Raw genomic sequence first — 244,500 nt, forward strand, 5'->3', positions numbered from 1 at the left:
GTTCGCACAAACATCTCACTCGGGGAAAGGAAAGATACAGTGCACCTTCGAGTCAAGGAGAATGCACCGTTAAAGAAGATGAGGCATCTTAAGATTGATCACCTTGGGCATCACCTGCCAGGTACTAAGAGCAGCTAACCTCTTGAGACGGGATTGTGTCTTGGAGAGACTGAGGTGGACACAGTAATGAAACATTGAAGAAGCTTTGAAGAGAGGCAAGGAAAAGGGCGAGGAAACTCGGAATTAATCGGGAGAGCGATACATGTATATAGCTATAGTAGGGTACTGAGGAAAAGAAAAACTCAAAACTTCCTCCAAACTGTTCACTTCATTGAATACGTTACAATGATTGTATAATTATCTTTTAAAAAGCTGTTTATTTGAAAACGGTTAATCTGACGAGGAGGATCCTGGATCTTAACTAGAGATTTAAAAATTCACACTTAATTATAAACCAATTTACGTAATTAAGTACGAAATAGGTCATGCAACCTTAAAGGAAAAGTAATGACTTAAAGGAAAAGACTAAATTGAAGAATGAAAACAAAGACGGATCGAAACAATAATATACGTATAATTAATTTTCCAATGAAACTTTGTTTGGTGTTGGATGGACTGCGTCCCGGCACTAAATGAACAATATTTCATTTTGGTAAGTTATTTTATAACTTCACCATTGAAAGAGCTGTTTCATAACGGAACCAGTATGCCTACGTCTTGTTTAACTACAACCAACCATGGAGGCTAATTCTACCTCCATGAACCAACTATCACTGTCAATCTGTATTATTCTTGAAACGGTAGGAGCACTCTCAAAATCATTACCGAGACACTTCCTCATCGCCCATTTGCATCCGTGTGTAACACTCAAAGTTTTAGTGAAATGTTCTTCTTCATCTTCAGAATATTTTACGCACTTCAACCCACAGATGACTGACAACTAAAGCCAAGTTTACATACAAGAATCCGTTGTCGTTAAGCTTGGTTCTTCATCCAATATAGATTGTGCACAGCAGCTGTATTACCATGTACGTATAGCAACAGGAAAATAGCACTGACTATTCATGACTTGTCGTTATTTTCTCTAAATTATGCACAATTTGCTGTGAGTCACAGGCAGCTCCCTGCTGTGCATCTTATCATCACACTGCATGTCCTATCTATATAGAATTATAGTTGAATAGTGTCTGTAATGCCTGGTAATTCCGCCCTGATTTTATGTCTTACTACTGTGTTTAACACCAGATGAAAACATACAGCCAATTTTCAGATGACTCACACTAAATTACGTTACCAGCTTTCTTTTATTGGATTGTTTTATTGTATTTTTATTCAAATCATTCTGGTCAATGAAAACAAGCGATCCTCAAATACGACTATAAACGAGCGGTGTAACCCGTAGGTCTGAATTTGTGATAGAGAAGATTGTGAAGAAATTGTCAGTTTTACATGTGGGAGGAACATTAACCAAAGAATCCTCAAAGCGACAAGCACTGTAACCAGTATGCCTGAAGTTGTGTCTAGAATAAAGGGCATTCTTTGGAAGGACAATCTCTCATTATCAGGTGGGGACTCCCCACGCTCCTCTGATCTTAGGCGGGAATCGAAAGTCAGAGATACCATTAAGCCAACCTAACATCACAAGATGGTAACATTCATACAAAGTTCCATATACAACGAAAGCTGTTCTGCATGATCGATCGTTTGTTTAATAAGTTTTGTTATAATGCATACACTGGTTCACAACTTGAGCAAGCTTCTATTTAGCTTTCGATAAATGTAAAAATTAATACTCCGATTTAATTAGTTATTGTATGGTCTTGTGCTTTCTTTGTTAAAACATAATATAATAAAGGTTCTTATAATTGATCTCTACTGATATATGGAGATCAACAGTTATTATGCATTGACGTCATCATACACGCTTTATTCAGTTATTGAAACAAGCGCCAGACTAGTTTCCTTGTAATTAAATCTAATTCATTTGATCTATGCTCTTGAAACGTTGCGTCTGAAACACTGGGTGTCCATTTCTTACACTATCCTGAATTATTTAAAATAACAAAAAAAAATTCAGGGAAGTTCATTTGTTGAATTCACAAGAAAACACATCTAAAACTGTTGATCAAACAATTACAAGATTCCCTCTCACTTATAATAATAATAATCTGGTAATACTCAACTCAAGTATAACCGGTAGATACCGATGGTATCCATGTGTTTTCACAGGAGTGGTAGTCATGCATTCCACTCAGGAGCGCACTATAACATGTCCATTGAATAATTTAGTTGCTAGGTTCGGCTTGCATGCCGTTGCTTAATTACCGTGCAGTAATTACCAAGTGTTTATTCTGCATTTTCTGTATGATGGATGGTTTTTATTTCTGTTTAATAGCTTGGTTTCCCCCTGAGATAAGATGGTTTCATTAGCTGTAATGAGTCAAAGGTATTGAATAACACTAGGGCTTGAAAGTTTAATGTGAGAGACACTTATGTAGTTAATGCTAATACTGATTATGAATGGCAAGCTCGAAACGTCCAAGAACACATGCCATTTAGAAGTATCCAGTTGGTGATACATACTTTTGCAGTCATGCAACAATGTCAATAATTATATAAAGTTCAATATCAATGTCAGTGTCAATTCTGCACTAGTGCACTCAACATGTCTCAAATTTCGGTATATTTGTTATTTTGGAGTTGTTTTATCGAGGGTAAGTAAAGGCTCTATTTTTTATAGGCCTACAGAACCAAATCCCTCAAAATACTTCACTCTAAAAATGGTAACTAAATACCTAAATATTTGAACTTAACAAGACTGGTATGTCTGGCCTCATGCTAAGAATGGGTAGTTTGGGGGTAGGCCTACAGTACAAAAAATCACTCTGAAAAATAACTCTATGGTAACTCACCACCTTAAATGTTTGAACTTGACAATCATGGTATGCCTGGTCTCGTGCTTAGAGTGGATGGTTTTGGGGTAGGCCTATACACAGTACCAAATCCCTCAAAATACTCTGGACTCTTTATTTTGGTAACTTAATGTTTGAACTTCATGGCAGGTATGTCTGGTCCATTGATAGCACTAGGTACACCCCCTTCAGTCCATGGTATAACAACATAAAGTTCTTAGGCCTACCGTTGTGTTGCCATGTATTATAGTAAATTATGCAAGGACTGGCTGTGAAATTATATCAGTTTGTATTCCAATGTACTTCAACAAAGACAGCTGTTTCTGGTACCAAACATCTTTAAAAATATTTCCATTTTGAGTGGAATGTCATCATACGTCAATAAAAGACATCACTTTGACTGACCATAAGTCAAGATGACGTTTTAAAAGACTAATACGTCGTTTTGATCATTTTTTGTATACAGTGGACTGAGTTATTGTGACTCTTTTGTTGATGAAGTTCAACCTCGTGTCGAATGCTGACTGGTAGGCTGTGTTCAGATAATGAACACCGAATTTAAATACAGCAAAAAGAAGGGGGAAAAAACAAGACTAACGAAAACTTTAATGTTGCATACTGAAAGATGCAGTCATCTTCAACAAATATTATTCCTTTATAAAAACATTTTAGTAGTTCTAAAATAGTATATTGTTATAAACAAACTAGGAGGAAAAGATGACGAATCGTAATTACTGTTTTTACACGAACCAGCTGAGACACATTGGCAACAAAAGTCTAGTCATCATTTACTAATGACAGGAAAAAAGCAGGAAAATACAGAGGCAAAAAAACACATCATTGTGAGACACGATCGTGCAATCTACGTAGGATGCAAGTCAAGCGAAATGTGGTGATAACAAATGAAGTCAAGGTTGATGGAAACAATGCTTTACTGAAGGAATTTCGAGTCCAAAACGAGATGGAAAATGATGGAAACGGTTAAATTGCAACCGATGAGTCATGATCGTTTTCTCCTTGTCTTTTTCCCCTAGTAATTTTGTGGCAGGAAAAACGATGAGGAATCGGTCTTCATAATGGCCAAGGTTATCCATAATATTAGAATCAGCTTGTTGTCCATTGGGTCTGTAGTAATGGCTCGTAGTGATGACAAATTGTTAGGAATTGGAGTAGTTCCCTTGACGACGACTTTGTTTAATATTGTCATTTGCCGACAAAGGGAATGACTAGAAAACCCAGACAATAAAAAAGGTTTTAGTCATATTTTGTTAAATGACGTTACTTGGGGGTAGACTCATTTTGAAGAAGAATAAACCAGACAGGCCTAGTTAAATTACGAAAAACCTTACATAAAACAACGCACGTCTTAATTGTCTCTATTTTTATTTGGTTATTTCTAAGCCTTGTTTTAGATACATATATATATATATTTAAACAATATTTTAAAAACACTTACAAGAGCTTTCCCTATACCCAAGAAAAAAACACCTTACAATCCTAATCCTAAAACAACGCACCGATATTCAAACTGACGCCCTAAGCCAAATGGTATATTTGCAACCTATCCTGTCACGAATATTACTATTTAATACTTATCATATTCTATATTTTGCTTCTAGTTATTCGTGTTTTTGAGTTTGATCCTCCCTTTGTATCACGCTGACATGTCTTTGTCTGACTCACGACCCTGGCAGCTAATTGGTCCTTTCAACTCAAATCAACCCATCGATAAATTACATCCAATCAAGCACAAAAACCACGCCACAATCCATTCCACTCTTAATAACTTGCAATATTTCCCACATGAAGATGTCTGCAAATGAGGATGGCATGCCACTGAGCAGTGACGAATACAGCGCATCAGGATGGGTTGTCCTCAACGTCGGCCAGTCAATGGTAAATCAACCGGAAGAGAGATTGGTTGGGAGAAACAGAGGAGAGGAGCGCATCCCACTATCGGGGGGGGGGGGGGGGGTAGAGGGGGAAGCTAGGGGAGAGATGGAAGGAGTCAGCAATGTTCATTCAAGCACTCAATCACATTATACCATCTGAATGAGCTACGGCAATGTACAATGCTAGAAGGGTAGCATGCTGTGCACTGTCTACACACTCAGTCTCTTTGCTCCTGATGACAATTTCTTGAGATCAGAGGAACCAGCATATACCGACTGATTGATCTGAGAGGAGAGAAGGGGGGAAATCCAGTTCAGGAATATGGGGTTGAGATTGTACGTTGGTGCTGAGTGAAATAACCCACAGTATTATTGTTTATACTTGGGAGACTTGAAGGATTCAGCATTGCCAAACTAGTAAAGTGTGTTTGCTCTGAAATGTGGGGTCGAATGTTTTGAATCCAACATTAGAAGTAAGAGTGTAGATCCTAAAACAGGACTCAAGAAAACAGATAGTTATAGGTTTTAGAGTTAGCCCAAACATGCTATATTACAACCAAGATGGCAAAGAGAACATATCAAACAGCCTGAAAACAGCCCCAAAACGCATTCAATTTACATCAGTGGCACACAACTGTATTTGTATCATTGGCGTGCTCAATTTGATTATTAATCGTTTGTATTGTACTCTGGTATCTTTATTTCAACCAATGAAAAGGTAGTTGAGTCGCCATAGATACCAAAATTAAAGTGAACTTGGGGAAACAAAGTCATTAAAACCTTTAACCATCTAAAAGGTACATGTGTCTGTTCATTGTCGTTTTAACTTCACCCGTTGTACAATACATACAGTTGTCTTACTCAAATTCTTAGGCGGCAAAGGAGAACCCCCAAACCCGTTTTTCATCAAAGTATAGCCAGGGAATTGATCTTGAAGGCACCGCATCTAGCGCTCTTGGGATGCCTCCAAGTGATGCTAAAAAACCCTTAGTGCTTTGTCCCAGACAAATTGCCGCCTAGTCACGATCCGCCATTGTTCCCAATATTTGTATCATAATCCATCACGTCCAAAGATCAAAGTACCGACAGTTGAAAGGGCCGTGTCGGTCGCAATACCCAACTCATAGTGAAATTGGTCCATCCTACCACACAATTGGTTTGTAAGCGCGGAGATTCTAAACCTATCCTAATGGAATGGACGAATTTAATAAAATGTTTCATCTTGGAGTCTGCTAATGGGAGAATCCTTTGTTTTGAGCTTGGGACGACATCGGGCATTTTACGTTTGATTATGAACTTGGTGCATTTTGAAGGGGAGTGGGGCATGGGGGATGATGGTGTCGAGTATTGCCAAAATGTATCTCGTTGCTTAAAATAATAAAAAATTAAATTATGTTGTTTCATGAGAGGTTCCTCTGAAATGAAATTTCCATTGCATTAGGGCGTATATTTGTGACAAAAATATTTTCAATTATGGCTTTTAAACATAAAACTGAACAAGGGAAAATTAACGTTAATATTAATTTACGACTTAGGCACTTAAGTCGCAGTTTATTGTGACTACTATGTCATGAATTCAAGTACAACAAAGGCCCAAATTTGAGAGGTAGCAGTAGCCTTTGGAGGAATATTTAAACACATACTCAGCTGAAGCGGATATGTGTGATATTCGTCTCACAATTTGAAGGCTGTGTAACAAGGATCGTGTCATAGGGTACACTTTTAAAACTAAAGAGTTGAATCCAACACTTGCATGTGTTCGGTGAGTGACTACACTTTGAAAGTGTTCAATCCAGCATTTTGTTGGTTAAATCTAGCATTTTAAATTGTTGATCCAACGCAAAAAGGGTTAATTCAACAATTTAAGTGTTATTTCAACATTTCTCAAAACAATTCCTTTGAATTGTTGGATCAGCTTTTTAAACGTTAAACTGGCACTTAAATTGTTGACAGACTACTTTAAAATGCTGGATTTAACATATAAAATGCTGGATCCAACACTTTCAAAGTGTAGTCACTCACCGAACACATGCAAGTGTTGGATTCAACTCTTTAGTTTTAAGAGTGTATAGGCCTACTCAATATATATGTCGAGATGGAAATTGACGTACAGTTTCATGAATCTAAAACAAATTCGTTAATTTTGACCTCAGCAGTGACGGTGATAGATAAGTCTTAGACATTTTGGGGCTATCAATTGGAAAATACTAAACAAATCTCAGGAAATATGAAGGTATGAATCAACTGTCCACTTGGGTATAGAGATGCATAGGCTGCAATGGAAGCAACTTGGCTTTCGATCATAATCAAAATAAAAGTTGTCATAGTTTCCTGTTTTACATTGTGACTAACAAGCAGCGGCTAAAACCCTATCCATGAAACTCTAATTTATAACCAACCATTTAGTGTTAACGAATTAGTTTATTAACCTACATGTAGTAACACAATGTGTCCGGAGGGCTCTCTAAACTCCCCCAAAATGACCTTAAGTAATGAAAATACTTTTCTTTCCAACTTCCCATTTTCCACTGTCAGGATATCGATTTCGGCATAAATTGGTCGATGGAAACTACATTTGACATCTGCCCTAAAGCAACCAATTCCGTTGTCATGTCATCTCGGTACCGTGTAATATATCCACCTTTCCTATACATTCCCAAATCCACTTTGCGTAGAAACCCTTCATCAATTCTCTGCCCCGATCCCAATTTTTTGCCAAATGTGCCCCAAAAATGTCTGATCACATAAAGCCAGGGCCCAAGTTGATTTATGAGTCAATGAAACTGTTTTACACATTTCTTGTCTTGGGAAACGAAGTTGACTTTAAAGGTGTGTTTCGCTCTTGGCTTCTACACATACTACACTTAATGAATCCGTATTGTCATACAGTGAATCTTCCTTCATGACAAAATTGTGCGAAAGTCACAACTCACATAACTAGGATGTGTTTTCTTAATGTTCTTTTTAAATTTTACGGACAAATTAACATGAAAACGTTGTTTTTAATGTACATGCTTATATCACACGAAAACCCCATGATCAGTTTTCGTTGAAGGATTAGACTGCCTGCTTTTAGGGGTGGATGCCGGGGCTCCTGAAACGAAAGCCTTCATGTGCGTGTAGATGCAACGTGTTTTGTTTTGTTGCCCAGCAGATTAAGTTGAATACATTAATGAACTGACGAAAAGACATTTAATCGGGTAAAATGTGTCACCCCATGACATTTGGATTTAAATAAAGAGGTTACAATTTGAGAAAAGTATGGCTTTAGTTCCTTATTATGAGATAAAAATTGATGTATTTAACTGATTGATTTGAGTGAATCTTCAGTATCAAGTTACATGCCGTACTCTACCTGCAGTTCTCTGGTAATAATGGCTACCAATGATTGACGTGTCAGTTGTAATATAAAAAGCGTCGGGTAACTTTAATATCCTACCCAACCGGATAACCAAATCTGTCGTTTTGTTTTTGTTTTTAATCTGATGTATTTTCCGCTTCACTGCTGACGTTACACCAATACCTTTTCTTTTCTTGAGAAAAACTAGGGTCGAAACGTCAAATCCTGAAGTTTTCTTTTTTAAATCCCACCTTAAAAGAGTACACTGAAAGCAAGCATAAAGTGATGTTGGAAAATTTAAAAAAAATTAAAAATTTGTAGGTGATTCGGAAAATGTTGCTGACGAGTCATCCCTGCCCCCGTGCCGTGCATTCGAAGAAATATTCGAGATCCAGAAATTAAAGCTAATGTTATCAGAGGCAAAAACATCTTGCGGCAAAAGAAATTCGTAAGATTCCAACTGATCATTAACCAGATTCGGTAGAAACATGAAACCATTTCTTACCAATCAAGACATGAATCAAAATGAGTAAGTTCCAATTTTATGATACCTGCCTTTAACTTACTGAAGACATCTCAACCGCATTAACAACATGCAATAAATCATGAGTCGAAGTCCAAATACCAGACTTTGGTTTCAATTGTCTCATGTATGCTTTATTTGCAAAACTATAATGATAAAATTGGTTGTGCGTAAAAAGAACTGTAATTAAAGGGATCGTATACGTTTGGATTTGAAACTGTTCGGTTGTGTTAATGTAGATATTGACATTAATGTAGATTATAAAAAACTAACTGTCCAAACTTAAAAGCGTTTTAGAGATATCGCCGAAATGTTTAGTTTATTCATTATAGAATTCTGCGGTTCCTCTCGTACTTAGCAGGATTGCCTTAGCGGCGACCTCTCATCCAGTAGGGTAAAACTAACCTGTCTCATGTTGATATTCGGTTTAAATAACGACGAACCGATTTCAGTTGTATAGAAATGATAATTACTATTCGACTTGGTAGTTTAGGTGCCCTATTTGTTAGAGCCATCAGACAAAATGTCACACCAACAAATATCAACTGTTATTAAACAAACGAAGTTAGGTCTAAGAACTTATGAACTGAATATCACACAAAGTGATCGGTCGAATATATTGACAACCTTCGATTGTTTCCTGCCTATTGAAATGTATACCGTAAGACTAAACTAAACAATTACTCTTTGGTTTCGCGGGAATTCAACATCTGCAACACTTTAACAAATTAATGAATTCGCAGCCTAGGTATAGAGGCCCTTCCGTAGAGTCTGATGGTAGGTCCTTCCGTAGAGTCTGATGGTATGCCCGTCAAGTCATCGACCCTAAGAGAGAAGCGAGATACGTCCACATTCACCATTGTAGATCATGAATGCTGATGCGATTCTATAATAAGACATCTCACTGGACTGGAATTGAATTCGTGCTGAGTGGAATGAGGATTGGACATCTCCTTTCGAAGTCAAACCCCTGGAATATAAAACACACATCGGTCTACACTGTGTGGCAATATTCAACATCAATCCAGGAAATGTTGAAATGTATCAACAGTCAGTGCTGTAGGATCCCCAGGGCGATTCAACCACAGCTATGCTAGGAGCACCGCCAAGCACTGACCAACGAGTATGAGTCATGACGGAACTACTACGCATTCAGATCAATACTAATTGCATAAGTTAAAGTCACTGCTGGTGATGCTGCGATGAAACCAAAACTCTGCTTGGTAATAGAAAAAAAGAAGAGAACTGCTAACTAGGATTGGTTGTAACCTGTGGTCGACTAGAGATGGTGATGAATGAAGTAAAAACACACACCAGGGGGTGTGGAACTGTTGCTTGGCCGGGCAGACCGGGCAGACCAAGGGTGTGTTGATGATGAGAGAAGAATGCCGTAGGGATAAGCTGGGATGGGTAGATTGAGAGTCTGGATGAGAAAAGGGAAAAGGTGCAAACGAAGTGATGACATTAGAGTAAATTTAGAAACTCTAGCCTGTCATTCTGAGAAGGATTTAGTTGTGTGTTCCTCAGGATATCTACGGATGAGGAGGATCCTATGTTGAAACTGAAAATCGATTTCGCGCAAGGTTCACTACAAATTGTTTTTATTTATGAAAACCAAAATCCACAGGGTTTTCTTGCTCTCACACGAGATTGGAGAAAGCTGTGTGATATAATTCCAGCTTACCGCAGGCAATTTTAGAAATTTATAAAAGTGATTGTGTCATTGATCTGGCAAAGCCCTACAGATAGAATTAAAATGAGTACCATTGGAATATTTGACAGCAGAAAGTGAAACTCAATACGCAATTCATTTTTCCACACTTAAACAGCTCCAAGTATTCCAGAGATGAGATGTTTGAAGTCTGGTTGTGTTGTTGTTGTTGTCATTGAAAAAAAATTAAATGTCCATTTAATGAAAGGTATTTGTTCATGTTAAAAATATAAAACTTTCTACAATCTTTTTGTATGTAGGAAAAAATGCAACACTATTAACTGACCAGAGACCACTTTCAAAAGAGCTGCTTTCTGGCACAAAACATAACTAAGCACAACAAACGTTTTGCTTGTTAGAACAAGGTAACCAGCAAACGTGCCGAGTCACAAGTACCATACGTAACTGGTTTCCAGCTAAAGTGTTCTTAGCAGAAATATGTACTTAGCAATATTTTCTGCTTAAGCAGCTCTATGAAATTGGGGCATATGGTTTAAATACAGAGCATTTTAAAATGACATTGAACTAAAATATGTTGCAATGAAGACACTGCATAATGACAACTATAGGCCTATATAGGGCGAAATAAGAAATTGCCTTGTGGGAAATAACATATTGCTTAAAACACACAGTAAACGGATTCACATGAATAGCAGAGCTATACACAGTGCAGTTGTTACACAACATTTGATATTATGTGTGCACAAAACATGTTCATACAGTCTAATTAGTTTGTTGTTAACGTAGAGAAATCTTCCCAAGAAATATGCACATTTTCACACCGCGCGTGCGCACTAACACTACGAGTGGGACAAAATAATAACGGGATTGATAATAACGGGAATCAATTTGGAGAGGGTTACACACCTATATTCCGACACCCCTATGTTCCGACACCCCTATGTTCCGACAACTCAGCCTATATTCCGACACCCCTATGTTCCGACACCCCTATATTCCGACACCCCTATATTCCGACACCCCTATGTTCCGACAACTGAACCTATATTCCGACACCCCTATGTTCCGACACCCCTATATTCCGACACCCCTATGTTCCGACACCCCTATATTCCGACACCCCTATGTTCCGACACCCCTATATTCCGACACCCCTATGTTCCGACACCCCTATATTCCGACACCCCTATGTTCCGACACCCCTATGTTCCGACAAGTTGTTCCCGCACATTATTACTCAGTTGATCAATAACAAAAACACAACTTGTATTACGCAAGGTTTCCCAGTAATTTTCGACCGGGATTAGGTTTTAACATTCATAAGATGAATTTGTACTGTTTTAAAAAGTGATGGAATCACGCATGCATTTCATTTTTTTTGTGGTTATACACATGAGTATTACTCCCCGAGGTAGCTGGCAATAAAATACTCGGTACTTTGCTATTGTTAGGTGCGTGTCCGTGTTGATAACATTTCATGAGCCTTCAATTAATCAAAATTCCAACCCCTCCTGCGTTTATTGCGCCGATGTGTAATTTCTTTCCTTTGCCCCCCCCACCACAATTTTTTTTAAATAATAATAATAATCATAATAATTTGTTAACAATTAATAACAATAAATAATTCAGTCTTACCACCCCCTCCATTACTCAGTCCTCTTCTAAAGAAACCGAATATTTGTAATAGCAGAATCTTGTTATACAAATTAAACTTTATGGGACTACATAAAGATAGGTTACCGGTAAGTTCATGAACTAAATTGCGAACATGTGTAGTTTCTTCAAGTCACACCGTTTTTCTTTTTAAAAAAATGGCTAACACAAAATATTGGTACAGGTTGTCGGAACATAGGGGTGTCGGAACATAGGGGTGTTTGGGTCGTTGGAATATAAGGGTGTCGGAACATAGGGGTGTCGGAATATAGAGGTGTCGGAACATAGGGGTGTCGGAATATAGGTTGAGTTGTCGGAACATAGGGGTGTCGGAACATAGGGGTGTCGGAACATAGGGGTGTCGGAATATAGAGCAGTCACCTTGGAGAGGCTAGTTAACCCTCCACATGCAATATTATGTAAATACACATCGCGCGTGCACACAAACACTAGGCCATACTGTTCGGCAAAATGATTACACATCGCGCCCATTTTGAATGTGGCTGATGGTGGCGTGACGCATTCACGTCTGTACCAAGTGCACAATGTTATGATGTTTCCCTATCAATAGTGTCTCTACCAAGGTGTGAATGTAATAAGCATATGTTATGTGAAAGGCTAATTGTTCCCTTAAATCAGACGGCAATAATGGTTGGTAACCCCTTTAAGAGTCTATGCACAAAATGAAAATGAAACTCATAAAAATCCTCAGCAACAGCCTACGATGTTATATCAACTAGACTGTTCTCTTGAGTGAACATCATGTGAACAACAAATATATAGACTCCGGTAAAAAAACAAAAACGATTTCCATCCATCTCTCGAAAGAATTGCAAACACTTAAGTTTCATGAGAATACCCTGACGTGTAGAATCTTGGTCTGTATTGATTGGAATAGTGATTTGGCCACAGAGCGGGACTCAGTGGTAAACTGATGGATTACCGGTCAATCAACTCAAAAGGCCTGAAAAGCTAAAAACAGTCCCGAGTAAAACGTCAGTTGGGAAAGCTGTGTATGGACAACCATGAAAGCAATATTGTTGCGATGGATAATATTTTCTCTGTCTGAGAGTGTCATATCGTCTCTGGAGTAGACGCACTCTCTGTCTTAATCTCAAATAATCTCCACTTTAGTTCTTAACCTCCTCTCAAGACGCTCCTACCCTTCCTCATTTTCTTCTCTTTCTTGCCATTTGGTTTGTTCTCCTTCCATTAACCGGCGGCTCAAGGGGAAAGCTATATTGTATTAGCACGGGACACGGAGTCCAACAGGCTCACGATGGTCGGGGGCAAAACACACAAAAGCCCCCATCAAGAACATACCCAGTTAAGGGGCCTGGGGTTCCATAAACCCATTCTACCTTGTATCAACACCTCGCAGCTACGAAATCCTAAACTTGCGATACACATTGCTAAAGGGAAGATGATCCTTAATTCATGCGAGAGGGAAGAGGCGGAGCAGAGAATGTTGACTTTATGGAAAGGTAGAAATAAGAATCTAGATTGAGGGGAAATGGGACAGAAATAGTGAAATTCAACATCATAAAAGTCAAAATATAGAACAGCAAGAGAAATGTCAAGATGAAAAGTGAAGAGGCACCCTGACCTAATTATTGACAGAATGCAAATCAAAACCAGAGGGATATAGACATGTATGAAACTGGCTCACATTGATGCTGAGGAGTGAAGCCTTGAGCTGTTAACAAAGGAAGAACATTGAAAATTAAAGAAGAGTCAGACGTATCAACGCGACAGTAAACGCACTAAACCATCCTTCAGGGAATCTCATTTCTCTTACAACTCCTTGGAAGTTTGAATTGCATTGAATTGAATAATCATTCAGGTACAGCACGTAGTGAAGAAGGACTGAGAACATAAAATAATTTCATTTTTAGATCACCACTTTCAAGACAAAATAACAAAACGGAGATTCGAAATAGCAACAACTCCACAAACTGCATAAATATATTCTGCAATATGCGTGTGAATATACTTCCTGCGACCAGACACCGGCCTTGTCTCAACAGCCCACGAATAGCCAATGAGCAACAGTCTTTACTTTGAAGCCACCAATCAGAGCCGTTTACACAGTTCTCATTGGACCCAGGTGTTACTGCTTGTGGGTGTCTAGGATAGCATCTATATTCATTCAAACCAAATTACTACCCAAACTTAATAAACGGAGGGAACCCCGCAACCAAACTGTGCAGTCTGTTGTTATATGCCGCAGGTAATATTGGTAAAATTGTCAACTCATTGATAATTGGCAAATCTTGTGACTTGATGACAAATGACACAAAACTGGAGAAAATCAATGGCAAGAATATACTCTTTACAAGTGTCACGATACACCTTTGAACGGAAGGTGACAAAATGGCTGGGGAGAAAACGTGAGTCACAACAGTTCACAATTTTATTCTATCATTCAATTTGCTTGATAAAGCTATGCAGTATAAAATCTGTTCAAACTTTAGGACATTTTGAAGCAAGTACCATGTACGTACATGCTAGTTTATATGTACGTACACGATAATTAAATGTACGTACGGGATAGTAGTTGACGTGTACTCAGCGATACTTCATAATGTCAGTCTATAGTGTGACGCAAGCGCATTATCGAGATGCACTGGTAAGCAGTAATGAACCTGATATTCACACACCAAATTGAATATCTATATCAAAACCATGGAGGTAGAAGTTATCTATTTCTACCTCCATGATAAAACGGAGCGGGGACGGCACGAGACTGTGCTGGCATAATGGTGCGACTAAAATTAGCTGACAGCGTCATGATGACCCTAGCACTATGTATAACACTCATAACTATGAAAAACCTAACCACGGAAGCATGATCAGCCGGTAGACGAAGACAATGGGAAAGCTCATCCTCACTTCACGTAACTATTCTGCTTGTGAATGTATAGGCACATGGAGTATACACATTCAATAATTTTCATAAAATTTCGGGACCGGTCGAGTTGGTTATCTACAGGTTGCTACATGAATTGAAGTAGGATATCCGATCAATGTCTTTTATTACGATGGGATTTCCGGTTAATGTCGTTTATTACGGTAACTGCACATTGTCTCTCTATGAGTTGTTAAGTTTCATCCTGAAGTAAGCATTTTATAATAATAACAAATGTCAACAATACTAAGAATTTATACTAGGCAGATGTCGTTTAAGAGAAAAAAGAAAGAAAATGCAAACAATAATTACTCAACACTCAATGTAACGCAGGCATTGTTCTCTATAACACATCATGACGTCATTACAAGTCTTAATATTCTCGGTTTATTAAAGGAACACGTTGCCTTGGATCGGTCGAGTTGGTCTTTGAAAAGCGTTTGTAACCGTTTTTTATAAAATGCATATGGGTAGAAAGATGTTGTAAAAGTAGAATACAATGATCCACACAAACATGCCTCAAAATTGCGTGATTTTCCTTTTACCTCGTCGACTAACACGTCGGCCATTTATGGGGGTCAAAATTTTGACTCCCATAAATGGCCGACCATGTTAGTTCGCACAGTAGAAGGAAAACCACGCAATTTCGAGGCAAACTTGTGTGGATCATTGTATTCTACTTTTATAACATCTTTCCAACCATATGCATTTTATAAAAAACGGTTACAAACGCTTTTGTTTTGACCAACTCGTCCGATCCAAGGCAACGTGTTCCTTTAAAGAATATGACACACAAATGAACACAAAGATTCTTGAGGTTTTCTCTGTTAGTTTTTGTCAAATGACTGAAGCCTCATATCTTCCAGTCTGAATTTGACAGACTCGTTTCAGTTTGTGCAATTGTTTTCAGATTTTGGTTGGCACACGTGGTGACTAAGTGTTACTCTATTAAAAAGGCGGGAAACGCCGTGGGCCAATAACGTAATCACTGTTCCCATAGATTGGATAACAGACTTTATATCAACCAATTTATAGTTTGGGAAACCTCTCTAAATCACACTAGTTCTGTGTGTCACTAAGGAATTAACAACAGTTCTCCAGAAGCGAAAAACCCAATGAAATTGACAACAATTTCAGCAGTAAGGCAAACAAAGCATATCTAGCGGTAGCCGTTGATTAATCGTCAATCCATGTGTCGACTCATGTATCTCCTAAGGTAGAAATCATTGTGTTGACTTTCTATGGTTAGGATAACAAAGAAAGAAGACCAAGAAAAAAATCTTAAATAATTTATTCTTTTCCTTAAATCTTGCAACAGATTGCTAGGCGCCATGGCCTGTAGCCGAGGACACAACGTAAACGGTCGATCTCACACTAATTAAATTGCAGCATAACCCACTACCAGTAGGCCTACTGTTACTGGTCGTGGTCTGCCCAACACCAAACCAACTGAGCAAACGGACTGGGGGTTGATTTGGACTATAAAGGGTATGGTAGGCCTACCCCAGACAGGGATACCACACAATCCCACATGGACTCATACACTGATATCCCATGGGGCGAAATGGTAGCAGGTGATATGCTCTTGGCATTGTGGGGTGTGGGTAATAACGATACCACTGCAGAGAGAGAGGGGGAAATGGAGGTTTTGGAGCTAATTTTAAAATGTTTTGTTTTGATTTGATGAATGGATGGACGGGGTGTCATCGTGACGTATTGAGGATTATTCACACCTTTGGGGTTTCCGGTGGAGACGGGGCTTCATTTAGCGGGAAAGTAGTTTATTTTAATAAATAGCGGGAAGCAATATGGGAAGCTTTCTTTGTTTGAACCACACGGGAGTACTACACTGAGTGGATCCGTAAACCTACGTCATTTACGGAACAATCACTTTGTGGGCGCCCTCAGCGGTGGTATTTATGTTCAATTCGATAGTGTTTAAAGGAACACGTTGCCTTCGATCGGTCGAGTTGGTCTTTGAAAAGCGTTTGAACCGTTTGTTATTACACGCATATGATTAGGAAGATACATTAAAAGTAGAATATAATGATCCACAAAAGTATCACTCGAAATTGCGTGGTTTTCCTTTTACCTCGTCGACAAACACGGTCGGCCATTTATGTGAGTCAAATTTTTGACTAATTTTTGACTAACCGTGTTAGTTCGATACGTAAAAGGAGAACCAAGCAATTTCGAGGCAAATTTGTGCGGATCTTTGTATTATACTTTTAAATCATCTTTCTAACCATATGCATTTTATAACAAACGGATACAAACGCTTTTCAAAGACCAACTCGACCGATCCAAGGCAACGTGTTCCTTTAACCTGTTGTATGGTGCAAGCTCGGAATGGTGTTCCGCGTTCCGGCTCTTGAAACATCCAGTGACCGTCTTCCGAAGGGGATGGAAGATTTTGAGAACACAAACAGAGCCCGCATTCATTTGTTGTTCTTTTCTTTGTGTCTACATCTAATACGTTTCACATAGACTTATACTAATATTTCCCTGTGAAGCAACCCAGTCTTTAGAATCCCATATAGAGTCCTTTAGTTTTCCTCTTTTGTTTTGCCCTTTTGTCTCCACAAGTTAAAAGATGAGCACAGGAATACTGAGGGAAACTGAACTCACTCATTAACTAGGAAAGACAGCGTGGAATATGGAAAGAATGAAGATGTAGATCTCAAATGTACAGAACTTTACTGTCGATATAGTCAACTTGTATAGTCCAAAGGAAACCCTCGTTATTTAATGAAAGTTATGACAACATTAATGACAACATGCTGGTAGTCACTCTTGAACCTAGTTTTACATTGACTGGTTATTACCAGTCAATAATTATATTGACCTGTTATGGTTGTTTATTATATAACCAGTCAGAACAGGTCTGTCAAACAAACAAACAAAAATAATGATATGTGAGAGTTGTTTTTCTTTCTGGTGTGTTTTTCCGTCTGCTACATAAGAAACCTGCTAACTATGGATAAATTATCGCATTGCACTCAGTTGCCAGAAAATACCTGATTAAAATTGCCTCACAAATCATCTGCCCTGGTGGCTTACCAATGAAATCCAGATGACACCCATTATATGACAACTTCAATCCCAACCATTCCAAACACTTCCACAATCCACATACAATCAATGGATAGGGAATTGGCGATCGCAATAATATTTACACAGAGTCATGAGAGATAAAACAAAGAATGAAATGCAAGTATAGATGACAAACGAAGGCTTCACTCAACAAACTCCGCCTGCTGAAAACCATCTGGCCCAGTTATAGGCGATCATATAATTGCAACTAAACAGAGGATGAGCAGACACATTTAGTGGAAGAATTGCCATAACACAAGGTGGTGACAGAGTCAGCATGATATTAGCAGGTTTGTATAGTCATGGAGGTAGGGGAGAACGTTATTGCAATTAGTCATATTAGAGTACTCAGAATAGGTTTGTATATGAGCAATTGAAATAACATCAATCAGCATAAAGCAAAGTCATTTATTTGAAGAGCAGTTCTTTATTCAACTGTTTATTCGGATAGGATAATTGTAGGGGAGGGGCTAGGCAGTGCCAGGCAATAGCTGAAGTTATCACTTAGGGAAGTCAACAAGATGGGCTTGCGTGTAAAGTTTTGTCTTTTATTTTTAAAAGATGGTGTGTTGGATGTTTCGAGAGGGTGGTCTTCGAGTTGGATGTCGCTATTACTACTTAACAAAGTCGCTGTTCCGATCTTTTGGGATGACGTCATCACAGGAAACAAATGCAATACAATGAGCATAAACCAACAGTCAGATAACATTTTTATGAATGTTCACAGATTAATTTTTGCACACAACTTAAACAGTAGGCCCTATAAAGACGGCATGACGGAAAAACTTCCCATGAAATATTTCTGTGTAAAATGCTATAGTTTTGAAAACCAATTAGTTTTTATACCGCGGTCCAAAACCCAATCTTGAAAACATTTGGAACAAACCAGATACCAATTGTTGCAGCGTGCTCCTAACAAAAATATTGGATTGCTGTTGCGTCCAATCAATTAGCAAAATACCACATTGGTCTGTTGTAGTTTAGGGCGATAAGAAAAGAGTCTCCTCCAATATTTAAAACAATTTAATCGAAATGTTATTTATAACTTTGTTCGTGACGTGAAAACGTGTCGCAGACCAGGATAGTTAAGGAGGGACGCAGTGGGGCTGTTTCTAAGATGAAAAGTTAACCATCCTTGTGAGAATTTATTTGATACTTTTGTTCAATACTAATCAAATCGCTTCGAAACGCACTGGACACTTATGGTAATTGTCAAACACCAGTAATCTCACTTGGTGTATCTCATAAAATAAAAAACCTGTACAAGTTTGAACTCACTGTTGGTCGTCGAAGTTGCGAGAGAATAGTGGAAGAAAATAACACCCTCTCTCAATTAATTCTTTCTCAAAGGGAGCCGTTGCTCGTAATCAAGAAAGGTTTTATGCTAACAATTATTTTGAGTAATTACCAAATCGTTTCTTTATTTGCATTATTCATTGTTTTCATCAAGTTGCTAATAAATATGCCATTTGTTAATGTATTTATTTACTTCATGCAGCATCGGCAGCACAATCGCCAAAAATGGATAGATACAAACGAAAGTAATTTAACTACAAGACTTCATGAAAGGACAACAATATATAACAAACACAAACACAAACACAACAATTTACGAAATTTGTGGCTCGCCCTAGGCTAGACCAATATACATGCAGCGAGTAAAAATGAGAAGTAAAGACTTAATAAAAACGATGTAGTCCTTTAATGATAAGCCATCATGCTAAGATTCATTCCTTGATGATTTGCACGTAAATCTACGGTTTTGTACAATTAGACTATTATTATTGCTGGATGAGTCATCGACTTGACTCCTTCATTAATGTCAGTTAGAATAAAATACGCTGTCTGACAATAATGATGTGTTTCCAACAGTACTAGTTGGTTGGAAGTAAAATGTGTGCGGTTGGTGGCGCTGGCGGGGATATCATTGACAATTTGGTAACAATAGGTCTAAAACAACGTCAAGCCAAATGTCATTGTTTTTTGTTGAAGTCAAGCCAGTATATTCTCATGTTTGATTAGTGTAAAAATTAGTTTGTTCTTCAGGTCCGTCATAATGTATGGCCCTTTTTAATTATGAAATCATAGGGATATTGTGAAGAATGAAGCATTTCCCAATTCGGTATTGAACTGGCTTGTACAATTGTTCAGAAAACGTCATTGGGTGATTCGAAAGGCGATGCTGTGTCTTTTGCTGATGTTTAAATTTCTATACTCTTCACCTTAAAATTATGCAGTCTTTACAATACAGCCACAACGTCAATGTTAGACGCCTGAGGGTATAATACTTCAGTAAATAACAGTCTTCATTCTCAACATTGAAAGGTAACGTCTTCTGCAAAATTAATGTACTGTGGAAGTACTACATGAGAATGATGATGAGACACAAACTACTCTCATCTTCTAAGGGTTGAAATTGATTACTTCAATGCAAGCATAAAGTATAAAGTAAACACCATTTTTTAACGAGATACTGCATGTAAGTATGTGTCAAGACAGTAATTTGCCATTAAGTGAATATTGGTGACATTCTTACCATCCATTATTCATTATGAGAGGATGTGGTATGTCCAAGTAGAGAGTTTAGACAAACATTCAAACAGAAAGTGACACGTGCTTGAGGAGGTTGATTGATATAAATGTACCTGATTATGAGTCTGTTCTTATGTCATTTGATTCATAGCTGGTAAACACAGGCAACAACGAGTCGAGGAATGAGTAAGTTGGTTTTTAATCAATAAACGGGCTGTCTAATTAATATCGTTCTCTATGGCAACAACAAAAAGAAAAACAAAAATGGCAAGTGACATTTTTTGTTATAACCGAAAGTTTTATATGGGTAATGCCACAAAGCCTAAAAAACACAAACTGTACTATAGTCTGCTCGACGCTATTCTTTTATACCAAACAAATTACTGATATGGTAATTTTATAGCAATAATAAGTCCTCGCCAAATAAAATAAAATTAAAATTATTAATAAGTTAATAAAATTAGTGAATTATTTCAAAAATAGTAGAACGACATTTTTATTCCCTTATTAGCGGTAATGATAATTTGATGTCACAGAGAAAAGTTGAAGTAATACCAATTTACGATTGAATTATTTATGACTACGACATTTATTGAATAGGATGCGGGAATAAAGCTGATTAGAAAAGCTAAGCTGGATTTATGAATAAATTAGTTGGAATTAGTTCTTGGCTTTGTACAAATCCTCCCGAGCCAAATAATTCTAGCTTATCTTTTATATCTATTGTTCATATTGTCTTCTTTTCATTGAATGAATTAAGATAATATTAATACTGGTAGGTAGGCCTACTCCATGGTTTGTACTTTCAGTTTCCAGATGGGCAAAGTTTGTCTTTAACGAGATTAAGTGCAATATTAAGGCGCGAAACTAATGAATATCTAGATGGACACCGGCCCAGACTAACAATGTTACGCACGTTAATGAAATTAAACCATCTAACATTTAGGCTAATCTCACATTGCAATGCGGCTTGTCAGATGGAGCAAAAAATACACACTAATCATTAACAACTTAATTTGTGAAAATACATGTAACTAACCAACTTATCAACCAGACTAAAAAGTACGCGCACACACCATTGAAGAAAATGTGATTGCAAAGTAAATAGAGACGAGTCCTCAGATCAGTGGAGACGGAAGGTGGGGGGGGGGGTGGTCAGCTTTACAGAAGAGAGATATTTAATAATAGACAATGTTGAACGTTCAGAGACCTCGAGTGAAACATAACACAATCCTGTAGAATCAATGTGACAATATAAACATTGTCCGTCAAGAAGGAAGAGTCCTGTAAACTAAACCATGCTCTGGATATCAATGTGATTCCATGACAGTTTACTCATTCTAGTTTGGACGCAACTTAAAGGGTAGATGTCCTTGTTATGTGCATGTATTGTTAATAAGCATTGTGTCTTAACTTTACGCTGTGAATCAGTCACGATGGCATGTCGACTGAATCTATGATATCCAGCGAAGAATTATTGTTGGGTGCTCAGTATTTACTCGTCCAATAATAATACTTGCCTAGAAAAAAAAGTTAACATGTTGAATGTAGTTTGAACAAATATTGTTATTGCTGACAAATAATAAAATGTGTCTTTTTGGCAAGGCGTCGATAAATTGGAACAGGGTAAACAAACCCAGTGCGGATGTGTCATTTCCACTGGACTGAACAGCAACACCAGCAATCGTAGGGACACCTCATTACAACCAGTTGTTTTTCTTGGAGAAAATTTCCCTTCAAGAAATGCGATTAAAAATGGTCTAAACGGGCAAATTTCACAGGCTCATGGAATTGAAAACACGAGGCGATTATTTGCGACAAGTGCTGCTGGAGCCATTACCATCCAACCCTACCAGCCACGGACGATGGAAACTCACCTACCATCGCCTCCACCCTCCTATAATAGAACCCTAAGGCAATATTTCTTCAACATAAACATGATAATTCTTCAGCCCTGCACCATTCCTGTCAAGATGATTACTTTGTCATGTAAATCAGGAGCCACGGGGAGTAATACCGGTCTGTATAAATTATAATGCTTCTTGTACATGATTTTGTAGATGTGGAAAGTACTCTAACCCGTTGTTTAATGTGGCGAAACAAGTCATACTCAGCTGAAATATTGACAAAGACTTATCGTGAGAGGACAGGATGGGTTTATGGATTCATCCTATAAGCAGACTGTATAGTGTGGATATAAAGAGTCTGCTTCAACGGGCTTTCATTTGTGTCTAGATTGACAATGTAATCAGTCTTAATTATGGATAATGCATATAAATTCATTTTGTTCCCTGCTGCCGTGAGAGCAAATGTTTTTATGGAATGTTTTGTGTCTCTTTGTTAATGTAAGGGAGCGATGGACTTGAATCTTCTGCAGTTCACCGTCGATCACAGAATATCATATATTTTGAAACGATGTATTTATGTTAGCACACTATGATTACTAATATCAGACAATGACTGTGCGGCTCTTTATTAAACCGCTACCTCAGTAAGCCTCATGCTTGTACCTAAATGTACCCGCACCTAAATGTACCCGCACCTAAATGTAGCCCCAATCGTAAGAGTGCGAGCCTGTAAGGGTCGAGCTTTATTTGAGTACAAGGTTGGGGCACAAAAAATAAAACTCTGTAGTTTCCCTCTCACACAATAACAACTAATGATTGCCGACTCTCCACATTTTTATCTATGTAATTTAAATATATATAGTAAGAAAATAATAAATTCAAAACTCCGTAAATTCGCAAAAAAAATATGCAAGCCAGCTGTCAAGCAGCCAATCACGGTTAGGCTTGGCGCGTCGAGCAAGTGGTAGCTTTGCGCTTTGAGCCATTGGTACTTTGCTATAGCTTGCTACAGTACAAATCAATGATACTCAGCTTAAAATGAAACACCAGTTTTTCTTTTGTTGATGAATCTACAAAGCACAAAGGTCTAGACTGCCCCTAGGGCTAGTAAAGCCTGCTGCCCAAAGCCAGCTTCGATGACACATCAATAATGTGCTTTATTTAGTTAGCAGAGTGGAACCAGACTCACGTGGCTTATTATTAAAATCGGTCTGTATAATATGAGATTGAACGTGTATTGCCAACATTCGGCTAGTGAATGCTTTGTTTTAATCGGTGCTACACTTTACATTATATTTTCAAAGTATAATATATTTATTTGTTCACTATTAATTGCCTTGTCTAATTTCTGTGTTTTTTTGTTGTTTTTTTTCCTTATAATTTTTATTTGTCTATTTTCTGTTTGGTTGTTTTGATTGTTTTTTCATATTTAATCATCCTTTTATTGATGTAAAAGTATTTATGTTGGAAAAGGAGATAGTTTAATTACTTTTTCGTTACTTGCGTTGTTATTTTATCAATTTGTCTACTACACTTATTTATTGACCTATTCTTTGTTTTCCATCCATATATTGATTTATTTGTTGCTTTATTTATTTTTTACATGTACCTTTCTAACTATTTATTAATTTATTCATTGATACTTTTTATTTATAATTTTTTAATTAACAATTCATTTGTTTATTTATTTATTTTGCTTGTCTAATTTCTGGCGTTTGTTTTTGGTTTTGTTATTTTAGTTTGTGATATGTGTGTACAGATAATTTATATTTATTTTAAACTATTATAATTTTTTCCAATGAGAGTATATTATATAGTGAGTTTGTCTACCGATGTGACTGGATTAACAGGCTTTCGAGCAACAGTTTTTAATAATTATACTTTTGTTTATCCTGGCCATCACATTAGGGTTGTTTTGTAATTTCCTGGTCCCTTACTGTTCGTCTTGCTTTGTATTTACTTTTGTTTTTATTTTATTTGTTTTACATACTGTCTGCTTGTATTTGTTATTGTTTAATGGCCAAATAAAGAAAGGAAGGACAGACCGAACCATATATTTTCTGATCATCAAAATGATCTTTTAATTTTAATTTTGCTTCACCTAAAATACAGATGCTATGAGTAGGCCTAGTTGAGATTATTAAAATATTACACAATTTTCCGCCATTTTCTGGCTTCAGAAGCGAAACATAACATTAAAAAACGACGACGACGACGACGACGACGACAGCAGCAGCTACAGCGAATGAAGACGGTGAAATTGAACCATGACTGATGCTCTTGGTTTAAGTCAGTTCAAACCTTCAATTTGGCATAAAGTCTTCCGCGTAAACAATATCCACTTATCATGATCTTCAAAGTAAAGATGAGACTACAATGAGTGGCCTACCATAATTAAGAGGCAATCATCTTCTGAAGATATCACATCCTCTTTATATGCTCCTTGTAATATAATGCTCCTGCTTCCTCTGTTGTCCTAACTAAAGCTATCAACGTCTTGGTGTTGACTCACATTGAAAACAGATACCTTAGAAGCAAACACAACGCCCAAAAGTACCAACATCACAAGCACGCCGTGTATAGATACCACGCCGTGTATAGATACCACGCCGTGTATAGATACCACGCCGGGTAGATACCACGCCGGGTAGATACCACGCCGGGTAAACCAGGCAAAGAAGCCGGCCGTACAAGAGTCTAATCCCCACCCTAGGCAGATTGTAGAAAGATCCACCTTGCTTCAAAATCAGGTTTTCAGGGTGAGGGGGTATGGTTACATCTCGGACAGCAAATGTGACTTGGGTCAGATACAATTTCTCCTAATTTATTAACACTGTGCCACTGGAAGTAGTATCTGTATGACTTTCGTAGTATCTGGTATGACTTTCTTTGTTGAGTCCACGGTTTTCTGTTTCTTTGTGGTTCTACTCTTCGCAATCAGTTTTACCTCCTCAGTTCACGGCCAGCAGCCAACAGTAAACACTGCCGTAGGACACAAATAGATCAAGATTCTAAATGCAATTCTTTCTCTGTTGAACTTATGCTGGTAGTTGGTTTGGAAAGAGCGTGCACACTAGGCCTATATAGTGCATACTAAGCCTATACAGTGAAGATTCACTGAATGGCTAAATCTACGGACAAACAAATTAAAATTTAAATGCAAATCTTTCACAATTTTCTTGGTTCCACAAAGTTTTGCTTTTTGAATACACTCCACTGCCATTTGTTTGCGGAACAACGACATTGGCCGGATTAAATTTGAAGGGGGGGGGGGGGGGGGGGGGTAAATCAATTCGAAGTGTTAACGTGTGATCAAATTCACGTAACGTAACTAAAAACAATTTTCCAAAATTAATTTTGTAAACACAATTTTTGACCAAGGTACATGTAACATTTGAATTAGTGTGAAATTGCTCTTGTCAAAACGAGCATCATGAACTACACAAATTCCATTCAAAATGTTGCTAAGACCCTGTGATTCTATCGCAAACATTCCACAAATTATATGAAACTGCCGCAGGACAGCATTTCACCATACTGTCTCAACTTTCACAAATCTATAAAATCAAGTTACAATATCTCTGAAAAGGCCACAGGCTAAGAAATTTCAACCACATACACAAATAAGGAAATTTCTTAAAACTAAAACACTCTCGTCCGTAGTTTAAACACAACATGATCTTGTTTCTGTGGCAACCAGACTTGATCCATTTGTGGAATGTACCTATAGGTTATTTAGTCATGAAGGTATCAATCTTGTCAAAACCTCTAGGGAATTACAATTTTGACATAGTTTTTCTTTTGTCGCGGGGGGGGGGGGGGGGGACTTCCCTGTTGGCCTTGTTTTTATTTGAATTGATCTGGCCAAGGTTTAGCACAGCTGTTAGAGCATGTAGTCTGCAAAGCTAACTTCCAGGCCATGAAATTGCGGCTGAAGCAACAAGATTCACTCCTCCCTCCCGATGCTGTCATGTTTGTCTCAGATCTTTCAAACCCTTTATAAATAACCTAGATAACTTACTCCTTGTAGCTGTGGCATCAGTTGTTTTAGAAGCCACTCCCTATAGCCTCGTTTCAGTCTGGATCAATAATAGCGAAATACTTGATCGGTATAGTAGCTGTTCGTTATAACCAAAATAACACAATGTCAACCAAACGAGGAGAGCAAACTTCATTTGGTTCGGATTACGGTATTCACGCTAAAGGGTTGACTCATATGGTTTTATATCCTTGCGATACTCAGGCGACAAAAACACATATAGAGGTGATTTTCAAATAGCTGTTTTCGGAATAGGACTATTTTGTAGATTTAGTTTTACACAATTTAATATTGAACTTGTCTTCGGAAAGTCTGCATAGTATTTCAGAAGAGCCAACTGTGTGCAATTTGAGGGCAGAATAAGGTTACTGTTTAAAGCGACTGGCACTATTTATTATATCAATTAAAATCTTGTGTATAGGAGATATCAAATTTAACTTCAAAACTAACTGACTATATATTTTGAGCACTCCTGAGGAGACTTACAAAGTTTACCAACGACCAAGAATTCATTTGCGAGCGCAGAACATCTACTTTTACTAGTATTTTGAGGGTTATGGATGTCTGACCCATAAGAACTAGAAGAAAAATACTTGAGAAGAAGGCAATATACAAACACTGAGACATGAGGGTAGCCAGGGATAATGTAGACGCACAACTACAGAATGGACTTTACGAAAGAGACAAGCGGGAACAAACCCTTAAGTGCTTAGAGGAGGCCCCATAACCATAACAACCATTACTACGGTGATCCCCTCAAATCAAAATATTGACCCTCCCATCTTCTGGGCTGTCTGCAGTGAGCATTATGAAAACTAAAGGGTTGTCATTTCGGTGTTTTGGGGCCTCAAATCAAAGTTATTAATGCCCATGGGTTAACAGTGGAGTAAGGTTACCGGACTAGTGAAGAAATGGCAGAGGTAGAGACCTGATACGGGAATGAGTCACGGCGAGTGAACTACTAAAAGAATGATGGAATTCCGAATCGATGCAGGTATTGCACTCCGATGTTGTGGGGAGACCTGGAAGTATAAATACAGAGGCCAATAGACTGGTCAGGTTGTGACAGGTACGTACCCCCCCACCCCCCGGTCGACAATAACAGGTGTGGTCATGATAGGCTACCCGTAATTACGTTAACACATCCACAGTTACATTATGAAGTTAAAAAGCCGATAATTAATTCCATTTACATAAAGTCCATCTCCGGTAAGATTCGAACCCAAGACCTCCCACCTGCTTGAGCAGATGTCTTAACCGCTACAGACCACTTGTTCTTTCAGTGATGAGAGAGTAGTTCGAATCTATACGGTGCATAATGTCAAACAATGACACCTTACACTCTAGGGTACAATACTCTGTCAGTCACAGGTTTCTAATGTTAATGAATAACCATGATTGAAGTTGCTTGGTCACCTAAAACACACATATTTAAAAAAAAATTGAGCTCGAATCGTTGTTGAACTCTTCAGCTGTACTGTTCTGAATAATGCAGTTTGGTGTTATCGTCTTGTGAAATGTGAAAACTCTCTGATTAATTTCATGAACTGTTCAAATATTCAGCGCAACTGACACTTCTCACTTATACTACATCGATGGAGCAAAACCATTTTGCCATATTGAAAATGCTGCCATTATACCTTCAACTAGACTTCTCTTAAAGTATATATTAATAAGACACTATCACCAATATTTAGCCAAAATTCCTGAGCAGCTACCCTTAATTCTATTCACCCAGTTTTAGGTTTCACTGACCATTTGATTTCTTATGAATAGAGATAACCAAACTAGAGCTACCGGTGTGAAGGGGAGGGAGGGTTAGACTGGGTTCTAACAATTTCAATGTTTTTGCTTCTTGGGAACACAAATCACACATTGATAGACGTAGACAGTCTCATAACAACAGGCATTGACCGACAATAAAGGGCAGTCTGTAACACGATAGTGGATATCTCTTATTAAGATTTTCTCTATTGATCCTCCATCCGGACTGTATGTATTATGGGTGGCTTAAGATCGGATCTTTTTAAGGTGAGGCATTCCCACTGAGAATAGTCTTCTATGCAGGAGAAACCGGACTGTATTGTATTATGGGTGGTTAAGATCGGATCTTTATTAAAGGTGAGGCAATTCCAATGGGAATAGTTTTGCAATTCAAATCTTTCAACTGAGACACACACAATATTCTAAAAGCTTTAAATGATTTTCTTTATGCCAATGGATAAATCACTGTGTGCTTGCGGAGTGTGTGCTGCAATAGCGTTTGGCAAAAAGATGATGTGCGTTTAAACAACAAAACTAAGAAATGAAACTATATTGAATGCTACCATAACACTTGATCGTGCATGAATACGGATGTCAGTGATACCATGTGGTAATCTTGTAGTGTTTAGTTGTGACCTAGTGACCCGACTTTCTTGAGTGAGAATGTTCTATTTATTTACAGTTCAATATAGAAAACCTGTCAATAACGAAGTCACTAGTTACGCCGGAACAGTGCATGCTCTCTAGCCATGTTAGTCCCTGAATTAAGAACCGAAGTTTGTAAATGATAAACCAATTATTTTGTAAGCTTATATTTGAATTAAAACACCACTATATTATTTATAATTATCTCAAAGACCCATATCATTGCTAGATCAACCGAACGCCAATATAATATTGTTACCAATCATCGCCAATTCATCTTGAACAAATTACTTTGACTGCAATATTGTTTCCAATATTTTTTACAAATGGAGTAGTCGTTATTGTGATCAGTGTGAATTTCAAGACGTTATGACGACACGATGACGACTTGATGACGACATGAGGTTAACACCTCAAGTTATCCGTATTAAAACGAGCCAGGGTCTAAAACAGCCTCATAAACTGAAACTGTTGAGTTTGTTAAAACATTTGCAATCTTTGCGAGACGTCTACGTGCTTCAAAAAATACTCCTACAGTCCGATTAGGCTATACAATACCGAATATGGGTCACTATAAAAGAACATGTTCGAATATGGAATGGAATACAAAACTAATTAAGTCCATTTCTTTTCCCATAGGTGAATGAATTTTTATTGACTGAAGTTTTCATTGCCAGTTTTTCTAGGTCTGAAATGATGTTGGTCAGGTTGTATTATTGAATAGGTTGAGGGGTATCCAATACTTCGGCCGGTTGAAAGCCCCCCACCCCACCCCCCCCCCCCCCCGATATTAGCGGGAACATGAACATATCATAATCCATTGAAAGGATTTCTTTGTTTCTTTGTAAGTGTATTCTATGAATCCACGCTGTTGAATCAATGTTTGCATGTAGTGTGCGGAGATGAGATTTTGCCCAGCATGATGGCATCCTACTTAAGAGATTGATGTTTGGTGGATATAGAGTTACATGGCAAGAAAATCTAGAAGTTGGTGTAGTTTAAACTTGAAGAACGGGCAGAGAAAGCTTGTATGTGTGTGTCATAAACTCTATGCAAAAATCATGATTTTGCTCGGTTTTGAAACTTCAATTAAAAAGAAATGTTGATGTTGTTGGAGAATAAGACTTAGGTTTGGGTAATAACATCAACTGGTCTTTGGTAATAAATGTTCTTCGCCCCAGGTGGTTGAAATTAAGTGCTTTTCTATGTTATGTGTTAAAATGTATTCTGTCATTTCATGTCGAGTTCGTTGTTCGTAAAGTATGGTGACTTTGTTTTAATTACTATAAACATAGTTATATATATCAAGCGAAATTAATAGTAACAATACATATTATTAAACAAATAAATGCACTTTTAAAAAAATCTAAATAGGCCAAACGTAGGAATATTTGTGTCACGTGTCGGTATCTTGAGAAACTCAAGGTCAATATTAGGATTCAACAGCTGCGTCTTCCATCAATCACAAGATGAGACGAAGAAAGATTCTTGTCTACGGTCTGTAAGTCATAACAACATTTTATTACCCCTTATAAGAATGAGCAGAAAGCCATACACGGATCAGTGGGGGTCGGCGAAGGGGTAACACTCTTGCAGTCATTTTGGTATTTCCAAATAAGGGCAAATCTTACGTTTCAACAGTAATTGAAATACTCGCTGGATGTAGCTATAATAAATGCCTTAAGCGTGTCATATGGCATTGATAGCTAATATTATAAGATTTTAGTTTGCAATATTCAACAGTTCATGAAATCCTGTGAAGTACCGCGTCCATTTTGTTGGTGCAGTGGGATATGCAATGCATTCCAGGTGCAATAGGGAGTCTTGTAAAATTCACTCCTCTATGATATGGGTATGTCCCAACCGTTTAATTTAAACTGACTGTGGATAACACGTGCTCGGTCTGCCACTTTGTGCGAGTCAGTTGGGAATTTCTTTCAATGATGATGATGAAGCAAATTGTGGTGTGTCACGCCTGAGTAGTCCAGAGCATCGAACTCAAGCTCTGCGGATGAGTCATCGAAGTGTGGGTTCGAATCCCGGTCGTTACACCCTCGCGTAACTAATGGGTACAAGGGAAACTGTTGGTGTGAATGATTAGCCATGCGGGCACCCCGGTTATTTAACCGGTGCCACATACTGCTAAGGAGTTGATGTGATCCAGGGATGCTCAATCCCGATGTGCAATATGACGTGTACTCTTGAGGAGCCTACTTAACAATAGCTACTATTGTTAAAGTGCATATATCTGGGAAATGTCACGCCCCTTGATTTGTTAGTTAATTTGTTAGGGCGAATGGGTGCATTTGGGTGGGGTAGGGTTTGGGATCCAAGTGGATAGAGATCCAGGATTTTGTAAACTCATCTTTTCAACGGTGTAGTTAGCACGGTGTAATTAAGAGTTCACAATCGTTTCCAAGATGCACCTGGCATACATTTTGATTAAGTTTTATCCCAAGTCAATTGGCTATAGACAAGATATCATTGCTCTATGGTTAGGTACTTTATTAAGTTGTGTCCACATGGGACGGACATTGTGCGGAAGTTCATAGTGAGTCATTGTTAACATTTCATTCATCAGTCCACACCATCGTTCACACTTGCAGTGAAATCAGACCTTCCAAGGCAGATGGAAACTTGCCTCAATGATGACCAATGTAAGACTACTGGAGCCGTGTTAATACATAATAAATGAGTACAGCTTGAGACGGTTAAATATTGACTTAGAGTCTTCCAAACACCAACACATTTTGAAATAACGTGATATTGGAAGCCATCTTCACACACTGACTGTAAAATCAATCAGAGTCTTGCTCACAACAGGTAATGTTTCACTTTCTGAATTACTCAATTGATGAACAATAATCGATAGTATTATCTTCAACATCTTATCATGAAGAGTTTGTCCAATCAAACCATCGCAGCCCTTTGTGACTCCTTGAATCAAACCGTGTCTGTCCAACGTAACCGGATTTCAATCAACATCTAAGCTAGACGATACTCGTTAAAAATAATGATGTAATTACCAGTCGCAGAGAGTGTGTAGTCTCCAAACACATCGCGTCTGCTCAACTAAATCCAAATGTTGCTAAGTTTTACTTTCGATGTATCATTATCTTGATGAAATCCGAAGTAGTATAGGAAGAGAACCTCCCTACTGACAAACCGTAAAAACAAACAGCATATATGTAGTTTTTATGGGGTTTTTCATAAAAATAGGGTGGCACCGATTTTAGTAATTGAGACGCTGTTAAATCTTCAAAGCGTTGCGACCTGGATCCCTCTTCCTGAATCTTAACATGTTGTCTCCCTATATACACATCTGTAGCCTTACAAGGTTATCAATGATATGACTCTGCTAATGATGGCATTAATTAGCAATAAACAACTCTGACTCACAAGTTGATGCTGACATACATACAGCTTAATTGTCAAAACATGTATTAACATAGACATTTATTTTTTGTTTGTATTTTTGTTAATATTACATGAATTGAATTGAGTGAACACTATTCCCTCCCCCGTTTTTTACTCCTACTTCCGATGCTGCCATTATTGAACCAGCTGACATGAGTTTGTCTTCTAGCAAAATGAACATCAATATCATTGAGACACGAAATTCAACAGAGAATGAATCACACAGACAACTCAATTCCCTACAATTTCATGATTGTGTGCGGAATTCCTCTACAGCAATTTATCTCGTGTTTCCTACACTGAGTACTTGGCCACTGTGTGTGGATTTTTACTCAGCACTCGACATGAAGAGGGAGGGGACACAATCGACTGGCGCCAGAAATCTTCAATTCGAGACTGAGATCTTTTATTCCACAACCCCAGCATAAATTGGCAGCTTGAGTGAGGGTGTGCCTAACGCCAATAAATGACACAAGGAACCCAAAAGTCACACACCGCCTACATCAAGTTAACGAAACCTCAATCTAGATTCAGCTGGAAATAAGACAACAAAAGTGGCGGTCCTTAATTTGTTGCATCGAGATAAAAGCCTCGAACGAGAAGAATATTGGTAGGTTTTTTTTCTCGGGTTCGGGAGCACTTTTAGTGTGGAAGATTTGGTTGATAATGAAATTATTATTTGCACATCTATTAAGGAGATGTTGGTTTATCCATGTGTGGACATTGAATAAAATTGACATAATGAAGATGATGATGACGATAAAGGGTGCATTTCCCCATATGGCAGTTATAGCCATGTTTAATAAATGACAAAATAAAAAGTACATTAGTTAGTGAACTGTGAATGTTTTGTATCTTAAGACGTAATGTTTGGCTTATGTTCTTTAGTTGTTTTTACATTGACTTAGTTTTTAGTGCACACTCTCTTGAGGTATATGCACAATACGATGATTTGCTGTATAACCTATTTACAGGAGGGTATGTCATCAGTTTCCACCTCTATTCGAGTTTCAATAAACCAGTTCGGAATTCGGATACATTTTATGGAGACCAAATCATACTCGGCAAATCCGATTCTGTGATTGTGATCTGTCTGTAATCTCTCCTGAATGACATATTCAATCAACGGGCAGTGTCAACATACTCCACTAAACAGGAATCGTAATGTGAATTACTTACTGTTTACAAAATGTGTTCCAACCAACCAACCAACCAACCAACCAACTAACCAACCAACCAACCAACCAACCAACCAACCAACCACCAACCAACCAACCAACCAACCAACCAACCAACAACCAACCACAGCAACAACCAACCAACAACCAACCAACCAACCAACCAACAACCAACCAACCAACCAACCAACCAACCACAACAAACAAAACCAGACATTTCTTCAAACTCCAACTACACGTATATAACACACAAACAAAATCCTCCAAAAACAACCTCACAACAAAACAAAACAAACAACTATTCACTAAAACTGCATCAACTAAAAAAAAACAAGTTTTAAAAATAGCTCATCTGGAATTCTTTCGTTTCTTTAAACAAAGATATAAAATACCCATCCAATCAGATTCCTGATTAACGCAATAAGACTAGAGGGCGCGTTTATAACTCAACCCTAATATCTTAAAATGTAGACATCATAAGAAAGGTCAGACATTGGCGAGAGTCCTAACCAAAGTGGTATCCTCTTCCTTCTTGTAATTACTCTTGCAACATCCATTCATCTTTCCATCCATCTTACATCCATCTTACATCCCTAAAGGAGCACCTGACATGTGTAAATCTTACTGCAGCTCCAGTAGACATCTTGTCTACCTTCTTGAATTGAGGTTAACTCTGGCCTGGTCCATTCATCCGTGATCTATCACGCCATAAGGACAGAACTTTGACCAATTATTTGGATTGGACTGTGAGATCTAGGTTACCAATACACGGTTGGACTTTATAGAGATGATCATTTGTCAGAACCAGTCCAAGTCAATGAATGTCCATTTTGTTTGGAATAGAGTACGTAAGTATTTGGTTTTAAAGGAACCTGAAGGCGAGATGCATTTGTTTTCGTTGTTAGTGATGACATCAGACATGAGACTTGTTTGTGTCAAGTCACAAAGTTACATAATACGGCATGGGTTAATTATAGGCATGGTATTTTGGATGTCTGTTAAAACAAAACTTCGGTAATCTTAGAAAATACATGGTGGACAAATGAGCGCATCCAACCACTGACCGGTTCCGATTTACCTCTTTTGTGAATGTGGAGAATCCTCTTAAGGAACTTCCGGGTATAGGGGCCTGACCATTTTCGGTGTCATGCTGACCAAAATCTGGTTTTAAAATGGGATTTTTGCTCGGCTTCTTCGTCAGTTGACCGGTTTCTGTGTAATTTGAACACAGAATTCGGCCACACTGACCAAGAAATGAGTCGGGCCCGTGAGTCTCGGAACCTAGTCAATTCTGATCGGGAGTTTTAAGAGTGTAATTGATGTTAACAAGGTCTACCTTTCTCACAAACAAATAGGGGAAGAATGTTGCCGGACATTTATTCGAGCTCAGATACGGCAAGCTTGCCCTTTAACCATAAACAAACCCATTTGCAAAAGGTATTTACGAAACTCACATTAATTCGTTCGCTGATTCTGTAGGATCTTTGGAGTCGAGAAGTAAATGTCATTGCTAAATGGCCTCTCAAATACCTTCCTTCCTGGTTGCCCCGAGCTTGTCTCTCTATCACCCTTCTATTTAAACCATGTCCAATATGTTGGCAGAGGATGTCTCCAAAAATGTTCCCATACCTTTACACACTCTAATCCTTTTGTACCCCCCATCCTAAAACCCTCAATAGAATTCCCTAGATTCCAATAACACAAAGAAGACACAATAGGGTGGAGGGGGGGGGGGTACACATGCCACGTATTGAGTATCAAATGTGTCTTTTTAGCTCCATTCTTTGAACCAGTTTGTTTCTTCTTCTTTGTTGTGCTCGTCATCTCATCTGCATTTTGTTTGCTTGTCATCTCAACCTCAAAAGCTATTCCCAAAAGACAATGGAACAACTCGAGCGTCAATCATGCTACAATATCCGACGACAGAGACTGTGTACTCTGAAAACGTCTAGAGTTATGTAATATGCATATTCAGTCATTATGATGGGACATTCCCATCAGCGCATGACAACATTTCTATTTTGCCATTTTATTTTTTAATTTGAATTTTAAATCTTTAGACATACACAACACTTTAGACATACATTTTGTACGTTTTTAATCGCAAAATGGGTGACAGGCGGGGCTATCTATTGTATCGAACATGTTTTAGAACGCACTTTGGGAGAGCAAGAGGAGCATTCAAGGGTTCTGAACGGGGGGGGGGGGGGAGTTACACCATAGAGATTGGTCACTAATGATGCCATTTCCTACATCTGCATGAGGTTTTCAAAAATCTTCCCGACAGTTATCTTTAACTCCGAGTAATTTTGACTGGAGATTTACAAACAGGTCTGTCAGAAGGCAGATCATTCTGCAATGCCACTGACATGACAGACATGACAGACATTCCAATATTAGTAAAACCCCTTCCTCTATTTAACCATTAACCATCCAAGGAGGGGAGGTGGCCTTGTTCTACATCTCTCGCTTCGTAGATTTCTTCTCGCATTTCTTGTAAGACAACTCCCCCGTCACCGTCCAACAATAATCATCTTGGTCTAAATCCTCCAATCTGTTTCTGCTACCTCCTATGACAGCCTGTAAATCATGACATTCTCCTTGACTGCCACCGGGGGGGGGGGGGGAGGGGGGGGGGGTAAAAGGGGGACAGAGAAATCGGAAAGGATATTGTCTCAGATCTGTCTCAGATCTGTTTTTGTATCGTATTGCTGGACGTAAATCGTTAGGTAAAATTTACAGCCCTATGGCTCAATGACCCAGAATTTTAGAAGCTTTCCTTCTGAACCCAGACCCATCGACATAATTTGTTTTATGTGAGATAAATTTCTGGCGTGAAGACATGAATCCAAGTCGAAGACACAGACAATCTGCGCATCTATAATAAGAGGGAACAACTGCTTTTGGGTGTACTCAAACAAAGATAGGTTTGTCAGATTTCAATATTGTGCGAGCAGCAGCCAAAAGTCATGGACCGTATAAAACAAAGATATATTACAAAATTTACATCTATTTACGAATCATGGCAAGACGCAAAGGCAGACCTACAAACCACATTGTAACAATGCTACTGTAGACGAGAAAATTTTCAAAAAATTACCCTTGTAGGGTGCCCGCATAGGTCACATAACAGGTCACGTTGGGTTTGCTAAATACTTGGGTACATGTATATAATACCATAAGAGGAATTTATGGAAGCGTTGGGAATAAAGCCATAATTATGAGATGTAAATAATGACTTTCTTTTTCTCTTTCTCTCAGCGCTCTTTATCGCACCCGTAGGAATTGATACATGCCTAAATGGGCACTAATGGGAGCAATAAAGGTATTTAGTCTTCAGCAATGGACATAAAACCATCCGTAAGTGGATTCTTTTAGAATTTATGTAAATGTTGGCAGTCATGATACACAATGCCTTTCAGCTCAGCAGACAAAACACATCCATCCGAATTAAAGTCACCGGAAGTGGTATTTTTTCAAATAAAGCTTTTGTCACTAATATATGTGTTTTGATGAGTGGAATGTGAATAAACAGTTAACTAAGGTTTTAAAAAATCAGTTCTTATGTTGTTTACAAATTTAAGAGAAGACCCCGACCCGAGAGGGCGCTGTTCGTGACGTCAATCGAGGCAGACTTTGCCTGTAATGCGTAGAGTAAACACAATTGCAAAGTACATGTACGGACCAAGTCGTGAGTTTGTAAGTTTCAAAAACAAAAAAAAATTGTTTTTTTTCCGGCAATGCCGACCAGGTGTATTGCTGCTGAATGCAGAAAAACACTTTTTGAAATGTACCAACTCATGACTTGGACGTACATGTACTTTGCACGTGTGTTTACTATACGCATTGCAGGCAAAGTCTGCCTCGATTGACGTCACAAAAGGGGTAGGCGGAGTCAGCCCCCCAAACAACTTTATATATTTTTTAAACATATAAATCGTGACAAACAATTACTAAAAAAATTGTTTTATTGTTCGTAAGCATATACTCTTATGTTTGAAAGAAAACAAATTATATTTCCAGGTGACTTTAAGTTAAAACAAGTCGCTTAACGGAAACAAGATAAGAAAGAGCTTGCCATATCCTGTTTTTAAAAAATCCATCAAATTAAAATTCACTATTATCCCCATTGACATGACGCCTGAAATTAGCACTCAAACGATTTAGAAACACAGACTGAATTTGAACGTACTTTCAGATTCACCTCAGCAAACACTAAAACATGCCGCAGTCAAATAAAAACAAGGCCATATTCACAACATAACATTACTTGCAATTAACAGTTGTATAAACCCCTTATAAAACAGTCACCCATAACATCTGGAACTATCTACCGAGGGGGGGGGGGGGGGGGGGGTTGATTATCACCCCAGCCCTAAAAAGTTCACGTTCTGTACTTTCCTCAATTTTGAACCCGAAGGAATGCTGATAATTTTGCATCGCTTTTCGTTAAACTGGGCCAGACCATGGAGGTAGAATTCTACCTCCATGGCCAGACCCTAGCAGATAAATACCGATACGTGTAAAATTAACGGTGAACCCCGTGTTTGAGACGTTAAACCGCCTAGAGGTATCCAATTCCACATGCCTCAGTTTTACAACACATACTAAAATGAGACCCGAATACCATGGTAACGGAGGACAAGGGCTAAAAACATGTCACATTGAACGGAACGTGACTTAGTGTTAAGGATGCTACTTCAATATGTCCTCTGTCACTGTTTACGACACGGAAATGCTGGCAGCCTTTTTGATTCACGTAAACGGTGTCAAAACACAATTTAATTCCGACTTCTGTTGTGATTTGGAGCTGTCATTTACTTCATCTTTCCTGTCCAAACTTCAGTAGATTTGAAAAGGCTGCAAATTGATAATCAACAATGCTTACAGTCGCGGACATTTCACGTAGAGAGTCAATGATTTATCAAAATGTTAGAATTGAGTGCACCAAACATAAGGCTTAATATAAATTTATAAAACAAAACAAAGGCCTACTATATGCTTCCTTACCAACCACACGTCCAAGGTGTGAACAAGACTCAAATCTGTTCTATCTTAGGGGCTTCATGGAACTGGTACCCGGTAGTCTATGTTCAGTGTTGATGATAATAGTGTTGTGACCAGTGTTGGGAATTGATATTGTAAAACTAAATTTGAAAATGAGTCCCGCACGGATCATGCAAATCGAAATTTAATCCAACATTGGTGGTATCAGAGATTTCCTATGAAACTCGGTCATTCTTATCGAATGAGTGAAGCAAGTCAGTTTAAACTAATGAACAGTCTTGAGAAAATCGCCACAACCAACTTCCCGCTCCGATATTATCTCACTGACGTTGTGTCATACCAAGTGATCGAAAGTGCAAACATCTCAGAAAACTACAAAATATTATACAAAACGGCACCGGGATCAATAAACCTGAGAATTATTTCCGTCTGAAATGTTGCCATCTTGAAGAAAATTGCACTTAGATTTGATCACAATTTGGCATTGCTTGAATGATCGAATGCAAACACATGACGTGTTAAAAGATGATACGATTTAAATCCATAAGACTCAACCAAAATCAACAGACTAACTACGGTCCTGTAATAGAAACAGTATTACATGGAGAAGATAATCAAGCGGTACAACCACTTACACTTGTCAACATTGCAATCGTCAGATAAATCTTAGACCGATGTCTGGCAAAGAACACTGGTTGCAAAACACGTCAGTTGAGATATTCAAGTGCAGTCTGCATATTATTAAAACTGAGGGGAGAAGTAATGATTTGTTTGCTTTATGTGACTGCTGTTAGCCTGGTGTGTTGGCGAATAAACGTGTTTTGAAATCGGGCACAGCTAGCAAAACACCGGTATCGCACTAATAAACCTAAGCTGGTGAATTTGTTGTTCACGATTTCGAAGCACCGATTTGTTACCGAGTTTCTCTTCATTTCTATATCTACAAATGGTCAACAAAGTTTGTCCTGATTAGTATGTTCGAGGTTAGCCCTTAGCCAATAATGTCATCATTATTGTGACGTCATCGAGTGGGTATGATTTGGTACGATTTTTTTTACAGCGCCGAAACAAGAATACTTTACGGAGCTATCTGAATAGCGCCCTCTAAATTAATCAAGAGAGAGACGCGAAAATACCATATAATTTGTATAAGAAACCCCAAACCTGATACCGATATACTATCAACAAGGAATAAGAAACAATTGCAACATAGACATCAACATCTGCATTTAAAACATCATGATATCCTTTTATTTAAAACTGATAAAAAACTCGCCCTCTCCAATTTATGTCTTTGGCAGCGCCCCCACCTACACTGAACATGGCAACAAACCCTCTTACTGGTTGTAAACTCAAAATCAATATTTGCAGGTGGGTGAAAGACATCATGAATTTAATGTGGTCCCATTAAATAGCGCCCTCTGTTGTTATATTATACAATGAATTCATACCGGTACAGTGCCACCAATAAATACAATAATAAACTATGTGTATCATCAAAATTACAATGAGTTAGGTAAAAATCTTGTTAATTTTTATTTGTACAAGTTGTTAACTTCATATTTTCGTTTCACTAACAGATCAAATGAAAGTGATGCAACTCAATTCATCATTATCATAAATTTCAACAGTTGATCAGTAAGTAAATCAAGAATAAGAAGTCAATTGATCTCATTCCTTTTCTTTCTTTTCAATTTCACCTTTAGCTTTAGTCCATGCACCATCCAAAGCACATTACAAATACGTGGTGTAGTCTATTTGCAAGACACTGGCAGTAAATTATTAAAATCATTGCTCAAAAAGATAACTTTGACGTACAATTTTCATACACATTTTTGCCATCTAACAACAGTTTAGTTCATGTTCAGCAGTAATAACTGATAGTCATACAGCAGTTTAGTTCATGTTCAGCAGTAATAACTGATAGTCATACAGCAGTTTAGTTCATGTTCAGCAGTAATAACTGATAGTCATACAGCAGTTTAGTTCATGTTCAGCAGTAATAACTGATAGTCATACAGACCAATACATGCCTCAAGGTAATAGTTAATTGTTAAGTCCATTAAATGAAAAATGAAAATATGAGCATCCTTTAATAATAAACAAAATTGTGCCTCAAAAGTTTTGCCTCATAGTACTAGAGTAACTATCACATTCATGTTTTCAAATGAAATAGGCACGTCTTCAAGTCAAGAGTCCTGAAATAGGCACGTCTTCAAGTCAAGAGTCCTGTTTTTTTAGACTGGGTTTTTATGATTTTGAAACACTTTGTGTACATTTCCATTGAGTTAATAATTATGATAAGTTGCTCAGTTTTAAAGGGAAAGTACATGTTTGGTAATTACTCAAAATAAATATTAACTTAAAAACTGACTTGGTAACGAGCATTGGAGAGCTGTTGATAGTATAAAACATTGTCAGAAACGGCGTCCTCTGAAGTAGCATAGATTTTGAAGTAGAGGTAATTTCTCACTAAAATAATAAAAGACTTCTAGCTAGAAGTCTTTTATTCCTATCTGTTAAAGCACACACATTCGTCCAACAAGGGTGTTTTTTCTTCCATCATTTTCTCCCAACTCCGACGACCAACTGAGCTCAAATTTTCATAGGTTTGTTATTTTATGCATGTTGAGATACACCAAGTGAGAAGACTGGTCTTTGACAATTACCAATAGTGTACCTTCCCTTTAAACACTTTGTGTCGAAGGAAAGTGACGACTCAGGCATAACAAATCAAAGTAACATGGTGTGGCAGCTTATTGTAGTGGAGGACGTTTTTAAATTAATTGGTTTTATGAAAGATGGAATCTTTAACCAAGTTTGGCAGTCATAACTTCTTTAATGATCATTCAGAGTCAATTACCTTCAGTGTATTCTCCTAACATCTTAAACATTACCTTCAGTGTATTCTCCTAACATCTTAAACATTACCTTCAGTGTATTCTCCTAACATCTTAAACATTGCCGAGTATAATTTCATGATGTAACAATGATGCCAAGTTGAATCAATCTGTGAGGTATAAGTGTTAATGATGGCAGGCTTTCTATGCCGAGTACAGAGCCAGTTGTCAAGGTATAGTTACTGGTCTATTAAAGAAAAAGAAAAACAAAAGCCGACATATATTGCTAAGCAATTCTTGTGGTGACACAGGCACCGATTGCATCTCTAGCTGTATTTGGGACAGCATTCAAACCAACACCACATAAATGTCCAAAAGTCCCTGCATGGGACTGCATCTTCGGACACTCAAATGTTTTCAACAAACAATTATTGCTGTCTAATCAATGAGGGCACTTTAGAACAATATTTGTGCATGGTACTTTACAATAAGTAGGATTCAGATAAAAATTAAAACAGTTTCTTTTTTGGGTCTTTACCAAAGTATGACACAGGCCTGTTAGCTTCACTTTTGAAAGGGCAAGGGCACCGAGGCATTCTCTCCTTGGTAAAGGGCACACTATGATGAAATTGTAAATTTCTACTGGAGCATTTCAAGGGCACCAAGGCAATCGCCTTCATTGCCCCTGTGAATTATCAGGCCTGATGGCAATACCTTTAATTCTCTCCAAATATTGATATTTGGATCATGATAGTTGCTGGAGTTGAACTACACGACACCTCATTAACATATGACAAGGAGTCTCCCCCTCTGAGGCTGGAACACTCATCAAAATGTCTCAACATTAATCAGAGATTTCTCAAACTCTTCTTTATTTATAAGACAAGGAGACAGCAAATCCTTGAACTCCTGCATGGGAAGGAGAGTGTTGTTGTTTGGCCCCAACTTCTTCTCCTGCAATCAAAACAACAATAACAACAACTTTTAAACATGCATTGAGCAAACAAAACCAATAAATTGTGGCGAACATTTCCCAGTTGAAAGGCCCCCATCGTCTATGGCATTGTAATTATGAATATGATTTTATTAAAAATCACATGGTTCACATTAAGTTAATGGAGGTATACCATAGTCATCCATATTGGACAAGCCTATCCAATATTAATTATTTTGCAAAATAGCTGATGGCACATGGTACATGTTCCACCAATCAAATGACAACGGATCTGTGTATTTGGTTTATTAAGTATCTTCTTTGTTTGAGAAGCTGCAACATTCTGTCTTAATCTTCTTTGTGAGGAACATTACCTTTCCAAGATACAAGATCCTTATGAAGCAATCTCCATTCTGATCTTGATACATCTCAACTATTACATCAGAACAGAATCCTGGCCAGGCATCTTCAAAGATACCAAGTGCAATAAGAAGTGGGATCAATGTTGTATCATGGACGGCGTACAGGTGCATCTTGTCTTCACTGCAACAGAGAAAGGGAAAGCCAAATAAAAAAGTTAAGACTTTGGTATTTGTGATCATGAAACTGTGTCTTTACATACACCTGTATCAGTAATTAGAAGTTGGAGACTGACTGCAGTTTGTTGATGAGTAGGGAATTTAGGTTGACTTTTTCCCCTGCCCATCTTCTCTGTAGATCCCAGTTCATTTCCAACTTCAAGACCAAGGGATCCAACTCCAAAATGGTATAACCAAGACTTATCATGGTTGATGTCAGTTGAATGGGGTCAACAGACCTTTCTTTTGTAACATCCATTCATGCCATTTGCCAACCAATGATTGGCAAATTGTCTTTATAATCGATACATTCACTATGTATCAATTTGTGATATCCACGACTTCTCATCACAAAATGTTTGTCAATGGTTGTAAACAAATGTTCTATTGACCAACCTAAACTGATGTTGGCACATGATAAATCTTGTCTGCGCTATTTTTGGAGTCAAGTTCTCAAGTTAGAAGGACTATCTTTACCTGCATTTATAACTCCCAAAGTGGCAGGATATGGACAAACAGCTTATATGTGACATCAGTACATTAAGTCAATAGGCTAAACTCACCATGTTTGTGAAGTGACTCTCTCTATATTACTTAATATCAGCTGTAGAAGTGGTCCAATTGCATACTGTAGAGTGTCTGTACCTTTGCCTAGACTGTGACACATTATACCAACTGCTGCTTTTTCTATTACACTAGCCAATGGTTCTAGAACTGCCGACAATGGAACATCATGAACCTATCAAAAAGAAAGAAAAGGTTGGAACCAAACAGTTTATAGTAGTATTAAACAAGCACAGTATGTGATATGTACACTTGGGGTGAGAGAGCTGACCAAACAGAGGTGTTTAAACGGAGGATATAACCGCAGCCAGAAGTGTTTAATCACAGTTAGCATATGTGTGGCCCCTGAACCAGCATACAACTTGGATTTCTGACGCCATACCCTTGTTCATAATCATTACTTTGTATTTTATAATAACCAAACAATCTGAATTTATCCCCGACAGCTGGAGGGTTCTGAAGCTTTGTGAAATTTAGGGTAGTGGGTTATAACTATATTTAAGACAATTTTTAAACAAATTCCTATTAAAATATTTTTTTTGATCAAAACAATTACAACTAGACTTTAGGTGTTTGTGAACAAACACAAAGCTGTTCCGTGTTCTTTTGCTTGGATTATGTGCTAAAATGACCAAGGAGTCTATAACTGAAAACAAGTTTGAACATGTTGAATAGTGTCTTGAGTTATGGTGCCACTTCCGGTTGACCCGGAAGTTGAGGTCGACATGGGGTAATGGTAACCTAATGCTAATCTCCAATGCCAAAGGAGTCTCTAACTGAAAAAATTTTGAAAATCGATATTGTCCCACTTTGGGTTGACCCGGAAGTAGAGGTCAAGTTGAGGTCACCGTTTTTTGCAATTTATCTCCAATCCCCAAGGAGTCTATAACTACCAACAGTCTAAAAATCGGCCGTGTACTTCTTGAGATATGGTCCCACTTCCGGTTGACCCAGAAGTAGAGGTCAACCTGAGGTCACGGTTTTTCAAAGTTTATTTTTAACGCCATAGGGGTCTAAAACTTAAACAAGTTTGAAAATCGGTTGTACAGTACTTGAGATATGGTCCCACTTCAGGTTGACCCGTAAGTAGAGGTCAACTTGAGGTCGCGGTTTTTCAAAATTAGTCTAATCTCCAATCCCCAAGGAGTCTATAACTACAAACAGTCTGTTAAACGGCCGTGTACTTCTTGAGATATGGTGCTATAAAGATTTCCCAATTAAATATGCAAATATGGGTCACGTGGTTAATTAATTACGATTTTTAAAAAATTTTGGGGTCGGTGGTTTGATGTTTGATCGAGTACGATTTGATTTCACAGAACTCTTAACCACCAAACTCTGCACTTATGATCACCATTTTCCGCTTACTGTGTTTTTCAAACATCATCGTGTCATGCATGCACACAGGTTATGTTGGGCTTACAATTGAGAAAAAGAAAAGGCAACACTATCGATATAAAGATAAGAATCTAACTTAAATATTACATAAAATAAATATTTTTTTAGTTTTGGGTGATAAAAAAAAATATTGTAGTCGTACAGACATTCGAACTCGCAGGTATCAGATATGTAATCGCGACTGATGACCACTAGGCTATAAGGGCCAATGCATAAATAAAGGGTTTACATGTGTCTATCTATCAACAGAGGGGATTATGATCCGGCGAAACAATTCTCGTTTCATGATTTTGCGAACATTGTCACTAAACATGAACTGCTAACGCCTATAACTATTAAGTAGGGTTGAAATGTAGTATTAGATGCCTTAAGGGGTTTTTCTCGTCGTCGTCAAAAACCCATACACGTATTTAAATTACGCACGTTCGTCCCGGACGACGCCACCTCGGAGTCTAAATTTGAAATTTGTTCACTAATTTCTCAAAAACTACAAAACCACATCAAGTAATATTTTAAGGGAAGCTTTCAACTGTCATTATCTTCAAACTGTTTAAGTTTAGTGTAATTCTGTGGACACCATGGTATGTCGTCGTCGTCAAAAACCCCTATTTATATACGCACGTTCGTTAAACGAAAACCCTAAACCTTCGTGTACAAAGTATATTGGTCCAGAACTCGGTTAGGAAACGAAGAAACAGGGACTGCGCTGTGGTCCAGAACGTAGGTAGAAAAACAAGAAAAAGAGACTTGAGTAGACTCCTCTCAAGAAGTCACAACTCATGATAGGTACATACTGAATTGCATTTACCATAGAGAATGTTTAACAATAAAATGGAAGCGACTGCATCCAGTTATATTCAAATGCGTAGACTCATCTCAAGAAATCACAACTCATGATAGGTACATACTGTATGGCATTTACCAAAGAGAATATTTAACAATAACATGGAAGCGACTGCATCCAGTTATATTCAAATGAAGATTACGTGGCTTAATTAATTAAGATTTTTAATTTTGTTTACATTTAGAGTAAAGCTTATGTTCTAAGATTCAATTTGGTATATGATTTCACTCTTTTGAAGTTATGGTCTAGGAGAATAGACTTAAATAAAGAGCGTGTACAAATGCAATGGGGTTTTGGCAAGAAACAGAATAATAATAATAATAATAATAGTAGTAGTAGTAGTAGTAGTAGTAGTAGTAGTAGTAGTAGTAGTAGTAGTAGTAGTAGTAGTAGTAGTAGTAGTAGTAGTAGTAGTAGTAGTAGTAGTAGTAGTAGTAGTAGTAGTAGTAGTAGTAGTAGTAGTAGTAGTAGTAGTAGTAGTAGTAGTAGTAGTAGTAGTAGTAGTAGTAGTAGTAGTAGTAGTAGTAGTAGTAGTAGTAGTAGTAATAGTAATAATAATAATAATAGTAATAGTAATAATAATAATAATAATAATAACAATAACAATAACAATAACAATAACAATAGCAATAGCAATAGCAATAGTATGAACCAGGCGTTACAAACCCCAGGCACCCCCCAATGTGGCTATACTGCTGTACAAGCCTTAACTTAACTATTTACTTTACCTTTCTAGCACTTATTCCGTCTCTCACCGACACTAAATCTAAATGGACATCCTCATTCTGCTCTAGAAGTTCCTGTATTTGCAACCGGACATGTCGTACACCAGGAACAACATCAGTGTTCTTAATCGTCTTGAAGAAGTTGTCCATGAGAGGTTTGGAATGTTGATAATTTGGATAAAGGATTTCTGTTGAGGAATGATCCACATGAATCCTTGGTGACCCTGTAAATCAAGAAAACAAACAAAGTATAAAAAGTAACTCTGAAAAAGGAGAGAACTATCTTGTAAGTTATAGACCCAAACTATCTTAAATTTCTCATTTATTGCCCACAGTACACAAATTCCACTCTGATTCGTTCAAATATACTATACTCCAAACATGCTGTAAGAGGGTGCATTATGCAGTTGATCAAAAACACAGAGGCAAACCCCTTCTCTTTCATGATAAAATGTCCCGAGTATTGTGTGTGCATTATACACCAACCATATCTTTGCCAGCGAAATCGGCTGCAAACAATGACAATGAATGTTTTATTGCAACTCTGCAAAGTTAAACACCCCCAGGACATATTTTTAGTGTCTAGTAAAAAGCCAAGATTACTTGAGAATCTTACCATTCTGCTTGGTGCTGAGGTTGTCTCCATAAAGGCCACCTAAAACACAGGAAAGGGACTTTATATTCCTGTTGATGTTGGTTGAGCGCATACTGGGGAAGTTAAGAGATAGAAATCAAGTAAGACCTTTTTATTCGTTTGTGTTATTCTCAGATGCCTGTGGGAGACATTATTTGTTTGTGAATGGGTTACCAAAGATAAGAAGTCGATAAATTAAAGAAAGAAAACCCAAACAGCATTTCAACACTCAGAATATGAACAGCAGGAAACCCTTTTCTACTTTCCTAAGATCTGTCTAAAATGTATCCAAAAAAGATCAAGCGGTATAGTTTAGCATGTCCCATTCATGACATTTTTACTTGTGTCACTGAGCAAGAGGCTCAACTATAATTGCTTCTCCTAACCAAGAGGTAAATAGGTACTAGTAATGGCGGAGATGGTTTGTGTAATTGTTTAAGCTTGGTCTCTACATATACACTTGGTAGTGCTGCCTGTTTAGTCCAAATAAAGCAGAGTTGGTTTAAGAAAGTAAATAATTGGCCCAGCAGTGGCCCAGTGAGTACAATGGCCATTTCTGGAACCATGGCTTGGGTGTAGGCTGCGGCTTAGGCTTACGGTTATTTAGAAAACGCTTGCATTTGGTATGAGGGCTTTCAACAGAGAGACAGATCCTAAGCCAGAGCCAAGCCAAAGACATGGCTTAAAAAAGGACTTGTCTGGTCAAAAGACGACACCCTTATTTTGTATACTACTTACAATAATTCATTGCTACTGAACTCTGGAGATAAGAAGTTACATTTCTCAATGTAGTGTTTTTTGAAGTATGTTCCAAGTTCATAACTTTGGTTCATTCCTAACACCGTCAGCTGTCCTCTTGTAGCTCCACCCTATGAAAACACAAGATAAAGATTTGCCAGCATTGCATTCAAAGCCAAATGGTTAAAAACTGTGATGTTCCTCGTGACAATCTATAGCTGTATTAATATAATAAATCATGAAGGAAAGTCTTTTTGGGTCAGAAAACTGATAGAAGGCCTATGAAAAACCTATTAAAATAAGTTGTTGTAAACTCGGTGGACCCTGGTTCAAACCCACCTCAGACACAGAGCTTTGCATGTGGATTTGATTTTCAGTTACTTCCTGATTGCATGACTTTCCTTACTCCTACATGTAGAACTATGCGGTTTCGTTTCTCTCACGACATGTACGAGTCTGCTTTTTTCTGGTTCTTTCATAAAGTTTTAATTTTGTAAACGCAAATCTTTTTTTTTTTTTTTTTCTTTTGCCAAAATTCAAGGCTATGTGTCCTTTGAACTCTCATTGGCCCTGTGGGCGACAGAAAATCCACTCCGCAATCTCAAAAATAGTTAAAAATGATAAATTCTTACCGTAATTCAGTCCCAAACTACTCCGTTTTACCGCTTCACTACAAATGCCGATTGTCCCCGACCGTGTGCATATTTTTTTCCCAGGACAAACGTGGAGAGTTATCTCCAAATGTTCGTCTTGTAAAGAATAAATACCTGATCCGTGCTTTGTGTACAAAAATATGGGCGCGCGTCTGGGAACTATTCTTCGTAGCGAAACGAAACCGCATAGTTCAAGTAGGCTTTCCTCAAATTGACGTTTTCCTAAAAACTGAGATTTCTCAGTCATCTTGAACTCTTCATTCACCGCTTACAGAAGAAATGGAAATTCCTTAGTTACATTACCAGAACGCCGAATATTATAATTACACTTTGACTTACTTTAAATGCGTTTGCTTGATATGATTGTTCAATCGGGGAGTGATGAGGTCCAGATTTGCCGTCCAAAGAGAATATTTCATACTCTACTTTATGATGATCTTCTTCCACACACATTTCTTTGTCCCAATTTGCCTGCAGAAACACAGAAGCTGTTCATGAAGTACAGTTTTATTTGACCTAGTCTTTTCTTCTTTCGTCTTCTCCTGATGAAGATGAGCAGATTTACTGAGTATACTGTTTGAAACGTCGAGACCAAACCGGCACTTTTCAGAGCCAACACTTACTCAATGGTTGTACCTGCAAGTTCACTATTTATTTATAGTTTCCTCTTAGTCCATGATCATGTAGTCTTACTTACTTATTTTTGTCGAAACAGTTTCCGTATGACGCCACCACTTTTTCATTCGCTATGAAATAATATAGTATCTAATTTACCTCAATGAGACATCCCTTTTTTTAAAAATGCGTTAAAAAAGTGGCGACACCTTATCCCTTTTTTATTTATTAATATTATGAAGAAAAAATTAGATAACGCATTTGTTAAAAATTTCAATGAGTAAAAAGAAATGGCCGGATACGGAAATATTACCCGATTTAATTTAAAATATTATTAAAAATCTCTATTTTAGGAATTCGAAAAGTAAGATTTGTTGTCATTAAAAACAGTTTTTACAGTTACACGAACTCACTTCTTCAATTCCCGGTGTTATTCTAATCGGAGTTCTGGCACCATGTCTGAAGAAAATCAACACCAACTTCAGTTGCATGCCAGGTTGGTCCAAAGTCTTCATAGACTCTTCCCTGATGTCTGAGCTCAAGAAACAGCCATTTCTTGGGAGGTGTTTACGATCGTTACCTTGCATTTTGAGTATCAATTTTGATGCAATAGCAGAACTTTATCTTACATAATACAATACAGACCATTACTATGGCGTGTCAAACGTTGCATTATTCGATAATGTACAATATATGTGCGATGTTTCTCATATATATGCGATAATTGTCACATATGTGCGATATTCATTTGATGTATGCAATAAATGTAATATATATGCAATAAATGTAATATATATGCAATAAATGTAATATATATGCAATAAATTGTAATATATGTGCGATAAATTGTAATATATGTGCGATAAATTGTAATATATGTGCGATAAATTGTAATATATGTGCGATAAATTGTAATATATGTGCGATAAATTGTAATATATGTGCGATAAATTGTAATATATGTGCGATAAATTGTAATATATGTGCGATAAATTGTAATATATGTGCGATAAATTGCAATATATATGCGATAATTTTTAATAATGTTTGATAATTTTGTAGTATATTATATGCGATCATTTGTATGCGATGTTTTGTGACGGTATACATATGCGATAATTTAATATACATGTGCGATGTTCGTTCTTATATATGTGCGAAAACGGAATTGTGGGATATAGTATGACTTCCTGTCCACTTGATCCCCGTATCCGTAATGTTTTAGATCGGGCCAGACTATACTCTGGACGGTATAGTATGGTTCCTATGGTTCAATGAGATTGGCGTAGGGTTTATAGTGATGGTCAGGGTACGAGACTCGAGCAGCGTATTTCCGAAATAGCCAGCCAGCCGCGTATTCGGATAATAGAACACATACAGTACAGGGAGGTGACAAAATGTTGCATTTTGCTCAAATCTGAAGGTGAAGATCTGTTTTACTCAAACGAATTCTGCAATATTAGCATAATTTAGATATATTAATTGATAATATGTCAATTTCATAGCTTCACATGATTAAAAAAATAATTTATAAAAAGTGAAAAACATTAACAAAACGTCAAAAAATGACCCGCAAACAAAAAGGCATAAATTTGTATTTTGTGTTTTTTGCATTTTTGTGGTGCTTAATATTCCAAAAATTTGAAAAATGATTTTGCAAACAAGACACAGTTGAATTTTTATAGCACAAGAACTTTTAAATTTTATTGACAACAATTAAAAATAATCAATCATGAGTGTTTCAGATATAGCTCGGTAATTTACTAACTTTAACTGTTCTACAATTTAAAGTCACCTGGAAATAGAAGTGTTTTTCTTTCAAACATAAGAGTATATGCTTACGAACAATAAAAAAATTTATTTAGTAATTGACAAACATTTTCTTTTAATTGCAGAATCAATAATAGTTGACCAATTTAGCCAGCTCAAAATTTGATACGTTTAGTCTATCTTCCTTCAAGATTCTGGAACAAGAAAGCAACTTTTTGTCTTAACGAAGGGTTCAAATTCTTTTCAAATTGTGTTTAAGTCCACCGTCTATGTAATTGGGCGGAATGTACATTGACAATGGCGTCAGAATAACTGTGGTTAATTAACCACTAGATAGTGAACCAAATTTACCCAGCTCCAAAATTTGATACGCCCACTATATTAGTCTTGAAAGTTCTGGATTACAAATTAAATGTTTTGTTTTAACGAAGGGTATAAATTCTTTTCAAGTTATGGTTTTGTATTTCACAGTGATGTTTTTTTGACATATTAAAAAATGCAAAAAATACAAAATAAAAATGTTTGCCTTTTCGTTTGCGGGTCATTTTTTGACGTTTTGTTAATGTTTTTCACTTTTTATAAATTATTTTTTAATCATGTGAAGCTATGAAATTGACATATTATCAATTAAAAATTCTAAATTATGCTAATATTGCAGAATTCGTTCGAGTAAAACAGATCTTCACCTTCAGATTTGAGCAAAATGCAACATTTTGTCACCTCCCTGTACTGTATGTGTTCTATTATCCGAATACGCGGCTGGCTGGCTATTTCGGAAATACGCTGCTCGAGTCTCGTACCCTGACCATCACTATAAACCCTACGCCAATCTCATTGAACCATAGGAACCATACTATACCATCCAGAGTATAGTCTGGCCCGATCTAAAACATTACGGATACGGGGATCAAGTGGACAGGAAGCCATACTATATCCCACAACTCCGTTTTCGCACATATATAAGAACGAACATCGCACATGTATATTAAATTATCGCATATGTATACCGTCACAAAACATCGCATACAAATGATCGCATATAATATACTACAAAATTATCAAACATATATTAAAAATTATCGCATATGTATTGCAAATTATCGCACATATATTGCAAATTATTGCACATATATTACAATTTATCGCACATATATTACAATTTATCGCACATATATTACAATTTATCGCACACATATTACAATTTATCGCACATATATTACAATTTATCGCACATATATTACAATTTATTGCACATATATTACAATTTATTGCATATATATTACATTTATTGCATATGTATTACATTTTTTGCATATATATTACATTTATTGCATATATATTACATTTATTGCATACATCAAATGAATATCGCACATATGTGACAATTATCGCATATATATGAGAAACATCGCACATATATTGTACATTATCGAATAATGCAACGTTTGACACGCCATACATTACAATGAATGATTCAATCATATTCGTCGATTGGCAATACCCTTCACTTACATTCAACGCTTGAGGGCGCTCGGTTCTTAGACGCGCGCCACCACGGGGTGCACCTTTTTTTTTATCTGTGTGTGGGTGAAACTTCCAAAGAAAATAATTGCAACTAGCGGGATGCCGCGCTTCGCGCGGCACCCCGCTAGATGATGAAAATCCTTTTCACAAATATTTCGAAATGCAATGTGGGGTGAGGGTGTTATACGCCTCTCTTAATATTTATGCATGACGTCTTAATTCTAACCCAAAATAAGGCTATGGCGCACATCCGCCACTACTTGCAGAGGCTGCACCCACAGCCTCGTTTTGGGTTCGATTGACACCCTCGGAGGGACAGAGGTTAAAATAACTTTGTATAATTGGATGGGAAAGCTTTAAAGATTCATATAACATTCATAAGATTTCTATACTTTTTTTGTTTGGGTTGTTTTTTTTTTTTTTTGGTCCTTTTCTTTGTGTCTCAAGAAAACATTATATCAGTGTTTTGCCATTTGTTTCTCTTTATCCATGCCTTTTAAACTAATTTAATGTATACTTATTTCGACTTGTTTGTTTGTTGATGTTTTGGTGTATAGTTTTGGTAATTCCCCATAAGGGAGCGACTTGTTGATATAATGAATGTTTCTTGAAATCGATGTTAAAAGGTTATTTGTGGATGTAATGTTGTAGGCCCATATTATTTTAGTGTTTATTTATTTATTTATTTATTTATTTATTTATTTTTTTTTTTTTTTTGGGGGGGGTGTTTGTCTCTTCATTTCGCTCTTTTAGATTTGTAAACTGTTGATTAGTGTAACAAAAATGGTAGTGTGGGTAACACAAGATAGTTGTTCAATTGTGTGTTACCTTGTTGGTCTAGTTATTTATGCTAAAGATTGAAATAAGATTGAAGATTGAAATAATGAGACATTTAACAAAGGATATATATGAGGTCATGTCAATCTATCCTGGATGAAGACAACTATTTTGTCCCCAACATTTGAGCATAGTTTTCATTCAATGGGCTATGTCATTGTATCAATTTAATTATCTCAACTGCACTGAGTATTTCCCCGCTAAGCCAAATAGTAAGGGTAATTACATGTACCTAGTGGACTAAAAATATAACACACTGTTATAATTACACAGTATTTTCTTGTACGGAGCGCATTAGGTATAATTCACGTGCACGCAAGTGTCTTCACATTGGCGACCAATCAGGAGGTCTTTGTGGAAAAGCCAATCAGACCATAGAGCAACTATGATCAGACCAAAACGTTTTTCTAACCTGATGAATTTGGCATCAGTGGTATTTTGGTTCCCTTTTCAACAAATCATAGGTACCTCCATGAACAAATCCGTAGTCACCGTCAATAAACGCGCCGAGTTACTCGACCAAAGGCTCGTAAGAGACTGGTATTATATCCTCCTCAACAATAATCATTGGTACTAAATAGCAGAGGAGAAATCCGACTAAAAAGGCTTGAATAGTCACAGCCAATATCCGCAGAGTTTATCCGACTGAAAGGGAAGAAAGAAAACACCTTATACAAAAAAACGCACTGGTTGGCGGTCCACAGGTTCAATCGTGTTGAACAGAACTGATGGTAGCAAAAAGTTCAATTTCATAAAATCTGCAAAATTGTACTTAAAGGAACACGTTGCCTTGGATCGGTCGAGTTGGTCTTTGAAAAGCGTTTGTAACCGTTTTTTATACAATGCATATGGGTAGAAAGATGTTGTAAAAGTAGAATACAATGATCCACACAAACATGCCTCGAAATTGCGTGGTTTTCCTTTTACCTCGTCGACTAACACGTCGGCCATTTATGGGGGTCAAAATTTTGACTCCCATAAATGGCCGACCATGTTAGTTCGCACAGTAGAAGGAAAACCACGCAATTTCGAGGCAAACTTGTGTGGATCATTGTATTCTACTTTTAAAACATCTTTCCAACCATATGCATTTTATAAAAAACGGTTACAAACGCTTTTGTTTTGACCAACTCGTCCGATCCAAGGCAACGTGTTCCTTTAAAATAAACACATTAAATGATTGGTTGCTTTCGTTGAATTATTGTTTGCTTTATTTCCAATAACGCTACGATTTTAGAATCTTGAGCCCTTTACTTGTGCATCGCGATTTATGGAGCGCCACGTTCCACGATACATATCGTTAAGTTGTTACAGTACTAAATAAAGCGAGTTTTCGGAACAAAATCTATCTACTGTTTGTTTACCACCGCTTTTTGTTGGGGGGGGGGGGGGTAAGAGCGTTGGAGATTATTGGAAGTCCGAGGTCGCCACCCCTAATGTGATCCCCACGGCGACCTCCTTCACCAAGCAACAACTGGCCTGTCTCAAAACCAGACAACACATCACTCACAATACACTGACCTCCCAACCCCAAAATGTTATTAATTCCCACAGGCTCCTTCCAGCCTATAGCCCTATAGTTACCCAATGTTTCCAAAATTATAAAGCTTCCGTTTGATCCCGTCTTTGTTCATTTCTCATGCCGTTTGGAAGTCAATGCGTTTTTATCTCCATTTAATCTGTTCAACAAATTGAGTCACCTGTCAGAAAGATTTCTAGGAAGTCTGGTAACAACATCGACCACTGGTTGACATATGGTCGTCTGCGAAACATCAAACTGAGTTACTTCATTCACTCAAGGCAAATTCGTGAGATTTGTTTCGGTTTTGTCCTGGCACCCAGCCTCTTCGACCCCCTGCGCGGCAATGAATGAACCACTCCGGAGAACCATGCTTAGTGTAACCCGGAAAAAGGGTACACTTAGAAAAAGAATGAATAAAACTTAATAAAAATGCTAACTATGGGGGCACTCGCTTGAACAAATGAGAGAAACCAAGATCGGATAGGGCTAAGACGCGAGGAGATGCAAAAAATAGGAACAGTGACTCAAAATGTAGGTTTCTGAACAACAAAAATAAAAAATAGCTTTATTGACTATAAATCAATCAACAAAAGCAGTATTAAACAATAAAAACCTCTAGACCAAACTCAGGATCTAAACTTTCTTCCTTATAAACCTTAAATTAAACCAGTCAAACCTAAACCAAGATATCTAACTGAGACTCAAAAACCAAAACTAAACTAGAGTAAAACTAAAACCCAAACACAGTGCCAAAGAAAAGTTACAAATTAAAATCAAAATGGCTTTAGGAAACCTGTGTACATAAAACAACAAGAAATACAATTGATTAAAATACAGTTCTATCAAGTTTAGGAAGAACACATGGTCTTTAAAAAATGCAATCCAATGTTTAAGAAAAAGTAACTTCCAAAGAATCACAGGAATATTACAATTTGTCAAGATATTTATACAATAACAAATGAAAGTATATGCTTACCGAGTCCAGAATAGCAGAAAATACACTTGAAGATGGCAAAATTACATGGTGAAGAAAAACAAAACTTGAAGAAGAGAGCTAGAACACATGTGCTCCCTGCGCTGCCAGGCTGCTATCTGATTATAATTATATACAATGCACTGGATGGGTGACTTCACTACCAAAGGATTAAGAACTGTTTACAAACATGTAACAAAAGACTTCTAAGAAATAACAAACTACATGTACAGGGGTGCAATAAAACAGCTGAAGGGACAATATAAACAGGAAAGGGCAATTAACTAGAACCTGGAATTAATTAACTTGAATAACAACACAAAGAATTTTCTACCCCTACTACATTAGCACAACACGAAAGTAACCCGACCAAAAAGGGTGGATCGAATGCTGGGTGGGCGGGCAAGGGGCAATGGGTGAACAAATCCGGAGAACCATCTGCGAAACACTGTCCAATGAGTCGCCTGTCAGAAAGATTTCTAGGAAGTCTGGTAACAACATCGATCAGTGGTTGACACACGGTCGCCGCTCAAACTTCCTCAAATCAGACGACTCGTAAGTGGGAGTTCGGGTCAGGGTTTTGTACACTTGCAACCCGACGTCTGAAACGACACAATCGTGTTGAATTCTACAACGATGTTGTTGAATTCGGCAAGGATGCCATGCCACTGGACCTTCTAATTTCAATCCAAGATGGCGCGGGTTACGCTTTTAAAAGTATAGATGCTAATTAATTTAAATATTCAAACAAATATTTAAAGTCTCTCAGCCTCTTGAAACCCAATTTTTGGTAGGTCAGCCATTCGGAATACTTTCTAATTACCATATATAAAAAAACAAAAACACCACAACCGACTCGCTGCAAGTTTCCATGAGGCATTTCTCCCATATATTTCCTCAAAAGTTGAAGCACAGAGCCCAAAGTACACAATCTATTAATTGCATGACCCAAAAGACGTTATTATTCAAAAGATTGTGATGACACAAAAAGATAATCAGCTTGGCTCATGATTGTTGGCCTATTTAGTGAGGTGGAACCCAATTGGGTTAGTTAATAATGTAATGGGCTGTCAGAAGCGACATGGGGGGGGGGGGGGGGGGGTTGGGTGTCCTGATGTGATTTGGAAGTTTATTCCAGAGTTTGGATACTGAGAACTTAAGGCTCTAGATCAGCAAAAGTGATGTGACTTGTTCTTGGCTCAACAAAGTATGGTGAACAGGTCAGGAGCTATTTGATCGAAGTTGTCTCCGCCCAACACCACCTGTAGCATGTCCCTGAGCAGGGGCTGGAATTCGCTCTAATCGATTGATTATAGGGACAAAATCTTCTGCAATTGTCACTATAGTTAATTTTTTAGATTAGGGTTACTTTTAATTTAAACTTTAACCGACTATCAAAATACGATAGGCCTATTATGCACAATAAAACACATTGACAATAAATGTTTTGGAACTCATTCGAATCAAGCTTATATTATTGTTTAGCTCCGTATGCCTAGGCCTACATGTCAATGATGAAAGTGCAATAAATCAAGATAGGTCTGCATTCGGACCAAGTTTTGTTCCTTCGAACACGTAATATTATTTTCCCCCGATTTTTTGTACCTATTAAAATATATCTCTTCAAAAACTCAGTAGGCCTATTTTGTCAATAAAAGTGTGCAATCATAAATCAGAATCATAAACTCAGCTGCAACATGCACTTCACAACAAAATCATCACATTCTTGGACCCAGTTTTCGTATAAAAACTGCCTTAGGGTCGTCTCTTTATGTTGAAAAGGATCGATCTTCTCCCTTCACCATAAACCTTTCTTAGTCAAGCGCAATAAGAATGGTCACTTTTTTACCCGTTGGTTTTGGCATGCGCAAGCAACCCTCACCTAAGTGGTCTGTCTATGGTGCATTGTTGCTGCAGCAGAATCCTCTCAAACGCAGTCCATTCGTTCGTTGGATGATTCCATCGGCATCCTTCCCTAATAAAGTAGGCCCTACATACATAATATCACAACCTGTTTTCTTACCTAAACTTAAAATACTTTTGAAAGCAAACTCGTCGTTGGTATTAATTATTTAACTGGCAAAGAAACCAATAATGTCATAAAAGCAAGTAGTTCACGGAAGACTGAGGAAATTGTTAGACAAGGGTGCTTGGAATAAATCAGAAACACAGAGATAAACCCCGATCTTACCCGATATGTTATTTGGGTTTTTGTATAATGTTCTACCTATCCTATACGGGACTTACGTCCAGATTCAAAAGACAAAGCAATTATGTTAAAATATTTTGCTTAAAATATACAATCATCGTGACCAGCCAGGTCGGGATTCGAACCCACACTCTGGGATTTAAAGAGCTTGCACGATGCGCTTGACTTTGGATCAGCCACAATGTAGGTATACACATTTTACACCGTTGTTGATTCCTTAACTGTCGACTGGTTTTCCTCAGATGAAACCTTAGAATAATTCCCAGCTCTCTTTGTCAGCTCATTCCCTGACGGTGTTGGTTTCGGTGTAAATGGGCCTTTAAAAATGGCTGACATATCAAAGCCTTTGTTCTCTGTGGATAAGTCAAAGGATTCAAAATTTACGTTAACTCTCTTCGTTAAAACATTATGTCAAATTCTAATAACTGTAAAATATGAATGCATTGGTTACTGCAATAGCATTCCTCTAAAACAAATTAGCTGTTGACCCAATGCACATGACGTCATCACCATTAAATGGTTTGATTACGCCATTTTGTGGGTAATTTTCCTTGTGTAGGCCTACACACGGTATAAAATCATACTGTATAGTGTAGACTTAAATGTATATAGGCAATTGTGTACGTGTTTGCACCGGATCTTCACATGAAATTAACAAACAAAATGGCAGACCCATATGCCTAGGCAGATTTATTTACGCACATTATTGTGTATTAACTTAGTCTGGCACTCTTGCCGGAACAGGTTTTGTTTTTGTTCTGATCGTTCATAGTTAAAAATCACAACAGTCTGAAATTTGAGCTGAAACGAAATAAGAGTCGAAAAAGCAAAGTGTTATGTTTATCAAAAGACACACGACGCCTAGTTGATTTACTTATTTATTAATTTTTTTGTTTCTTTTTATTGGGGGTACTTTTCAGGGGGGGGGGGTGACAACTTTAAACAACTTTGTTTTCTTCACTAACTTGAAACAGAGAAAGACTTACTTCCAAACTCTTCGCCATCCTTCATTGTTTCCAGCAAATATTGGTTTAGAGTCTCAGGGAGTAGAAGTGATAGGAGACTCGCTACTAAACAGCAAACTCCGAAGACAACTAGAGGAAGAGGTTCCCAGTGCTTGCTGAGGATAACAATGACCGGGGCTAAGATGCTACTAATACGGGCAAACATTGACGACAGACCCATCCCAATACTCCTGACAAAATAAACATCAACGGAGAATTCAACAGTCACATTCAACTTATTATTAATTTATGATAACAATGGGAATAAATTGTACAACGTAGGTTGGTCGCATTAAGGTTGCATCACCCAGTAATTTATGTTAGAAAACATGATTTGAATAAAAGACAAAACTATTCTATTTAAGTCATGATGTTGTATTAAAGCTTTCATTTGAGACACTGAATGAAAACCCTCATGAAAGATTAGTGGTTATTATTATCTCCAGTTAAACAGCTGCCATTTCGCATGCTACTGTTGACTCATTCACTTCTCGTCATCACAATGTTAAGGATTTCATGTCAATATTTATAATGCATGCTGTCCCTTTAATATCTTTGAGTGATCATTAATTACCTGACAGGTGTTGGGAATAACTCAGCTGAGAATACGTAGATGATATTAAAAGAACCCGAGATGGCAAATTTACCAATCATTGCTATACAGGCCCTCGCTACACCAGGTTCTGTAAACAAAAACAACAAACTACAATAACAAGAAAAACTAAAAGCAAACAAACAATTACAAACCAAATTGTTTAAGTTACGACAATTTGTTTGTTAGCGCTTCTAAATTTTGGCGAACCGCTTTTTGTTAGTGGACCCATTCATACGTTTCTCTGGATTGAAAGTACACTGGTCGGTGATGAAGCTTGGTGTTAAAATCCGGTTGTTAGAGGCGTGTTTGAGGCGGTATAGATTATTTTGTATGTTACATTCAATCGTTTTTTTTTAACAAGTCACGATTTTTGTTTTAAACTGTAACTTACGGAAGATTGAGGAGATTGTACAAGCTGCTCCCCCAGAAAGCAAGTAGAGAAAGAGGGGAAGTCTGCGCCCCAATCTCTCAATGACAAACCAACTTGATAAATAGCCAAGTAACTCAACTGCACCGAATGCAAATGCAGCAACATACACATCGATACCAAGTGAAGAGGTTCCTAGAGAAAGGCCGTAGTATACAAGACTATTCACAAACCTAAATCAAAAAGTAAAGTTATATCTTTTAAGAAAGAAAAAAAAAGCAGCAATATTATGTGAAGTGTGTTTCATTCGTCGGTGGCAGGGGTTAAAGGAACACGTTGCCTTGGATCGGACGAGTTGGTCTATATAAGGCGTTTGTAAGGCGTTTTTTATAAAATGCATATGGTTGGAAAGATACTGTAAAAGTAGAATACAATGATCCACACAAGTTTGCCTCGAAATTGCGTGGTTTTCCTTTTACTGTGCGAACTAACACGGTCGGCCATTTATGGGAGTCAAAAATTTGACGCCCATAAATGGCCGACCGTGTTAGTCGACGAGGTAAAAGGAAAACCGTGCAATTTCGAGGCATGTTTGTGTGGATCATTGTATTCTACTTTTACAGTATCTTTCCAACCATATGCATTTTATAAAAAAGGGTTACAAACGCCTTTTATAGACCAACTCGTCCGATCCAAGGCAACGTGTTCCTTTAAGGCCTATTATGTCATATAAACCTTATCGTTTCAACACTCACGCAGTAAATACCAAAGTATGTTACCAATGGCCTTATGTGTCCTACCTCTCTGAAATGTCAAAATGTTATATTTAGAAAGTCTGTTGATAACTGTTGATCGTTCTTTTTGACCATGTCCTTTCTCCCTAAATCCGCACTCCCTTAAAATAACCCCGGTCAGAATATCGCATCCCACCACATACTAAGCTTACTTCTGAGTCGGCATTGTCCGTTTTCTTCTCAAATTGACAGACGAAATGGAGTCAGATACTGACACTGCTGCAAAGGCTAAAGTTTGGGTCCGAAAACGGCTTGTGCTTACCAGAACCAAAAGATGCTTACCAGTTAAAGAAGATGTTCAGAGTTTTCTTCCGCATGTTTGGGGTTCTAAAGAGTTCAAATTGGGTCGCTTGACGAAAGAAACTGTGTGTAACCTGTCGAAAAAATGTGTTTTGGTTTTAGTTTATGATTACACACGTGGGTAGCGGTCAGTATCTAGGCCAGGAAAGTCCAGGGCCAGTACGCAATTTGAAATTGTTGACAGAATTTCCATTTGTTATTAATAATAAGAAAGATATCTTTATATTGAAAATGTTTAAATGTTTGAAGTTAACACATTATAGACCAAATCTGATGTTGTGAATTGTAGTCACCTGTTGGAATTCGTACATGTCCCATTCCTCAATGCTGAAAGATTATGAAAATTCATATAGGGGAAACTTTACATTATTATAAGAAAACTTATAAACTAAGAAGTTTTTCATCTTTCCAGATTAAAGGCAGTGGATACTATTGGTAATTACTCAAAATAATTATTAGCATAAAACCTTTCTTGGTAACGAGTAATGGGGAGAGGTTGATGGTATAAAACATTGTGCGAAACCGCTCCCTCTGAAGTGCCATAGTTTTCGAGAAAGAAGCAATTTTCCACGAATTTGATTTCGAGACCTCAGATTTAGAACTTGAGGTCTCGAAATCAACCATCTAAACGCACACATTTTCGTGTGACAAGGGTGTTTTTTCTTTTATTAATATCTCGCAAGTTCGATGACCGATTGAGCTCAAATTTTAACAGGTTTGTTGTTTTATGCATATGTTGAGATACACCAGACAATTACCAATTGTTGAGACAATTACCAATAGTGTCCACTGCCTTTAATAGAGTTTATTAGTGTACCTCTTCTTGCGGAGTGTCTTGGTTGACAATCAGTTTATCATGAACCTTCACACCGTTGTATTTGGCAATCTTATGAGTGATCTTCTCTGCTTGAGGTAATTTATTTTTACTGATCAGCCAACGAGGTGACTCTGGCAGAAATCTGTTTGAAGGTTTAAATTTATGAAACAGGGTAAATTGGTGAGAAATGGTAGTCATCAACTAGCTGCCTGTTACTGAATAAATTAAATAAAAGCCGAAACTACTGTATGAACAATTGAACAATGGTGTTAGAACCAAGTTAATAAAAAATGTGTAGGCCTAAACAAATATCTCTTCTCAAAATGACAGTGGCGGCTTTCTTTAATATGGTCGAGATGGACTAGTAGAAAGCAACATTGTGTTCATAAGGGGAAACTATTTTCTAATCGTAGAGAGAGTGGGTCGGGTCGCACCTGACATCGTGTTTGTTTTTACTGTTAGCAAATAACTGATGAGTGATAACAAGATTAATAACTTACAGGAACAACAGGAAAAATATGAACCGTGGAAACGATATAGCCATTTGCAGATGACGCCATTCTCTTATTGAATATGCTATTAATGATAGTAGGGCATAACCTATAGAGAAAAACACAGCTACCAAGGTTCCCACCATAGTACGACTCTTGGGTCCAACAAGTTCCGTCACTATGGAGTCATGACAAAACAAATACAAAGAAAGTGATTAATCAGTTTGATTCAGACAAAATAAAACATTAGCGAGGTTCAACACTATTTTAATACAGATTATAAGTGATTCACCTTGTCATGTTAATGTATAATAATTAGTTTTTATTCCTCTCAAATTCCTATAGAACTCAATTTTTTTTACGGCGTTCACCTTATTTATGATAATAATCGCAAACAATAATGTTACGTTATTTAAATTGCGATATAACTCAAGAGTGTACAGCGATATCAAGCAATAGTTTTAATATAAACGATGGCGATATGATGCAAAGTATACGGCGACATAATGCCGTGAAAAAAACCCGGGTTTTCTAGTAGGAATTGGCAGACATAAAGGATATTGTCCTATGAAGTTGCAGAGTCGGGACTCAACATGTTGCGTTCAAACAGAAAAACTGAACTTGGTGGCACCAATAGACCTTGTGTTTACATATTACTTGGTTTGTAATTATACAAAATGGAAATTATTATGATAACTGCACTGAAATACGTCATTGAAACGAGTCAAGAGTGTCAAACTATTTACCTAAAACAAATGCGATAAGGTAACTTCCATCTGAGGCAATGATAAAGCGAAGAATGGTATACGAAGTGAAGCTGGACACAAAACTCGTTGCAACGGTAGCTGTGCATGACATTACAAGAGTCAGGAAAAATGCAGGTCGCCTTCCAATCCTGGAATATAAATAGGCCCCCCCCCAAAAAAAAAAAAAAAAAAATATATATATACATATCAATAAACACAAACAACAACAACAACAAACAAACAAACAAACAAACAGACAGACAGACAGACAGACAGACAGACAGACAGACAGACAGACAGACAGACAGACAGACAGACAGACAGACAGACAGACAGACAGACAGACAGACAGACAGACAGACAGACAGACAGACAGACAGGCAAGCAAGCAAGCAAGCAAGCAGGCAGGCAGGCAAGCAAGCAAGCAAGCAAGCAAGCAAGCAAGCAAGCAAGCAAGCAAGCAAGCAAGCAAGCAAGCAAGCAAGCAAGCAAGCAAGCAAGCAAGCAAGCAAGCAAGCAGGCAAGCCAAACCAATAGCAGCCCAATAATTGAAACAAACACCACACCATGCAGACCTTAAGATTAATCCTAAGTTAGGACGAGTTACTCGTCCTAATTCGAGATAAGACGAGTCCTTCACAATGTTCACAGATTTCCATTAAAGACACTGGACACTATTGGTAATTGTCAAAGACTAGTCTTCACAGTTGTGTATCTCAACATATGCATAAGATAACAAGCCTGTTAAAATTTGAGCTCAATCGGTCGTCGAAGTTGCGAGATAATAATGAAAGAAAAAACACCCATGTCACACGAAGTTGTGTGCTTTCAGATGCTTGATTTCGAGACCTCAAATTATTAATCTGAGGTCTCGAAATCAAATTCGTTAACAATTACTTCTTTCTCGAAAACTACATCAGAGGGATCCGTTTCTCACAATGTTTTATACTATAAACTTCTCCCCATTACTATCAATATCATGATAATAATTATTTACCAAGTAATCACCAAAAGTATGCCTTTAAATGTAACAAATAATTTGCATTTGGGTTCGGAATAATAGTTTTTTATTTTTAAAGAGTTATCAACAATGGATAAACCGGTTATAATAATACCACTGTTTGACACACCAATAATGATCAGCATGCTAGCCCACTCACCAGTCTGAAATAGCACCCCATAGAAAAGAACCAAACAGGACGCCAGCAAAGTAGACAGATTGCGCAATACCAGGGAGGTCCCCACGGGAGCAAACCAAGTCAAACTAGGGAACAAACACAGCGAGACAGATTTGTTAATACAATTAGTGTTTTTTCTTCAAGATATCCAACAGTTAAAATAAAATTACATCACACTACTGTGATACAATGGCTGATGTTTTGGATGTATTCACATTTAACGTAATTTTACAGTTTTCAAGAAGTGCCTTCCGCAATAATGATCATTCACACAAGAGAAACTATATGGAAAGATTTCTGTATCCTGCCACCACTTTTCCACTTAATCTTACAAAAGATTCCCTCTTTTAGCCTATATCTGTTTTATTTTAGCCTATATCTGTAAGATATAGGCTAAAATAAATAGTTAAAGTGGTAGTGTGCTGAACCTTACACAATGCATCGTCTTAGTTTAGCCTGAGGTTTATATTCAACTGTTTTCATTGTAAATCCAAACAAATCAACACCATCCCCCTATTAATACACAATGCGAATAATCATGTTTATATGCCTAAATAACGGCATGATTTGAATTAGTTTTGAATACATCAATGTTACTACAGTAACTGACCTCCTGAATGATTGTCGTCTTATACTGAGTTCGATCGTATTCCCATCCAATGTCGCAGTTAATTGTCCCTATTGGTGTCCCATAGTGTCCAGACGTTGCGTTGACATCCAGTACAAACTCATAACGCTCACAATTCGAGTATATAACATTTCCTTCTTTGTTGACAGTAGAAGGTATGGTAATGAATTTCTGCTCATCCAAACACTCTTCCGCTTCTTGTTGGAAAGAACAGTTGAGTGATAGGTATTCCGGCACTGCACACCAGTGGTCTGTTTTTGCCGCCAAAAACACTTGTCCGATAGCATGCCATGCAGATGGGATTGCCACAAACCAAAGTGTTAAACAAATAATCTTCTGGTACTTCCCAAAAGGACCAACTTTGGCCAGAATATTATCATACTCTATAGTCATGTTGATTGGTTATCAAAAAGTACACTGCTGCAGTATTAAATACTCGGTGTTTGCGACTGTTATGCCCAAAGACTACTTAGTAGCTACGAGTTGAACAGGCCACCGCTGGCAAAACTGAGCTGTCGTCAATGGAGGTTTAAATTCTTTATTACTGTGGGTGCGTTCGTTTAGCTTCCCTGGGTCGACCCCGATGTGGCGTTTTTAATTTTTTTTCCAGGACGAACGTGGGCACACAATTACCCCACGTTCGTCCTCGAACCTGGAAAAAAACCCAGACACATCATCACGTGAGCTTGTTTGTTTGTTTGTTTGTTTGTTTTATTTCCATTTGTACAACAAAAAATACAACAATGATGATTTCAAGTATATAAATACTGTTATAAATTTAAATTAAGTACAAATGGGGGTTGCAGCCAGAGGAGGTAAGACCCTCCTGTAGTGGAGCACCCGAACTGCTATAAAAAAAAAAAAATAAAAAAAAATGAAATGCTGCACTGGTTTAACAAATGACAAGTGTAATATGAAAGTAAATTATAGTAACCCTAAAATAAAATAAAGCACATCTTTGAAGAACAATAGTGTAAAGCAAAATAAAGATATTAGGCCTAAAAGATATGAACTTATACACATATTTAAATATAAATATATATTTTTCTTTCAATGTCCTGCTCTAATGACATGTGTGACAATTCAAATTAGTACATAGAAAATCTTTATACTTAATTGAATAAAAGTCTTTCAGTTGTTTAATCAAGCGCTTTTTCGGAACATTAATAAAACATTCCCTAAGTTCATTAGGAAAAGAATTATAAATTTTTGGAAGGGTAAAGCGATAATTGGATGAAGCAACGTCAACTCTACAAATACAAAAGGCGTGAAGTAGACTGTCTTGTCTTGTGGAGAAAGCATGAAAATCTCGATTCAATGAAAAGAAAATGGGATTACTTAGATTTTCTGGAAGTGAATTATTCCGATAATCAAAATAATGAGTAGCTATTTGCACATTATAAATATCTTCCAATTTGAGAATATTGTGTTTATAACAGAGAGGTGTAGTGTGTGCGTTATACTTGACATGACATGCGTTGCGAATACATTTCTTTTGTAAAGTAATAAGCCTTCTATAAAATGAGGGGTAAACTTTAATCAAGCCACCCCATGCCAAGATACCATAATTTTAATAAGAGTTAACCAATGTATTATAAATTGCCAAACTATCTCTCAGCCTCAAATTATTTTTAGTCCTATTGATAATATAGTTAGCTTTAGAAATTTTATTACAGACCCTGTTAACTTGATCCTTCCAGAGCATATTTTTATCGGTTTCAAGTCCAAGAAACACAATGGAAGGGACTTTTCTAAGAACGACATTTTCTAAACTAAGAGAAACATCAGGTAAAAAGCGTTCTTTTTGTTTCAAGGAGTAACAAATATAAAATGTCTTATCCGGATGAACTTTTAGTTTATTTGCTCTATACCAGTCATGCAGAGTCAAAAGTTCAGAATTAACAGTGCCAGCTAAGATCTTTAAACCTGCCCAAAGGCGATCAAAGTAGTATCATCAGCATAAAGGATAGGTTTAAGCAAGGTACAACACATAGGCATGTCATTAACATACAACAAAAATAACAATGGCCCCAGATTTGACCCTTGCGGTACGCCACAATTGATTTCTTGACAGCTGGATTTAGCTTCATCAAAAGCTACATACTGTTTACGGTCTGTTAAATAACTAGCAAACCAATCATGTGCCAAACCTCGAATACCATAGTACTTCAATTTACTCAATAAAATAGGATGATTGACAGTGTCAAAAGCTTTCTTAATGTCTAAAAAGACACCTAAAGAAATTTCCGAGGGATCTTTATTAACAGAGTCTGAGAGATTATTATAAAAATCTAACATAGCATGCACAGTTGATCTACCAGAACGAAATCCATACTGATTGGGAGTAAGAATTTGTTTGGAATCAAGAAAATTATAAATTCTGCAATGCATTAACTTTTCTAAGATCTTGGAAAAGATATTTAATAACGAAATAGGACGGTAGTTACCTAAATCATGAGTATCCCCCTTTTTAAAGACAGGTACAACTTTTGCCACTTTATACACATTAGGAAAAATACCCTGTCTAAAGGAAGCATTACAAATATCAGATAAAGGGTCACAAACAAATTCAATAACTTCCTTTGTATTGCTAATTTCGTCTGGACCAGAACTACTCTTATTCTGAAATGTTTTAACAATGGTAACAATTTCCCCTGGTCAGTGGGTGTAAGATAAAACGAACTAGAAGAGGAGGTAGCAAAGTTAACATAGTGATAAAAGTCATTATTAGATCTAGGAACTGAATCAGAGGTTGCTTCACCTATGGAACAAAAATGTTGATTGAAAGCTTCTGCAATATCCTTATTGTTAGAGAGCAACTCATTATTTAAAATAATACTACTTATTTTAACAGGAGACTTTTTACCCTTCGTCATACTATTTAAAAGGCGCCATGTGGTGACGTCAGTGCACCTCGGGCCAGCCCCAAGTGACCCAATCCACAAGCGGGGCTCTTGGGGCTGACCCGAGGTACACTGACGTCACCAAGGGAAGGCTCACGTGATGATGTGTCTGGGTTTTTTCCAGGTTCGAGGACGAACGTGGGGTAATTGTGTGCCCACGTTCGTCCTGGGAAAAAATAAAATACCCCACATCGGGGTCGACCCAGGGAAGCTAAACGAACGCACCCTGTATGAACCAATCAGTTGCAAATACCGTAGATGTCTGAACAAGGCAGTGATAGAGTATCATACCACTTGTTGATTGGTTCGTGGTTTACCGTTCTTGTGTAAATTCGATCTGAACTTTTGTAACATTCTATCAATCGATGTTGTATTACAGGGGGTGGACTTTTTTGTCTATTTAAAAGCAGCCAAAGTAAACAATAGTCCTAGTGCAAGGAACTGTTAATCTTCTCAATAATAGAACACATGGACTTACTTGTCGATGTACTACTTTTATTGATAACCAATGGCTCCTTCACATCTGATGAATTCCCTCTAAGATTTGGTGTTCCACAAGGGTCAGTGCTTGGCCCCATACTGTTCAATGTATACACTGCGCCACTAGAAGCCGTCATCACATCCTATGAAATACACTACCATAAATATGCTGATGTATGGTGGCCCTGAAGGGACATCGCATATCGCAAACGTGTGCGCATACGTATGCAATGTCGTGAAACAATTCGCAAATATGTGCGCACACGAATGCAATGTTGTGAAACAATTCGCGAATATGTGCGCACACGTATGCAATGTCGTGAAACAATTCGCAAATATGTGTGCACACGTATGCAATGTCGTGAAACAATTCGCGAATACGTGCGCACACGTATGCAATGTCGTGAAACAATTCGCGAATATGTGCTCACACGTCTGCGAATATTATTTGCGATGTCGTGAATTTTATTGCATACCATGTTGCATACCTTTGAATGAAATGTCTAATGATCTGGGGGTTTCTTTCCAACAGTGAGATAAGCGGTAGTCATTGCAGCAGTAGTCTGTATTGTGAGGCAAGCGAGGCGTGTGGTCGTCCTTGGCCTGGTGCCAAGTTCCTGGGTATACACATGCTTTACAGAGGGAGCCTGCTGTAGCGCCACAGTACTCCCTAGATCGGTAACAAATTATCCACAACTATGACATCATCCTAATGGTATGCAACATGGTATGCAATAAAATTCACGACATTGCAAAACAAATCGCACTCGTGTGCGCACATATTCACGATTTGGTTCACGAAATTGCATACGTGTGCGCACATATTCACGATTTGGTTCACGAGATTGCATACGTGTGCGCACATATTCGCGATTTGTTTCACGACATTGCATACGTGTGCGCACATATTTGCGAATTGTTTCACGACATTGCATACGTGTGCGGAAAATATTCGCGAATTGTTTCACGATATTGTATACGTGTGCGCATATTTTCGCGATTTGTTTCACGACATTGCATACGTGTGCGCACACGTTTGCGTTATGCGATGTCCCTTCGGGGCCACCATACCATTGGCTTCCGGTTTCGGACAGAATCAAGTTCAAAATGATGCTCTTTGTTTGGAAATGCCTTCACTCCTCAGCACCTGTCTACCGCAACAATCTTCTCTCCATTTATCATCGCGGCAGCCGACTCCGTAAATTGGACGCCGCAACAAAACTTACTCCCACCATCTGTAAGAAACTGGTTGGTCAGGGTGCCTTTGGTTATAGCGGCCCCAACCTATGGAACAAACTCCCCCCAGAAATCCGCCAGTCTGACTCAATCATGACATTCAAAAAACTGTTGAAGACTGAACTGTTCAGAGCCCATTATTTTGTTTATTGTTTATTCTCTTTCTGTTCAGCGCCTTGATCTAGAGTCTAGGATATGTGCGCTTTATAAGAACTTTGTATTATTGTCGTCGTCGTCGTCGTCGTTATTATGACTAGTCACTGACCAACAACAGGGAAAACATTGCTCCGGGGTACAAAATTGACAAAGTTGCAATTTTGCCCCAAGGTGTTTCCGAGATTCGTCGACACCCTCCCGGTCAAAGAAAACCGTCGGGAAGATGGGATGGGGTGGCCGACTAATGCAGAATGACTGGTAGTGCTTTTTTGCTTTTGGATTTATCGTGCTCTATGGCTTTCAAATCTTATTTAAGCGCTTTTTGGGTTTGGTTCTGTATGATTGGGGACGATCAGTAAATGTTGAAATAACGTTATCAATGGCATCGGAACTTTGTACTAATACTTTGTTGCACATAATTATTGGACTCTTCTGTCTGTTGTTTATAAAACACAATTTGTGCAGTAGTATGCAGACTGGATCATCAAGCCTCAAGTTTTGCATAAACAACACCTAAAGCCAAAGCCACGTGTGGTTTCAAAATGGACAATTGTAGTTTTATACCATACAATTATCAGATAGTTGGTTTAATCGGAAAGATTACATGCCGTCTGATTTTATTTTGGCATAGAAATAATTCCCACAATCAAGACGAGAGAGGGAGGCAAATTATGAAGCATGGTTTGACCTACACTGTACTGTGAACCTGCTTGTTGATTAATTGTTTCCTTCACAACCGAGTGACAATACACATTGCACAACGTGACGCTATATGTTTACACAGGCAATGGGACGCTATTCGTGTGACAGAAACAACTTTATTCAGCTCATCATTGCGTTTCCACTATTACATAGCTATCACAACGAGTACTGCTCTATGACCCAACAAACTGATCCGCCCAAAGATTTTTGGGTGCTGACAACCCTACTCGATACCCCCAAAATCCTTTTTCGATAGCGTTTTGAGATTTTAAGTATAACGCTATAACAAGAATAAATTCCACCATGCAAAGTTTCAAATCCTACTTAAAAATAAATGTTATAATTCGTATAACTAGTATTACGTTTCTCATTGAATGAGTTTGTGCGTTTGTAAACTTATACTGTGCAACCACTAGAAGTAAACAAAGAAAAAGGCTGTCGGTATTAAAAAATGACCCAGTTCAAGTTTTGGAATAAGCCCGGTTCATACTTTCTGCAAATGCGAATGTGATACGAATTTTTACTGTTTGTTTCAACAGTCGAAACGAGCCCAACTCTTGCAAAACATTCTCAGGGAAAAAAGGGCTGTGATGTCAAAATTCACTTCCCATTCACAGTCAGTATGAACGGCGCTGAGGGTGTCCCATTAACAACCTCAGTGAGTAGAAGTGCCACGAAACAAAGCTCAGCCACTACAGGTGTACATCATACTAGTAACTTATATGCATAACAAAATAAATAAATATCTAAATAACAAATCTAACCTTGTTGGAGTTAGTTTCAAAGAGATTAAATACAAATACTGACCTAGCTCTTAGAAGAGGACTTCCGGTAATGTTTAGTTTTTATCTCAGTGTTTTGCCAATGGTGCTAACATTCATGCTTAATGTTTTTAAATAAGATGGTAGGATCCATTCAATACGAAAAACCAAGACCACCAAACACCAATGTCCACTTCTAAATAGTCCTACAAAAAACCTTTTCCCCACCAATTACTAACCCCACAACATCTTTAAAAAGAAATCCTAATACTGCCTTGCAATAATAGAATCAAAATTTCAAACCATAAACACAAAAATTCTAACGAGCTATACTTTAAGAGTTGTCAACCACCGGTTCCTTTCAGAACCAACACTACTTGAAGGAAATTCACACATGGTGCTACCACAAACCTCACCTAAAGATATTGCTCCCATGACCTATGTATAATGATGGCTAGATTTGAATGAGGTCACTTGTTGGAAATGGGAAGCTATAGAAAATCTTGACTGTAACGAGTGGCCGCTGGAATTATAACAACTTGGAAGCAATAAGATGTAAGTGCATTTATAAAATACATCAAAGTTAGATTTAAAGTTTCTGATCTGCAAAGAACTTCTTGGTCTGTCCGCAGACAGCGTTGACACATACAGGACATCGTAATGAGAGCTGTGTTGAACATGGTTGACCTGATGCAAGGTGCTGAGTTACTAAGTCTGCCATTGCCTAAAATAGAGAACAACAAGAAAAAACTGGTTGGAAGAACTATCATTGCCATGCTTGTATTTTATCATTCGACTATTTTATATGGTGTCTCCTCACACATGTTCTTCTACTTGTACCCGTGGCTTACAAATACTTGCAAAAGACCCCAATGCAAAAGAGAATGAAAAAGGCCGAAGTTCCCAACTTACACACAATACAGGACCTATAAGTCTGAAATAAGTCCTTGTCCTTAATGTATTTAGCTGAGGCTTAGACCTGCAAGTTTGAAACCGAGTCCATAAGTTTTTGTTTCAGACTTTCAACAACTTAACAATGCTTTGCTATGTATTTATACTGGACTTATACTCACCTCTATAAATATAGGATTGTCGTTCAGTGAAGCAGCACGCCTAATATTCTCAACTCCACACTAAAAGAAAAACAAAGTAAAGAGGGAACTTTTTCTTAGAAATTAATTGGTTAAAAAAAAACGTCAAAACGTTTTTTTTGAAAAATAAAAAGTTAAATTACAAAATAAAGTGTAAGATTTCACACAGTGATCATTACAATGGCCTCAAACAATAACAGGTAATGCATGTCTAACACAGTAAAGGCAATTAAGAGCTTTACATTGCTCTACATAAAAAGACAAGAAATCTGAAGGTAACGGTAACTTTACATCTTTCAACAAATCTGAAGGCATATATGAAGGCAATCAGTGAAAACATCAGGAAAAATCTGAAAACTCACATGCCTTTCTACAAGAAATATTTGATAAGTAAAATGAATTTTCTTTTCCGCTGAAACAACCCCTGACAATGGGGCTCTGAGATCTCTTTATACACGTACCTCCTTTGCTAATTCATCTGCGTATTCCAAGTCCAGCTCATGTAAGGTTTCAATGTGGTCATTCACAAATGCTATCGGCACCAACAGAATATTTTTGCGGCCATTTTTGCTTAATCCTTTGATGGCTGCATCAGTTTGAGGACCAAGCCATGGCAGAGGGCCAACCTACAGATAAAAATATCCTTCATAGTTAATTAGCTCTCTTAACACCAATGCAGATCTTGACATTTCAGATAGACTATCGGATAGCTATTAATATAACTGATATTTGTTACAATGGAAACAATTGTGAAAAGTGGAGGGGGCATGATAGTATTCTTGTTTTGACACTAAACCATGAGTGATAAGCATTGTATATACCCAGTGTTTCACTCCCAAGACCTGCATACAAAAATCCCTGGTCATACAACTCTGGTGGGATTCAAACCCATAACCAAGCATGCCCGGTGGCCCAATGCAAGAACCCCTGGTCATACCACTTTGGTGGGATTCAAACCCATAACCAAGCATGCCCGGTGGCCCAATGCAAAAATCCCTGGTCATACAACTCTGGTGGGATTCAAACCCATAACCAAGCATGCCCGGTCGCCCAATGCAAAAATCCCTTGTCATACAACTCTGGTGGGATTCAAACCCTTAACCAAGCATGCCCGGTCGCCCAATGCAAGAACACCTGGTCATACAACTCTGGTGGGATTCAAACCCATAACCAAGCATGCCCGGTGGCCCATAGCAAAAATCCCTGGTCATACAACTCTGGTGGGATTCAAACCCATAACCAAGCATGCCCGGTCGCCCAATGCAAAAATCCCTTGTCATACAACTCTGGTGGGATTCAAAGCCTTAACCAAGCATGCCCGGTCGCCCAATGCAAGAACACCTGGTCATACAACTCTGGTGGAATTCAAACCCATAACCAAGCATGCCCGGTCGCCCAATGCAAAAATCCCTTGTCATACAACTCTGGTGGGATTCAAACCCTTAACCAAGCATGCCCGGTCGCCCAATGCAAGAACACCTGGTCATACAACTCTGGTGGGATTCAAACCCTTAACCAAGCATGCCCGGTCGCCCAATGCAAGAACACCTGGTCATACAACTCTGGTGGCATTCAAACCCATAACCAAGCATGCCCAGTGACCCAATGCAAAAATCCCTTGTCATACAACTCTGGTGGGATTCAAACCCTTAACCAAGCATGCCCGGTGGCACAATACATTTATATTGAGGAAACATACATTTTTGTATAATTCTACTGAGGTTAGAACTACAAACTTCAGAACAACGATTCAGCTAAAAAACTATTTTTGTGTTAAGAATGATTCCCTTGGAAACTGGAATATTTGTTCACATTGTAGGTGCTGATCTAATACAATCTATAGTATATACAGGTACTACTTACTTGTGATTGCCACACTAATCTATAAGGATGAGAGAAGTCAAGAGCCTCCATGACACGTTGTACAGTAGCAGCAACTTCAGCAGGATAAGGGTCACCCCTATTCACAACCTGTACCAACAAATACAAAACCAGACAGCAATTGTTCAGTATTTCTTCAGTGCACTCATTACTTGATTATTGAGCATGCTTCAACAAGATGCCATTTTGAATTGGCTAATTACCCCAAAACTACAAAAATATAAATTTCTCTACCCCCTTGTAATTAGTACATAAAATAAAGTTGATGCAATACTAACTATTTCATGGTTTATAACAGGATTGGAACTGGCCTCTCACCAGGGGCCAATTTCATGGAGCTGCTTAAGCAAACAAAATTGCTTAAGCACGAAAATAGCTCGCTTATTTTACACATGTTACTGGCCATAATTTCATGCCTTATACACATATACATTGCTTGTGACTGGTATTTAGCTGTTGTTGACTTACCACAACAATTAAGTGGAGTCTTGGCCGTAATCTGATTTTACTAAGCAAGGATTTTTTCGCTTAAGCAAGATTTTGTGCTTAGGCATCTTTATGAAATTGGACCCAGCACTCAGTGGTTTAGTGGTTAAAAGATCTGGGCCCAATTTCATGGTTCTGCTTACCGAGGAATTCTGTGCTTACACATCGTAGAATTGTGTGCTGCATGGGTTCTACAAGCACAGAATTCTGTGGTTAGCAGAGTCATGAAATTGGGCCCTGCTCTTACATGAAAGGAAGGATGGATATAGGGTGCCTAACACCTGTGAATCTTTCTTGGTAAACACTTTACATACATTGTAATGGGAAACCATAGTAATGATTAGTAAGATTGTTTAGATAAGAAACAACTTACACTCATAGGTAAGGAGTGTGCAGAGAAGAGTATAACTACATCATCTTGAACCTCCTCAGGGAACTTCGCAAGTTCATCTTTGACTAGTTGTGTGAATGCCTGATGAAAAATTAATTTGATTTTCAAACTGTGAATATTGCTAACTAGAATGACCCTCAATAAGGGAAATAAGGCACGGTAAGCAGACAACTTTACTTGCCCCAACAAATTCATTATCAAGACTGTTTGAATGTTGTCACAAGCCTGGAATTACAAGCAGGCAAAGAGGGCCATGGCCTACATTGCCCCTGGGGCTGGCATTGGTGCCCCTTCAAATAAGATTTTCCAATGGAAGTGCCTTTTGCAAAACGAAAATCGCCTTGCCATTTCAGCATATTCAAAAAATAAGTTCCAGGCTTGTTTTCATATAGTCAGACAATTACAAATTACACTAAATCCAATGACAAGTAACTATTGAGACAGGGAAACAATTATGGTATCCTATTAATCACTCAAAATGCTAGTTTGTCAGGCTATTGTCACACAATGAAATGAAGGTCTAGTAAAGGGAGATTTTGAGAATGAATTCCAGTACAGGTCAAACATGGTGTCACACCTTGAGTGCATGCACAGTGCATGCTGGTCACAGAAAATCTGGGCATTAAGTCAACTGAACAATAGTCTATTATCTATTATAGATGTTCTGAGCATTTCTAAAACCGACACAAAGGTCTCCTTAATTCAGTTTGAACAATCAGGCATTATTAGATGTCAGGACGGTGTGAAGTGATTTAAGAGCAATGTGTAGCAACCAACCTTTACAAGTCCTGGGTGGGTTGGCCATCTGTCAATCACACTCCATCTCATCTTGCTATTGGCTACTAATTCTGGATGCTTTGCATAATATTTATAAATAGCGTTCAGACTACTTCCAGTGGTTGAACAGCTATATTGAGGGTACTGAGTGAAGGCAATGGCCCTCTCTATTCCATCTCTATACAAAACAGGTCAGAAAATAGTATGAAACAAATCATTACGACTCTAGATAACTGGCTTGAATTTCTAAGATATTCTTAACTACAATACATTACTTGTAACTCAGAACTTCAATATGGCCAGAAATAGGATTGTTTACAAAACCTGAAGTGTTTCATTTATAGTTAAACCATTCAACATCATATTTTTGTAAACAAAACGGACAAGACTGCAACAGTTGTTTCATAGTGGGGTTACTGGCCCAATGTAGTTACTAGGTGATGACAGGGTAGTACATATTCATTAACAGACATCAACCATCAGAAATCATTCATTGTTTGAAACGATTCATCATTTCTCAGATTCTATTACCATCTTCATATCAAATAGGCTAATGGTAGAAATTACACATTTTGTTTTGGGAGTTATGACCACATAATGAGCCTACCTAACTGTCCATTTGGGACACCTTCGATTTGACTATTAATCCAATAAACAAAAATGCACAAAGAAGGTTTCAACTACCAACTGTTATTCTGTAAGTATTTACCTCTCCATTTCGGCTACAGTATCCTCTGTCAGGGGTTTAACATATCGGAAACCGATGTAGTATTTATGTGGTGCTGCAAATACAAACAATTCAACTGTTATTATTATCATGATGGTTATGATTGAATATATCTTTCTGGTCACTGAAACCAAACGGCCAAAAAATCCTCAAAGTGCTTTGCACTGTAACCTGTAAGCTTGAAGGTACCTGTGAAGAGAAGGGGATGAAGAAATGTTCAGACATGGAAGGTTCCCTTTGCACTATAACCTGTAAGCTTGAAGATACCTGTGAAGAGAAGGGGATGAAGAAATGTTCAGACATGGAAGGTTCGCTTTGCACTGTAACCTGTAAGCTTGAAGGTACCTGTGAAGAGAAGGGGATGAAGAAATGTTCAGACATGGAAGGTTCCCTTTGCACTATAACCTGTAAGCTTGAAGATACCTGTGAAGAGAAGGGGATGAAGGAATGTTCAGACATGGAAGGTTCCCTTTGCACTATAACCTGTAAGCTTGAAGATACCTGTGAAGAGAAGGGGATGAAGAAATGTTCAGACATGGAAGGTTCCCTTTGCACTGTAACCTGTAAGCTTGAAGGTACCTGTGAAGAGAAGGCCATGAAGAAATGTTCAGACATGGAAGGTTCGAGTAAACTAAAACTAGAGGAAATCGATGCAATCAGGTTGGAACTGAAAACACAATCCACTATGCCAAACCAGAACAAGCCAAACAAAAACAGACTGGATAACGACCTAAAACAGGCATGCAACTGTAACTTCACAAAAAAGAGGAAATTTAAACATTTCAATGACTTTGAATAGTATTTTTCATTTTTGAATGGTAAAACTGATATATAAAAAAAGGGGAAATCAGCTGATACAAGGAAAAATTGCATGCCTGGTTAAAACATGATGATGATGATTACCAATGCCAGATTTGCATAAAATAATACGAACAACACAAACAGACAGCAAAATTGCATGCACATCAGAATTCCTGAATAAAATTGGTAAAAAATTATGTATAAAAGTAGATGAGAACACAACCAATAAATTTAATAGTTAAAAGCACATTAATTTTCATACATGTACACATCACCAAAAACTTTCCTAAAAGGAAAATTTCAAGTGTAGTTATCAACATGCTACACAAGTACAGTACATGTATAGGGGTCAGTAATATGAATATCAGTGGGCAAATTAGTTCGTCTGCTACAGATACAAGATTGGCAAATTATTCTCTAAGCTCTGAAACTGATACAAATTGGCAAATTGTTCTCTTAGCTCTGAAACAGATACAAATTGGTAAAGTATTCCCTAAATACCGCAACAGATACAAGATTGGCAATAACCTGTTATATAAATAGAACACTAACCTGATTCTGGACACATTTTGTCTAAAAGTTTAACCAGAGCTTTGCCTTGCTTGTTGGTCCACATCTTAATTGGTGAACCACCTCCAATCTTCTTGTACTGTGCCTGAATCTTTGGTGTTCGACGTTTAGCAATAAATGGGGCAAGTTTGCTGTGTAAAGAAATGGCATACAAAATATTTCAGGTTTTATCCAAACATGTACATCCATAAAGCAATTAGCATTGTTATACCTCGGTAACAAACTGTGAAGTTTGATTGGTCGAGAACCGATCACATGACGCGCAACAAAAACGCGCATCACCATGATCGTTCCCAGCGTTGGTCGATTTCCTGCGCCGTGTACGAAACAATCGCGGGTTCGAGGGAATTGTTTCTTGTTCGTCTGCTTAATAAACAATGAATAGTCTGTCGTAATAATGTTTGAAGATGACAACAAAACTTTGAGAAGAGGAATAACAATTAAACAAAGGTATAACAAAACAATTGTTGCACGCTGTGACTGGGGTCCATGGATTTTGTACACCCTCGAGGGGAAGTGGCACCCTCGGCTTCGCCTCGGGTGCCATTTTTCCCCTCGGGTGTACAAAACGCCATGGACCCTGTCACAGCGTGCAACAATTGTATACTGTTTACATGATATTTGGCACTTAGTTAAAAAACTGGAACCTTCTGAAGAGTATAAGGGCTAACCTTTATGTACATCATGGTGTTCAGGGCATTTAAGAACAGTTTTGGTGTTTCACAACTTAGAATCTCAGCTGTTATAATTTGAATAGACTGTCCGTGAAAGTTTGATGTTAGTGACTAGTGTCTGTCTAAACTGGATGTTCAAATAAAGTATTTATTATCAATTCTGATCTATTCAATGGTTTTTATGTTTATTGTTGATTTGATTTAAAGCCCTTATACACTTTCGGTAAACAGTGTTGTCCAAGCCCCACGCTTCGTGTATCACAACTTATATATAAAACAACAAACCTGTGAAAATTTAGGCTCAATCGGTCATCGGAGTCGGGAGAAAATAACGTGAAAACCCACTCTTGTTTCCACACGTTTCGCCGTGTCATGACATGTGTTTAAAATAAATCCGTAATTCTCGCTATCGAGAGTTGATATTGTTTTAATGTTTTCTCAAAAAGTAAAGCATTTCATGAAACAATATTTCAAGAGAAGTCTTTCACCATTACCTTCTGTAAACCCTGTAAATTATTTGTAAATCTGTGAACTTTTTTTTTTTTTTTTTTACCGAAAGTGTATAATGGCTTTAACTCTTGATATTTACCAATTTTTCAGAACCTGAGCAGGTAGACAAATTTAAAATGTCTAATTATAATTAGTTTCCAGCACACAGAGTGATTAGATAAACCTTTAGTATCCGCATCCACAGATCAGAGTCCAGCTTTCTTCAGAAGACAATCAGAGCATACTGATCGAAATGTGGAGTTGAAATCAATGGTTCTTTTCAGAACCAACCCAACTCATTTAGAGATAGTCATTACATGGTGTTACCGTAAACCTTTCCATATTGTATTTCCACCATGCAAAGTTTTAAATCCTACTTTAGTATCTTACTTTTGTGCTGGGAGTGGAATGAGATCTTTGTCCAGAAACAACCTAAGAAGGAAGTCATGTACTTCATCAACAGTCTCTGGACCACCCATGTTAAGAAGCATGATGCCAGTCTTGGCTGGCCTGAGAAACAAGAGAAGACATAGAATAAACCCTTATAAATCAATGAACAAATGAAAGAGCATTTTAACAAATTAATATATGATACAGAAATAAACAGATTCAACTAAATGAATAAAAAACAAATCCCTGTTTCTGCATTTATATGTGTGGAGTATACCACACCTAATATAGAGAATATGTTCTAGACAGAAAACAAAAACTGGGGTAAATTTCACAAAGTAGCCCTAACTTACTAGTCCTAGGACGCTTCAGGAGTTATTAAAAACTAAAAGGCTATTCTCGTTCTAAGTCCAGATAAGACTAGTCTTGAATCTGTGTGTAATCCACACATGTACAATGTACATTAAAGTTGAGGTGTTGATTTGGGTCCATCAAGTCATGGAATGTTTTTCCTTTTAAACAAAGACACTTAACCACAACTGAGGAGCAAACTTCTGACATTGAACATCCAGTTTACTGCAATTCCACTACAAGAACCCGGTTACACATCTCAATTTAAGAGCAAGAGAATTGATCTCAAATTCAGTTTTCTGATGTTCCATTTTTCCAACAGAGTCAACATGTGAGTGGGGAAAAATGAAAAGTCTCTTTTTTACACCACACTTTACAATGGTGACAATTGCCACTAGATATAATAGGCCTACCCTTTTAGGCCAAATTTGTCAACATCCAAAGGGCATAATTCTGAGAAAAAAATGCTGTGTCAAATTTTGGTAATTCCTGACTGTCAAAGGCCAGAAAAAAATGGATCATAAAGTTCAAAAATTTCACTCTGCATACTGTCATAAATATATGCTGTGGAAGATCTATCAGGACGATAAAGCCATTTAAATGATTAGAATATTACTATTAAGAAGACATACTTAGTATTAGGAAGATTGTGTTCATCTTGAGTTGCTGTTACAGATGCAGACAATGCACGGTGTGGTGATTGACTTGATTGACTCCTTACTGCACTCACAAGATCTAAAGGGTCAACAAATTAATATAAAATGCAATGTTGGTCACTCGTAATTCAAATAAAACAAAAACAATATATCAATTTCTCTCAACCTCTAACAATTAAGAACCCACAGGTCTCAATTGTCAAACATACATCTGGGAGCTGTTAGAAATCAAATGAGGATATTGAGACGCCCCTTGAGTGTGATAATACGTATAGAAGAACTACTTGTTATTTTAAAACCAGGTTAGACTTAGGTCTTCATCGTGGACAGAATTTATTTGGTTTGTAAGCTTAAACTAGCTCCACGAGTCCACCTGTTTGCTTACTGCTCCTGATGTTTTGAAAAATGCATCCATGAATGTATGGGACAGTAAATTCAGATTCAAATTGTAAAAAAAACCCTGTTTATTTGAGGCCAGCATGTCTTGCAGCTGTAACAAATGCCTTCCCTTTGCAGGTGTGCTAGGCCTCACAAATGCCTTCCCTTTGCAGGTGTGCTAGGCCTCACAAATGCCTTCCCTTTGCAGGTGTGCTAGGCCTCACAAATGCCTTCCCTTTTCAGGTGTGCTAGGCCTCATAAAGTTTTTATTTGCCCCTGGCTGCTACCTAGGCTACCCCTTTCAAATGAAAATGCAAGATTTAATTGTACAGATCTACAAACGTAATTTTCTGATCTTTGCTCTGAGGTTACACAAATTATCAACAACGATTCCAAGTCACACACCAGCGCACTGCATCACTGTTGTAAGTGAATGCACTATATCAGTGTTTGGGATGTGAATGCACTATTGAAAGTGTTTAGGGTATGTGCCGTAAAAAGTTCTTTTGAAAAGTTTGTCAGAATCTTAAATTAATTGTGAGACTCAGTTCACTACTATAAATAGATGGATTTAATAAAACTGAACTCTTTATGAACAGAAAGCTTTGAAATGAGTTTGAAACGACTTATGAAACTAAGCTCAATGCTGTAACTGTATTGCAACTGTATATTACTTGGTTTTAACCCTTACACAAATGTGTCCACACTTACACATGTAATAGATGTTAAATTTGCATCGGGGATAAAGAATATCAATTTTTGGTTTTTACCCATATACACCGATGTGTGTAGCACCGTATACTCAGTACTTTCCCGAGTCCTGTGAACAAAATCACAGGCATTTTACTCGGGTGGGATTCGAACCCACGACCCTTGCAACTCTAGAGCAGTGTCATACCAACTAGACCACCGAGATTGCCCGGTGGCCAGAGGCAGTTCGAATCCTATGTTTTAGCAGAGGGTACTGCAAACGATTTTAAATAGATGTTAAATTACACATGTAATACTAAAAACTTTCAAGAGTTACAATATTTATGCATACAAAAGATATCAGATCAGTATTATAATAATAGTCTACCCTGAGAGTTTCTTCTCACAGAACTCAAGCAGGTGCTAGAACAGTGCTAACACAATTTCCTTTACCCTTTACCAAGGAGAAAATGTCTTGGTGCCTTTTCAAAAAGCATACAGGGCAAGGCCACATTTGATAGAGCTGCTTAGCTGAAAACATTGCTTTAATATCCCTGCTTAGCAAAAATGACCGAATTGTACATGTGATGATGTGAGATTGGCTTGTAAATGTAACCTTATTGTAGTAAAGCATTTATTTTTGTAATATATGCTAGAAGCTCATTGTTGTGCTTCTAAAGCAGCACTATGGAGTTGGACCTAGCAAACGATTATAAAACTGAACTCCTCATAAACTTTTAACTTTTGTCAGGGCATGAATAGTTTATATAAAGGTGTCAAGGGATATGGATGATTGGTTTTAACAACAAAGACATCTGCAATCTTTCAAATAATAATTTACGACAGCTTTATTCCTTCAATCCAATTGACCAAGTGAAGGATTCTAAAGGACTTGGCCAATTATTAGCTTAAATCACAGTTTCAAGTATTACAGTTTCAAGATATACCAACAGATTTGTTGTGGACTCGTGGAAAGACACAAATGAACATTAATTGGAGGATTGAGGACATACACTGGCTAAACTATAAGACAGTGTTCCCACTGGATCCAGAATTGTGTAATTTATAATTGTGTATTATCCTTTCCTGTAATTGGCGGCTCGTCCGCTGTGGGTTTGTTTAATAAATATATTACGAGTTCATGCTCCTGCCGAAGGATTTACCGAAGACCTGTTTATTGTGGTGGCGGTCCCGCATTGATCCACCTTTTGTGAACGGACGCAGATCAAAAGTTAACCGATGAAAGGTCGTTTCAGTGTGCAACATACACATCTATGTAATGTACCCATGTTGGTCTTCCCACATTAACCTGCTCGAGCTCTGCATGCCACTACTTTGTTGTTTGTCCGTGTTCGTTTTTGTTTAGTAACCAATTTTACTATAGAGAATTCAAATATCAGTTATTTTCTATACACATGGTGCAAGATAAAAAAATTAAAAAAACACACTTTACTAGTGTTGCATAAAATACCAGGTTTTGGCCAAGTGATCCTCCGACCAATGTGAAGTTGCGTCGTCCCTTGACACCTCACTTGTTTTTGGTTTTACAAAAAAGAAAAAGACGAGCTTCCGGTTTGGCATGTTGCAGATAACGCTACCGAGCTCCTGTTTGCAATGAGACATGTTCTCCCTTCCAGTAGTTCTATAATTTGCCACTGTTCTATTTTTGTGTTGACTTTTAGCTTACATAATACACATCCAATGTACAGTTACTTATTTTGGATTAGTTCACAGCGATTCATTAAAATCAAAGTGGGGGTAGTGACCATGGGCACCAAGCCAATGACCAAGATGGGGGCAGTGACCATGGGCACCAAGCCAATGACAACGGGTCAGTTGCTTCAATTGGCCTTCAGCCGTCCAACATTTTGTCAAGACCTCAAGGGCACATTTTCACTGGTCACTTCAGAAACAACACACTGGGCACCAACAAAATCAGCACCTTGAAAACCCAGCACCTAGCAAACTCAGCAAATTGTATGCACTTAAATACAAATTGGGCACCTGTTGGGCACTTTATAATGTTTTTTTCAACACAAGTAAAAAAATTTATTTAGGTATTAGAAGTAGTACAAATATATAAAATAAAAAAAGGGATAGAGAACGTAACTTATTTTTGTAACCAAAATGTCAGAAAAATACATTGATCAGCCAAACGTGGTTTAACTTAAAAGCAATATAATCAAAGAGACTTTGCACACACTGAACAACAAGCCTGGGCGACTAGTGAAATTTACTACTCGACTAGACCATGACGGTTCCCCCTACAACAATCGCCAAACATTACATCAGCCAAACTGTACAATATGCTACAATCCCTGTCATACCTTTGTTATACCATGATTTCCTTCCTCCATGGTTTTGTTCATGAAACAGTTTAGTTGCAATAACGTAACCCTCCTCCCGCTGTTGGGAGGAGGGTAAGGGCTAGGAACAGTTCTACCATTTCAACCATGGACTCATGGATGGAGGATCGAAGGAAACAGTACCTCTTGAGTCTTGGTTTTGGTTGTGTGACAAATTTGATGGAATTGAAGATTGTGTTTTCTGGAGGGTCGAGTGGAATGTTGTGCAAAGTGACGTCTGTAAGAGGGATTTCAACTAAATTACTGACAAGTTTGTATTTCCTTCCTCTAGGGCCTATCAATCCAGATGCCCTGTCTGTGTTACAAAAACTGAGACAAATATTGACTGGGAACAATTGAATTGGAGGTAGCCCACCTGCCTAGGCCTAGCCCACCTTGTTGAGCTGTAAATCGGTCTCATCACAGTCCCATATGGCCACTGTGATGAGAAAGATGACGAAAAGAGAGTGCACAGCTCAACACAAGGTCAAGGTGTCCTCCGTACGTGGCCATGCTGGTACTTTTAATTCTAGAAACTATAGGCCTAATTAATAAACTTATAAGGCTCCTGCCCCTGGGCATGCTGAAGGGGAGCCTTATTAATATTATAGTTTCTTAATTCTAGCCTTTTTTATATAGTTTCTAGAAGTAGGTCCTACCATACTGGGCTTTTAGTGGGCAATATGGTGGAGTGAGATCAGAATCAGATGGCCTATTTGCCCAATATAGTTTTTAAAATAAGCATGAAACCACAACCATCACACGGACGGGCATGACGTGACGGAAGTGTAGAAACAATATTTTATTTTTAAATGAATTTAAATTACACGTGTCTGCTGTTGGGCGCAAATTCTAGCCGCCTGCGCTAAATGGATGTTGATAAATAAATAAAGAATAACAACTTACCACCAAACAACCTTCTGAAAACAGACATGCTGGTGCTGTTAGCTTCGGGGTTTTAACTTCAATGAGCAACCGTGAAAAAAATTACACTCAGTGGTTCCAAGTCGAATGTGCTGTGTGATTAAAATTGTTATGTCATTATGATAATGCATCTGTGTATGTGTGCTGAAGTACCACCGCCTCTTTTGTACATCCGTCCTTCAGGAAACTGTGCAATGCATGTGCTGCATATTGTGCAAGCAAAGGTCATGTTGTTGAAGGGCGCCCTCGAGCGGTCATTGATAAACAATAATGATTACATCTAAAAAGCAAAAAATTGTATTTATATGCTGGTTGCAATCTTGGTTCAATGATAAGCTTTTTTTGGCCACCACTTATTTGTTCTTTTTTTTTGAAAATTAAAGTTCACAGTGTTATAAAACCATAGCAAAGAGCATACTACAAAACCAGTAATCAACAAGTGCTACAACATTTAAATTTAAGTTTGGTTGTACTGCACTTTACTTGGATGATGTTGGGGTCGAACCGCTTTTTTTCATGAGTGATAAGTTGACTATTGTTTGAAATGGTTTGAAAAGCTGTTCCAATATACTCCTAAAACATTTCACACCCTATAAATTCCACACTTCTATGTTCCATCACCCAGCGACACGGTGTTCCGACAAAGTTCAGATAACCCCTCATGATCTACACACCAGGGTTAGGGTTAGGGTTGGGAATAGGAGCATACATTTGTTGGGGTGTCTAGGTAACCCTTTACACCAGGGATGTGATTGCTTGTCTTAAAAAAAGCCTGAAAATTTAAACTGTCTGGAAATGTGAGTCCTATCATTGCGAGCGCAAGCTCGCCCCTTACGGCGTGGGGTTCGGGGCCCGCCCAAGGGCCCCGAAAAAATTTTGAAGTCTAGATGCTCTGTGGTGCATTCTAAGCTTCCTTAGAACACCTGCTTTAATCACTATTTGTTGCACAATTTCAGTGTTTTTAGGAGAGAAACAAAAATCTCAAATATTGTATTTAATTCAGCTGGGAAACCCTTGTTCAGAATAAGTATAACATTGAAAATAAAACACAAAATCATTGCCAAGTTTACTCTGTGTTTAAAATAATCTGCCATTTCCAGTGGCAGACTTCTTTTTGCGTGTAAAGGGAAAAGTGAAATCATACATTGTACTTGTTGTAGCCTTGGGTAAACAGACCCGGAGATGATGGTGTCATCACCATCACAGTAAGTACCTATCACTTTTCTAGCCGCGGTCACAAATTTTTCATAGCAGTTAGCACTGATGCAAATGAATCTCAAGTCCGTCAACAGTGCCCGACTCGTCCAGCCAACTCCAGCGGAATTTATTTTGAACACCTTTTTCCAGGTCTCGAACTGATGGGTCTCCCCTCGGCAAAGTTTGTTTCGACGCCGCCATGCCGATTCGACTGGCTGATGAGACAACAGTCATGACAGTACGAATCCTCAAAAACAGTCGTACGTCGTATGGATTGTATCGGTGCGGCCACACGTACACGTGGACGGACGTTGGCTGGCAAATGCTGCCATATTGTGCACGCAAACCAAAAATAGAAGCTCCAGCGCAGCGTTGATCTTCGTTGCTCTACTAGCATTGGCGACGCGCAATTTCTAAATTGTTCGTGCATTTCGAGTTTTTTAAATTTGCGCAGCTATCACCATGCGTAAAACCACCGCACATTGCGCAGACACAAAACGAGGTCACTGCTACACAATGAGTCTGTTCCCCCATTCCATTAATACGCAAGCACAGCACACGCGTTAATAGGAACTAGACTTGGTGAAAGAAGCACACTCCTACCCAGTAAAAACAACAAACCGTACGGGTCCAATGTGAGAACGATCACAACTTATGCGTCTTCTTAGCGTCATTTAATAAAAATCCCGTCCGACCCAGCGCTCTGTTTCCACCTCGTTCTCATATATGGCAATACAATTTAATGTAGAACGTTCATCATAAAACCAATTAAATACATTTCGGCATGCAAAACTCAACATGAATAATTAATTAGCACAATCTACCCCCCGATTTTCTCAACGGATTCACATGATTCACGTTGGTTGACTTTTTGAGTCGAAAAAGCCGGAAATCCGGCAAAAGCCGGAGAAATCACATCCCTGATAAACAGTTAACTTCTCTGACGGACAGGAATGAAATATGTACACATTTCACACAGACTTGTATCTTATAGGTACATTTCTCCAAACTTTAATCAACAAAACATACCAAAACAATTCTGATTCATAAAATATTACTTCATCCTGCAATAAGATTATTTTACATCAAGATTGGATTGAGAGGAATTGAATACATTAACATGCTGTTATTTTATTTCATGCATTACAATTTAATACACAATTAAATCAAGCCCATTTTCATATTTGAATCCCTATCCTTTTATCACAGATTCTGTATCACCAAAGGAAACTTTTAATGTACTGGTATAGATGTTGTTTGTGTACAACTATAAAAATGACTAGTTTTACTGAAATGTTCAGAGACTTTGATGATAAGCGTGTTCAAAAACCAATAGGTATATACCATTGCTGAGGTCAAATGAAGGAATTGTACTATGCACAAAAGAAGTCTCAGCCTTTTCAGCATTACTCATGACAAACAAAAGATGACACTATTTTAACTCCATAACTTTGTGCTTTTCATCATAAAACCCAAGAGAAAAAACTTCCTACCAAACTCAAACAAGGCTATCAATAAAAGTTCTATCCAGAAAATTGTGTTTACCCAAATGAACCCTAACATATCTGTGTACAATGTGCACTTATTATTGATACTTACTGCGGGATATTCATTTATGTATTAAATAATTTCAATGAAGAAAAAATTGTTTTTCTTATAAAAAAATCTCTAAATATTAACTTGGGTACAGCTGCTATAGTTTTTACAACAAATTGAAAATAATTCAAAGCACAATATTTGATTTCTTGCTACTTTACACTTACTATTTTTATTTACAAAGAAAAAGATTAAGATACAAGCTGTTTCAAGTTTGTATTACTTAATTTAATCAACCACAGAATAAGACACGAACAAAGGGACATGAACGCTTAACGAGAAATGGAGACAATTTGAAATGGTTTCATGGTTTTGCTTACTGCAAGTGAGAAATCAGTGCTTAAAGGAACGGTACACATTGGTAATTATTCAAAACAAATATTACCTTAAAAACCGACTTTGTAACGAGCATTGAAGAGCTGTTGATAGTATAAAACATTATGGGAAATGATTCCTTATGAGTAACGTAGTTTTTTGAGAAAGAGGTAATTTCTCACTAAAATATCTGAAAGCACACAAATTCATCCAACAAGGCTACGGGATACCCAAGCCTACACCCGTATCCCACACCTTGAAGTGACCTTCATGCCTTGTAAGTCTGGCGACTTGCATAAAAAAAAAATCATTTTCTCGCAACTTTGATGACCAATTGAACCCAAATTTTCACAGGCTTGTTATTTTATGCTTATGATGGGATACACTAAGTGAGAGCACTGGTCTTTGACAATTACCAAACGTGTACAGTGCCTGCTCATTTTTGCTGAACAGAAAATAATCTTGCATTATTTTCTCATCAAGCTGCTATACATGTAAGTTGGGCCCATGCTCCTTCCTCTATGAGCATTCTTAGCTTGCACAGCAAGCACAGAAATTAAAGCAAAGTATAGACGATGAGACCTATGTTTGCATTCAAACTGCCCTCTGTTGACAAAACACTATATACGTCATGTTTCGCCGGGCACCGAGTTGCAGAGTCATAGTAAGATTGCATGCACTTTCTAGCTGGCTGCCAAAACACAAAGGTTTTGCCCGGCGGTATGCACGAATCATGTATGGTTTCCGTGTGACGTCAGAGGTCACATCGTCTATAGGGCCTAATTAACAATCGTTCAAAGAATTGTTCTGTCTTTTATATAAATCTCAAATTCAATGCCTGATAAAGCTGCCTGTGTCTAGATGGTCTGTAACAATATGAGAGATGAATAAACAAAATGTAATAGAAATATTAAGAGAAATGGAAAGAAGAAAGTTCACAATGTTCATGTTTTGTAACCATTTCTGGTTACTTTATGAAGAGTAACATACGGCAAACTTGAATATTAAATTCATGCATTACAAAGGTTATAACGAAAAGACACGTAAAATATTGTTTAATTTTTAACATTGCAATTTCCTTGGCCCTTACTTAAACACAAAATTCAATTATGATTTTAGAACCACATTCCTTCCCCTTAAAACTGCAAAAGTAAAACAAATTGGGGAGCTGACGTGTCATTCTCCAAAACTCAAAAACGGCAACAAATCACAACAAACACTAACCCATCCCTACCCTCCCCCCCAAAAATAACAATTGCAACACTAAGACACATATATAACACTCTCATTCAACATGTTTCAAAACATGTTTAATACAGTATGAACAGTTACATTTAAACATAGTCAGCATTGCCAAAGGCCACCAGCAAAGGGTACAAATCAAAGATCGTATAACACTGCAGGCATAAGATGGACAACTTGGGCTTTAAGCGCCATGAGCGCCTTCATTGGCGGATACCGGCGCTATACAAGACTTTGATTATTATTATTGTAATTATTAAATATGAAGTACACTGTATGCACTGGATGCCATTTTAGTAAGCAACACTTTAGATGCAACAATAGATCAGCTCAGACAATGACCAATGTTATTAATGCTATATGCTTACTGAAATGACAGCCATGTCATACTAATAGACAAAGCTCCAGTAACCCACATTATGCCTTAAAGCTCTGTACAATCTTTGGTACAAACCCTGTTAACATCCCTGGAGCACCATGGGGGCACCACGGTAAAAAAGAACCTCCACACAAAAATCATATTAATTGTTTATCTTCAACGTCTCATGTCACCCCCATAAGATACTCCTTCATTTTCATTGTTTGCACTAGTCTTGTAAATGTTATTCTTTCTTTATTAGATTTGGGAAGGCTTGCCTATGCACCAACACCTCTGCATAGATACTGCCTCTGTTGATGTACTGGGTATCATGTGTCAAATGACTATAGAGTGACCATAATCATGAAGGTTCTCCCTTTGATTTGCTTTGTCATTTAGAGTATAACTGGATTATGTATGAAAACAACATTTTGGGTAAACAAAAGAAACATAATAACTAAGATTAAACATATCTTCAATGTCTGTTCTTTTCTTTCAATCAACACTTTTTCATGTGGATTGTCTAAAGTTATTGGGAGGTTTAAGAAGGCACTTCACAGAAAAAAAGCAAGGGAGAGTTTTACTACAAAATGTTTATTAGTCATGTACTAAATGCTAGATAATATTCCATGACGTGATGAGATGAGACTGGTTCAAAGTCACCATAAAACCTAAATCATTATTACTTGATTTCCTCAAATGAGACACCAGTCTAAGAACAACGTCCCACATTTAAGACACAGATTAGGATGTGAAATTCCCCAACCAGACTAGGTCAAATTATCTGCACTTGCCTGGGTAAAGACTCTGACAAGACAGAATCTGCAAACCTACTCTGTCACCGCCAGATCAGTAAGATACCCTAAAAAGATCATAACTGATCACATTAAGGTCTTACAAGAATCGGTAAGATTTGGATCCCAAAGGGTCAATACCCCACTCTGCATAGTTTTCACCAACTCACTTATAGAACTCTTTCTTTGATTACATATGGAAATTATTTACTGTTTACTTTTATTCTTAAGCACAGATAAAGACAAAATTAAGAACTACCTCAGGTAGATTCCTTTGGTATAAAAGCAGTTTGGTTTTCACAATGCTCCTCAACTTTCCCTGGTGATTCCCTGTTTTTACTCTTCATTGATGTCTTCATATCAGTTTTCATTTGCTCTTCTTCATTTTGACCTTCAACAGGAGTGTTCTGGTCGAGGGGTCGTTGGCATTGGCTGCTGGGTCGAGGAGTTGAGGTCTCAGAGTCGCAACTTTCTAATGACCTCGATGTGAGAACCGTTTCTGACTTGACAGCACTTTCCTCGTTATCATTGTCAGTAACAAGCAGAGTTTCAATGGCACTCTGTGCTTCTGCGACCCAGTCTGCAATCCGTCCCTTATCCAATGGGAGAGCAGTCTTATTATTCAAGATTGAAATCCCTCCAAGATCCTCTTCTTCTTCATCTTCTTCATCCTCTTCTCCATCTTCACATTGCGGACGGTAATGTGTATCAATAGCATCTAATTCATCGTCTTCATCTACATCACTTAAATCATAAGCATCATCATTATCTTCACAATCAACATCATCAAGCTCAGCAGCTTCTAATGTCTCTGATGAGGTCTTAGATGCACCCTGTTCTACTGTCCCACTATCTTCACTATGTGCACCTTCTTGACTGAAACCACGATCACTCTCATATCCTCCTGTGGTATCATCAGTGTCTACAAACTCACAAGTAGTCAAGGTGGACACCGGCGCCGCCATGGCATACTCTGCTGTCTTGACAGCATCGTTGAATCGTACCTCTCGGACAATCTCATTGCCTCGGCTATCCACCTCAGGTTCAGGGTCTGGGTAGTCTTCCGATATAGGCTCTGAGATGACACTACTAAAGGATATCCCGCTACAGCCAGACAGATTGCGATAATGGCCTAGATGGTGACGGTGTTTGGAGAATGGAACCACAGTGCTAGCTGCTTCTGCCTCTTGCTGAAACTGACGAATCATAGCATTGTAATTGTCCCTTGCACTCTTCGTCAAATCTAGAAGATTCTTGTAATGTTCCTGGAGAAAGACAGAGAAAGACAATGAACGTTTTACATGTTATATTTGTCTTAAAAAGAAACTAACTTCTTTTGCATCACCTATCAGTAGAAAGGTTAAAAAGTTGTTACAAAATAAATGACTGGAACAAAAATTTTACCTATGGGTTTCCCAATTAATCTACTGTGATGTTTACAACTCTGGCCAAAATGCATGGGCCACCCATTCCTAATGTTACATAAAACCATTCCCTGGCCAATTCCCATTGACGATAAACATTGTCTCCCCACCCCTACCCCCCTCTCAATGTTTACTGTAACGCAGTAGACCATTCAATCAGAACCAACATTGAAGGGGGCAGGTGGGGGCCCTAAAGAGATATGACCGGGATTGTAGCCTTAATCACAACAAATCTCCATGCAACTTTTCAAAACTTTCCATTCATGACAGGAACCCAATGCCAAAAACAGGCAGTTCTTAGCAATAGTGAAGAAACATCAGCCATATCAATGTGATGTGATGTCTTGAACATGTTGACAAATGCTTACCTATTAGCCTTTATGACTTATTTATTAGGTGACTAATGAAATGTATGTTTGTTACCAACTGATGAAAACAAAAAACAGTTTTGGAGTTTTGGCAAGACAGGTATTGGTTTTGGAAAGGAGAGTCGCATTTGTGTAAATGTTTTCCCATTTTAGAGTTTGAACTTACCTGTGCACCATCATAGTTGAATATCCCAACCACACTGACTGGTACAAGCTTGTTGACAGCTCGACCAAGTGCCTTACGCCCAAGGGCAAAGACAACAGGCACAGTCTGTTCATTGGAGAGCGCTGTGATACGATTCAAGGCCTCGTCTAATCCACCTGTTATACAAACCACAAAACTTCAAAAGTTAAATTGTAAAAATAAAAGGAATAAGTTGGAGTCATGTATTGATGAACTTTTAAAACAAGCTTGAGACTTTGCTACAGACAAGAACATCTTTGAGTTCTTGAAGACGGCAATGGCTCTGTGCAAAAGAGTAGGCTAAAATTATATGGGAAGCAAATGAAAAAATTACATATTTTTTCTTTTAGCCTTTGAGAAAGACACTGCTTTGCTCAAATTGTTTTGAAATTAACCATTTTGTATATTTATACCACCAATTGTTTTGGTTGGTAAGCAGCTTTTGCAATAGCTATTGTGTTTGTTTTCTTTTTTCAAACGTTTTTTTTACTGTTCATTGTTAAACGAAAGCAAAAAAAAGCATCCTAATAATAAAAGGATGAACCCTGACCTTTAGATTGGATCCTTTCTAGGTTGGGAGAAACAATGATGCATTTAATCTTCTTCAGCTTCAGGTGTTTGGTGACCTCACGCAGTCCCATTACAATGCGACGCTTCGATTTAGCCTGATGACAAATAAGAAACAGAGTAATCCGCAAAGTTTGTTTTAACAGTGTAACTTTGAAAGCCCAAAAGTCCTTTCAAATTGTAGGTGAAATTATCAAGAAACGAATGAAATGCCAGTGGGGTAAGGTTAGATGTCATTTATTTTCTTTATCCCCGATGCAGAATCAACATCTCTTGAAGCTTATAGGTTACAGTGCTTATTCACCTTTGAGGGGAGGATTTGAGCAAAGAAAAGAAAATCAATAATACCTTAATGACATTTAGCCATTTAACATGAATAAGTTTATTTCTGGCAGCCTGGAAATCAGGGTACATTTCTGGGGCGGAAAATTTTCACAGCTTCATAACTCAAAGCTTACCTGCAACAAGCCACTAATTTCAACAGATTCACACTCCATGGCAGCATATATTTTTCTGCGGTGAGTTTTGATCGTCATATATTCTTCAAAAATCCGTCATTTTCATGAAATAATGCAGCTCCCAACGTTAATAAATTCAAATTTTTGTTCGTACTCTCACAGTCCGCCGTGTGTACGCACGACCCGCAAAGTTGGGAGCTGCATTATTTCACGAAAATGATGGATTTGTGAGGAATATATGAGGACCAAAACCCACCGCAGAAAAATGTATGCCGCCATAGAATGTGATTCTGTTGAAATTAGTGGCTTGTTGCAGGTAAGAAACGGGCCTTAATAGTTAGGACTCTGTATCTGTGTACAGAGGAAGAGTCCTATATAGGGCTAGTATAAGGTGTACCTTTGTTGGGTCTTTTTGATACTGTCTATCCTGGAACTTAACCAAGGTTTGAAGTAGAGTTGTACAGCAGGCATCAATGTCTTGATCTAATACTTGGTTGCAGTATCTGAAAGGTAAATACATATCATGCTATCAATTTGGATCTTGGTGTAGGAGTGAAACAAAATCATGACCCTGTAAGCGCCGATTCTTGGCTTAATACGATATTATGCAGAGCCAACAAATAGAGCCCTGACGTTAACGTATTTCAATTAATCCTGTTATAGCCCTCGGTGGTATATTGACATCTATTTATGGAGGGGAAAAAGGTAGATTTCTTCAGATTTAAAAACATTGAGACCAATTCAGAACTGACTCCGCGGCAGTACAGTTAATTGCAATCCTATAAGCTAAAGTAGTAGTCCCAGTCTATTTTCTATACCAGTCCCCTGGTAATAGTTAAAAGCAGGACAGTTCTTTTCAGAACTGAGAAGTCTCCTGAACCTCCGATTGTCTACTCCGCGGCAGTAGAATAAAGCAAGACAGTTCTCTAAGAATAAACTCTACCCGGCAAGTAGATACACACATGGTGTTACCGCAAACCAAATATACATTGATACCTCACCATGCACTGCCTAAAATCCTATATACACTTAACCATGTAAACAGATAAACACTCACTCTCTAAAACGACGACTGTGAACTGAAAGATTGATCTGAGCTGGGGATGTTGATTTGAATCCAGTTGCTGGACTAGACAAACCTGAGCTAAGAGGTGACCCCGGTGACAGTGGGCTCATGCTCATGGGTGACATCTGACTTAAAGGTGAAAGGTCACTCTGAGAGGTCATGAAAGACATCGTTGAACCTCGCTCACTTGTGGCTGTTAAAAATGAAAATCAGATTAAACTGTTTATAAGGAAGCAAAATTACGAGTTAAATCAAACAAGAATTTTGTAATAAGGGAAGCAAAGTGGACCAATGTTGCTAACGGCTACCTTGGCTACGGCTGTGGCTGTTGTCATCGCATCAATGCATGTTCATATGACGATTAAGCCATGGCAACAGCTATTTTAGACACTTTCTTAAGGCATTTCCAATCATAATCAGACACTCTATTAGGGCATTTTCAATCAGAAGTAGATCACTCTGGATATGTGGGGATTTTATGTCATGAGAGATTGGTGGGACAGTTAGACTTTGGAAACAAATGTTGAGGTTTCTTTGAGGTTAACTGTAAACTGGTGAGCTTTGAAGTAATCAGTATGCACTTACCATCTTGTGATAAACCCAATCCTGCATCTCCACTCATTGCGTCTGCATTCTTATCATCACCATGGTTTAATCCACTGTAGGGTGAAAAACACTCAGTTGAAAAGGCCTTGTACTGTATGTAATATTTCAATTCAAATGACTATTTTGAGATGCGTGCACCATTCTAAAGACTCCATCACCTCACTAGAGCTGTTTCCATCTCACTTTAACTTGATCAGAAAACATACATGTTACATGGGGCGTGTGTATTGAGATAGGGAAGGAACTTACTCTTCAGCATCAGAGAGACACGTTTCCTGCAAGGTGCGCAATCTCTTATTCTCTTCCCGCTCCTTTAAGATCACCCTCTTCAAGGCACTAGGTTTCTTTTTCACTGGTGTCTCACGTTCCTTGCCTCTCTTTAATGGAGCCGATGAGTCAAGTGGATTGTGACCCTTGATATTAATAGAGAAATGAGTAGGATTTGAAACTTTGCATGGTGGAGATAAGATATAGAAGAGTTTGCGGTAACACCATGTAATAACAATCTCTAACTCAATAGAGAAATGGGTGAGAATTATTCAGCAATCACAATGGCCATATGTTTGACCAAGTGAGGAAGGTCCTGAATCAATTGTTTGAGTTTTTGAGTGTTGTGGTTGAGCAGTTAAATGAACTCTTTACTGAGTGAGGTTGCATTCAAATCGATTTTTCAAGTGTTTTGGGTTGAGATGATTCAACTTCTATGATTGTCTGATTATGGTTTGGGTTCAGGTATTGTACTCGCGTTCCCTGCTCTCAATGATACAAAAGACACCTTGAAAAAGCCCATTTCCATAATTAAGACAACTATGTTGCTAAAAATGGCCAGAAAATGCAAAAGAATATTTCACATACAGACATAGGAAATGTTTAGATAGTTCTCTTACCAGCATTGGTACTTGTTCACGTTTGCCAAACTGAGGTTGTATAACTAGCTTTGCTGTTACACCTATTGCTGGTGATGGAACAGGGGCCAGCTTGCCCTCATTGTAATGTTGCACCTTGGGACTAGTAGAGAAAAGCATTGTCGATCGACCTTTATTTGCCAGGTTCTGCTGCTGAGTCTTAGCTTTGGTTTCCTGCTGTTGTTTCTGCAAATGCCAAAGAAAGAATGGTTTGTTAAAGGATTCGGGTACTTTTTCAAAATGTCCACAGATTTACATTAAACTTACAGGGTTTGAAGATAATGATAGTGGAAGCTTCCCTTCAAATATTACTAACTAAGGTTGTGTAGTTTTTGAGAAATGAGTAAAACAAGTCATAAAATAATTTTGGTCTCATGAGACCAAAATTATTTTAGCATGTAAAATCAGTTATGATATTATACCAAAACCATAGCATAACTGTTTAATACGTTTTTACATGCTAAAACTGAGATGAAAATTATTACTTTTACTCATTTCTCAAAAACTACAGCACCTCGGTAAGCAAAATTTCAAGGGAAGCTTTCTACTATCATAATCTTCAAACTGTGTAAATTTAATATAAATCTGTGGACATTGTGTTTTTTGTTAGGAAAAAGTACATAGACCCTTTAAGTAACGACAAACTTTCGTTGTCAAAGGAGGAACAGAAACACTCCAAATTGTAAACTTTTCTGTCCCACCTTGATAGTTTCAAAAATGTAGAACAAAGAGCCAGCCATTCAAACAGCTACATGTATGTATATTCAACGTACATGTACTGCATCTCTCTGAAACAAATATAGTGACACTATTGTTTTTGTTCAATAATGTTCGTCTGCTTTTATAACCCTGGCAGTTTCGCTTAGTAATGAATAAAGAACAGGATCAAGCTCTGTGATAGGGTCCATGGGTTTTGCATACCCTCATGTGTGCAAACAAGTCTGAACCCCATAACAACATGCAAAGATTGTATTCTGGGTCAGGTCTGCATGGTACATGTGTGTAACCATTGTACATCAAACATACTTTGTAAGTCAAAACAAAGACCCGTCATGTGACATCATAATGTAAAGGTGCTGTGAGCTGAGATTCAATGACCACTTCCACTTCTTTACAATGCGTGAATTGCTTATAGTTCATTCTAACAAACCACAACTTCGAAGGCTAAAGCATGGGGGTGATTTCAAAATACATGTTAAACGTAAATCATAAATACCTCAGACAGTTACGCTATTCCTATTGGTGGAGAGCGCGTCACGTGGGTGTGTATAAACCTTTGTTTATGAACAGTAAAAAGTGTTGAAACATGGGCGTGACACGCAAGCTTGCACATGTTCTTATAAGACTGTTTCTTCATTCCAATTGGTCGAGAGCAACGGCTGAAACAGTTGTGCCACATCACGCGATACGCACGACGCACACAGCATTCCCTAATAAGGAGTTGTTTACCCGAGGGCCGCGGAGGGCTTTACCATTTCATAGCTGGAGGGGTGTGTGTTGAAAGAAATCATTGAACAATCATAATTTTTGCATTTATTTTACTTTTAGACCAAAAAGTGATGATGTTTTTGACCGAAAAGGTAATTATGAATGGGAATCAAAGTGTGTTGAATCGGTTTTCAACTAGTGGCCTGGTTCTTGATAATTTACCTCCACTTCGTCTCAGTAAAATTATCAAGAACCACACATTGATTCCCTTATTTAAAAAGGTAAACACTAACCATTACACATTAAATATTATTATTGCAAAACAAAAATCACCAAGGAGAAAATAATTAGAAAGACAAACCTATGAAATCTATTATTAAAACAAAGGATAGGGGAAGGCTACAACAGGACTTACACAACTTAGCTGGATGTTTTGTTTCAAATTCAAAGTATTTTTTTGTTAATAACTCAGTACACACAGGACAGGGCAGTGGGTTTGGTGAATGAGTACAAACAACACACACGTCCCTACCAGCAATACATACATGATTATGTGTATTAACTATTTTTAGCATGATGGGGTGTATAGGACGTGACTGAACTCTTTACAAGTGAAATCCCGTCATCTTGAGGCAGGAAGGAAGGTGGAGGAAATGTGACCCCTTAACATGCCCCATTATAGAATGCTAAAGTCAGAAGTCTCAAGGAAATTGTAGGCTGTCTCTGAAGACCTGCTTAAAATCAGAAAATAAACTGGAAATAAAAGATATCATCCTGTAAACTCCTGTTCAGTTTTTAACTGCTAGGGTTTCTCTTTTTTAGCTGGTTTATTCCATAGTGGGGTTTCAATGTATAAGAGGGTTCCCCCCAACACCCTGTGCATTTTTTAAAGTGTCTTTTAGTGGTTTATCTAATATTTATCTTTACTTATTGTCGTCGTCTTATATAATGTTCCTTTGTACCCCGCGGTGGTGCAATTTTTGTGTGTTTTATCTATGCTATTTTTATCAATATTGTTATCTTGTAATGCCACATTATTCAGCTTTGTGCTGCCAGTTGGTTTTTTAATAAAAATGAATGAATGAATGAATGAATGAAAGTACTAATAGTTCATGTAGTTATAAAACAAGTATTACAGACTCATATGGGCCTGAACCTCACAAATATTACAATGCAGGTATTTTACCCAGATTTAGGAAAGCCATTGTACCCTCCAAAACGTGTTTTTTCCTAGTTTTCCCTACTCTCACCAAATCTAAACAAACTATTATTAAATAATTCTTTTAAAAACCAGAGATAACTCATACATGTACCTTTAAAACCTTCTGTTTAGTTTTGCCTTAGATCAATTGTATGACAAGCACCAAATCCAGTGCAACAAATCTTGGGTTAGATTTGAACCTACAACCTTCTGTTCTAAATATGTCTTACCCCCCAATAGACCCATCCAAGCTTGCCCAGTAATGAAAGGCCGCCAGTTCCATTTAATATTCACATCATGTTGCAGTGAGTTCATGGAATTACCGACACAAAATACCCTTCCCATGCAGGATCGTCCAAATGTGGTAGCATGGGATAAGATGGGTAATACAACATACCTCTAGAGCAGCCAGCATGTCACCCAAATCATACTCAATAGGCATCTTGGTTTTCTTGTTGGGTTTCTTTAGGTTTTCTTGAAGTTGCCTCTGCTCCTCGGTGATTTCAGAATATTCCTGTTTAGATATAAATGTTTATGAACAGTAACAAAATGTTGACTATGCGGGCCTACTCTCATAAAGTCTGTAAATATAGAGCCCCTTTGTACATTTATTCCTTCCCAACAACACTGCTACCCCCTAGGCAAAGCAAATGGTTTAGTTACTTGCTATAGGCCATACAGTGTAAATAAAAAGACATTAAAATGTAACTAAATCAGAATTGCATTTATAATGATGCTGCAGTTTTGAAAGGTAAAGTCAGTAGCTTGAAATGTTTAGGTTTAAGCGAAGCGTTTCTTCTGTACCCTAACCTATTGACAGTACAGAACACATAAGCCAATGGACAATAAAGAACTGACAAACACAGAGGCTATACAAAAATATACAAAAATATTTGAGCATTTATTATGAGTAATTTCAACTCCCTTAAAAAATGTTCCCGAACATTTTGATACTCAGAAAATGTAGCCTTGCATGCCCTGTCCCAACATAACTAAGAGGACTTTCTGGGCTCGTATCTTACATGTATTTATATTGATTCTAACTGATTAAAAACTACATTATAGGGACTTCCTGGTAAGTGATGTTGTAACAACATGCTTTGGCATGTAAATATCCTGACCATTTAAAAGGAAACTGTTTTATTAGTAGTGACCAAAGGTGACTTCCTTGCAGAACTAATTAGCTTGATTTGCAATAACACACTTTATACAATTTCTAAAACTACCTGATTCTTTGTAATCAGTTTGTCAGTGCATAATTTGATATATTTTATTTTATTGTATTTTATTGCACTTGTATCTTAAACCTTTTGGGGTGCTCTACCCACTCCCCTTCTTAATGATCACACTCCAGAAGACAAACATAACGCACCTTAGCAGCAGCCTGAGCAGCAAGAATTGCCTTCTTGCGGCGTTTTCGAGCGTTTTTCCCATCACGTATCCCGCTGGCGGCTGCCTCTGCGTTTAAGAGATCCTCAGGTTTAATAATGTCTCCATAGTTGACGTCATTGGTGGCATCCACTGGCTCATAATCTCCTGCCCTGGTCTGTTTGGTCAAGAGAACAATTCAATAAAATGTAAAAACTAAAACCAAGTACTAAACACCTATACTCTCTTCATTACACACGGGTGTCTGTAGTCACATATTGAATGAGAAGTGCCATATGGTGCATTTGTAAATTACTACTAATTTTTACAAAAGTCATGTGTTGAAGGTCACATGGTGTGTCGTAACCAATACCAATTCAGTCATCAAATTTGTCTGATTTAATCGACCCATGGACACTTCTATTCACATTACGATTTTTTTTAGTCGTTGGTCAATTCATGTCATGATACAGAATTTGAAAAACTAAGGTACGTATGTAAATGTACATGTATGTAGGACCACAGGCATGAATCTAGTCATTGTACACACAATGTACAGTACATACATACATGTCTGGGACAGTAATCTCATTTCCATTTTGTACACGTAGCACATAGCGAACACTACATGTACATGTACTACATGTACATGTTTGTACAAAGCACATGATGTCAATCACAGGAACATGGACATATTGTACACTTTATAGATCCTTTTTACTTCCAAATTTACTTGATTTTCTATAAAAACCAAATCAAAAAGTTGAAAAACATCTATAGATGTGTACAAACATCTGCACTGTGTATGTACTGCGTACATGAATGCATGAAAGTTCTTTGAGCTTCATACCGTCATTACTGAACTTACATGTACATGTGTTGGTTTTCATGGTTTGGTACACTTCCATTTTATGTGCTATTGTAGTAGGCCTACTACAACACTGAGAAAGATGTAATTTTCCCTGAATTTGATTTTGAGACCTCAGAATTAGATTTTGAGGTCTCGAAAAGCACACAACTTTGTGTGACAAGAGTGTTTTTTCTTTCATTGATATCTCACTTCGATATCAACTTCGATGACCAATACCCTCAAATTTTCACAAGTGTGTTATTTAATGCATTATGTTAAGATACATGTACACAAAGTGAGAAGACTGGTCTCTGACACTTACCAATAGTGACCAGTGTCTTTAAGCAGGAAATAACTAAGAGCAAATTATATGGTAATTCTAAACCAAAAAGTGAAAGATCTTGCCTGCCAGGAAACAATGTCAGTGTTTTTTTGTAAACAAGGTGTCATAAAGACTCACCGTTTCTCTCATCTGAGCAGACTTCTGTTGTTGAAGGATTGCACTGTAGGAGCGTGGTTGAGAGTTTATCAAGTCCACCCTACTGGGACCTCCAGGGTCCCCCATAGACAGTTCAGGGAAATCACCCATGTCTGTCAAGGCTGGAGGGGGAGGCGCTGGTTCCACTTGTACTTCTCTGGTTAGCTCTTCCGAACGTTCACCACCTTTTCCGGCTCGTTTACGGTCCTTCTTTTTTTTCCTTTTGGAATCCTGGTTTTGACTAGTGTCTGCACTCTCGTGTGCTGGAATGTACTTTGTTCCTGGTTTCTGTTGAGGAGTTCTGTTTCCAGGAGCATAGCCAGAATGAAAGGTCTGGTTGTTACGAATGTTTTCTAGCGATGGTTGTTTTTGCATTGATCCTGGAGGTCTGGGTTGAATTTGGTTTAGCACTGGAACAGGATGGCGTTGTGGAGGTTGCTGGCTAAGGATTCGGGCATAGCTTAAATGTTGTGGCGCATGTTGCTGTATCGGCTGCTGCTGCTGCTGATATTGCTGTTGTTGTACCATGGGTTGTGGCTGTAACCTTGGGGGCATACCATGGTGCAGTTGTAAATGTTGGGGTGGGGGATAGTTATTTGCAGCTGGTCCCATCTGTTGTGGTGAGGTGTTGTAACCAGCCACTGGTGGCATTGAGTTTGGAGTACACGTACTGTACATTGCAGATCCTACTTGCTGCTGTGACTGAGTGACATGTCGTGGCACTGCACTCACAACCGCACTGGGATACTGCTGGAAACCCTGTACCTTGACAGTGGGTCCTGTCGCTACATCTTGTGTAGCCATTCCCACAGAGGTTTGATTTGTCTTGGCATGTTTTGGGCTGTAGTAGCCACTATCACTGTCCACTGCTCCAGCCTCTGCCTCGGAGTCCGTGGAAGTAGAGGTTTCTTGACCAGTTTGGTTTCCCTGAGATCTACGACGTGGCTTTGATTTGTGACGTCTCAGCATACTTGGCTTTTCAGCGAGAGTCTTGTTGGCTATATCATCTGGAAAATCTGAACAACCAAAGAAAAGAATCTTAACCCTTGGTGCATATTTTGCAGTTTGGATAAAGATCAGCCTAACTCCTCAAATATCCTCTACACCCACGTCACTCTACACAGAATAAGATTTGAATGCTTGACCCTGTGTATAAAGCAAATTGTTCTTTTTGCCTACTGGCCTGCCTACTAGCCCCAATGCTTCTGAACTAAATTATTCACTTTGGCAATTGGATATAGAAGAAATTTTGGATTGTGAAGGTTCTGATGGAAATTACGCAAATTATAAACAAAAAACACCTTTTTCTTCATTACTTATTGCCTTTCATTTGATGAATTCAAGGCTGATCAAAAGACTTATTGTACAAAGTTTTGAAAACAATGAGATCACAAAAGCGGAAGTGCAAGATAGAGAAACATTGTATGGTACCTGATTCACAATTGAGAGAGTAACTATTACCTGTTGAGGCTGATAGTATGAATTGAAGATAACCAACACAACCGCTAACTGCAGTAATTGTGAAGGTCAATTTACACACAAAATTGATAAGCACAGACAAATCTTGCTTAAAAACATAAAAAAATACAGTAGTTTACTTTGTTTGTAGACAGGCAGTGTAACACTTGAACCATTTTCTAATCCTCAATATTTTTTAGATGATTAGATTTAAAAAAGAAAAGAAATAACGATTGAGTGACACACAAGAATAAATAATCCTACTAGACAAAGCAAGATATTCCGACCAATGCTTACCTGTCTGGGACCCAGTATCCATACATACAAGTGTCTTTGGATACCTTCTGCCCTCTGCACTTGAAGATGACGAACTGCCATCTCTAGAAGAACCTGATCCCTGAGATCTGCTTTTAAGCTGAGCATCTCTACTGCTGGATTGCTGATGGAAAAAAAACAAAAAAACAAAAAAAAACTTGTAGCCAACTTTACATTTTGTTTTCTTCGCCCTTTCATATGCAATTTTGAAATGGTTTTCAACCCCAAAGTAAGCAGAGAGTGAGTAAAAAGCCAGTGAGATCTCCCTGACCCTGACTACAGTCAGGTGTTTTCTAGGCACCATGCTTAATGTATCAAATTTCAGCACAATTGAAATGAAGACACTACCAAGTTAAAAAAAAATGCAACCACAGAGGATTGTGAAGTAAGCTGATTTACACAAGCTTTGGTAGTGGCCGTTTATATGCACCATGTACTGTGAATGTCAGATCCTTAACCCTGCCAAATGTATAACAATGCAACCAGAGTATGAGATGTGAGTTGGCTAATAAATGCAGCAAATTACAACAATTTATTCCATTACATTTGGCAGGGTAATGGTTCGTTGATGGTTAGTATACATTTCTCTATAGGTTCTCACAACACTGTCAGCGCCTTGTATGTATGCCCAATTGTGAAACTATTGCTTCCATAATAAAAAAGGATTGCAGAAACAGTAACATGGCGACCTCTTACCCTACTTTGCCTCTGTGCTGGTTCCCTAGGCCCATACCCATTACTCTGATGATACGACCCCATCTGAACATGATTTCCATCTTGGTAATTAGGGTAGTATCCTGGATAGTGTGGAGGCGTCCCCTGAAAGGACCCCTGGGGTATGGGTACAGGTCCCTGAGAGTGAGACAAAGGTTGAGATGCTGAGTGCCCCTGAAGCTGTTGGAAGTATGCCTGATGAGGGTATTGCAGAACAAAGTTTGGTGATTGGATAGGAGGAGGATACTGATGATTGGTGAAGAGGTCTGCTGGTGGAGGAGGAGGAAACGAAGGTGCTGAGCTGACTGCTGAAGATGGTTGTAAATGTGGAGGATAAGACTGCCATCTCATCTCTGGTTTGTGACCTGAACCGGTGGCACTGACAAAAAATACAAAAAGAGAATCATCAGACAAATAAAGCTTTGAATGTTGCAAATTATAAAGAAATCATGACAATTTTGGGTGGCCATCTATATGTTTAAGAAAAAGTTAAGGACAATCAATTATCAACAACAAGTGTTTAGTTTCAATCTCAAAGCTCATCCATTAATCCAAAAGAAAAATATTATGAATTACGTGTACTGTCAAAGTTGAGGAAATAAGTGTAGTTTTGTTAGCCCTCTATCTCATTTTGATTTCTGCTATTAAGAACAAGACAATTGAACACATTTATATTTTTTCATGTGACCTTTGGCCACAAGTTGCTGCGTTAAGAAAACACAGAACAAACTGTTCACCAAGGTCTAAAACTAAGTACCAATTCTGAGTTATGCAAATATGCCAAGTAATAATAATAATAATAATTAAAATTTATATTGCGCCCCTTACATACAAAATGATCAGAGGCGCAGAACACTTGTTAAAAAGCACAGAGTGGAAGAAAAAGACAAAGAAAAAAGACTGGTCACCAGGCCAGTGCCCAAACAAAAGTATGGGGATACGTCTGTCCCGCCAATAGAGAACTAATTAATTACTTATTACATATGCCTATCTCTGCTGGCATCGGTAATGTTTTGACCTTTTCAGGAGAGAGACGCCTCTAACCCTAACTATGCTAAAATTCTAAACTAACTGGCAAGGTGACCATAGAAGAAGACATAAAAAGCTAAAAAGCGGTATTAAAAAGATAGGTTTTTATATTACATTTAAAAGAGATGAGTTTCTGTTCGCTACGTATGTGAAGCGGTAGCGCATTCCAAAGCTTAGGGGCTGCCACAGAAAAAGCCCTATCACCAAATGTAGTCAACATTTTACCAGAAGGATAATCCAAGAAAATACCATTATTCCCTGACCTAAGTTTATAAAAAGATACTTTCCGAAGGGAAACAAGATCCTGTATATACTTTGGAGAAAGACCATGAATAGCTTTAAATGTCAACAACAGGATTTTAAAATGAATCCTGTGCGAAACAGGCAGCCAATGTAACTGACGAAGTACAGGTGTGATGTGATCAAATCGATGTGTGTTCGAAACAATTCTGGCAGCTGCGTTTTAAACCCTTTGTAGTTTAGCTATCTGTGACTTTGGCAGACCATACAAAAGGCTATTACAATAATCAAGACGACTGGTCACAAATGCATGAATGAGTTTTAAAAGAGAGTCTTGTGTAAGGAACTGACTAATGCGTTTGATGTTGTGATGTCGTGCAGAGCAAGATTTATTGATGTGGGTGTTCATTGTAAGTTCAGAATCGAACCAAGACCCCAAGTTACGAACACATGTTGTAGAAAAACAGTAGCTTCACCTATCATTATATTGGAAATATTAATTTTCTTGAACTGCTGCTTTGATCCAATGATCAAAAATTCACTTTTACCATCATTAATTAAAAGGCGGTCATGTATCATCCATTGCCTGATGTCCCTAATGCAATCTTTGATTATAGTCACAGCAGCTTGACAAGATTTGTCGTCGTCGGGTCTAAAAGATAGATACAGCTGAGTGTCATCGACATAGCAATGGACATCAGGCAAATGATGCTCAACGATGTCAAACAATTTAGAGGCATAGACAATAAATAAAAATGGTCCTAAGCAGGATCCCTGTGGAACACCACAGTTGATGTTAAACTTCTCTGATAAGGTACCTTGAATGGATACACGTTGACTTCTATCTGACAAATAGGACGAAAACCAATCAAGGGCCTTGCCAGTGACTCCACATTTAGACTGAAGACTTTTCAGCAAAATTACATGATCAACAGTATCGAATGCTGCACTAAGGTCTAAAAGGACGAGCAGAATAACATGTTGGGAATTCATCCTCATCAGTAAATCATTTTTAACCTTAATAAGAGCCGTTTCTGTACTATGATGCTTCCGGTAAGATGATTGGAGAACCGGAAACATGGAGTGTTTTGACATGTGACTATAAAGTTGGTCACAAGTTGGTCACAAGTGTACTTTTGTCTTCAAAAAGTACCTCAGTTTAATGATGACAATGCATCAGTACAAAATACTACATGTAGCTACACCTGAGTTGAATCCTGCACCAGTACAACAATACAAATACAAGCAACGGTGTAAAACCTTGTAACAGGACATTCACAATTAGACTAAAATGACTAGGCTATAGAGTTAAGTTAAACCATCCCTCATTAAAGCGCATACACATCACAGCAATTGTAACATTTTCAAGAGCAACAGGACCATTGGGAGGCCAAGAGACTAAGCCAACAATAATATCTTACCTGTCTTGAACAAATGGATAGCAGTTAGTCAGGTATCGTGGTAGTTCTGTCAGAGTGTAACCTGTTCCATTGGCTGAGGGTACAGCTTGATGACTCTGGGTAGATGGGACCATCTTGGGGTGGATAGACCCAGGATGGGTGTGTCCCATATAGGCGTGACCAGAGCCATGAATAGGATGATGATTGTTATATTCATGCTGGAGTTTATGGGTGATGTTCTGCCCAGGTCTTGCTGGGTTTGATTGGCCAGGAATAAAAGGCTCTACCTCGGCAGACAATGGAGTCGCCTTGAAAGAAAGAGAAAAAAAATTGATTCAAATGAAAAGTACAATAGGCTGTTCACTACCGCCTACGATGCAAAACAGCAAACTTGTGCCGTGTCAAACTCAAATAAGTAGAACATGATGAATTCAATTTGACAAAAGAGCAGTGTTTAGAGCAAACTTTTGATAAATTACATGGTAAAATCGACACTATATGATGCACGGCAAGCTCTGTGTAGTGCATAATAAGAGAAGCATACACTTTGAACGGGTACCGGTCACTTCGGCACCTTGCAAACTCAGCACCTGCAAACTCGGCACCTTGCAAACTCGGCACCCACAAACTCGGCACCTTGCAATCTCGGCACCCACAAACTCAGCACATGTACAATACAAACTCGACACCCACAGTTGAAAATGTTCGATTGCACACTGCATGGTTGGCCTCAGTATTTGAAGTAAAAGTTCAATGGTCCCACATTGCCATAAAAAGCTTGATCCTGTTGAAGTTGCTAGACTTATAAAATTAGAAATATTAATATTAGAATATTATTATTTTCGTAACCAAAATTACCAGAAAATAGGGCAACGTTAGTAACACTGAAGTCAGTGCACGCAGTACCGAACTGTTGCCGAGCTGTCAGGATCTTAGTCTCCATCACGGCCGGCGCTTTTCGGCAAATCCCGCTCTGTTTTATGCAACAATCCAGTAAAACCCCATGCAAAACGCATGTTAACATTTTCTAAAGTCCAATAAAAAAGTTAAAATGGCGCACTTTTGTCACTGACATGGACGCATTTCAGCCTAGGCCCGCTAGTTCTAGTCTATTAAAAAACAACATTTAAAAACTCTTCCTGAACCATGAAGAAACGGTGGACAATTAAATTTTCAGGTGGAAAACAAACTTCACCCCAATTTTCTCGGAAGTTTGGAAGCGGTTTAATCAGCTACCATAACGAGTGATTTTGCCATTAACAGCGTTTACTAATATAAGGTTCAAACCATTTTGTATTGCTTAAGTTGTTCATTTTTAACCACTTGAATCTTCGAGTGATATTGCTGGGTGCAGAGTTTGTCAGTCAAAAAAAGGTTGGTGCAGAGTTTGTATGGTGCCCACTTTCTTAGTGCCGAGTGGGTGCCGAGTTTGCATGGTGCCAAGATTGCGAGGTGCCGAGGTTGCAGGTGCCGAGTTTGCAAGGTGCCGAAGTGTCCGGTATTCCTTTGAACTAGGCCTATTTTATCTCTTGTTACAATGTGTCCGCATCATGAAAACAAAATCCATTTTGGGTCTTAGGTGGTCTTGACAATATTTTACTGCTTTCTACCTTAATTTTTGACATGACTTAGGCATGAGTGGTGCGCTTGAGTTTCCTCCAGACCACATGATGAAATGTCAAATATTTTCCTTTTTATTTAAGAGTCTGGCATGCGCTTATGTAAAACTACCAATTCCTCAAGAGGATTAAAAAGGGGAAATAAAGTCTTTGAATTGAACCATCAACGGAGACGCGATCAAAACATAAAGACTCCATCCATGAACCACCCTTTGACAACATAAAATACAACAATCAAATGTGGTAAATAAAATATGTTGTTAGTTACAATTTTACTTTCTCAGATTTAGTCTTACCTGAGGTGGTTTTCTGTCGGCTTCAGACATCTAGAGATTTTCAAACGCAATCACCATAATGAACTCAGTAACTGTGTTGGTTGTAAATACCCACGCAATATAGCCAACAGACATTTTAATTATTCGTTTATAAAAATGGATATGGATGGCAGACGGCGGGGACTTATAAACTATTTCGTTGTTGATGCGTACAATGGGTGGGTCGTTGTTTGAATGCACAGCGGAAAACTACTAAACACGTTAGAATTGTTGCATGTGGTGAGTCAATGTCGCCTGTGTAATATTTTGGTATGGGTGTGGAAAATCCTTCACCGATCACACACTCCTCACGACGATACGTTATGTGTTGAGCTGACCGAGTACCAGTGAAGGTCGGGTTGACATGGATGGGTGTATGCTTGTTGCAGAGTTTGTTTACACCATAGAGCTATGAGCTAGCTATATAGCTCTATTATATGGTTAACACACACACACACACAGTCAACAAGGAAGGAATACCCCCACACACTTACCTTCTTCGTAAAACAAAAACCCATAATAGTATGTGCATGAATTTTTCAACAACAAAAATTGGAGAACCCCGCCCAACACACAAAGAGCCATCCATGGCAGCAGCCGAAGCATTGGCCAGGGGCACTGGGTGTGATTTGTATGGGTGTGGTCACCAATTTTATATATATATATATATGTATTTTTATTTTATTTTATTTTAACTTTTTTGTTTGGGGGGGGGGGGGGTTGACCTTGATGGTTGTGATTGTCCATGGAATCGGAGAGACTGGATGCTTCACATGGAGGTACAATTAAATTTACTTCCATGGTTTTACCTTCACAGCACTGACTTGGAAAAACAATGGGGAGGGAGTTAACTTCCTTGATCAACAATTCAATTTCAACCAAGATGCTCCTTTTTGGGGTCCAGCAGTTTGTGGACTAGTTTCTACGAGAGAAAAAAACTTGAAATATCAGAGGGCAGTCATCACTAAATTACTTGCACATCAGTGGAACAAGGTTCAAATCCCGCCTGAGACCAGAGCCTTGTATGTGGATTGAGGTTTTCAGTCCCTACCTGATTAGGGTTTTCCCTTTATTTCCTCCTACATTGGTAATCTTTCTTCTCGTTTACTATTCATCGTTATATTGGTGGTGGCACTGAATGTGTATTTAAAAATAAACAACACACTAATCAATGCATTTTGTATAATTCTGATCCAAATTCCATTGCAACTCTTAATAATCATAATACAAAATTAGTACAATCTAGAGATTGAATTGGCCAAACCCCTGGAAACTACTATGTTTAAACTTGAACATGCTTTATAAATATTTAAAGGCATTGGTTTTTCTTCCATCATTCTCTCGCAACTTTGTCGAACAGTTGAGTTCAAATGTTCACAGCTTTTTGTTATATTGCATACATGTACATGTACATGTATGTTTAGATACACCAAGTAAGAAGACTGGTCTTTGACAAAAGGTCTCCAGTCCCTTTAAAGCCATTATACACTTTTGGAACAGAAATCTCAGATTTACAAATAAATTACAGGGTTTACAGTCGGTAATTGTGAAAGACTTCTCTTGAAATATTATTCCATGAAATGCTTTACTTTTTGAGAAAACATTATCAGTTATCAATTCTTGATATCGAGAATTAGGATTTATTTTAAACACATGTCATGACACGGCCAAACATGCGGAAACAAGGGTGGGTTTTCCTTTAATTTTCTCCCGACTTTGATGACCGATTGAGCTTAAATTTTCACAGGTTCATTATTTTATATATAATTTGTGATACACGAAGTGTGGGCCTTTGGACAATACTGTTTGCCGAAAGTGTCCAATGGCTTTAACCATTTAACCAACACACTCTATGTGGTCCATCCAAAGGAAACTTTGTGGTTTCAGTGTTTTAAACAAGTAGCTGTTTATTGATGAACTTTTGAAAACTACAAAACAGTTAATTAGCAATCCAGTAGGCAACAACTAAAAGAAAACAATACACAACAAATCTAAAAGAGATATTCACAAACACATGTCTTAGCAAAATTAAAGGGAAAAATCTAAACTTTATAAACAAAATTGAGAAAATTTTAAAGATATATTATGTGTAACAGTTATCAATAAATGTGTATAGAAATAAACGTAAAATGATACCTACAGTAGGCAAAACTCAAAAGCATATCATTCTCATAGAACTAACAAAAGTTTTACATTGTGTATAAAGCAGTTGATGTATCCAGAAGAGGTGTGGGTAAAGGCAGAAAGGGGGGGGGAGACTTCCACCTAAACCCCTTGCCGTCCTAGCGACAAATATTTGATTTTAGGTTGTTTACTTTGCTGAAAACATCTTAATTACCTAGTTTTTTCCCCCTACATATCCATGACCCCAGCTGGACACATGTCTACATTTGTAGGCACAGTTCATCGATTTATGGAAACTTTCTCTTGATGTAGTACTAATGTAGGGTCAAATTCCCCAAAAAGAAAACCCAAGAAAATCTTAACCCATCACCTCCTCATCGTTTCACACTTAATGCATTCTTGTTCCTGAAGAATGAAAACTCAGTATGCTAACCCTAGTATTATCTCGACTCTCAAGCAGAGGTAGCTGTTTAGCTGTTTCCCCCGGGAAAAGTCTACTTCCCATGCTTCCAGAGAGAAGTGTGAAAAGGTCAACAAAATGTTCCCAGAAGTTTGCAACGACAGTTCTCTTGTGTGAAAGAGAGTAAGATTTGTTTTGTTTATCAGGATGTTCAAAGTAAAAATGACCCCTCATTGTTTTTTCACACAACCCTTTACTGCTACCATTGTCATCCTTCATGTTCCTTAACACTACCAGCCTATAAATTGTCCAATTAACATTACAAATAAAACAATGCAAACATCAACAAGCCAAAAACATTAACAATCAATAGGCCTGCATGTATGGGAAATTAAGGCACACTCTAATACATGTACAACAGTGCAGCAAAATAAGGTTTTGGGTTCACTCTTAACTGCAATGAGTGCTCTCCACTCAAGTTAAACCCTTCCTTGTAACCAGGTTTATGTGGTAACTTGTGTCAAAACTCATGACCTTTTAAATTATTTAAATTACCATTATTGATTAAAGGAACACGTTGCCTTGGATCAGACGAGTTGGTCTATAACTGAGCGTTTGTATCCGTTTTTTATAAAATGCATATGGTTGGAAAGATGTTTTAAAAGTAGAATACAATTATCCACACCAGTTTGCCTGAAATTGCATGGTTTTCCTTCTACTGTGCGAACTAACACGGTCGGCCATTAATGGCCGACCGTGTTAGTCGACGAGGTAAAAGGAAAACCGTGCAATTTCGAGGCATGTTTGTGTGGATCATTGTATTCTACTTTTACAACATCTTTCTACCCATATGCATTTTATAAAAAACATAAATAGTCTGTCATAATATGTCTAGTGTTTTGTATTATCTTGCCAGGAGTTGCACAGGATCATACAAACTTATGAATAACTAAATATTACACATGTACGTGTCTGGGTAAGTTATGTCTGGGTCTACTCTAATACTTCCAATATGTACATGTAGTACAGTACACTAATGTTCAGGTCTTGAACTTTGTGAATCACAAGATTAATTGATCAATGCGAGGAATGATCCATGACTGGCAAATACTGGGATCACCCAGGAATTTGTGTAGCAATTATTCTTAGTTACATTCTGCACTAATTAATCACAAAAGAAAAAATTTGCATTAAGTTCAGCATTCAATGTCAATGTCAATTCATAACGTAAACTCCATATTTTACTGCCCTGCCATTTGCATTTCACCACTCTGTGCTTGGGAGACATTTTGCACATTATCTGCAACTTGTTCAGTAGTAGTTTCTCCTCCCTGAATGAATCCAGTTAAGTGTTCGATGGAAGCTTCTGTCTCTCTAGCACTTTCTTCTCTACTCTCTTGCTCCTCATCACCATCAGCCAATCCTGGATCGAGGACACAGGTTTGAAATTTCACAACAAGCTTTGGTTTAATGCGTACGGACTGTTGCTGAATACACTGATGTTCTTGGTATTCTATAACAGACTGAAAGTCAGCTTTACATGAAGAGCAATTGAAGTGGTCAGACTCTGAGTGGCTAATGAAGTGCAAACCTAGATTTGAGATTGTTTTGAACCTTTTGCTGCACCTATGACAAGCAAACGGTGCTAAAGGACCCTCTGGATTCTGAAGCTTCTTGTTTTTTACCTCCCTCTTCTTGATGACTTTTTTCTTGGTTCCTTTACAAGATGCCTTGTAATGGTCGCCAAGCAGCTTCAAACTATTGAAGCATTTCTTACATTTACTACACAAATAAGGGTTGTTCTTCTTCTTGTGGAAGCGCATGTGCTTCTTCCGCTCTAGCTTGGACGTTATCTGGAAGGTGCAGAGCTTGCATTTCACAGGTTTATGATCATTTGGCTCGTTCTTTGACATGGCGATTTTGGATAGGCGTTGATGCTTTCTCATCTGGTGTGAGGTTTTGAAAGTTTTGATGCACTTGTCACAACTGAACGCTTTCTCATCAGAATGCACTGCTAGATGGCACCTGACACTATCTTGACTACGGAAACCTTTGCCACACTGTTTGCAAATATAAGGTTGGTCACCAGAGTGGAGTCGTTCATGAACAAACAGTCGATCCTTACGCTTGAAGACCTTGTCGCAGATCTTGCAGATAAATTCAATTTGTTGCTCGGTGTCTTTTTGCTCAGACTCTTTGTTTTTGTGTCGTTTCACACGTGTCTTCAAATCCTGTTCATCGACTTTCACACTTAATGAATTTCCGCTATCAGCAACTACTTTTTGGGGCATACTTTTGAAGTCCTATTTCACAGTCTGTTTGTTGCCAAAACAAGTTTTATACAACATAGCTTAGAATCGTAAGTGATGCGAAGTGTGGATTAACTCTTGTTCACTCGGGCTGAACCTCAAATACCATCACCTTTGAAAGAAAGAACAAGTACATGTAATTACAGTTATGAAAATGTTATCATAAGCACACAATGTACAGCGTTGTGCACGAAATAGACGTGAATGGCTCTGACTGAGAATGAAGGATTCTGACTGAGCTGAGCACTTAATTAAGCCGCACAAGCTGACAAGTGGGCCCTGTGCTATTTGCTGTGGTAAATTTTGAGAGTATATTTTTGAGGGCCGGACCAGCATGACCAGGTGCACCGTTCACTCAACCAACAACACAAGACCCCAACCCAAGCAAAACAACTTGTCAAACAGTCACTTCCACCACGGCCACAGCGTGTGGGCCAGTTCACCGTCATCACGGTCACCGATTGTGGAGGTAGATTATTTTTTTTCCGTTCTCATCATCACCAAACATTATGTTCCGCCTCAACTTGAGTGCTAAAGTTGGGATGGAACACATACACTGTGACAGGGCCTGGGTGACAGTGACACGTCACACAGTACACCACACGGGTCGCACTATTTAAGGGAATACTGTGCGCGTCGCGCGTATCGCGTGATGTAGCACAACTGTCCCGGCCATTGCTCTCGACCAATTGGAATGAAGAAACTGTCTTAAAATATAAGCACAGGTGCAAGCTCGCGTGTCACGCCCATGTTTTTAACACTTTTTAATGGTCTATAAACAAAGGTTTATACACACCCACGTGACGCGCCGCGCTCTTCACTTATCAATAGGAATAGCAAAACTGTCTGAGGTATTAATGAATGTTCTTTTAATGTGCATTTCAAATTTGTTGTTGTAAGTTGTCATGAGCGAGGGGTCGTGAGTAGTCGGTATTTTTTAGTGCGACCGCACCACACAATGCTTTGTTGATGAGAGAAGGAATATGAGGCGGTTTCTATGCAGTTTCTACGACTCACGCACGCAACGCCTTTACCTTTGAGTGGGTTCAACAGCGCCCTCTCTTGATATTTTGCTATTCGCGATAAACCTGGCCTTATGCATAACGACCATGACGACACAGTCACACTTACAGTCACACTACCACAAATCGGAGCGCCCCCATATTATGTTGAAAAAATATGGTCAAAGACACCAGGTAAGTCCGCAAACTGGATAACTTTCCGTACACGGTATGGCGCCACCACTTTTTTTTTAAAAGGGTTATTTATATCAATCAGGTAAATTAGATACTATATATATTATTTTATGGAAAAGTTTCCGTATGGCGCCACCACTTTTTCATTCGATATGAAATGATTTAGTATCTAATTTACCTCAATGAGATATCCTTTTTTGTAAAAATGAGTGAACAAGTGGTGGCGCCATACGGAAAGTTATCCTATTTTATTTCGAATGAAAAAGTGGTGGCGCTATACGGAAACTTTTCCCGCAAACTTGTTTATTCACGCTTAATAGAAACAAACTTACCACATCCATTTATTTCAGGACCAGGCTGAGCCAGAAATCGTGAAAGGCCGCACACACATCGGCAGAGTTGCCACATTTTGAGCTGGATAAATAGCGCCCTCAATTCAAAAATTCGAGTTTTGAGATGAATGTTGTGTTTGTAATACTTTTAAAATTACTTTTATTAATAATGCATCATATCAATCTTTAATTATATATTTACAAATTAATAAAACACATAAATTTCTCTTAATATTATTATACTTGAATTCAATGTATATTATTTAATATTTTTTTCAGAACTTAATCTTAGAATACACACTGACTGAACGAGGTTTATTGTCGTCATACCTATTTTAGTGTGAGGAAGGGTCTTTTATGGAATTCGGAATCTGACGCAAGTAGTCTTAAACAATGTCAATCCTTTGTCTCATTAACAATACTTCACCTGCAGAAGTTGAGAAATTAATATAGTAAGTATATTTTATAGCCTTGATCAGATTTTAAGTTGAGTTATTTGATTAAAAAGAAGTGTAATTCTCGAGATTGGATGACTCGTCGTTGTCGTGTCGCAGTCAGTCACGTACGATCGTCCCGACCATCACAAGGCAAATTAGCCCAGGTTGGACTCCTCCGTTGCAGGCAACGCGACGGAGTCGCGGGTATAAAGGTCCCGTACCATTGCGAAAATTTTTCAGAAATCTGTAAAAAAATATTTCTACCTTACTCGGGAGTCTGAACTGTTACTCACATGTTCCTTGTAGTGGAACTCCAAGCTTGCATTATTTAAAATTGTTGAATTTTCTCCTTTGCTTTGGTGTTAATATTAATAATTGTGAAAAGAAAATTGAAGTTGACGTTTTCTGATCCCACGTCGTGCACTTACTTCCGTGTAAACACTTTCTTGCACTGATCACTGGCGGCCTGCTATTTGCAGCCAAATCGCCGTCAACTTGCGCCAACCAAACACTAAGCAGATGGATAATACTTAGTCAGCGAGCAATTTACACAAAGCGCAGAACTATGCGATACCGAGCATTGATGTCTTGTGCCAAGACTCCATGTGCTGGAAGTGTATTTTTTTCCTAGGACAAATGAGGCCACTTTTTACCATAAATTAGCGCATGCTAACCGTCCCAAGAAAAAAAGTATACGCGCGCAGGAAAGCGCCCTCTGTTGTCCGCACATGTACAAGAAGCACTGTGAAAAAGCAAGTTGGCGGCAGACGGCTTTGCTGCTTTAGAAAAAAAAAAATTCTTCACAAGAAAAAAAACTTGATTTTTGTAACCGTAGGTAATTCAACCTGAAATTTATACAAATTCTATTTGAGCTGGATTATTTTACAGTTTTATGCCTCCTGGATTTTAAAATGTATCTTGGAGGAGTTGAAGTCGAGTTAACGGCACCTACCCAGTTGACGGCGAATAGCGGCAAAATAATGCACTGTACTCATAGCCATGCGCACTTGGGCTCACACTATCAATTGGTACACGATGATCACATCGCCAGTGCAGAACTTCGACATATTTTGGGAAATAATTTCTTCCATGGATATATTTGTTAGCTGTGAACTCGTTGAGAATATAGTGAGGGACACTATGAATATATGAATGGAATTTCAGCTTCTCAAATTAGGTAAAAAATTGTAGTCAAATTTGTGTTCGCATTGTAAAGAACCTTTATACCCAGGACGTAAGTGCAGTGGCACTGACTGACGTCCTACCAGGGCTAGACTAGTAGTAGTACTAGCCCGCTAGCGTAGCTAGCCCAGGTTAGACTTCTCCGTTGCAGGCAACGCGACGGAGTCCAGGGTATAATTATAGACCTTTCTTTTGCAATGTCACAGCCCGAGTTTTTGCCAACCCAGATTGGAAAACTATGCCATAGGTGCAAATCAAAAAAGATCGCTACTTTTGGTAATAATGTTACCAAATTTGTTGATTTTGTTTAAAACAAAACAACAAATTATTTTTGGGTATTTTACCTAATTGAAAGTGTGCAACTATGTTGAATTTTCATAAAACATTTGTTTTTACGATTTATAATGGTTTTACTAACATTCGGCCAGCCATGCCAACCAAGGCAGTTCGTTTATCAACAAAAGAAAGGTCTATAAAAGGTTCCGTACCATTGTGAAAAAAATTCAAAAATATTTTTTAAATAGTTTTACCTAACTCAGAAAGCTGAACTTTTACTCACATGTTCCTTGTACATGTACGTAGTCGGAAATCCAATCGCGCATTGTTTAAAATTTCTGAATTTTCTTCTTTGGTGTTAATATTTTGAGAAAAGAAAATTTAAATTGACGTTTTACACACGCACGTCAAGAACGGACTTGCTTGTAAACATTTTCTTGCATTGATCACTACTGCCCTCTCGTGGTGGCTGGAGATGTGACAGTCTTTTTTTATTTGCGCAAGCTGCAATTTTGTTAAGGCGCAAACATCATTTTTCTCTTGCTTTTTTTGAACGCACGACTGGCTTGCGCAAATTTAAAAAGGGTCATATTCAATGATTGCACCCGACGTATTGCCAATTACGGCACTATACTCAAAGCCACATGCGCACTTTAGGTCACACTATCAATTGGGACATGATGATCACATTGCCAGTACAGAACTTCGGCTTATTTTCGGCAATAATTTCTTCCACGGATATAATTGTTAGGTGTGAACTATTTGAAAATGTACTAAGGGACACTAAGATTATATGAACGGAATTTCAACTTCTCAAATCAGGTAAAAATTATGAAAATTGTAGTCAAATTTGTGTTCGCATTGTAAAGAACCTTTATACCCAGGACGTCAGTGCAGTGGCACTGACTGACGTCCTACCAGGGCTACCTAAAAAAAAAATGGCCAAATGGACAAACAAAGCAGTTAAGTTCCTCGATCATAATCACTCGGTGCGATGACACAATTCGATCTCACTTCAAAAGGATTAGTAAAGATTCCCTCCCTCTGACCCTGACTGTAGAAGTTGTCAAGTTGTGCGCATCCTTTTGAATTTCCCAACTCTTGTTTATTCTAATTTCAAAAGGTCAGAGACATCAGGATTAATTGTAAGGAAACTAGGAATTGGACAAAAATTGGCATGTGAAGTGACAGATGATTCATCTGAAACTATTGATTCAATCTGAACTTGTTTAAAGTCATCTGGAAGTGGTATTTTTTTAAAATAAAGCTTTTGTCACTAAAATATGTGTTTTTACGAGAGGAATGTGAATAAAAAGTTAACTAAGGTTTAAAAATATTAGTTTTGATTGTATTTACAAATTTACGAGTAGGCCCCGACCCGAGAAGACACTGTTCGTGACGTAATTCAAGGCGCGATATTTGAAGAGAAAATTTGTAGTCAGGCCCCCGTACATTACGTCTTTCAGATACCTTCTTCGATTTCCCACTAGCTGGAAAAATTGTTGGGACGGCGTCGTGTTTAAGAATGGCTCTTCTCGTCATGTCAAATGAGTGGTGTATCCCTGATTCGAAGCACGACGGCTCGAAGTGTTCGCTGCATAGCGCTGAAAAAGATGTCGGACTGGACCACTTTGCTCTAGTTAATCTGACTTTCGCAGCCCACAACCGCCTATAATTGGGATCTGCAGGAAATAGATGAAGACTGACCCCATCTTTAGTTGTTTTGCTGCATCCAGCAGCAATACACCTGGTCGGCATTGCCGGAAAATTGCCAGAAAAAAAACTTTTTCGCAGCGTACAAACTCACGTCTTAGAATTACATGTACTTTTGCACGTGTGTTTATCTACGCATTGAGGCAAAGTCTTCCTTTTCCTACGTCACAAAAGGGGTAGGCGGAGTCAACCCCCCAAGCACTTAATTAATTTTTTTAACATATAAATCGTGACAAACAATTACTCAAAAAATTGTTTTATTGTTAATCAACATATACTCTTATGTTTAAAAGAAAAAAAATCCTATTTCCAGGTGCCTTTAACATAAGGCAAGGATTCGTTGCACAACATTAGTTTTAGATTTGAACCTACCAAGAGAACCATCCCAAAGGCCTACACTACCTGAGTGTGTGGCTTGCCTTAAACGAAAATTATTACTGGCAAATTTAACTGGAAATCTTTTGAATTGAAGCCGATAAAGTTGTTTAAAAAAACATCGGTTGGTAACTTCTCTTTATAGGCCTAGAACAAATCAAAATTGGTTAAGTCAACAGATCCAGACAACTTTTTTTTCTAGAATAGACCTTATGCACATGACATCATTTCAGTAGGGCGCCCTCACCTAGAGGTCAAAAGGAGGTTGTTCATTGGCCAATCCTGTGCGCCGCGCGTACAAATCTGTGCGTTTCGTTTGTTTCGTCACCGTTTTTTCCACTAAGATGGCCGCTGGATGACGTCAATGCATAAGGTCTATTGACTTGACTTATTTTGTAGCGGATCAAATTATTTCTGAAATATCCATTGGTGAGTAACTTATCAGGAAGAATTTTTTGAAATTATTATTATTGTGTTTGCTTTCAGTTTCATTAGTAATGATTTTTTCTGATTTGACTTAATGAGAATTTTTGTTCCTTTCTCCATCTTAAAAATTATGACTACCATAAAATAGCCAGGCATTTCTTGGTTTGTGATTGTCAACTTTGTCTCACACTCTGAAGAGCAAGACTGTTTTTTAAATTGTGGGAAAAGTTACATGCTGGTATTCTTTGAATAATGTTACGTTTAACGTGCACTTTCCATATATTAAAAATGATGAAAAGAAGAAAAAAAAGCTTGGAATAACTGCATCACAGGAAGGCGGAAAACATTGGCCCAGGCTTCTGCAATGTGCATGGTGTAATGTTTGTTGGTATTCTACTCTATAGTATTATTTTGTGATTATAGCTGACAATGTGGAATTAAGAATTGAGTACTAAAACAAATGTTGCTTAATTCAAGCACATTTTCTTGTTTTTTGTTTTGTTTTAGGAGAGTAAATTTTATCCCAACATAATGGCTGAGTCAGCTGTGGGGAGGAAGGGGGATGAAAGTCCTACCACTCACCTAGACTGTACCTTGGAAGATTCAGCGATGTCCACCTCAGGCTATGCCCAGGTGGTCTTTCATAACGTACAGGAGAGATATACTCCAGGTTTGCCAGTTTCTAACTTCCATTCATGCAAACTGTTCTTGGAACGTATTCTTTAGTTTGGCATCTTAGAATGAGTGTCAAACTTCAACATTTTCACAACATGATAAAAAATACTTGTTTTGAAGAATTATGATTGTCAAATGTAAACACGACTAAACAGTAGAGACAACAACTAATCTTAGCAAGATTAAAATGCTCTGGCAAATAATTTAAAAGTAAGCCCTGGTAGACAAAAAGAATACTGCTACTTTGTTTTCAGAATTTGTCTTTTATCTGTCTGATCACAACCCGATGGATTTAACCATAGTGACACCCATCTATTGTTTTTATTAACGAATTTGCTCTTTGTCTTTCCAGGTTCACACATTGAATGTACCTACACTTTGACTCCAGCCATTCAGCCAGCAACCAGAGACTGGGTGGGTATCTTCAAGGTAGGATGGAGCTCCACTCGCCAGTACAAGGCGTTTGACTGGGCACCTTACCCCACTGACTGGGTAGAAGGGAGAGAGTATGACCAGACAGTCAGGTTTAGTTGTGAGTAGACTTGATTTATTCCCAGTGTTTCAACTTCGTTTTGACCCTTGCCCACTTAACTCTTCATTTGTAGCTTGATGAGGAACAATTCAATATTAATTGAAGAAGAAGAAAACACAGTGTTGTCATTAAAAACAGGAAACTAATAAGATCTAATAAGATCTTTCGGTGACAAGTCTTTTTCTGTTTTAGCTTTCTGTTTTTTGCTTTTTTGCTTTCTATTGTATTTAATTTCAATTTTTATTGTAAAGCGCAGTGGTCAATTTTGGAAATGCGCTATGTAAATGGTTTTAATAATAATAAAAAAGTATAATAATAATAATAAAAAATGCATATTGACTGATTGATAATTGATGGTCCCGTGCAGCATACTACCTACCCAAAGAAGAGGACGGTGAGTTTTACCAATTCTGCTTCATTGACTCCGCTGGTAAGATGCGAGGAGCAAGCACACCTTTCCAGTTTCTTGACCGATCCTCTGAAGACTTTGTGGAGGTTGAAGATGCATCCATGGGTCTCTTAATGATACAGTCTAAGAGCTCTGCTTATGAGGAGCAGCTCAAGAAGATTATAAAGGTTAGTCAGTTCAGCAATTCTTTACCTTTGGTAATAGAACCATTGATGCCCTCTCCAGGACAGCAGCAATGCTTATGGGAGAGTACAACAATGCAAGATGCAAGATGCCTCAAACATCACACTATTCACTGTAACTCAGAAGCCTAAGGAAACCTGTAGACAAGGCTGTTTGTAATGAACCACAAACACTGGAGTAAAACCCTGCTCTTCTATCATAGTGTCTCAAGTTATTTTATGTGAGCAACCTACGCCTATCTTAATACATAAGACCTTTGGTTTTACATCCTCTCCGAACAACAGAACTTGAGTTTAGTGTAATAGATTGCTTGGCCATGACTGAAAGATTAAGAATGTTCTTTGAACTAATTTTGACAGAAGATGTCACTTCAAAACTGAAAAACACAATACATTTGTATGCATACATGTATGCCAGGCACAGCATGCAAAATACTTGAAACATGTAAACTGTTTGTATGTCTTCTAGTAAGGTGTCATATTGTAGGGTCTTGATATAGCTCATTTGTCAAATTCACGTTTTATAACTTCTAGTCTACTGGCAAATAGCTTATAAGTATTCATTCATATTTATTTTATAATCAGCGAACAAATCAGGCGATGCATTTAGCTGTATACTGTCAACCTTACCATTCTTTACTCATTACTCAATACTTAATAGGAGAAGGATGAGCTTCTTGAGACTCAGTCTGAGTTACAATCTCACCGTCAGGGTCTTGAGAGTAAGATCGTGAATTTGGAGCAACTCCTTAAAGAGAGCCGGGAGAGTGACCAGAAAGCCAGCAAGGAAAACCAAGTAAGTTTCATCCTCCCTGCCACCTGAAACTATACAATGACAAAATGTCAAATCCCAAAACGGGATTTCCTGTGCCACAGAAAAGTGATAAGCACTTTTAGGTGAATGAAGAAAGTTTTCTTTGCTTAGCCATTTCCTTTTTCTTTTTTGAATGACAGACTTGAGCTACGTTGAAGGCTTCTACCTTCAAACTTTTCGCAGCCATTTAACGGTTGGTCAACCATTCATAAATGAACCATGTGCCTAAATGAACCTGCCAGGTGATTAACCTGAAAGCTGCACCCACACATGAAAGTTTATTTTCTATCTCCCTAAAAATGGGCCTATTATTTGTGTGATAAGTAATCCCCTGACATAACTAGAAGGGTTTGTATAAAACTTGGATTTTTTTGTTTAGGAGCTGAAAGAGCAGCATCAGATTCTTCTTCGTGAGAAGACAACTCTTGAAGGTCGCATAGAAGAGGTTCTAAACGCCCTGAGCAGCCTTGAGCAGGACAAGACACGCTGTGAGAAGGCCTTGGAGGTTACCAAGATAAAGCTTCAAGAAGCTCAGAATCAGACAGCCAAGGTGTCCCAACAGAAGGACCAGCTTGTTAAAGATCTCAGTCAGGTCCTACATGAAAGGGATGAGTTCAAGGTGAGACAACTTGATCTTAGATAATTTTCCATCAAACTGGATTATCTATCTTACAGCAAGCTTAAATTATCCTTAGCTCTAGACAATCTTCAATCAAACTTTGATTATCCTTGTCTTTTAGTGATTTTCCATCATACACATATAATGTTGGTGTTTATGAGTAGCATACTCATAAACACCAACATTATTTGTGTATGATGGAAAATCACTAAAAGACAAACACATTGATAGTCAGAATACGCAAATGCACACAGGGTTCTTGCCCTTACAATATAACCAGTAAAACTTGACCTTGTTCAATTTCACAAATAAGAAAATGAATGTGAAAAAACAAAAACAAAACCCACATTACTCAATTAGCAATCCTTAAGCGTAACTCAGCTTTACCACACTACAAATGCATCCTTTCTCTCACTCAATTCAGAGCCAGTTTGCCTCCTCTGAGAATTCCAATAAGGAATTGCGTAATGAGGTCTCTAGCCTGCTACACCAGCTGTCACAAACCAGCCAGGTCACACTAGATGTCAAGGAACAAGAAGCACAGATTAGGAATGAAAAAAGAAAGGTGGAACAGCTGCTACTGGTTGCTACGGCAGATAAGGTAAGCATAATAGTTCCTCTCTACCATGTTTTAACTTGTTGAGGTCCACCTCTGTACTGCAATGTAGGTGTACCCCTATGTAGGTGCTTTCTGTACCCTACTCTGTACCCCTATGTGGGTGCTTTCTGTACCCTACTCTGTACCCCTATGTGGGTGCTTTCTGTACCCTACTCTGTACCCCTATGTGGGTGCTTTCTGTACCCTACTCTGTACCCCTATGTAAGTGCACTCTGTACCCTATTCTGTACCCCTATGTGGGTGCTTTCTGTACCCTACTCTGTACCCCTATGTGGGTGCTTTCTGTACCCTACTCTGTACCCCTATGTGGGTGCTTTCTGTACGCTACTCTGTACCCCTATGTGGGTGCTTTCTGTACCCTACTCTGTACCCCTATGTGGGTGCTTTCTGTACCCTACTCTGTACCCCTATGTGGGTGCTTTCTGTACCCTACTCTGTACCCCTATGTGGGTGCTTTCTGTACCCTACTCTGTACCCCTATGTGGGTGCTTTCTGTACCCTACTCTGTACCCCTATGTAAGTGCACTCTGTACCCTATTCTGTACCCCTATGTAAGTGCACTATGTACCCTACTCTGTACCCCTATGTAAGTGAACTCTGTACCCTATTCTGTACCCATATGTAAGTGCACTCTGTACCCTATTCTGTACCCCTATGTAAGTGCACTCTGTACCCTATTCTGTACCCCTATGTAAGTGCACTCTGTACCCTATTCTGTACCCCTATGTAAGTGCACTCTGTACCCTATTCTGTACCCCTATGTAAGTGCACTCTGTACCCTATTCTGTACCCCTATGTAAGTGCACTCTGTACCCTATTCTGTACCCCTATGTAAGTGCACTATGTACCCTACTCTGTACCCCTATGTAAGTGCACTCTGTACCCTATTCTGTACCCATATGTAAGTGTCCTGTGTACCCCTATTTAGGTGACCTCTGTACCCCCATGTAGGTGAACTCTCTACTCCTATGTAGGTGAACTCTGTACTGCAATGTAGGTGCACTTTAAAACATCTTTTGATTTCCTGATCATTGTATTTGACATACTGCCATTGAGTTCAATTGCCTGTATTACTTACTAGACTAGAATCGCCAGACTGAGCTTCATGGTTGTGCATTCCCATTTCATGATGTACGGCACTGTAATGGTCTACATGTTTGGAGAGTTTGAAGTTTTAACTCAAGCTTAAAAGTTATAAATGGTATTCGACACTGGTATGGATGCTTTTATTCATAGCGCTTTTTAGAAACTAACGTATTTAGCTCTCTAAAAATGTTGTAATTATTGTTATTATTATTATTTGCCACCTACCTAGGATCACATGCACAGCATTGGGGAGAAGTTGCGAAACAGAGAGGATCAATATGCTGCATGTGAAGCTAGTAGACGCCTGCTGTGTACGGAGGTAGACACCATGAAAGCTGTCCATCACAAACTCTCTAATGATCTGCAGGTATTACTGGCTATTAACCTTTGTTGGGCACTCCCTTTGAATGGGGAAATCACATCAAAGATGTTGTTAAGTTTTGTGTTTTCAGTTGAAGGAATTTTGCACAAAATATGCATGGAGTAAACCTGTCAACACATGCCCCCCCCCTTCTAAATAAAAATGAAAATATTAACAATTGTAGCTATTGTGCTTGTTACACTTCTGACAACAATTAATTAGAATGAAAAGTTTGGATTCTTTTTATAACCACTTCTTCGTCAACATGGAAATCATGTCATAGTCCAAGACTAAATATCCTAATTTTGAAACTACAAGTTGTTTCACAACCCAATGTGATAAGATCCATTACAACTTCCAAGAGAGATTTGTTTGCCCTCTTTAGAAGCTCTGTCTTCTTTCTTCTTTGTTTGCTCACAGCGAGCAGAGACAGAGAAGGATGCCCTGAAGGGTCTAATGAGACGTAAGGAGAAGGAGTTTAAGGATCATGAGAAGCAGTTGAGGGGTCAGTTCCATCTTCAATCTCACCAGGCTAGAGAGAGAGAGGTGATGATATTAGAGCAGGTTGGAACACTCAAGGGTAGCATCAAACTACTGGCTGAGGTATGTTATGTGTTTATATCATTCAAATAGAAACCAGAGAATGGTGTGTGTATGTATCGATAGGTATTTTCTTTGTTGTATGTGTTCATAGCTGTTCCAGCTGTATTACAAACTTCAGCCATCCCATTGGTTGATCGGGACAGTGTTGCCATACAGGCAGATTCATGTTGTAATGTCCAAAGCTGACATTAAGGGTATGCATAGCAGACACAGACGACATTTGAGCTAAGCTTTCTCAAAGTTTTTGCTACAATTATTAGAGCCTGCTCGTCAGATTTGAATGCTTTGACATTTGAACATGAATTATGAGTTGCCTATGATTCCTCAGAATGGGGTACTTGGGTGTGTCTGCAAGACAGTATAATCCCTTCCCTTTCCCTCTTGGTACAGTTATTACATCCGGTATCTATGAATCCATTGAAACTTGTATCCTTAATGAATGAACATGAATTATGAGTTGCCTGTGAGTTCTCAGAATGAGTTACTTGGGTGTGTCTGCAAGACAGTATAATCCCTTCCCTTTCCTTCTTGGTACAGTTATTACATCCGGTATCTATGAATCCATTGAAACTTGTATCCTTAATGAATGAACATGAATTATGAGTTGCCTGTGAGTTCTCAGAATGAGTTACTTGGGTGTGTCTGCAAGACAGTATAATCCCTTCCCTTTCCTTCTTGGTACAGTTATTACATCCGGTATCTATGAATCCATTGAAACTTGTATCCTTAATGAATGAACATGAATTATGAGTTGCTTGTGAGTTCTCAGAATGAGTTACTTGGGTGTGTCTGCAAGACAGTATAATCCCTTCCCTTTCCTTCTTGGTACAGTTATTACATCCGGTATCTATGAATCCATTGAAACTTGTATCCTTAATGAATGAACATGAATTATGAGTTGCTTGTGAGTTCTCAGAATGAGTTACTTGGGTGTGTCTGCAAGACAGTATAATCCCTTCCCTTTCCTTCTTGGTACAGTTATTACATCCGGTATCTATGAATCCATTGAAACCTGTATCCTTAAATAGTTTGTTTCAGACAAATAGACATTAAATATACAAATCACTTGGAAAACATTAAACTATCTATATTTCACAAGTCCATTTTTGATATGTATATATATATATTTTTATTTTTTATTTTTTAAACTCGGTTCCTATCAATATTCACAATTCTGTGGTAATGTTTTGCTTTATCAGGAGAAGGAACAGGCTCTGAGATCCAATAAGGGTCCTATGGAGGCCTCCCAGGTTGTCATGAAAGAGCTCAAGGAGAAACTTAAACGAACGCAGTCTAAGCTTGAGGAGGAGACTAAGAAACGAACTGAACTACAGAAGAAACTGGTATGGGAGGCGACTCTTTAACCTTTGACCTTTAATCATTGTTTGTTCAGTTTCTCATTTTTCATGAAGGTATACAAGAGTTGAAAACTGAGAATGTGTCCGAATCAATCTATTCGCTAGCAGCTATAGCTGTTAGCAGCAGAAATCTTTTTAACAATCTGGCAACCTCAAACCCTAAAGCCTGGTTCATACTTTCTGCAAATGCCAAGTGAATTTTGACGTCACATGGCTATTTTGGCAGTGAATGTTTTGCAGGATTCAAACACAGTTCAACTGTTGCGAATTATTCAGTGTAAATTTGTGACGTCAAAGTTTGTATCACATTTGCATTCGCTGGAAGTATGAACCAGGCTTTATAAGTGGTTTCAAATCACCCTCAGCAGAGATTCAGATTGCGCTATTCGCTGGAAGTATGAACCAGGCTTTATAAGTGGTTTCAAATCACCCTCAGCAGAGATTCAGATTGCGCTATTCGCTGGAAGTATGAACCAGGCTTTATAAGTGGTTTCAAATCACCCTCAGCAGAGATTCAGATTGCGCTATTCGCTGGAAGTATGAACCAGGCTTTATAAGTGGTTTCAAATCACCCTCAGCAGAGATTCGTTTGCGCTATTCGCTGGAAGTATGAACCAGGCTTTATAAGTGGTTTCAAATCACCCTCAGCAGAGATTCAGATTGCGTTATTCGCTGGAAGTATGAACCAGGCTTTATAAGTGGTTTCAAATCACCCTCAGCAGAGATTCAGATTGCGCTATTCGCTGGAAGTATGAACCAGGCTTTATAGGTGGTTTCAAATCGCCCTCAGCAGAGATTCAGATTACGCTTCATTGGCTGTAACACTTTCTTGATTCAAGATGGAAATTGAAAGAATATTTCGTTTTTCTTTTCAGAGCACCAGTGAAGCCATCTTTGCCCAGGAGAAGAATGACTTGACTCGAGACATTAATGATATGAGACAACGTCTACAGATGGGAGCTGAGGAGTACAAGAAGAAGTATCTGGAATGTCTGCAGTTAGAAGGAAAGCTCAATAAGAAGAAGACTCAGCGGAGTAGGGCTGCATCCAAGGAAGAAGTTGGATGGATCTGGAATGAAGATGCCAAAGGTTAGACAATATTGATGTATTTGGAAGTGTTCTTGAGAACAAGATTGAGTTGATATGAAAGGTTGAGTTTTTTTAAATGCTTAGTTACTAGGTAACAGCAGAGTAACCTCAGAGTTAAAAATGTAACATTATTTTGTAGTATTAATTAAACACTAGTTGGTATGACACTGCTCTAGAATTGCAAGGGTCGTGGGTTTGAATTCCATTCAAGTAATATGCCTGTGATTTTTTCACACAACTCGGGAAAGGACTAAGTATGCAGTGCTTACACACATTGGTGTATGAATATTCTTTACCCCCTACACAAATTTAACACATGTTAATTCATTAATGACCTTCAGAAAAAACTGCGTGCTTACCTCAAGATTACATTTAAATTTAACTGAACTTTGAACTTTGATCCATAGAAAATGAGCCGGTGATTCAGGAAGTACTGCTGCAGGCTTCCCCAACCCCAGCAGAGAAATCATTTGACAATGCTGAAATTCAGCAGCAGATAACAGTGCTGGCTCAAGAGCTAGAGGAACGTGGCTTGAAAGTCAAGAAGTATAAAGAGTTATTCCAGGTATGCTTGAGCTTTTCTACTGTAGGTTTCATTAAAGCTCCATAGGTTTAGATAACAGTGCTGGCTCAAGAGCTAGAGGAACGTGGCATGAAAGTCAAGAAGTATAAAGAGTTGTTCCAGGTATGCTTGTCTACTGTAGGTTTCATTTAAGCTCCATAGGTTTAGATAACAGTGCTGGCTCAAGAGCTAGAGGAACGTGGCATGAAAGTCAAGAAGTTGAGTTGAAAGTCAAAGAGTTGTTCCAGGTATGCTTGAGCTTTTCTACTGTAGGTTTCATATCAGCTCCACAGGTTCGAATTTCTGAGTTAGTGTAATGAATCTAGGTTAATTCAACAATTAATACCAAATGAGATGCATGAAAAGTGCATTCATCAAAAACAGAGATTTGACTTTCTTGAAAAGGCAGGTTTAGTGATCGCAACCTCTTGCAAGGAAAAGATGAGCAAAGTTTTAAACTTATCTAAGAATAACATAAACCAACTGCCTGTCTATTTTCACTTTACAACATGACCAATGCCATTGGGGGTCGCTGGCCTGATTATTTCATTGTTGATTGTTTCTTTTTAACTGTTCCATATCTTATACAAAACATAAATGGTTCTTAATACTGAACTAGCTAGTACATGTAGTAGCACAAGTGAGTTGGTGTATCTGATCCTCGGGTGTTTTTACTATTATTTGGCTGCTGACCAACTGTTGGGGAAGAACACTGCCAGTAACCATATATGTATTTTGGGATATTCTTTTGTATAGGTAACTGATAAAACGCTACAAGAAAGATTGCAAAGATTGATTGACATATTATTTTGTTGAATGTGTGAAGGTCTTATGTGCCAGGGTCAGACAAGGAGGTGAATGGAGGATGTATTGATATAATTCAAATGTTAATCCTTTCTAATTTGTTGCCCAATCTAGGCAGAGAAACAGAAGAGACAGCAGCAGGATCAATTATTCCAGAAGGAGAGAGCTACATTTGAGATGCAGCTTGACGCAGCTAACAGCTGTGCCCAAGAACTGGATGAAAAAGAGGTATTAGATAAAGCTAGTGTTGTACTCAGTTTGTGTACACGATTAATAATTAGGTACTCTTTTGATGATACTCCTATAACAAATACTTGTATTGATGTTGATAAAAAACTGCAATCTCAGATTTGAATTCAAGTCGGAGCCCAAAGTACCTGTACTTGCCTGTTGGAATCAGTAATCAGATCAAAGTAAGTGATTGACAGATTGATTGATTGATTGATTGATTGATTGATTGATTGATTGATTGATTGATTGACAGACTTTTGGTTGATTAAATATTTCCAAATGATGACGAGTTCGTCTTAATTTGATAAAGTTGTTAATAGACGTTGTGAAGTTGTGTTTGCTATTATGATACTTGGTGTGACATCTCATTTTGCTTAGCAAGTTGGATCGATTCATTGGTGGACTCATCCTTTGAAATCAATTCCTGTAACCCTTTTCAGAGAGCTGCACAGAAAGCAGCTCAGTATAACAAACTAACTACTGTTATGTTTACCGAGATGCACAGAAAGCAACTCAGTATAACAAACTCACCACTGTTATGTTTACCGAGATGCACAGAAAGCAGCTCAGTATAACAAACTAACTACTGTTATGTTTACCGAGATACACAGAAAGCAGCTCAGTATAACAAACTCACCACTGTTATGTTTACCGAGATACACAGAAAGCAGCTCAGTATAACAAACTCACCACTGTTATGTTTACCGAGATGCACAGAAAGCAGCTCAGTATAACAAACTAACTACTGTTATGTTTACCGAGATACACAGAAAGCAGCTCAGTATAACAAACTAACTACTGTTATGTTTACCGAGATGTACAGAAAGCAGCTCAGTATAACAAACTAACTACTGTTATGTTTACCGAGATGTACAGAAAGCAGCTCAGTATAACAAACTAACTACTGTTATGTTTACCGAGATGTACAGAAAGCAGCTCAGTATAACAAACTAACTACTGTTATGTTTACCGAGATGCACAGAAAGCAGCTCAGTATAACAAACTAACTACTGTTATGTTTACCGAGATGTACAGAAAGCAGCTCAGTATAACAAACTAACTACTGTTATGTTTACCGAGATGTACAGAAAGCAGCTCAGTATAACAAACTAACTACTGTTATGTTTACCGAGATACACAGAAAGCAGCTCAGTATAACAAACTAACTACTGTTATGTTTACCGAGATGTACAGAAAGCAGCTCAGTATAACAAACTAACTACTGTTATGTTTACCGAGATGTACAGAAAGCAGCTCAGTATAACAAACTAACTACTGTTATGTTTACCGAGATGTACAGAAAGCAGCTCAGTATAACAAACTAACTACTGTTATGTTTACCGAGATACACAGAAAGCAGCTCAGTATAACAAACTCACCACTGTTATGTTTACCGAGATGTACAGAAAGCAGCTCAGTATAACAAACTCACTACTGTTATGTTTACCGAGATGCACAGAAAGCAGCTCAGTATAACAAACTAACTACTGTTATGTTTACCGAGATGTACAGAAAGCAGCTCAGTATAACAAACTCACCACTGTTATGTTTACCGAGATGCACAGAAAGCAGCTCAGTATAACAAACTAACTACTGTTATGTTTACCGAGATACACAGAAAGCAGCTCAGTATAACAAACTCACCACTGTTATGTTTACCGAGATGCACAAAAAGCAGCTCAGTATAACAAACTAACTACTGTTATGTTTACCGAGATGTACAGAAAGCAGCTCAGTATAACAAACTAACTACTGTTATGTTTACCGAGATGCACAGAAAGCAGCTCAGTATAACAAACTAACTACTGTTATGTTTACCGAGATGTACAGAAAGCAGCTCAGTATAACAAACTAACTACTGTTATGTTTACCGAGATGTACAGAAAGCAGCTCAGTATAACAAACTAACTACTGTTATGTTTACCGAGATGTACAGAAAGCAGCTCAGTATAACAAACTAACTACTGTTATGTTTACCGAGATGTACAGAAAGCAGCTCAGTATAACAAACTAACTACTGTTATGTTTACCGAGATACACAGAAAGCAGCTCAGTATAACAAACTAACGACTGTTATGTTTACCGAGATACACAGAAAGCAGCTCAGTATAACAAACTAACGACTGTTATGTTTACCGAGATACACAGAAAGCAGCTCAGTATAACAAACTAACTACTGTTATGTTTACCGAGATGCACAGAAAGCAGCTCAGTATAACAAACTAACTACTGTTATGTTTACCGAGATGTACAGAAAGCAGCTCAGTATAACAAACTAACTACTGTTATGTTTACCGAGATACACAGAAAGCAGCTCAGTATAACAAACTAACGACTGTTATGTTTACCGAGATACACAGAAAGCAGCTCAGTATAACAAACTAACTACTGTTATGTTTACCGAGATGCACAGAAAGCAGCTCAGTATAACAAACTAACTACTGTTATGTTTACCGAGATGTACAGAAAGCAGCTCAGTATAACAAACTAACTACTGTTATGTTTACCGAGATGTACAGAAAGCAGCTCAGTATAACAAACTAACTACTGTTATGTTTACCGAGATGTACAGAAAGCAGCTCAGTATAACAAACTCACCACTGTTATGTTTACCGAGATGCACAGAAAGCAGCTCAGTATAACAAACTAACTACTGTTATGTTTACCGAGATGTACAGAAAGCAGCTCAGTATAACAAACTAACTACTGTTATGTTTACCGAGATACACAGAAAGCAGCTCAGTATAACAAACTCACCACTGTTATGTTTACCGAGATGCACAGAAAGCAGCTCAGTATAACAAACTAACTACTGTTATGTTTACCGAGATGTACAGAAAGCAGCTCAGTATAACAAACTCACCACTGTTATGTTTACCGAGATACACAGAAAGCAGCTCAGTATAACAAACTAACTACTGTTATGTTTACCGAGATGTACAGAAAGCAGCTCAGTATAACAAACTAACTACTGTTATGTTTACCGAGATGTACAGAAAGCAGCTCAGTATAACAAACTAACTACTGTTATGTTTACCGAGATACACAGAAAGCAGCTCAGTATAACAAACTCACCACTGTTATGTTTACCGAGATGCACAGAAAGCAGCTCAGTATAACAAACTAACTACTGTTATGTTTACCGAGATGTACAGAAAGCAGCTCAGTATAACAAACTAACTACTGTTATGTTTACCGAGATGTACAGAAAGCAGCTCAGTATAACAAACTAACTACTGTTATGTTTACCGAGATGTACAGAAAGCAGCTCAGTATAACAAACTAACTACTGTTATGTTTACCGAGATACACAGAAAGCAGCTCAGTATAACAAACTAACTACTGTTATGTTTACCGAGATGTACAGAAAGCAGCTCAGTATAACAAACTAACTACTGTTATGTTTACCGAGATGTACAGAAAGCAGCTCAGTATAACAAACTAACTACTGTTATGTTTACCGAGATGCACAGAAAGCAGCTCAGTATAACAAACTAACTACTGTTATGTTTACCGAGATGTACAGAAAGCAGCTCAGTATAACAAACTAACTACTGTTATGTTTACCGAGATGTACAGAAAGCAGCTCAGTATAACAAACTAACTACTGTTATGTTTACCGAGATACACAGAAAGCAGCTCAGTATAACAAACTAACGACTGTTATGTTTACCGAGATACACAGAAAGCAGCTCAGTATAACAAACTAACGACTGTTATGTTTACCGAGATGCACAGAAAGCAGCTCAGTATAACAAACTCACCACTGTTATGTTTACCGAGATACTCAAAATACTATGTCATATGTACCATTTGTAACTGGTTCAGAAAAGTGTAAAGCGATAGTTTCTGCTTTAAAGCAGCTCTATGAAGTTGAGCCTTGGTATTTACTGTTTTGTTTTGATTGTTTATTTATCAACAGGAAGACATCAAGCTACTGCAGGACAAAATTTCTAAACTTCACACTGACTACATGAAGATGAAGCACACTCATGAGGTATACAAGTTTGATGTACTCCAGAAGTCTTCACAGAGTTCACCTCCCAGCACCCCTACTGGAATGAGCCCCATCCACTCCCCCAAAATGGCCGTCTGTCATGGACCACCAAATGGGCAGTTGATGTTCAGAAACCCCTACGTTGATCCAAAGCAGGGGTATCAAAACCCTTACAATAGTCCGGAAGACGCAACTAAACACTATGGCAACCCATACAAAGGCAAGGAAGAAATAACAGCACAGCCCTCAGCTCCCCCATCACCACCAGGTCTGACTGAGATGCCAGCCGTCCCTACCTTGGCTCCTAAGAACCCACCAGAAAAAAAGTTGAAATCCAAAGCCCCTCTCCCAGAACCACTTAAGCCAGATGTCTTACCAGAAGGAAAGATCGCAGCCATTAAGACTGTAGCTAAACATCATCAGACTGCGAAGCTGCTGGATCTAGCTCTGTCTGCGGGTTATACAGAGAGTGCTGAAGAAGAAAGGTAAAGCCTTTTTACTATTCTGTCTTGTCTCCTATTTGGAATTGATACTCAAAGTCCAGTCATTTAATCTTTTATAGAGTAACTTGAGCAGCGCCTGGAAAATCAGCATAATTTGCATGTACAGTGTCATGAATTAACATTGTGAAGTGAATGATTATCTATTATTGTAATGCTGAGTTTAATTATGACAAACAATTTAAGTTATCTGAAACCTGTATTCAATTTGTTTTCTAACCCTTCAGGGAAGAGGGTCCAACCGAGTTCCATGATGCGTGTGAGGAATTACCGTTGAGCGAGGGCGGTTTGAAGATCATGAAGTGTCCAGAGTGTGAGATAGAGTTCCCACCATCGTTCCCGGAGGCTGATTTTGTTGCCCATATCCAGCAGCATTTTGCTCGTCTATGTCCAATGTGTAACATGTTAATGCCATGTAAGACGCCAGACGAGGAGTATGAACGTCATGTGCAAACACACTTTGGGGATGACTAAAAAGGTTGCCTAAACAGCCCACTGAGAAGTGATTACTCTGTTTCCCCCTTTGTGTTGCTTTGCTTTTGCAATTTGTGTGAAGTATTAACTGGGCTTATCAACATCTTAAACTTTCTTAAACTAAGGTGTTACTGCAACTCTTGACAGATCCTACATTTTGCTTCAGTCGGTTTGGTTGCTATTTTCGGATTTGTTTACAATTGAAATTAATCACATTATTTGTAAAAGTAAACAGCCACCTTTGAAATTTATCAAAATGAAACACAACATGAGAAAAAAACACCTTGAAATATCAAGACTCAAAGTTAAATAAAACGTTCTTCTGAATCTGTTGTTGAAAAGGGTATACTTCTAAATAAAGTGAGAAACTGCATAAAATATAAACTGATTGATTGTTGGGAACTGTAAAGATATGCCTTGTAATTAACAGTGAATCATGTAATATGTCTAATGAGTGTAGTGAAAAATGTAATACAAAATATTTGCCACTTAACTAAAATTTAAAGCAAAGTACATGATGTTAATGTATTTATGTGCTGTATGATATCTGGTACCATAGAGGTTTATCAATGTATTGTGAAAATGATAAAGACAAGTCAAATAGTGCATTAAACTGCTGAGATAACTCAATATGCTTCACAATAATAACACTATTATCTTAGAAACAAGGCCAATTGGTTTGATTTCATCACTCATAATGAATCTTGGTTGCGCCATTTGTGAGTTATTTTGAAGTGCGCATTTTAGGTGATGCACAGGCAGTTAGACATGCACCATTAGTTTTTGACTCCTAATATGCCAGACCATTGGCAGCCAGTATGTTTGTGTGACATCAGTGCATAGCGAGTCTATAGAAATTGTAAAGTTACACCAAATAATTTTATAAAATTATGAGTAGCTAAATCTTAAATATCACAAACTTGAACATAGATGTGAAAATACATAACAAAATTACTAATATCTGATGAGACCAATAATCAAGAAGATAAAGAACAAAATACAATGCAGACAGAATTAGTAGAACAGTCTGTCTGGAGTCAGAAAAGCATTAAGTTTACAGTGATTCTCAATATCTTAACTAAATACTAAATGTAGTTCATTTACATTACCTTAATTAATCAGAACATGTAGAAGGTAGTTGATAAGAATATTGTATAAAAATTGAGAAGCAAGACAAAGAAATCTAAAACTATAACACGTCAGACGAGACTACAGCGTGTGGAATGTGTTTTTTTTTTTGGAGAGTTGTTTTTTAGTCTTAATCATGAATTTGAATTTGATTTTATTTGTGCGTATCTATATTACATATTCTTCATTATATAGTGTGACATTCCTAATAATGGACGTAGAGTAGATTTAAGCAAACCATGTTAATAACTGTACAAAAAGTAAATGTTTGATTTTAAAATAAATAACAAGAGAATAAGAGGTATGCGGATGTGTACCACTGAAATACTTGGTACTGGGAAAGACAGGTACACATCCAGGTCAAACATTAATTGTGAATCAACACATTATTAACATGAATGTTTATTTCTTTGTTGGCCAAATCTTGACTACACCATTACACCTTTGCTGGCACACCAACCTTCCACAATCGAGCTAAAGAACTTTGGCACATTGGCCACTAATACGTGTTACAGGTCAACCAGTGTGTGATTTGTGTCGAAAACGATTTTAAGGATTTGTGTTCTCAGTGCAAAGTTCAAGAGAATTGTATGGAAAGCATCAACACAATGGGAATTTTTAAGGGAGATTGTTTATTTCATATTACATGATGAAATATTTCTCATGTTTTTTTTAATATTGTTTCTCTAAAATTGTAAAATGGTGGGCCAATAGATTTAACACTTTTTTTTCTGTTTACGGTATTCCAGAAATTAATTTTAATCATTTAATTATACAGACAAATTTGACATGTAGAACGAAAATAATCGCACACTTTTCTTAAGATTTTAGAATGAACGTTACGGAACGTATGGTACCCAGATGACTTTGTTTTACAAGTGAACCTTTGTTTATTGTTACATCAAAGTTTGGGTGCGCTTATTTAGACAATGTCCATGTTTTGATAATCTACTCCTTTTCTCTCTCTTTTTTTCTCATTCTTTTCACAGTTAAAGTAAGTTGTAGTTTAAGGTGTGCTTGTTTGTACTATCGCCTTATTGAGTTGTGGTTTATAGTCGCTTGGTTACACTGTAGGATCGACTCGACTAACCACACACGCAGATAAAGATGTTCTGTGAAAACAAGTCCATGCATTGAATGGGACTCCATTTCCGATAACACGATCTAGATTTGCTGTCACCGAGTTCCAATATGTATTGGCCGTAGTAATTTGTTACTACATATTTAAAATAATATAATTGCTTTCTTTTCTTAGGTTTTAGTACTTGTCAAAATAGTTTGTACTGTGCTTGCTATTAGGCCATGTCATAGGAGGCAACTTGTTCGTTATTGAATTGTCATGATGTACTTGGGAATTCTAGACCTTTGTTGCCTCCAAATTGCCTCCAATGACTGTACAGTAGTATAATATATTGTTTTGCATGTGCTTGAAACTGCATGATCCTAAAGCGGCTACGTGGCAAACAAAAATGTAGATACGAATAAACATTGTATATAATGTTCAATATGAACAAATAATTCGGTTGAATTATGACTGTGTGAACATGAAAGGTATAGCCATGCTGTAGCAACTTGTAGCTACGTGTGCATTTTATGACAATAGTTTTACTTAAAAGGTTGGAAGGGAGAGGAAATAAGTGCTGCATGATTTTCAGATTGAAAGAATTATATGTTTAGATTATTTTTGTTTGATTTATCTTCTTAGAGCTTCATCACCATACTTTGATATCGTTGTCATGTTCCCTGTATGCTCATTAATAATTAAAGGTTGTCTGTGACGTTGACAATACGGGACAACACTGATTTACTCCAATTTAATTCATGTTGGTCAAACTAATTGTTTGGAAGGGGAAACCACATGTTGGTTTCATTACACACGGTAATAACACTACCTGTAAGTTATGCGTGCGTGATTCGTGAAGAGTGTTACCAATTCAGAATTGATGTTCAAAATTGTTTTTTAAAGTATACTACTTCATTTGCCACATTTCTTTGGTAACTTATTAAAATATTATTCATTGTTCAATATGCTATCATAAACGATCAAAGTTAAGGAAGACAAAATATCAAAATATAGTTATTAAAAGAAGTGACTGTAGGCGCTATTAGGTAAATATCACTTAACTGTACCGTCATCAATTCACTGTTCTATTAATAAGCTTGTACATTATACTAGTAATAATGTGGATCATATAATACCACATAAATTGATGGTAAAACAATGCAATATATTGTAAGAAGCAGGAATGGTAGATCTCAAAATACGGTCATTCTTAAAGGCAGTGGACACTTTTGGTAATTAATCAAAATAATTATTAGCATAAAACCTTACAAGTATCTCTGAAGTACTGTAGTTTTCGAGAAAGAAACAATTTTCACGAATTTGATTTCGAGACCTCAAGTTTAGAATTTGAGGTGTTGAAAACTTGAGGTCTCGAAATCAAACATCTAAAAGCACACACATTCGTGTGACAAGGGTGTTTTTCTTTCATTATTATGTCGCAACTTCGATGACCAAATTGAGCTCAAACTTTCAGTGGTTTGTTATTTTATGCATATCTTGAGATACACTAAGTGAGAAGACTTGTCTTTGACAATCACCAATAGTGTCCAGTTTCTTTAAACCATAAAAACTACAATAATACAGTTTTACCCAAGTTTGGCCAAAGTAAGTATATAATAAGGCTATTATTAACATAATATGTTTTTCTGAATTATTTTATGGCGAAAAGATCTCTGTGATATCGTACTCTCAATAATTAATTTCAGCTGGTCTTAAAAATGAAGAAATGTTGTGATTTGTTTGAGTATTGTGGTGTAGTTTGAATTCTGGAAATATTATATACACTCAGTAACTATTGAAGTGATAACACTAGATCTTAACAATAGTGCTATATTTGTTTTTATCGTGCCTTTAATTTGTAATGGGTAATAAAAGTGGTGAAAAGCTATACTCCGTTCCCTTGGTCTGGCATACATTTTGTTTTGTGATTGCTGCATGCAGTGTATTTTTCAGTGCACTGCATTTAATTTGGTTGTTGCTGATGCTGCTTATGCTTGTGTGCTTTCTGTTGTTGCTACTACAGCTATATGTTGCTGTTGCTGTTGCAGCTTTATTTTATGCTTGCGTCTGAAGCTGCTGATGCTGATGCTGATGCTGCCGATGTTTGCTGCTTTTGTAGCAAGTGATTTTGTGTTTGCTGCTTTTGTGGATGTTACTTCTGCTTAAGTATTTGCCTGCTGTTACTGCACTTCTGTAATGATTGCTCAATAAACTCACGCAAAATGCATTATGAAACCATAATGGTTCGACACAATCCCTGACATGCAAAACAAAAACCTTGACACTAACTGCTACACACACGATTCTGGTCGATTTCTCAAGAAAAATTGCGATCTTTATGTTATTTATAGCCGCTGAGATATTTATATTTCTTTATTGTATTAAGCTTTAGAACCGCATTTTTTCCTCGAACAATGATCTGTCTGCTGTGAAATTGCCCCTCATAATATTAACATTGCTGCCAAACTCGTCATGGTAAATAACGTGTTTTTGTTTGGTGTGTTCAATATGACGTCATCATGTTTACAACACGCTTTGTTTATAACCTTCAGTCCCGTTATCTTATCAAGGAGGTAAAACATAAACCCGCCATGTTTTAATAAACCACGTGGTGGTGCCCTGACTTTCTATCTGATAGTTTGATAGAAGAAGAACTTTCGAGATCATACAGACTCTAAAATAATGGAATAGTAGCAACAGTCTAATATAGGTTTTCCCTGCCAATTTCTTTAAAAATCCATTCATTTTAACTCATGGTTCATTCAATTTAGTTTGAAAACGAATGATCCGTTGAATCAGCATTCAACAGTTAAAAAGAGTGATTCAATTGTATTGTTTAGCATTCACTGGTCAAATCAGATCATTCAATTTCATAAGGCCGCAAGAATCATTCACTATAGAGCCAGTAGCAAGACCTGGTCAATCATTCAATGAGCAAAAACATATCAAGGCTAAAGTACAGTAATTAGGTTTGCATTTCAAAGTTATCGGGTGCAGACTTAAACAAAAGGAAGGGTAACAACGCAAAAGGAAGAACTTTTCCAATTAAGAAAAAACACATGATGTAAGTAAGGGTGCAAAATACATGGAAACTCCGCTTCAAAGGTTAACAAGTTGAAATTCGTAGCACATAAATGAAAAAGAAAACGCAAACTAGCAGTAAAATCATGTTCGCTTCGGTTAGTCTTAATTTGAATGCATCAACTGTAAATTGGTAGTAGAAATTCAACTTGATAAATTCAGAATGATAAAAGTGTAGTCTTGAATGCCCTTAAATAAAATTGAATGTATTAAGAGCTAAAAAGAAACCCTAGTTCGAGGGGATTAGGAGAAAATGCATGAATTTGAATGCATGGTCATGAAATTGAATAAGTTTTTGCTGAAATTGGCCGGGAAAACCTATATTTTGACGTCATCAATGTGTATTCCATAGAACTCTATGAATGTTCATTGATGGTGAGGTCAAGTAAGATCGCAGCCTACACGTAGTCAGAGTCAACTTTTAATTATCATGGATTTTTTCAAACTTGCATTTAGAGACCATAGAGCCTAATCCTTGCTTAATAAAATGGAGACTTGTCACCTCCCTCTTAAAAAAAACACCCCAGCTGTAAGGGAAACTTAAAACAGCTTGATTGACTATCATATAGGCCTTTAGACCCTGGTAAGTTTATTTCAAATGAAATGACACCTGCACACTTGATTTATGAGACAATAGGCCTATTCCATACTTTCTATGTCTGACGCATCTTCCTTGTTACCTTTCACCCATTGCCACTGAATTAAAGTTCAACTTGGTTCAGCCTGACTCTTCCTGGAAATAAACACAAGGCCTAACAGTGTAAATAGCAACCACATCCCTACAACCGAACGATACGTCAGACCTGCAAATCAAAATGGCTGTCTGTCAATGACGTCAGACCCCTGCGTAGTGCCTATACCGGAAAAGGCTATTGATTTAGCATCATAAGACGATAACCCATGGCCTCTTGTCTATGCATACATTTTGTATCACGTCGTAACACCCAAACTGTTCTTGGAAACATTTTGTAGTAGCATAAATTCACTCAAATGTTTTACTATAACATTGACAACCTATAACACAGAGCATGTGATTGAATCCTTCTTGACCATTGGAGGAATTAATGAGTTCAATGCCATTTTTGAAACTTTTGTTTTAGCTGTCAAATACTCTTTTTAATTGTGGCTATACCTGAATTCGGCTTTGTTCCCCTTTTATATAATCATGAGACGAACAAAAACACAAAACCCACTTGAAAGGTCCGATTTCTGGCCGATTTGACTCGAGACTTTTGATTTAAGTTTTAAATAGCAATTTTATTTCGGATTTTAGAAAGTTACAAGCTTTCATTCAATGATTTTAAACGAAAACCAGTTGTGCTAATGATAAGTTTAATTAAACCAATGTAAACAATTTTCCACGTTCAAGTATTTCAGTGCATCGTCATGTTTCTTGTCACATGATCACTGAGACGAAAATTATTTTCATGACATTGTTTTATTCATGTCTCAAAAACTACAGCACCTCAGCAACTAATATTTTAGGGTAGGCCTACGCTTTCTTCTATCATTATCTTCAAACGGTGTTAGTTTAAAGGCAGTTGACACTATTGGTGATTACTCAAAATAATTATTAGTATAAATCTTACTTGGTAATGAGTGATGGGGAGAGGTTGATGTATAAACAGTGTGAGAAACGGCTCCCTCTGAAGTGACATAGTTTTCGTGAAAGAAGTAATTTTCCACAAATTTGATTTCAATACCTCAAATTTAGTAGGTGTCGAAATCAAGCATCTGAAAGCACACTTACTTCGTGTGACCAGGGTGTTTTTTTATTTCATTAATATCTCGCAACGTTGATGACCGATTGAGCTCAAATTTTCACAGGTTTGTTATTTAGTGCATATGTTGAGATTCACCAAGTGAGAAGACTGGAATTTGACAATTACCAATAGTAACCATTGTCTTTAATGTAAATCTGTGGACATTGTGTTTTGTGTCCAACAAAACTTACATAATTTAGAGCGTTGAACGTGAGAACCGAGGTTTCGTTTACAGTCCTGCAGTGAAATTGGGCTTAGCCAGTGACGTAGAATAAACTTGTGACGTTAAAGGTCAAATTGCCACTCAGTAAGCTCCCGACGAGCTCCTCGGTACCCCCCTCCTCACATCCAAAGGAGAGACTCTTGACTGAATTGGTTCCTCGTCAACTCCTGGAAAACTTAAGTAAATCAACGACTTTATCGCAATGTTTTTTTATTTTTATTATTTTTATAGGGCCTACTCGTTTTTTTTGTTTTTGTTTTTACATAAAGGGGTCCCACACTTGAACTTTCATTAGTGAAGTTAGTGGGCATTTTTTCTTAATATAATATTTTAGAAAGCGGGTGATTCGCAAAAAGGAGACAGTCTCCATCTCTAGACAGTAAACCTTGCACGACATCTGAAATTGAGCCGTCAATATGTTATTCTGGTTTTTTATTAGAATGATCCTCAGTTGAAACTGACGTTATTGAATCTGTAAAAGTCACTATTTGAAATGTTCGTCAAAATTTGTGGATCAGCTCGAAAAAAAACTTGGTCGTAACTTTCGTTTAAACTCTTTCATGAGCCAGCCCTTACTCTTATTCCGTGCCCCTCGGTTCGCGACCGTGCTCTCATTTCCAGCAGGCGTTTTACTTGATGTTTGAAGGGGCTCTTATTTGATCAGCCTTTAGGTCAGCATCTGCAACCACTTCCCACAACACAATGATATTGCTAACATTGTCAGCTTTAGCAAACCTTTTTTCCCAAAAAATTGTTGTTAACAAAATTAATGCTCGCAGTCTACTCAACATACCCCCGTGCTTGTTTAAACTCGTTTGTTTGAATCTATAAGACTGATGTGGGGCTGGTCATGATGATTTATGTGGACATAAGCCATTCTCTATCATTTAGACGTTTATAAGAAACACCCTCTTCTAATATAACACACTATAGTTACAAAGTTAACAAAATGACAAATCTGTATACAAACATGCAGAATACACCTTTCTTGGAAATAACCAGATTATGTTTCTTTTGGTTGGAGCCGTGGTTTATGCTGAGTACCTTCGTGTACCACTAACTGACTCATGAGTCATACCACTACAGTCTTGCTTGGAAAATGATTGGTTACTCTTTGTGTTTTGGGTATCAATCAAGCCAACATGGCTGCTTCATTTACCACATTATAACTTTAATCACCTAATTGTATATTATCACATCTAAACTTTGCTACCATTGAACTTTGGCTTCCCGTTCTACTGACAAGCCCCACGTAAACAAGGTACAAGGGTCACTGCCATACAAAACCTGGACTCCTACAAATAGGGCATGAATCCAAAACTGTCATCATTATTGATCTCTGATTTTGAACAAGTCGGATCAAACACAATCTTTTTAACCATATTTTGTAGGAAACTAAGTTGTTTTTCGAACTTTGTGTTTGCTTCACCGTCCCATCTGCAGTATGCGGTCGCGTGTAGCGATTCTGTTAGCGGTTGTTGCTGCGGCAGTTGTCTGTCAGAGTTCGGCAGTTAGTGTCACTAGAGGTGTGCCCGGTAAGTTATTATTGTGATGTTCTTGGTTGTTTAAAACAAAATATAAACAGCCAGACGAACCTTGCCAAACTGCAAATATTGACTGAGATAATTAAAATCTGTCTCTAAATAAAAATTAACCAGCCTGTTTGTTTTCGTGATTATTTTGGATAATAGGCCAACACAAACGGCTACTTCACAATTCTAGTTTTAGGCAACTTTTTTGACATACAATTCCTCGTCAAGCAGGGCAATCCATTTAGTTTTCGAACGCATACCGTATAGTAAAGGTCGCCTCGTTTTTTTGCGCTACAATAATTATTTGTTGATTTCTCAAGAATTGTTTGTCCTCTCAAACAACCTGTTTTATAATGACATGGTATATCCTTCTGCGGGACGTGCCCCTAGTCGTCAGTCTTCCTTCCTCAGGTCAGAGGTTAATGTTTTAAAAAGGCACTCAATGTTCAGTTGCTTTTGTGTTATTTGTTTAGTTGACGATTACTTGGATAGGGCGACAAAACATTATGTAGGCCCTTTATTCAAGACGGAAAAAAGTCTCGTAGATAATGCTTAAACAGTTACAAAAATACAAAATTATACCGGTATCATACACAAAGTTTCGATTACTGCTAATAACTTAATATAATACAAGGCCATTACCTTACAAAATTGGTTCAAAGCGAAGTGAACTAGTTCGGCGTGTAAAGCTTAACATAGTTGGTCATCTTTAAAGACCTCACTTTGTGTCAATCTATAGGGGTACTACATCACTATTAATATTGTTCGAAACGTCATCCTATTCCGTTTCTTATAACCAGAGATTTACCCACAGAGTCACTTAATTTCAGTTCTGTTCGGGTTTCCCCCCTAAAGAGATAAATCCACACATTGTTGCCACCCGTAAGTTATTTTCACATCATAGACCACTTCAAGTCTGCATGATTACTTTATTAACCTAATGTTTTCAATCCGCTTTCCCTGCTGTTTCTTCAGGGGACCGACCGGGATTCGCGAAACCTCCAGGGGAGGAATGTCAATGGTACAGAAATCTCTGTCGATTCTTCAATCCATGCTGGTATAAGAATGCATGCCAAGGGTACCCTGATGCTGAATGCAGGTTAGCAAAGTTACATCCAATAACTTCTTTTCTTGTGTCTCGTTGTTTTGTAAATAACACTTTCCAATAAATTAAAATTGTCTTTATACGCGAACGACTGTAGTGAAAGTATGCAATTCGGGGTAGTTACCGGGGCTGAGAAAAACAACCTCATTTAGACGATCAGAGCATATAGCCTACCGATCGAAACGTCGAGTTGAAACCAACGGTTCTTTTCAGACTCACCCCCAACTCATATAGAGACAGTCACAAACCTTTCCATATTATCTCATTTATTTCGTATAATTTTGGTTTTGTTTCGTATTGTTCGGTCAACACGGCTGATTTTACTCTTGTATTGCTTATGATGCCTATACGAATGTTTTTTTCTAGTTTGCCTATGGACCAGAGGTCAGTTGTTGAGTATTGCTTCAAAATAATGTACTTTTCGGAAAAAATACTTTAAGTTTGACAAAACAATAATAACTAAGCCATCAAAAACAGTTGCACGCTGAGTGTTTGCATATAGCCTACTGACTGCTCTTTAATGAACCATTGTTTTTAACTTCGTTCCTAGACAAATTGTAGGCCTACCCGTTGTCTCAATGTGAGAATTATAGCTTGTGTGTCGTCTAACTCTAGTAAATAATTATTAGATCTTTGTGAGAAAAAACAAATAGGTCCTAAACAATAAAACCATTGTTTTTAACTTCGTTCCTAGACGATTCTACACGTTGTCTCACTGTGAGAATTATATCTTGTGTATCGTCCAACTCTAGCAATTAAATCTTTGTTAGAATAAAACAATAGGTCCTAAATAGCCTTTAATACAGGGCAGAAATTATGTATGATAAGCCGCATTTATTTTCACAGCCACACTACACGCTCGACCCAATGCCGAAAATAACTGGTTTATAAAAGAGAAGTGGAAGTCCTTATTATTTTTGTGACAACTCGAATTTTATTTCTTTTATCTGACATTTTGATCCCATTGTTCTTAACATAATAATATTCTACTATTGACATTTCTTAATCATCGACAGGCCCAATCTTTGCACTTGCCGAGCTGAATATTATAATGGTGATGAAAAGATCGACTGTCAAAAAGTTACCGGTAAGTAAACCAAAACTCAGCCTGTATAGGCCTATATTCACAATAATGACCCAGGCTTTATTGCGTTATGTAATGACCTCGCTATGCGCCCGGCTCGCGTGAAAAGAGTTGAAGAAAAAAAAAAATTAAAAAAGGGATTTTTCATAGATTCGGCAAGCCCCCCCCCCCCCTATATCAGTGTATATGTGTCCATCCCTACCCTATAATAGGACTGTGAGCTCACGCACATTATACCAATAATTACTTTTTTCATCAAGGCTGGATCGCCGTGGGATTCCTGGCTTGAAATCATAAGCAACAGTAGTCTGTTAGGCCGCTTTATAATTGGATGGAAAACTTTACACAAAACTAACTGCAATAATTGGGTATGGTGCCGTTTCTTGACGTGTCGCGTCATGAATCGGTGAGGGCGGCAAAACCATTTGACGGTGTGTGTGCAAACAAAGTGGCAAATACGTGCAAAGCGCTCTTTCTTTCTCGGTGAACGTTCTATCAATCAGCAGCCTGAGCTGAGCCGAGCTGAGCAGCTAGCTAGCTGCAGCTGGTCAGTCTCCGCTGAAGTAGGTAACTTCTGAGCAGTTGTACTGTATTTCCGTTGCACTTGTTTTAAATGGTAGGCACTAGCCAAACACATTATTTTTTATTAACAGAATTAACTTTTCATCGGCAGTTCGTAATAATTGATGAGTCCTTTTTAAAATTCGCGCTATGTCTCGTTTTGTGACGGCGCAAACTAGTTTGGGCGCAAACTTCGAACATCGCCACTGATATTAATTTGTCGTTCAACCATAGAAAAACAAAAGTGAAAGTTCGTTTGAAACACAATTAATGCATCCGGTGTTTGTTTCTAGTCCGATGAACAGTTATTTAGTTTTCTTTCTGTGGGCAGACGTCAGTGAAAAAGTTGCGTGCGCGCAAATTGCAAAATTGCTGTGCGCGAATTCAAGAAAAATGACAATATCTACGCACCGGTAATCATGGTGCTAACGGTTAACCAGCTAAACCCCTAATAAAACAGTTACAGTAACACTAACGTAACAGTAACAATGATTGATGGTCTTACTTAGCTTACCAGTTTGTTTCTACGGAAAGGTTTCGGTCTCACGCCACCACTTTGTCATTCAACATTTTTTTGCAGGCTCAAACATGCAGAAACAGATACAGATAATAAATACTAATTTAATGAGATCCCTATTTGTAAAAATGCTTGGAAAAGTGGTGGCAGGATACAAAAGTTTACTGTTGCTACTCTACTCCAGCATGTCCAGACCTACTTCTAGACCAGGGTGTCAAATTGTTAACATTTGGCCACACTAGCCTCCTAGGGGTTGGGGAGGGGTTAAAACCCCACTTGTGCATGTTTGGGCCAACCTCCGTTGTATTTCCTTTCTCCATATACCTAGCTGCAGAGTCCAGGTATTATTGGTCAACACTCACAGCAATGGATGTCGGTGACATTTTGTGCGAACAGTGGGCCTGTGTGGCAATGTCAGTATCACTCAAAACTCATTCCGTATGCAGTGACATCGGGCATGTTGCAACCAATTTGGTTCCTTCTTCCATGAACCAACTGAGGAAATATTTCTCACAACTACTCCTCCCTAGAACTATGAGGTTTGTTCCACTATAACCTCCACGTGGAGGCAAAAGCGAAACTTATTTGTTCCCTCTTAAGTTGTTTGAAAGTTGGAACTACAAATCAACTGCAAAGTTCATCATCATTAACCTTAATCATCAAAATTTTGGTCCATGATTTTAAAAGATTCAAGCTGGAGTAATGACTTTCTTCTTGTACCCGTTCTCTAGATCAAGATAAGCCACAAGTTGAATCTGCAGACAGTGAGTCTGGACAAGGTCAGTTGTAGATTAATCTAAAGAAAACCACACCAGTCCAGTGGTTACATCAGCCAAGCTCTGACAGTACTATATATTATATTTAGTCCATTTCTTAAAGTTCTCCGCCCTGGTTTAATTTACGTGAAGAAAGCAAGTATTAGTGTGGCAGGAGATTTTGTCCTCCCATCAGTGTTGCCTCCCATACAGTCAATTGTGACCAGAAACTACGTCTGATAGCACCCTCTTTTTGCTCAATTTCCTTGAGCCCCTGTTTATTTATCAGATGAGTACACACAGTCGACAACATCCCTCCTGACTTTGCTGCAAAAAAAAACACTACCTTTGTTTCCCTCCACAGCTTGTGAACCAGTTAGTTGCCGTTTATCGTGCCTGGATGGTTACATCAAAGACAGCAATGATTGTGATACATGTGAATGTGTGGAACCAGGTAAAGTAACTTAAGCTACTTCATTATCTAAAATAAGTAGATTTTACAACAAACATGTACATGTAGATGGTCCTATGCTATAGTAAAATGCCATTGAAAGTTACATCAGTGTTCATGTGATGTCTGATACAGAATGTACATTTGGGCCCTCGGAGTAGGCCTAAAGCCTATGTGAAAGCTCTTATTCTCATCATGAGAGAAAAAAAAACTATTTGAATTTTGGCAATAAATGGCCCAATAAGTTCATGCATGACATGTATGGTTTAGGCTCGCATCATGTCTACACTCTTAAAATTGAACTCGTGTTACACACCCATTTTGATGAAACTTGACAAGTCAGTGTTGTTTTTGAAAATTGTAGTGTACATGTATGTATGTATTTCTGTAAAGACTTGTTTTGACATTTGATTTATTTTGTTCTTTATCCTATCAGCTGACAGGCATGGCGTTTGCCCAGATGTTGGGACGGGCCAAGTTGGGACATGTGACATCCAGTGTTTGAGTGATGCAGGGTGTGGGGAAGGGAAGAAGTGTTGCTCCAATGGGTGTGGTCGTGTTTGTGTCACAGGTAGGCTCAAGTGTTAAATAGACTCATGTTACATTGGAGACTAACGTTAACCATTAGGTCTCAGCAGCTCAGTGTACTGAACGATTTCCATGGTTTGATGTTAAAACAAATTGTTTTTACAAAGCGTGTTGTGACCCATATTGAGCTGGCTGTTGAAACATAAGTTATATCCAGCTTGGGTCTGACAAAACACAAAATCTAAAAAGAGTATTTCTAAAATGAACTCTTTACAAATATCTTGTCTATGAAGGACAATTATGTATCAATATTTTATCACTTGATTTCATTAATTGAGAGTATTTCCTATTATTATTATTATTATTATTATATTATTTCCTAGTATTGTTTTGTTTTGTCTTGCTTTTGACAGCATGTTCAGGGATCAACTGCCGGATCAACTGCAGGCCTTTTGGAGGGTTTGCCAAGGATGAGAATGGCTGTGAAGTATGTCGATGTGTTGGACGTCACATTGGTAGTAAGTAAAATACTTCACTTGTCACATCGCCTCAAGTTACAAAAATAATGCAGATATAAACATTTCTGATTCACGTTGGTTTAAAATGGTTGTCACATCTTGACTGTATCTTCCCCACTCAGGTTCCCCAAAGGTTTGTCCAGCCATTGATTTAGAAAGTGTTGGCATTTGTGTCATTGGCTGTGATGTGGAAAATGAATGTGTGAATGATGGTGAGCTTTGTTGCAGCAATGGATGCGGAAAAACTTGTGTAAAAGGTAAGCCTCATTTCAGTTCTTAATTATTAACACAATTATTTGATACTATCCACTGTGGTTCTGATTAATAGATAAAGCTATGCAAGTTTGCACAGTGATTGATATCAGGTAGTGAATGCATTGATGTGGTACACAGTTAACCCTTTTACTGTCTGACTATTTAATACTATCCACTGTGGTTCTGATTAATAGATAAAGCTATGCAAGCTTGCACAGTGATTTCAACCAGCGGTTTAAACCTAATGAGGCCTAGTTCTTGATAATTTTACCGAGACGAAGTGGAGGTAAATTGTCAAAAACCAGGCCTCGGCAGGTTTAAACCACTAGTTAAAAACCGGTTCAACACACTTTGATTCCCATTCATAAATACCTTTTCGGTAAAAAAAACATCAACACTTTTTGGTCAAAAAGTAAAATAAACGCAAAAATTATAATTGTTCAATGATTTCTTTCAACACAACTCCCCTCCAGCTGTAATGGTAAGGCCCTCGGGTAAACAACTCCTTATAAGGGAATGCTGTGTGCGTCGCGCATATCGCGTGATGTGGCACAACTGTCCCGGCCGTTGCTCTCGACCAATAGGAATGAAGAAACTGTCTTATAAGAACATGTGCAAGCTCGCGTGTCACGCCCATGTTTCAACACTTTTTACTGTCATTAACAAAGGTTTATACACACCCACGTGACGCTAGTCCACCAATAGGAATAGCGAAACTGTCTAAAGGTAATTATGAATAATATATATTGCCAATCTGCAATGATATCACATCAAATACTGTTGTGCTTAGCTAAGTGCCTCTATGGAACCCACAACTTTCCCCAGTTCCTGCCTGCTACTTACTGTAGATGTTGATAAGATGCTGTTTTTGTTAAACATTACTCCACAGCTTGTGAGCCTGTCCGATGTAGAATGTTCTGTGAGCATGGCTTTGATACAGATAATGATGGCTGTGAGATCTGCAAATGTAAAGTGCCCCCAGGTAAGCTGAACTACCAGTCCTGTATCACAGTTCTCAATCCTTGAGTTGGAGGATTGAGTCAATTTTAAAGGGAATAGTTTCTCTAAAATTGACACTATTTATCTTTTGTTTAAAGTTACACTTACGTTTTGAGTCTTAGCCAGAGCAAACAAAAAGTGACTCAAGTTGGAAATGAGTTTGGGTTGGCGTGATTCTCAGAAAAATGTGACTCCTATTAGATTTTGAGTCACAAGTTATAACAAATGTGACTCAAGTCTCAGAGTTATAAGCAGCCTGACTCGAGTCGGACTAAAAGTCTTATACCGAATTATTGTCATAAAATATGTGACTTGAGTCTGACTTGAGTCAGACTTGAGATCAAATGTGAGTAAAAGCTGCGTTCGCATTGGACTTTTTGGTCAGATTAACTTACCGGCCCGGTAAGTGAACTGGCTGGCCCGATAATTTAACAACTGTTCGCACTCGGATTAATTTGTGTCCAGTAACTTAACAGGGGCCTTTCTTAAACCTAGACTTGGGCTTCGGCTCATGCTTGGGCTCTACGCACTGCGTATGCAGTCGAAACAAAGCTATGCTTTTAACATGCATTCAGCAGACCTTTAGTCACATTGTTAAGTATAATTATTGTTGAGTAGTGTGTTCGCAATGGACTTTTTGTCCCTGTTAAGTTAACATTGCTAACGGCTCAAATCGGCCTGTTAAGTTAACAGCGCCGTGGCAGTAACTTACCACCTCGCTAAAGTCACAGGCTGTTCGCACTTGGACTTAATACCGGTAAGGTAACAATTTATGTAGGTAAGTTAACCAATTTAAGTCCAATGCAACTACGGCTTATGAATCGCCATCAATGTGACTCTTTTGTATTTTGCTCTATTCTGTCTCTTTTGAGATATGTGTGTAGACAATGTCACACACCAAGCAATTTACAAGTTAACAGTTCAAGGCAATCTCAAGAAGAAAAAAAACACGTTTAAATGTCATCTTATTTTCCTAGGAATAGCAAGACCCTGACATTTAAAAAGTGCCTTCTGTGTTACCAAAGTGTTCTTATCCATGCAGTACAGTTAGTTGTCTTTAGTTAGTTCCCCTTTGATACAAGACCTTATATCAATGTAAAACATTCAATATAAACAGGCTGTGATGAAATCACGTGTCGCATCAACTGTCCATATGGTCTCCAGCGGGATGATCAAGGTTGTGAGATTTGTCGCTGCTTCGAACCTAGAAAGTCATTCCTACGAACGGGCAGCAGAACAAGCCTCCCTGGTGTCTGTCCCTCATTGAAGGGTGCCGTAGGGATATGTGTGTCAACCTGTGCTGTAGATGGTGATTGTACTGAGGAACAGAAATGCTGTAGCAATGGCTGTGCAATGACCTGCACTCAAAGTAAGTCATCTTATATCAACTGATTTTATCTGCAGTAAATTTAGTTTTTATATGTGAATCTCTGGTCGAGTACTATAGTTGGTCTCAACTAGGAAAGCTTTGGAAAGAGTGGTGAAAAACTTGGGTTGAAAGTTAAGAATTATTCAAAAATTAAAACAAACCTGACTAATACCCAATACTTTTTTAAAAGCTGAAGTAAATTGCAAGTTATAAAATAAACTTTTATTAAATGTCATCGAATTGTGCACGACTTATTCTACATAAATGTCTTTGTCAGTTTTATATTAGTGTTTTGGACTGATGTTATTCAAAGGACAGGACCAGTCATTTTTTTAAATGATGACATATGTTTGTTTGAATTGCATTTTGTTTTTAGCCTGCCCTGCTGTGACCTGTAGAATGGCTTGTCCTGCTGGATATGTGAAGGATTCTCATGGCTGTGATATCTGCAGATGTAAACTGTCTCCCAGTAAGTCTCAATAAAGCCCTAGGGCTTATGTATCGTGTAGTATTTAAAAAGAATCATGGGAATACTTATCATTTAGGGGTTTCCTTGGTGTGTCTGGCATGGTTAGCTGCAGATTGTGCCACATCACCTTGTTGACTCATACAATGTTGTTATGGGTCTTATGGTTCAAGTATAGCTCTATGTACCTGTGGTAACTTATGAAGTGGTGTGATAAGCATGTGGGAATGTGATTAGCACCTCATAACAACTGATTACCATTATTATTATTATTATTATTATTATTATTATTCTTGTTGACTAAACCCACATTTCTTTATCTTTTTGGGATTGTAGGGAACTTTGGAAAGTGTCCTGCCTTGGTGGAAGGTACCTTTGGGATTTGTGTCAACAACTGTGAGTCTGATGGTGACTGTGAGGATCTTAGCATGAAGTGTTGCTCTAATGGGTGTGGACAAACATGCCGAACGGGTAAGATATTGAGTATGAGACTACTAGTAACATCTGATTTTAATACTTGGTTGAATGAATATTTATCAGTAGCTTGTTTTGTTGTTTCAGCTTGTACTCCAGTGCTGTGTCGTCTTGGTTGCCGATGGGGCTTTGCCAAAAATACAGAGGGTTGTGAAATCTGCCAATGCTCGCCACCACCAGGTAAGTTTCACAACTATTCGGGTCCAGGTAATGGCTTGTGCATGTCCTGTGCACATTCAAACAATTTGGTGATCCGTTAATAACTACCTACATTGCACAAAACTTGTTCAGTCAATTTGAAGTAACTCTAAAAATTTAATTGACAAGTTTACAGTGTTTCTTACAAAAATATTTGGTTCAGTAATGATTCAGTGATTTGTATAATTTGTAATAAATAAAAGGAATAATTTGTTTTGATACTGTTTGATCATGTAATCTTGTTTTTAAATTAGAGCATGTTTGTGGAAAAAGAAATAGGTTACTAACATAGTATATGAATCTGTAACCCTTGCCTTACCAGTGCTGTGCAAACTTAACTGTGTATCTCTAATGTTGACTGCCTCCCTATTTTGTCAATGTTTTTTTGATGGGGTGGGGAGTTAGAAGTCATACAACCATGTACTGCCGTTTAGCCAGGGATCATATCTTGTTGGTTTCCCTTGTGATGTGTAACTGAAATTTATTATTACTTTGACATTTGTTGGCAAGTCCAGGCTGTATGGTTAACTGCACTGGACTCGAGCTCTGGTGATTCTGATTATCAGCATAGTGTCAGTTTGATTTCTTGAAAATTGTGCCACTTACACTATCAAGACACCTTATCAATATTGCGTCACCTTTGGATAGGACGTAAAGCTTTTGGTCTTGTCGTAGTGTACAATGCACATAAACAAATCAGTACACTTATTGTAAAAAGAAAGGGTTTGCTGGTGTGTTTCTGGCATGGTCTGTTAGCAACACCACGTCACCTTGGTCTTACCCTTCAAGGTGTTGTATCATGGTTCATTCATCTCCTAATTTGATATTGTTGGCACTGGGAGTTTATTGGTTTTTACAAATTATTTTGACCATGGATTAGTTTTTCCAGTGATAATTTGTAATCCCATATTTCAAACTGAAAGTGTGCTAGCCATTAAAATTTAAAATCACTAAGAAATTTTAAGAGATACTTTTTGATTGTATGATTATGTAACAGCTGAGAAGCCAGGAGAATGTCCTGTAATTGATGAGAAGCAAGCTGGTATTTGTGTTACAGAATGCCAAGATGATTCATCATGCCCAAGTGATAAGAAATGCTGTAGTAATGGATGTGGCAAAACATGCACCTCTTGTAAGTCATGTTTTTCTGGTTTTGTTTGTATCTGAAGATTAGCTATTTATTAGGATTTTGAAAGATAATTGTTTGCAGTTTGTAAAATATGGGAACATTTATGTCCAACATATTACTTCTGTGGATGTTGCCCATTTGAATACCAGATTATTCCAACTTTTTAACAACATGAAGCCCATAGTATGTCTTCTAATCTTGTTTTATTCTTTGCTGTTTTTGCAACCGGCCTTTTTGGTGCACAATCAATGCTGAAGGTTTTCAAACAAGTGTTGACACATTGCAGTTTTGAAAAATGTTGTCAAAATGTTTACACTTTTCTTTTATGTTGCAATCTTCAATAATATAAATGTGTCTTCCTTTTAATAAACCTGCTGTTTCTTCCTTCACAGCTTGTCCGATTTTTAGATGCCGGCTTGGCTGTCGCTTTGGTTACGTGACTGACATGAATGGCTGCCGTGCCTGCGAGTGCAAGCCTCCACCCCAAGGTAGATATCATCATACATATTCATGTTTGTCATGTAGATAACAACTCGGATTAGTCAGTTCTTTTGCATTTAAATAGATGGTAAACTCCTGGGGCTTTCAAGGGTAGTGCAAAACAAACAGTCATATTAATTTGCATCATGTATGTGGTGTGTTAATTATTTCAAAAGATTATTCATTTGTCCTCTTTTGTTTGCCCAGATCCTTCTTTGCACAGTGAGGATTGTTCACTTGTTTCATGCAGACTTACTTGCGAATATGGCCTCAAGATGGACAACAATGGATGTGAGATTTGCGAATGCAACGAAGAAGGTGAGCCTTAGAACTGGTCTAAACAGGATTAAACTGGTCTGAACAGTTCTGCACTAGTCTAAATCGGTCTGGACAAGTCATACCTATCAATGCCTAGAAGTAGTCTAAAGTAGTATGTACTTGTCTGAACCAGTCGGAACTTAATTTGATTGAGGTTGTGAATAAAAGTATTCTATTTTAAGAAAGAAAAGACAGAATTCAACCAGTTAATTTCATATTGCATCTGAGAAACAGGTTTGAACCAGTCAGAACTCGTATTGCAATTGAGAAACTGGTCTGGACTAGTCTGAACCAGTCACAGTGACTTGTCTTCATCTTTATTGTACATGTTAAGTACTATCATGAACTGTCTTTGACCAACAGAGGTAAAGACTGGTGTCTGTCCAGTGGTTTCTACGGAGATAGGAGGTATCTGTGTGGAAAGTTGCAGTGCTGATGGTGAATGCCCAAATGACCAAAAATGCTGTTCAAATGGATGTGGCCATGTCTGTACTCCAGGTCAGTAATTATTCTCAGAACAAATTATAATGAGACAGAGTCTGAACTTAGGAATGAGACTTCCACATGGGAGACTTTGTAATGCTAGGGGCAGCAGACTTATCAGGTAAATTTCCTTTATTGAACATACTCACAATTCTGAGAACAATGACATTACCTGTAAGTCTCTCATTATTGTAAAACATGTCTTCATTCCAGTTTTAATGTTGTAGATTGAACTCCCAAATTCTCCCAGTGTATTGTAAAAGCATATCTTCATGCTAGTCTTTTATAGTTGCTGCATGAATTTACTACAGGTTACTCTCAAGAATAACTATAGACACTGCAAAGACAAAACAAAACATGCCGTACAAGACACTTTGTGTTTTTAGGGAAATATAAGAGTTTTATTTATGCTGTACAAGACAAGACATTTTATTTTCATCTTAACAGTGTATTTCGAAATGGTTTTGGTTAATAGCTTGCAGTGAGATCCAGTGCCGTTTGTTCTGTAGATATGGATTCTTGAAAGATGAAAATGGCTGTGGAAAATGTGAATGTGCTGCTCCACCAGGTAACCTTAACTTTAAACTATCTTCATTATTTAATGTGACTGTCTTTTTGTGAATTTCATTCTAAACATAAAAATTTTATTTTACGTATAGCCGTCAGGTTAGCAGGAGTGCCATGTTTCATAGAGTTCAAAGTTTTAACAATTTAAATTCATCACACTTAGGATAAGGACCAGAGCTACACTATAAACCTATAAGTAATACTTTTACATAATGTAAAATTAAATTAAAATCTGTCTTATTGATCCTTAAATTTACAAATATTTCAAACTGGTACATTGTTAATAATTTCTCAAACCTTCCTTGCAGAATGTGAACCACTTCGTTGCCGTCTTGGCTGTCGCAACGGAAACCAGAAAGATGATAAAGGGTGTGACATCTGTGCCTGCCGTGCTTTCCCTAATGAGTTCAATCCAGCCAGGACAGGTGCTATTAGAGGAGGCCCAAAGCGAGGTTTTCCCAAGGTTTGCCCCGTTGTTCAGCAAGGTGTTGGAGGGATCTGTGTTGAGGGTTGTGACTATCGTGATAATACGTGTCCAGAAGGCCAGATTTGCTGCTCAAATGGATGTGGTCATGTCTGTACAGAAGGTATGGTCACTTTAGTTTACTTTGTAACTTTACTTTATTTAAAGTCATCCATAATATGTCCAAAAGTCTGCTCACGGTGAGGGATACAAAGAAAATAAGAAAACAGTTTAAAGTGAGAGAAAAAGTCTGTTGAGACTAGAATACATTGTATATAGATTACATTCCTCCTAACACATAGCCTTTCTCCTCTGGACCTCTGGTTTGAATTCCAGAACGGAACCTGGCATAGATTGATTAGGGTAGGGTTAAGATTACATTCATCCTAACACAGTCTATAGGTAGGTAGCCTTTCTCCTCTGGACCCCTGGTTTGAGTTCCAGGTCTGAGCCTGGCATAGATTGATTAGGGTAGGGTTAAGATTACATTCATCCTAACACAGTCTATAGGTAGGTAGCCTTTCTCCTTTGGACCCCTGGTTTGAATTCCAGGTCTGAGCCTGGCACAGATTGTTTAGGGTAGGGTTAAGATTACATTCATCCTAACACAGTCTATAGGTAGGTAGCCTTTCTCCTCTGGACCTCAGGTTTGAATTCCAGATCCCAACGTGGCATGTATTGATTAGGGTTAGGGATAAGATTACATTCCTCTTAACACAGTCTACAGGTAGTTAACCTTTCTCCTCTGTACCTCTGGTTTGAATTCCAGAACGGAGTCTGGCATATATTGGTTGGGGTTAGGGTTAAGATTACAATCCTCCTAACACAGTCTATAATAACAATAATAATAATATAATAAAACTTATCTTATACAGCGCATATCACTGTGAGGTCCCTATGCGCTGTAAAAGAAAATCAACAATTATTGTACAAAGTAAACAAATGTTTTTAACCAGGTTTTGAATTGTTCTGATGTCTCAGCCAGTTTGACAACCTCTGGAAGACTGTTCCATAACTGAACTGCTGCAAATTGGAAAGAACAGAAACCGTACGGCTTGGTTTTGCTAACTGGGGGAGTCGGAAGGGGTTTATTTGAAGATCGCAGATTTCTGGTTGTTCTGTACTCCTGAACTAAGCTTTGAAAATAAACAGGGGCAATTAGTTCTTTAAAAAATAAATCACTGGGATATTACTGGGATGGGATTCCCAGTAACAAGCCATGTCTCTAGAACTACGATTAATCTTATTATATGTCTGATTCTATACGCTACACCTTCCAGGATGTGAACCAGTCTTGTGTAGAATGTATTGTCGATATGGATGGGCAACCAATGAAAACAACTGTGAAATCTGTGCCTGTAAAGGTCCACCCAGCGGTGAGTTAAATATCCAAAAAAATGTGCGTTATTGCATTATTACTGAGTAAGTTTCCTTTGTGTGATTGCATTACTAACTAATAGGTTTCCGTCATGTGATTGCATTATTACTGAGTAAGTTTCCTTTGTGTGATTGCATTATTAACTAATAAGTTTCCGTCATGTGATTGCACTATTCACTATTAAGTTTCCTTTGTGTGATTGCATTATTCACTATTAAGTTTCCTTTGTGTGATTGCATTATTCACTATTAAGTTTCCTTTGTGTGATTGCATTATTCACTATTAAGTTTCCTTTGTGTGATTGCATTATTCACTATTAAGTTTCCTTTGTGTGATTGCATTATTCACTATTAAGTTTCCTTTGTGTGATTGCATTATTCACTATTAAGTTTCCTTTGTGTGATTGCATTATTCACTATTAAGTTTCCTTTGTGTGATTGCATTATTAACTATTAAGTTTCCTTTGTGTGATTGTAATGTTTTCAATGTGATCTTTTGATTGCAGCTTGTCCAGAGCTTTCCTGTGAGCTGGATTGCCCACATGGTCTAATCAAAGATGACAATAACTGTGACATGTGTAACTGTGCTGCCCCTCCACCGGGTAAGTGGATCTTGATCGTATCAAAATAACCTGGAGTATTCCATGGTACTTTCAGGCAGGCTAGATAATAATAACGATAACAGTACATTACATGACATATCAGCATTTATATCAGGCACCTTTGTTCTAATAGATAGTTCTTATAGCGAGTTTTACAATATTGTATCAATGCCCTTTTAATAGTGCCCTGGTCTTTTGGGCAAATAACATTTCTGTAATCTGTCTCAGCTCCCTTGGGATTATACAGCATTGGGCTGCCGTGGCACTCAAAAAGCCTTTCAAACTCAATATCAACCTCTACCCTTGTACATGTAGGTACCCATTTAGACCCCTGGGCAAAGAGAAGCAATTATAGCAATATAGCAAAGCATCTTGCTCAAGGACATTAAGTGTCAAGACCAGGATTCGAACCCACTCCCTGATGGCTTAACCATTAGAACTTGCTGCTCTAAACAGCCAAGCCATGACACCTTAGATATATATTATATGAGTGTTTGTGTTTCATTAGTACGCCAGTGTCTATGTAAAACTAAAGTAGTGTAAAAATCTTTGTTACTGTTCATAAACCTTGTTTATCCTGTAATAACACTTTGAATGCAAGAGTTTTAAATTGTCAACAAATCATATCAATACTTAAAATAGCCTGGATGTACACACAAATAAAGTATGTACCAAGATACAACCTTTTTGAGTGGAGCATTGTTTGCAAAATAACATCCTTTTACAAATTGTATGGGTAAACAATGTTTTTGCATTGACAGTCAAAATAACAGATCTATAAGTTTTGAGATGCTGTGTAATGTCTTCATATTAAAACTTAATTGGATTGTACACTGTCGTCTTAACAAAAATTAGCTTTATATTGAGCTGAGGCATTTTGCATGTTTGATTTCAATCTCCTCAGAGTTGACGTGCCCATCTATCTCAGGATCAATTGGTATCTGTTCAGAGGACTGTGGACCAAGTGATCCATGTGGTGAAGGTGAACTGTGTTGCTCTAACGGATGTGGACATGTCTGTGTACAAGGTTTGTGTTCATATAAAAGAGGAGAATTCTTCACAACTCTATTTAAGGCTTCGCATCAACAGTGGTTTCCTGAAGATTAGAAGAGCATACTTTACAAAACGTTTGACGATTCTACTTTAAGTCAACCCCAATTTATCTCAAAACAAACACTCCATCTCTTTATTTACAAAAAATTGAAAATCAGGTTCAAAGCTGTCAAACATTTGTTTATCTTCACATGCTCTGTGGATGTCATAGCCTTGTGCTCAACCCTTTAAAAGACCATAACAGGCACATAGTGATGATTAAACAGAAATGAATGGTCTCTAACCGATTAAGTAAACTATATCATTGTCTCTTACATGGCTCAGTGAATGTTACATTTGAGGTTCATTTTAGTTAATACCAACTATATCATTGTCTCTTATAGGCTCAGTGAATGTTACATTTGAGGTTTATTTTAGTTAATACCAACTATATCATTGTCTCTTACATGGCTCAGTGAATGTTACATTTGATGTGTATTTTAGTTAATACCAACTATATCATTGTCTCTTACATGGCTCAGTGAATGTTACATTTGATGTGTATTTTAGTTAATACCAACTATATCATTGTCTCTTACATGGCTCAGTGAATGTTACATTTGAGGTTCATTTTAGTTAATACCAACTATATCATTGTCTCTTACATGGCTCAGTGAATGTTACATTTGAGGTTTATTTTAGTTAATACCAACCATATCATTGTCTCTTACATGGCTCAGTGAATGTTACATTTGAGGTTCATTTTAGTTAATACCAACCATATCATTGTCTCTTACATGGCTCAGTGAATGTTACATTTGAGGGTCATTTTAGTTAATACCAACCATATCATTGTCTCTTACATGGCTCAGTGAATGTTACATTTGAGGTTCATTTTAGTTAATACCAACTATATCATTGTCTCTTACATGGCTCAGTGAATGTTACATTTGAGGTTCATTTTAGTTAATACCAACTATATCATTGTCTCTTACATGGCTCAGTGAATGTTACATTTGAGGGTCATTTTAGTTAATACCAACCATATCATTGTCTCTTACATGGCTCAGTGAATGTTACATTTGAGGTTCATTTTAGTTAATACCAACTATATCATTGTCTCTTACATGGCTCAGTGAATGTTACATTTGAGGTTTATTTTAGTTAATACCAACCATATCATTGTCTCTTACATGGCTCAGTGAATGTTACATTTGAGGTTCATTTTAGTTAATACCAACCATATCATTGTCTCTTACATGGCTCAGTGAATGTTACATTTGAGGTTCATTTTAGTTAATACCAACCACATCATTGTCTCTTACATGGCTCAGTGAATGTTACATTTGAGGTTCATTTTAGTTAATACCAACCATATCATTGTCTCTTACATGGCTCAGTGAATGTTACATTTGAGGTTCATTTTAGTTAATACCAACCATATCATTGTCTCTTACATGGCTCGGTGAGTGTTACATTTGATGTGTATTTTAGTTAATACCAACTATATCACTGTCTCTTCTTTTCAATGTTGTTAGGTTGTCGTCCAGTCTTGTGCTATTTGTACTGCAGACACGGTTGGGCCAAGGGAGAGAATGGATGTGACATATGCCAATGTGCCGACCCCCCACTTGGTAAGAGAGTTGCGAGCATGTTCAGGCAAACACTCTTTTGACTCAATTCAACTGATGTTATCGTCCTCAATCAATCTATGTTGCTTTTGGGGTTCGATTGTGTGTGTTACTGTAGAGTGTGCATTGCAGGTGACACACATGAGGTTAGAACTCCACTCTAATGATGTCACTATTACTCAAATTAATATGCAGTCAGACAAACATTTTACTTCTCACCTAAATCTGACGTGTAAAAAGCTGCCTAATTTGATTTGCATTTCTGTTTCTCTTGTGTTTAGATTCAGCCGTCTGTCCCGTAGTCCCTAAAGATGTTGGTGGTATTTGTGTTGAGGCGTGTGGACCCGATAAGAAGTGTGATGATGGTCAGCTGTGTTGCTCTAATGGGTGTGGTCATGTATGTAAAGCAGGTAAAATTATCCCGTCGCATGGTTATGTGTAGGAGTCTGTAGTAGAAAGATGAGGGCCACGAAAGATTGAATGATACATGTAGCTGAACATCTTCTTGTAATTGCTTATAAATGGCCACGAGGGCACCATGAACTACAGATACTCTCTGAACATTCTGATGCTGTTTTTGGTGGAACATTTCAAAACGCAGTAGTGTCGTGGCCGAGCGGTTAAGAGCACTGAATTCAAACTCTAGTGTTTCTGATCAGCAGAGTGTGGGTTCGAATCCCCAGCCTTGACACTTGTGTCCTTAAGCAAGACACTTAACCATTGCTTTGTCCTTCGGATGGGACGTTAAGCCGTTGGTCCCATGTGTTATGCAACGCATGTAAAAGAACCCAGTGCACTTATCGAAAAGAGAAGGGGTTCGCCCCGGTGTTCCGGGTCCGATCGGCAGCAAATTGCGCCACAGCACTTCTTCTACTTCTACGTGGTACTCGGCAATGTCCGTAAGTCATGATATAACGCCAAGGAAAAATGCACAGCGTGGGCGCCTCTCCATACAGTGCCAATTAAATGAATTTACAAGGTGCAAGTAAAAAGGGGGTCCATAAAATTATGGATTACAGCATCTTGTAAAGCATTACATGGTGCTATCAGAATTAGGTCTCATAATTCAAACGTAGTCCCACAATCTGGCAGGAAATACTGTATGTTACAGTGCCAGGAGCGTCACATGGTGACAGACGTGCGCTTTATAAGAAGCCACAATTATTATTATTACAAAGTCTTGTTGTGCTTTCCACTTTCCTCTTGTTTTGTTGTTTTTAGGATGAACTGCAGTGGCACCCTGATTCTTAAAGCGATTCCACATACACAAAATGCTTGACTTTATTGAAATAAAAACGATTTTGTATAACTCATAAAAAGAATGGTACCAGAGAATGTCTCACGATTCTACATCATGGTGATTAATGTTAAAGGAACACGTTGCCTTGGATCGGCCGAGTTGGTCTTTGAAAACCGTTTGTAACCGTTTGTTATAAAATGCATATGATTAGAAAGATATTTTAAAAGTAGAATATAATGATCCACACAAGTATCACTAGAAATTGCGTGGTTTTCCTTTTACCTCGTCGACAAACACGGTCGGCCATTTATGGGAGTCAAAATTTTGACTCCTATAAATGGCCGACCGTGTTAGTTCGCAAAGTAAAAGGAAAACCACGCAATTTCGAGGCAAATGTGTGTGGATCATTGTATTCTATTTTTAAAACATCTTTCTAATCATATGCATTTTATAACAAACGGTTACAAACGCTTTTCAAAGACCAACTCGACCGATCCAAGGCAACGTGTTCCTTTAATGAAACCTTGGTTGAAACCTGAATTTATATGTTGTCTTCTTTAGGCTGTGCTCCAGTGCTTTGCCGCATGCGATGTCAACATGGTTGGGCCACTAATGAGGAAGGATGTGAGATATGTGAATGCAAGCGACCAGGTAATAAATACACTTAAACTTGTGCCAAAACAAATATTCAAAAAGTCTCTGGTTTAAGGTTCGTCTTCAGACATGTGCAAGATTTTATGTCTCTTCCTGTTTCAAAGGTTGTGCTACGATCAAAGATACTGTATTACAAATCTTAAGAGTAACAAACCACAAGGGAAACTAACTGAGTATTTTTTTTCTTGGCTGCCAGTCAGAAGCCATACAACCTTTAAATACCATATAACTTGGGATGGCACCCAAATTTATAATGCAACCTGGGAAGTGGCAGCAGAGGGATCACCTTAAGGCGATGCGAATGTAAATAATCCATTGGAAAAATGTGCTTTATAAATACTTGTTTATTATGTATTATTTAAAACAAAAGACAAGGAAAACTGAGTGGGTTGAATTTATTAAATTTTACTGGCGGAGTAGCTTATTGACTAGATTTAAAGTAAAGGATTTGAACCTGGGACCTGAGAATGAAAACTTATCAGCGTTTTTAATTTTCATGTAACTTCTTACTGAAATGTTATGCTCCACACCCAAATCAGACACTTCTGGAAAGTTTTTTTTCTTTTTTTCTTTTTAAAGTTGTGATGAAGTTTTTTGTACCGATTTTTTTTTATTGTTGATAAAACCTTACTGTTCTCTCCAGGGCTGATTTGTCCATCACTTTCCATTGACGTTGGAGGCATCTGTGTAGAGGAATGTCGATTTGATAACGATTGTGATAGTGGTCAGTTATGTTGCTCTAATGGATGTGGTCATAGCTGTCGTGAAGGTAAGACTCAAATTGACCTGACAAGGAACGCACCGTCACATTTATTGCGTGTCTGCCATTTTTGACATACTTTGGGTGTGAATTTATTTGAGTAAATTTTTACTCTCAAAATGGTGGACGGGATAGGCTGTATGTTGTGAAAAGGGTCCATAGAAATTATATTTAATGTGGACAACTTGGTAGCAGACATACTGTGTTATTTTTCATTGTTTACATGATGCCAATCATGCACAAGCTTTCTGGAACAACAGTTAAAGACGCTGGACACTATTGGTAATTGTAAAAGACCAGTCTTCTCACTTGGTGTATCGCAATATATGCATATAATAACAAACCTATGAAAATTTGAACTCGATTGGTCGTCGAAGTTTGGAGATAACAATGAAAGAAAAAGCACCTGTGTCACATTAAGTTGTGTGCTTTCAGATGCTTGATTTCGAGACCTCAAATTCTAATTATGAGGTCCCAAATTCAAATTCGTGGAAAATTTCTTCTTTCTCGAAAACTATGTTACTTCAGAGGGAGCCGTTTCTCATAATGTTTTATACTACCAACAGCTCTCCATTACTTGTTACCAAGTAAGGTTTTATGCTAATAATTATTTTGAGTAATTACCAATAGTGTCCAGTGCCTTTGAGTAAGCTACTTATTACTGTAAGAAAATAAAACGCTCATTTCTATCAAGTGTCAGCACAAAAGTTGTAATAAAATGTTATTTAAATTATCTTATTTGTAAATCTAAAAAGCATGTCTTTGAAGCTTTCAATTGTATCCTGATATTTTTGTTTTTCATTCTGTTAGACCTTGGTATCTAAAAACCACCTTTTTTTGTAAACTTGTAAAAAACATACTGTTTTTGTTGTGCACCCAGGTTGTCGTCCAGTCTTGTGCTACTTATACTGCAGACATGGATGGGCCAAGGGAGAGAATGGGTGTGATGTTTGCCAATGTGCTGATCCTCCAATACGTAAGTTCAAATATTGTATTGTAAAAAAAAACCAGTCAAACTACCAATACTATACATTTCTTATAAAGTGTTTTATCTTGGCTTAAAGGCAGTGGACACTATTGGTAATATTGTCAAAGTCTAGCCTTCACAGTTGGTGTATCTCAACATATGCATAAAACAACAAACCTGTGAAAATGGCTCAATCGGTCATCAAACTTGCGAGATAATAATGAAAGAAAAAAACACCCTTGTCACACGAAGTTGTGTGCGTTTAGATGGTTGATTTTGAGACCTCAAGTTCTAAATCTGAGGTCTCGAAATAAAATACGTGGAAATTTACTTGTTTCTCTAAAACTATGGCACTTCAGAGGGAGCCGTTTCTAACAATGTTTTATACCATCAACCTCTCCCCATTACTCGTCACCAGGAAAGGTTTTATGCTACATGTAATAATTATTTTGAGTAATTACCAATAGTGTCCACTGCCTTGTTTGGCATCTGAAAATGAAAATGATTTTTTATGACAAAATAGGTAAAACTGTGTTTGAATTTATGAGACTCGTTGCAGTTACTAATTGATACAGCTCAATCTACAGCCAGCAATGTTAGACACACTAGGGCAAACTCCATTTCCTTAAAGACTCGGGTTCTTTTTGCATACACAATACAAGGGACCTATGACAAAACAGTTGTGGTTCATCATCTTGCTCAAGAACGCAATTGCTTGGGACCTGAATTTAAACTCTGACAATTCTACAACTAAAGGCCTGTGCACCACTGGGCAAGGATATTCCAAATAACTGTAAATTTTAAATGTGTTATTTGTCTCTTGGGTGTTTTCTTATTTCAGAACCAGTCTGTCCAATCCTTTCAGTCCCAGCTGAAAGTGGTGGTATTTGTGTCGAAGAATGTGACGAAAATAATGACCAATGTGAAGGCGGTCAGAAGTGTTGCTCTAATGGCTGTGGCCATGTCTGTGTGCATGGTAAGTGTTGATGTAATGGCTGTGGCCATGTCTGTGTGCATGGTAAGTGTTGCTCTAATGGCTGTGGCCATGTCTGTGTGCATGGTAAGTGTTGCTCTAATGGCTGGAGCCATGTCTGTGTGCATGGTAAGTGTTGATGTAATGGCTGGAGCCATGTCTGTGTGCATGGTAAGTGTTGCTCTAATGGCTGTGGCCATGTCTGTGTGCATGGTAAGTGTTGATGTAATGGCTGGAGCCATGTCTTTGTGCATGGTAAGTGTTGCTCTAATGGCTGTGGCCATGTCTGTGTGCATGGTAAGTGTTGCTCTAATGGCTGGAGCCATGTCTGTGTGCATGGTAAGTGTTGATGTAATGGCTGGAGCCATGTCTGTGTGCATGGTAAGTGTTGCTCTAATGGCTGTGGCCATGTCTGTGTGCATGGTAAGTGTTGATGTAATGGCTGTGGCCATGTCTGTGTGCATGGTAAGTGTTGCTCTAATGGCTGTGGCCATGTCTGTGTGCATGGTAAGTGTTGCTGTAATGGCTGGAGCCATGTCTTTGTGCATGGTAAGTGTTGATGTAATGGCTGGAGCCATGTCTGTGTGCATGGTAAGTGTTGCTCTAATGGCTGGAGCCATGTCTGTGTGCATGGTAAGTGTTGCTGTAATGGCTGGAGCCATGTCTTTGTGCATGGTAAGTGTTGATGTAAAGGCTGGAGCCATGTCTGTGTGCATGGTAAGTGTTGATGTAATGGCTGGAGCCATGTCTGTGTGCATGGTAAGTGTTGCTCTAATGGCTGGAGCCATGTCTGTGTGCATGGTAAGTGTTGCTCTAATGGCTGGAGCCATGTCTGTGTGCATGGTAAGTGTTGCTCTAATGGCTGTGGCCATGTCTGTGTGCATGGTAAGTGTTGATGTAATGGCTGGAGCCATGTCTGTGTGTATGGTAAGTGTTGATGTAATGGCTGGAGCCATGTCTGTGTGCATGGTAAGTGTTGCTCTAATGGCTGTGGCCATGTCTGTGTGCATGGTAAGTGTTGCTCTAATGGCTGGAGCCATGTCTTTGTGCATGGTAAGTGTTGCTCTAATGGCTGTGGCCATGTCTGTGTGCATGGTAAGTGTTGATGTAATGGCTGGAGCCATGTCTGTGTGCATGGTAAGTGTTGCTCTAATGGCTGGAGCCATGTCTGTGTGCATGGTAAGTGTTGCTCTAATGGCTGGAGCCATGTCTGTGTGCATGGTAAGTGTTGCTCTAATGGCTGTGGCCATGTCTGTGTGCATGGTAAGTGTTGATGTAATGGCTGGAGCCATGTCTGTGTGCATGGTAAGTGTTGATGTAATGGCTGGAGCCATGTCTGTGTGCATGGTAAGTGTTGCTCTAATGGCTGTGGCCATGTCTGTGTGCATGGTAAGTGTTGCTCTAATGGCTGGAGCCATGTCTTTGTGCATGGTAAGTGTTGCTCTAATGGCTGTGGCCATGTCTGTGTGCATGGTAAGTGTTGATGTAATGGCTGGAGCCATGTCTGTGTGCATGGTAAGTGTTGCTCTAATGGCTGTGGCCATGTCTGTGTGCATGGTAAGTGTTGCTCTAATGGCTGGAGCCATGTCTGTGTGCATGGTAAGTGTTGCTATCATGGCTGTGGCCATGTCTGTGTGCATGGTAAGTGTTGCTCTAATGGCTGGAGCCATGTCTGTGTGCATGGTAAGTGTTGATGTAATGGCTGTGGCCATGTCTGTGTGCATGGTAAGTGTTGCTCTAATGGCTGGAGCCATGTCTGTGTGCATGGTAAGTGTTGATGTAATGGCTGGAGCCATGTCTGTGTGCATGGTAAGTGTTGCTATCATGGCTGTGGCCATGTCTGTGTGCATGGTATGTATTGAAAGAGTCACACAGACAAATCAACAAATAAAAACCTCCTAAGCAAAAATTATTTCATACTTGATACATGTTTGTTTATAAACAGGTTGTCCACCTGTATTGTGTCGCATGCATTGTGAGCATGGATGGGCCACTGATAATAGAGGATGTGAGATTTGTGAGTGCAAACAACTTGATGGATCTTCAACTACTGAGCTTGCTGAAGGAACACCAAGTGAGTGCCAACCCAAGTGCTCCTAAGCAAATGTTCTTAAATTTCATACTTTATAGGCTGTCCACCTGTATTGTACAATTCACTGTATTTCAAGTTCTGTTAATAAAGAATGTGGGTTTGAATCTCGGCCTGGCTGTTCATGTCTCTAACGTCCTAAATGAAAGTTTTATAAATTGCGAGTTTTGTCTTTACAGTTCTTACAGTTGGCACACAGAGGAGCCAGGATAAAAGATTTGCCAAAAACTGGTGCAGACTACCACGTTTTAGCAGAGCTAAAGATCCTATTGTTTAATTCCATAAGCATTGACGACTATAGAAATTGATTGATTGATTATAAGTTTAAGATGCTTCTTTTTTTCATCTTTTCCTTTTGCTTTTACAAGTGGTTTGAGTCGGGGGGAAATCTGATACTATACAATTTTCATTGGTTAATAATATTAGGGGTATCAGGGTACAGTTCTGACAATCTAAATAAGTTATTTTGTTTGTCCTTTTAACCCCTTGTTTTTGTATGTTCCTGTTAACCCCTTGTTTGGTTCGTTTCCATTTTTTTATCACTGAGTTTTTCTTCTTCTTGCAGCATGCAGCCCAGTAATGTGTTTAATTTTCTGTCAACACGGCTTTGTCAAAGATAACAATGGCTGTGATATGTGTCAATGCAAGCCAGCTCCAGGTATTGGTCTATTTTAAGCCCAATTTCATAAAAACCTGTAAGCAGAATTGTCTGCTTATGGAGTGGCTATTAGCAATGTTTTTATTCCATAAGCACTGCTAAGCAAAGCAAGAGATACCCTAGCTTGCTGGCAGTTCTAAGCAACCCCTTGTGACATACATGTTCACTATCTAACTATATTGTCAATACCATTTTTGTGCATTTGTTTGCGCTTTTGATTTCTATGTAGTGATTGATTCTTATAAGTTTGTTGTTTTCATAAAGAGTATGGAATAAACGTATTATTTAATTAAATCTAATGTTCTAGATTGTTATTTAATACACATTTGCTTATGCATGTTTTTTTGTTGCTATAGTAACCATAAAACTTTGCTTACCTGTGAACAAGTTTTTATAAAAAGTTGCCCTAATATACAGTGTTATGAAGTGCTTTGGGAGACTTCTCAGTTCTGAACTGTCCTGCTTATTAACTAATACCTGAGTTAGTTCAAATAAGAACTAACTTGTCCTGCTAATTGTACTGTAATTTATCCAACAAATACCTTAAAATTTGAAAGTATTGATTGGCCATGTTTCAAACTACATCATATCTATTGTGTCATCTGCCACGTATTTTCTCTTTCTTTTTAAAGAATTAACATGTCCAACAGCCAGTGGAGTTGGTATTTGTAGCGAGGAATGTTCATCTGATAATGAGTGTAATAATGGAGAGCTGTGTTGCTCTAATGGATGTGGCCACAGCTGTAGGCAAGGTAAAAACTAGAAACAAGTCTCATTTGTCAACTCAAACCGCTCCTCTGCTCAACCACTCAAAAGAGTTATTCTTTGCAAACAATGAAAACGACAAGTCCTCAATGCATTTTCAATGGGTGTGTAATAATCAGGTAAATTGTGTTGGTATTTCGTCTGAAATTTGTTTAATGGCCTCTGATATGGTGTATTTTCTTGTAGGATGTGCCCCTGTTGTATGTCGCATGTATTGTCGTTATGGCTGGGATAAAGATGAGCAAGGATGTGAGGTTTGCAAGTGCAAACAACCAGGTAAATACAGCTAAAGTTCATCTAGTTAAATTCTTAAAAACACTCTGCCTTTTCTTGGCCCATTCTGGACTATTTAAGGTTGGCACGTACAAACAACCAGGTAAATACAGCTAAAGATCATCTAGTCAAATTCTTAAAACACTCTGCCATTTCTTGGCCCATTCTGGACTATTTAAGGTTTGCACTTAACCAGGTAAATACAGCTAAATATCATCTTATTTAACTATTAAAAACACTCAGCGTAGTTGCCCCATTCTGGACTATTTAAGGTTTACAGTTGCACTGTAAATGGTGCAGTAGAAGTACAGAAATTCAACTAATAAATGTCTTGTGGCATGCAGAATCTGATTAACTAGTGTCCACAAAGTGGAAAGTCAGTGAAACTAAACCAATATGCCAACCTGATCCCCAAAGATATAGCTCAGGCCATGTCTGAAGTTGCAGCTGCCTTTAGGGCTGCGGCTGTTGATAACCGTGTTGTTATGTGCCTCCTATGATTCAATGCATGTTCACATGAAGATCAAGCCAAAGCCATTAATTAGGACATGGTTCTACCTTGGTAACTCTGTTGTTTATGTCACTCTCTACCAACAATTAGTGTACTTATTATGTGACTTTGTGCATGTGTCTTAACCAAGGGATTATTTTATTCTGCCTTAAAATGTTTGTTTCAGATCTTCAGTGTCCAGCTCCCCAAGAAGAGACATTTGGAATTTGCGCTGACAGCTGCACACCAGACACACAGTGTGGGCGTGGGCAAAAGTGTTGCCCCAATGGGTGTGGTGGAAACCAGTGCATGCCAGGTATGCCGTGCCCTTAAGACATACTGTAAAGCATTATGCATATTCATGTTAAATTTAGGCTTAAGGAGTTTTATAAAGATGGACTACTTGGGTATTTCTTCCACTGGGCGTTAATTCAATTAAAAAAGTAACTAAATAACATTTTTAATAAATAATATATAAATAACATTTCTTTCTTATTTCATGAATGTAGTAACTGGATTATGGATTTGTGCACTTTGTTATATATTATATATCCTTCTGCATGCAGCCTGTCCACCTCTTAGCTGTGGGCTTACCGGATGTCGCTATGGCCATGTTACTGATGAGAATGGATGTGAAACATGTGGCTGTAGAGGCCCTCCTGGTAAGTTGTTATTACCGCACACATTCCTGCTAAGTGGTTATTTCCTTTCCTGCTATGTGGTTATTTCCTTTCCTGCTATGTGGTTATTTCCTTTCCTGCTATGTGGTTATTTCCTTTCCTGCTATGTGGTTATTTCCTTTCCTGCTATGTGGTTATTTCCTTTTCTGCTATGTGGTTATTTCCTTTCCTGCCAAGTGGTTATTCCCTTTCATGCTAAGTGGTTATTCCCCTTTCCTGCTAAGTGGTTATTCAATTTCCTGCTAAGTGGTTATTCCCTTTCCTGCTAAGTGGTTATTTCCTTTCCTGCTAAGTGGTTATTCCCTTTCCTGCTAAGTTATTTCCTTTCCTGCTATGTGGTTATTCCCTTTCCTGCTAAGTGGTTATTCCCCTTTCCTGCTAAGTGGTTATTTCCTTTCCTGCTAAGTGGTTATTCCCTTTCCTGCTAAGTTATTTCCTTTCCTGCTATGTGGTTATTCCCTTTCCTGCTAAGTGGTTATTCCCCTTTCCTGCTAAGTGGTTGTTCCCTTTCCTGCTAAGTGGTTATTCCCTTTCATGCTAAGTGGTTATTCCTGTTTGCTGCTAAGTGGTTATTCCATATCCTGCTAAGCGGTTATTCCCTTCCATATCTTGCTACAGATAAAGGCAGGGCACCAGTCTAGACTGACTGTTACATTATCAGAACCCATTATGAACAGTTTGTATGTTATTTCTGGACACTATATAGTATATAGTTTTTTTATCTTATTCGTTTTGCAGAGGAATGTAAACCAGTTCGATGCAGAAAAATCTGCCGCTATGGCCTTCAGAAAGAGAATGGTTGTAATGTGTGCAAGTGTAATGCACCATCTAGAGGTAGGCATCTTAGACAAGACTCTAGCATTCATTAAATTAAGCAGGTATAACTTGTCTTCATCGTTTGTCTTTGTTGGGGTGAGGGTTTCCACACTGAACGTTCAACGAAAACACTTCAATTAAATGTCCACTCATTGGGCCGTTATGCACAATATGCCTGTTAAACGACTCGGACCTGGTTTGATACCAGGAAGAAATGATTACAGTAATATTTTGGAGCTTCAAGACCCTTTGTTAAAACTTTATTTTTTGAATCTTAAAATTCTTTCCCAGTAAAGGTGTTTTGTTGGCAGGCATGATTGATGATATTTGAAAAATAGCAAATCAGTTTGACACTTTTTCAATTGCAGAGCTTTGTGAGCCTGTGACATGCAGGATGTTTTGCACGTATGGATTTGCAGAAAATGAGGATGGTTGCGAGGTCTGTCAATGTAACCCACCACCTGGTAAGTCAACAGCAGGAAAACTAATGCTATTTTACCCTACAACTGTCACTATAAGTGCTGGTTGATTTCCAGCAGAATTCTGGTTAAGCGATGTGGACCCAATTTAATGGCCCAGGTGACCACAGAATTCCACACTTCATCATCCTTCAACACCACTTCAGGGTATGGAAGACTGAATTTACAAGTACATAAATGGGAATATCTTATTTATATTGCTAGCTGCTACACAATAAAACAGTTGACAATTTTTAAAGTGAATATATATTTTTATACTGGCACTGTATATTAAAGGCAGTGGACAGTATTGGTAATTACTCAAAATAATTATTAGCATAACACCTTACTTGATAACAAGTAATGGGGAGAGGTTTATGGTATAAAACAGTGTGAGAAACGGCTCCCTCCGAAGTGACATAGTTTTGGAGAAAGAAGTAATTTTCCACGAATTTGATATCGAGACCTCAGATTTAGAGATTGAGGTCTCAAAATCAACCATCTAAACGCACACAACTTTGTGTGACAAGGGTGTTTTTTCTTTCATTATTATCTCGCAACTTTGACGACCAATTGAGCTCAAATTTTCACAGGTTTGTTATTTAATGCAAATGTTGAGATACACCAAGTACGGAGACTGGTCTTTGACAGTTACCAATAGTGTCCACTGTCTTTAAAGGAACGTTACAGAATTGGTTTTGCTAGCAAAACAGTTGCTGGCAGTGTAAGCACTTTATGTAATCCACCCATACATAAACTGACAAACCTGTAGAAGTTCGAGATTGATTGGCCATCTGGGTCACAAGAAAAAAAGTGAAAAACCGAATACAAATTTTGCATTGCATCGATGCCAAAACAAAAATGAATAAAATGCTCACTGAGCGATAAAACGCAAAATTATATTATTTATTTCTCATCAAATATGACATTTTAGACAGAAATATTTCAAGGGATGTTTTCAACTATCATCATCATTAGACCGTGTAAGTTTTATGTAAATCTGTGATCTTCCTGATTTTTGCTTCTTACCAATTCTGTAACGTCCCTTTAAATAAAGAAATAATTGTTAGTGTTTGTCTATTTTCAGATGTAGAATGTAGAGATGGCAAGATCTACCAGGAATGTGGTACAGCTTGCCCTATGACATGTGAAAATGTCCGCAGTGATGAACTGATTGGTTGTCCAGCTATTTGTATTCAAGGATGCTTCTGTCCACCAGGCTCTGTACTAGATTCAGATGGGATGTGTGTCAAACAACGACAGTGTGGATGCTTGTATGATGCTGATGGTAATGGGCAGAAGGAGTACTATCAGGTAAGGACACAACTAGGTTGTGTTTAGTATTAGGCTGGGTACATTTGGGTTGCAGAGGGATGGATTGGGTTTATTTGGTTGGATGGGATTGGGTTGGGTGGGTTGTGTTTAGTATTAGGCCGGGGTACGTTTGGGTTGCAGAGGGATGGGTTGGGTTTATTTGGTTGGATGGGATTGGGTTGGGTGGGTTGTGTTTAGTATTAGGCTGGGTACATTTGGGTTGCAGAGGGATGGATTGGGTTTATTTGGTTGGATGGGATTGGGTTGGGTGGGTTGTGTTTAGTATTAGGCCGGGGTACGTTTGGGTTGTAGAGGAATGGGTTGGGTTTATTTGGTTGGATGGGATTGGGTTGGGTGGGTTGTGTTTAGTATTAGGCTGGGTACATTTGGGTTGCAGAGGGATGGATTGGGTTTATTTGGTTGGATGGGATTGGGTTGGGTGGGTTGTGTTTAGTATTAGGCTGGGTACATTTGGGTTGCAGAGGGATGGATTGGGTTTATTTGGTTGGATGGGATTGGGTTGGGTGGGTTTTGTTTAGTATTAGGCCGGGGTACGTTTGGGTTGCAGAGGAATGGGTTGGGTTTATTTGGTTGGATGTGGTTGGGTTGGGTGGGTTGTGTTTAGTATTAGGCCGGGGTACGTTTGGGTTGTAGAGGAATGGGTTGGGTTTATTTGGTTGGATGTGGTTGGGTTGGGTGGGTTTTGTTTAGTATTAGGCCGGGGTACGTTTGGGTTGTAGAGGAATGGGTTGGGTTTATTTGGTTGGATGTGGTTGGGTTGGGTGGGTTGTGTTAAGTATTAGGCCGGGTCTGTTTGGGTTGCAGAGGAATGGGTTGGGTTTATTTGGTTGGATGGGATTGGGTTGGGTGGGTTGTGTTTAGTATTAGGCTGGGTACATTTGGGTTGCAGAGGGATGGATTGGGTTTATTTGGTTGGATGGGATTGGGTTGGGTGGGTTTTGTTTAGTATTAGGCCGGGGTACGTTTGGGTTGTAGAGGAATGGGTTGGGTTTATTTGGTTGGATGTGGTTGGGTTGGGTGGGTTGTGTTAAGTATTAGGCCGGGTCTGTTTGGGTTGCAGAGGAATGGGTTGGGTTTATTTGGTTGGATGGGATTGGGTTGGGTGGGTTGTGTTTAGTATTAGGCTGGGTGCGTTTGGGTTGCAGAGGAATGGGTTGGGTGTATTTGGTTGGATGGGATTGGGTTGGGTGGGTTGTGTTTAGTATTAGGCTGGGTACGTTTGGGTTGCAGAGGAATGGGTTGGGTTTATTTGTTGGGGGGGGGGGGTTCGGTTAAATGGAAATCGATTTCAGTTTTATTTGGTTGGATGGGGTTGGGTTGTGTCGATGTGTTGGGTTTGTTTGATTTAGGTGGGAAAGGATTTTTGTTTTTAGATTGGATGGGTTGGGTTGGGTTGGTTTGGGTTGAGTTATTTTGAGTTTTGGTTTGGTTTGGTTGGGTTGGGTTGGAAAGGATTTTTGTGTCTAGATTTGTTGGGTTGGTTTAGGTTGGGTTGGATTGGGTTTGGTTGGATTGGGTTGGTAGTCTCTGCACTAGACTGACCATATGACAAGATGTGTTTTTTTGTTGATTGATTCAATGATTGCTTCCAATAATAATAAGATGAATTTCTTTGATTTTAAACAGTTGGGTGACTCTTTTGAGATTGGAGTCCGCCACAAGGACCGGTGCCAGTGTCGCCGTGACGGAGCAGTGTTGTGCACACGTAGAAAGCATGGTTCACAAAAACAGTGAATAATTGAGATTTTAAGGTTGAATAAAATAAAAAGGTTATTCTTAGTAGCAGCAAACAAAATGCTAAAACAACTCAACTAGATGATTGCTAATAATAAGAGACTAATAGAAAGATATGTGGAAGCTAAAAGATAGGTTTAGAGAAGTGTATCTGATTTGCTGTGTTAACGCTGCTATACCACTCTTAGTTCTGTTTCACAATTATTATATTACAAGATTCTTATATACCATACATTTCCTAGAAGCCAAATCATAACTTAAAACATATATTCCCAGTTTTACAAATCATGCGATGGCCTTTGCACAGCCATGTGTGTACAGCAGTCGATACTGCAATTGGATTTGGGAAAGGATTGAAATGGGAAGCAACATCTGCTCTATTTTTATTTGGATTTCTTTTGTTCAGCTGAGCTTGCTGCCGACTTTACATGTCCTACTGCATTTAAACAAAGGTTCAAGAAGATAAGGTTTGCAACAATACTGTGTATCATTCTGAAATGTTATTTTACCCATTTAATTCACTGGAATTTATAATGAAGTGTAGTGTTTACTGCTTTTTTATCTTGCAGTTTGTTTTTATATGTTTATAAAAAATACATTTTTATTGATTGAAATTTGTTGAATAAATGGATTTTTTGCAAACGATTTAAAATCCTTGACACAAAAATTGTGGGTTATTTTATTTGCTTCTTGTCACATGAGGCAATTTACAGTCAACCGGTTCCAGGCAATCTCCAAGAAGAAAAGCCTATGTTTCTTATGGTTTGTTTGACAATGTTCCCCAAAATGTCAAGCATGACCCCAGATATCACGCACGAAAAAAATACATGGAGCGCAAGCGGCGAAGCCGCGAAGCACTTTCCTTCAGCAACTCGTTGTGGGGCCTTATGTTTTTTTTTACTTTTTACCAAAGATTTTGGTTGGAGAAATGTAATGCATAATTCATGAGCTTAATGAGTTGTAATAAGAAGACACAATTGCCATAGATCACAAGCCGCATGCACGCCCCACGACCCCCACACTCATAATGGTGCACTTAAAGGAACACGTTGCCTTGGATCGGACGAGTTGGTTTATGAAAAGCGTTTGAAACTGTTTGTTATGAAATGCATATGGTGAGAAAGATGTTTTAAAAGTAGAATATAATGATCCACACAAGTATCAATCAAAATTGCACGGTTTTCCTTTTACGTCGCGAACTAACACGGTCGGTCATTTATGGGAGTCAAAGTTTTGACTCCCATAAATGGCCGACCGTGTTTGTCGACGAGTTAATACGAAAACCAAGCAATTTCGAGGCATATTTGTGTAGATCATTGTATTCTACTTTTACAACATCTTTCTAACCATATCAATTTTATAACAAACGGTTACAGGACGCTTTTCAAAGACCAACTCGACCGATCAAAGGCAACGTGTTCCTTTAAAAGTCACGTGCTGATGAAAACACACCCAATGTGCATACATGAATAACTGGTTAGATAAAGGCGCTTCGCCACTCGAGCTGGTCTTTTTATCGTGCGTGGCATCTAGGGGTGCCGCCGCCGTGCGCGCCAATGAAAATGGAGGAAGAAAAGGCAACCTTGACCAAAGAGTCCATACGCCCATGAAACAATGGGATTAATGTTACCCTCCAGGTACTGTCAAAGGAAAAACATACTAAGATACAAAGGAATATCTGAAGTAAACCGAATAACCATCTTATAATATTGTGGTACTAGGGTGGGATCTATGTGATTGGTTAACACGTTATTAAGGGTGATTCTGTGTATAGAAATACCAAGGGTTTTAGGGAAAAAATTGGCATCTGACTTAAATTTCAAGAGCTATTAAAAAAAACCATCGTAATCATTTCCAAAGGCACGTACTGGACGTTATTGGTAATTACTCCAAATAGTTGTTAGCATAAAAACTTACTTGGGAACAAGTAATGGAGAGCTGTTGATAGTATAAAACATTGTGAGAAACGGCTCCTTCTGAAGTGACGTAGTTTTTGAGAAAGAGGTAATTTTTTACTTAAATGTTTGAATTGAAATCGAGACCTCAGCTGAGATCTCGAATTCAAGGCATCTGAAAGCACACAACTTTTACAAAAAGAGCGTTTTTGTTCAGTTATTGTCTCGGGTTCAAATTGTTATTTCATGCTTACGTTGAGATACACCAAGTAAGAAGTGGTTATTGACAACTACCAAAGGTGATCCTTGGGATGAGTTCACAACGGGTCGTTCATGACTTACCCTTCTGGATCAATACTGCAATCAATCTACCAAATGTAGGGATGTATAGGTTGCAGGTGTGTGGTGCTGGGGACTCTAATTATTATAATGCGCTCTACCTTTGATATTTGACAGGTTTAAGTTGTGTAGGCTTTTTTGAATGCATCAGGTGAGGGAGCTTCTCTCACAGCAGTTTTTCCTATTATCTAAATTGTTATAAATTGATTTATAATAAAATTTGAATTCCTCCCAAACATACAATGAATAAAATCTGGAACAATGAAAACACGTGGTCGACAGTTCTAATTTAAAACAAAAGAATATTTAAAACTAGACACAATGGCTAGTTCCAAAGCCTTCTCCGTTGTTGTTTCGTGATACAACTTCCAAGGATTTTTGTTTTTAATATGGAATTATCTAACGCTTAAAAACACCTTTTAATTATCGTGGGAAAGACAAAACTATCATAATAATGAGAAGAACAACTAAAAAGTCTGCAGAGCATTTAGGGCAAACATCGAATTTTGACAATAAGGAATTTGTTAGTAAAGTTTGTATCGATAATACATTTGTCTATGATTCCATTTAATTGTTCAAATTGGGCTAATGCTAGACGCTAAGTCTTTATTGATTGGCTTTAGTTGCCTTGGATGGTTTATCGTTGACGCAGCTGTTAAACGGGGCTCACTGTGACCTTAAACTCACCCTTCCGCATTTCTTGAAATATTCACTATAGGGTCTACAAATAAAGGGATGATGACCAGGGCTAGGATATTTTTTTTTAATGCAAGTTCGCCCAAAACAAAGCTAAAAGCCACTCTAGGTTAAGTGCTACAAGGAAGAAAACATAAAAATGTAGTAACTCAGTGGTGCTGAAGGTAGGAATTAATATTCCTCTTAAAAGATGGCAGATCATAGGATGAAGGGAAACATGCACCAAGCAAGGAGTTACAAAGTGAAGCAGTACGAGGGAAAAGCTACTGGGAGTAGCTCTTTGTTCTACTTCTCGGCACAGCCACAGTATAAGTATGAGAACAAGCAGAAAGCTGCATGGTCTCACGTGTGTAAGTAAAATTAGTTTTGTGTTAGAGGTGATGGTTTAGCCTCTCATGCACTTTGGTAGCCCAGAGGGGTAACAAAAAACCATACTTGTTCACAGTTTTAGTTATATGCAAATTCAGAAACATGATAATCTGCAGGAATGAAACGTGACATTAAAGTATAATCCTTTCCATCTGGATGCTTTTGATCGATTATTTTTGTGTTAATTAATGTGTTGTTTCTTTTATATAGGGCTATATAATGGGGACTGATTCCGATGAGTTTATTATTCGGTAGATCAGTCATCTATAGTGCACACACACACACACACACAGATTCAACAGTCACCATGTGGGTTCTAAGAGGCTTCGTTGTGCTCCTGGTCATCGCAGAATGTCTTTGTATGTCGCCTCCCTTCATGAAAAGTATGTATTTTGGTGATCATTTTGTCTTTGTCATGCTGTCTGCGCAATCGCAATCAAAGTTAAACAAAAAATTGGTTTCGGCCAGTCAAATAACTATGGCCAGCCAAAAATAATATGACATGATTAATTTGTTAAACTACTTTTAGCACTGTTTTGGAATGTCTGCTCTAGTGCTGCTGCTATTTCTCTGATGTCTTTAGAATGATTCTCTTTCTTCCGCAGTAGTCTATACGAGACAAAAAACATCGATTTCAAAAAGCACTCAGATTCGTCTTAACTTAAGATGGGTTGCTTGCCACAGTTGTGTATTGTAACTCTTATTGCGTCCCTCCACTTAGCCCCCCCCCCCTTTCACCCAGCTTACAAACACCATGCTACATTGCGTCCGTTCATCCTCTTTCCAAACAAGTATGTGAAATAAATCAAATTTTGAAACACGAAGAAAATAAAAAAATAACCCACTTATATAGTATGATCACCGGACCTAAAAAATGCCGCAAGAAAAGTAGCAGCCTGATCTACACACAGGCGCCTGGGAGTTTTTCTTACACAAACAGACACGTTACTTGCGTGTATCAGTTTAAGATATAGATCGAGAATGCAACATTTGTCGGGCCCGTGAATTGAACTGTAGACTGATTAAAAGGCTATGCGCTGGCATGCTCTGTTTTTGACACATTTAGGCCCCCTACCCCATTTTGAATTTGATCTGGATCCGCCACAGTATATAAGGTTCACTCTCACTATTTTCAGCAGAATAATAAGTAGGCCTACACAGTTTAAGTCATTTTGATTGTTAAAGGAACACGTTGCCTTGGATCGGTCGAGTTGGTCTTTGAAAAGCGTTCTGTAATCGTTTGTTGTAAAATGTATATGGTTAGAAAGATATTGTAAAAGTAAAATACAATGATCTACACAAATATGCCTCGAAATTGCGTGGTTTTCTTTTTACCCTGTCGACTAACACGGTCGGCCATTTATGAGAGTCAAAATTTTGACTCCCTTAAATGGCCGACCGTGATAGTTCGCGACGTAAAAGGAAAACCGTGCAATTTCGAGTGATACTTGTGTGGATCATTATATTCTACTTTTATAACATCTTTCTAACCATATGCATTTCATAACAAACGGTGTCAAACGCTTTTAATAGACCAACTCGTCCGATCCAAGGCAACGTGTTCCTTTAATAACCGATACAGCTTTCTTACTTTTGATTTGTTTTACCATAAAAGGATGATCTACACCGTTACAAGCTTCAAGCATCACTTCAATTTGCCCTTTATTAAGAAACCACATTTGCTTTCTGTGTTTTTGATTTGTTGTTTGTTTCTCTCGTCAAGTGTGTCCCGTAGTCCCTGAAGATGTTGGTGGTATTTGTGTTGAGGCGTGTGGACCCGATAAGAAGTGTGATGATGGTCAGCTGTGTTGCTCTAATGGGTGTGGTCATGTGTGTAAAGCAGGTAAAATTATCCCGTTGCTTGGTTATGTGTTTAGGAGTTCTACAGGAGAGTAATGAGGGTAGGAAGGATTAAAGATAGCTGAGAAGAAAAAAAAGAACATGAACATTAATTGTGTAGATATCGCTATAAAAAAAACGGCCACGACTGTGCCATTAATGAGTAAGAATGTTAGATATGTAAATGCAATCAATCAGGTAGTAAACACACTCAAACATTTGCCAAGAAGGTTTGTGGTTGTGAGTCTTCAGACATGTGTTACAAACTGTATTACAATATGGGAAACTCACTGGCGACTTAATTATTTTGGGGTTGTATAAAATAAATTTGAAAAGAGGAGAATTTGAACCTGCAACCTTTGAATTAACATTCCAGTGCTCTACCAACAGTGCCATCTAGGTCCAAAATGTAAGAAGTTTCTCTATTTTGTTTAGGGGTGCCAGTCAGAAACCATTCCTTTCCCGTTTCCCCCATCTAACTTACTTGCCCCAAAATTGGTTTCCCTCAAGCTTGATTGGCCCTTTTGGAGTTTAATTTATGATGGAATCATTGAGCATTTATCCACAAAACAATTTATTTTGTATCCAGTTGCAAAAATAACTAAACAACATTTCCTTCCAACTTTATAACTAAAGTATTAATTGACAAAACAGAAAATGAGAAAGACTCTGCTATAGGGCCTATATAGGGTCGAAACGTCAGGCCATTAACTATTTTTTGCATTTATACCCTCGGTCCATTTGGTTGGTAAGTTGTTTGCAACAGCTAATTTTATTTTCTCAAAACAGAAAATGGAGAGATGAAATTAGCACTTACAGGGGCATTGCTTAGCAACAGACAGCGCAAGCTAGGGTGAGATGGGGAATTGGTCTAGCATGTGTCCTCCTGCACAGTGGAGAGAAACAGGCTAGACGTATTAACTGGTTGGATTCGTGCGCTTAAGTTGTTATATTTTCAATATTATATCTCCTGTATGCAGCCTGTCCACCTCTTATCTGTGGGCTTACCGGATGTCAATATGGCCATGTTACTGATGAGAATGGATGTGAAACATGTGGCTGCAGAGGCCCTCCTGGTAAGTGGCACATGTTGGATGCAAACAGCTTATGGTTAAGTTCTCGGTTCTCTGTTTCCTTAATAAATTAATAAGCCTCTACTCTATAGATCTGACTTGGATGGCATTACAAACACAGACATAAAGAACCTAGGTTCTTTATGTCTGTGATTACAAAGCATCTAGAATGCAACAATTCTATTGGCCTTTGGGCGGGCTTGAATGGACCACATGACGTAAAGGCTTCCCGGTCTGCGCTTACGCGTGCTTCATTTTGACACATTTGGCCCCCTAAAATTGGTCTGGATCCTATGGGCGGCCAAAAGGGCCAAAACTAGTAAATATCTAAAGCAAAGACAAACTCCAACAACTAACTCTATTTTCGGGAAACTAACTGTATTTCCGGGAAACTAACTCTATTCTCGAAAAACTAACTCTATTTTTGGGAAACTATCTATATTTTCGAGAAACTAACTCTATTTTTGGAAAACTAACTCTATTTTCGGGAAACTAACTCTATTCTCGAGAAACTAACTCTATTTTCGGGAAACTAACTCTATTTTGCAAATTTTGGAGATGTCCCAAAATATCTTTGCAAAGAGTTTTGAAAAAATATTTGCGATGGCCCTTCAGGGCCACCCTACTTTTTTTCGGGACACTAACTCTATTTTCGGGAAACTAACTCTTTTTTTGAGAAACTAAAGACTGAGTAAAACTCAACGTTGGTGGCGTGTGTACAGTTGTGATTGTTACTCGGCCGCATCTTGTTGCCATTCTAGTCAATGGACGCCCACGTAGTCGTAAACTATATTTCGTAGGACGTCCTGTTTTCAAGGTGTCCCTAAAATCGTGGCAAATCTGTGACCTCTCTGTGCGCGATGTAAACAGTCCCTAGATAAAATGTTTGTGGTTTGACTTGCCAAGCAAAGAGTCTCCTCTAGTCCCTTGACCCAAAACTAAGAAACACGAAAGGCTCCACTGGTTAGTTGCACTTGTAAATGCAAAGTTTTGTATTTTAGGCATTTCTACAAGTTACAAAAATGTGTCATAATGTTTGTTTTTTTGCAAACTACCATGGTAACTTTTAAAATGTCATAAAAAAACATTTTGAATAAATTGAAAACAACTGCTGGCGATAAAGTCATACACAAAGTCTCACAGAACACATGTAATTGTAGTCACTGCAGATGTTTCTTCCACGTATGGCTTCACCGGGAAACCATTCTTTCTCGTTTACCTTGAAAACAGGACAAACTCAGAACAAATGGGACCAGTTGAAGTCATCGAAGATCGGTGTATGGTGTTAAAATTTCATTTTCCATCAAGTTTTAATAGACGTTTGCCTATATACTTCTTTTGAACTAATGAAAGTAATTAGGGCAACAGATGGTATCATTACTTTTATTTATTTTTCCAATTCAAAGAAAAAGCCATCATAATACGTTGAAAACAGGAGAGGATACACAGATATTGAAAATTGCGATACAATGTTCAGATAATATTCAGTACAGCCTTGATAATTTCTGCAGGGATATTCTACAGTATCGGAAATATCTTTGTGATTATGAAGATTTCTCAAACAATCTGATATTAGCGAAGCAAACTATCGACACTGCTGGTGGTGACAGTGATTACGACGATCGTCTTCGTCTTTCCATGGTCCTTCCATGGTCCTTCCAACCAGACACACAACGTCATCTGGATAGAACAGGCGCACATAGACCTTTTCGCAAATACCGGGGCGCGCGCGTAAAGCTTGGAATTAGGTGCATTGTGGTCTAGCTGGTATCCAAATTTGATCCATATATATCCCACAATGCACCTTATTCAACAGTCTGCGCTTGCGCATTGGTATTTGCGATAAGGTCTATAAGTTCTAGAGCAAATTGAACATGCGCCACCAACGTTGGGTCTTACTCAGTCCTTAGTTTCCCGAAAATAGAGTAATAGTTTCCCGAAAATAGAGTTAGTTTCTCGAAAATAGTACGGTGGCCCTGAAGAGCCATCGCAATTTTTTTTTCTAATTTCTTTGCAAAGAATTGCGACATCGCCAATATGCAAAATAGAGTTGGTTACTCAAAAATAGAGTTGGTTTTCCGAAAGGAAAACAATTAGTTTCCCGAATAGAGTTGGTTTCCCGAAAATAGAGTTAGGTTTCCCGAAAATAGAATTAGTTTCTCGAAAATAGAGTTAGTTTCCCGAAAGTAGAGTTAGTTTCTCGAGAATAGAATTAGTTTCTCGAAAATCAAGTTAGTTTCCCGAAAACAGAGTTAGTTCACGAAAATATAGATAGTTTTTTGAAAATAGAGTTAGTTTCCCGAAAATAGAGTTAGTTGTTGCAGTTTGTCTTTTGCTTAAGATATTTACTAGTTTTGGCCCTTTTGGCCGCCCATAGGATCCACCCTCGTGTGTATCTGACTTTTTGTTGTTTCTCTCCCCAGCCGTGTGTCCCAAAGCCCCTGAAGGTGTTTTCGGAATCTGTGTTGAGGAGTGTGGACCCAATAAGAAGTGTGATTATGGTCAGCTGTGTTGCCCTAATGGATGTGGGCACGTGTGTAAAGCAGGTAAATTCATCCGGAGGTGGGTTATGATTGTGTATGGGTTTAGGAGAGGAATGAGGTTCGTGAAAGATTTAATGACAGCTGAGGAAAATAAAGGAGAAAGATGAACATCTACTTGTGTGATTGCTTATAATTGACAACCATGGCACATCATAGACCGTGGAGGAGGGAAAAGTAGGTTAGGGTTAATAGTATAATATTAACACTGTGAAAGTTTCTCAGCGCATCCACTTGGAACTTGCCTATCAGGCTTTGAAGCCTTTCAATGGCGTTAATTGCTCCTTCATTGCCAGAGACTTAATCTAAATCTAGCCTGGTGATCGTCCGACGTTTATTTGCTGATGACATCTTAATCTATCATCGTTCAATCAAATCTATTAATTAGGCCTAATGAATCTGTTGTACAGCAGGATCTAGACAACTTGTACGTACAACTGGTGTACCAACAATGGATGCTACTAATGCATCTAGAAAACGTAATTTGCAGCTGTCCTAGTATACCATGTTATAGGCCACTCTCAATCAACTTTAAATTCTCAGGTAATTTGGAATGATCATGTTAAGGAATTTGTTTCTCGTTCAAATATAATGATATGATAAATAAGGGGTGTTTCCTTTTATTCGTACAAGAGTCTAGTTCTTCCTATCTTGAAAATTGTGACGTATCTTTAAAATAAATAAATAAACTACAGGACTTAATCTTTTATATTACGATGTGATCAATTAGGTAAGAAGAGAATAGTTACAAACGCAAGCTGTTACCTCCGTTTTTATTTCGTTTTTTAATTTGTATTACTATTTTGTGTAAGTTTATCTTATAACTTGAAACCCAAACATTATTATTATTTGTTGTCTTTTTTTAGGCTGTGCTCCAGTGGTTTGCCGCATGGGATGTCGGAATGGTTGGGCCACTGATGAGGACGGATGTGAGATATGTAAATGCAAGTAACAAGGTAATAAATACACTCAAACTTGCGCCAAACAAAAATTCTCTGGATGAAAGTTTATTGCTGTGAGTCTTTAGTCATGTGCAAGATTTTATGTATCTTCCTGTTTTAAAGGACGTGCTATAAAGATCAGCTAGGGATTACCTCGTCGAATAAAAAGTATAGCATACCAATACTATACTATTACACACTTATGTAATAGTATTTAGCGCATATTTAACGTTACAATAATTCACATCAAACTTTCGTCAAAATGCCGACCAATCAGGAGGTCCTTGTGAAAGAACCCATCGACATTATATTTTTGTAATAAAACGGTGAATTTGGCATCAGCAGTGGTATTGTTTTTGGTCTCAGAAAATCCATGATCACCGTCAATAACCGCTGGGCAAGTTAAAACACTGGGTGGCTTTGGGTTATAGGGAGGTTCAGAGTTGTTTAATTTTGCTTGGTAAAAATTTGGTTTGGTTATTATGGGCTTGAAATGTATGTAGACTGACTAGAATACGATTAGATGTTGTGATTCCATGCTATTGCTTCCAACTATAATAAGATAAATTTCCTTTGATTTTAAACAGCTCAGTGATTCTTGTGAGATCGGGATCCGCCACAAAGACCGTGTCATGACGGAGCAGTACACGAGAGAGCATATTTTACATAAGCTGTGAATAGTTGAGCAATCAATGCTCAAGAGAAAATGGAAATAATTATTCTTAATAGCAAAGCAAAAAAAAAAAAAAAAGCCAAAACAACCCAACTAGACTAGATGCAGCTATGGGTTTAGATTTACGAAGTTTGTATGCATAAAATAGGGACTGATTTGCCTTGATAGACTACCCCATGTAAATCTCGTTGCGGTACCCGTTGCTAATAGGAATCGAACTGCCGCTCTACCGGGCAATCTCGGTGGTCTAGAAATTGCAAAGCTCATGGGTTCGAATCACACCCGAGTAACATGCCTCGGGAAAGTACTGAGTATGCAGATATGGGTACAACTTAAAGGAACACGTTGCCTTGGATCGGTCGAGTTGGTCTTTGAAAATCATTCTGTAACCGTTTGTTGTAAAATTTATATGGTTAGAAAGATATTGTAAAAGTAGAATACAATGATCTACATATATATGCCTCGAAATTGCGTGGTTTTCTTTTTACCCTGTCGACTAACACGGTCGGCCATTTATGGGAGTCAAAATTTTGACTCCCATAAATGGCCGACCGTGATAGTTCGCGACGTAAAAGGAAAACCGTGCAGTTTCGAGTGATACTTGTGTGGATCATTATATTCTACTTTTAAAACATCTTTCTAACCATATGCATTTCATAACAAACGGTTTCAAACACTTTTAATAGACCAACTCGTCCGATCCAAGGCAACGTGTTCCTTTAAGTCTGCTCACAATAATATGGTGCAGGTATAGGTTGCGCATGACATAACAAACACATACATTAGTTCATAGCAGAAGGGTCAGACTCAGTGCAGGCTCATCAATGCATGGGGAATGTACTGATTTCAGGGGATAGTGATGGAAGAATTTACTCATACTAAATGCAATTTACTCAGCAAATGAAATTATCCCAAACTATTGAATATTTTAATTTTTCTAAAACTCATACTCTCGTTACTGAAAAGAGTGAACTCTGTTGTCCGAGTGGTGGCGTTTTCGATCCTTTGAGAGTGAAAGTCAATCTGAAAAGAGTTGTCCGCCATACATGGCTCTTTGCAAGAGAGGTATGGCAAACAACTCTTTTACATAAAGAGAGTACCTGAAAAGTATTGAGTTTGGAAAAAAAGAAATAGACCTAAGACTCCATCATTACAGATGATCAATTGGTGTTACTCAAAAAGAACAATTCAACAGTTTCTAACATGACTCTATGTTATTGCTATAAAAGAAAAATCCAGAAGATAAAACTTGTCAACGATATACCATTCTGATGTTATTTTACCCATTGCGTGGAATAATAACATACACTGCTTCCCTGTTATCTATAAGTGTGGTTTTAGAAGTTGATTTAAAGCTGTTGAATAAAAGGAATTTCGCAAAAATGATGTTTAACTCTTCACAAAAGAGTTGCTGGTTTTGTATTTGCTTCGCTTAATTTAGATACCACGTGGTTACTGGTTGCTCGGGATAATCAGTAGGGGAAGTGTGGGCTTAGTAAGAAGGAAACAAATAAGACAGAGAATAAACTAGTACCCGGGTTCTTATGTTTTACAACTCGACGCCCTCCTAAAACCAAAGAGTCCACACGCCCATAAAAAGACACTTGAGTCCCTCGTGCTAAGTTAACGAGGGTTGTTAGAGGGTGATTCAATAGAGGGCGCTATCAGAAGAAGTTTGCACACAATATTTGCCACTTGGCACAGAATCTCAGGGGGAAAGAATCTCCTGCCACACCGGCCGGGCATCACATCGCCATGGCCGCTTTCGCAGATATTTTCAGATATTTTCAAGCTACATCAACATATCTCATGTATCTGCAGTCGTTTTCGTACTAAACAAACACTGCAGTCTAAAGCTCTTGGTGCATTGCATATGAACGTTGAAAGTTTTATCAGCTTATACAAATTTAATAAGTTTGGTGATACCATCTACCTCCGTGGTGACACTAGACGGGGATCAAAATTACACAGCGCCCTCTATACATTACAAACGTGAACTTAGTCCGCAAGGATAAAGACAGGTCCGGGTACAGTGATTCGTGCAGTGACATGAGCTTTCCATAGATGCTAAAACAGCACACTGTATCACGTCTCCAGTAGAATTTAACTGCATAAAGAACTATGTGAAACGTATGAGGTCAACGGTGAAAGTACACGCCGGTAACGGTCACCCGGGTCAGCCCCCAGTGCCCTGCTTGTGGAGTGGGTCACTTGGGGGTTAGACTGGGCTCCTGTCTTTATCCGCAAGGATTATTCACGAGCCTCAGAATGACATCAGACGTTCAGCCGTCAGGGCGAGTGTGATCGTTCATGGAGGAATAATTTATTCCTCCATGGATCGTTCGATAAGCTCTTATCAGCGGCTCACCCGACCCGAGTGAACACTGCGGGGTCGACCCAGGGAAGCTTATCGAACGCACCCATTGTATCATAATGTGTGCGCAAACGGCACTGGAACCAAGACTGTGAAGATTTGCAGATTACAGACATTATCGCAAAAAACTTCAAAATAATGGGAGAATACAGAGAAGTCTCGGATTTACCGAAATATGAGTAAATGACCCTGGAATATTTTTCGATTATTTTCCTGTGTGGATAAAGTGCTGCTGGCCGCAAAAACGATCAATTATTTTTTTGATAACATCATATATCATGGAGGTCTAATTCTATCTCCATGATCATATCGGCTAAGTAAACCCTTCAATGATTGTGCCAATTATTGAGTTGTGAAACTGTGGGTAAATACAGAGTGGAAGATATACTCATTGCCCTTTTGTGATCTTGTCACCAATCGTCCCACCATGGAGACTTTGGAAAAGCCTCCTCCGTTCCACCATCACCACCGATGTGTAGTAGCTGCTTGATGATCGGGCTAATAATAAAAGCAACTGTCACTTCTAGCATGGAGCATGGAGGAATAAATTCCTCCCGGCATGGAGGAAGGAACCTCCATGCTTCTAGCCTTACTCTATGCTTATACTATAGCAAGATGAAGCAAAATCCAGCCCCCCCCCCCCCCCCCCCCCCCCCTCCACGGTGTGGTCAGCGCTGCCGGCATCAAAACCCCTGATGTAAACCGAACCGAGATTGCGTAAGAACATTACACGCTGTGGTGTGCCTCACAAGTTAGTGGAAGCAGCATTATTCATTGATAGCCCGGCTTTGTGTATTGACATTGGGACTATAGAATATTAGCCATTCAGACATGATCTTTGTCCAGAGCATATGAGCTTCTTTGCTGCGGAGCGATCATGATGATGTGTGTGTGTCGTCACTAAGGTAAACAAGCATGACTCACTGAGATAAATAATTGATTCAAGAGCGCTTTCTTAAGTCTCCTCAAAAGTTGAAACCCGTCGTGACTGTAGCCTTTAGTTTTACAATAGTAATTGCATGGACCCCCAAAAAGTTATTATTCAAAAGAATTTGATGGCATGAATTATGATAGTCATTTTGGCGCAAATTTTCCCCAGTATGGTGCGCCAAGGGGTAGGGGCAAGGGGAATTTCCCCATTCTGCTCCAAGTTGTACTAATTCTTTCAATAATTTAGACAACCAAAATAGTTGTTTTTGTTCTCTCTTATTTGACATCAAGGCTTCACCGAAGCTCCCTTGCCGTACAAATGTCGACTGTCGGTTGCTTCATGATAACTTTGAGTTAAAAAATGCCGACATTTCTGGATTGGGGTCGAACTATACCCTTTTCTTTCTTTCTTTCTGTTTTTATAAACATCACAAGGTCGGATGGCCACTCAGGTGAGGGCTACACTTTTTAGTTGGTGACCCAAACCAGCTGTCACATGGTTGGCCCTTGCTATTTCTACCTCATGCATATACCTATTCTTGATAGTTGCCGATATCGCAACACGATTTATTGGAGAAGACATGTATCACACAAACATCTGGATCAAAACAACCCGGATTTCTTGACTTGCTCCAGTCAGCCTCTCCATAAACGTTTTCAAAATGTTTGTCTTGGTTGTTTCAAGAGTCTCAATCCCCTGGTTCGGTATCATCATCGCAGAGGTCGGTAACGGACAACGAAGAATCATGTCAAAACAATGTGAGAAACGGCTCCCTCTAAAGTAATGTAGTTTTTGCGAATGTGGTTAAATCTCATGTTTATTTATTTATTTATTTATTTATTTAATTATTTAAAGATCTTTATTCAGGATACAAAAATCAGCACAACAGCTGTATTACATCATGGTCCTGCATGTGTAATAAAAAATGAACAAGGAAAACATTATTTAAAAAAAAAACCAGTCTGGGTAAAAATATTATTTTTCAATTAAAAAAAAAAAGAATAACTACAAGAGGATAAAATATACTTGAACATTGATTTGTTTATACATTTTTATTTTTTAATTACCAAGACTTCAGACCCGAGGCATTTATTGGGTATCTTAAAGCACACAAACTTGTACAACAATGCTGTTTTTCCATTATTCGTTTGCAACTCCGATGACAAACTGAGTCAAAACAATTGTCACTTAATAGTAAAATATTATTCATTTGTACATGTAAATCTACAGAGCAATTTCCAAGTTCAAATGTGTTGACTAATACGCGCTGACCTACACACATTGAAGTTAAAAATACTGGGCCTTTTTTAGAAACCCCACTAAACATGTATGTATGGTCTATCATTTACATTTGAGGCTTACCACATAAGTTACTTTTAAACAGAATGATTTCTCTCCAGTTTGGTCAAATTGATGGTCAGTCAGGTGATGATTACAGCAAAGGATTTTCGACAATGGTGCCAAGAATGGTGAATGTTTAGGTCAGGCTATATTTTGAAAAATGTGTGAGCATGCTGATGGAGGGTCAGGTTATAATTCTGTGCGAAGGCTTATCTACAAATGTCACAAACGATGTTTCTCTCTAGTGTGGATGCTTTGATGGCCAGTCAGACTTGACTTCCATGCAAAAGCTTTTTCACAAATGTCACAAACAAATGGTTTCTCTCCAGTGTGGACACGTTGATGGATGGTCAGTTGATTCTTAAGTGTGAAAGCTTTTTCACAAATGTCACAAACAAATGGTTTCTCTCCAGTGTGGACACGCTGATGGCCTGTCAGATGAGCCTTCTGTGTAAAATTTTTTCCACAAATATCACAAACAAATGGTTTCTTTCCAGTGTGGACACGATTATGGATGGTCAGGGTATCCCTTCGTGTGAAAGCTTTTCCACAAATGTCACAAACAAATGGTTTCTCTCCAGTGTGGACGCGGCATTGATGTTCGGTCAGTGGAGGCTTATGTGCAAAAGCTTTTCCACAAATGTCACAAACAAACCGTTTCTCTCCAGTGTGAACACGCTGATGAGAGGTCAGGTTAGATATCTGGGCGAAGGTTTTACCACAAATGTCACAAGCAAATGGTTTCTCTCCAGTGTGGACACGCTGATGGATGGTCAGGTATTCTTTACGAGAGAAAGTGTTTCCACAAGTAACACAAATAAATGGTCTCTTGCCTGTATGATATCTCAGGTGGATAGTGAGACTTCGTTGTTGTGTGTACTTGTTCCCGCAATAATCACAAGCAAAAGGTTTCTCTCCAGTGTGAACATCTAGATGGACTGTTAGAGACGTTTTATGTGAGAAAGCTTTACCACAAAGGTCACAAACAAATGGTTTCTCCCCAGTGTGGACACGCTGATGGACGGTTAGATTAGCCTTCTGTGTGAAACGATTTCCACAGGTATCACAAACAAATGGTTTCTCTCGACTGTGTACATTACGCTGGTGAATAGTCAGTTGAGACTTCTGTGCAAAGGTTTTTTTACAAACACCACAGACATATGGTTTCTCTATAGCATGAACACGCTGACCATGGTAGGTCAGGTAATACTTCTGAGCGAAGGCTTTTCCACAAATGTCACAAACAAATGGTTTCTCTCCAGTGTGAACACGCTGATGGACGGTAAGATTAGGTTTCTGTTTGAAAGCTTTTCCACAAATGTCACAAGCAAATGGTCTCTCTCCAGTGTGGACACGTTGATGGAGAGTCAGTTGTTGCTTTGATAGGAAGGCTTTTTTACAAAGGTCACAAACAAATGCTTTTTCTCCAGTGTGGACACGCTGATGTTTGATCAGTGAAAGCTTATGTGCAAAAGCTTTTTCACAAACGTCACAAACAAACGGTTTCTCTCCAGTGTGTTTACTCAGATGGATGGTAAGATTAGGTTTTCGTGCGAAAGCTTTTCCACAAATGTCACAAGCAAATGGTCTCTCTCCAGTGTGGACACGTTGATGGAGAGTCAGTTGTTGCTTTGTTAGGAAGGTTTTTTTACAAAGGTCACAAACAAATGGTTTCTCTCCAGTGTGGACATACTGATGGAGGGTCAGTGAAAGCTTATGTGCGAAGGCTTTTTTACAAATGCCACAAGCAAATGGTTTCTCTCCAGTGTGGACACGCTGATGGACTTTTAGGTCACGGTTGTTTGCAAAATCTTTTCCACAAACGTCACAAACAAATGGTTTCTTTCCAGCGTGGTTAGGCTGATTCATGATCAGGTGTTGTTACCACAAGTATTACACAAATAAATGGTCTCTTGCCAGTATGATATCTTAGATGCACAGTAAGATGTCCTTTATGTTTGTTCTTGTAGTGCAATAGTTAAAATAAAATTGAACACTCTGATGACTGGTCAGGTAGACTTTACGGTTGGAGGCTTCTCCAAAAATGTCCGGTTTTCCTCTATTGTGAACACCGAGACGTTTTGTCAGTGACACAGAAAACTTTTCTCTAGTTTTAACTCGCTGATTGTCTCGCGGGCTGGCCTTACACCCAAGAGAGAAAATTCCACATTATGTCACACACAATGGACTTGTTCCTGTCTAGAAATTATGATGTTTTCTTCAGTCGATAGTTTAACCATAATTGTAAAAAACAAGTAGCTTTTCCCCAAGGTTGATACTCAGACGTTGCGTGCTTTTTTGTAAAGATGACCCAACTTCTGAAGGAAAAAAGAAAAGAAAATGACAAAATTGTGTGATTTTAAAGAATCAAGAAAGGCTTTATGATAATAATTGTTTTGAGTAATTCCAATAGTGTCCACTGCCTTTAAGATACACCAAGTGAGAAGTGTCAGTGCCTTTAAAAGTTATGGGAAACCCCTGAATTGAATGCATCCACCCTGAAGTGTATAATAACCTACAATGTAGAAAACTAAACAATGCCATAACGTCCTTAAAAATCATTGGTGCACTACAAGAAACTTGGGGTTGTAGTCTTACAAAGCTTTTATTGAGAACTGAAACATTTGAATTTCCACCATGATGTAATGCTGGCTGAATTTTATTAGAAAATGAATAAGTCTTTAAGAAATGGTAATGGAAGAATGTCCTTGCTAGGAAGCCCCAAAATACGCTAACCTTAGTGTACACTCACAGACCGGACGTTGTTTCACCCAAATTCTGGACGACAGAGAATACTTCAGTTTGGCGCATGATCCCTTACATTGATCTCAATAGTCAGTATTTCCTTATCGCGTAATTTTTTCCCCAGGAAAGATGAGGGCCGCTTAGCATAAATGGTCATGTTTTACCTTCTTTCTCGGTTGCGCAGTACCTACCAAGCCTGTCAAAAGTACCCTCTAATTGTTTGCACCATACTGTGTCTCCATGCCAGCTTCATGCGTTAACACGAAAGATGAAAGTCTTCCATCTTTGATCACACCACTACTGAGTGCATGCTTGGTTGGATATATATAATGCACCACGTGAGAAAGTAGGTAAAACACTCATCCTCCCTAGGAAAAGAATACGCTTAGGTTAGAATTTGTTACAGCCCTTCGCTTCTCCCGCCACGTTACGAAAAAGCGCCCTTATAATAATAATATGGCGATTGGCGGGAGGTACGCCAGCATGTAGCCCAGGTTGGACTCCTCCGTTGCATTCAATGCGACAGAGTCCAGGGTATAAAGGTCCTGCCGTCGATTTCACGAAGATGCTTTGTAGCGGTGAGTTTGGTGAAATCAACGGCTGTACCATTGCGAAAAAACAACATTTTGTAAAAATATTTTTACCTGACTCAAGAAGCTGAACTTTAACTCACATGTTCCTTGTAGTCGGAACTCCAAGATGGCTTTTTTTTTAATTGTTGATATTTCTCCTTTGGTGTCAATATTCTGGAAAAGAAAATTTAGCGGGAAAAATCAGCATTTGTAGTGGTGGTTAAACGGAGTAGTTGGGGACTTAATTACGGTAAGAATTTATCATTATAAACAATTTTGGAGATTGCGGAGTTGATTTTCTGTCGCCAACAGGGCCGATGAGAGTTCAATAAGGACACATGACATATAGAGCCTAGTTTCATAAGTTTTGGCGAGATAGAGAAAAAAAAAAAAGGAGATTTGCATAATTGCAAAATTCAACTAACCAGAAGCGTTAATGTCGTGAGGCATATAAACCTTTGAGGTTGGGAAACGATAGCTCTATGAATGAGTAGGCCAGCAACAGCATCACATCACGCATGCAAACTATTATTTTAGTTTTAACTTGAGAATGATGGTGATACTGATATACTTTCCTGGTGTCATGTGTTTTCAGTAGGATAACAGGAAAATTGTTCACGATCAAAAACTAAATATTTTTTCTCAAATCATCTATCCAATTTTTTAACAACAAAACTTTCACTTCATGGTGTGTTGAAATTTTTAAAGTTTTGGTTTTACGTTGCGAGAGACAGTCCGCCATTAACAGTGCTTATGCATGCACGAAATCGGAGCAACGTCATATGTTTTCACACCTTTCATTGGTTGGTATTTTATTGAATATTCAGAAGCTAGTATGGCGTGCAAAATAAATCAAAAATATTATTCATTTGCTACTTAACAAATTTAATTACATATTTGTCCTAAGGCATTATGGCTACTATATTAGAATCCAGAGATATCATAAGGCATGAAAGTAAAACACCCCCCCCCCCCTGATGCACTCACACTTCACAACAATCCGTTTTCCCCCATTTCAGACCAGTAATGTCTGGTTTCAGGAGATAAGAAACCAATTTATGATATTTTCTCTTTAATGTAGACTTAATATTTATTACGCTTATCGGAAATAACAGTTATGCAGTAAATAAATAAAAAATTGTCATTTTCACTTAAAATATTTTAATATTTTCCCCACATTTGCACACCATAGAATCCCAAATAGTAACCAACTCACGTGATCCATCTAGTGACTAAAGCAGAATGAAACTCAATCTAGCAGATACTAATTTTGTTTTGAACTTTCAAGGTTGGATGATGTTTCTTTGACTCATTTGAATGTTGGCATAATAATGCACTAGTGATTAGTACCAAAAATCAATCACTTTATAAATGTTTGAGCATAACCAACGACAGGAAACTTTATTCTCAGCATGATTACGCCTGATGAAAATACAATCCGTGAGTAAACTGCATAGCTTCTGTCACCGGTGCAGCTTGCACAATTTCGCGGTAAACGGGAATCAAAGTTGGGGACCGAAAACATATGAGGGTCGATAACGTATGACGCTACGATACTACTAGTACTACTACAGTTCAATTCATTCAATCAATTACAAACCGGTCATTTGTACTAAAAATAGTAAAATTATCCTGCTTACATTTACAAAAGGTTACAGATGGTAGACTCTGGTAGACTGTGACCAATAATAGGCACTCAACTATTCAACAACCGAACTTATCATCACGTTGGTTAGGATAAAACAAAACAGGACAAAGATAGATGATGCGTTCACTACCTTATTGAACTGGTACTCAAGCTTCTTGCACACAGCACGCAGTTGACATGTTGCAACGCCCCCTATAGTTCAGAATTAGCAAGTAAGGTTAAGCATGGGTTAAGCCCAGTTGTCACACGGGGCAATTTACTGCCGGCAATTTTTTTCTGGCAACGTTGAGGCAACTTTTGTTGCCGCAACTTTGATAATTTTCAGCCATTCCTAAGCGGGCCGGCAATCAAAACGATGTACTAGAATAATTTGAAAAACGCTTGTGGAAGTGTCACAAAAAAGGTTCAAAACCCTAATAACTCCAAATTGTGACTCTAGTATAGGTTTTCTCGGTCAATTTCAGCAAGAGTGTTTTAAAAAATTTTACCATTGGAATATTTGTTTACCTTTTTGGGGGGTTAGCATGATTATTCGTTTTTAATCTTCATTATTGTTTTTTAATCTTATTTATATGTTAAAGGCACTGGACACTATTGGTACTTACTCAAATTAGTTTGTAGCATAAAAACTTAGTTGGTAAGTAATCTTCCACTTTTAAAATAATACACGAATTTGATTTTGAGATCTCAGAATTAGATTTTGAGGTTCTGAAACCAAGCAGAAAGCACACAACTTTGTGTGACAATGGTATTTTTTTCTTTCACGACTAATCGAGTTCAAATTTTCACATGATTTTTACTTTGTGCATATGTTGAGATGCACCAAGTGACAAGACAGGTCTTTGACAATTACCAACAGTGTCCAGTTTCTTAACAAAAAAATCAGTATGGGACATTTGCATTCTTTTCAATCGATCAGGTATGCCTTTTTGAACTAATAATATATTCCCATGTAATCAAGTATAGGCCTAAGGCAGTTTGTAAAGGCAGACTGATATCAGTTAATTTGTAATGGTGAAGTTTGAGACTGCAAGTTACAGACAAAGATGCATAATATAGTTCCATTGTTTACTTTTTATTCATCTTCCTCAGTGCTCAGCGCTAGACAACAATGTGAACAGTATGATGGTATACTTTAGACAGAAAAATGACATTAATCAAGAAATTATTCAAAAAGAAAATAAGATTAAAGGAACACGTTGCCTTGGATCGGTCGAGTTGGTCTTTGAAAAGCGTTGTAACCGTTTTTTATAAAATGCATATGGGTAGAAAGATGTTGTAAAAGTAGAATACAATGATCCACACAATCATGCCTCGAAATTGCGTGGTTTTCCTTTTACCTCGTCGACTTACACGTCGGCCATTTATGGGGGTCAAAATTTTGACTCCCATAAATGGCCGACCGTGTTAGTTCGCACAGTAGAAGGAAAACCACGCAATTTCGAGGCAAACTTGTGTGGATCATTGTATTCTACTTTTAAAACATCTTTCCAACCATATGCATTATATACAAAACGGTTACAAACGCTTTTGTTTTGACCAACTCGTCCGATCCAAGGCAACGTGTTCCTTTAAACAAAATAACATGCAGTTCAACTGAAAACAACACTTGTTAATACTCTGCAATATATTATACAAAATATTTGTACAAAATGTCTGCACCTATATATAAAGGGACTATTACAGTATTATTTTTTTCTATCGGCCATCTGAGATATTGCAGCCAACTGGGTCACAAGAAAAACCGGTTACACATTTGCATGACATCTAAAAAGAAAATGAATAAAACGCTCACTAATTGTATTAAAAAACTTGTTGTTTTTTATCCCAAGAATTAGACATGCAACAATAGTGATCACAGGTATGATATTTACAGAAAAGAGAACAAAGAGGGGAATTGCCTCAATGCACCATTCAAAGGCCCCTTATAATGTTAAAAACTGCCCCTTCTTCCAAAAAAGTATCAGACCTGCAATCATTCATCTATATCTTTTAGTAAGAACATTAATAAATAGTTTGATTATGTCAGTACAAATGAGCTCTTTCTGAAATATGTGTACTGTGAAAACCCCAAACAAAGACTTGTTGTGTTCTTTAAAAACAATTTCCCCTTTTTATTTAGAGTTGTTATGTCGTTATGAATAAGCCTAAGCCTGGACAATTTTAGAGATGAAACAACACCCCAGCATGCATGCGCAAAACATGGTCGTTGGGACCCCTCCCTGTCATCGAGAAAAATCCTTGCGCTGATGGAGGCCTTCACATTCATACAAATAATCAGAGTAACTTTACAGCACAGAGGATAACGCAATATTTTGTAATGTCCATTTACTTTTATAAATACTTCTAGTCTCAAACCTCAGATCACATGTGGTGGTAATTAGATAAATAACACTCTTTACATTTAATTATGTAACATGGTTGCATGTTTAATTTATTTATTTAGTTATTTAACTTTATTTTGGCAATTCAGTATTATTATTGCTACTCTCTCTGGAACTGTAGTTCAGTTGTTACACTTTGGGCTTGTTTTTCCCCTTCTTAAAGGATCTATGTACTTTTTGTATGAACGAAAAACACAATTCATAAAGATTTACATTTAACTTACACCGTGTGTTGAAATCTTAAAAAATGTTGTTGTTCCGTTGCGAGAGATAATCCATTATTTACATCAGTGCCGATGCATGTACGACATTAATTGAGCGACGTCATAAAAAATATTATGTTTTCAAACCTTCTTGGCAATTGCTTCTTGGTTGGTGTTTATTGAATATTCAGAAGCTAGTATGGCGTGCAAAACAAATAAAAATAGCTCATTCAATTACTATTAAACAAATCTAATTACATTTTTGTCCCAATACATAATATATGGCTATCTTGGTTAAAATCCGGAGATATCGCAAGGCATGACAGTAAAACACCCCGAACCCCTTTGAAGCACTTAAAACAATCTGTTTTCCCCCATTTCAGACCATTAGGCCTATGTTTAGTTTCAGGAGTAAGAAACCAATCTGTTATATTTTCTCTCTAATGTAGACATATTATTTATTATGTTTAACATAATGTATTACTGTCTGCAGTTAATCCAAACAAGTTTTCATTTTCACTTAATTGTTTTAAACAAATTTCCCCATGGCACACCATAGAATCCCAAATAGCAACCAAATCACATGATCTATCCAGTGACTAAAGGAGAATGAAACTCCGAATCTAGCAGATGATAATTTTGTTTTGAAACTTAGAGATTGGATGATGTTTCTTAGACTAATTAATTGTTGGCATAATAATGCATTAGTGATTTATACCAAAAAAATAATCGTTTCATATGTTTGAGCATAACCTACGACAGGAAACTTTATATTCCCAGCAGCATATTAAGCCTGACGAAAATACAGACCGTGAGTAAACAGCAGAGCTTCTGTCATCGGTGTGGAGCTTGCACAGTCTCGCGGTAAACGGGAATCAAAGTTTGGGTTTGAAAGCATAATATGAGGGTTGATAACATATGACGCTACGATACCCAATTATTGTGACCGTGGGTTGTAATTAGGGCGCTATCCTTATTACTCTTTTTTTTCGAAATCTTGACATCGGCGATTATACAAAAAATATGACATATGGTTTTAGGGTGACTATAGTCAGTATTAGGTCCTCGAGGTATTGGAAGTTGACAAACAGCTATCCCGAGGCGAAGCCGAGGGAACTATAGTTTGTAAACTTCCAATACCGAGGGGAGCTCATCGACTGGTCATCCGAAATAAACCATGTTATGTTTTACTTTACTTCATACATTTTATACACATATTCAGTTCCCGTAACATGAGTTTTGAGCAAGAGAAAATGATGGCTGTGAAAGAGAGCGCTGTTCGTCCGTTCGTGCGTGTATACAAAACAGTGCCACGATCAATAGACTGATTGAAGTTGGGTGCTGTTTCGAAGTTTAGAACTCCAAAAGCACGTTAAAGGAACACGTTGCCTTGGATCGGTCGAGTTGGTCTTTGAAAAGCGTTTGTAACCGTTTTTTATAAAATGCATATGGGTAGAAAGATGTTGTAAAAGTAGAATACAATGATCCACACAAACATGCCTCGAAATTGCGTGGTTTTCCTTTTACCTCGTCGACTAACACGTCGGCCATTTATGGGGGTCAAAATTTTGACTCCCATAAATGGCCGACCGTGTTAGTCCGCACAGTAGAAGGAAAACCACGCAATTTCGAGGCAAACTTGTGTGGATCATTGTATTCTACTTTTAAAACATCTTTCCAACCATATGCATTATATACAAAACGGTTACAAACGCTTTTGTTTTGACCAACTCGTCCAATCCAAGGCAACGTGTTCCTTTAAGTTGACGGGCCTCTTGGACATGAAGTTCGAGCCCCCCCCCCTATTGATCGGGCATCATACACGTACACTACACACAGCCGCCCCCTTTCGAGAGAGCAGACATATCATACACCAACATTACACTCTCGGTAGAGATGGTCTCAACTATAGTTGGGACAGTCATTGGTACAGTTGGGACAGTCGTTACTCTATATTGGGACCCCAGTCCCCACTGTAGTAATGAGTGTCCTGTAGTGGGGATAGACCAAATTTATTTTATAATCTGGTAGAGATGGTCTCAACTATAGTTGGGACAGTCATTGGTACAGTTAGGACAGTCATTACTTAGTTGGGACCCACAGTCCAAACTATGAAATAACTTGACTTCGCTTGTTCCAGTGTCTTGGCCCCTCACATGTTTATTTGTTTGATGCCCACAAGTTCATCTCTATTTGTACAAGTAGGCTCAAACGCGCAACACTGTAATTTTCAACATAAAACTATATTAATAATTTCTTGAGAATAATTAATTTACCCACTCAAACTCTTCTAATACGCACCGCCACGCTCCAGCCACAAAAGTACCGTCCCTTAAACTACACTGCTAAACAATTACCGACTTGATTTCAAGACTAGCTCACATACCACGTACACCATGCCCATACTGTTTAATCTGTCACACACAGCAGCAGAAACCAACCCTGGTACCCTGCAACGCGCTGGTACCCTGCATTACTGTCCCAACTATAGTTGGGACGCCATCACTTTAACACTATAGTTGGACGATTATAAAGTTTGGGCGGACCTACAACACTCTGCCGCCCCCTCCCCTTTCGATCGAGAGAGCGGACACCATACTCGTAGGGCCTACAACACACAGCCGCCCCCTTTCGATAGAGCGGACATCATACACGATAGCAGTACACAGCCGCCCCCTTTCGAGAGAGCGGACATCACGATCTGGGCCTACAACACACAGCCGCCCCCCTTTCGAGGAAGCGGACAACATACATGTACATTTGACACACAGCCGCCCCCTTTCGCACGTTCATTTCATTACATTGTGGGAAACGGCTCCTTCTGAAGTGACATAGTTTTTTAAAAAGAAGTTATTTCCTACTAAAGTATTTGAATTGAATAAGAGTCAGCTGAGAATTCAAGGCATCTGATGAAAGCACACAACCCGTGCGACACACAGGAAGTTTTTCCTTTCATTTTTCTCTCGCAACTTCGACGACCAAAATTGAGTAAAAACATCACAGGTTTATTATTATGCATACAATGTAAGAATGGTCTTTGTTGACAGTTATCAAACGTGCCCAGTGCCTTTAACGATCATAACTAATGGTAAAGTAGTTACCCGGTACAAAAGTAGAAACTAAAGCAGTATAACACTGTATAATCCGCGTAATAAAGTTAATGTATAATTAAGGTTTTTTTGTTACTTTTGAAAGGTTTTTTTTTTTTTTTTTTTTTTTTGGGGGGGGGGGGCTTAATTTAGAAAAGGTGAGTACTAACATTTAAGTTTAAGTGTAAGCTCTCGAAACCTGTTTAAAAGTTGATATTAATATCAATGAATTTATTTGCATCTCCAAATGCTTTCATCTTCGAGAAAACTAAGTCTTCAAATACTACAGCTTATTTCGATTGTGCCGATCAAAATTAACGCAGAGTAGACAAAAAAAAAAACGTTATTTGCAGTTTTCTCACCCCTTTTTAAAATTTATATATACAGTGGTAAGTTTGTGATGGGTATTTTGAAAGTAAGATAATTTAACAGTTCGGCATGCTTTCAAAATCACTATATACCACACATAAAGCCATGTCATGTGATTAGTGGAACGAATGTCATCCATTTTAATTTGCCCCGTGCTCAAAAATGTACTATTGATTGGACAGCTGGCCTGACCAATAATATTTAGTTTTTCTTTTTTACTTTTGAGGTAATTGAACTCATTTTTCACCGTAATTCCCAAAACCAGTTCTGGTCATAACGAGGTAAGGTCCTGTCTCAGAGGACAAGGTTGGTTCTAATCTCAGCACCACTTTGTGTTTCTTGCTGCAAGTTCCATGGACTCATCCGTGGTCAACATTGCATGGGTTCACACTAGAGGCTTGCTTAGCACCTTTGTTTACATTACTGAAACCAATACCAGGCTTTTCTAACCTTGATGATAGTGCAAAGGTGCTAATAACCTCCAGCGTGCGACATTTGACTGGGCTCGTTTCACTATGCACAATGTTTTATACTATCAACCTCTCCCAGTTACTCGTTACCAAGTGAGGTTTTATTCTAATAATTTTTTTGAGTAATTACCAATAGTGTGATCAAAGCTCAAGGTTCTGATTCCCTGAGCAATGTGCATTGAGCCGATAACTATCTTCGATGTCTTGTGGAAGATACTCATACTCCAGTATAGGACACTATTGTTCCTGAAAAGGTGTAAGGCTCATGCACAAGCTGCTAACAATGTAACAATGCGTACAGACAAACAATCGACAACAACGAACAAAGACAGGTCAGCAAAAAAAAAAAAATAGAAAACAGAAAGTGAATTATTATTATTATTATTATTATTATTATTATTATTGTTATTATTATTATTATTATTATTATTATTATTATTATTATTATTATTATTATTATTATTATTATTATTATTATTATTATTATTATTATTATTATTATTATTATTATTATTATTATTATTATTATTATTATTATTATTATTATTATTATTATTATTATTATTATTATTATTATTATTATTATATCCGTGGTGGACGGTGCCTGCCATGCTAGCCGCTATAACTAAGGCAAACACAATTAAGCACCAACTAAAATTACAACAAATTTTCAATCGACACCCCGCAGTTTGATACACTACCAGAAGATGATATAATAATAATAACCTTAGCTAAAGCCGCACTTATGTTCTGTACACCGGGCAGAGGTGGTATCTGGAGATTCACATTCTTCAATGGTGTCATTTTTATTCTGAAGGTGTCGTGACGAAAAACTTTCTAAAGAATGCACCAGAATGCATGCAACGACATTCATTAATTGACCCATCACGAGATGGAAACTTGACATTCTGATGAATGTCACATGGTTGCGCAGTTTGTTGCACTCTGGATGCTGCAGTCACTCGGGCTGAGAGACATTACTATGGTGGCCCTGAAGGGACATCGCATATCGCAAACGTGTGCGCATACGTATGCAATGTCGTGAAACAATTCGCAAATATGTGCGCACACGAATGCAATGTCGTGAAACAATTCGCGAATATGTGCGCACACGTATGCAATGTTGTGAAACAATTCGCAAATATGTGCGCACACGTATGCAATGTCGTGAAACAATTCGCGAATATGTGCGCACACGTATGCAATGTCGTGAAACAATTCGCGAATATGTGCGCACACGTCTGCGAATATCATTTGCGATGTCGTGAATTTAATTGCATACCATGTTGCATACCTTTGAATAAAATGTCTAATGATCTGGGGGGTTTCTTTCCAACAGTGAGATAAGCGGTAGTCATTGCAGCAGTAGTCTTTGTTGTGAGGCAAGCGAGGCGTGTGGTCGTCCTTGGCCTGGTGCCAAGTTCCTGTGTATACACATGCTTTACAGAGGTAGTCTGCTGTAGCGCCACAGTACTCCCTAGATCGGTAACAAATTATCCACAACTATGACATCATCCTAATGGTATGCAACATGGTATGCAATAAAATTCACGACATTGCAAAACAAATCGCACTCGTGTGCGCACATATTCACGATTTGGTTCACGAAATTGCATACGTGTGCGCACATATTCACGATTTGGTTCACGAGATTGCATACGTGTGCGCACATATTCGCGATTTGTTTCACGACATTGCATACGTGTGCGCACATATTCGCGAATTGTTTCACGACATTGCATACGTGTGCGCACATATTCGCGAATTGTTTCACGACATTGCATACGTGTGCGCACATATTCGCGAATTGTTTAACGATATTGTATACGTGTGCGCATATATTCGCGATTTGTTTCACGACATTGCATACGTGTGCGCACACGTTTGCGTTATGCGATGTCCCTTCGGGGCCACCATACATTCCCTTTGGTTCGCGTTTTCTTATCGCTGCTATACGGCTCACACAACGAGGGAACCATTACCCTCATACACGGTCGACACTTGTCGGTGCGTGCACATGTCGTTCGACTTGCGACAGCTATTGAGCAAGTTTGTTTAACGGATTGTTTGAAAATGTGTTTGTTTACCATTAAAAAACCTGTGGAAAACTCAATTGGTCGTCGAAATTGCGAGATAATAATGAAAGAAAAAACACCCTCACACGAAGTTGTGTGCTTTCAGAATGCTTGATTTCGGAACCTCTATAGGTCGATCGAAATCAAAATGTTTGTGGAAAATATTACTTCCGCTCGAACTAAGTTACTTCAGCAGAGGGAGCCGTTTCTCAGTGTTTAAACTATAAACAGCTCTCCATCATTGCTTGTTGTGTCATGGTTAGGCCTAGTAGTTTTATGCTAACAATTATTTTGAGTAATTACAAATAGGCCTATCTGCCTTAATCAGTATTCAAATGCTATCTTACGGTCATGCAGTAATTTCGAAATAATTATGGTAATAAAAATAATACGACAAAAAAAAACCCATGAATCATTATCAGCTAGCTATTTTGATTTAATGCAAACCAATCCATCCCGGACTCGAAAAAAAAGGTACATAAAAAAAAAAAACTGTCTGGCACCCCTGAACAAAGATATTGACAAAATAGGGACACCGCCAATATAGGGCTAGATAGCTCAGTTGGTAGAGCGCGCCGGCACGTTAATCCGGAGGTCGTTGGTTCGAATCCCACTCCAGTCAATTCTTTGTTCAACCCCCGCCCCCCAATAAAAAAAACACACTAAAAAAACTGTCATTAAAAAAGATGTCCCTTACCTCCCAGACCTCAAGTTGTTCGTAAAACATAAACGACTGATTTTACGGTGGTTCGAAAGTGAACACCAACCAGCACGCAAGATGAATTAATACTATTATTAGGGTATACAGCAATTTTTTCCTCGATTCGGACCTTCGATCGGTATAATAAATTAATGGTTCTGTGCTTAATAGAGTGTGGTGTTCAGTTCCCTTGAAAAGTAGACAGCAAGTACCTCACGTCATTTGCCATGATGTATGGTATAAGGTCTAAAAATAAGTCTGCGCACACCAGGACATTCTTTTAATTGCTTATTTCCCTCTGTGTGGGCTGCAGATATGATCATTGTTTATTTATTAAGAAATAAACCTCAACAGAATACTAATTTTTGGCATTAACAATTGTTAAATTGTGATGTATATATATAAACATGTGTATTTACTCATAATATTATTTGAAAATGCTCAATTTATGCTACTTTGTGTAACGTGCAAACACTGGATCAAAGAGCGTGGTTGCCGAAATTGACCAATAAGGAAATAGCGCTTAGAGGGGTCTATCAATTGACGCAACCTACCCACCATGCATGTAAATGAAGTATGCATTTTGTGTGTGTGTGTTTATCTGTGGTGTTTTGCCTACGTACGTACGTGTATGTGGTAAAAGTGCAGGGTAGAATAGGACGATTTGCATGTAAAACATAGTAGCATGCATAACGTTCAATCAACGATGCGATAGATCAATGAAGAAAATAGCCGCCATTTTAGCCAAGCCTCTCGGTCTAATTTGCTGCCAGGACTCGGCGCAATTCAACGCGTAATTGCCGTCTGTTCAGTTTGAGAGGCGAGGGTTACCTTCATTTCGTCCTACATTTGTATTTGGAGAAGGAAAATTAAAAAAAAAAGGTCAGCATAGCCGACAAAATTAAGGGTGGTTCCACGATTCCGGGTTTGGAGAGACGTGTTTGCAGAAGGAACGTGGCCTACCCCTGGTCACGTGGTAATTCTTCGCTTCTGCGGTTTTGCGATGATCTCTACTGACGGTGCAAACTTCTCTGTGTTTCCAGTGAAATTGTCTGAACCTCTAGCCTCGGCAGTCGGCTCATTTACCTCTGAAAGGTCTGTTTCTTGAGAAAGGAATATAGCTTTTTAATTATCAACATCCAAATGTTCTAATTAAATGACGGGTTTACGCGGGAAAATGGCCAGGAAGTTGTGTATGTCACGTGCATGAAATACACACATTCATAACACTGGCCAGTCAGTTTCGGTAGTTTATGATGTTTATAAAAAGTGACGTATTGACTATGAATGTGAGCACTTAGCCAGGCCCATGGCCATGAGCTCAGAAGTTCAGTGCAAAAACCGTACAAGACAAAATATACCTACCAGTTTCCAGTTAAAACTTTAGGAAAAGTGTGAAGATGGAACAGGAGAGTCCCAGGAGATGAGACAAATATACTCTCCTTTCCTTTCTTCCAATAGACCTTATGCATTGGCGTCATCCAGTCGCCATCTTTGAGGTCAAACGGTGACGAAACAATCGAAACGCACATAGATTGGCCAACGAACAACCTCCTTCTGACCTCAATGTGGGGGCGACGTACTGAAATGACGTCATGTGCATAAGGTCTATACCCTTTTTTGTTGTTAAACAACACATTTTCAACAACACAAGCTTGGTTGGAATCTTTGGATGGTTAGACTTGTGCTCAAAGATCATCGAGCCAGGCCTACACCTCCACTCACTTGGTCTATCTAATTGCAACCACCAATTTGAATAATAAAATAATGTTGGATTTTGTGAACTATTTCATTGTTATTGTGGGAATGGCCGACCTTTAAAGGTAAAATCTTCCTTCCCCTTGTACATGGACTTTGGTTACTCCTAGAACATCATATGTTGACAACTCTCATGACAATAACGAGTCTGCTTTTTTTTTTTCTGGTTCTCTTCTTGGTTCCCAGACGCGTGTCAATATGTTTTGTACACAAGCACGAATCAGGTGTTTTTTCTTTCCAGGACGAACGTGTGCAGATAGTTCTCCCTGTTTGTCCTACTCCTAGGAAAAAAAATATGACCAGGGTCATCACGTGTCAGGACGTACCTCGCGGGCAATTGGCATAATGTACTTGTATGGTAGGGGTCGCACTAAATACCGACAACTCACCACCCCTCCTGACAACTCACGACAACAATTTTTAAATGCACTTTAACAGAACATTTGAACATAAGTCAACTGTTGAATATATGCGCATGAGTCATATGCATCTAAATCACTTTTAAACTGTTGAAAAAAAATTATTAGAGCCTAATTTTTGCAAAAAAAAGAAAAAAAGAAGAGATTTAACAAAATTGAAACTTAATAAAGGAACCATAAAAAAGCAGACTCATTATTGTCGTTAGAGATGTCAACCTATTGCAGGTTACGGGAGACGATAGCGGGATGAAACCACATAGTTCTAGGAGTAGACTTTGGTCATGACGGAATGATCAATTTTTTTTTTAACCGTGTCATGATTAGGCCTGGGCGAATTATTTGAATATCCGGTTAATGGCAAATAGGTTTTCCTATCCGTAACCGCGAATGCCTTTTTTTTCGTAACCGGATATCCGCATAGGGCGCGAATACCTATTTATTAACGGGATAGTTCTGTAATTACAACCAAGTAACCGGATATTCTTTTAATATCCGAATATCCGCGGACGTCGGGCGACAACTGATAGGAATGTTTTGTCTGAATCCTTATGAAACTTCTATTAAGACAGCATAAAACAGCATAAACTAAGTATTTAACTATGCTCACCTCCCTGAAGAGTTAAAACAGTGACATTTCTGACGTAATTTGTTCAAAGATTATGAAAGTTTTCCTTCACGTAGAGTCAATCACGATCAAAAGAAAAAGCAAATCGCCATCTTTAAATTAGATCCGGTTATTTTTATGAATGAAACATGTGACACTGTCTGAAACTAATATCAATCCATCCATACGATCTCATTCACAAACAAACTGGCCCTCTAGCGGCCAAAAAAAAAACTTTTTTAATTTTATTTTTAAATAGCGCCCTCCAGCGGCAAAAAAAACTATTCGAATATCCGGTTAATTTCGGATAGTTGGCCAGTGATATCAAAATATCAAAATTTCACTAATCGCCCAGCACTAGTCATGATAAATTTTATCTCTTTTTTTCCACATACTGAATTTTTTCCTAATAATCTTGAATGTTTTCCTCATATTCATAATGATATTTAATGAGTTGGCCTATTGTGCTTGCTTCCCTTCCATGGCAACAGATATTATACCATGTTCGCCTTTAAATAAGGGCATCCATCACTTTCCGCAAACTAACAAAATGTGTTCTTGATACATGTAGTCTTTTATTGTTTAAATTTTTTACTTATACTCGGAGTTCTCCACAGGGTTACATTTTGTCCGGGCGCTAAACCAATCCTGCACTATTGTCAAATTGCGCAAACCATTCCTGCACTGTTTTCAAATTGCGCAAATAATTCATGCACGATCTCCAAATTGTGCAAATTATTCCATATCTATCGGCATATTGCGCACACTACTCCTGTACTATCGGCAAATTGCGCAAACTATTCGTGCTCAAATACATAAGCCATTGCACAAACCACAAACCATTCCTGCTTGATCGGCAGTTGCACAAACTATTCCTGCAGAATCGACTGATTGTGCAAACAATTTTGCGCAAATTATTTCAGAACGAACAAAACCACTTTGTGCAATATTGCCCAAAAAAGGTTTTGAGTTTCAGATTTACGTACGGGTATTTTTCGATCTCTGATCGGTCTCCTCATACCACGTAAGTTCGATTTCAAGTCTGAGAGTGCGGTAATTTCTCTTCAGCGATGTAGAATTCCCCCGTAGATTTGCTACCATGCTTTAACTCGCTCTAATGACGGATGTTTATTCACTAGAGGGCGCTGTTTCAGCCAATAATATATCAGGACGACTAAACCGCACGATTTACAGACTTGGGACCAAGTTTAAATACCACGCTGTTGTCAAATGGTGGTCAGGATGCCCTGCGACACAGAAAAATGCACGCGTAGTGCCATTACGAACTGCCAGCCAACTTCCGGGTACAAGTCTTTGCACACTACACTAATTTTACCTCCCTGTGTTCGTCGTGAAGTGTTTGTCAAATTTTTTGTCCAGGCGTGATGTGATATTTTTTGTTCGGGCGCACAACGATTTTGTCTGGTTGCAGCATTTTTTGTCTTGGCGCATGTGGTATTTTGAGAACTTTGTCTGTGCTGCAGTTCTGATACTTCACGGATGCAACGAAGGCGATTGCCTCCGTGTCCCCTGGTCATTGCCTTGGTGCCCTTTAAATGCTCCAGTACAAGTTTGCAATTTCATCATAGGGTGCCCTTTACCAAGAAGAAAACGCCTTGGTGCCCTTGCCCTTTCAAAAATGAAGCGTACAGCCCTGGTGCTGTGTACAGTTCAATTATTGTTGCACATTTTACATGAACGTTTGTTGAGCATTCTGCCTCGTGTTGGCAACAGGCCAACTTATAGGAGTCAGTCAGTGCCACTGCACTGATGTCCTGGATATAAAGCTTCTTTACAATGCGAACACAAATTTGACTAAAACTTTCTAAATTGTTTTACCTGATTTGAGAAGTTAAAATTCCATTTATATTATATTCTTTGTGTCCCTTTCAATGAGTTCACAGCTAACAAATGTATCCATAGAAGAAATTACTTCCTAAAATAAGTCAAAGTTCTGTACTGGCGATGTGATCATCATGCACCAATTGATAGTGTGAGCTTATGTGTGCATGATATCAAGTATAGTGCTGCCATTGGCATTACGGAACATAACCCTTTTTAAATTTGCGCAAGATAGTCATGCGTAAAAACAAATTTGAAAATGCTCAAAAAAAAAATTGCAGCTTGCGCAAATTAAAAAAGGCTGTTGCATCTCCAGCCGCCACGAGAGGGCGGTAGTGATCAACACAAGAAAATGTTTACAAGCAAGTCCATCTACGACGTGCGTATGGGAAACCTCAATTTCAATTTTCTTTTCACAAATTATTGACGCCAAAGAAGAAAATTCAACAGCTTAACAAAATTCATAGTGTTCCTTTATCATGAAGCCAATGGTTTTAACATTAGATGTGCCTTTTAAAGTTTTATCAAAGAAAGTCCTCCTTTAAAAAACTGGGATACTCATAAGAAAGGAATACCAATTTCTCCTCTGTCGATGGGTTTTGGACAAAAAGTCATACAAATTAAATTTGGTCGCACTGAAAAAGCCGCTAGTTTATGACAACTGGCAACTCAAGATTTGAATGCTCTGAAAATAACCCCACATTATAACAAGAGTAAACCATGACATTTTTATGTGGAAGAGTCCTAAAAATCCAAAAGGGTATATTATTATAGCCTCTAAAGAACAAGATCTTTTCCACGTAGTAGTAAAAACTAGTGTTGTCTGCTATGTTGCCTTTGACTTTTCTTACCATACCATTATCCTGCAGGGGTAACTTGTGACTTGAGGCCTTAGTTGTCTTTTTAAAGTAGATTTACTGAGCCTGTCCCCATTTCCCCTCCCCCCGTTATTTAGATCGTTAATGACCTGATTTGTCTGAGATGTGAATGTGACGTCATGATAACATGGACTGGCTGCTTGCTACCGTGGTCATGTTAAACTGAAACTTGCAAATTTTGCTACCCCTGCAGGACAATGGCATCGTCCAAATTTGGTCCAGGGCAAGATGCCGATGGTGTACCATACTTACTAAATTTTATTTTTCTAATATAATATTTTCAACAGATTGTTGCCGCCTTATATGTTTTGAGTGCATTTTCACTGTTCTCCAAACAAAAGTGTTGAAAGGGTGGCCCGCCTCCTAAAATTAAGGCTACCCTGCCAACGAATTGGCTGCCCTGCTAAAATTATTGGCCACCCTGCCCCAAAAAGGACAAACCGACTACGAAACTACAGCTTCAGAAATGTGATCTTAAACAAACGCTAAAACACGATGTACACACAACCTCATAGTTCATATGCGGAGTGCATCAACCATGCCACACACCACGCACACCACACACACCACACACACACCGTCGACGTCGTCCAAACCATGGAAATACCCACTGCATGCATAGTGCATAAACAGTCCGCACGCTGTGATTTGCCGTTGATAGACTCCAACAAAATACGCATGTTCATGAACTGAGAAAGAATTGCCGCACAGTGTGCCACACGCATGTACAGAACGGTACAATCCTTAAAGCGTATTCAACGTATAACTATCGCCCATTGAGGGCATGCGCAATGTGGGGCAAAGTTCATTGATAAATAACTAATCTGTGTGTTACCGATTGTTGAATCTTAATTGTTGTTCTTAACGATGGAATCGCTATCACTAAATTCATAAAAATGTTTTTTCGATGGAAAAGGTATTAATTAGGCCCAACATTTGGGGATAAGATCGTCCAAAAATGTGTGTTTATTTTATTTCCGTTTTGAAAATTGCACGTGATCACCGTACGATCACCTACACTGTGCGTGCGACAGCGGATCATCCCTTTGAGGTTATTGGCGAGGCGTACAAAGCAAAATAAATAAGAAATTGTAGTTTTGATTTAGTTTTTAAAATAAGGTTGTTCCGACCGAAACGGATATCAATCAATAGGTAGCGTCGTCTGGCCCAGGGATTAATAACATTACTTTTAAGAATAGGTTTTCTCAAGCATTTGTTGCTTAAAAAAGGGCGCCAGTTTAATTACTTCATGCCGCCCTCCTAAAAAAAGTCTGTGGAGAACACTACATTTAAAACTTGTCTGTTGCAGGATCCTTAAAGGCAGTGGACACTATTGGTAATTACTCAAAGTAATTATTAGCATAAAACCTTACTTGGTAACGAGTTATGGGGAGAGGTTGGTAGTATAAAACATTTTGAGAAACGGCTCCCTCTGAAGTGGAGTAGTTTTTGAGAAAGAAGTAATTTTTCACAAATTTGATTTCGAGACCTCGGATTTAGAACTTGAGGTCTCGAAATCAACCATCTAAACGCACACAACTTCGTGTGACAAGGGTGTTTTTTCTTCTTTCATTATTATCTCGCAACTTTGATGACTGATTGAGCTCAAATTTTCATAGGTTAGTTATTTTATGCACAAAAAGGGTTTCCATGTGATTTACAAGTAAGTGGAAATGTAAAGGTATTGGATAAGCTTTAACTTTTTTTGTAGAGGTGATGACATCAATAAGTGAGACTTTTTACAAATTTTAGTGTGACCATTCTCATTTTTTTGGTTCAATTCTGTAGACTCCAGGCAAATAAATTCCAATGAACTATTGAAAATTTGTGTGTATTTTTAAAAAAAAAGCTTTGCCTGATTTTGCCATTACTTAAATATATTCTCTTTTTTTTCTCTTTAGTCCCAATGCCTTGGTGGTGTGACGGCCATCCCCAGGCTATGCTGCATGGCTGCGATGGCTCCAGCCTTGACCGATGCTTCTGCCCACCCTTCTACCTTTAAGTTGCCAGTCTCTCCTGCGGATCCTGGACAAGCTGGCTTCGAAGCTACCCCAAGTGATCCGACAAGCCCAGGGTTACCCAACGGTCACTCTAACACTAACCACACGCACATTGACTCTGATCAAGCCATCCAGGACTCTGGGTTTGAGAGAGGCAAATTGGTAAAGCAAGGTAGTCAGAATAAATCAGGGATCAATAACCATAGGTCAAAGGTCAGGCTTTTTAAAGCAAACTCTCAGAGAGGTAGAATTCCTGAGAACTTAAGACTTCTTGGGAAGTTGGACAGAGGAAAGGCAGTGGGAACTGGTACTTGTCCCTTGACAGCCAGGGGTCCTGGCTTGAACAACGGGGGCGAGGCTGTTGTGGACAACAGTAAGAAAATGAGTAATTCAGCTGTCTCTGGAACCGTTGATAAGCAGCAATCTTGTCAGACAAACGCCCATGTAGCAACCACCATGCCTCCAGAAACGTCATCTCTCTCGTTGGCAAATAAAACTGATGCGACAGGTAGCAGTTCCACTGCCACTGCGGACTCTTCTGAAGCCGAAGATGATACGCTTGGTGGTGAGATTAAGACCCACTCCTTTGATAGAATTTACAGTGTTTCTGATCGGGAAACGATTCTTAACTATGGAAAGGTTAGTAAGCTTGGACGAATGTTTCAAGTAGATACAGTGGCCAGCAATTCTTCAACACCTAAACTCTTGGCACCAGACCAAATACAATGCGCCATTGATCAGAGCTCTTATTTAGCACAACGGGCAAGACAGCTCGTTCAAAAACTTAGAAGATTGCAGGCAACTCACATCAGCACCCACAGTCAACGGCAGATCCAAAGCTTTGTTCAAGAACAGCACAAGAATCTTGAAGAAAAGGCTGCTGAGGCTGATGCGGAAGGTTGTCCAGAATGTAAACGGAATTCTTCATCAAATGTTGCAGATGTTAATAATACATCAACGTCACAGAAGGAGCCAGCCGTGAGCACAGGCCCAGATGTCACTATTGGAGATAACCACCTACCTCGAACTTGTAATCATAAGCGGAAGCTTTTGCCAACAAGACCTACTGATGTTGATGTGTTAGGAAATATTTCAGTCAAGTCGGCAGTCAGACAGCTCCAATCTAAGTTGGATCATGTAGAGAGTTGGGTTGACGATGATGAAACGGAGAGTAGCTCAGGAGGAGAGAGCTGTGATGAGGGGGATGATACTCTCCCATCTTACGCACAAACTCGACAAAAGCATAAAATACCATTGTAAGTAATTGCTCTTCATTTGATAGGGCAAAATCATGAATCTTACAACTGTATCACAAATTGGAATCAAATATAAATTCATGCAAGCCTGGTGTTACACCGAGGCCTTGGCCTTGGTTGCCCTTGTCTTTACCTTGGTGCCCTTTCAAAATTTTCCAATGAACTTACTAGATTTCTAATGGAAGTGCCCTTTGTAAAAGTTTGTTTTTCCATTTGTTGAAATGTAACACCCTTTTTAAACCAGGACCCAATTTCATTGGATGCTTACTGTAGCAGAAATATTTGCTTAACCCTTGGCGTATTTCGCAGGTTAGCAGAAAAATTGGGTGGCCATGTTGCGTGTTTACAGTGGATTTGCATTTTGACAGCATTTATTTTTGTGCGGTAAGCACCGGAAGGTTAGCATGCCTTTTTGTGTGCCCACGGTTAGCAGCGCTATGAAATAACTGCACAGAAAGCACAAAATCTGCCGCTAAGCAGCGCTATGAAATTTGGACCTGATGAATTAATCTCTTTGAGAGAAGATTGTTACCCAGTTCTCAAAAGTTTTTGTTTCAATTTCTGACTTGATGGTTTTGAACAATTGTTTGTTGTTCAAAAGATTTTTGAATAGGAAGACATCAACAATTTTGTAATGTTTTATCCACAGCCTTTAATTAAAGTTAGCGAATTTGTTCTCTCATGACAATGCTTTTTCATCATGTTTGCAGACATAGGCGAGCTGTATGGAAGTGGGCCGTGGAGAGAGCTTCTATTGCCAGTCGCTGGACGTGGCTTCAAGCACAGGTATCTGATTTAGAATATCGCATCAGACAACAGAGTGACATTTATCGCCAGACACGGGCTAGTAAAGGTGTTGCTGTCCTGGGTGAACCATCCTCAACCGAAGAACTTATGAAGGTACGTGTTATGACGTCAACCAAAACCAATCGGAAGCTTTCTCCAATCGAAGCCAAGATTGCACGGCTAGGTGGATCCCAGGAGATGTCCCCATCAAATTTGTCATCCTTGCTGAGCAACGTCGACCGGCAGACAGCAAGGCTGAAGAAATCTCTCCAGAACTGTGTATCTCCTGGGCTTCAATCGCCTCCAACAGCATCTAGCACACCAACAACAGCTGCTGGAAAGATGCCATACACAAAACCTATGAATGGTATTGTAGGCAATTCATCCACTCATGGGAGTCCAGTGTTAAACAGCAAGTCAGCTTCACCAATTGGTTCACATAGACAACCGGAGACAAACTCGATCTCTTCTCCATCATCCATCAACCCGGAGGAACATTATTGTGCAAGGACGCGACCCGTATGGTACTTTCGCAAGCGAAAACTAATCCGAACGATGAACATGCATCATTATAGCCGTAAGAGTCAGAAGTTGTCATCGGTTCGGTGTGGTTGCTGCCCACCCCTGATGCCTTGTGTGATGTGTGGAGGTCGATTTAATCATGTTGAAAAGCCAAAGGAACCAGATATGGCCCCACTTAATGAGAGAGTGGCTCAGTTGGATTACTCCTTTCATCCAGTCTTGTCTTTCCCACAAGGTAAATTTGGGGCTTTTGTAGTTCATGTAAAATTTGCATAAACTGAGTTGCATAATATACAAATAATGAATGTTTATGAGTGCATGGGTGCAAATATGTTCATGAGTTGGAAGATGGAATGTTCTATTCAATGAGGCGGAGCCGTGTTCAATGGAACATTTCATCTTTCAAAGAATGAACATATTTGCACTACTGCACAAATGAAAAACATTCATTATTTGTTTTATATAACATCCAAGTAGATCCTTGTCATTTTGATGGAAAGATACAACTTTCAAAACAAACAAAGCGTAGGCCTACAATTTTTAATTGTAGAAGCCGAATGCTAGTAATTTTACTAATATGCCTTGCAGTAACGCTGCTGCGTTACCAAAGACACGCGCACGCAGTGATGTTTTTACTCGGCGTGCAATGGTACTTTTCGGATGGAACGAAAAAGCACGGTGAGTGACTCAGCGTGCAATGGTACTTTTATTTGCTATCACGTGACGGACAATCCTCCAATCAAATGGCAAGGATCTGCTTGGGTGTTATATAATATGTGCCTTGTAGTAACCCTGCTGCGTTACCAAAGACACGCGCAAGCAGTGATGTTTTTTGCTCAGCGTGCAATAGTACTTTTCGGATGGAACAAAAAATGCATGCTAAGTGACGTAGCGTGCAATAGTACTTTTATTCGCTAACACGTGATGGACAATCCTCCAATTAAATGGCAAGGATCTGTTTAAGTGTTACATATATATAATATACTTTATTCAAAACAGTTTATAATTCACCTTTTTAACATATGTAATTCTCATTTATAGACTCCATACAGAAAAAACAACTATGATTCTTCACAAGGTTGTTGAATAAAATATTTTCCTTATGGAGGACATGTTTTTACGGGTTAAGCAATTTTGTTTGCATCAATGCATGGTTGATACCAGGTAAATGGGTTATGTTTAAGGGAGAGTAAAAACCCGAATCCCATTCCTCCCAAATCTTGCAAGATTATATTCAAGAAGATGTCTGACATTGTAGTGTGCGGCAATGCAGGACCAAATTAATTGCTAATCATTGGGCCATGCACCCTCAATTTATTCAAGTCCAAACAGTTTAGGAGGATTTTTGGGTTAACTTTCCCCAAATCTTACTCAAGCAAAACATTGGTTGGCTGGAATTCGATGGATTACTTTTTCGCTTGAAACTGTTATCCTGGTATATCATGAGGCCAGACAGGCATGCAAGTTATTCATTTATTTCAGCGTGAATTAACATTTACTGAAGTGCGTTTTGGCGACCCCAACCAAAAACTGTTTCGGTTGTTGGTCGTTGGTTCTGCTGTTCAGACTGAACGATAACCGAGTTGTGAGCTCGGTTACCGTTTTGGTTATGACGTCAGAAACAGTTTTTGGTTGGGGTCGCCAAAACGCACTCCTGAATAGAGCTAATTTGAAGTCCCCTGAGGGTTCAATCGCAATGTTAACAAAGTGAATTTATTACTTAAAAAAATGCACACATATTAAGCTTAGGCGGTTATTTGGTACTATATTGAGTAGTCACGGTATTTGTTCAATACCGAGAATACCGGGAGTTGTTTTAGAAATACCAAAATACTTGTGTGCGAAATTTTCAATTTCAATACCGCGGTATAAACATAAACCATGACCGCATGTGCTTTAGCCTCTTCAAAAAAGGAGAGAGAAAAGCTGTTTGGCCCTAAATGCAGAGAATACAAAGCGGCCAATCTGAGCAGACAGTTTTATTACATGTATGCTTGTGATTTCAGCAGTTTCTTCTCACCCACAATACTGGCCATATTTCAAGTCAGTGTTTTTTTTTAGTTTGTTGACCTGTCTGAAAAGATCCTGGCAAACAATATCATGGGGATGGTATACTGTGGATCCTGAAATAAAATACCACCCAAGTTTAACACACAACTATGTATGCGTAATTCTGTCATAACTTGTGTACATAATTTGCTCCACTAAACTTTTCACCCAAATCTTTCTTGTAGATGTTCCACTTTCACTACAGTTTGAAGGAATGATGAAAAGCAACGAGTGGCAACGTAAACCACCACCCTCAAAACTGTCAAACATGAAAAAGTAAGTTTGTTGTTGCTAGTTTGTCACTAGTTTTTTCTGAGATTCAGGGATGTGATTTCTCCGTTTTTAACCGTAAATCCGTGTTTTTGTTATTGTATTATATGTAAAAAAAATTCACAATAAAACTATATAAAAAATCCCAGTTTGCAAAGTAGGGATTTCAAAACCGATTAAACCATTAAAGTATACCTACATGTAAGCAGACCCCAAACCAGCAGGTTCTCTCTCGCAAGCTTTCACGGTTTGCGTTAGAAAACTTTCATGCTTTTTTTCCGAAAGCCTATCACATTGCTGGAGATTACTCAAAGCAACTGAGTGTCTTGAGTCAATGTAGAGAGTCAATATTTTGTAACTGGCTAATCCAAGCGTCACTATGGTTTACAGTGAGACCAAGTGTTGTCTACTTTCTATGAGAGTAGAAAATATTTGGCTATGAAAAAAACTTAATGTTCAAAAATTATCCTTTGTCATTGAAAATATGTGTCGATCAAGAAGACTTTACAAAATACCTTTACTATCCCTGAGTGAGAAGAGTTTAGTCTCAACCTTTTTAGGAGCCAGCTCTAGCCATCAGGGCCAAATTTCCTAGCGCTGCTTAGTGGCCAATTTTTTGCTTACTGTGCGATTTCTATTTCATAGCGCTGCTAGCCCTAAGCACACGAAAAGGCATGCTAACCTTCCGGTGCTTACCGCACAAAAATAAATGACGTCCCAATGCAAATTCACGGTAAACACGCAATATGGCCACCCAATGTTTCTGCTAACCTGTGAAATATGCCAAGGCTTAAAGGCAGTGGACACTAATGGTAAATGTCAAAGACTAGCCTGCACAGTTGGTGTATCTCAACATATGCATAAAATAACAAACCTGTGAAAATTTGAGCTCAATCGGTCATCGAACTTGACAGATAATAATGAAAGAAAAAAACACCCTTGTCACACGAAGTTGTGTGCGTTTAGATGGTTGATTTAGAGACCTCAAGTTCTAAACTTGAGGTCTCGAAATCAAATTCATTGAAAATTACTTCTTTCTCAAAAACTATGGCACTTCAGAAGGAGCTGTTTCTCACAGTGTTTTATACTATCGACCTCTCCCCATTACTCGTCACCAAGAAAGGTTTTATGTTAATCATTATTTTGAGTAATTACCAATAGTGTCCACAGCCTTTAAGCAAATTTTTCTGCTACAATAAGCACGCAAATTTGCTTACCGTTAAGCAGAGCTATGAAATTGGGCCCAGGTGATAATTAAAAGAAGTCTTCCCAAACTACTGATCTATTCATGACAACTGATAATATGCTGTGCAGAACTTTTTTAATTCCTTTTTAACAAACCTTAATTCTTATTCCTATCCCACCATGCAATGCCTTGGTACAGCTTGTCTATTTTTTGAAGTAAACAATGGTTGTTATCAGTAGTAATTTTATCACTACACAAATCATTACCCAGGAAGCGTCGCCCGAGCACACCAACTGAAGGCAAAGAAGTACGGAAGACCACACGAAAGTACGAGAGGAAAAACAAAGATAAGACAAAACGACGTCAGAATGCTGGTGAAGAGAAGTCCCTGAAAATGCTCCGCAAACTGGCTGCCCAGAGTAAGTTTGAATATTAGTACATGTGTGTGCTGTGCAATAACATTGAAGTCCTGATCCATTGGTCAAAAGATTCCCCACGTCAAACAGAGGCCTTGAGCTTGAAAGTCTTTAAGTTTCCGATATCTTGATGGATTTAACTTGTACATCCAAAACTACATAACTCTATAACTTGTACATCCCAAACTACTCTTTACATTGTTTGCTCAAAAGGGTGTAATGCAGGCTTTTGATTGATTGATTATTTTTGAGCAAGTCCTTCAGGGTTCTCCACAGGGTTAAATTTTGTCCGGGCGCAATGTAATCCTGCACTGTTTTCAAATCGCGCAAATAATTCATTCACGATTGCCAAATTGCCAAAATTGTTCATGCACTATCGGCATATTGCGCACACTATTCCTGCACTATCAGCAAATACTATTCCTGCAAGATCGACTGATTATGCAAACTTCCCTTCCAGGTAGGTTACTGCTGAAGAGAGATGCAAAATGCTTCAAACCGACTATTTGAAGTTTTATAAATCTGTCATATGTGTTTGTTACTTTCAAAAGCAATGAAAGACATGCGACATGGGAGAGGGGATGGAAAGATCCTGAAACGTCCTCGCTCCAAAGCCAACTCTCTTCCAGGGACACCCAAGAATCTGCTGACAGACGAGATCAACAGGCGGTGTCGCACAGATATCAAAAAGAGGCGGGCTGCACAGCTAGCAATTGGTATGTATAAGAACCCTCAGTCAAGCTTAACTGATTATAATCCAACATCACATTATTAAAGTCACCTGGAAGTGGTATTTTTTTTAAATAAAGCTTTTGTTACTAAAATATGTGTTTTTATGAGAGGAATGTGAATAAAAAATTAACTAAGGTTTAAAAATCTTAGTTTTGATTGTATTTACAAATTTACGAGTAGGCCCCGACCGGAGAGGGCACTGTTCGTGACGTATTTCAAGGCGCGATATTTGGAGAGAAAATTTGTAGTCGGGCCCCCATACATTACGTCTGGGAACATGGCACATCAAAACAAATTTAGACACGATTTTACGCACATACGTACATTGAAACTTGAATATGTTGAACGCCTAGTGGTTTTTACAAAAGCTATTGCTGCTATTTTTATTTAACTATGCGACTTTTTAGTGACCAAATGGGTTGTAAGATGTGGGTCTGCCTACGTATTATTATAGAAATACGGCCACGGAGCAGACTGCACGCACGCACTATGGCTGCTGTATAATGGGCGGACGGTCACATAGGACCTGCACGCACGGTGAATCGCATGCGGTACCAACAAAAAATCGTGTCACTTGGCAAAAGCTAAAAACATACCCTCAAAGTTCAAACTTACCCAAAATTTTTTCACGTTTAGCAAATGCTCCTCTGAGTTCGTCACGTCTTTCAGATACCTTCTTCGACTTCCCACTAGCTAGAAAAATTGTTGGGACGGCGTCGTGTTTAAGAATGGCTCTTCTCGTCATGTCAAATGAGTTGTGTATCCAGGATTCGAAGCACGACGGCTCTAAGTGTTCGCTGCAGCGCTGAAAAAGACGTCGGACCGGACCACTTTGCTCTAGTTAATCTGACTTTCGCAGCCCACAACCGCCTATACTTGGGATCTGCAGGAAACAGATGAAGACTGACCCCATCTTTAGTTGTTTTGCTGCATCCAGCAGCAATACACCTGGTCGGCATTGCCGGAAAAATGCCAGAAAAAAAAACCCTTTTTCGCAGCGTACAAACTCAGTCACGTCTTAGAATTACATGTAATTTTGCACGTGTGTTTATCTACGCATCGAGGGGGGTCTATGTTTGTTCGAGGCAAGTTTTTCTATGTCACAAAAGGGGTAGGCGGAGTCAACCCCCCAGTCACTTAATTAATTTTTTTAACATATAAATCGTGACAAACAATTACTCAAAAAATTGTTTTATTGTTAATAAACATATACTCTTATGTTTAAAAGAAAAAAGAAAAAAATCCTATTTCCAGGTGCCTTTAAGTTTAATGGTGTACACACCATCATCAACCAACGCCTGAGATATTGGACTTTGTTGCATAACATGCTGTGACCGAGTAATCAAGCGCATGGGACTTCAGCTCCAGCGTTTTCGAACTGAGTGTTGGTTCAAGGTCTTGACACTTTTGTTCTTAATCGAGACAAAAGCATTTTGGCTGCGGAATTGGACTCAAAATTCTTGACTGTTTTTTTTTTTGCTAGTGGAAAATAAATCATTGGATTTCTGACTATTACAGTCAGATATTCAACCTTCCCTAAAATATGCAGATAAATGTTTACTTTCAGGTTTTAAAATGTCAAATGACATATAACTGTCAAAAGAGAAATCCCCAGTGGATAACTGGTTTTGTATCAAGAAGGTATTTTAATAGCCTCCCGAGGTAGCAAACTTAAAGTAGCAGCTTGCTAACAGGTTAAATACAGACATACAGACTTTAACCATGTAGCGATAAGGTGAGCAGCAGATTACCCATCTTAAACTTGGTTCGAAAGCACAAAGGCTGTTAATTTACATTCAATAAATCTTTTACACTCTTTTCATTGTTTATGTGCTCCCCCCAGTGAAGCCCTGTAGTTTATACAGTAAGTGGTGTTGATGGTTGTGCTATTTTACCATGTATTGTAGTGTAGTATACAACATTTTTGCCAACTCTGACGTTAACAAAACCGGTTGAAAAAGTAGTGATTATGGTAATTGGATGATTATTTGAAAAGTGGTAGCTATATTGGTTGATCATTTTGAAATTACATAATCATAGCCTCCGTAGAAATACTTCTTGTAGAAAAAAAAGAATTCTCATACACCCAACCAGAAATGTGTGTGTATGTGAAAGTATTCCAGTATCAAGTGATTAAAGGGTGTTGGTTTGAAAGTAACACCCATCATTAATTTGGTTGACACAGCTGCTCTAAAGAAGACCAGAGCTCGTAGTCTCTCCCTCCCAAACATCGAGGATCACCTGTGCTTCAGTAGCAGTATGTCCAGCCACTCTGGAACAACAACCTTAGGTGATGGAAGTGGTGGCCTCTCCCACTCCATGCCGTCCTCATCCCTGCAAAACTTCCTTAAGCCAAGACGCCCAGGTGGTAACTCTGACCAGTATGATATCGACAACATTGTCATCCCCTACTCGATGCTGGCATCGACAAGGGTGGAGAAGTTGGAGTACAAGGAGATCATGACACCAAAGTGGAGAAGACTGAGTGAAGGAGAGAAGCTTGCTGCTTGTTTGAATCATCACCTTCAGGAACAACAACAGCTCATTCAGGTTAGTGCCATATTTATTTCATTAACCCTATTTCCCTAGGATTTTTTGCTAAAAACATACCAAATCCGCCAAAATCAATCAAATGAGAGACAGTAAATATGCAACTGTATTCAATATAATTGCATGATCCATCATAATCAAGCAAAGCATTTTTTTCATAAGCACTAAGGTCCGGCAAGTTTTTTTTAACCGATATAACGAAAATTCAATACCAGGAATACTCGATATATCAAGTTTTCCTCGGTCAGGATTCAGGATGATGATGAATCTTACTTTAAAAAAAAACAGTTTTCACAAAATTCCAAAGACCGGGTTTAGATTTATCGCTTTTCGGCTTGATCCTTCGTGCTTCAAATTGCCCCGCCTTGCTCCGTTTTTGTATTCATTTTTTCCCCCTACCAACGAAGAAAAGGTGTGATTTCATTGCCACTTCTGCTCGCTAGGTGAAGAGAACTTCCCTCCCCGCATGACACCATGAGGCATGCTCCGGTTTCTGGTAGTTTGTTTACTCACAAAGGTACTATTATGCTGCTAGAACACAAACTTCACAATTCTCCTTTTACAGCATACCTTCTACACTGTTAATGCACAGTCTTGCTCCATTGTGTTTTATTGCTTGTTGTATAAGGAGATGCGGGGCTGGAACCAGATAAAAAAGGGACAAGTATTCGATGGCAATCGTCAGTTTACGCGATCAATGGGACATTATTTTCCGTATTTGTTTCCGCTGAAGGGTTGCATGCTAAGTTTTCGCTAGTGCTTGTCGAATAGTGAAACTTTGGTATTCGGTAACCGCTGGCCAACTATCCAAAATTAACCGGATATTCAAATAGTTTTTTTCTGCCGACAGAGGGCGCTATAAAAAAGAAATTAAACAAAAATTAAAAATATTTTTCTTGCCGCTAGAGGGCGCTGTTCGTTTGTGAATGAGATCTTATGGGCGGATTGATATTAGTTTTAGACAGTGTCACTCGGTTCATTCATAAAAATAACCGGATCTAATTTAAAGATGGCGATTTGCTAATTCTTTTGATCGTGATTGACTCTGCGTGAAGGAAAACTTCCGTAATCTTTGAACAGTTACGTCAGAAATGTCATTGTTTTAACTCTTCACGGAGGTGAGCATAGTTAAATACTTAATTTATGCTGTTTTATGCTGTCTTAATAGAAGTTTCTTAAGGATTCAGACAAAACATTCCTATCAGTTTTCGCCCGACGTTTGCGGATATTCGGATCTTATAGAATATACGGTTACTTGGTTGTAATTACAGGATTATCCGGTTTATAAAAAGGTATACATGTATGCGCCCATTGCGGATATCCGGTTAAGAAAAAAAGGCATTCGTGGTTATGGATAGGAAAACCTATTCGCCATTAACCGGGTATTCGAATTATTCGCCCAGGCCTAGTTTTCGCCCTACCTTGATATGATATCGAAATTTTTAGGCACTTTCATCTTCATTAGAGCTTTCCAGACTGTTGCTTGCTACATGTATGGTGCTGTGGTGTTTCCGGTAGCATATCCACGCGTTCACTCTCGCTATGTTCCTTGGAAGTAGAAGATTTTACGCCACCACAGCTGGGACTTCATGTAGCGTGTGTAGTCAATTGCCTTTGGAGGTGCAGAGATGGTCTTTTTCTCGAGGCATCGAGTGCCATCATCGACGATCTTTCGCTGCATGGAGTGCTCCGAGGGTCTTTCCACCCTTGAAGTGCTGAAGACAGAAGAAGAAACCCTCTGCTGTCCTTCCAAGCAGCAACAGTCAATTGACCATTCTGGCTTGAGAAGGAGCCCTGAGGATTGCTGCTCATTCTCTTAACCCTCTCACTGTGGGAAGTCTTTGGGCAGGCCTCTGCTGTTGCCTTTGATGGCCCCTGTCAGGTATGTCTTCTTTCTGAGGAGAGTTCCTGCCAAGGAGATGGAGGTATAGCTTGTCAGTAACAAGTGGTGGTGGGAGTTGAGATGGAAATTTGCTGTCTCCATCGTGATGTCCAACATCTTGGCAGGCTTTTGAACATGGGGTTTGTAGCAGATTTTGCAATCGCGTACCCCTTGAATCCGGCATGAATTTGCTTCAGGGGCATGACAAACTTGAGGACGCTAGCCTCAAATCCCCTGTATTAATGGATCACCCCTTAATCAATGGTCAGTTCCCGATCAGGCACATACTTCTTCAGGCACTGCTTACGGACCTTGTCTCACACCGGCTGCACATAGAACAAGGAGTTAACCCTGGACGATATCGAAAATTTTGACTGGCGATATATCGTCAGGTAAGTATCGCCGATATGACGATATATCGTGAAGATTTTTGAAAATTGAAAGTACCCTTCAAAAGGGGACAACAATGGCACAATCGCACGCTAAAAACAGTTTTACTGCAAGGGCGAAGACAAGACAAACAAAACATGACTGTTGTGTTAAAAAAAAAAAAAAAATGGACTGCGTAAATTAGATAAATTTTATTCAAACCGCTTTGATGAAAATTACTGAATTAACATTACATCCATATTCCATGAAACAGAAAACGTAATATTTTTTTGTTTTACATCACTGGCTTTGAAGCAATTAATTCATATTTGTACCTCAATCGATTGGAGTGTTGCGATCTCTAAAAACCCATGGAGGAAAAACCTGGTGCCGCTATTTTTATTCCAATGCGTTCACAATCATCACTATACATGTGCATGGATATTCACAGTCGATTCGCTGGTGTTGGTCAACTCACCGTCAACACGATCGATGCTATTTTATATAGCTGTATGGCCAAAACAGTTCCAAATGCAGGGAAGCGCCCTCTGTTGTCCATGATGTACAATACAAGCTCTGTGAAGAAGCAAGATGGCGGCCGACGGCTTTTGCCGCCTCAAGATAATTTTTTTCACGATAAAAAACCCTCATTTTATTACCGAAATGTAACCAAAACTAGTAAAAATTCTCTTTTGGCTAATACTTTACATTTCTATGACTCTTTTGAGGATTTTAAATATATTACTGTAGGTTTTGATGGTGAGTTTACGGCACCTAGCGAGTTGACATTGATTTGACGGCAAGTAGTTGGACCCGTATTTTCAGTGTGTCCGACATGGTCCTACATTTCCAGACGACAACGTGGTGATTTCTGGTCAAGGGAATTTCCCCTACAGCTTTGCACCCACGCGTGGGCACGAAAACACTCGGTTCATTCATCCCCTAATAATAACTTATAAGAATAACCGTGGGATGGAGGTGATGGATACTGCAACGTGGTGATTTCTGGCCAAGGGAAATTCCCCTACAGGTTTGGACCCACGCTTGGCCACGGCAGCACTCAGTTCATGCATCCCCTAATAATAAAGTACAATAATAACAGTGGGATCGAGGTGATAGATACTGCTCCGGGTATTCACACAGCACATAAACGGTTCAAGAACGTTAGTCATGCTTCAGCGCTACAAAGAGAGACCACCATGTCTAGATTATAGATATGATGATGTTTACAAGGTATACGTTCAGCCACAACTTTCATTCGAAGTCGTAAAAGACGGCATCAGCCCTAACAAATCTTATTTACCTGTGAGATTGTAAGAAATCCGTGGGATACTCGATATTTTGAAAGATATCGTCTATGAAAAAAAATATCGTTTTGAGACGATATTTCGATAAATTCAAAACCAACATCGATATTGGCGATATTGTTTTCAATATCGTATCGTGACGATATTATCGTCATATCGTCCAGGCTTACAAGGAGTGCTTCAGTTTACAGTGTAGTAGCAGTGAGCTTTGTCTTTGATGAGGGAGGGGTTCTTGCTGGCATCATTACACATCAGAAACTGGCTGATACAGTCAAAATGGTTGCGGGTCATTGTGGATGCGATGAGGGAGTTTCTAAGGCAGGGATGTGTGGACCAGTTATCTTTGTAGTTCGCCACTTTCACAAGTCCCATCGACAGGTGAATGTCGAGCCAGGCTCTATTTTCAGCAAGAGAGGTCAGCCGAACTTGTCTGTCGGCCAGTTTCACGTTGGTCCCCGATCACAAAATTTTTAGCTACTTTTAGTGACCACTCTGTTGAACTTTGTGTACTGACTCCATTTGTGAAAACTTGTTTTTAGGTGCACCGACAATAGTCTTTAACAAGTCCAACACACTCGTTCTAGTCTTGGTGCCAGTCTTTCTCATTTAGATTTGTCATATATTTTTTTTCTACTAGAGGAAGCAATCATAGGGCCAATGATTTTCCGCGATCGCGGAAAACGGACGGAATTCACGGAATCTAAAAAAAAACACTTAAAAAGCATCAGAAGTCAGACCATTAAAAAGTATGAGATGGTAACCATGGTTCATTCTGTTCTACTTTATTGCAATTTCCATCCAGTACACACACGTTGTTAACATGGTTAAGCGGAGGGCAATAATCGCAGCACAATTAAAAAAATGTTTTCGACCAAATTGCATTTTTCTTCCCCCCCCCCTTTACCAACATTAATAAAGAAACTAACATCTATTGTATGACATTGCAGTACCCGCTGCCAAAAAATAGGATTTGAACTGCCTCTAGCTACCAGGCAATCTAAGTAATCTTGTTGGTTGTGGGTCGAATCCCACAGGAGTAATATGCCTGTGATATTTTTTTACAGGACTCGGCAGAGATGCAACTTTTCCCGACTTAAATCGGAAAACCTGACTTTTCTTATTTTTACCCCCAAAATCGGATAAAAAATGTCAGATCAACTCGCCATTAACTCGCTTGTGTCAGTCATCGCCGTAAACTCTCAAACACGCAGATATGGCAGGCGTAAATAAGTTTTAGTCTTGACCCAAGACGGCACCGATCAATTTACATGTAGCACAGTACATAATACATCATGCAGTACCGATCAATGACGACTTGGGTCAAGACTATTCGAAATGCAGAAAAGCGCCCTCTGTTGTCGTGTTGTACAAGCCTGTGAAAATGCAAGATGGCGGCCGACTGCTCTGCAGAGAGATAATTTTTTTCACGAGAAAGAAAAAACAATTTGTACACCGAAATGTTACATAAAACTTATGAAACTTCTTCTATGCCTCTTTTGTGGGTTTTAAAAAGACAAATTGGTGGAGTTGACGGTGAGTTGACGGCACCAAGCGAGTTGACGAGTTAACGTCAAGGAAGTATTTAGGTAGGACCCTACCAGCCTACATAATATCTGTACATGTATTTTTACCTCCGCGCTATTTCCAAGTGTGCGTTGCTGACCGAACATTTTTATTGCAAATAAGTTTTTTATACAACCGATCTTCAAATCATAAACCCATGGCTGTTGATGAAAATAAGTGTTATTAAGGGCAGAAATTAGCGGGTAAGATCGTCCAATTTTTTTAATAATTTTTTTACGTTTTGAATTTTTTTTGCATTAATGTTACAATTGGGCTAGTGAAACTTTTTTTGTGCGACCCAAAGTTTGTTTAACCCCTAAACTAGTAAAATTTTCAGACTCCGTATGTTCACCTCCGGCGACCGCAACAAATCAGTCCAGGTTTGTCCCTATTTCTGGCTGCTAGGTTGGGGTGGTTTACTGCGATAAGTGTCCAAAACGTCACCACAAAATTTTTCAGATTTTTTTTTCAACAACTGATTGCATCTCTGACTCAGGAAAGTACTGTGTATACAGTGCTAACACACAACGACGTATGGGTAAAAACCAAAATTAAAATACTTTACTTTACTGTGTTCCAGAAGCATGAATATGTGTAGTTGTACAGTAGTTCCAAATTGTGATTGAATGCGTTGTGTTTTTTCAAACAACAATCAAAATGTTGACGCAACAAAATTATCATTTCACAGTATAATTTTAGGTTTTTAATTTATTGTTTTGTAGAAGTTGGTGGAAAAGGAAGAGGAACTCCTGGAAGAAGAGGAAGGAGAGGAGAATTTGTCAGATACGGAGATTGCTGAGCGCCACGCAAAATGTGAGATCACTGAGCGTCAGAAATACATGACAATTTTGGCCAATCAGACCCATACACAGCACCGTCGAGGGGCACGTCGATCCCGCAACAATAGTCAGGGTGGAACACCAGAACCCTACTCTCCTGATGCTAATCTGTTTGAGCAAAGCCAGCCTTCCAGTGTGAACTCATCTAACGCCCCATCCCCGCTTACCACTCAGGATGCGTTGAGCCCTAGTGGTGCCCCCTCATTGAGTAGCAGTAGCGCCACCCATCGCATGAGAACTAGTTCATGGGAGAAACGTAGATCATCCAGCGCTAGTGACACCAATCTAGAGAACTCAATGGTAGGCAGCTTTGAAGAGCTTGGCTATGTGGAGAACCCTTGGCCCCACAGGAAATTCCCCCTGGAAGAGTTTGATATTGCAGAGTTGGGTTCGGTGCAAGAGGTTTCAGAAGAAAAAGAGAAGGACAATTCCACAACAGAGGGCGTTGCTGAGTTAACCAAGAATGCAGTGAACAACATCAAACTAGAGAGTGGATCTTCAAGAAACAGCCCTCTGGAGATGCTGGATGAGTCATCAGGTCCAGAGGAGATAGATGACCCCAATGACCCTGAATGGACGGTGGTGTCTCCGGACAAACAGCGTAGCTCAATAGTCTTACGATTAGCAAAAAGGTGAGGGTTGCTCATGAGGAATTTGCACTCAGGTAGTTCCTCTCTACTACAACAAAAATTACCCTCTACACCTGCCATTGTATGGTTTACTATTGTTTGATACATCAAATGTTTCCCGAGCATTCTACAAGTCTGTGTTTTGAAAGAAGACACTTGCAAAAAATAAAAAAATAAAAATAAAAATGTATTGACTAAAAATTAAATAAGCCAGATGTTGATTACATAAAATAAAAAAAAGTAAAAATAAAAAAAAGACTCAAGGCTCAAGTTCAAACAAAACTTTTTTCTTGCTTTGTTGAAATACTGTTCTAATTAGACTTTGAAATTGAAATTTATCAAACCATTTTTGTTCACCGTCAGTGCCCTTTAATCCTTTACTCTGTTGAAAAGTGTATTACTTCACGCTAGATTTGTTCCTATGCATTAGTGAAACTTAAAAACAATTTATGTAGTGGTAACCTTTAGCTCAATGGGGGCAGTAATTTCAACTGAAAAATCACATCATTTGAAAGCAACCGGTAGGAGGGTTGATAATGCATACTGATTCATACGTAGAACACAAATGGACCCGGCCCACTTGCCCTCCCAGCCTTACTTTTGTTACACTGATAGAACTGGGAGATGTACGAGATGGCTGTTGATCATGAAAGTCTGTTTGTATGTCATTCAGCAATTCACTTCAATACTGGGTGTGTGTTTGTATGTACATGTAGTCCTTTTTATGGCATCCTCTACAGTCGATTGTGAGGAGAGGGGAAATCAGTGCTTAATTAACCTTGTGTAAAAACTCTAGATTTACTTCATATGTCATGGTTTGCATGCAAGGTTGTGGCTTGGTACAATACTGCATTTGTTATGGTTTGCTTGCAAGGTTGTGGCTTGGTACAATACTGCATATATGTCATGGTTTGCATGCATGGTTGATTTAATATCGATTGCTGCAGCAGGTGCTGTACTTCTCAACTAAGTAGAAACTATTTCATGAGGAAGTGATCTTTGTTTTCCATAAATTATGACAAAGGATCCTGTTGGCAACTTCTTTCCATAAGTTTTCCATTAGAAAATTGGTCATATAGCTCCAAATTATAGCTAAACAAGAAGACATTCGTAAAATTGATATCTGCTGAACTATTATGAAGGTTGGCATTGAAATTCGTTTATGTACAATCCATTCAGTCTTATAAAAATGTGTTGTAAAAAAAAACCTGTTACATCATGACTTGGTCAAGTTGATTTTTGCTGGACACTTGCCAACAGTACAGTGGATATTTTGAGCACTGCAAGGAACTTATATGAAAGGAGAGATGCAACATTCATGTGATGGTTGATTCTAACTACTTTAAGAAAAGGGTAGCTTGTTCAGAAACCTGTAGCCTCTCCAAAACGAAGTGTCTACATGTGAATAGAGTAAGGAATCTTGCTCAATGGTGAGTGAATAGAGTAAGGAATCCTGCTCCATGGTTAGTGACTGTATATTTGTGATGGGCTTTTTTCCAGTCTCTAAATTAACCTTTCTTCTTAGTAAGTACACATTTTTTATGAAGACAAAACCGTTTGCAGCAACGCAGTTCTATTGCACTGCAGATAGATGACATGTAGTAAGTCAAACCAATTGTGCATCTTACCCAATCAGCATAAAGTCTTGTGTGGACCAGCTACTGCACTAACATATAGCCCTTAACAAGCGGTATTGTCTGCACTGAATCCATCAATAATTAGACAATATTCATTTGTAAACATGACTGTCTGATTATGCAGTTCTGTTTTTTCATCTATTTGATTGTTTTTAGCTCGATGTTTGAGTCTTGGATTAACCGAAGGGAAACAAAAAGACAACAAAAACCATTCCCTCACCCCATTTTGATAAACATGTGATGTAAAGCAAGATTGTTACAAATTGACATTAGTCTGTGGGTTTAGCATTGTGCAGCTGTTTTTTTTTATAAACAATACAACAAAAAATATCTAAAACTATTATATAACATTTCTAAAATGACTATTAAAGCAATTCCACTTGTTTGGTTTTCGGATCAATTTTTTTACCACCTGCACACAGTATATTTGTTAAATAATATATCTATGTTTGGTACCATTGTCGGTTTTTACTGTACCGTTTTGGTATGATATTGTGACTTATAAAAGGTTATACAAGGATGTCTTGTGATACTAGTTTTTGTCAGTTAATATTTAGTCCACATTTTTATTGACCGTGTAAGGGCATGTGTGATTGTGAAAGTGTTGCAAAACAGATAAAGCAAACTTATTTGGTATCGGTGTTCTCATTATTATTTGGCCATTGATTCAAGAAAACAACATACATGCATTCAAACTAAGGTATAACTGTCATTGCGCTTTAGAATGTGCCCTTGTGCGGTAAAAACTACTCTTAAAATTGTCAACTAGGTTACTGATCAGCATGAGTTTGTAGTCAACCAGAGGTCAAAGTCACAGAATAATCCTAACTTAAAGGATTTGGGTACTTTTTCAAAATGTCCATAGATTTACATTAAACTTACAGGGTTTGAAGATTATGATAGTGGAAAGCTTCCCTTCAAATCTTACTTACTGAGGTGCTGTAGTTTTTGAGAAATGAGTAAGACAATGTCATGAAAATCCGTTTGTAAATGATTAAAATAATTTTCGTCTCATAAGACGAAAATTATTTTCATGACATTGTTTTACTCATTTTCCAAAAACTACAGCACCTCAGCACGTAGTATTTTCAGGGAAGCTTTCTACTGTCATTATCTTCAAACTGTGTAAGTTTAGTGTAAATCTGTGGACATTGTGTTTTTTGTCCTACAAAAGTTACACTGACCCTTCAAAGGCACTGTACACTTTTATCAATTTTCAAAGACCAGTGTTCTCACTTGGTGTATCCCATCATAGGCATAAAATAACCACCCTGTGAAAATGTCGACTCAAACGGTAATCGCCTTTGCGCGAAGATAATGAAGAAAAAAACCTTGTTGGAGGAATTTGTTAGCTTTCAGATAGGATTCAAAGATTTCTAGTTGGAAGTCTTTTAATATTTCAGTGAGAAATAACCTCTTTCTTAAAAACTTTGCTACTTCAGAGGGAGTCGTTTCCAACAGTGTTTTATACTGCCAACAGCTCTCCAATGCTCATTACCAAGTTAGTTTTTAAGTTAATATTTGTTTTGAGCAATTACCAATCATGTAAAGACTTGTCCTACTCTGAGTTATTTCAAACGTGAGTTTGTGGTCGACCAGGGGTCAAATTTACAAAGATAATACCAACTTAAGAATAGTCCTAGTCTGAGTTATTGAAAAAATTATTTTATAGTCGACCAGGGGTCAAACATTCAATGATAATCCCATCTTAAAGGCAGTGGATGCTATTGGTAATTACTCAAAATAACTATTAGCATAAAACCTTACTTAGTAACGAGTAATGGGGAGAGGTTAATAGTATAACATATTCTGAGAAACGGCTCCCTCTAAAGTAAGGTAGTATTGGAGAAAGACGTAATTTTCCACGAATGTGATTTCGAGACATCAGATTTAGAATTTGAGGTCTTAAAATCAATCATCTGAAAGCGCACAACTTCGTGTGACAAGGGTGTTTTTACTTTGACGACCAATTGAGCTAAAATGTTCACAGGTTTATTTTGTGCATATGTTGAGATACACCAAGTGAGAAGACTGGTCTTTGGCAGTTACCAATAGTGTCCAGTGTCTTTAAGACTAGTCCTAGTCTGAGTTATTGAACACTAAGGGGTTAGTGGCTAGTCCTAAGTTAGGAAATCCATCCTAGCTTGAGGTTAAGACTAAATCTTTGTGAAATTCATTCATTTACCTTTTAGATTTTGGTAGGACAAGTTATGAATGAGCTTGGTTTTGTTGGTGTATGCTGTGATCTTTTCCTCTTTGTTATCCAGTGTTTTAAAAAACATAATACTTTCTGGTATGTTTATTATACACCTTAATTTGAGTGAACTGCTATAATAACATTTATGTAACACTTCAGCCAAACGGATGCTGGTGTGTAGTGGAATATATTTATGTTTACCACTTTCTATTTGGTTACTTTATGGAGTTACAAAACTGAATATTATGCAGTTTCAAGATTAAGCAAAGAAAAAAAAAGAAAAAAAAAGGTAAATATAAATGGGGAAATATGTAGCAGAATTCACAAAGCATTCTTAGTTTAAAGGCTGTGGACACTTTTGGTAATTGTCAAAGACTAGCGTTCACAGTTGGTGTATCTCAACATTATGCATAAAATAACGAACCTGTAAAAATTTAAGCTCAATTAGTCGTCGGAGTTGCGAGATAACTATTAAATAAAAAACACCCTTGTCACGCCAAGTTGTGTGCTTTCAGATGCTTGATTTTGAGACCTAGAGTTCTAAATCTGAGGTCTCGAAATCAAATTTGTGGGAAATTACTTCATTCTCGAAAACTAAGTCATTTCAGAGGGGGGCTGTTTCTCACAATGTTTTAGACCATCAACCTCTCCCCATTACTAGCCACCAAGAAAGGTTCTATGCTAATAATTATTTTGAATAATTACCAATAGTGTCCACTGCCTTTAATTCATTGTAAACATTGCATGTTTTTTTGTTATAAAAAAAAAATGTTGCTTTTAATTCATCCAAGAAGTCAAAGTAACTCGGTCGAAATAGTTCTACATTCAAGTCCTCTTTGGTTAGTGCAAATTATAAATGTGTTTGATACCGACATGTGCTTTGGTTGTGTAGTCACCCATTTTCCCCTCGTCACAAAATATTGTTTAAAAGCACTTCTATAGTACAGGGGATATACATAAATGACATAAATATATTTAACAAAAATAACTTGTACATAAATATAAATAGGATGTACAGTACAGTACAGTACGAGGGGATGTGTACATACAGGATTCACATTGTTGGCAAACTGTTACTTTCCCCACATATGTACAGTTTTGACATGTATTGCATGCATGCCTTTTTCTGTTCATTTTTAATGACTGCATTGGTGTGCACTTTGATTATGTTTCATGATTAGTTTCAGACAACAATCTAAAATAAACCTCAATATATAATTATCTCTTGCACTCTCTGTTAAACAAACAAGCCTACCCATTGCATCACAACTGCTGGAAAGAAAATATTTTATTTTATCTCACAAATTAAAGGAATTAACAGCATGGCAGAGAAAAGCATTAGTTTGATTTTCTTATGTGTAACATTATTTTGAATAGGATGGCTATAGAATACAGGCTGTGATGTATAGATATTTCACAAAGGAGGCTATGTAGGCACTCACCTCCATGCCCTGGTCATTGCCTTGATGCCCCTTGAAATGTTCAAGTAGAAAAGTTCCTCCTAATGGGTCCCCTTTTCCATGTGAAAAATGCCTTGACCATACAAAAGTTCAATATCGGGCCTGCATCAGTCAAAAGGCAATGTATACATCAACTGGCTTGGAACTATCTCCTACCTTTTTATATGATGTTACTGTAGGATTAACTAACATGTGCAAAAGCTTGTTGTTTGCATCTTGTCTTGCTACATGTATATGCAAGGTTCAATGTAGGAACAAATTCTTAAGTGAAATTCCTACACATCTTCAACTACTTCTCAATTAGGAGGTGCGTGTACACATCTTCTCACCACTATTTGGTATATTTAGGAATAAAATAAAAGAGTCCAACCTTGAAAGTGGTTTTATAATAAAGAGTGGAACAACTATGACTGATTGTACATATCTAGGGTTGCTGGTTGCCATTGTATATATATTAGGTATGATTTGGAGAGATTCTGGCTTTCAGAAACCCTCATAATGTACATGTTCTCTCAAGACAGGTTTAACGCACCAGCTCTACTATTTGGTATAAATAGTCGGGGTCTGAGAGAGCTTTAGGGAACTGCCCCTTTTTTCCCATGGAGAACCATTAAAATGTGTGTTTTGCACACACATCTTCCTTGTAAAATATACATGTGTTATTGTTATTTGTTTTCAGTTGTTTGACTCTCCGTGTAATGCCCATTCGTAGGTTGTATAATAAAAGTTTGTGTGATCCCTCTTTATATCGCGGTTTAAAGACACTAGACACATTTGGTAAATGTCAAAGACCTGAGTCTTCTCACATTGTGTATCTCAACGTAAAAAAAATATGCATTAAATAAACTTGTGAAAATTTGAGCTCAATTAGTCGTCGAAGGTGCGAGTAGCGATGAAATAATAAAAACGCCCTTGTCACACGAAGTTGTGCGCTTTCAGATGCTTGATTTCGAGAATCGAGACCTCAAAATCTAATTCTGAGGTCTCGAAATCAAATTCGTGTAAAATTACTTATTTCTCGAAAAACTAAATCCCTTCAGAAGGGAGCCGTTTCTCACAATGTTTTATTCTATCAACCTCTCCCCATTACTCGTTACCAAGTAAGGTTTATGCTAATAATTATTTTGAGTAATAACCAATAGTGTCCACTGCCTTTATTTAATGCGACTTGTCAGAGGGAAGATACACGTTTGGTAATTACTTCTAGCCAGAAGTCTTGTATTCGTATCTGAAAGCACACAAATTCGTCCAACAAGGGTGCTTTTTCTCTCATCATTTTCTTGCAACTTAAATGACCAATTTAGCTCAAATTTTCACAGGCTTGTTATTTTATGCTTATGTTGGGATATACCAAGTGAAAAGACTGGTCCAAACGTGTACCTTCCCTTTAAAGGCAGTGGACACTATTGGTAATTACTCAAAATATTTATCATCATAAAACCTTTCTTGATTACGAGTAATGGGGAGAGATGGATGGTATAAAACATTGTGAAAAACGGCTTCCTCTGAAGTGACGTAGTTTTCGAGGAAGAAGTAATTTTCCACGAATTTGATTTCGAGACAAGTGTAGAATTTGAGGTCTCGAAATCGTGTGACAATGGTATTTTATTATTATTATCTCGCAAATTCGACGACCGATTGAGCTGAAATTCTCACAGGTTTGTTATTTTATGCATACGTTGAGATACACCAACTTTGAAGACTAGTCTTTGACAATTACCAATAGTGTCCACTGTCTTTAAAGACATGGACACTATTTGTAATTGTCAAAGACCAGTCTTCTCACTTGATGTATCTCAACATATGCATAAAATTAAAAACCTGTAAACATTTGAGCTCAATTGGTCGTCGAAGTTGCGAGATATCTATGAAAGAAAAAACACCCTTGTCACACAAAGTTGTATGCTTTCAGATGCTTGATTTTGAGACCTCAAATTCTTAACTTTTGGTCTCAAAATCAAATTCCGTGAAAATTACTTCTTTCTAAAAAACTACGTCACTTCAGAGGGAGCCGTTTTCCACAATGTTTTATACAATCAACAGCTCCCCATTACTCGTTACCAAGAAAGTTTGTATGCTAAAAATTATTTTGAGTAATTACAAATAGTGTCCACTGCCTTTAAGCATTCTGAGAATCATTGATGAGAGTCAACAATTTGACACCCATAATGGCCGACCGTGTTAGTTGAGGAGGTAAAAAGAAAACCACGCAATTTCGAAGCATATCTTTGTGTAGATCATTGTGTTCTACTTGTACAACATATGTTTACCAAATGTATTTTATAACAAACGGTTACAGAACGCTTTTCAAAGACCAACTCGACCGATCCAAGGCAACGTGTTCCGTTAATACACAAAGCCTCGTGCATTTTAGAGCAAACATAGCCTTGTGCATCTAAGAGCCTAAATTTGAGCAAAATTTGATAGTCCGGCAGTTTTATTCCACAGGCATGCAATTTCAGCTGGTTTCGTCTCTCTTTTCAAATCAGTGCCATAGCAAACTAAAAAACGTTGGAGCTGTACATACGTGTGATCGGGCATTTCCTTTTTTTTTTTGCAATTATTAGAAAGTTGCATGTCTGATACAAAATAATATGTGGTAAAATCCTTTAAAACGTCAAGGGGTAACCTAAGTCCAGTAGTGTTACAAACTTTTTGTTAAAGTTTTATAAAACTGACAAGGTACTGTTCTATGAAGTTTATGCAAGAAAAATTAGATAACAAGGCGTAAAATACAGCAGTTTTCAATACCACCCTTTCAATAACACATTCTTTATTGCAAGCGACCAACCTGATACTGCTACCGCATTTTTTTCTTCACACAAAAAGCATCTTGCAGTGTATTCTTTTCAATCTTGATTTCAGTGGGAACACATTTTGTGAAAAACTTTGCGCATATAATTTGTAGCTTATGAAATGCTCTTTCATACGATGTCCAATTTGAATATAACTATTATGATTTTTTGGGGGGCAAGATTTCAGTCTTATTCAGGATTGCTGTTTCAAGTAAGATAACTAGGTGTAGGGTGTAGGGTGTAGGGTGTAGGGTGTAGGGTGTAGGGTGTAGGGTGGATGATGTTAATTAGCAACACTTTAGTGTCAGCTTGGTGGTTGTTCCTCGGAATAACATTAATCCCCCCCCCCCACATACACACAGACTCAATGTATCTACTCTGCAAGGTAGGCCTACTCATACGATTCCAAAATGCATCATTAACAAACTATCCTTTTCAACTGTCAGATTCATTGACGATTTACTGCTGACTAGTTATAGAACGTGGATTGAACTAATCTTACTGAGGCAACGTTGTATCAAAGCATAGGGGTTGGGAATGTTGGTGGATTTGTGAGCAGGTATGACCGTATGAAGACGGTATTATTCGAAAAAGGCTAGGTTGAATTTGAGGGGAAAGTTAAAAAAAATCGAGGGCGGGGAGGGTATTACGTATTACGTATACAGTGTAAAGCCGGTGTCCGAGGGAACTCTGTACGCCTGAGATTTGGTCCCCAAATTAATGGGAAACTTATTATGGGCTGGAGGAGGAGGATTTACAATTGAATCTATGGGGAGCACTGCAGCACCGCGTGTTACCCAAGAGATTTTGTCCACGGCGAACTCTGTCCATAAATTACTTGATATAGTCCCTCTTTTGAATTAACCGCCTTCAACCAATGTGTTTCTTTGTGTATTGTGTTTTATTTTATTGTAAAGAAAAAACGTATATAAAAAAACATGTTGAATTTCCTTGCTGGTCTGGAAGCATCTCCGGGGTCTGGACGTGTAGTACGATGAAGGACTAAAAACAAAGATTAATATTTGTATTGTGTGAAGTTATTTATAAAAATGGGCTTTACATCCTCTCGAAATAATTATTCGGGTAACATCCGAAGTAGTTTGTGTTTTCTCAGTGCAGTTATTACCAATCGACGAGCAATCTTGTATAAGTCAATCCAGCATTAATACGGCGGGTGGCGGCAACAGGTGATTAATGATAATTGGAAACTATACAAAATGTTTCATTATAGATTTAAAACAAAATCCAATTAACTAACAACTGAAAGAAGTAAAATGACGCAAATTCTTGGATTCCATGTTTATGTTAAGATATACACAGGTGATTGCACAAAACCTCAGCTTTAACTATTGTCTAAACACCATGGATATGTTCCGCTTCTGCTCAGCTTTTGTAAAATTATTATGATAGACCCACACGGAGAAATAAAACACACAATGTGTTACAGAACCTTTATTCATTCGAACCGTGTTTTTTATCAGAGAATTGTTTTTCAACATCTAAATGACTCATTAAAATTGTTTTATAACTTCATGTTTACCAGCCATTAATTTTTAACAGGCCTTATTACTTTTTTCCTTTTGCCGAAACAAAATCGAGCTGCTGGATGTTTTGTGAAAGGGGGAGGGGGGCAATATCATAGGTCTTGAATGTTTACAAATTATTAATTTTTATTCTGTAACTAAAGTGCACAGTATACCATTTAAATTGATATCGAAACGCCTGCAAAGTCGCCCCCTACCCGGCTCACCCCGAGTTGTTTCAAAGTCGCCCCCTGACAATGTCGCCCCCTAGCAAAGTCGCCCCCAGCCAATGTCGCCCCCTAGCAAAGTCGCCCCCACCCAGATTCTGAAAATAATTAAATGATCCCGCGGGGCCCTCCAATGCACCGGCGGGGCGCACAGTTTCAGTTCGTTACAATAATAATAATAGTGGCTTATTTTATAGCACTCATCAGTGACGCTCATGAGTATAATGACAAACAAATAAAATAAGAACAAGTATTCCACTTAGAAAAAGATCTGAAAGCTCAGCTTTGAAATCAATCATTATTATTATATTATTACGAAAAATTACATTAAACAAGTTATCGAAAACTCCAGCATAATTGGGAGCTTACAGCTGCAGGGAGCTGAGTGAAGATTTTATCAAATGAGCATATTCAAGTGTGAGTAATTTCCTGTCACTCAAAACAAAATTATGGGGACAATAATACACAGACAATGAGAGTGTCGTGAGAATGATCCCACATTTGGACAATGGAACGTCTTACGTCTTAGGTTGATATCTATATTACTCCATTTTGTTTCATGGCCCCCTAATTTCTTTTTGTTATGAGTTTTCAGGTAATGTTGATGATGTCAAAACGTCACATACCGCATTTTTGTTTTGTTATATTGACAGTGTTATTGTGGGAGTAGCTTAAACAAATTATGAGAATTTTTTATAAAAGGTTGAAATAAACATAATGATAAAACAAAATTCCCTCAAAGCATAATTTTGTCAAACAAAGTTTTATTTTTCAATTCTGTGAATGAAGAGTTATTTTTGAGGTAATTATTAAATTGGGCAACTAGCGGAATTTATGACCCGACTATAGTCGCCTCAAATAACTGCGACTTCGATAATAGTCACGAAATTAACTCCCGTTGCCCCAGATGCATCGTGACATACTGTTTGCCGAAGGGGCATCTGAAATGATTGAAAGATTGTGTCACTGACGTCTGCATGGTTGTGTTTTGTAAAAGGTTTTTGTGAATAGTCATGAGCGACAAAAGTGGTTATATACCAAGCTGGAATTTGATCACGACTACTTTTATAGCACGTAGTCTTAGCCGCACAATTAACCAAGTGAGTTGAATAGCAGTAGTCGCCACTCGACAAGCAATCAAAATTCACAATTTCTTATGAGTTGTTCCAAAAGATATGGTTACGACTTCATTCCAAAAGATATTATATGGTTACGTTCCAAGCTACGCAGCTACTCGGCTACGTTTACGTTCCAAGATACGCTTAAGTCTACATTCCTTCAAGTTACACTATAATATCAAAAGGTACGTTTTCAAGCCCGAGTCAAGCTACGCTTATGTTCCAAGATACGCAGCTACGTTTACGTTCCAAGATGCTACGCTTACGTTCCAAGATATGCTTACGTTCCAAAAGATATGTCAATCAACGTTCCAAGCTACGCAGCTACTCAGCTGCGCTTACATTCCTAGATCTGCTTACGTTCCTTCAAGTTACGCTATAGTATCAAAAGGTACGCTTTCAATCCCATGTGAGGTTACGCTTACGTTTCAAGATCGTAGCTACGTTTACATTCCAAGATATGCTTACGCTCCAAAAGATATTGTTTTGTTCCAAGCTACGCAGCTACTCAGCTACGCTTATACACTCCCAGATACGTTTAGGTTACGCTATAATATCAAAGGGTACGCTTTTAATCCCGAGTCAAGCTATGCTTACGTTTCAAGATCTGCAGCTATGCTTACATTTCAAAATACGTTCTCAAAAGGATTCTTTTGAATCCCTCAAGATTTCCTTCCCCCAAGATTAAACAACTTTCACTGTGAATAACACTACAGGGCCCACCAGTTATCTGTTTGGCAGAAAATACTGTACACAATTTCTTTACTATCCAAAAATTTAGTTGTGCACTAGCCACAAGTCCACAACATTTCAAATTTAATTAAAAATTGGTTCAGTAACCAGCTTCTGCTAAGCAATACTATTTTGTGCTAAGCAAATTGTTGTGCCAATACAGGCTTCATGAAATTGGGCCCTGTCACGTCGGGAGCATAACCCCACGATCGCATTTCAAACTGCATCATGGCAATGCAGAAGTCTGTATCTGTTTCAATATGCTATGCTTCATACTTTAGTTAGTAAACAATGATTTTAGGTGCACTAGATTGTAGACACGAGTCACTGGTTTAAGCTAACATCCGGGAACGTTTAATGCAACACACGAAAGGTCAAAGGTCAATAAACAACTTTACGCATATTGCAACATCCTCCTCTTTTTGAGGAAGGAGCATTTTTTGAAAGCCACAACAATTTAACTCCAACTTGAACACTGGGAAAAACAAGTTATTTTAGACATGCATTTTCTCCAAAGAAGAAAAAAAAACAGGTGGAAAAATAGAGAAACAATTTGTTTTCTCTAGTCAAACAAAATGAGGGATTTCTCCTAACTTTTTTTTTTTTTAGTGAGAAACCAAAATACCCTCTCAACTGCTTAAAACGCCTTTTTTGGTTTGAACAAAAACAATTTTTTTAGAATATAAACTCAAGCAACTGTTGTCAATTTGCGAACAGCATCTTGTTTTGCTTTGAACTCAGTTCTCAGTATTTAGCATAGTCCTTTAGTCTGCTAGGTTCATTGATCATTCTACCAGATCTGGTTTTTTGCAAGTCTTTCAGTTCAATTGTCTCTTGTTGAGGGTTTGGGTCAATTGTTTGATGCATTCCTTGGGTGTTCCATGTCAGGGATGCGTGTGGGTTGTTTCCGTGTGGGTTGTTTTGGTGTTCCAGATCCATCAGATACATGTGGGTCTGGGTGACTCTGTGGGGGTAGGATGGTTTGCTTTGTAATGCATTGGTCAGCGGGGGTCGGGGCATGCAAGTGTCTCATGTTTGTGTGACCATGCATTACTGGTGGTTCTTCATGCGTTTTCTTCAGGTCAACACGATTGCGTCGTACAACATCGCCTTCTGCCAACGATGGCAAGTCTTTTGCTAGTTTGTTGTAGTTGTCCGACTGTTTTCTCTGTAGATGTTTCATTTTGGCTCGCTCACTTTCCATGATGTCTCTTCCTCTAGGTACTAACAGGCTGTTAGATGTGGGTAGAAGGGTTCTGGTTCTTCGGCTATGCAGTCTTTGTGCATGACTGCTGCTGATTCCTTGAGTTGGAGTATTTCTCAGTTCAGGAAGTGCCATGTATGGGTCAGAGTTGGCTTTCTTGCACTTTTTCAGTAGTCTTTTTGCAGCCTTCACTGCAGACTCCACTTTACAATTAGATTGGCTATGTTTGGGGGAGATAGTGAAATGTTCAAAATCCCAAACTTTGGAGAATTTCTTGAACTCATCGGACGTGAACTGACCACCATTGTCGCTGATTACCGAGTTTGGTATGCCATATCTTGCGAAGTGAGACTTCAACTTTTTTATGACAGTTTTTGAGGTCAGGTCGTGGAGTCTGTCTATTTCCCAGAACTTTGGACAAATAGTCAACAGTGATTAGGTAGTCCTTACCATCATACTCTAGAAGATCGGCTCCAATTTTCTCCCAGGGGCGGTTTGGTAGATCATGAGGCATGAGTGTTTCCTTCTGGTTTTTTGTCTCATATGATCTACAAGCATCACACTTTGATACAAACTGCTTTATCTCAGCAGACATGCCTGGCCAGAATAGACATTCACGAGCTCTCCTGAGGAAACTTTCAAGACCAAGATGAGAGTTGTGAACTGTCTTTATCATTTCTTTCCTGAGTGAGCTTGGTATTACGATGTGCTCCCCTCGGAGCACAAGACCATCAGAAAGGGAGAGTTCGTCACGAACGTTGAAGTAAGGTAGTGTTTGGGATGGAAGGAAGTCTTTCTCATCGGGCCACCCTTGTTGGATCACCACTTTCAGTAGTTGCAGTGATTCATCTTTGTCCGTTTCTTCTTATTTTGGGGGTTGCGCAAGATGACTTTTGTCTTGCCAACAGCTTTTAGCGTGGACTGGTTGTACATCTTAAGTGTGAGGTTGTGTGGTTGAATTGTGGATTCAGTGACATATTTCCTTGGCAAAACATTGACGGTAGCTCCTGAGTCTATTTGAAACTTCATTGATTTGCCATCAAGCATCATTTCAGCAAAGAGAGCATCTTTGGTGTTTTCTACAGCATTGACAGCAATCTCTACACAGTTGATGGATTCAGTGCCACTATAGTCTAATGATTCATTAGAGCCATACACATGGGCGTCATCTAGTGCGTGAACTTTGCGTGTTTCTTTGTTGAACTTGCAGCATTGCTTGAAGTGGTTGTCTCGTTTGCATAAGCTACAGGTTTTTCTCCATGCAGGACAGAGTTTTTTTTTTCTCAGATGTTTGCGAGCACAGAATTTGCATGTGATGGTGGGGAGTTTCCCTGTGTGTTTAGCTGATGTATCCTTCTTAGTTTTCCAGTCACTAACTTTGTGGACAGCCTCAGTTTCGGTTTCACCAAAGGATTTCAGCTGAAATGTGGTTGCTTCAGCTGACTTGCAGATGTCAAGAGCCATCTTTAGAGTGAGTTTGCGTTTCTGTAGCATCAGTTTACGTGTGTGTGAGTCACGGATCCCGAGAACAATTCGGTCACGAAGTAGGCTGTCTTGTAAACAATCACAAAAGTTGCATGTTTTGGCAAGTTCACGGAGAGCTGATAGATAAGCCTCTATAGATTCTGATGCTTCTTGGTCCCTTTTATTGAACATATATCGCTCATATGTTTCATTTACTTCACCAATGATGTATTGATCAAGTTTCTGCGTGATGAGGGAGATATCATCTTTATCATCATCTTCAGAGAAGGTCAGGCTATTGAAGATCTTTACCCCAGCAGGGCCCATAGAGTGAAGGAATACTGCCTTTTGATATGCCTTGTCATGTTTCCTCAGTTCAGTTATAATGCAGTAGTTGGAGTACATCTGTTTAAACATTTTCCACTCTTCGATTGCATTTTCTTTGAGCTTTAGTTGAGGTGGGGGAGACACATGGGTGAGGGGTTTAGCACAAGCCATTTTTTATATTTATTTGTTATGCCAAAACAGCAACGTAGATACGAGCACTAGTCAGTTGCGTAGATGTCAGTGAGCGGTACAGATGTAGTTTACAATGTTCATGAAGGGAGCCCTATCTCACGAGTCGAGAGTGTGTTATTTTTAGCATGGCGAGTGAAAGTACTGAGTAGGTGTGCATTTATCATCAGTTCAGTGAGATTCAGATTGCATATTTCTTGTACGTTTTCCTACTATTTTAAGTACAATCAAGCGCCCGCTAGCGTTCGTTCATTACAAGCGTGTACAGTTTTTGCCGTGCATAGTGACCGCGCAACACCAATGGTCTTGGAACCAAGACTAGGGTCTGACACGCCGCCAGCCAAGTGTCTATTCAAACTAGTGGTTCAAAAGAGTCACCTTTTGTATAAAAAACTCCCTTGTCGCACCATGGTCACATGCACACAAAGGTGTGTCTTCTCAGATGGTTGATTTCGAGACCTACTTCAAAATTCTTTATCTGATGTCTCGAAATCAAATTCGTGGAAAATTACTTCTTTCTCGAAAACTATGGCACTTCAGAGGGAGCTGTTTCTCACGATGTTTTATACCATCAACCTCCCCATTGCTCGTCACCAAGAAAGGTTTTATGCTAACAACTATTTTGAGTAACTACCAATAGTGTCCACTGCCTTTAATTATTTTCAGAACAACATCTGGGGGCGACTTTGCTAGGGGGCGACATTGTCAGGGGGCGACTTTGAAACAACTCGGGGTGAGCCGGGTAGGGGCGACTTTGTTCCAACCCGGGGCGAGCCTTTAATTATTTTCAGAATCTGGGTGGGGCGACTTTGCTAGGGGGCGACATTGGCTGGGGGCGACATTGTCAGGGGGCGACTTTGCTAGGGGGCAACATTGTCAGGGGGCGACTTTGCTAGGGGGCGACATTGTTTGGGGGCGACATTGTCAGGGGGCGACTTTAAAACAACTCGGGGTGAGTCGGGTAGGGGGCGACTTTGCAGGCGTTTCGATATCAATTTAAATTGTATACTGTGCACTTTAGTTACAAAATAATTTGTAATAATTAATAATTTGTAAACATTCAAGACCTATGATATTGCCCCCCCTTTTACAAAACATCCAGCAGCTCGATCTTGTTTCTGCAAAAGGAAAAAAGTAATAAGGCCTGTTAAAAATTAATGGCTGGTAAACATGAAGTTATAAAACAATTTTAATGAGTCATTTAGATGTTGAAAAACAATTCTCTGATAAAAAACACGGTTCGAATGAATAAAGGTTCTGTAACACATTGTGTGTTTTATTTCTCCGTGTGGGTCTATCATAATAATTTTACAAAAGCTGAGCAGAAGCGGAGCATATCCATGGTGTTTAGACAATAGTTAAAGCTGAAGTTTTGTGCAATCACCTGTGTATATCTTAAAATAATCATGGAATCCAAGAATTTGCGTCATTTTACTTCTTTCAGTTGTTAGTTAATTGGATTTTGTTTTAAAGCCATTATACACTTTCGGTAAACAGTATTGTCCAAGTCCCACACTTCGTGTATCACAACTTATATATAAAATAACAATCCTGTGGAAATTTAGGCTCAATCGGACATCGGAGCCGGGAGAAAATAACGGGAAAACCCACTCCTGTTTTCGCGCGTTTCGCCGTGTCATGACATGTGTTTATAACAAATCCGTAATTCTCGTTAACGAGAATTTATATTGTTTCACCGTTTTCTCAAAAAGTAAAGCATTTCATGGACTAATATTTCAAGAGAAGTCTTTCACCAATACCTTCTGTAAACCCTGTAAATTATTTGTAAATCTGTTAACTTTTTTTTTTCTGTACCGAAAGGGTCCAATGGCTTTAAATCTATAATGAAACATTTTGTATAGTTTCCAATTATCATTAATCACCTGTTGCCGCCACCCGCACTTTTGACTCATGAGATCAAACACTATAGTATTTAAAAATATTTCAAAGGGAGTATCCCATCATGACCAACTTTATACCATGTTAGTTATGTGTGAATCTGTGAACGTTTATACTTTAGCTTTCCATATACATTTTCTTTTAGCGAGTCATTTGACCGATATTGGTCTCGTCAACGAAAATTTGTATTTCTACAAATTTTCTCTTTATCAACCGTTAATAAAATCATTCACAACAAATTTAAATTTTGTGCATGGAGTTTATTATTTTGTAACCCTGACCCAAATGAGGCCTCAGGTTACAGTATATTTTGTGTTTTACAAAATATGATCTTTATTTCATTATGTAATTTTGATTTCCTTTTCATTGCTCATGTGTTTATTCCACATGTGCATTTTCAATTTGCCGTGGTTGTGCATTTTCTCTGGCCATGGTGTCCCTTTGTTTACTTGTGCTTACCAGCCAGGCTATTCAGCTGGTGCCATACTATTCAACTTGTGTTTTATTCATGCTCTTTGATCTTCACCTATCTATTCAAGCCTGCTTGTAATCTCTACCTTCTTGGAGGAAGTGGAGATTCACCTTTTGTTTATTTCTGGGAATGGCCAGTGCCTTTTTCTCTAATCCATGACCACAAACCCAAGCTGTGAAGTCGTAAAGATTTATCTTTCCTTCACTCCCTCTATTTCAAATAGACCAATCAACTTTAGAGCCATAAGTGATATTTTTCGAACCATCCAATGAGAGTGAACAGCTGACCTAAGCTGAGGCATGGTCGGAAGGCTGGCTTGGCCCAAAATTCTGGTCAGACCAAGCACTCCAC

At 38.3% G+C, this 244,500-nt stretch overlaps 9 protein-coding genes and 1 pseudogene across 13 annotated transcripts; 4 read left to right on the forward strand and 6 right to left on the reverse strand.

Annotated features, from left to right (window-relative positions):
* Positions 1 to 39,644: 39,644 nt before the first annotated feature.
* On the reverse strand, positions 39,645 to 49,594 carry LOC139937654 (lysophosphatidic acid phosphatase type 6-like). Of its 2 annotated transcripts, XR_011786076.1 has the most exons (9): positions 49,359 to 49,594; positions 48,670 to 48,801; positions 47,678 to 47,808; positions 46,922 to 47,013; positions 46,309 to 46,529; positions 43,338 to 43,513; positions 42,571 to 42,739; positions 41,977 to 42,216; positions 39,645 to 41,509 (listed from the first exon to the last, which is right to left on the reverse strand). XR_011786076.1 is itself a non-coding variant. In XM_071932903.1 (8 exons), exons 1-8 carry the CDS (start codon positions 49,530 to 49,532, stop codon positions 42,091 to 42,093), a joined length of 1,221 nt encoding a protein of 406 aa, XP_071789004.1. In that variant the 5' UTR covers positions 49,533 to 49,594; the 3' UTR covers positions 39,645 to 42,090. The 2 variants fall into 2 exon arrangements, 1 of the variants encoding a protein (XP_071789004.1); XM_071932903.1 differs by having other exon boundaries at positions 39,645 to 42,216.
* Positions 49,595 to 55,694: 6,100 nt separating this feature from the next.
* LOC139937841 (organic cation transporter protein-like) lies at positions 55,695 to 65,206 on the reverse strand. The gene is made up of 10 exons (XM_071933185.1): positions 64,683 to 65,206; positions 64,055 to 64,158; positions 62,895 to 63,043; positions 62,158 to 62,326; positions 61,658 to 61,799; positions 60,823 to 60,914; positions 59,771 to 59,979; positions 59,359 to 59,467; positions 58,767 to 58,975; positions 55,695 to 58,133 (listed from the first exon to the last, which is right to left on the reverse strand). Exons 1-10 carry the CDS (start codon positions 65,091 to 65,093, stop codon positions 57,979 to 57,981), a joined length of 1,749 nt encoding a protein of 582 aa, XP_071789286.1. The 5' UTR covers positions 65,094 to 65,206; the 3' UTR covers positions 55,695 to 57,978.
* Positions 65,207 to 70,276: 5,070 nt separating this feature from the next.
* LOC139937842 (ferrochelatase, mitochondrial-like) lies at positions 70,277 to 86,678 on the reverse strand. Of its 3 annotated transcripts, none has more exons than XM_071933188.1 (12): positions 85,773 to 86,678; positions 84,542 to 84,651; positions 80,199 to 80,301; positions 79,216 to 79,335; positions 77,645 to 77,793; positions 76,274 to 76,346; positions 75,565 to 75,742; positions 74,770 to 74,868; positions 73,893 to 74,000; positions 72,491 to 72,655; positions 72,012 to 72,071; positions 70,277 to 71,662 (listed from the first exon to the last, which is right to left on the reverse strand). In XM_071933188.1, the coding sequence occupies exons 2-12, from the start codon at positions 84,567 to 84,569 to the stop codon at positions 71,528 to 71,530; spliced, it is 1,218 nt and encodes a 405-aa protein (XP_071789289.1). In that variant the 5' UTR covers positions 84,570 to 84,651; positions 85,773 to 86,678; the 3' UTR covers positions 70,277 to 71,527. The 3 variants fall into 3 exon arrangements, with proteins under 3 accessions (XP_071789289.1, XP_071789288.1, XP_071789287.1); XM_071933187.1 differs by having other exon boundaries at positions 85,704 to 86,678; XM_071933186.1 differs by lacking the exon at positions 85,773 to 86,678 and having other exon boundaries at positions 84,542 to 84,741.
* A 78-nt stretch (positions 86,679 to 86,756) lies between these two features.
* On the reverse strand, positions 86,757 to 108,317 carry LOC139937843 (uncharacterized). The gene is made up of 15 exons (XM_071933189.1): positions 108,036 to 108,317; positions 106,142 to 106,428; positions 103,434 to 103,830; positions 102,720 to 102,861; positions 100,947 to 101,980; positions 99,641 to 99,814; positions 98,666 to 98,782; positions 95,622 to 95,825; positions 94,984 to 95,147; positions 94,714 to 94,787; positions 94,120 to 94,321; positions 93,460 to 93,565; positions 92,588 to 92,702; positions 92,020 to 92,174; positions 86,757 to 91,326 (listed from the first exon to the last, which is right to left on the reverse strand). Exons 1-15 carry the CDS (start codon positions 108,063 to 108,065, stop codon positions 90,322 to 90,324), a joined length of 4,206 nt encoding a protein of 1,401 aa, XP_071789290.1. The 5' UTR covers positions 108,066 to 108,317; the 3' UTR covers positions 86,757 to 90,321.
* A 964-nt stretch (positions 108,318 to 109,281) lies between these two features.
* LOC139937142 (uncharacterized) lies at positions 109,282 to 114,517 on the reverse strand. Of its 2 annotated transcripts, none has more exons than XM_071932151.1 (2): positions 114,415 to 114,517; positions 109,282 to 112,998 (listed from the first exon to the last, which is right to left on the reverse strand). In XM_071932151.1, the coding sequence occupies exon 2, from the start codon at positions 112,866 to 112,868 to the stop codon at positions 111,819 to 111,821; it is 1,050 nt and encodes a 349-aa protein (XP_071788252.1). In that variant the 5' UTR covers positions 112,869 to 112,998; positions 114,415 to 114,517; the 3' UTR covers positions 109,282 to 111,818. The 2 variants fall into 2 exon arrangements, with proteins under 2 accessions (XP_071788252.1, XP_071788253.1); XM_071932152.1 differs by lacking the exon at positions 114,415 to 114,517 and adding an exon at positions 113,921 to 114,101.
* Positions 114,518 to 114,746: 229 nt separating this feature from the next.
* LOC139937140 (uncharacterized) lies at positions 114,747 to 137,817 on the forward strand. Its single transcript, XM_071932149.1, has 15 exons — positions 114,747 to 114,866; positions 119,331 to 119,493; positions 119,851 to 120,030; positions 120,398 to 120,606; positions 121,283 to 121,417; positions 121,815 to 122,054; positions 122,479 to 122,655; positions 123,989 to 124,126; positions 124,541 to 124,723; positions 125,923 to 126,066; positions 126,957 to 127,170; positions 127,578 to 127,735; positions 128,651 to 128,764; positions 132,690 to 133,249; positions 133,492 to 137,817. The coding sequence occupies exons 2-15, from the start codon at positions 119,355 to 119,357 to the stop codon at positions 133,736 to 133,738; spliced, it is 2,838 nt and encodes a 945-aa protein (XP_071788250.1). The 5' UTR covers positions 114,747 to 114,866; positions 119,331 to 119,354; the 3' UTR covers positions 133,739 to 137,817.
* A 4,500-nt stretch (positions 137,818 to 142,317) lies between these two features.
* Positions 142,318 to 174,434, forward strand: LOC139937139 (uncharacterized). The gene is made up of 38 exons (XM_071932148.1): positions 142,318 to 142,531; positions 143,504 to 143,627; positions 144,650 to 144,720; positions 146,527 to 146,574; positions 146,915 to 147,004; positions 147,438 to 147,572; positions 147,943 to 148,047; positions 148,170 to 148,304; positions 149,192 to 149,284; positions 150,419 to 150,670; positions 151,047 to 151,139; positions 151,473 to 151,607; positions 151,698 to 151,790; positions 152,806 to 152,940; positions 153,330 to 153,425; positions 153,625 to 153,735; positions 154,099 to 154,233; positions 154,694 to 154,786; positions 155,094 to 155,372; positions 156,529 to 156,624; positions 157,132 to 157,227; positions 158,132 to 158,254; positions 159,798 to 159,893; positions 160,172 to 160,300; positions 161,692 to 161,781; positions 162,428 to 162,553; positions 163,425 to 163,520; positions 164,353 to 164,487; positions 166,430 to 166,558; positions 167,139 to 167,231; positions 167,864 to 167,983; positions 168,183 to 168,272; positions 168,947 to 169,075; positions 169,326 to 169,421; positions 170,178 to 170,273; positions 170,624 to 170,719; positions 171,801 to 172,027; positions 173,675 to 174,434. The coding sequence occupies exons 1-38, from the start codon at positions 142,441 to 142,443 to the stop codon at positions 173,780 to 173,782; spliced, it is 4,485 nt and encodes a 1,494-aa protein (XP_071788249.1). The 5' UTR covers positions 142,318 to 142,440; the 3' UTR covers positions 173,783 to 174,434.
* Positions 174,435 to 177,316: 2,882 nt separating this feature from the next.
* On the forward strand, positions 177,317 to 185,521 carry LOC139937143 (uncharacterized). Its single transcript, XM_071932153.1, has 6 exons — positions 177,317 to 177,464; positions 178,805 to 178,924; positions 179,901 to 179,996; positions 182,417 to 182,539; positions 183,400 to 183,489; positions 184,062 to 185,521. The coding sequence occupies exons 1-5, from the start codon at positions 177,317 to 177,319 to the stop codon at positions 183,483 to 183,485; spliced, it is 573 nt and encodes a 190-aa protein (XP_071788254.1). The 3' UTR covers positions 183,486 to 183,489; positions 184,062 to 185,521.
* Positions 185,522 to 188,293: 2,772 nt separating this feature from the next.
* On the reverse strand, positions 188,294 to 193,911 carry LOC139937141 (uncharacterized; annotated as a pseudogene).
* A 9,779-nt stretch (positions 193,912 to 203,690) lies between these two features.
* Positions 203,691 to 232,803, forward strand: LOC139936966 (uncharacterized). Its single transcript, XM_071931840.1, has 8 exons — positions 203,691 to 204,143; positions 210,451 to 211,805; positions 212,516 to 213,348; positions 215,348 to 215,438; positions 216,889 to 217,037; positions 217,586 to 217,750; positions 219,952 to 220,316; positions 226,160 to 232,803. Exons 2-8 carry the CDS (start codon positions 210,496 to 210,498, stop codon positions 226,910 to 226,912), a joined length of 3,666 nt encoding a protein of 1,221 aa, XP_071787941.1. The 5' UTR covers positions 203,691 to 204,143; positions 210,451 to 210,495; the 3' UTR covers positions 226,913 to 232,803.
* The last annotated feature ends 11,697 nt before the right edge of the window (positions 232,804 to 244,500 follow it).

Source organism: Asterias amurensis, chromosome 5, assembly GCF_032118995.1.
Source record: "Asterias amurensis chromosome 5, ASM3211899v1".
Classification (NCBI taxonomy): domain Eukaryota; kingdom Metazoa; phylum Echinodermata; class Asteroidea; order Forcipulatida; family Asteriidae; genus Asterias; species Asterias amurensis.

Coding starts and splice junctions, on each gene's coding strand:
- LOC139937140 (XM_071932149.1), top strand. CDS start 119,355: ATGGCTGAGTCAGCTGTGGGGAGGAAGGGGGATGAAAGTCCTACCACT. Junction 122,055..122,478: donor ATGAAAGGGATGAGTTCAAG/GTGAGACAACTT, acceptor CACTCAATTCAG/AGCCAGTTTGCCTCCTCTGA. Junction 124,724..125,922: donor GCATCAAACTACTGGCTGAG/GTATGTTATGTG, acceptor TTGCTTTATCAG/GAGAAGGAACAGGCTCTGAG.
- LOC139937654 (XM_071932903.1), bottom strand. CDS start 49,532: ATGCAAGGTAACGATCGTAAACACCTCCCAAGAAATGGCTGTTTCTTG. Junction 47,014..47,677: donor TTCAGTAGCAATGAATTATT/GTAAGTAGTATA, acceptor TAACTTCCCCAG/TATGCGCTCAACCAACATCA. Junction 42,217..42,570: donor GGATCTTGTATCTTGGAAAG/GTAATGTTCCTC, acceptor TTTTGATTGCAG/GAGAAGAAGTTGGGGCCAAA.
- LOC139937143 (XM_071932153.1), top strand. CDS start 177,317: ATGAGTTTATTATTCGGTAGATCAGTCATCTATAGTGCACACACACAC. Junction 177,465..178,804: donor GTCGCCTCCCTTCATGAAAA/GTATGTATTTTG, acceptor TCTCTCGTCAAG/TGTGTCCCGTAGTCCCTGAA. Junction 178,925..179,900: donor TGGTCATGTGTGTAAAGCAG/GTAAAATTATCC, acceptor TCCTGTATGCAG/CCTGTCCACCTCTTATCTGT.
- LOC139937841 (XM_071933185.1), bottom strand. CDS start 65,093: ATGACTATAGAGTATGATAATATTCTGGCCAAAGTTGGTCCTTTTGGG. Junction 62,327..62,894: donor CCTTATCGCATTTGTTTTAG/GTAAATAGTTTG, acceptor ATGACTCCATAG/TGACGGAACTTGTTGGACCC. Junction 58,134..58,766: donor GGATGGCGAAGAGTTTGGAA/GTAAGTCTTTCT, acceptor ACTTATCCACAG/AGAACAAAGGCTTTGATATG.
- LOC139937843 (XM_071933189.1), bottom strand. CDS start 108,065: ATGTCTGAAGCCGACAGAAAACCACCTCAG. Junction 93,566..94,119: donor CACAGTCGTCGTTTTAGAGA/GTGAGTGTTTAT, acceptor TTTACCTTTCAG/ATACTGCAACCAAGTATTAG. Junction 92,703..93,459: donor ATCAAAAAGACCCAACAAAG/GTACACCTTATA, acceptor ATTTGTCATCAG/GCTAAATCGAAGCGTCGCAT.
- LOC139937842 (XM_071933188.1), bottom strand. CDS start 84,569: ATGTCTGTTTTCAGAAGGTTGTTTGGTG. Junction 79,336..80,198: donor CACAATCTTCCTAATACTAA/GTATGTCTTCTT, acceptor CTTGTTTCTCAG/GCCAGCCAAGACTGGCATCA. Junction 72,072..72,490: donor CAGATGAATTAGCAAAGGAG/GTACGTGTATAA, acceptor TTTTTCTTTTAG/TGTGGAGTTGAGAATATTAG.
- LOC139936966 (XM_071931840.1), top strand. CDS start 210,496: ATGGCTGCGATGGCTCCAGCCTTGACCGATGCTTCTGCCCACCCTTCT. Junction 213,349..215,347: donor AGTCTTGTCTTTCCCACAAG/GTAAATTTGGGG, acceptor TCTTTCTTGTAG/ATGTTCCACTTTCACTACAG. Junction 217,751..219,951: donor GGCTGCACAGCTAGCAATTG/GTATGTATAAGA, acceptor TGGTTGACACAG/CTGCTCTAAAGAAGACCAGA.
- LOC139937142 (XM_071932151.1), bottom strand. CDS start 112,868: ATGCCCCAAAAAGTAGTTGCTGATAGCGGAAATTCATTAAGTGTGAAA.
- LOC139937139 (XM_071932148.1), top strand. CDS start 142,441: ATGCGGTCGCGTGTAGCGATTCTGTTAGCGGTTGTTGCTGCGGCAGTT. Junction 146,575..146,914: donor AGACAGTGAGTCTGGACAAG/GTCAGTTGTAGA, acceptor TTCCCTCCACAG/CTTGTGAACCAGTTAGTTGC. Junction 153,426..153,624: donor GTGCAAGCCTCCACCCCAAG/GTAGATATCATC, acceptor TTGTTTGCCCAG/ATCCTTCTTTGCACAGTGAG.